This window comes from Hyaloscypha bicolor (genome assembly GCF_002865645.1).
Source record: "Hyaloscypha bicolor E unplaced genomic scaffold K444scaffold_135, whole genome shotgun sequence".
NCBI classification, from domain to species: domain Eukaryota; kingdom Fungi; phylum Ascomycota; class Leotiomycetes; order Helotiales; family Hyaloscyphaceae; genus Hyaloscypha; species Hyaloscypha bicolor.
Genome location: NW_020194637.1, coordinates 355850 through 564068, shown reverse-complemented (window position 1 = coordinate 564068; position 208219 = coordinate 355850). Strand labels below are relative to the sequence as shown.

The 208219-nt window shown below is 43.6% G+C and overlaps 55 protein-coding genes across 55 annotated transcripts; 32 read left to right on the top strand and 23 right to left on the bottom strand.

Moving 5' to 3' along the window:
* Nucleotides 1-22563: 22563 nt before the first annotated feature.
* On the bottom strand, nucleotides 22564-24228 carry K444DRAFT_130159 (uncharacterized protein). The gene is made up of 2 exons (XM_024870446.1): nucleotides 22904-24228; nucleotides 22564-22856 (listed from the first exon to the last, which is right to left on the bottom strand). Exons 1-2 carry the CDS (start codon nucleotides 24153-24155, stop codon nucleotides 22813-22815), a joined length of 1296 nt encoding a protein of 431 aa, XP_024731379.1. The 5' UTR covers nucleotides 24156-24228; the 3' UTR covers nucleotides 22564-22812.
* A 3491-nt stretch (nucleotides 24229-27719) lies between these two features.
* K444DRAFT_618295 (uncharacterized protein) lies at nucleotides 27720-28574 on the top strand. The gene is made up of 2 exons (XM_024881286.1): nucleotides 27720-27821; nucleotides 27875-28574. The coding sequence occupies exons 1-2, from the start codon at nucleotides 27731-27733 to the stop codon at nucleotides 28129-28131; spliced, it is 348 nt and encodes a 115-aa protein (XP_024731378.1). The 5' UTR covers nucleotides 27720-27730; the 3' UTR covers nucleotides 28132-28574.
* K444DRAFT_655584 (glycoside hydrolase family 38 protein) lies at nucleotides 28077-32194 on the bottom strand. Its single transcript, XM_024886023.1, has 7 exons — nucleotides 31716-32194; nucleotides 30772-31660; nucleotides 30387-30715; nucleotides 30120-30258; nucleotides 29627-30049; nucleotides 28846-29579; nucleotides 28077-28791 (listed from the first exon to the last, which is right to left on the bottom strand). The coding sequence occupies exons 1-7, from the start codon at nucleotides 31883-31885 to the stop codon at nucleotides 28185-28187; spliced, it is 3291 nt and encodes a 1096-aa protein (XP_024731377.1). The 5' UTR covers nucleotides 31886-32194; the 3' UTR covers nucleotides 28077-28184.
* A 358-nt stretch (nucleotides 32195-32552) lies between these two features.
* Nucleotides 32553-34918, bottom strand: K444DRAFT_598100 (major facilitator superfamily transporter). Its single transcript, XM_024878518.1, has 5 exons — nucleotides 34184-34918; nucleotides 33852-34129; nucleotides 33500-33798; nucleotides 32806-33443; nucleotides 32553-32750 (listed from the first exon to the last, which is right to left on the bottom strand). The coding sequence occupies exons 1-5, from the start codon at nucleotides 34487-34489 to the stop codon at nucleotides 32721-32723; spliced, it is 1551 nt and encodes a 516-aa protein (XP_024731376.1). The 5' UTR covers nucleotides 34490-34918; the 3' UTR covers nucleotides 32553-32720.
* Nucleotides 34919-35329: 411 nt separating this feature from the next.
* Nucleotides 35330-38698, top strand: K444DRAFT_655581 (glycoside hydrolase family 115 protein). The gene is made up of 6 exons (XM_024886022.1): nucleotides 35330-35908; nucleotides 35969-36179; nucleotides 36237-36630; nucleotides 36686-36840; nucleotides 36894-36959; nucleotides 37010-38698. The coding sequence occupies exons 1-6, from the start codon at nucleotides 35472-35474 to the stop codon at nucleotides 38639-38641; spliced, it is 2895 nt and encodes a 964-aa protein (XP_024731375.1). The 5' UTR covers nucleotides 35330-35471; the 3' UTR covers nucleotides 38642-38698.
* Nucleotides 38699-43426: 4728 nt separating this feature from the next.
* K444DRAFT_129954 (glycoside hydrolase family 12 protein) lies at nucleotides 43427-44843 on the bottom strand. Its single transcript, XM_024870445.1, has 3 exons — nucleotides 44505-44843; nucleotides 43878-44448; nucleotides 43427-43810 (listed from the first exon to the last, which is right to left on the bottom strand). Exons 1-3 carry the CDS (start codon nucleotides 44713-44715, stop codon nucleotides 43510-43512), a joined length of 1083 nt encoding a protein of 360 aa, XP_024731374.1. The 5' UTR covers nucleotides 44716-44843; the 3' UTR covers nucleotides 43427-43509.
* A 1839-nt stretch (nucleotides 44844-46682) lies between these two features.
* Nucleotides 46683-48665, top strand: K444DRAFT_539716 (glycosyltransferase family 2 protein; the record flags this gene model as incomplete). The annotated part of the gene is made up of 2 exons (XM_024875654.1): nucleotides 46683-47330; nucleotides 47406-48665. The coding sequence occupies 2 exons, from the start codon at nucleotides 46683-46685 to the stop codon at nucleotides 48663-48665; spliced, it is 1908 nt and encodes a 635-aa protein (XP_024731373.1).
* Nucleotides 48666-49806: 1141 nt separating this feature from the next.
* On the top strand, nucleotides 49807-51760 carry K444DRAFT_618287 (farnesyl-diphosphate farnesyltransferase). Its single transcript, XM_024881285.1, has 2 exons — nucleotides 49807-51437; nucleotides 51497-51760. The coding sequence occupies exons 1-2, from the start codon at nucleotides 50208-50210 to the stop codon at nucleotides 51647-51649; spliced, it is 1383 nt and encodes a 460-aa protein (XP_024731372.1). The 5' UTR covers nucleotides 49807-50207; the 3' UTR covers nucleotides 51650-51760.
* Nucleotides 51761-53245: 1485 nt separating this feature from the next.
* Nucleotides 53246-55864, bottom strand: K444DRAFT_618283 (amino acid transporter). The gene is made up of 7 exons (XM_024881284.1): nucleotides 55594-55864; nucleotides 55524-55543; nucleotides 55388-55465; nucleotides 55308-55332; nucleotides 54678-55254; nucleotides 54058-54626; nucleotides 53246-53722 (listed from the first exon to the last, which is right to left on the bottom strand). Exons 1-7 carry the CDS (start codon nucleotides 55716-55718, stop codon nucleotides 53497-53499), a joined length of 1620 nt encoding a protein of 539 aa, XP_024731371.1. The 5' UTR covers nucleotides 55719-55864; the 3' UTR covers nucleotides 53246-53496.
* Nucleotides 55865-56633: 769 nt separating this feature from the next.
* K444DRAFT_646287 (Arginase/deacetylase) lies at nucleotides 56634-57989 on the top strand (the record flags this gene model as incomplete). Its single annotated transcript, XM_024885185.1, has 7 exons — nucleotides 56634-56783; nucleotides 56838-56934; nucleotides 56987-57103; nucleotides 57180-57342; nucleotides 57392-57434; nucleotides 57496-57721; nucleotides 57784-57989. The coding sequence occupies 7 exons, from the start codon at nucleotides 56634-56636 to the stop codon at nucleotides 57987-57989; spliced, it is 1002 nt and encodes a 333-aa protein (XP_024731370.1).
* A 921-nt stretch (nucleotides 57990-58910) lies between these two features.
* Nucleotides 58911-59228, bottom strand: K444DRAFT_634617 (uncharacterized protein; the record flags this gene model as incomplete). The annotated part of the gene is made up of 1 exon (XM_024883767.1): nucleotides 58911-59228. The coding sequence occupies one exon, from the start codon at nucleotides 59226-59228 to the stop codon at nucleotides 58911-58913; it is 318 nt and encodes a 105-aa protein (XP_024731369.1).
* A 1773-nt stretch (nucleotides 59229-61001) lies between these two features.
* Nucleotides 61002-62082, top strand: K444DRAFT_634616 (uncharacterized protein; the record flags this gene model as incomplete). The annotated part of the gene is made up of 2 exons (XM_024883766.1): nucleotides 61002-61191; nucleotides 61247-62082. The coding sequence occupies 2 exons, from the start codon at nucleotides 61002-61004 to the stop codon at nucleotides 62080-62082; spliced, it is 1026 nt and encodes a 341-aa protein (XP_024731368.1).
* A 3631-nt stretch (nucleotides 62083-65713) lies between these two features.
* K444DRAFT_618279 (uncharacterized protein) lies at nucleotides 65714-66366 on the bottom strand. Its single transcript, XM_024881283.1, has 2 exons — nucleotides 65961-66366; nucleotides 65714-65908 (listed from the first exon to the last, which is right to left on the bottom strand). The coding sequence occupies exon 1, from the start codon at nucleotides 66242-66244 to the stop codon at nucleotides 65966-65968; it is 279 nt and encodes a 92-aa protein (XP_024731367.1). The 5' UTR covers nucleotides 66245-66366; the 3' UTR covers nucleotides 65714-65908; nucleotides 65961-65965.
* A 4126-nt stretch (nucleotides 66367-70492) lies between these two features.
* On the bottom strand, nucleotides 70493-72805 carry K444DRAFT_655575 (multicopper oxidase; the record flags this gene model as incomplete). The annotated part of the gene is made up of 2 exons (XM_024886021.1): nucleotides 70493-72357; nucleotides 72769-72805. The coding sequence occupies 2 exons, from the start codon at nucleotides 72803-72805 to the stop codon at nucleotides 70676-70678; spliced, it is 1719 nt and encodes a 572-aa protein (XP_024731366.1). The 3' UTR covers nucleotides 70493-70675.
* Nucleotides 72806-74482: 1677 nt separating this feature from the next.
* Nucleotides 74483-75324, top strand: K444DRAFT_598079 (uncharacterized protein; the record flags this gene model as incomplete). The annotated part of the gene is made up of 2 exons (XM_024878517.1): nucleotides 74483-74687; nucleotides 74746-75324. 2 exons carry the CDS (start codon nucleotides 74483-74485, stop codon nucleotides 75141-75143), a joined length of 603 nt encoding a protein of 200 aa, XP_024731365.1. The 3' UTR covers nucleotides 75144-75324.
* A 3576-nt stretch (nucleotides 75325-78900) lies between these two features.
* Nucleotides 78901-79898, bottom strand: K444DRAFT_667520 (uncharacterized protein). The gene is made up of 3 exons (XM_024887308.1): nucleotides 79776-79898; nucleotides 79274-79728; nucleotides 78901-79176 (listed from the first exon to the last, which is right to left on the bottom strand). The coding sequence occupies exons 1-3, from the start codon at nucleotides 79855-79857 to the stop codon at nucleotides 78958-78960; spliced, it is 756 nt and encodes a 251-aa protein (XP_024731364.1). The 5' UTR covers nucleotides 79858-79898; the 3' UTR covers nucleotides 78901-78957.
* Nucleotides 79899-80041: 143 nt separating this feature from the next.
* K444DRAFT_655573 (uncharacterized protein) lies at nucleotides 80042-81398 on the top strand. Its single transcript, XM_024886020.1, has 3 exons — nucleotides 80042-80112; nucleotides 80162-80347; nucleotides 80468-81398. Exons 1-3 carry the CDS (start codon nucleotides 80047-80049, stop codon nucleotides 81155-81157), a joined length of 942 nt encoding a protein of 313 aa, XP_024731363.1. The 5' UTR covers nucleotides 80042-80046; the 3' UTR covers nucleotides 81158-81398.
* A 163-nt stretch (nucleotides 81399-81561) lies between these two features.
* On the bottom strand, nucleotides 81562-83343 carry K444DRAFT_570211 (NIPSNAP-domain-containing protein). The gene is made up of 2 exons (XM_024877255.1): nucleotides 82340-83343; nucleotides 81562-82287 (listed from the first exon to the last, which is right to left on the bottom strand). Exons 1-2 carry the CDS (start codon nucleotides 82977-82979, stop codon nucleotides 81803-81805), a joined length of 1125 nt encoding a protein of 374 aa, XP_024731362.1. The 5' UTR covers nucleotides 82980-83343; the 3' UTR covers nucleotides 81562-81802.
* Nucleotides 83344-83541: 198 nt separating this feature from the next.
* On the top strand, nucleotides 83542-83937 carry K444DRAFT_539612 (mitochondrial F1F0 ATP synthase-like protein subunit Atp18; the record flags this gene model as incomplete). Its single annotated transcript, XM_024875642.1, has 4 exons — nucleotides 83542-83578; nucleotides 83643-83672; nucleotides 83764-83814; nucleotides 83870-83937. The coding sequence occupies 4 exons, from the start codon at nucleotides 83542-83544 to the stop codon at nucleotides 83935-83937; spliced, it is 186 nt and encodes a 61-aa protein (XP_024731361.1).
* Nucleotides 83938-86680: 2743 nt separating this feature from the next.
* Nucleotides 86681-89035, top strand: K444DRAFT_646282 (putative Tripeptidyl-peptidase sed1; the record flags this gene model as incomplete). Its single annotated transcript, XM_024885184.1, has 7 exons — nucleotides 86681-86940; nucleotides 86992-87148; nucleotides 87209-87518; nucleotides 87573-87693; nucleotides 87746-88763; nucleotides 88834-88940; nucleotides 88990-89035. 7 exons carry the CDS (start codon nucleotides 86681-86683, stop codon nucleotides 89033-89035), a joined length of 2019 nt encoding a protein of 672 aa, XP_024731360.1.
* Nucleotides 89036-89333: 298 nt separating this feature from the next.
* On the top strand, nucleotides 89334-89989 carry K444DRAFT_129603 (uncharacterized protein). The gene is made up of 2 exons (XM_024870444.1): nucleotides 89334-89582; nucleotides 89630-89989. The coding sequence occupies exons 1-2, from the start codon at nucleotides 89444-89446 to the stop codon at nucleotides 89857-89859; spliced, it is 369 nt and encodes a 122-aa protein (XP_024731359.1). The 5' UTR covers nucleotides 89334-89443; the 3' UTR covers nucleotides 89860-89989.
* Nucleotides 89990-91733: 1744 nt separating this feature from the next.
* Nucleotides 91734-94108, top strand: K444DRAFT_699243 (uncharacterized protein; the record flags this gene model as incomplete). Its single annotated transcript, XM_024887981.1, has 3 exons — nucleotides 91734-92152; nucleotides 92203-92833; nucleotides 92885-94108. The coding sequence occupies 3 exons, from the start codon at nucleotides 91734-91736 to the stop codon at nucleotides 94106-94108; spliced, it is 2274 nt and encodes a 757-aa protein (XP_024731358.1).
* Nucleotides 94109-95476: 1368 nt separating this feature from the next.
* K444DRAFT_570202 (4-coumarate-CoA ligase-like protein) lies at nucleotides 95477-98159 on the bottom strand. The gene is made up of 5 exons (XM_024877254.1): nucleotides 97153-98159; nucleotides 96925-97102; nucleotides 96557-96873; nucleotides 96064-96466; nucleotides 95477-96012 (listed from the first exon to the last, which is right to left on the bottom strand). Exons 1-5 carry the CDS (start codon nucleotides 97860-97862, stop codon nucleotides 95929-95931), a joined length of 1692 nt encoding a protein of 563 aa, XP_024731357.1. The 5' UTR covers nucleotides 97863-98159; the 3' UTR covers nucleotides 95477-95928.
* Nucleotides 98160-98445: 286 nt separating this feature from the next.
* Nucleotides 98446-99775, bottom strand: K444DRAFT_618267 (GroES-like protein). The gene has a single exon (XM_024881282.1). The coding sequence runs from the start codon at nucleotides 99662-99664 to the stop codon at nucleotides 98699-98701; it is 966 nt and encodes a 321-aa protein (XP_024731356.1). The 5' UTR covers nucleotides 99665-99775; the 3' UTR covers nucleotides 98446-98698.
* Nucleotides 99776-105716: 5941 nt separating this feature from the next.
* On the top strand, nucleotides 105717-106130 carry K444DRAFT_618266 (uncharacterized protein; the record flags this gene model as incomplete). Its single annotated transcript, XM_024881281.1, has 1 exon — nucleotides 105717-106130. A coding segment is annotated over exon 1 (244 nt), but the record flags the coding sequence as incomplete, so codon positions are not given.
* Nucleotides 106131-107249: 1119 nt separating this feature from the next.
* Nucleotides 107250-108493, top strand: K444DRAFT_646279 (putative quinone oxidoreductase; the record flags this gene model as incomplete). Its single annotated transcript, XM_024885183.1, has 2 exons — nucleotides 107250-107267; nucleotides 107483-108493. 2 exons carry the CDS (start codon nucleotides 107250-107252, stop codon nucleotides 108491-108493), a joined length of 1029 nt encoding a protein of 342 aa, XP_024731354.1.
* A 1187-nt stretch (nucleotides 108494-109680) lies between these two features.
* On the top strand, nucleotides 109681-110350 carry K444DRAFT_618264 (uncharacterized protein). The gene has a single exon (XM_024881280.1). It carries the CDS (start codon nucleotides 109802-109804, stop codon nucleotides 110147-110149), a length of 348 nt encoding a protein of 115 aa, XP_024731353.1. The 5' UTR covers nucleotides 109681-109801; the 3' UTR covers nucleotides 110150-110350.
* A 1416-nt stretch (nucleotides 110351-111766) lies between these two features.
* Nucleotides 111767-113489, top strand: K444DRAFT_539632 (uncharacterized protein; the record flags this gene model as incomplete). Its single annotated transcript, XM_024875644.1, has 4 exons — nucleotides 111767-111899; nucleotides 111947-112354; nucleotides 112403-112477; nucleotides 112540-113489. 4 exons carry the CDS (start codon nucleotides 111767-111769, stop codon nucleotides 113487-113489), a joined length of 1566 nt encoding a protein of 521 aa, XP_024731352.1.
* A 1239-nt stretch (nucleotides 113490-114728) lies between these two features.
* On the top strand, nucleotides 114729-117459 carry K444DRAFT_598059 (uncharacterized protein). The gene is made up of 3 exons (XM_024878516.1): nucleotides 114729-114897; nucleotides 114978-115028; nucleotides 115135-117459. The coding sequence occupies exon 3, from the start codon at nucleotides 115151-115153 to the stop codon at nucleotides 117056-117058; it is 1908 nt and encodes a 635-aa protein (XP_024731351.1). The 5' UTR covers nucleotides 114729-114897; nucleotides 114978-115028; nucleotides 115135-115150; the 3' UTR covers nucleotides 117059-117459.
* A 776-nt stretch (nucleotides 117460-118235) lies between these two features.
* K444DRAFT_634600 (uncharacterized protein) lies at nucleotides 118236-118703 on the bottom strand (the record flags this gene model as incomplete). The annotated part of the gene is made up of 1 exon (XM_024883765.1): nucleotides 118236-118703. The coding sequence occupies one exon, from the start codon at nucleotides 118701-118703 to the stop codon at nucleotides 118236-118238; it is 468 nt and encodes a 155-aa protein (XP_024731350.1).
* Nucleotides 118704-120490: 1787 nt separating this feature from the next.
* On the top strand, nucleotides 120491-121462 carry K444DRAFT_667509 (uncharacterized protein). The gene has a single exon (XM_024887307.1). The coding sequence runs from the start codon at nucleotides 120630-120632 to the stop codon at nucleotides 121254-121256; it is 627 nt and encodes a 208-aa protein (XP_024731349.1). The 5' UTR covers nucleotides 120491-120629; the 3' UTR covers nucleotides 121257-121462.
* A 233-nt stretch (nucleotides 121463-121695) lies between these two features.
* On the bottom strand, nucleotides 121696-123183 carry K444DRAFT_129418 (uncharacterized protein). Its single transcript, XM_024870443.1, has one exon. It carries the CDS (start codon nucleotides 122992-122994, stop codon nucleotides 122134-122136), a length of 861 nt encoding a protein of 286 aa, XP_024731348.1. The 5' UTR covers nucleotides 122995-123183; the 3' UTR covers nucleotides 121696-122133.
* A 1086-nt stretch (nucleotides 123184-124269) lies between these two features.
* On the bottom strand, nucleotides 124270-125226 carry K444DRAFT_634597 (uncharacterized protein; the record flags this gene model as incomplete). The annotated part of the gene is made up of 2 exons (XM_024883764.1): nucleotides 124270-124663; nucleotides 124721-125226. 2 exons carry the CDS (start codon nucleotides 125224-125226, stop codon nucleotides 124270-124272), a joined length of 900 nt encoding a protein of 299 aa, XP_024731347.1.
* Nucleotides 125227-128224: 2998 nt separating this feature from the next.
* K444DRAFT_514348 (MFS general substrate transporter) lies at nucleotides 128225-129713 on the top strand (the record flags this gene model as incomplete). Its single annotated transcript, XM_024873540.1, has 3 exons — nucleotides 128225-128393; nucleotides 128441-128955; nucleotides 129012-129713. Coding segments are annotated over 3 exons (1386 nt in total), but the record flags the coding sequence as incomplete, so codon positions are not given.
* A 1520-nt stretch (nucleotides 129714-131233) lies between these two features.
* Nucleotides 131234-133304, top strand: K444DRAFT_655564 (MFS general substrate transporter). The gene is made up of 8 exons (XM_024886019.1): nucleotides 131234-131531; nucleotides 131583-131844; nucleotides 131915-132134; nucleotides 132190-132332; nucleotides 132385-132499; nucleotides 132551-132734; nucleotides 132792-132836; nucleotides 132912-133304. Exons 1-8 carry the CDS (start codon nucleotides 131344-131346, stop codon nucleotides 133219-133221), a joined length of 1467 nt encoding a protein of 488 aa, XP_024731345.1. The 5' UTR covers nucleotides 131234-131343; the 3' UTR covers nucleotides 133222-133304.
* A 329-nt stretch (nucleotides 133305-133633) lies between these two features.
* Nucleotides 133634-135806, top strand: K444DRAFT_667505 (uncharacterized protein; the record flags this gene model as incomplete). The annotated part of the gene is made up of 7 exons (XM_024887306.1): nucleotides 133634-133814; nucleotides 133869-134003; nucleotides 134067-134305; nucleotides 134360-134445; nucleotides 134498-135111; nucleotides 135160-135330; nucleotides 135398-135806. Coding segments are annotated over exons 1-7 (1779 nt in total), but the record flags the coding sequence as incomplete, so codon positions are not given.
* Nucleotides 135807-136370: 564 nt separating this feature from the next.
* Nucleotides 136371-137497, bottom strand: K444DRAFT_618255 (putative 2-haloalkanoic acid dehalogenase). Its single transcript, XM_024881279.1, has one exon. It carries the CDS (start codon nucleotides 137361-137363, stop codon nucleotides 136638-136640), a length of 726 nt encoding a protein of 241 aa, XP_024731343.1. The 5' UTR covers nucleotides 137364-137497; the 3' UTR covers nucleotides 136371-136637.
* A 351-nt stretch (nucleotides 137498-137848) lies between these two features.
* Nucleotides 137849-139684, top strand: K444DRAFT_570184 (FAD dependent oxidoreductase). The gene is made up of 2 exons (XM_024877253.1): nucleotides 137849-138619; nucleotides 138666-139684. The coding sequence occupies exons 1-2, from the start codon at nucleotides 137990-137992 to the stop codon at nucleotides 139515-139517; spliced, it is 1482 nt and encodes a 493-aa protein (XP_024731342.1). The 5' UTR covers nucleotides 137849-137989; the 3' UTR covers nucleotides 139518-139684.
* Nucleotides 139685-140032: 348 nt separating this feature from the next.
* Nucleotides 140033-141983, top strand: K444DRAFT_598044 (DAO-domain-containing protein; the record flags this gene model as incomplete). The annotated part of the gene is made up of 6 exons (XM_024878515.1): nucleotides 140033-140276; nucleotides 140376-140736; nucleotides 140787-141093; nucleotides 141142-141373; nucleotides 141429-141518; nucleotides 141581-141983. The coding sequence occupies 6 exons, from the start codon at nucleotides 140033-140035 to the stop codon at nucleotides 141835-141837; spliced, it is 1491 nt and encodes a 496-aa protein (XP_024731341.1). The 3' UTR covers nucleotides 141838-141983.
* A 485-nt stretch (nucleotides 141984-142468) lies between these two features.
* Nucleotides 142469-143089, bottom strand: K444DRAFT_699233 (uncharacterized protein). Its single transcript, XM_024887980.1, has 2 exons — nucleotides 142957-143089; nucleotides 142469-142907 (listed from the first exon to the last, which is right to left on the bottom strand). The coding sequence occupies exons 1-2, from the start codon at nucleotides 143041-143043 to the stop codon at nucleotides 142833-142835; spliced, it is 162 nt and encodes a 53-aa protein (XP_024731340.1). The 5' UTR covers nucleotides 143044-143089; the 3' UTR covers nucleotides 142469-142832.
* Nucleotides 143090-143260: 171 nt separating this feature from the next.
* Nucleotides 143261-143440, top strand: K444DRAFT_539685 (uncharacterized protein; the record flags this gene model as incomplete). The annotated part of the gene is made up of 1 exon (XM_024875650.1): nucleotides 143261-143440. A coding segment is annotated over one exon (180 nt), but the record flags the coding sequence as incomplete, so codon positions are not given.
* Nucleotides 143441-144375: 935 nt separating this feature from the next.
* K444DRAFT_634589 (uncharacterized protein) lies at nucleotides 144376-146469 on the bottom strand (the record flags this gene model as incomplete). The annotated part of the gene is made up of 2 exons (XM_024883763.1): nucleotides 144376-145617; nucleotides 145669-146469. 2 exons carry the CDS (start codon nucleotides 146467-146469, stop codon nucleotides 144376-144378), a joined length of 2043 nt encoding a protein of 680 aa, XP_024731338.1.
* Nucleotides 146470-146703: 234 nt separating this feature from the next.
* K444DRAFT_129282 (uncharacterized protein) lies at nucleotides 146704-147824 on the bottom strand. Its single transcript, XM_024870442.1, has one exon. It carries the CDS (start codon nucleotides 147512-147514, stop codon nucleotides 146939-146941), a length of 576 nt encoding a protein of 191 aa, XP_024731337.1. The 5' UTR covers nucleotides 147515-147824; the 3' UTR covers nucleotides 146704-146938.
* Nucleotides 147664-149051, top strand: K444DRAFT_646270 (WD40 repeat-like protein; the record flags this gene model as incomplete). The annotated part of the gene is made up of 2 exons (XM_024885182.1): nucleotides 147664-148002; nucleotides 148068-149051. The coding sequence occupies 2 exons, from the start codon at nucleotides 147664-147666 to the stop codon at nucleotides 149049-149051; spliced, it is 1323 nt and encodes a 440-aa protein (XP_024731336.1).
* Nucleotides 149052-149619: 568 nt separating this feature from the next.
* On the top strand, nucleotides 149620-151611 carry K444DRAFT_634587 (tripeptidyl peptidase-like protein; the record flags this gene model as incomplete). Its single annotated transcript, XM_024883762.1, has 1 exon — nucleotides 149620-151611. The coding sequence occupies one exon, from the start codon at nucleotides 149620-149622 to the stop codon at nucleotides 151609-151611; it is 1992 nt and encodes a 663-aa protein (XP_024731335.1).
* Nucleotides 151612-156364: 4753 nt separating this feature from the next.
* Nucleotides 156365-157146, top strand: K444DRAFT_618249 (DGPF-domain-containing protein). The gene has a single exon (XM_024881278.1). The coding sequence runs from the start codon at nucleotides 156607-156609 to the stop codon at nucleotides 157030-157032; it is 426 nt and encodes a 141-aa protein (XP_024731334.1). The 5' UTR covers nucleotides 156365-156606; the 3' UTR covers nucleotides 157033-157146.
* An 11-nt stretch (nucleotides 157147-157157) lies between these two features.
* Nucleotides 157158-158913, top strand: K444DRAFT_129206 (uncharacterized protein). Its single transcript, XM_024870441.1, has 3 exons — nucleotides 157158-157329; nucleotides 157450-157824; nucleotides 157882-158913. The coding sequence occupies exons 2-3, from the start codon at nucleotides 157607-157609 to the stop codon at nucleotides 158765-158767; spliced, it is 1104 nt and encodes a 367-aa protein (XP_024731333.1). The 5' UTR covers nucleotides 157158-157329; nucleotides 157450-157606; the 3' UTR covers nucleotides 158768-158913.
* Nucleotides 158914-159059: 146 nt separating this feature from the next.
* Nucleotides 159060-161611, bottom strand: K444DRAFT_539787 (glycoside hydrolase family 55 protein; the record flags this gene model as incomplete). Its single annotated transcript, XM_024875663.1, has 6 exons — nucleotides 159060-159232; nucleotides 159287-160712; nucleotides 160768-160934; nucleotides 160985-161129; nucleotides 161184-161270; nucleotides 161321-161611. 6 exons carry the CDS (start codon nucleotides 161609-161611, stop codon nucleotides 159060-159062), a joined length of 2289 nt encoding a protein of 762 aa, XP_024731332.1.
* Nucleotides 161612-162357: 746 nt separating this feature from the next.
* On the bottom strand, nucleotides 162358-162815 carry K444DRAFT_699229 (ankyrin; the record flags this gene model as incomplete). The annotated part of the gene is made up of 1 exon (XM_024887979.1): nucleotides 162358-162815. The coding sequence occupies exon 1, from the start codon at nucleotides 162781-162783 to the stop codon at nucleotides 162358-162360; it is 426 nt and encodes a 141-aa protein (XP_024731331.1). The 5' UTR covers nucleotides 162784-162815.
* Nucleotides 162816-166184: 3369 nt separating this feature from the next.
* K444DRAFT_699227 (uncharacterized protein) lies at nucleotides 166185-167210 on the top strand (the record flags this gene model as incomplete). The annotated part of the gene is made up of 3 exons (XM_024887978.1): nucleotides 166185-166472; nucleotides 166568-166763; nucleotides 166843-167210. The coding sequence occupies 3 exons, from the start codon at nucleotides 166185-166187 to the stop codon at nucleotides 167031-167033; spliced, it is 675 nt and encodes a 224-aa protein (XP_024731330.1). The 3' UTR covers nucleotides 167034-167210.
* A 2003-nt stretch (nucleotides 167211-169213) lies between these two features.
* K444DRAFT_618244 (beta-lactamase-type transpeptidase fold domain-containing protein) lies at nucleotides 169214-171230 on the bottom strand. The gene has a single exon (XM_024881277.1). It carries the CDS (start codon nucleotides 170978-170980, stop codon nucleotides 169340-169342), a length of 1641 nt encoding a protein of 546 aa, XP_024731329.1. The 5' UTR covers nucleotides 170981-171230; the 3' UTR covers nucleotides 169214-169339.
* A 1626-nt stretch (nucleotides 171231-172856) lies between these two features.
* K444DRAFT_598026 (uncharacterized protein) lies at nucleotides 172857-173720 on the top strand (the record flags this gene model as incomplete). The annotated part of the gene is made up of 2 exons (XM_024878514.1): nucleotides 172857-173161; nucleotides 173211-173720. Coding segments are annotated over exons 1-2 (786 nt in total), but the record flags the coding sequence as incomplete, so codon positions are not given.
* Nucleotides 173721-174300: 580 nt separating this feature from the next.
* K444DRAFT_618242 (uncharacterized protein) lies at nucleotides 174301-174729 on the top strand. The gene has a single exon (XM_024881276.1). It carries the CDS (start codon nucleotides 174359-174361, stop codon nucleotides 174524-174526), a length of 168 nt encoding a protein of 55 aa, XP_024731327.1. The 5' UTR covers nucleotides 174301-174358; the 3' UTR covers nucleotides 174527-174729.
* A 2841-nt stretch (nucleotides 174730-177570) lies between these two features.
* On the top strand, nucleotides 177571-178968 carry K444DRAFT_129159 (uncharacterized protein). Its single transcript, XM_024870440.1, has 5 exons — nucleotides 177571-177868; nucleotides 177915-178120; nucleotides 178177-178235; nucleotides 178288-178480; nucleotides 178531-178968. The coding sequence occupies exons 1-5, from the start codon at nucleotides 177708-177710 to the stop codon at nucleotides 178650-178652; spliced, it is 741 nt and encodes a 246-aa protein (XP_024731326.1). The 5' UTR covers nucleotides 177571-177707; the 3' UTR covers nucleotides 178653-178968.
* A 2617-nt stretch (nucleotides 178969-181585) lies between these two features.
* On the bottom strand, nucleotides 181586-184509 carry K444DRAFT_667491 (HET-domain-containing protein). Its single transcript, XM_024887305.1, has 2 exons — nucleotides 183499-184509; nucleotides 181586-183452 (listed from the first exon to the last, which is right to left on the bottom strand). The coding sequence occupies exons 1-2, from the start codon at nucleotides 184404-184406 to the stop codon at nucleotides 181676-181678; spliced, it is 2685 nt and encodes an 894-aa protein (XP_024731325.1). The 5' UTR covers nucleotides 184407-184509; the 3' UTR covers nucleotides 181586-181675.
* Between the last annotated feature and the right edge of the window lie 23710 nt (nucleotides 184510-208219).

Genomic DNA, 208219 nt, shown 5'->3' with positions numbered 1-208219 from the left:
ATATATAAATAAGAGAATATATATAGAGATTTCCTTAGTATCTAATATCTAAATATCTGGTATCTAAGTATCTAGTACTAGGCCGGATTAGGAAATATAAACTTATAAGAAAGAAGATTATATATAAAAGACTATAGCCTTTAATATATAACTAAAACCTTAAAAATAATATAAATATATAGAGTATTTAGGGAATCTAGTACTAGGCCAGATTAAAGAACTTATATATAATTAGAAAAAAGTATTATTTTCTGTTTTTTATGTTTTTAGAAAGTTTCTAGTATTAGTATAGCTATTTCTTTAGGAATTATATATATAATTAAGAGATATAAGAAATAAAATATAAGTAATAAAATATAAGTAATAGAATATAAAATACAAAATATAGTTATATAACCTTATATTCTATTAATAACTCGACTAATAAACTAGATTTCTTTAGGCTTAGTAAATTTAGGAATTATATATTAATATTATAATACTATAATTCTTATTTCTAAAGAATAACTTTATTAACCTTATATAAATAGTATTTCTATACTTATATAATAGTATTATATATTACTAGTAAACTAATAATACTTATATGAGGTATTTATTAGTAGGTAATAAGATAATAGAATGAATTAGTATATTATAAAACTATAGTATTAAATTCAGTATAGAACTAATCTCTATTCCTTCTATAAGGTCTAGGGAAGTCCCCTCTAAATAGGAGGCCCTAATAGCATATATATAATTAGTAATTTATAAGCCTAATATATATAATATAAATAGTAGTTAGTTGGAATATTAAAGGACTACTAAACTCCCTAATTAATACCCGTAATATCCGAGGTTCGTTATATATCCTTAAGTTATATATAACCCTATATATATTATAACTATATCCCTTTTTTAGGATCTTATCCCCAAGATCTATTAATTTATCCTGGTAAATATTTAATTAATTATTTATTTAATTAATATAAACTTCTAGTATCTTGGGAGGTAGTTTTACTAATATAATTTAGATAATAGATATAAAAATCATCTAATTAGATCGGGGCTAAATAAGCGAGAAGGAAAAGTAATTATACTTCAGGTATAGGAACTAGCCAGTAATTACGATTTTATTTAGGATCTAAATATTCTAATTAGCTCGATCCAAAGTACTAAGGTACTATCCTATAAAACTAATACTACCTATTAGATCTCGTATTAGAATAATCTAAATAGCTATATAGAAAGTATTTAATAAATATTTATATAAGAAACCTATATAAATATTTCTGAGATCCTAAAGATTATTTATAGGCTCCTGGAAATATATATTAATTAGTTATACTAGTTTCCGATTAGAACTAGTATAAAAACTAGTAGTTAATCCAGGTAGTTCTTTACCTCTATAAAAGAACCTCTTCGTATTACTATATACTCTTTTTCTTTCTAATAACTATATATATAACTTTTTTTATTATTATCTTCTAGCCTCTTCTTTTGCTCTTTTCCAAGTCTTTTTTAATTATTTTTAATTAATTCCATAATATCTTTTTCTGGCTTTATTATTCATTCCTATAATAATAAATATAAAGGTAATCTTATAGCCTTTTTTCTTATTACTAATAGATATTTGAAATATTTTAAGTATTTACTTATTAATTCCTTTATTTTATATACTATAGTATCTAGTAAGAAGAATTATAATTATTATAATAAGGGTTCTAAATCTTATATATTAGTAAGTTCTTTAGCTTTAATATTTATTAAAGCTAATACGATTTTAGATTCCTTACTACTTATTAGAGGCTTACTAGTTCTAGGAAAATACTATTATAACCTTTAAGAAATTTCTTAAAATATATCCTAAATAGTATTATACTAATAAGGATAATACTATTAATTAAGTTTTCGAAAACTAGAAAAATACTAATAAGCTTTAGAATTCTTCTTCCTATCTTAATAAGGCAAATAATAATATTACTTGGATTAGTATTCTAAAGATAAGTTTTTTCTAATATACTTAGGTACTTACTAATTTCTTAAAAAAATACTATAATATCTACTTTTAAGATATTAATCTTATTACCAAGCTTACTACTAAGATTACTAAATAGTCTATTACTAGTACTTTAAGTACTAATAATATAATACTTATAGCTATTCGGGACCTGATTTTAGAAGTTCGGGCCTTTTATAAAATATATATAGCTATTATAAATTCCTTACTTACTTCTCTTAATATCCTTAATACTAATATTATTATAGTATAATTATATCTTATTAAAAGATAAGCAGATTCCGGAAAGTATTAGCTAATTCTTTACTAAGTCCTAAATAGGGCTAGTATTTAGTATTTTTATTTTAGGAATTAGGAATTTATAGGAATTAGAATTTATTTATTTGAGATACCTATAGCTAGTTTACCTATAATAAATCTTTCTTAATCCTAAACCTTTTTCTAATAATTTAAATATAATTCTTATAAGCCTTAATAAAATCCTAGAAAACCTTTATAAGTAAAAAACCTAGGAAAAAAGTATTTCTATTATTATTCCGGGCCTTTTCTTAGCTATCCAGGTCCTCTCTTTCTTTTAAATAGCCTTTTTCTTAGTAGTCTAGAATTCTTTTTAATCTTAAAAGATTATTAAAAGATAGTTTCGGATTCTAAGCTATAGTTTCGGTTATATAATTTCAGAAATTTCTTAGAATTTTTAAAGTTAGGAAAAGCAAATAACCAGATATTATAATTTTTAGGCCAGGCTTTCTATTTAATTAAATACTATTATTTCTTATTTCTACTATCTTATTAGTAATTAATAATAGCTTCTATTTCCTATTCTTATTTTTTATTATTATTTACTAATTCCGGAAGTTCTCTAGAAAAATATAAATATAGCTTCTAATTCTTTTTTACTATATATTCTTTAAGAAAGGAAATATAGAAAGTTAAATATAAATAATTATATATATTTAATAGTTCTAACTTATATATTAAATTACTAATATATTTAAGAATCCTAAATAGACCTATAAATTTTGGCTTAAGCTTTCCTATTTTAAGTTTAATATTTCTTATTAATAATATTATCTAAACTTCTTTAGAATAGTATTTAACTAACTAGTACTTATTATAGTAGGTTTTCCGGTTATTTTATATATAATACTATAAATCCTTAAGCTTTTTCCGCTTTACTTTAAGGGTTTCTAGTCTCCTATATATAGCTAGTACCTTTCCTATAATCCTGTCCTCAGGATTCTATAGAAATTAAAAGTAATATCTATAATATATATAGAAAGATATATCCTATAAAATCTAATATTTTAAATTATTATATATAAATTCTATAAAAGATAACTTCTTAAACTAGTTATTCTTTTAGGTATTATAATAATATTTTAGATAATATTTCAGGGCCTAGTTCTGTCTTTCTATCTAACTATTTATCTAAAAATAATAAGCTATATTTAAATACTATTTATATATTAAATAGAAGTAGAAAGCAGACTAGAACTAGCTAGTAAATACCGTTCCTTAGTCAGAAATAATTCTATTAGGGGAGCCAAAGATTAAGAAAACATATTCCTATATAATCTTAGTAAGCTCCGGAAAGTTAATAGTCTTATAGTATATAATATACCTTACTATTTTAGAGTACTAGTTAATAACTACAAGAATTATATTAAAATCGGAATCTCTTACTAGGTTCTTATATAATAATAGACCTATAATAAAATCTATAGAGATCTTATCCTAGAATCTTTTAGGCTATAGTAAATTACTAAATAGACTATATAGCAAATACCTCTTTGCCTTAACTCTCTAGTAAATATTATATTTTTAATAATAATTACAAATATCTCCTTTTATATTCTCCTAATACTAGGACCTTCTAAGGAGCTCGAGAGTTTTCTCTATTCTATAGTATCTAGCTATTAGGTTATTATAATAAAGCTTTATAACTTCTTAATATAAAACGGAATTATTAGATATAATAATTCTTAAATAATACCTAAATAGACCCGAATTATTTTTCCAGATTTCTTTTCTCTTAATATTTTTTTTATTAAGCCTCTATTTTATAATATTCTAATATTAAGAATTATTTCTCTAAACTATTTAGATAATATCTAGAAGAGATTTAGATAAAGAGGCTAGTACTATAGCTCTTTTAGTAGCTATATATATCTATATATAGGGAATTAGGTATTTGTAATTATCTAATTTAAAAACTCGAGGAACCAAGAAGTCTTTAGTTCTATTAAGTAATATGATTATAGATACCCTTATTACCTTAGTTATAGTAGTAGAGCCTTTAAGGTATCTCCTTATATCTTACTTCTTAACTAATTTTATAATTAAGGAATCTATAAGATAATCTATCTACTTATCTTATAGTAAATATTTCTCCTTAGTTATTATAAATATAGTAAGTATTAAATAATACCTATTTTAAAGAAGGAACTCTTTAAATATTTATAAGAATCTCTGAATTATAACTATAAAAGCTTCCTTTAACTTATTTTAAAAAACCAGAAGCCAAGTTATATTAATAGGACCTTCTTTATAATTAGGTCTTCTACTAGGTCCGTTTACTAGGTTTGAGGCGCCTCTATAGTAAATAATATTAAAATTATATATTATAAGGTATATTACTTAATATACTTAATAGCTCTCTAGATACTTTATTTCTATAAAATATTAGAAGTTATTATAGTCTATAATAACCTTAATTATAAACCTGGACCCTTTAAGGTAATAGTACTAATACTTAAAGGCTTTAATAATTGCAAGTAGCTCCCTATTATAGGTACTATAGTTATATTTAGCTCTAAAGAATTTCCGGAACCAGAATACTACTAGATACTAGTATTTTTTTAGGCTATTACTAGGATTAACTTATTATAAAATAGTACTAGTAATTACAAATTTTAATATATTAGTTTTAATATAAATCTTCTTAGAAAGGTCAAAATAGACCAGGATAGATATTATAGTAAAAGCTTTTTTTAAAGTCTTAAAGCTTTTAGCTACTTTATCTATTTATATAAAGAGACCGGATTTCCGGCCCTTTTCTATTTCTTTTAAGAGATCTATTAAGCCTATAGTTATCTGAGAGTAATAATAGATAAACCTATAGTAGAAATTAGTAAATCCAAGAAATATTTAGATATTATAGAATAATTCTGGTTCTGGCTATTTAATAATACTATAGACCCGTTTAGAATTCGTATAAATATCTTCTATTTTAATAAGGAAGCCCAAAAATTCGATTTCCTTAATATTAAACTCGTATTTACTAAGTTTATAAAATAGGTTATTTTTATATAGTCTAGTAAGTACCTGGCAAATATAATTATAGTATTTATTCTTATTTCGGGAATAAATAAGGATATTATCTAAATAAATAATTATAAAATAATTCAGGAGCCCTATAAATATAATATTAATATATACTTAAAATATAGCTAGTATATTAGCTAGCCCAAAAGGTATTATAAGATATTTAAAATAGCCATAACAGGTTTTAAAAGCCGTCTTTTATTTATATTCTTTATAAATTCTTATCTAATAATATATATTCTTGAGATCTAGCTTTATAAAGATCTTGGCTTTTCGGAGCTAGTTAAGGGTCTTATTAATAAAAGAAAGCAGATACCGATTCTTGATTATAACTTAATTAAGTCTATAATAATTAATATAAAGATATAATTCTCTATTCTTTTTAGAAACAAAAAGAATAGGCGCCCTTACTAGGCTTTTATTAGGCCTTATCTAATATTTATAAAGTATATCCTATAAATACAGATATAATACTTCTAGTTAGGTCTCTAATAAATTATATAAAGGCCTATATAGGACTATACTATTTATATTAATAAAGTATTTAATATTACTAAGATTAGAAAGTTCCGAAGCTTTATTAGGGTCAAAAACCTCTGAGAAGTCTTTATATTTATTATTCCGGAAATAAATAGGTATTTCTAAGGCCTCTTTCCGGAGGATATTAATTTGCTATATTAAAAACTCTTATTTAGTATTACTAGAACTATATAATAAAGTAGAGACCTAGTAACTATTATAAATATATAAAGCCTATTATCTAGAATAGTTATATTTGCCTTTAGTTAAGAATAAGACTTGAGGTATTAGCTCAGGATACTAGTTAAGCTTCTTATTAAATTCTTTTAGTATTAGGATCTTAATATTATTAGGCCATATAAGTATATATACTTATTATTTCTTAATATAGTCTATATATTATATAAGGATTATTTTATAAAATTCTATACTAAAGACAAGGCTATAAGAGCTAATATTCTTATACTTATAGAACCGGAGCTTAAAAGAATATATCTTACTATAATTATCTATAATAAATACCTTAAGATTATAGGCTTAATAGACCTTGAATCTGTTTCTATAAAAGGTTATAAACTCTTAGTTATACTTAGCTAAAATAATAAAGCCCCGGCTTTGAGCCCAATTATTATTAAGGAAGTTATAGTCTAATCCAGTATTACCGAGTCTGCTATATATCTCTAAGGTACCTACTTCTAGCTATATTAATCTTACTTAAATAGTTATATAAAGTAATATATCTTTTTTATTATAGCCAAAATCATTAATATTTAAGATTTAGCCTTCTCTTTTCCCTATTTCTTAGAAGAGTCTTTTCTAGAATACTTTTCTATAATAATAATATTAACCTGCTTTTATAAATACCTTAACTCTTCTATAGTTTTGGCCTTATTAGGGTTCTACCAAGTTTATTTAATATACTTGAAATACTTTATACTTCCTAAGAAGTATTCTTTCTATTTATAAGTTTAATAAACTATATCTAAAATAGAACTAGTACTTTATTAAGGCCTTAAAGGGGCCAAAATACTACCTAAGGATTTCTTACGTAATTTTCGGAACTTATTCTTCCTTTTTTAATAGTCTTATAAATCAGAATTCGCTAAGTTAGAGTTCTTAGGGGCAGAATTACCCTTACTAGATTTCCCTGCCTTTATTTTTCTTAATTTGGAATAAGTAATATATTCTGCTTTCTGAGCTTTCTTAAGCTATTCGGAAATAGATATTACCTTATTTCCTAAGAAAATAAATATAAGTATCTAATAAGTCTTATAGTCAGATAAAGTAGTATTAAGAGTCCGGATCTAGTCTCTCTTAGAATATAAGTTCTAGTTAACTTCGAGACTAATTATCCGAGTATATAACTCAGTAACTATCTTACTATCTTTCTAATAAAGATCTCAGAGTTCTTTAAAGATATCTTATTAACGGATTTGAGGTACTTAGAGTATATTAGCCAAGTAGGCCTTAAATTACTCCTAATAGACCTTATATAATAGTAGGCTTTGCTTTATTATAGCCTCCCAAGTATTATAAGGTTTGTTCCTAAGGATACTTATAATAGAGTTAACTCTAGAAAAGTATCTATTATAAGTCTAAGGCTAGGTCCTAAAAACCGCCTCCCAAAAAAATACAAATATCCTCTATTTCTTAAGGAACTTTCTATAATATAAGTCAGGTATCTAGACCTTAAAAAGCTTCTCTCGGTCCAAATATATCTTTAGGATATTATATAGTAGCTCCTAATAAATAGTATCGAGATTATTCTTAAAGCTTATTATATTAGGAAAAGAGATAGGTTCTAATCCTATTTTAGGAAGTTCCCTAATAGGAATTACTAAGGAAAAGGGAATAAACTTACGAATAAAGTTTCTATAAGATATAGTAAACCGTAAGGTATTCCTGAGGGTATCCTTATATTATTCTAATTATAGGATATACTAGTTAATTATATTTACTAATTCTTGCTTTTATTAGAGCGCTTTGACTTTAGTATATAAGCCCTATTCCGTAGCTTAGGTAGTAGTAATTCGGGTATTAATCTCGGTATCTTAATTATTACCGGGATTATTTCCGTTATTATTACTAGCTCTCGGAAGCTCCTAAGAGGCCCTATTAAAAGTATTAGACGAGCCTTTACTATTACTTATATCGGGGTTAATCTAGTTAACTTCCTCTATAGAAATAGCTTTAGCAAGGAATTATATATTTCGCAGATTTCAAGATATAATTATTTATTAAACTACCTCCTTTAAAAGTAGAGAGATTAGCTTATAAGGTATTTATTAGTAGGTAATAAGATAATAAAATAAATTAGTATATTATAAAACTATAGTATTAAATTTAGTATAGAACTAATCTCTATTCCTCCTATAAGGTTCAGGGAAGCCCTCTCTAAATAAAAGGCCCTAATAATATATATATAATTAGTAATTTATAAGTCTAATATATATAATATAAATAATAGTTAGTTGGGATATTAAAGAGCTATCGAATTCCCTAATTAATACCTGCAATATCCGAGGTTCGTTATATGCCCTTAAATTACGTATAACCCTATATATATTATAACTTAAATATATAAATAAGATTATATATACTAAATTACTAGATCTATTATAGGATCTTATAAATAAGTTTCTAGACTTAATTATAAATAATATAACTTATAATTTATATAAAGAGAACTATATACAGGCCTTATATATGATTTATAAAAAAGCTTATAGCCTATTAATATATTCTAAGAAATTCCTAAAGGCTTTTATAAATTATATTATAATTAATAAGAATAGTTATTTCAAATACTATTACTAGAATAATAAGCAAATATTTATAATTTATAAATTAGACTTTCTAGGCCAGGAAGTTATTTATAATAATTACTAGGTTATTTTATATAATTTATATTTCTTTTAAAAGTTCTATTTATATATTTATATAAATAATTAAGTATATTTATAAGTATATATATAAAGAAATAAATCGTATTATAGTTATAATTATAGTTATAGATAATAAGATTACCTAATATATATATATATATTTATTATATGAGTTTATATAAGGCTATTTAGTAATTATTTGAATTTTTTATATATTAGGAATTCTTTTTTATTTAGTATCTTATAATTTATTTTAAGAAAAAATAAATAGTTTATTTTTTAGATAATATTTCTTTTATAACTCTAGTTATAAAAACTATAAATACTCGTTTAATACTAATAGTTTTTTTTTTAAATATAATATTATATATAAAAATAGCTAGAAATATTTATATTTCGAATTTCTAGCTAAGTTTATATAAGTTTTAAAACCCCGGGAATAGAAATATTACTAATAGAATAAAAATAAGCAAATTAGCTATATATATTACTATAGCCCTATTTTAGGCAAGTAATATTACTTATAATTCTTATTTATAATTATTTATAATCTATAATTCTTTATAAATCTATATTTAGTTAAAAGTATTTATTATCTAATATATTAGATTATCTATATTACTTGTAATTTAGTAAAAAATAATTAGAAATAATACTAGTATTTTAATAAGGCTATTTTATTTATATTTATAAGTAGTTTATAAAGATTATTTTTAATTAGCTTTTACTAGTAACTAATTATAAACTTATTAGTAATTTGGAACTAATATAAATATTATTTCTATAATAATAGTTTCCTATTTTTATTTCTTAATTTATATTATAATTATAGCTTTTTCTTATTTATATATAAGCTTATAAACTAGTAATAGTTACTTATAGACTATATGCTTTTGTTTTTTATCTGGAATTAGACTAGTAAGTACTATTTCTTATTTATATTATATATTTTTAAGAACTAGATATTATTTATAATTATAATATAAACCTAGCTTAATTCTAATTAGTAATTATATTTTATAGAAATTATAATAGCTATTAAATTAGATCTATAAATAGCCTATTTCTATTTATAAGGGCCATATTATAGTTATTATAATATATAATACTAGTAGGAATTAGACTAGAGCTAAAAAAACATCTAGTATCTAAATAAAATATTTATAGTTACCTGATTATTACACATAACCCTGAGCTTAAGCTAGTATATGGGCCCGTATATAGCTTATAATTATTTAGATCCGAGGCTTCTTCGGGATTCTCTTCTTTCTTTAGCTTTAAATTATTAAAATAGAGATAATCTAATTATGCCTTTTAGGCCCTAGATCTTATACTTATAATATAATTTAAAGCTTACTTATTTCTTAATCCTATAGAAGATTTAAATAATACCTATCTAATTAGTTTTTAATAAATATAGATATAATATACTATAGCTATTCCCGAACCAGTTAACTAATATTAGAATAAAAGAAAGCCCTAGAATAACTAGGCAAAAAAGCCCTAGACTAACCAGGTAAGTAGATAGGCTAGTAATCTTATTACTAAATAAAGATCTATAAAAAAGCAAGTCCCGGAATAACTAGACAAGTTAGAAAGAGCTATAATATAAGATACTACTAGTATATTATTAGAAGATAGACTAGAGCCTCTTATTAAGTCTTCTAAAAAGTCCGAATATCCTATTAATATTTATAATAAAAGAGATACTTTTTTCTAAAAAATAGAGAAAAAAGAGAGACCTGCCTTATTAAAGGTAAAGTTTCAAGAATTATTTTAGAACCTAGAGGCTTTATATAAAGAGATTATTAAGCTAATTCTAAAAATATATAATATTCTTACCTATAGTAAGAATTATTATAATTAGCTAAGAGAAACCAAGTAAGTTTTATAAAAGAATAAAGCCATTATTAAGAAGCTTATTATATAGCCTATTAGGATAACCGGTTCTCCTATTCCAGAAAATAAATATTTAATTAAACTCTCTAATTTTTCTATTTTTAAAAATATAACTAAGAATAGTATTACTTTTAATAATTAGTTAGTTCAGATTAAAAACAAGCTCTATAGTAACTCTAATACCTATTAAATAGAGGACCTTAAGATTATTTATATATCTGGCCATATAGATAGCTATATCCTTATACTAATCTCTCTCTACCTAAACTAGAATAATTAATATATATATAAGACTATTAGGGAACTATATACCTATCTAGAGAAGCTATATAGTAACCCGAATAAGAAGTATAATACTCGGTAAGTATTTAAGGAGCTATTTATAAAGAAGAGCTAGATCTTTTAGAAGTTCTATATCCTATTCCTAAGATATATAATAAATGGAAATATTAACCTATAGGACCTTAAGAATAACCTAAATAACAAGCTTACCTGAAAGCTCTAAAAGGCTATAGCTATATACTATAATAACCCGGCTATCCATATTATAGAGTTTATATAATACTATATTACAAATAACTAATAGATCCGAGCTTACTATAAAAAGAAAGAATAGATATCTAAGAAAGCTAATAAAGATATAGATAAGCCAAGTCTAAGAAGTGCCCCTTATATAAAGCCCGCTTCTAAGACCCTAATAATAGATAAGCCTATTATTCTAAAGCCCGGATCCTTAGATCTCAAGTACTATAACTATAATAGATTTAATTATATATCTAGAAACTATCTAGAGCCTAAGATAGAATATATAAAGCAAGTTTTAGTAGCCAAGCTAGTAGTACTTATTATAAGTAAGCTATCCAAAAATATAGAATAGAGAAACAAGAATTCCTAAAAAAAGTTTCCTTTTTAAGGCTATATTATATAGATATAGTAGAAGTTAATTTGAGCTAGTTATTAGGAAATAAAGTATTTATATTTCTTTATATAATTAGTAATAATAAATTAGGTATTAAGATTTCTTTTCTTATTAATATTAGAATAAATAGATATATTTTTATTAATTCCAAATTTATAAAAATAATTAAATAATTTCTAGATATTAAGCCTACTTAATTAGTATTATCCTATAATATAAGGGAGTTTAATAGTAAGTAGGCCATACCTATTACTTACTATATTAAGCTTATACTCTTAATTAATAGATAGAAGGTCCTAGTACTTATACTAGTTATAGGGCTAGGCAAGTATAATATAATTTTGGAATAATAATAGTTTATAAATACTAGTATTCTAATTAATTATAAGAATAGAAAGTTAATCTGGCTAGATAATTAGTCTAGAAAGAAGAATTAGGATAAGGTTCTAATTACTATATATAAGAACTTAGAACCTGGGAAAAGTAACTAGTACTAAGAAAATATAAATAAAAGAGATAAAGTTATAGCTATAAATAAGTCCTAGAAACCTTAGCTTATAAAAAGGAAACCCCCTTATTCTTTTCCTAAACCGGGCTTAGAAAGCTATATATAGTAAAAGAATTAAGCTTAATACTATAAAGAAATACAAGTAGTCTTAGGAAATATAGAAGTTTTTCCCAAGCCAGAGATAGAAATATTAAAACTATACTATCTAAAGGAAAGCTATAAGATCTAGTTAAGGCCCTTAATTAATATTATAGGTATCTTACTAGCTACTTTCTAGATAAACCTATAGAAGAAAGAGAACCTTTTCTTTATAATATTATTTTTCGAGATTAATAAAGAGCTAGAATTATAGTAAGAGAATAAGTTTATTCCGGGTAAATAATAGCTAGGAGAGATAAAGCTATAATAGCTAGTAAAAGTCTTATTAGAGGAATTTAAGGATTTTATAAATATCTTTTTAAAAAAAGTATTAAATATCTTATTCCCGTATTAATTATATAACTATAAGATTTAGATTAATAATTCCGAAGGCCCAGAGAGCCTAGAGTATTTCCTGCTCTATTAATAGTTAATCTATAAGCTATAGGAGATTAAGTATTTCCTTAAAGAAAACCTCTAATAAGGTTTTATTAAGCTAAGCTAGTTCCCTTTTATATCTCTAATCCTCTTTATAAAGAAGGCTAATAGAGCTCTCTAATTCTATATTAACTATTACAAGCTAAATAACTTAATATAGAAGGACTATTATTCTTTTTCCCTTATTTACGAGACCCTTATATAGCTAGCTTAAGCTAAGGTCTATATAAAGCTAGATATTTAGTAAGTATTCTATTAGATCCAAATAGATCTAGAATTAGAAGAACTTATAATATTTTATATAAGATATAGGGCCTATAAATATAAGGTTTTTTAGGAAGGCCTAACTAATAGCCCTATTATATATTAGAGATATATAAATAATATTCTCTTTAATTACCTTAATATCTTTTATATAGCTTATTTAGATAATATTCTAATTTACTTAAATAATTCTTTAGAATATAAAGACTATATATAAAAGGTCCTTTAGTAATTATAGGATACTAGCCTCTAGGCAAATATTAAGAAATCAGAATTTAAGGTTATTTATATAAAATACCTAGGCTTTATTATCTTTACTAGAGATATTAAAATAAATCTAAATAAGATAGTAATTATTAAGGACTAATAATTATTAAAGATAATTAAAGAAATATAAGGCTTTCTGGGTTTTTATAACTTTTATTAGTATTTTATTATGAAATATAGCTATATAGTAAAGCCCCTAATAGCTCTAATATATAAGAGAGTTTCATTTAAATAAATAGATTAGTATTAAGAAGGTTTTACTAAGCTAAAGCAAGCTATATTCTTAGTACTAATTCTATATTACTATAACCCGAATCTTCTTATTATAGTTAAGACAAATATATTAAATAAAGTTATAGCCGGTATTCTCTTATAATAAGACCCCTAGATAGGACTCTAGTACCCGGTAGTATTCTTTTCTAAGACTATATAATTAATAGAGCTAAATTATAATATTTATAATAAAGAGATACTTACTATTATTCTCTTTTTAACTAAATAATAAATAGAGCTAGAAAGCCTATAGGAAGCACTCTTTATAATTTACTTAGACTACTAAGCCCTCGAGTACTTTATAACTATAAAGAAGCTCTTAGTAAAATAAGCTTACTAGGTAAAGTATCTTTCCTGCTATTATTTTAAGCTTATATATTAGGCAGGTAAGTCAAATAAATAAGCGAATATCCTAAGTAGGAAATACAAGAATATAATTACCTAGAATAAGATAATAGTAGCCTACTAAATCCAAATTCTCCTCCTATAATAAAAGATTAATAATAATATTATATAGGATCTCTAGTTAGCCCTAATTAAGGCCTTTATAAGCCCGGCTTAGGAAGAAACCTAGTATAATAGTATCTAGCTAATAGATAAGCTATTAAGTAAGAACCGAGAGTTACTAGAGCTAGAAGAACTATAGAATAAGGCAAGAAATAAGAAGGAAGGTACTTGGATACTATAAAACGGCCTCCTCTTATAATACGGTAAACTATTTATACCTAATAATATAATAATACCCGAAATACTCTTATATATTACCCTTATTTAGGAGATATATATATAGCCCCTAATAGGATACCTAGAACAAGCCAAGCTTTAATAGCTTCTTTAGGCCCGCTATTACTAGCCAGGCTAAGGTATAGATATTAATTAGTATAGAAATAACTATTATACCTACTAATAATCTCATATCCCTAAAAATAAGAAGCCAGGGCTCTTATATCCGTTACTAGTCCCTGACCGCCCCTAGTAATATATATTAGTAGATTTCAAAAAGTGCCTAGAGAATAGAAATAAGTATAATATAGTAATAATCTTTATTAATCGCCTAGATAAGTACCTTATTATAATTCCTATCCGAGATATAGTAATAGCTAAAGAGTTAGTACCTCTATTTCTTACCTATATAGCTCGCCAAGTTAGTATCCCGGAGACTATAGTATCTAATTAAGGCCCCTAGTTCATATCGGATTTCTGGAGCAAGTTCTATAAGTATATTAGTATAAAGCTTAAGTTATTAACTACTAACTATTCCTAAACTAATAGCCAGATAGAGATTATTAACTAGTACTTCGACTAATAGCTGTATTCCTATATAAATTATTACTAGGATAATTGGGATAAATAAATAGTAATAATTAACTACTAGTAGGTAGTTCTAGTCTATAAGATTATAGGCTAATTCCTATTTCTTATAGAAAAGGGCTATAAACCGCAGATATTATTTAACTAGGAAACCCAAATATAATTGGGTATCCTAAAGAAAGAGCTAAATAGACAGGAAATAAAGGCCCTAGTAATATGGCTCTATAAATTATAGTAAAAGATATAGAAGAATATAATATAAATATAAGAATATTATATTACTCAAGCTAATAAATACCGCTAACTAGTAAACTTTAGAGTAAGAGACAAGATATAGATTACTACTAAATACTAAAAGAATAATTATCCGAGCCATAAGCTAGCTTATTAAATAAAAGAATTATATGAAATCCTGGAATAAGTAAAATATTTCTTTAGGCTCAAGCTTCCGGAATTAATAAGAATATATCCGGTATTTTATATAGAGAAGCTATATAAAGACCCAGGTAATCCCTTTCCCGGATAAGTAAATCTGGAGCCTCTATTATTAGAACTATAAGACAGGGAAACGGAGTACGAAGTTCAAGAGATATAAATAGTAAAACTGCTTTATAGGAAGCTAAAGTACCGAGTCTAGTAGAAAGAATAGGACCTAGATCCGGAGTAGTATCTTGCTTCCTTATTAAGTAATAGTACCCTAGCTCTTTAGAGCTTCTATAATAAGAATCCCGAATAGCTAGGACCGCCCCAGAATCTCTCCTATTAGTTAGACTATACTAAGAATAATATATTACCGGAACTATATAATATGGACGGAAATCCTTTAAAGTCATATATAAAAGGCCCTGGCCTTTAATATATAACCTGCGACTTGGAAATTTAATAGGAACTTTCGAAGCTCGGGAACGAGCTTACTTTAAGGAAAAGGGTAATATTATGGTTATTATAATATATAGTACTAGTAGGGATTAGACTAGAGCTAGAGAGGTATCTAGTATCTGAGTAAGATATTTATATTTACCTAATTATTATATATAACCCCGAGCTTAAGCTAGTATATGGGCCCGTATATAGTTTGTAATTATTTAGATCCGAGGCTCCTTTAGGATCCTCTTCTTTCTTTAGCTTTGAATTATCGAAATAGAGATAGTCTAATTATATCTTCTAGGCCCTAGATCTTATACTCGTAATAGGCCAGGTAATATAAATAAAATATTCTTATATAAGGTACTTTATTATTACTTTTATAAATAAAAATAAATAGTTCTTTATATAATATTTATAAGTATTATAGCTTTCTTATTACTAAATAAATATATGTTTTATTTCTAATTTGAGATTTTAATTAAGCTTTATAAATTATTTATAAGTTCTATTATAAAATAAAGTATTCTTAGATAAATTCTCTAGTTTATAAATCTCATTATTTAAAATAAGATACTAATATAATATAAGTATTATTTTAAGGTTATTTACTAGCTTTTAGTAAATTTATAATTTATAATAAATAATATTCTTTTTAGAGAAGTATTTATAATTCTTAATAAAAATTTTACCTAAATTTTTCTAGTTATATTATATAATTTATAAGCTAATATTATTATTATATATCTTTAATAATTATTTATTTAGCTATAACTTAAATAGCTTTACTTATAAACTAATATATAAGTTTATAAAAATAAGAATAACTAGAAGTTTATTTATTAAATTAGTAAATTATCTAATAACCTAAACCCTAATATAATAATAATAATTCCGGATTATATAAATTAGCTAGTATTAATTATAAATCTATTTAGTTATATTTATTTCCTAAATCTTTTTTCTCGAGCTATTATAGATTTATTAATTTTTTATAAATAGTATTTTTTAATTATATTAAATACTATAATCTCGAAGCTTAATATTTATATTTTTAGATATTTACTAGGTTAATTATAAATATACTAATTAGTAGATTTTCTAAATATAAATAAGTTTTTAGATAATAACTTATATAAGCTATTTCTATAAAACCTATATTTATAAGAAGATTTATATAATAAAACCCGAATAATAGTTATAAACTTATAAATATATTATATTAAGATCTACTTATTTAGAAAGGATTTTAATAGCTAGTTATAAGTAATTTTATGAATTAAGCTATTTATTATAAATACTAGCCTAGGAATTATTTTTTTCTAGAAATAATTTCTAGTTTATTTATATTTTATAATAATTATTAATAAATTATAAGATTAGTTCTTTTATACTATTAATTTAGATCTATAAATACTTGTATTTACTTATAAATAGTTTTATATAGAGGTTTCTTATATATTATTTATAAAAGACTTAAGTATTTTTTTATTATATAAGAACTTATTTAGAATATTTAATATAACTTATCCTAAGATCTTAGCTAATTTATTTTAGTACTTTATCTCTTATAAGTACCTTACAGATACCGGATAGCCTTATAAGTTAGGTTATAGGATTTGGGGATTTATAACTATTTATAATTACTTATAAGTATTTATATTTATTTATAAATAACTTATAATTATTATTTTAAATATTTTAGAGCTTAAATAAACCGAGAATACTATATTATTAAGTATTAAAAATATATATTTCTTTTAGATAATTTTTTATAGGATTTATAATTCCTTATTTACTTTTATTTCTAGTACTAAATAATTCATTTCCTTATTTTTCTCTAGTATCTTTACTTCCTCTTTATAAAGAGCTACTAGCTTTCTATAAAGCTTAGTAAAATAGTATATTCTCTAAAAAGAAATAAATAAGTAATAATAGTAAGTAGTAACGGGATAATAAGCTATTTATATATTAGTTATAATTTATAGTAATCCGTAATAGGTATATATATATAAAAATAAGTTATTAGAAATAATTTAGTTAATTATATAATTACTAGTAATAATTCGGGAAAGTGAGAAAGAATTAGTAGAGGCAAGAATAAGGGCGGTAAAAACTAGAGTAAAAGCAGGAGAGAGAAGAATACCTATAATAATACCTATAAATACTTATTAGGTTAGTTATAATCCGTAAAAGATTAGTAAATAGGTATAAAAAGCACTTATAAAGAGAATAATAGGTATTCTTATTATTATAATAGTAGTTAGTATAGCTTTTACTAAAGAAACTAGCCATAACTATATATACTATCTATATACCCGACCTGCTAGTATAATATATATATTTGGCAGTATAAACTTGACTAATAAATTAGCTAATTTCAGCCTCTAGGTTAGCAGGCCGGGCGGGGTTAGTAGTACGGCCGGGCCGCAAAATAGGCATACGGCGGGCGGCGAGGAGGGAGAGGGCCACCATGGTACGGGTGGGGCGGGCGGCGGGCAGGGCAGGCAGGGCAGGCAGGGCAGGCGCTGGTGCTACTGCTAGTGCTGCTGGTGCTGGTGCTGCTGGTGCTGCTGCTGCTACTATTGCTGCTGCTGCTAGTGCTAGTGCTAGTGGTGGTGGTGGTGGTGGTGGTGGTGCTGCTGTAGCGGGAGCAGATAGGAGAGAAGACATTCTATGGACCGTAAGGAGCGTTATAGGCCAGGGGCAGGCCCGTAGCGGGTATAGGGGTTGACTTACGTATACGTGTGTATATGTGTGTTTATTGAAGGAAAGAAGCTTTGGAATTCGAAATTAAAACCTACCTTATTTAGCTTACCTGGAAATTTTTTAGCCTTCAAAAAGTGAATTTTCAAAGTGAATTTAAAGTCAGTAAAGCTGATATCCCTTAAATAAGTGCCTGAGGCATCTAATTAATCTCGTGTAAGTAAATGATAAAGGACATTTCTGCCCTCATTGTCAACAGCCGTGATATCCGCACCACGTTCAAGTAGCAAAGACACCTCACTGGGCAGAGAACGTGACCGAAGACCGTGGTCGTGCCAATTTTCATCCGTGGTGCACGCGCAAAGGAGCAGTGTTCTTCCATTGGAATCCCTAACTTCAAGATCCAAATCCGGGATTTGGAGGAAAGGTGCCAAAATCCCACCACGCACGCAGATATCACCTATAATGCCATCTCCCTCGTCATTAAAAGCGAGCGTGGGGTCCGCGCCGCCTTCTAGAAGCGTCTCAATAATAGGAATCATTTTCCCCCTCTTTTCCTCTGTGTTGAAACCCGTCCCGGCAGCAAAATGCACAGGAAACGAACTCTCAGCCGCTTCACGATTCTCAAACTCCCATCGTGTCCAGGCTTTCCTGTGATGCAACCGGCGTAGATTGGAATCACCGTCTGAGGCTAGAGGGGGCTCTTCCGCTGGTGGTAGCTTCACGTTGAGGTTTGCAGCCATGGAAACGAGGAGGCGGATGGTGGGGAGATCCTGTGCTTCGATACAGGTGAATATGAAGGGTTTTGCGCCTGCCAAAACGTCCGCGCCATGGGAAACTAAAAGAGCAATGGTAGAGGAGGAGGAGCTAGAAGCGGTGAGGGGTGTTAGTTGGTCGTTGTTGAGGAGGTTCGGGTTGGCGCTGTGAGAGAGGAGGTGGGAGACTGCGATGTCGCTGGAGCTTTTTACGGCGATGTGGAGTGGCGTGTTACCTTCTTTGTCTTGGATATTTGGATTCGCACCATTTTCGAGGAGGTATTTGAGAGCGTGAGTATGCCACCATTGCGTACAGCTCGCTACAATATGTAGAGCGGTTTTCCCTTCGTTGTAGGAGTACAACCGATTCGATTCGAACTGGACATTGACATCTACCCCAAACTTGCCTACCAAGACCTTCAGGACTTCGAGGTTAGGCAGGTACCTTTGGCTAGCGATTAATATCGGGTGTGAAAGTCTCCCAGGGAGGTTAACATCCGTCTTTTCTATCTCCCTTATCCACTCCTCATCCATCCTCGTAACTTCCTCACCAAAATGCTCCAACAAAGATGCGTAGCCACCCTTTATCAAAGTCGTGAGGCACGATTCACCCATTGGGTCAGGCTTGAGCATATCAGCTCCTAAAGCCTTCATCTTCAAGACTCCCTTCTCATGATCTTTTGAAAGCAGACTGTGGAAAAGACTGAGGTTGTTCTGGCCAGGCGTCACCATCCCTTCAAGAACATCCGCGTTTTGGATTTGTGAAGAGGAATATTTCTCCTGAAACTAATAGATTGGAGGAGCTTGGCCATACAACCAATCATACGGGTCGTCCTCATCCGTGTCCGGATTTAGTACAGGCGCTGGCTCCGGGAGTAGTTTATTCTTTTCGACGTCTAGAAGTTCGTCGACGAGGACTTCGGAATCCGTCTCGAGTGCATACGCAAGCAAACTGGTGCGACCGCGGGATCCCTTTCGTAGATTCGTCGAATTCCTGACGGTAATGTCTGCTCCATGTGAAATAAGAAATTTGATAATTTCCCGAGTGTCAGAGTGAGAATCTCGCCCTTCCATGCCGCGGCCACCTGCTGGTCTATACGGATCCTTCAGAGTCACGCCCGCCGCAGCGATATATGCCTCGTGCTGATCGACAATAAATTCCGGTGTCCAATGGGTGTGTTCTTGTTTGATATGCGTACACATGTGGAGTGGTGTTAGGTCTTTACTGTCCTTTGCATTGAGATCAGCACCGCCGATATTAATCAAGATCGCAACGCTCTCCGGACGTCCAGAGCGAACGGCGTAATGGAGAGCGGTTCTTCCTTCCTCGTCAACCTGATCAACCATTTTCGCTTTTCCTTCTTTTAAGTAGAGGTCAGTTAGCAAACCGACCGCATTGCACTGTCTTGATCGTGAAGCAACATGGAGAGCAGTTTGGCCTTCGAGCGTAACGGCCGCTGGATCCGCTCCCTTCTTCAGCAACTGCTTGACTTGGCTTTCGCCAAGCGCGGCAGCAAGATGAATAGCTCGAATTCCCAAATAATCTGGAGCATTGATATCCACGTTACATTTCGGGCCAAGAAGAAATTCTAGAGGGTCCGTCTTGTAGTGAGACATATTACTTCGATTTCCAACCGCTATATGAACCGGAGTTTGACCAGCATGATTCACCGCTTGGGGATCAACTCCGAGCTCAAGAATTTTTTCAAGAATTGCGAGTTGTTCCTTATCGTAGTACGATGGCCCTTCTCTAGCAGCTTGGTGGAAAAGCGTGTTCCCGGCATAATCAGATATGGAGGGGTCGGCTCCAGCATCAACCAATTTGGGCAAGAAGTCGAGACCTTTGTCTTTCTCGCAGCAGTAATGTAAGACGGTCTTCCCAGTGAAGTCACGCGCGTGTAGATCTGCTCCAACATCTAGCAGTGTCTGAATGTCCCATTCATAGCACATTTGACCTTTCAAACAAGAAAGCAGAACAGTGCGACCTGCATCAGTGCGACTCTCGAGGCTCGCTCCCGCTTCCATCAATACCAAAAGAGTCTCTTTGTAATGCCTCCAGTTCTTGATAGTATGTATTGGAGCTAGGCCAGCTTTATTCTTCAGCTTGGGGTCAGCACCGGCTGCTAAGAGCGCCTTGATAGCAGCATTGCACTCTGGGGTCGCCGAATATCCCAGGCCTTGAACGGCGATGTGGAGGGGCGTATCACCCTTCAAATCTTGGATATTGTAATCGGCTCCCAGCTTGACGAACATTGAAATGTACTTTTCGGACCCGACTGCACCAAACAGAGGCGTTCTCCCGTCCGACCTTCTCCGACTGTTGACGTCCATTCCGCCAGCAACAAGTGACTCGATGGCGCTGTCGAGGTGGCATGGCATTAGATGCAATGCAGTTGACCCATCTTTTGTGAGGATTGATGAATCTGCGCCATTTGCAAACATGTATTCGATAATCTCTTGGGATATCTTGGTTGGCATTTTTTGACACCCGTTCAAAATTTTATGAAATGCGGTTTGTCCGTTGCGGTCTTTCTCGTTCAGGTCACACCCCGCATCCACCAAAATTTTCAATATTTCAAAAGAATCTTCCGGCGAAGCTGTAATCGGTACCGGATAACCAGTCGAAAATTGGAGAAACGTTTGAAAAGGCGTAGAGCTCACCGACGGTTGATGATCATCAATGTCGCTAAAAAAAGAAATTGTATCCGTTATTTAGCACCAACTTGACATCTGCACCATGAGCAATTAAGTTTCTGATGCTGACCAAGTCGTGGCTCCATGCTGCTATATGGATGGCAGTTTCGTTTTTTATGACCCGGTTGACGTCGACTTTGGAGTTTTCAAGAATGTAGGCTGCTGTTTCCGCCTTCCCGTACTGCAATGCCCACAAAAGTGCTTTGCTGAGAGATTCGTCGTCTAGGTACGGAAAAAATTCTAGCACGGTCTCGGTATGACCATATTCACAGGCATATTGAAGGGGAGTGACACCTGTGTCATGCCTACATAAAAGTTAGCTGCTGTCCTTTTCGGGATGGGGATGGAGCATCATCCTAATGTAGGGAATTAAGAGAGGAGAAAGAAGTAGGTCGTTTACCGAGAGTTTCCACACCTATTCCCGGGACGGTCATGAGTCCTCCTCTCCAGCGGGCTAACTCCCGCCTTAAGAAGGGCTCTAACAACCTTCTTCCGATTTGCACAAGCAGCAAGATGTATCGGCGTGTATCCGGAATATTCATCCTTACACATCTCTGCCCCATGTTTCAAGAGCTCCCCGACCACTTCGTCAAACCCATTGCTTGCCGCAAGATGGAGAGGCGTTCTCTGTTGTCGATCCTGGAAGTTTGCATCATGACCTGCCTCAAGCAAGTGCTTTGTGTAGAACGCCAAGCCGGAAAAAGTTGCAATATGCAGATCGGATGTTTTATTGGCTGCGGACTCTGGGTCGGTAATTTCAATGTATGCTGCAAAGATGGGGCGTTTCGAGTCGAGTAATAAGTCCAGGAGTCGGAAAAGATTTTCATCGCCTTTCTCGCACTTTAATGCGTGATAGGCCCAATTTTTGGTTGCGTAATCAAGAAATGGATGTGTCAATCTGGCGACGTTGAAGTTGTTTTGCTGGTAGTCGATGCATGTCTTTGCAATATTCAAATGCGCGTCCTTAGATTCGATATAGGAAAATTCGAACAAGCTCCCTATGCATGTTTTAAAGTCAGTATTAATTTACTTGAACGTCATGAGATTTTCTATCCCACGGGTTGGGCAGGTTCGAGAAAGGGTAGAGCCTCTTCTGAAATAAATTAAGAACGGATATACATGTAAAAGATTTATACTAACCAACTTTTTGCGGACTTCTCAGGTACTCGGTCAGCGAATGATGTATAATTGACACAGTCTCGTCCTCCAGAATCTCTAACAGTGGTCCACAAGCCGTTCTAACAATCGATTTTGTACCCAACGTCGAAGGATGAACATCTGACGCAAATTGAGTTCGAGGACTTTTGCGAACAAAATCCACCAACGTGGACAATTCAAGTAAACGAAGCGGCCTTGAAGAATGTGTCACGTATTTGAGTATAAAAAGCTGCAGATCTTGTGGTGTACCGGAGCGTGCGGAATGATCGAAGAGCATTTTAGTGTACGTGTCACCCAGCCCACTGGGTAATCCTTCGAGGGCAATTTGGAGGCTCTGAATGTCAGTGAATCCTACTTCTAAGATTTCATCCAACATCAGCCGAGTGTAGAGAAATAACCCTTGCGATTTCCTGCCCAAAACATCTTCAATGGCTACTCTGGCTTCGCAGGGAAAGTGGGTAGAGTACAATCGCTCCCTGATATATATGGCGATATCGCGACCCACTAGCTGAGGCCGCAGAGGAAGCTGAGTGATATGGGGATTTGAGAGGACTTTTTCGATATGAGGCAGCGGGCGACTGGTAACAAGCAGCTTGATGGAAGAGGGTTTCTCTTGTACTAGACGAACGAGTTTGCGCACGAAATCTTCGTTTCCACTATCCATTTCATCGAGAGCATCAACAACACAATAAGTGCGAGAGCAACTTGCCATTGCGGACAAGGCGATCTCCCAGAGTTGATCAAGGGATAAGGTCTCGAGGCTTCGTCTCTGATTAAGAAGCTCTTTTAACTTCTTCTGAAGAGGGGGGGGAAATCTTAGGAGCTGTGCAAGCCAATCCCGGATCAAGGCTTGGGGGGTACGGTTTGTTGCTATTATTTGACGAAAGAAGAAGCTCAACACGGGGACATTCTCTTTAGCAGTAAGCAATGAGGCGACATGAGCAGCAACGACAGATTTGCCAGCACCAGCAGTGGCCTTAATCCATAAGGCTCCACGATCTGAATTGAGCCATTCCTGGTACTGGCCACTTTCCTGAATCCATACACCAGTTCCTGGAACATACGAGGAGAGATGTTTGTTATACTCGCTGGAATCTGCCGTATAGTCTGTAGGGTTCAACCACTTAAGAATTTGATCAATAGTGCCAGAGGATTGTGGAAGAAGCCCTGCGGCGTTGAAATCGGCTAGATCTTGGTCCTCCAGAACCACGAAGTCTTGATCGTCATGCGCCATGGTATGGAAGTGCGACAACAAATACAAATAAGTGCGGCGTCTTTGTAGATGACTTCAAGAGTGTTGCTGTTCCTCTTTCGTGGATTGTATACTATGATAATTGAAAAGAGAAAGTAGATAAGTGTCTTGTAAGTTTCGTTGCGAGTAGGCAGCAGTTGCGACAGTTGGCTGCAGCCTGCTCGGACCCCTCCCTCCTTTCTTGCTACGCTTCTATTACGGAGGCCTAGTAATACTCAACACTTAATTCGTTTCACGTAAATAAAAACAATATAGGAATATAACTTTACTATTTAAGTTTACTTATAAAAAATTTAAATATAAACATTTACAAATTTTTAAAGTTTTTAATAATTAACATTTATTTTGAGATATTTTGAAATATATTTAAATATATCTCCTCTTTCATCTCTCTAAGCTCCCTCTTATTTATATAGCAAAATCTTCTTTTTCCTACTCTAGATATTTCTATCGGCACATATCTAACTCTATATAATATGAGCACCGGGTGGGTAAATGTTGAATGCTGTGCGTGTAGTGAAGGATGATTCATTGAGTTCTCTGTCTGAAACTAGCTAAGTAGGGCGAAGCCTCGCTTATGCATGCACGTGCCATCCTGTGCAGTAAAGGAGGACTAAATTTAGACGAGCAAATAAGGACAGCTTAAAGGATAAGCTCTCCAAAGAGAAGTTTGAGTAAATAATAAGCCCTTTAATTAGCATCTTATACTATAAACTATAGTAAGTTGTTCAGTATCCTAGCTATGATTTGTACCGAGATTTTCAAGAAAACGCGGAACACGAAGCAAACTTGGGTGTTAAAGACGTTTAATTAGAAAAGTAGAATATCGCATTAGCGACAGTATGCTAAAGCAGAAGGATTTTGGGGAAATTTTTATTCCTAATTTATATTAATCCGACTGCATAATCCATCACGATGCCTATGTGTAAAATTGGATGTCAGGTGCGATGGCTTCGTAATTCTAACGTCCTACATTGCACCTCGTCCATGTCTCTCCACCCCCCATCACCACTCTTCACATCATATCCAATATCCCTTCTAATTCGAGCTACGAATCAATCTATATTCCCCATACCAGCGTCACATGGGTCTCCACCATAACATTCCGAGTCACTGCTATCACTGCTATCGCGTGGCGATTCTACTGGCTCCGGCGCCTCGGCATTATTGTCAGCTTGAGCGTCGTACATTTCGTTAAGCTCGGTGGTCCAGCTCGCTTCTTTCTCATCAGGCTAGTTACAGGAGTTAGTACCTTCGGTCGACAAAAGAGAAGGTTTAGAATAGGTGAGGGAAAGTAAAGTGTATGGCGTACCATAACGGGAAATCAATTCACAATCAAGATCCAACTTTTTAAAGTTGAGTTAAGGATATGATAAGATTTGGAGGACAGTCGATGCGAGGAGGGGAAAAATGTAATGCTGGTGAGGAGAAGAACACAGAGGACATATGCGATCGGTCTTATATCTTTTCCTCCTCTCGGACAAAGCTGTCCACGTGTCGATACAAGTCAGTTCACTGGATCCAAAGCAAGAATTACACACTGCGTCAACAACCGTACGTTTTTAATGCGGCTCCTCGCCCTGGGTTTTGCCCGGCTTCGGTGTGGACAGTATGCTTTTCCTTGCCATACAAGTTGTGAGCATTATCTTTTTGTTGCAACCTTTTCATTAACAAGGCGTCCACTAAATGGGCTAGAAGGGTATCGGCTGACGGGAAGTTTGAACTAATTAGTAATAATCGTAAGTTTTTTAATGCAGCTCTTTGCTATTGGTTTTACCCCGTGGATGGTATGATTTGCCTCGCCATACAAGTTGTGAGCCTTATTTTTCCTTGCAACCTTTTCATTTAATAGGGCGTCCACTAAATCGGCTCCGGCAGGGTCCCTTATAGGTTTTACAGGGGAGCAAGAATGGATACTATCACAACACCTTGAGAGGTTCAAAGAGGTGGCTATGCCCCAAAACCCTCGACATTTTTCTTCTAATTTTAGCCGGTAGAAGTCATAGCCGAGGTGCTCAACCGGGTTACTTTCCGCTCGTTCCATAGCTCATTTGCTCAGCCTGACCCGGGTCGGTTCAGTCACGGCTCAGGGTAAGCAGCAGTAGCTCAGGTCCGAAGATGGAAATGGAAAATACTCATGTGCACATTCCGACGTGAGACTACCTGGACCCATGTGTTTCGTATATCCACGCTCGCATGACGATCCTGGAGGGAATGATGAGGTGTGATCACATCGCCACATCCAACAGAGAGTGCGTTGATACCCGGAGAATCTTCTTGCTTGAACGCTTGGCATGCTGTTACTTGTAAAATTAGAACCCCTCTCCAATTCATTCATTAAAGGTACCCAGGAACGTACGGGCATATGAGAAGGACGGTTAAGTGCAAGGAGTGCAAACCGGCACCTTGTGGTGTTTGATAAGCAGAGCACAGCCACCAAGAAAGCGCGAACACCGAAAAGTGATAGATTGGACACGTTAGGATCGAGTTGAACAAAATCCAGGGACACATCGCTAGCTGGCGGGCCATAAAGTTGCCCGAGCGGAAGCACTGGATGGTCACTTGTATAGTTGTTAAGGGCTGAGTTCATTGTACCTGTAAATTTGGCGCTAACATCAAACCTGCCATCGTGTGAAGTGTTGTAAGGGACCAATCCCATGGTAATAAGATCCAATAATACATCGGACATTAACATCCATGCTGCAAGTTTTGGTCGTCCCCGAAGATCAGGATTCATCTGTGGGCCGGTTGTACCAAATGGCGGGAAGTCTGTTGCATTCGAAGCAGAAACTTCTCCTTCATAAACTAAGACTTTAGAAGTTTGCTCCATGTTCGAAACCCCGCAAGAGAACACACATTCAATTGCTACTCAATAGATCAGTTTGTGTCTTGGTAAACTGTTTCGAGTTCATTCCACAGAAGATCTTCAGACCATATTCCGCCATCTTTCATCGATACGAGGCTGCCGAGTAACTCCACTGATACCTCTCAAAGTTAAAATTTGTTATAGCCTTGTATCTATCCGAGCTGAACGTGAGCATTATTAAGCTATTATAGTACACTCATTTAGGATCATAGAATCCGGTTCTAGTTATGTGATTTCATTTTAAACCCCCTCCCCTCCCCCGCCTTTGTTTCTCCCCGAACTGAGGCGAGTGCCCTAACTCGAAACTGAATTCGTTGCTAATTTGTCGGGGATCTGACGGAGCATCACCGAACAAAATCTGTCTTATCACTGTGTCTCACGGAGATACTCAGCTAACTGTAGTAAAATGGATCCTCGATTATTTATTGTGCACTAGTCTGTGTTTCTCACTTGGCGCTGACGGGTCTAGCATATTCTAGTATGTTATTACGTACTCCGTACCATGTCCAGCGTTTGATTGGACGCTTCGTAAGCCGTATCGCTGACTGTGAATCAGCTTGGTTGCTGTACAGGGATTTCTTGTTGGTCTGACTCTGCTGAGTCTCGCCGCACAGGAAATGGTAAATGAGCCAAAATGTGCGAGGTTCATGATTTTGTCCATTTCCCGTTTTTAGAGAGAGGGGCGAAGGAGATGGAGCTGGAGAATATCGACATAGAGAAGGGCAAGCAAAACAACCCCTCTGAATTTTTGAATTTGTGGATGCCCAAAATGGAAACGCCGTGTATGTTTCACTTGCCCCGGCTCAACTCTAAATATCACTGATCTTAGAGTTAGCAACCAAAGGCGCCCTCGAGGCAATACTCGAAGTGCTGTCCCAAGAGGTTGGTGGGGACGAAGAACGCAGAGATGGGAGAAGGGCCCTAAGGAGAATGTTGTTCTGGTGGATTTTCAATAGAATCTCGGTGCTGTTGAGTTTGATGACGTTGGCGAAATTTACTCTCGTTCCCAGAATGAGGATGAAGAAGATAAGGTGGTTGGAGAATCCGTGTGCATTTGACACCGGGAACCTACTACGAGGACTACAGTTTTAGACAGGCTATACAGTACCACAAATTTTCTCTAATCCGGCCATGCGCACGCTTGTTCATGCCAAAACCAGTCGGTAGGTAGCAACTTGGAAGGTACCTAGGTCCACTTCGAACTTCCCATCCTTGAAAAGAACTTCATCGCCATCGTCCTCCAACAGATTCGTTTTGAACACCTTGCTTACAGCCCATGTTGTCTCAACGATCCCCCTCCCGCGTCCCCCTAACGCATCATACACACGAACGATAACGCTTCTACCCACTTTCTTTGGCAAGTTATCCGTGGTCACATCCTCGTCATCCTCACCCCGCTTCACGGTATCAAGAATCAAATTATCGTCTCCTTTCAACACAATCGGAAAAATATTTAGACATGACTCCTTCGTTGTAGAGACGAGCTTTAGTGGGTTATTGAAATTAAAAGCCGCCCGAACGGTCTCAGCACCCAGTTCACCTTGATGAGGCATGATGGCCCAACGAATAGAATGGTGCCCCATGTCAGCGGTATCATCTGGCGCTTTCGGTGAGCGGAGGAGGGAAAGTCGCATCACGTCTCCAGCGGTGGCGAAGCCGTATTTGCTGTCGTTGAGGATGGAGACACCATATTTGTACTCCGAAAGGTCGGCAAATTTGTGGCAGCAGACTTCAAATTTGGCCATGTCCCATCTAAAATACAGTTAGCTAAGGAAGCAATTCGGGAGAGGAATATGGGTTTGTTACGAAGTGTTGTAATGAGTTGGTCTCTTTATGATACCAAATTGAGTTTCATAGCTTGCCTCGGTATTCCGCACACCCACGGGAAATTCGACTTTGAGGAACTTCATGGTTTCATGCCAGTCGATCTCGGCTGAGCACTCAACATAGGACTGCTGACCGTCAAAGGCAGAAGCGAGCGTGATCGTTGACCGAATCGAGCTCATCTCGCTGACCTTGGTCTCTGTCACCACACTGACTTGGTACGGCGTGTTCTCTAAGATAGTAGTGGTTGATGAATGGAGTTCTTGGCGAGTCTCAAGATGGTATACCTCAACGTCCCAGGCTTGCCAGTAAATTGGCTGGTCATCGAAGATGACGAACTTGTTTGCCTTGCCGGAGAGGACTTCTCTCTTTGCTTTTCGGTCGTAGAGGGAGGTGATGCATCCGTCTTGGACAGTGACCGAGAGTTGGCTATTCTGCAGCACAAAGACGCCAAGCGCGGACTCTTGGATAGTCACAAGCTTTTCCTCCTGTGACGCACCAAACTCTGTCACAGAAAGCAAGTTGCTATCACCACTAGCTATGACCGCTTGATTCTCGGATATCTTGACGATTTCTTGTCGAGGCCACGGCAAAGTGTTCAGTGCCAGAGTGTTCTGGAAGTTGGTGCTTGATTTCGTTCCGGAATCGCTGATGCCGAGAACTGGGTAGATCGTTCGAAGGAGCGTGTAGCCAATTTTGTAGATATTGGCGTATATCTGCAAGAGGGTTAGAATGGAAGTTGCCTGACGACGAAAGAACCTACCTCATTTGAATCATCGTAACACATCTTGATCGCGCTTCCTGGAAGGCAATCATGAAACTGGCACAGCAAAACCCCCTCCCACATCTCATTCAGCTCCTTTTTCGGATATCGATACGACCTATCCCGAATGGAAGCGATCGTCGCAAGCAGCTCAATGTCCCTCAACAGAAACTCCGACTTCCGATTATTTGACTTTTGGCTCGCCTGGGTGGTATACACACCACGATGCAGTTCGAAGTAAAGTTCGCCGTACCAGGTTACGAGAGAACTGGCTTTCTTCTCCAAGTTATCGAAGAATTCGTCCACTGTGCCACCAGAATGAACTCGGGGAATCTGGCCAATTGTGTCAGCCATGCCTCGGAGTCTCCGAAGCCGCTCCATGTGCTGCCATGTTGGGCCACCACCGCCGTCACCCTTGCCGAACTGTCCAAAATCAGCATATTTCTCGTCTCAGTTGGCAGAGAACAAAATCTCAAGAGTCTTGAGGACATACCGCGACTAGGGCAGTGTTGTCTTGGTCCAGAGACTTGTGATTCGAGATGCTTCGTTTGATATCTCCAAAGCTGGCCTCTGAGCAATACGTCTTACATGGAGGCATATGGCAGATGACTTGGCTTCCGTCAAGCGCTACCCTGTGAAGCAGAAAGTCAGCAAATGTTTCTCGAATTAGACCACGTTTAACGTGAGTCCGCGGACTTAGCGATAACCTGTGGGTCTCAAACTCCAACTTTCAATGCTATGAATATTTGAGTTCACATACCAATTGAAACTCGTATGCGGAAAGTCGTTGACACTATTAAAGCAAGGCTTCTGAGTGAGAAACCGGTTCATCCCCGCCTGCCTACAAAGCTGGGGCAGCTGGCTTGAGAAACCGAATGAGTCTGGGAGCCAGCACGTGGTGGATCGAGTTCCAAAGTTTGCTTCGAAGAAGCGTTGGCCGTACAAGAACTGTCGAACCAAGGATTCCCCGCCTGGGAGGTTGGTGTCATGTTCGATCCAGCATCCTCCGATCGGGTGGAATTGCCCAGATTTGATTTTCGACTTTACTCGCTCCCAGGCATAGGGATAATCTTCTTTGAGCCATTTGAACTATTCAGTAACATGAGTCTAGGCGTTGGGAAATGCACCTGAGAAGATGAACATGCCTGTTGGGCTTGCGAACAAGCAAAGTTCAGCTCTGGGTATCTATCCATCAGATCACACTGGTTTGACCACGACCGAACGACTTTTCGTCTTGTTTCTGCCCAGGGCCACAGCCAACAGGTATCGATATGACAATGGCCGACTGCATAAACAGTAGGCGTTTTAGCATTGACGCTCCCATAGACTTTCTCCGAGTCAATTTCCTTCCCAAGGTATTCCTCTGCAATCTTCCGACACCTCAAGATAGAAGTCTTGTCCGCAACATTGAAGTTGTCGATAATCCTGGAAGCAACGCTCAAGGCCTCATGCTGTTCCCAAGAATCCTCTGGAAGTTCAAGTGCTGCATCATGAATGATTCGGAAGTCCACAGAAAGCATACGAGCTTGCATGTTCGGTGCAACAAGCTCCGCTTTTGAAAGCTTGAAGTGCTTATTTTGATCAGGAGGTTGGATCGAGTCACCGCCTGCATTATTCTTGAAGATTGGTCTTCCTGGGCCATTGCCAAACATGCCGTTGCATGCCATTTCGATGTAGAGGGTGTGCTCCTTCCCGTCTTTGAACGATTTTGGTAGAATCCACTCGACTCGTTCTCCTCGCCCAGTCAAACCTTGAAGTGGCTCACCGTTCTCGGACCAAACTGTTGCTTCATTGTCGCAGTCCCAGTGCAGCTCAACTGGAATGTCGCCTTGGCACAACTCCTGGGGGACCGCAAGAGAAGCTCTGAACCAATGTGTTGTCCAAGAAGGTCCAAAAGCCTCACCTGTTCGAGTCTGTTCGTATTTATTCGAATTATCTGTTGCCTTTTTGAATGTCGGGCGAGTCGTGCCAGGTGCAGACCAAACAGACAATTTGACGTTTTCAGGGCCAGAGTATACCCCGTCTTTCAGGACTCTGCATCAGCTGTTAGAGAATTTCGCTTATATTTTCAGATTTGAACTGCACTCACGCAAGGAGATTGACCTTCTCCCATTGTCCCGGTGTGAAGAAGTTGTCCAGGCGTTTTTGGTAGATGCTGGTGATTCGCCTTCCTACGGGACCAATGGCTCGCAATGGATATGTAGTTGTTGGAGAAGGATGTTCACGGCCATTCACTATGGCGGATCCGTGAGAGCACATCGTGTTGGATGTGGAAGAAAATTATTGGAGACGAGGAAAACATCGTCGTCCGTTGAGACCATTTTCTCCTGTCAGAAACGGATGTTCTGTCACAACTGCAACCCCCACCCTTCAAGGTTGTTCCTTCAAGAACGTTCGCCTTCATCTGGAGACAAGCTGGAGAGGTGTCAAAGCGTTTCTCCACCGTGGTGCGTTGTGGAGCGTATGAGGTAAAGTGGGTTGATTTCGGCCAAAATTGCCTCTTGCGGTTGATGAACTCCCACGTTGGAACAGGGACAAGATGGAGAGTTTATTTCAAGCGTCAGAAACGGCGGCTAAACGAAAGGATTGAAGTCAAGAAACTAGTTCTACACAACAAACTTGATGCGTCAACTTTTGGTCTGCAAGTTGACCTTTTAGTGTGAAATCCGAACTGTTGATGCAAGCCGCAGCACCCTGTAGAACCTCCCACTTTTGACCCCAGACACGATTTTGGGGGTAGGTGGTCAACTGCTGCACTAAGCTGCAGGCTCAGGGAACCACGTGGGACTTCTCTCCTTTTTGAGACACACCGCCGGGATGGTGGGGATAGCTTGATTTATGCAGGCAGCTTCCAGCACGGAGATGCAAGAAGGGCATCCTTGTACCTCGGCACACGACTGAACGTCACCAACCATGCAAAGAATTTGAGTCGAAGAAGAAAGCTCAATTTAAGCATGAATTATTTGAACTTGAGGTTGTTTGTTGATGGAATGAAATATGGAACCACGACTCCTCCGCTTCCACGCTTCCGCTCTCTCGCATCTTGCTGTATTGTCAAAGCCAAACCCCGAGATAGCTTCGACAGAAATCAGCTTCAGTAAATGTATCTGAAATTGACATTTTTCTGCATTGATCATTAGTAAAATATCTTCTGAGGTGCAAGCAAAAAAGCAACGTACCCTATCTGTGATATCCTCAAGAGCGTGTGTATACAAGGCATCCGCCAGGGCTTCACCTCGCTCAATCTTGCCGTCTCGTTTCTTGTTCTGCCAGACATAATAAGTGCGAAGAGCTCCCAATGTAATGAGGAGCAAAACAAAACACCCTAAGATAATTGCCAAGGCGAGGAAGTATCTAGGTGCATCTTTGGTTTGGAAAACTTGAGGTCCAATGGAGTTACCAGTTGCCCAGAATACGAAGTTAACCGCAATCACAACAGTCTTCTTTGTCTGGCCACCGACGTTCCTAGTAACGAGTGAAAGTGCAAGTCCGGAACACGCCCAGAAGGAAATCATGATGTAGTATGCGAAGAGTAGTCCTACTCGTTTGCTTGGCTCGAACGGTACGATCATCAACACAATCGTACCTGCGATTGTAGGCACAACTGAAGCCATCATAGGCAGTATGGTCTGTCTGGTTCGTTGATCAACCCAGACAGCAGACAGCATAGCAGTGACCTGGACAGCGCCTGATACCATCTGCAGAAGTTGGGTTTGCCACGTTGTGAAGCCGAAAGACTTGATGATTATGTTCGCGAAAGCGCCAAGGCCGCCTGATGGGAGGGTCAAGAAAAGTTGAATAAGGGCGAAAGCATACACTGCAGAAAGTTATCAGATGACATAATACAGTTGGGAAATGGATCACATCACTTGCCTTGAGGATCACAGGCAGCATCCCAGATCTGATCCTTTCTGAATTTGCGATTTTGGACGCCGGTGCGATTCTCGCGAACTCGCTCAATCATCAACTTCTTGTCTTCTTCCGTGAAACACTTTGCTTTCATGGGAGAGTCAGGCATCCACCAGAGAACGAAAGCACCCCAGAACACGGTGATGATACCGTAAGTCATGAACAACGCTTGCCAGGAGTTGATGACCGCTGTGCTGGGAACAAAAGAGAAGCCGAAAGCAAGAAGACTGCCAATTATTTGCTGTACACCGTTCATCATGTACCTGATTCTTGTCAGTTTGAAAACCCACCGCAAGAGCTTTGGAGGTGAGCATACCAGTAGATAACAGCACCAGCTTGTTCTTCTCGCTTGTACCACATGCCAGACAGGAGGACGAAGGTGGGTTGAGAGACGGCCTCAAACAAGCCGAGGAAAGCTCGAAGGGTAACCAGACCAGCGAAATTTTTCATTGCGGCGTGAAGAGCAAGCGTGATTCCCCACAGGATGATATTCAAGCCAAGCCATTTGGCAATAGGAACGCGTTGGATGATCAAATTTTCGGGCCATTCGACAAGCAGAATAACAATGTAGATAATGGATGTCAACCATGAATACTGTCACCCGTGTTAGTATCTGCTCCACGGTTCAATTTGATAGCTTGCGCATACCTGTGTCCCAACTAAATGTGTCTCAGGAATGATACCCATGATAGAGGCGAAGGACATCGTTCCCTTGTCTAGAGTTTGAATTAGGTAGGTGCCAATCATAATTGCTAAGACTCTCTTGTCTATCATCCGCTTCAGGCGTTTGCTGGTCGCTTCGTCGACTTCCACGATAGTCTCGCTCGCGTACTTGGCCACTTCTTCGTCCACGAGGTCATAGTTCATATGTGCTGACTTGAGAGTCTCGTCTTCAACGACCTCGGGAGCATCCTCGCGAGCTTCAGCAATTTCAGTTGTCTTGTTGTCGTCCATGACTCTTGAATGACGCTGGATTGAGGTTTATGTGAAATGTCGTGTCTGTGAACGAGGGACCAAAAAGGATCGGGGCCGTCACGAGCTTTAAGAGCTCCATGGCTCATGCAGCGGCCTCACCTTGACTGAGTCCTCAGCCCAGTTCATTCAGATTCCCCATGCCCCACATTCGGGGTACCCCAGCCGGAGAGTTTGAGCTGGGTTGGCTGCAAGAATCCCACTTTTCAGACTTCTGCGTACAGGTTTTTGAACTCACTGGCCGACTGACGATCTGACAGAAATGCGGCCACGCGGCGAGACAACGCTTTGGGTCCAACCTCCGTGCACCAACATTCATAAAAACCCCTGCCAAGTTTTCAAGCTTTCGCGAGAGTCTCTCGGAAGAATTTGCGGTGCTGGCCCTGTTTATTGAAAAACGTACCACTCTTGGTGTATTCTCTGTTGCCACGTAGAAACACCCGAACCGTGGTCCTGGAAAGCGAGTCAAGAGCTGGCATCCTATATCCGAGTCAGGCTAGTGAAGTTTCCACACTACCCCTATTTGAACTTCCTCCGCTCCACGCGGGGGTTAGGATCTCCATCTAATCCCCAACCTCGCTGTTTTCTACCTGATAGAATCACATCAGGATTCAAGGACATTTCGTCCGAAATCCCTCTCGCTGAATTTCACCTGATAAGACGAAACCCAGGACATTACCTCCGCCTACCGTCGGTGAGCGAGCATGGGGCATAGACAAGGTATCCTAGCCCACTCGGATCACATGGCATCCTATCGAAGCCAAGAGTGGGTTTCCATCTACAAAAATTCCACGAATGCTTTGCGATTCAGACTGCGACAAACGAGCCAGTAGTGGTGAATTCATGACTCTGCTAGGTTTCGTGCCGCACAGGAATTCCAAGTCGCTTTCCCCTTTTTATGAACTTTCAGGAGCTCTACTAATTAAGAAGAATGAACAAAATATGAGTTGAAAATAACACAAACATGTTCGACGAGAAATTTGTGACATTTTTCAATACGCCGGGGCTGCTCAGTTTGGTCGGGGTGCCAATCGTGGTGGACAAGGCCGATTTTCCTGCAATCCATATTGCTGCTCAAAACCTCGCAGCGGACTTCGCCAAGGTCACAAAAGGATCTTCATCTCCACTTCAACATGTGACCGAAGAGCGTGATGGCTTCAAACTAGACGCCGAGGCGTGCATCATCGTCGGCAGCATTAAAGCAAGCCCGATAATTCGATATCTTGAGCAGAGTGGAAATTTTGATTGCAGCAAAATTCGAGGGAAGTGGGAATCTTACAAGACTGCCATCGTTGACAACCCTTTCAATGGGTGTCATAAGGCCCTCGTCATTGCGGGAAGTGACAAGAGAGGCGCAACTTTTGGGGCGTATGCACTCTCGGCGCAGATTGGAGTTTCGCCGTATGACCTCCCCTCAACAAACCACGGAATATGCTTGTCTTCAAGCTGACTTTGAAGTAGGTGGTATTGGTGGGCTGACGTCGTTCCGCAGTATCACTCGGAAATCTATGCTCTACCCGTGACTACCATTCAAGGAGAGCCTAGCGTTCGATTCCGAGGCATATTCATCAATGACGAGGCCCCCGCACTTACAGGCTGGGTGCAGGAGAACTTTGGCAGGTACAATGTCGAATTCTATAAGAAAGTGTTCGAATTGTTGTTGCGATTGAAAGTCAGAAACTAGCCAGGCCTCATTGTGTTTTGGGCAGAAATACTAACACTTCAACAGGCGAACTTTCTGTGGCCAGCCATGTGGCCCGGATACCCCAATCCTGGTGCATCGTTCTTCACTGATGACGAAGAGAATCAAAAGACAGCTGAGGAGTACGGCATCTGCATATCTACTTCCCATCACGAGCCCATGCAACGCATGTCCAACGAGTGGTTTGCCGAGAATACAGAGGGAAGCTGGAACTGGCTTACCAACAAAAGAAACATCACAAAATTCTTCGATGAGGGAGTACGAAGAGCGAAAGGCTGCGAATCGTATTTTACCCTCGGAATGCGTGGGGAATACGATAAGAAAATGGTCACTGATGACCCCGCCGCTGTTGTCCGAGACGTTATTCAGACTCAGAGGAAAATTATCAAGGACGTTCATGGGTGTGAGGATGCCGTGCCCCGTAGGCTTTGGGACTGACCAGAACTCATCCAGAGACTAGCTGACAATTGCTCTAGAGCTTCTTGCCCTGTACAAGGAAGTGCAGCAACAGTATGACAGCGGCAGGCTTGAAGTCCCAGACGATGTCACACTTCTATTCGCGGACGACAATTTTGGCACCATCCGTCGACTTCCGCACGGAGAAGAAGCCGAGAGGAAAGGAGGAGCAGGAGCACGAGCTGCCCCTATCTCATTTGTTGACATCGCTAACTCGAAGCGAGGCAGATCTATTACCACTTCGAATATGTAGGACATCCACGAAGCTACAAATGGACTAACAGCAACTCACTTGTAAGATATTGTCTAATTGTTGCCCGCCATTCAACTGAATGCAATGACAGGGCAAAACATGGCAGCAGCTCCAGGAGGCGCACCGCCGCGGCGCAAGACAAATTTGGATTTTCAACGTTGGTGACATCAAACCATTGGAAATCCCGTTGACTTTTGCCATGGCACTAGCCTGGGACATTGGCTCCATTAAAGCAGATAATTTTACGCATTTCTTTGCCACCATGGCAGAACGCGAATTTGGAGCAGAATTGAGCACGGAGGTTGGTGTTGCAATGCACGAACATGATCGACTTGTCTCGCTGCGAAAGCACGAACACATCGAAACCGACACGTTTTCCTTGTTGCACTACAGCGAAGCAGAACATGTTCTGGGACGGTGGAAAGCGCTCCTTGATGCCGCAGAAGACATACACAAGCGTGCACCTGAAACTCACCGTCCCAGTGTCTTCCAGCTCGTTTTGTCCCCTATAAAATCCTCGTACATCTTCATCGCGCTCCAAATCGCCCTTGGTAGAAACCAACTCTACGCTCGGCAGCGTCGTAACTTTGCAAACACTTTAGCACAGCAAGTTCTCGACCTCTTCGAAGCCGATTTCAGCCTTTCCGAGGATTACCACGCCCTGCTGAATGGGAAATGGAATCACATCATGATGCAACCTCATTATGGCTTCGGCGATACCTGGCATGCGCCATCACGAGATATGATTAGCGGTCTTTGTTATGTCCAGCGACGGCAAAATTCGAATCCCATTGCGGGACAGATGGGCATCGCAGTTGAGGGTCACGAGGGAGTGCGACCAGGGCGATGCAATGAAGAGAGTGACAGGACACATCCAAGCAGGCGAGACTTGGTTCCGGGGCTCACACTTGGGAACATGACTCATTATGGGCCTGAGAGTAGGTGGTTTGATGTGTATACTCGGGGAAGTCCGAGCATTCATTGGACTGCCACTGCACCTTGCAGTTGGATAAAGCTGTCTGCTGCCAGCGGAACACTGATCCCTGGACAGGAGGACGCACGAGTAGAAATCACTATCGAGTGGGGCCAAGTACCGGCAGACTTCAATGAGAAAGTTCTGATCGACATCCGCTCTACGGAAGGAGATTTCGAGCAGGTCCATCTCCCAATTCTAGGCCGGCAAGTTCCTGAGACATTCTCTGGATTCGTAGAGGCTGATGGATACATCTCCATTCCCGCATCCTCCTGCAATTTTGCGCCTTCATATCGATTTCTTCCCGAAGTTGGAAGATCTTCAACTGGCTCTCTTGCACTGAACCCATCCTCAGGTCACGCTTTATGTCATCTCACGTACGACACCTACTTCTTCACCAAATCTCCCACCTTTGAGGTACTGCTGTATTTCAACATGACTCTCGACATTGATCCGAGCAACCCAATGACGTACGATATCCTCGTTGATGACAAGTTGCAAACACACAGACTAGTCCACGAGTCAAAGAAGGACGGAGAACTGCCCGAGGGCTGGGCTGAGGCCGTGCAGGATTGTGTTTGGGTAAAGAAGCATATGTTTTTAGGAGATAAGTTTGAACCGGGCACGCATACAATTCAGGTGAAGTTGAAACACTCAAATTTGTTACTTGAGAAACTGGTCGTGGATCTTGGTGGGGTAAAGGAGAGTTATCTGGGTCCTCCACCAAGTTTTCGCGCGCGTATGATGTAACAATTGATACCTTGCGGGAAAGACTGCAGGAGTATATTCAATACAGTCTCTATTGACCCAACAATTCGCACGAGCATGAAGAAAGCGCTTGCTAGAAGTTTTTGCCTCAGTGGAGACAAGCAGGATAAGTCAAGCGCCTACTAAACAGCGTGGGAGGGCTTGGATCTCGCTTAAACCCCTTTCCTCCTAGCCACAGCCCCTTCCGATGCGTCGTCACACGTATTCATGACTCTTCCAACCAAATAGGATAGAGCCAACTCTTGCAAAGGCCAGATTGCCTTTAGGGTTGTGATAACGAGTTGAGCTCAGTTCCTCTCATTATAAGAACTGCTCATTTCTATCTAATCACCGCGCTTGTTGCGATGGCGTTGCGGTCGAGGAGGGGATCGACGCCAACCAAACAATATCAAGCCACAAAATGAGAAAATGTTCCCAGCTTAGAAACAATCGCTGACTTCCTATTTCTCTGGGCCGTCTTGCGGATTCAGGAACCCACACCAAAACCGGACACAAAAACCTGTTTGTGTGTTATATCTTCGGTCACAGCAGAGAAAGTCTAGGGGTAGGTTCATATTCTTTGGGGAAACCTAGGGCTTGAGAGAGAGAGAGTCAGCTTTTTCAGAGCTGAATTGAAAGCGAATACAGTCAAGAGGGAGGTCCCCCTCCCCGCACATCGAGCCAGCGTCCACTCAATCCGCATTGCCTGGGGCTTTCTTTCCGTTTGAGGATTTGAACTGAAGATGAAAGCGGGATATTGAGCCTCGAGCGGGCGGTGCCAAGATAATCGGGACTACCCCGGACTTTGACACGACCGTGCCCACAAGAGGCTTTTTTTCAGGTTGCGTCAAAGAAACTTCTGGAAAACACTGACGATGTAATTATCAGAAGCAACTTCTTCAACGTTGGTACCATAGTGCATTGGTACCATCATTAAGGTCATAGCTGCTTCTGGACCTGGCATACCGGTCCTGATAGAGGCCATAGAAGGCGGTGCCGATCTTGCTGAAGATCCCTCCGCGACCCAGAAAATGTTGGAGACCGAGAGCGTAATTCGCGATCTCACTGCGATCCTTCCCTGCATTGTACGTATTCCCTCCCAAGCATTTGCAGACCCATAAACATGCAGTTAAAACTGTCTCTACCCGCAAGTGCTTAAAAATGGATGCGCGTGCAGCGACTACCTTTGCTTCCGCAACCAGATGAATCCAAGCCCTCTTGACGCAAGAGTTCAACCACGTCTCAAGGAGTGTTCATTTCTCTGCGAGCTACTCTATAAGCCCCGTTTAAACCAACGCGAGTCTCAACTAATCGCATATGCAGTTGCCCAAGAAGCATCATGGACTTTTGCGAAGTTGACAGCGTTGAGCTCGGATTTCCTGAATTCAGGGCTCAGTACGGTATAATGTACAGAAAAGCATTCACCAGCAGCATACTACCTTGCCCAACCCATCCATCAGCTAACACGCTTCACCGCAATAACTTCGGCATTGCCTTGGGGCTACTCAACATACTAGCACACAGTACCAAAGGGAAATAACACAGTTAGAAGTGGAGGCAGTGCGGATAAAGAAGAAAAGGGGGAGGCTGCAGGAAATGTAGGAGTTGGGGAGTGGGAGGAGGAGCTAAGGAGGTCGATCTTGGAGAGGAAAAGGATCTGCTAGTTCTGGACCTTGCTTTACTAGAATACTCTATTAGACTTTATAAATGTTAGAGTGAGATATCGTCCTTTCAATTGAAGCCTGATTGATGTTCTACTGCTGCAAGCTGTTGATATTACCTTTCGCCTGAGAATTTCAGGGGCTTTCGCTTAATTTCCACGACCAATATTACACACCTGGAACACTTGAAAGGTCCACCTCATCTGTGAATACTAATCTATTTTTAATAAATAAAATGCTACTCTTGATATCTTTTGCTCCTATTTAGTCTAGATGAGATAATTTGATAAGAAGTTAAGCGGTTGTTTATACTACTTGAAGTGTTTAGAAGGACATGAGCGGGGGTTTTTCTGCGGAACGAGGAGAAATATTTGTGCTGGCAAGCGACTAGGAGAGTGTGGAAGAGAGAGTGGTGGCCTTACACTGCACCAGATTTCAGCAGGCTATCGTGGAAAAATCATACAAGTCCCAAACCACAGAAATGGACGCCTACTTTATAAGTCATACCCTTGCTTCTCGAAATGAATACCTAACCTAGTACATACTACGCAACTCACTACCTCCAGCGCTAGAGCCCCTAGACAACTCGGATTCCAACCCCACATCGGATCCCTTTAACTCAGCGAGCTCCCCAATCCCAACCCCCACCGCCTCAACCCGCCTGACGGCCTCCGGCCCCGCCAACTCTACAGCCCTGGAGACACAGATGAAGGTCCTAAAGGAAGCCTCACACCTCCAACTCAAGCCCAAGGGTCATCAAAACCTCGATAACGAGCCCGCAGCTAAGTTTCATAGACCGAGTTTGTTTAACCGGATAGCTAGTGCCAGGGGTACGGGAGTGAAGGTTACTGCTACGCGCTCAATTGCTCTTACAGACGCGCAAACGCATTATACCGAACCCCCTTCTAAGTTGAAGACCTCAGTAACCACTACTCGTACCCGGGACATCGCCACGCGAGTGGAATCTGGATTCTCTGAAATTGGGCTGGCTACCGGGGCTGTGGAGTGGGGGACGGAAGGGGATATACTGGTATGCGTTCGTGTTGCGAGGGAAGGGCGCTAGGGGACGGATGGCTATCTAGAGGTGGGAGAACTGGCGGCTTTGGAGGGAAGGGGGAATGGGATGGAAGGAGAAGGTAGAGATAAATAAGGCGACGCTGAAGGGAGGTGGTGGCAAGGCTGTGCGGAAGATAGGCTACGGATATTGGTGGTGAAGAGCATTTCACGCAGGAATCCTTTATGTAATTGCTGTATACTATCTGTGAGAGGAACTTTGGACAGGCAGTGAATCGAGGCTCGAGAAGTTTGGATTGTTCAAGACTTCAGGGTCGATTCAGCGGAGGTGGTTGGGATAAGCCCGAGTGGAGGGAGGTGGAGAGTGGTTTTCTTTTTGGGAGCTTGCCCTGTCTAATATGATGATAAAAAAAAAATCTGGGGCTCTTCGGGGAGTTGGAGATGAGGAATGGTAAGTGTAGCGATTTTGAGTGAAATGTGCAGCATTTCCTATCCCCACATTCCAACCCTCGTCCCACATCAGCCCTTTCCTAGCTTCAATTTGGTCTCGCTGCGTGCGACTACCTCAAGCTATTTACCTCGCTCAGGCCCCCTGCTGCTCGAGGCTAAGTGATAGTCACCGTACAAGAGAAAAAGACAGAATACTCTGCCGGACATGGAGTCGAGTTCAGTTAAACCAAAAATAAACAAGAATCTTCCCTTGCATCCGAAGAAAAAGAACAAGAACCCCGGGCCTCACAATCCCGCCGTGACGACGAAAGCACCGCTACCCCTGAGCAAGAAGGATACAAAGCAGCTGCTCCAAGCCCCTCAAACTCCCGCACACCCACGAGTCTCTCCCGACCCCGCGATCTTCTATATCTATCTACAACCATTGTATTATCAAAAGCGACAGAATCCCGTCTCGATCCCAAGCAGAACCTACGGAATCATCGATGTCTCGATAAAGATGACCGGGAAACGCGACGTGGGGATCAAGGATCCAGGATTCCCGCATGGTGGAGCTCTCGATCCAACTGCTTGCATCTGAGACGAAAGTCTCTAAGCTGACAAGGAAGCACGATGATGAATATCTTGAGAAGGTCAAATTGTGGAGTGTATTGAGTGAGGCGGAGACTGAATGACGAGGTTCGCGCTCGTTAGCAGGTAGAGGAAGGGCTACGGAGGGCGTTTGGAGCTTAATCGGGATCCGAATTTGTCTTGGGAGGAAAGGAAGGAGGGAAGGATAAGAAGACCGAGGCCGGGAGCTGTTGGAATAAACGAGCCAGATTTGGGATTTTGGGGTTGTATGGCGATGCGAATCGGGTGGTGAGAGCACACATTGATGGATGCATTGATGCCGCCTCCCCCTTCAGCCTCCACCACCACCTCACCGCGTGGAAAAAGTAAACAGCAATGATGGGGAAGTAAACAAACCGCACCAAATCAAACCAAAGCTTCTCATCCGGATCTCCCGGAACAGAAAAAAATAATAATATCTAGGCTAGGCCGCACCTGCCACCCCTTGGCTTTCCGGCCGTAAAATTTGATTTTTGCGTTATCAAAAGATCTGCTGTCCGATTTCCGGACGTGGGAGGACCCTGCGCGACTGGCGCGGCTGCTAAACTTGTGCTGAGCTAACATGGTTCGCGAGCTGTACTTGGGATGGGAAGTGGAGCACGAACGGGAAGTGTGTTGTTAGCTGGTACGAGGATACACGCAAGTAAAAGATAAGCCCTTGTGGCGCCTGGAATTGGCAGGGAGAGAGAGGGTGCTGAGGAGGAGGATGGATGGATGTGTGCAGCATCATGGCAGGAAAGTGAGGGAGGATTGAAGAGTGATGAGGTTGAGTTTGTGCTTGTTCAATCGATGAAGCGCATCCACACAAGCTCCTCCTTGAGGATTGGGGAGACTTCGGTGACACAAAGGGCTAGGAACGAGAGGCGGGGCAAATGAAAACAAGCTGTGGTCAACCAATCCAATTAAGAATAAGACAGCAGGAGAAACATTTCGTAACTTCTGGCTATTTTTTATTAAACACACATATTTCATCTCTGTCTAAATTATGGGTAGTCGTCAACGCCGCCACCTGCACAAAAATCCACAAAAAGTCCACCAGGAACGCCATGCCATGCCTTTACAAAAACACATATCAAAAAATGCAGACAATCTTCACTTTACACTCCCTCCTTCGCATTATACACCTTCTTCAACTCATCAAACTGGTGCGTTCGGGTTCGCAAACGGCTGTAAATCGATGCCTAATTTCGGCACGGCGAACGTGACGTGCCCTATCGAACTGTATGTTTGTGACCCGAACCCAACGTAGCCCAGGTAGTCGCCGAAAATGGGCAGGGTGACGTCTAGCTCTGCGAAGTTTTTTGCGGTGGAGGCTAGGTTGAGGACGACGTTGAAGAGGGGCGAAATGTCGCCATTGAAGTCCGTGATGCCGTTGGGGTCGCTGGCGACCCAGGTGAAAACATTTTGCAGGTTGTCGTTTTTGCCCGCGTAGAGGTCGCTATTCAATACAGTCAGCGTTTTCCATCCTCTTCTCCAAAATCCAATGGATAGGAGGGGGAGCTTACAAGTCATTCCCGGCCGCCGTCGTGTGGGCCGCGATCGTGTTGCTGCCGTTGCCGAAGCCGATGGGATCTTGGAGTCCGTAACTCGCGAAGAGAATGAGCATCTCGAAGGCCGCCTTGCCGCCTTGCCCCGCGATGACCGGGTCCGCGTCGAGGAACAGGTCCAGCGCGACGGTGGCGTTGACGGCCTGCGATTCCAGCCTGCGCACGCTCGTCGAGGGCGCGGCCTCGTCGCCGATGCCCATGGTCCACGAGAATACGAGTTCCAGCGCGCCAAGGTCGAGGAGCGTGATAGGCAGCGCCGTGTCCTGGAGCGTGGCTTGCGGGAAGGCGTGGGCCAGGGGCTTCGTCTCGTTCGGGGGCGACGACACGTTGGCGGGGGTGAAGGGGTATTCCCAGGTGATGAAGAAGTCGGGGGCCGTGTCGTTGCTGGTGTAGGTGTTGTTCTGGTTTTGGGTGACTGTCAGGCAGAGCGTGGATTCTATCGCTGTGAGGAACTCGTTGGAGTTTACTGGGAAGCGCTTGTTAGCAGTGCGTCCAAAAGGGGGTATGTTGAGGCTTCGCGATGTGTGGACTGATGATGGTAGCCTTGTCCAGCACACACAGCCAAATAGAAGCTGCCCCACTCACTTGTGTAATTTACTCCGTTCTTATTCTGAGCGAATTGATGGAACTCGTGCGAACTGTCACAGTACGTCGTCTCGAATATCGCGTTCTGCTCTACCGGCGGTTTCACTCTCTCGTTCCTAAAGGGCTTGATTGCGATCATGGTGCCCAGGGAAGCGCCGATGGGGATGGACAGCAGGATGGCATTCACGATCATGCCAATGAAGAACGACATGGCGGCGACAACAAAAGGAGACGGGAGGGGCGGGGGGCACGGTGGTGGTAGCGAGAGTTGCAGCAGGAAAACAGAGAAAAGAAGGTCGGGTTGGGATGGCAAACGGAAAGGGATTGAAGATAAAAGAAAGATCTTGAACACGGGGAAATAATAAAGGAAATTGTGAGGGATTCAGCGGGCGGGCCAGGGGGCTGAGCTTCGGAGCTGGCCACCCATGGTCATCCATGGGCCACATCCCTTTTTCGCAGCGTGTTCGGTCAGAACTCGCAGCAGCGGGCCAATGAGCGGTAGGACAGGGGGCCGGCGTGGATGTGGAAATAAGAACAGACTACAAAGTACGGCGGCCCTGACGTGAGCAAGTGAAACTGAAAGTCAGCAAGCAGAGGCTGAAGTAGCGGGGCCTGGGCTTGTGCAGTAGGCAGTAGGCAGTGGGCAGTAAGCCTCGTGGGGGAGCGACCAGGAGTGCAGGAGGCAGGAGGCAGGAGTGCAGGAGTGGCAGCATTTGCATTATTGGCATTGGCATTTGCAATTGGCACAAGCCGGCACAATAATGTGTGGACAGCGTGAGCGTGCTGTGAGCGCGCGGACACGTCCCGAGTCGTATTCGATTTGGGACGGGCAGTGAGGAGCCACGGCGGCGGCTCAGCCAGTGAGAATGCTGACTCTGAACCATAACTCCATAAATAGCAAAGAGAGCGGTGTTGGGCCAGAGGGAGGCACAGGCAGCCTCCGCGACGGCGCAGAGGCGGAGTCAGCCCTTAGCGAGCGAGTGGCTGCAGAACGAGGCACAGCTGACGGCTGGGAGAGCGAGGGGGAGCGAGAAGGCAAAAAAGGAGAGAGAGCGCACCGCCGAGGAGCTGGTCCTTAGCGGCCCCGTGGCAGCTTCCCTGGTGCACTGTGCAGTCTCTGTGCGGGCCCTGTAGCGTGTGCCGTAGCGTGTCTTTTTTCTTTGAGTGCCTGCTCGGAGTCCTAGTCTTAGTCTTAGCCTTAGCCTTTGCTCTTGTCTCGCGCGTGCGGTGCAGAGCTAGCCGTGTTGGCCTGGCCCGCCGTGAACCCCCCCCCTCCCCCCTAAACCATGCTTCACTCGCCCACTACAGATCTCGCGGCCACCGAAGGCCTGCAGTATGGCTTAGCCGAGCCCCTCCCATTCGGCGCAGCGCCCAGAGCTGCACCTATTTTTAAGAACCTTCTAAGCTTACACCCGTCAAATTTCAGAGCTCCCTACTGCTCATATTAAAGGGGGTTAGCCTCGTGTTTATCATAACTCATAACCACGCCCAGCCGCAATCCCAGCTCCCAGCACCCAGCACCAGCACCACTCACAATCAAACCACACGGAGCGTTAAAGCATTAAAGCTTCACCACCCCCACCCATCACCTCCACCCCCTTTCTCTTCTCCTTCTCCTTCTTCTTCTCCTTGTACTTCTGCTTCTCGTTCTACTTCGCCTTCTCTTTCTAACGACCTCACCCTCACTGCCGCAGGAAACACTATCTGCTGATCCGTATCGACTGCAAAATGTCGGGCAGGCCTCCGTACGTGGAGGTGAACAGCGCGCCCAACACGCCGCCCGGAGAATGGCTCACTCAACAACAAGAGCAGCGCTCTCGCAGCGCATCGCAATCGTCTGATCTGGGTCTGCACATGGCGGGTCCCTCGGGAGGACCTGGCGGATCGCAGACGCCGCCCCTACAAGCACACCAGCGCGGTACCAGCGAGACGCGAGCGTCCTTACTGCCGCCTGCGATGGGAACCCGCCGATACAGCGAGATGAGCCTGAGCGAGGCCAGCGTGGGCAGCTATGCGACGGTCCGAAATCAAGCACGCATGGCTAGCAACGAGTCGACGTCCTCGCTGCTGCCGCCGCCGAATCTGGGCAATCTGCGGAGATATTCGCAGCTGAGTCTGAGCGAGGCGAGCTTGGCCAGCTACGAGGTCGACCACCGCATGTCGACCTCGTCGATGGAGATGAACGACTACAAGCGCGCCGGCACCATCGTCCGCCTGCACGACCGCGACGATGCCGAGCAGTGGAAAGGGATCAAGCGTTACTTCTACCTCTTCGCACCCGTCCTGATTTTCATGGACGTGGTCCTGTACCTGCTGTATCTCGGATTCCGATTATATTGTAACATCGACGTGCAGCGAACGACGAAAATCAATGCCGGCGCCGCGTGGATCTTCTTCGGTGTCGAATTCCTCATCACCATCCCCTACCTGATGAACAACGGCTGGGCAATGTTCGCGCTCAAGACCCGTAACCGCCCCCGTCTTCGGTTGATGGGCAGCCACGACCTCCCGACCGTCGATGTTTTCGTCACGTGCTGCAAGGAGGACAATGATGTTATTATGGACACAGCCAGAGCCAGCTGCGATCAAGACTACCCGCAAGACCGATTCCGAGTCATCATTTTGGACGACGGCAAATCCCAAGAGCTCGAGCAGATGGCCGAAGAGGCCAGCCACATGTGGCCCAACCTGATCTACATGTCCCGCGAGAAGATCCCCGGCAAGCCCCATCACTTCAAAGCTGGGAACCTGAATTTCGGTCTGGAGCAGATCACTCTCCTTCCCGGTGGCTCGGCCGAGTTCGTAGCCGCCCTGGACGCAGATATGGTGAGTTTCTTGTCCCCCTCCAATTTTCTTTACTTTTTTTCTTCGAGGCAGAATGGTGTAACTGACTTGTTACAGATTCCCGAGCCTCACTGGCTGCGTGCATGCCTTCCTCACTTGCTTACCGACCGCAAGGTCGCCATGGCTTGCCCACCGCAATTGTTTTACAATACGCCCCGTTCTGATCCCATCGGCCAATCTCTCGATTTCTTCGTCCACGTAACTGAGCCGATCAAGGACACCCTCAACGCTGCCTGGTGTACTGGTTCCGGCTACATCTGCCGCCGCTCTGCTCTTGACGACATAGGAGGCATCCCCGTCGGTGGTATCGCCGAAGATGTCGCCACGTCTAACTTGTTCATCGGAAAGGGATGGACCACCGCCTATGTCCACGAGCCCCTCCAATTCGGTACCGTCCCTGAGGATTTCTCGTCCCATTTGAAGCAGCGTTCCAGATGGTGTATTGGTACGGTCGAGAACGCTATGAACATGAACTTCTACCTCTACGGCGCTAAGATCAAGCACATGACGACCCTCGCCCGGCTGTCTTCCTTCCTCATCGGTATCCTCTCCTTCTACCCCATCCTCTTCACCATTTCGCTCTTCTCGATCCCCGTTATTCTGATCCTCGGCCGTCCCCTCGTCATCTTCACTAGCGAGAACCAGTTCCGCTGGCTCATCCGCTCCGCGTTCGCGACCGTCATCTCTCGCCGTATTATGGAGTTCTTCCTCTACATCCCCGCCGGTTACCACACCGGCCAACGCTACGCCCGCTACCAGATCTGGATGGCGCCCTATCTCTGCATCTCTCTCGTGCGCGCCTTCTTCCTTCCCAAGTGGCTCGGTGGAACTTCAGGAGGAACCTTCAAGCCCACCGGTTCTCTCGGTTCCGCCCTCAACGAACGTGATGAGGATCAAAGAAAGGGCCTGTTCGTCCGCATGTGGGCAATCCTCATCCAGTGCCAAGCCGTCTTCCACCTCATGTTCGTCTGGTTCTGCATCACGGGCGCGACCATTGTCACCTACAAGTGCTTCATCATCGAGCTCGACACCTACCACATCCTGCAATGCATGATCACCCACGCCTGGTGGCCACCCGTCACCTGGATCTTCCTCTGCTCCTCCATGTGGACCCCCGTCGCTTATGCGATCTCCCCACCCACCGTGCCAGATCGCGAGGAGCTCCTGAACAGAGACGACAAGACCGGCATCGCGCACCCGAGAGAGGTGACCAAGAAGACCGCGTTCGGCGCGCAGGCCTTCTTCTTCGAGGCCGAGTACACGATCACCACCGTCTACACTGCTTTGTGCTTCGCCTCCACCTTCTTCTTTTTCTAAGCGGCGAAGGAGCGTCTCGTGGTGTGCAATGAGGGGGAGAAGGAGTAATTTGAAGGGGATATATAGATGAGTAGAAAAAGATCAACATATACCTGTATGGCATGTCATTTCGACACTTGGAGTTTTGGGGTGTAAACAGCGACGGAGTTTCGCGGAGTTTTGTGGCATGGAATAGCATCTTCAATCTTGTTTATTTAGCCAGCCAGTCCGCCATACTAATTACGATTTACCCTTTGTTTATAAACACTCTCAGTTTTCTCCTGTTTGTGATCTGCAATTGTAGGATGCTACTTCTAACTTGTCCACGTTACCTCTTCGGAACCGTCCACCTTGCAACTTCCGCGTGGAGCCATCTTATCTCCCCTTTCCGGCCCCCTCCCCTTCCTTCCTCTCCCCTTCCTTCCTCTCCCTCACATTTCTAAACGAAACAGAATTAGGATGCAGTTTCACATTGTGTCCTAGCTGGCAAATTTCATACAAAAGAGATTTCAGGGTTCTGTATTCCCTCGACGTATCTCAGCTGATCAAAATCCTCTTATCGCAGGGGCTATCACCGGGTACCGCACACATCCGAACCCCCTTCCAAAAATCCTTCCTTCCCTTGCCCGTTGTATCTCAGCTCATATCTCGCAGGCTTATTGCATGCATGCACACATGCATAACGCATATCCATACCCCGTACCGCCACCGCGCATCCCCGATTCCCGAGGAACTCAATCGGCAACGTTGCACCGTCGTGCAATCCCCACGCTGCTTACCTTACCTTACCTTATCTTACTTTGCCTTACATTTGTGCCAGCCCTTTGCCCATTCATTTTTCGTTGCACAACCTCAGCCCCCTCGGCACTCAACTCAATCCACATTTTCCGATCCTCTCATTCAATATTCGCTTACTCCTCGCACTAGTCGAGACTAGCTGTAACGGGATGCCCGATGGCTTGCATACCCTGCGACTGCAGCGCTCGATGCAGAAAGGCGGCTTCCGCCTTTCTGCAGAGTGCTGCAGGGCAGGCAGTTCAGCTCGAGGAAAGAAAGGAGTGGGCTGACAATTGATAACTGTCGCCGGAAAAGGAAAAACCCCCACTTTTTTGTACAGGCGAAAGGCAGGTGAGTTGTACAATTATGTTTTATTACAGAGGGATGGACAACTCTTCAATTGCGTATCTAGAGAAGGACCTTCACGAGATCATGACAGAAGTAAAGGAAGTGAGATCACGTGAAATAGACAGACTAGTGCCATTTGGGTTTAGAGCCGGGGCGAACAACCACCGACGACGCGTCCGCGCAATTGGACAATGCGTTGATCGCCTTGCCCCACCAGACCCTCGATCACGACTTATAGCAGCCATATCATCGCCATTAATGTATAACTCAAGAACTCCCTCTCTCATCACGACCAAGTCCGAATTGTCAACATGGGGATCTTAGGCCAGGTCCTGTACTTTGCGGTGCATCCCAACCAATTAAGATCTATAATAAAGTGGTTGGCATCCCCAAGAAATCGCTAGAGATATACATGGAGGCTAAGATATCCATAGGAAGATGTGGCATGAACCAGCTTATTCTCGCGACCTCTCCAACGAGTCAGCGACGCTTGCGGATTGTTTCAAATGGCTCAAGATGACCAGCCGGAGCTTCGCCATGGTTGTGCAAGAACTCAATCCCGACCTGGTTGTCCCGGTAGCCCTGTTCTATCTGGTGCTGCGCGGACTAGACACGATCGAGGATGACATGACCATCTCTCTGGAGGAGAAGGAGCCGTTGCTGCGCAGCTTCGAGACGGTTCTTGAGAAGGATGGCTGGACGTACGACAAGAATGGCCCGAACGAGAAGGACCGCGAGCTTCTCGTCCACTTCAACGACGTGATCACGGAGCTCAAGCTGATTGACCCGAGGTACAGGGACATCATCAAGGACATCACACGCAAGATGGGAAACGGCATGGCTGACTATGCCAACACCAACGGCGTCAACACGATCGAGGAGTACGAGCTATATTGCCACTACGTGGCAGGGCTCGTGGGAGACGGATTGACGCGGTTCTTCGTGGACGACGGCTTCGCGAATCCGGCTTTGAGCAAGCAGCCCGAGCTTGCGGAATCCATGGGCCAGTTCCTGCAGAAGACAAACATCATCCGCGACGTACGCGAGGACTTCGACGACCAGCGGCGCTTCTGGCCCCAGGCAATCTGGGCGAAGCACGTGGACCAGTTCGACGATCTCTTCGAGCGCAGACACCGCGAGGCAGCGCTCGCCTGCAGTTCGGAGATGGTCCTGAACTCGCTGAGACATGTGGAGGCGTGCCTCTCCTACATGGCGGGGATCAAGGAGCCGGGCGTCTTCACCTTCGTCGCCATCCCCCAGGCGATGGCCATCGCCACGCTGGAGCTCGTCTTCCAGAACCCCCGCATCTTCGAGGCCAGCGTGAAGATCACGAAGGGCGACGCGGCGCGGTTGATGATGGAAGCGTCGCGGGACCTGCGCACCGTCTATGCGGTCTTCAAGCGATACGTGCGCCGGATACGCAAGAAGAACACCCCGAGGGATCCCAACTTCGTCGACATCGGTATTGCCTGTGGCAAAGTTGAGCAGTTCATCGAATCTGCCTATCATTCGCGGGATCGAAAGGGTCTTGCTCGATTGGCCAGGGATGGTGGGAGTGGAGTAGTAGTCACCGACAAGGCCGAGGCTCTCGATGGTCAGGCGAAGAGCGATGTCTTCTACCTCCTGCTTGCCATGTTGGGCACGCTATTCTTCATTTTGGCGATCCTGGTAAGGTCGTCGGTCGTTCAGTTTCCTCGGCACGAATCTGCTAACGTTAATCAATCAAGGTTGGAATTGCGTACCGCACCGGAGCGAGGTTCGATATGGCGACCCTTGGAGAACTCACAAAGAGAAACATCTTTCCCGACAAGGAAAAGATTCTGGATACCCAACAGGGTAATGCCATGGGAGGTCCTCCCATCGCTCATGGGGAGCTATAGTAGTTGTGCCCGTGGGTCAGATCTGCTTACTTACCCCAACTATTTATTACCGATAAACGCTCTAGCCCTTCTCCTTCGCAGATGGGAAATGTAATGTTAAAATCGGGGACGATAGCATATAGATAGCTATTACCGCAATTTTCTGGGTGCAACGGCTTTAAATCCTCTGCGTTGAAGTGAAGTGAAGTGAAGTAACTGGTCTCTTTAGCGGAAGCTAAGCGAAGGCGAAACAGCCTCCTTTATCTCCTGTCCACTATCGAGAGTACAGAGGGCCCGAGTCGGGGCTCCCTGGTTCCAGCACAACCTAAAGATAATTGGATACTCCAAAGATCAAACAAAACGACGAGGGGGAAAGAAAGGAAGAGAGAGAACGAGGGAGATGGATAGATAGGAGAAGGGATACTTTGGTTGAGAAAACCTGTCGATTATTGGGGGAACTTGATGTACATTGACGTGGCTCTGATTATTTGCAAGCGTGGTCGATACACTACATAGATCTGGGATTATGCATCGTGGATACTATCGATGGCATAGAAAGTTAGCAAAGCGATTACTTGTTTGAAATACACAACCGGTGCAAATACTCACTATAAGGTTATAGCAAACTGCCTTTCCCCTCCCCTCCCCCCAAAAAATCGACTACCGGCCGGAAGATCGAGGCGCGCCATTTCTTTCTAAACGTACGAGCGATAAGACATCGTCTTGGAAGGAGGGCTTCTGGATCCGCGCCACGCGGGTTGCGAATCGGATCAGATGATCCGCGCACACCACCTCCACGGATGGATGCGTGGCGGATGGGTGCAGTGTCACGGAACTTGCCTTCCCCCCGCAGCAGAGCAGCGCACGACAAGTGCGCCACGGACACAGTGAATGGTTCGTATAATCGTATTGTGATCGGAAGGCGCGGAATGGTTTGGACGATGTGAGCACTGAGAAGGAATGGGATGGGATGGGGTCGAGGGAGGCGGAGGAGTCGGAGATACGCGGTGGTAGATCATTTTTTGTCTTTCAGGGGCAGGTTGAGTGAGGGAGTGGCGGCAGGGGGGGCGAGCAAAAATTAGATTTTAGGTTTTCAGGGCTGATGGGATGAGGCTGTGCAAAGATCCTGGGGGCGGCCGAAACGATGGCGCGCCAAAATTTTAAGATTTGGGGGTTAAGCTTCTTTGGATGGGGCCAATGATGCGTTGCCGGGTACGAGAAAAGGAAAAAGGGAATCGAGTGAGGAAGAGGAATGTTCAAGAAGGGATTTGTGAACGTGGAGCAGATGACTTGGTGGATGTGAGGATACGAGATACGGGATACGAGGTATGGATGTTGGAGCCTGGGCGACAGAATGCGTGGGCTCCAGACGGAGTAGGGCTGAGTCGGAGCTCAAGCCCAGGGAGATTGATTGGGGAGACGATTTAAGCTTGATAATTCAAGAGTGATGGTGACCAATGACGGCAGAATGGCTAGGATTTAAAGCTTTGAATGTTTCTGTCGTCCAATGAGGTGGGCAATCTTCAATCTTTTCAAGATTTAGTTAGGATTGGTGGTAGCGAATGAATCATGGTCAGGTATAGAAAAGGGGTGTCTTCAGAGAAAATCTCTGTCAGGATGCAGATGGGTGGGCTCGATAGAAGAGCTTCCATTCCTTTCTTTACTTGCTATAGGGATTACAATAGAATTTCGTGTGGTCTCATACGAGTTGTGAGAGACAACTTTTGTGACCACTGCCCGTGAGAGTCAGCGATCAAGTCTTCTGGCCCCAATGTTGTAATGTTAAAAAACCTTTCCACGATTCATAAACAATCCAAATAACACGTTATAAATCAAAAGCAACTCCATCCCAAACCTAACTTAGAAACTCATTGCTTCGTTCCCGCAGCAATAGATGTCCCCGATCTCGAAATGCCTTCAACCACAGGCCCCTGCCCCTCACCACCGAGCACAGAATCGCTTTCCTTAATATACACATGTCTCGCATGCGTAACCCAGTATACTCCTGGAAGGACGATGATCGCGCCTATGACGACGATGGACCAGTTCATGTTGCCGAGGTTCGAGAGGTTGACTGGGAGGTACATTGGGAAGCTGGCGGGCGTTAGTGAAAGGCTCGAAACAAGACACAAATGAAATAAGCTGGCCAAGCGATGAGAAAGAAGTGAACTGGGTATCCGATAAAGGGTTTCGAGAATTGAGGGATGGGAATTCAGAACTGAGATTCCAGAACTGAGATTCTAGACCTGAGAAACAAGATCAGAGATCTCAAAACTCAAACCCGAAATCGGAACCGAGAACCCAGACCTTAGGACCAGGAATTGAGATCCCGGAATACAGAACCAAGACTTCAAAATCCGGAACTGAGAACCTAGAAACAAGCACCGAGAATCGGAAACCGAGAAAAGTATTGAAGAAAGAATACTCACAAAAGCATAACAATAATCAATGCACTCCACCCCACCGAGATGATGTTGATCGCATATCCCCATCTCCCCAAGTCAAAATTCGGATGCGGTGGCAAGACCTTCCTTCCTCGAATCAGGAGAGTGACGATTGGGATCGCGTACCCGATCTGAAAGCAAATACCCCCACAACTGACAACAGCTTGGAAGCCATAGTCGCTACCGAGAACAATGAGACCGAGGATGAGGTCTATGGCCAGGACGCCGGTGAGAGCACGAAGCGGGATGTTGAACTTGGTGCTGATTTTGGCGAAGTATGAGGAGAAGGGGAGTGCAGCGTCGCGGGCCATGGACCAGGCGAGTCTGGAGGCTGCGGTATTGGTGCCGACGATGACGAGATAGTTGATGCCCATCGTTACAATGGCGCAGAACATGCCTCCACCCCAGGTACTACCCAGGACATCCATGAACCAGTTCATGTATGGTTGGCTGCCTGACATGTAGGCTTCCCAGTCGCCGGCACAGAAGAGGATTACCAAGACGCTGGCCCAGGATGTCAAGCTGCAGAAGACCATTGACCATACGACAGCTCGCTGTTTTATTCAATCAGCACTGTGGATCCTGCTTTGGGGAGGTAAACTTACAGGCGCAACGTACGAAGGGTTCTTCGTCTCTTCCAGAAGATGCAAAAGCCCATCCGTGCCATAGAGGCCAAAGATCGGGGTGTACAGACTCATGATGAAGACCCATCCACTACTCTCATATCCAGAATTATTCAAAAACCACTTGAACACGAAATCGGCATTCTGCTTTGGAGCGAGGGCCAGGAAGGAGATTGCCCAAGCGAGTCCTCCGCCAACAGTCCACACTGCACCCAGCACATTCATAGCGGGCAAGTGCTTCGGGAAGTAGTTCTGTAGATAGGGTGCGATGAGGAAGAGTGAGTACACGAGCCAGGTCAGCCAAGAGGGCCAAACGAAGTCTGGATGCGTGACTTCGACAAAGCTTCGGATGATGCTTGCGGAATTCAGACTGCAGCTTGATCCCATGGAGATCTCGCCGAAGAGGACAGCCCAACCGACGACGTAGGACAGAAAGGGACGCATTTTTCCGGTTGCGAGAGCTTGCGTGTAGTATTGTTGACCGCCAGCTGTGGGCCAGATGGAGGAGAATTCGGCGATTGAGCACATGAGGATTGTTTGGCCAACAGCGACGACAAGCCTGGGAGACGTCAGGAACTGATATATTACGAGGAATAGTTGAACTTGACTTACGTCCCATAAACAAGAGCCATTGGTCCTAGGAATAATAACGTCAGCTAGGCTCAATGGCCCGAGACAGAAGGCTTTCTTACCACCGAGATCGAAGACTGTTCCATAGAGGATGATGTTGCAGCTCCAGCTGCACATGATCATGACCTGGTATGCGCATACTATAAAATATATCAGGATGCATTCCATCATCACCTTATGAGCGAGGAGTAGACGCACAAGTCCAGAAGTTGTACACCCTGAAGTCGTTAGTGGGAGATATCGTAAATCGGAGCAGAAGAAATCTTACCTCTTGAGCTCTCCAACCTTGCCCGTAGCTTTCATTAACGCATCGTCATCAGAGATGACGAGCGTATTGCTTTCAACATCGCTCCAGGCTTTTTCATCCGAGGACTGAATTGTTTGCTTGCTCATGGTGGGGGTTGATTGTGCTTTTCTGATCGTGAACACAGGTTTGAGGTTAATACAAGACAATTTCCTCGCTTCGGGAGGGGGCGAGATTGACTCTTAAGTATTCCCATGTCTACAGCCATCTTTCTCTGTGGTGGTGTTGGTGGTTGGATGCTCAAAAGGGAGAGAAGATGGAGACGTTCGCAACGCTAGTCCCACAGTAGCAGGCCGATTGAGAGAACGAAGGCTTCTTTTGCCCCTCCTTTTCTTGGCCGCGGCCGCCGGCTTGTGCCGACTGTCTGTTGACAGCATCGGATGTGGTCTGCCTCAAACATTAGTCGCCCTATTACGACCTCTCAATGATCACCTCAACGCGCTTTACCGCTGAGATAGCTTATTTATCATTGGGACGATTCGATCAACAGATCGTGAAATGCAGATCTTTCTAGCGTTTAAGCCCTGTAATTCCAGGGCATAAGAGCCTAGAAGTGCCCCACTTTTCCTCACTGCCGAGCCAACTTTGACTCCAGGCACTCGGCCATCTCCACCTTTCTTCTCTCCACAAGGTTGGGAGCATCGACAGCTATCTGCCGCAACGCAGACGGTGGCGACCAATGATGAAAGAATGCTCTTTACCGTAGAAATAGACTTAGATCTGATAGGCTCTGGTTGGGTGAGAGTTCTGCCACCCCACTTCAGGTAAGTACACCCGACGAGAAAGGCTGGACAGACTGAATAAAAGGTGGACCTTTCCTCTCATGCCAAACAAGGTCCTCTACTTTTCACTCATCACTTCTCAAGCATTGCACAGTATCAGTCAGCAAAATGACTTCCACATTTATCCTTGCATTGTGCATCTCTGCCCAGATCCTTCCCGTACTTTCCCACCGCAATGACCACACTGCAACTCATCTGATGCCGCATCGTCACCAAACTTTCATGGCGGACGACTTCATCGACGTGACTACAGATAGCGAGTTCTTCGGACTCACTACTTTTGCCAACCTGCCATACGTCAATTGCTTCAAGCCGGATGATAGCGAGGCGGGCAAATATGATATTGCGATACTCGGCGCTCCTTTTGATACAGTAAATAGAACCATTGTACCAAGTCATTATACCGAAGCTAATAGGTATCAATAGAGTGTCACAGGTAGGCCTGGTGCTCGGTTTGGACCTGCTGGAATTCGCAGAGGATCACAACGGATTGCACCGGGTGACGCTTGGAACATTTACACGGGTAGCTGAAACTGCACTCCACTCTCCAAAGATTCCACTAACAGATCAACTAGGAGAGAATACTTTCATGTCGTGGGCAAAGATCGTGGACTGTGGTGATGTGCGAATGACCTTTCTCGACAACAGAATCGCACTGAAGCAACTTGAGAAAGCGCACGAGATCAACCCCAGTCCCCAGCTGCACTCAATATTCCCGCTAATTGTACTAGATCATCTCCGGACAACCATCCTCCACTCCGGCGAAAGGTCATATACCACGTATCGTTGTTCTGGGTGGTGACCACACAACCACTCTCGCGGCGCTCCGCTCGACATATGATCGGTTCGGTGCTGTGTCCGTGATCCATTTCGACAGTCACCTCGATACTTGGGATCCAAAAGTGCTTGGTGGAAATCTCTCTACGTATGCGTAAGTATATTCTAACCAGGCAATCTCTCAAAGACTGACGAGTCTCCAGTGGTGTGAATCATGGAACTTTCCTCCATATTGCTCACGAAGAGGTACGGCTAGACCAATATTCTTGAAATTTTATGTGGGGAAATTAACTAAAAGATAATATAGGGACTCATTCTCAATTCGTCCATCCACGCAGCTGTGCGTGCTCCTGTTATGCGCGAGAAAGACGACCTCTCCAACGACCATCGCTGCGGCTTTTCGATCATCACCGCTCGAGATATCGATCTCATCGGTTCACAAGGCGTCATAGACGCCTTGAAGAAGCGGGTTGGTGACAACAAAGTGTACATCAGTCTCGACATTGACTCGCTGGACCCGGCATTTGCTCCCGGTAAGTGCAGTTAAAAATTACCTCTCCTGTGACCTTGCAAGTGCATACTGACGTGCTCAAAGCAACCGGAACTTCAGAGCCAGGCGGATGGTCTACACGCGAGATGTTGACGATTATTGATGGTTTGAAGGGGCTTCAAGTAGTGGGTGCGGATGTGGTTGAAGTTGCGCCCGTCTATGACAATCCAGGAGAGACAACTGTTCTTGCGGCTGCAGAAATCGTTCAGTCGCTGCTGACGCTTATGGTCCAAATGCCGATAGATTCGTAGTAATGTTGGAAACGAATTGTCTTGAATGGGAAGGGTAAGGGGAACGGGGTTAGGTCGCCGCCTGGGATGGATAAGGAGCGAGATATATGTTTGAACTTAATTGAAAATAGAGAGGAATGGTGCATCAAGTTGACTCTCTGCTTAGGAAGAATCTCCCTAATCCATTACCTTGACCCGGGGACGTACGGGTTCTTATTGGAATTTGTGGTCTATAAGGCGGGTCCGACTTTAGTATTACCCCGCTAAGAGGCAAATGTACCCCGCATTCCCTGAACATTGGCATGGACAGCCGTCATAATTTTGCAAAGAAGGGAAATGATAACCACACCACTCTTGATGAAAGGTTAACAAGCTATGATGAATTGCCCTGTTTTTTGATCCTGGATTAATGTTTATTTGAAAAAGAAACAAGTCTTGCGCCTTCTGGTTTTTTTTTTCAACGAATGCAGCTTACCCAGATCACTTGAAAAAAAACCCTCCTTTTATCGATGATTCATATTTCTAAACATGAAATAAGAAGTTGAGTGCTTCGCATTAGTTCTAGCAGTATTTCTCAAACCAGAAACAGGAGGGGTACCTGAATATTTTGAAGTGCTTTACCTCAATGTCCTGATAAGCGAAAACTGCTAAGGAAAGTTTCAAGAGAAAATATAGTTAGCAAAAGAGAAATATTACGAGCTTGAGAGTTGCATATGTTTTTGGGATATCTCTTTTGTTGTATATCTAATTGTACTTCAGAAGCCGCCAATATGCAATCAAATGAGTGTATTAGGTCAGTATCCAAGGCCATATGCCCTTTGTCTCCGAGGCTGTGAGACGTAGGGTTATTGCTCCTTTATCAAATGGGTGTGTCAGGTCAGTCTCTCGTTCTCTCTGCAAAATTCATCTCCAATCATCCAGATTGCCGGAAGGATCTCCCATTTAGGAGTTGCCTGTGCAAGCGTCGCATTGGTCATGACCGCAGTTCTGGCAAGCTGGGTACGGGAATTGACTGTAACCCCCGCCTCCGCACTGGCAGCAGTCCATCCTATATAGCTTGGACTGTCTGGTTTCTGAGGGTACAGTTGCCAGGGGGTTTTGGGGCTCAGGTGTTTTTGGTTTGAAGACTGGGGTCGTTGGCGAGTACTTTGGACTCGTGGGAGTGAGGCTCGGAGTTGTGGGTGAGTACTTCAGACTCATGGGTGAGTAAACTGGAGCCATGGGTGAACAAGCTGGGGCTTCCTTAATGTCACGACTCATTTTGCCGATGGGTTGATTAGCAAGATTGTGGAGTGAGATTGTGAAGTGCTCTAATGTGGTTGGTGGTTGAGTCCAGTTGTGTGAAAGGGAAAATGATGGATGATTAGCAGATGAGCAAGTCTAGGGGAGGGGAGGAGACTTTATAGACGAGGGAGAATTTGTTCAAAAATTGTCTACTTAACGAACAAGCTGTACACCGGTCGAGATCTAAATCCTCTCTTACAAGTGCCCATTCAATTCTGCGAGAACAGCGTTTATAAAATAACAATGAAACATCCATACAAATTAACTCCTCTACCAATTATGGAATTTATGGCTAGGATACTAAGCATGGGTAGATCAATATTACTAAAGACAAAGAATTTCTAAGCAAACAAATTTAAGAAAATTAGTAACTCAATACACTCAATTATTTGGCTCCCTTTCTAAATAAATCAACCCAATATTAGCATCAAACTTTCATTCCCCTTTATCCTTCCTATAATAAAATGTTGGTTCAGACTTTATTCCATTGAAAACACCAATATGGTCCTGGACAGTGAGTTCTTTCTTCTCTGATACTACGTGCCTATCAGGAGAACAAAGCCAAACTGGCCAAGAATAGACAAAGACAGGCCAGAACAATTCGTTTGGTACTCGAGCTATTCGCATCTTGCCGCTCGGCTTTGTGGAGTGACATAATTCGGAGAAACAAACCAAGTTGGCAATTTAGCATTAAAAGCTATTCGACAAGCCATCAGGATTCAGGAATCTTGGCCGAAGTGCAGAATAAAGGCTGCTTTAGCGAATCCGACAATCATCGCTGATGAGGAGATAACAATCGCCAATACGTCATCTTAAGAGGGGGTGAGAATAGAAGCGGTTCACAGTTAGATAGACAAAACATAAACTTTGTAATATTAGTGAAATAGAGAACACTTTTATCACGTGACCTTATCTCAATGGAAAAGTCCTTGCCGACTCCACTCTTCGTGTCCTTGAACTTCACTTCTTGACCATGGAATCTTCTACCACCCTCGATATTCATCGACCGCCATCTCATTGAAGAAGTTCGCTCGATACATGCATACAATGCTTACCCTTGAAGCCCTTCTCCACCCATTTACTGCCTGCCGCCTTTGATGACGTGACAGATGAGCAATGATGAATTTGCAATCGGAGGTTGCTTCCAAAGGTACGATGGTGTCAACTCAACATCAGTAATATGCTTTGATGTGTCCTCGTCTTACCCTTAGCGCAGACTGTCGAGTCTGCAATAGGCGGCGCATCAAGTGCGATCGCAGAGTCCCAACATGCGGCAAGTGCGAGAAGCGCGGCCTCACGTGCTCTGGCTATGGGGTCCTTCTGAAATGGGATCAGGGCGTTGCAAGCCGTGGAAAGTTAAAGGGGAGGTCTATACCGATTAGGGCTAGAGACACACCAGTGTCTGTTTCGCACCTCATCGAAGTATCAAACTCTCCAGATGAGAATATATCGCTGTCAGGTGATCAGTCGCCTGAAATCGATCCTTCTTTCAGTCTGGAAACGAGAATGATTCCAAAACCTCTGCTCCCTTTCCAGCTTCAGCGATTTGATGAAAGGTATCTGCTTTATCACTACGATCGCATTGTGGCCTCAAATATGAGTTGGGGAGACTGTCACGAGAATCCTTGGCGTCACATCATTATACCTTTGGCTCTTGAGTGTCCGCCTCTATTGAACGCCATCCTGGCATTTGCAGCAAAACACATAAATGCAGTATCACTCTCAGCTTCGAGAAATAGCACGTCGGTTATGCCTGTCGCCTGTCCTGATAGGTTTCAGCAGAAAGCTGTGAAGCTTCTGGCTCAGGAGATCAAGGCGTTCGCGACGGAGAGAGGTTCTCAGGCTTTGTCTGACATTCACAAAGATGTCTCTCGAAATCGTTCGAATGCTATCTTGGCCACGATGCTAGTACTGTGTAACGTGGAGACCGTATGGCCAGGTCTGTTTTGTTGCCCGTAAATCCGCCCCAAACCACATCTTTGACAGCCTCATAGATTCTTCCTTCTGGCAAGTCCACCTAAATGCAGCAAGAACAGTAATAGCATCGTCCAACGACTCACTGTCATTCAAAGCACCGGAAGATTCGACATCAGAGTTCTTGGAGCAAGAGCTTTTCATCGCAAATACCTTTGCTTCGACAACGAACTTCCTCAATTTCACTCTGCATGAGGACTTCAAGCTCAATCCTGCGACATCAAAACCTAGCAGCATCTTCATCGAGTTTCTCAAACTACTCCAGATGGTTACTAGTCTCGAGCGTCAAGCAATGACCAACCCGGAAATCCTTGCCAACTCTGGGGTGTCCCCTTCTGGACTGAGAAAACTGTTTGAACACGCACGGTCACAGACTTTAGCTATGGACAAAACGTTCCAAATTTCCGAATCTGACGATTATGTCCATATCAGCCGTACATCAAATTGCTTTTACCATGCTGGGCTGATCTATTCGTATCGCGCGCTGTTGAAGAGCGAGTTTCTCGATCTTGACTTGTTCACGGAGAAGGAAACCCAAATTAGAACTTCTAAATTCGAACTTTTTCACGCTCTTGGCTTCGCAGAGACGAACAAGCCGACATTCGCACAAGATTTGGTATGGCCCTTGTTCATTGCTGGAACTGAAGCAACACAGAAAGACGAACAAGACATGGTCATTGCGAAACTTCAGCAAGCCATGTCAGAGACAGGCTTCTCGAACTGCCAACATGCTTTGGAATTTTTGAATGCGTTTTGGGAAAAGAGGAACTATAATAAGGAGCAGGAACACAACTTGGACTGGATAGCCTTTGCCAGAGAGTGGACAGGCCAGGGCAGGACCTTTTTGGTATTCTAAAATGATTGGACTTGTGAAAGCCTTTTTTTGGGTGTTTCCGTTGAAGCGAATCTACAACCCGCCCCAGGACAAGGGGATCCAACCTCGAGGCTTAGAAATCATCACCCGGCCACTTCATGAAGATCTCTCCAACTTCTTTCGGCTTTGCCAGCATACACCAATAGCCGGCATCCACCTTCCCCACTGTCAAATTCGGGTCAAGCCCATTTCCTTCGCCTTTCCAATCGTCTGCGGCAGGCAGGTTATATCCAGCACACCTGAAATAAACAGATACGGCACGGTAACCTTGTATCTCTCTGCTGGCAGCTTCTTCTCCTGCTCGTAGTACAACCCTTCCACGAGATCGCTTTAATAACAGAATGGCGCCGCGAGCCCATCCCTAGTCAAACGTCCAACGAACTCCTCCCTCGTCGCGTCAGTTGCATATGCTTGCACGGGACCTTTCTTGGTCTTGCTCCAGCCACATTTGGATCCCCGTTTTCAGCGCACAGCGTCTGCCTCCAAGGCTTTGGCTCGGCATGCAGAGCCGTGAACAACGACTCGACGTGTTTATCAGCAGTGTGTCAAAGGATTAATCACGTTAATCAAATTAATCAATCAATTAATCAATTAATGTGATTAGATTATGATTAATGTAATTCAGATTTTTTTTGATTAGATTAGAATAATTAATCTGTCACGTGACTATAGTAAATCACTGTTTACTTAATAAGTATTAAATAACTAAGGCACCTATCAGGTAGCCCTAGTTAAACTAAGCCAGGGCTTATATAATAGTAGCTATATACTAGCTTTCAATAATAATAAACTAGTTATTCTCCTACATTCCCACTTTTTTAATTTAGCTTCGGGTCGCTTACTAAGCGTTGCCGCCCCTGATTAGTCTAGCGCTAGAGCTGGAGCGGGCAGGAGCGTTACTAGATTAGGCTAGCACGGTCACGTGTAGGATCACGTGTGTATTAATCAGATTAATCAGATTAATCTAATTAATACGTGAATAGAATATGATTAATGAGTATATTTTGTGATTAGATTAGATTAATGGCTATTAATCTAATCTAATCATTTGACACACTGTTTATCAGCGAGCACGGGCCCGTAGCTAGGATCAGTGAACAAATACCAGTATTCAAGTGGGAAGTAGCCAAGCGCTTGCTTCATCAAGGGTTTGACCACATTGAGCACAAATGGCTGCCATTGGCGGAGAATAGACACACACATTTAGCGTGATCAAGCCCACGCAGCGCTCGGGGCGAAAGACGTAGAAATATTGAGCGAGACCCACTCCCCAGTTGTGGCTGCTGATGATGATTTGAGGGAGTGGGCGAAGACGAGATTGAGTGGTTGGCGAATGAGAGGTATGCGTGGTACTAGGGCGTTATATCTAAATAGTGTCCCTACTTCGTAATATCATTAGTTCAGGAATTAAGAGCTTTAAGAAAAGAAGAAGGATATACTAAATATATGTAGTATTGAATCTGTTGAACGGATGCACGTGTACGTGTAAGTGGGTCAAGTTCTTGATTGATTCTTGTAGAATGGGAGGTGGGCGAAGCCCACCTTATATACATGTCTGTACAGGCTAGTTGGCCTTGCACGTGGTCATGTGCGTGTGACATGTCACATGACCATATTCAACAGAATCAAGCGGCCTGATCCCAGTCTGTAATTTAACGGCATGTGAAAGTGCTATCTTTGCCTCGCAATAAAGTTTATTAAAGTAAGAGTAAATAATTAAATTTAATAACTACCCGATTAAGATATAATTAAATATAATGCTCTTGGGTTAATTATATATTATATTAAATGAGTTTAGAGGAGATTTTGAATCTAGCTAATTAAAGGGCCAAAAATTAATATATAATATGTTTTTCTTATTTTAGAAAATAATTCTTCTTATAACAGTAAGCTTATTAATTAATTTATTAAAAATTTGCTAACTCTATACCTAAAATACTTCTTTTTAAGAAAGAAATAACTTTCTTAATTCAAATCTTTAAATAGTGTAACGGCGTGATCGAGGCAATGGCCAGGGCTCAAAGATCCAAGAATCTCATGTATTGAAAATACTAAGCTAAAGAGAAGAAGGAGAGAGAGAGAAGGAGAGGGGATAAAAGGAGGGAAATACTAGCTAAAACCACTGAAACGCCGGCTAGCTAGGTGAAACCAGTCATGTGACGGCCACTCCTAGCCGGCGCCGTCACAAATAGCAAGAAGCCAAGCTAGCTATTAAAATCCATATTATTTCTTAATTTATTACCTTAGCTTTCTAGTACTCTTTATATACTCTCAAGTTATAGCGAAAAATGTATCGAGTAATTTAGTAAGCAAATAATTAATTCAATAAAATTAAAGGCAGAACTTTAAATGCCTCAAAAAGTACTACTAATAATAAGCGGCGAGAATAGCTTATTAGTAAGAATAAGGCTCGCAAAAACCTGAGAATTAATATAAAGAATTATCTAATTTAATTAATATATAGTCAGAATCTCTATAATTAATTTTTATTTCAGGATTTGGGGAAAGTATAAGATTAGGTTAGTCTAGAGAGTATAGAGATGGGATAACTACTTTTAGTATATTCTTGAAGTATTCGTGTATTTTTATTACTTTTTTATGGTTCTAATAGCTCTTAATCAACGCTACGCGAAGATAAAATCATTATACAAATCTGTCTCAATTTGGTATCATAATTAATCGTGAATGCGATCGTATTATTGCATCGCTGAAGCTCGCTAAGGACCCCGAGGAGCCCCTAGAACCCCTTAGAATTCACATTACTTAGGCGAGTGCAGCGCTGGGAAAATCGATTTATAGTGTGACGATCCTGGACGGCTGGGAGGAGGTTGATGAAAAACACCTAGCGATTGGAGTAATATGTGCATCTCATATTAGCAAGTCGGCTCAGTAGTTCTCAGTTAGATACTAGATACGAAAAGAAGAGTAGACAATATGTCAAAGACTCCCCCCCCTCCGCCAAACAAAATCCCCACGAAGCCAGAATACTTGTACGTGGCTCTTTTATTCCCTAGGCTTAGCGACTACATCCCCGATGCATGACAACCTCGTGCATTTCAGGAGTGCCTAACTCTAAAGAAATGATCGGATTCTGAAACTGTGACCAGGGGGGCTGAGATGCTGCTCAAGAGATTGTTGATTACCAAACGACCGATCGCACTTGTCGCATTCGAATATGTGGGCTGGTGAGTTGAGGTGCTGATTGAGAGCTGCTGGCTACCGAATTCCCGATCGTACTCGTCGCACTCGTGCACTGGAGCGTGAGCTGGGGAGTTGAGATGTTGGTTGAGGGCTTGCTGGCTGTTGAGTGTTCGATTACGTTCGTTGCATTCATATATTGGATCGTGACTCGTGAGCTGGAGAGTCGAGGTGCTGATTTAGGGCTCACTCAGTGTCAAATGTCCGATCGCACCCATCACTCATACACAAGTGCGTGAGCTGGTGAATTGAGGTGCTGCTGCAGTGCCTGCTGACTGCCAAAAGATCGATCGCAAGGCGGACAGTGCGGGCCATATCGCTCAATGATTGCTTTCTTTAATGTTGGTAGTTTTCTTTGCTCGATGAAGGGATATACCTACCTACCCCTCTTCGTGACTCACAACTGCACTGGCGACTGAGATGAGGCTGATGACATCCTGACGTTTATTCTCAAACTTTAAACCCAAACTATGTACCAAAACTGACCGCCTTTTTAACCCAAGAAGCACGGAAAATGCATGATATGAGAATCCCTTTGACTTGAAAATGTATCCTTTTGCTTTCGTGCATCTCACCCCAACGCAAATGCTAAAATTTTCTCTATAAGTAACTTCAGATATGATCAGCATCATTTTCTCTGGAATCCGACTACCGCAACATACCTCCACTAATACGCATTAGGATTAAAAGGAATCGGCTCTGGCCTTGCGCCCCCAAGATACTTCAAAGTTGTATCCTCCTGCCCCTGACCATTCCTGCGCTTTTTCGCACGTCTGCGCCTCTTGACACATATGAATGCTATGAAAATTCCAAGCAAGAGAAGGAATGCAGCCCCAAACACGATTCCGATGACGGCGGGGATGGGGATGTGGTAGCAGACATAATTATCGGTTGCCACGCAACGGCGGTTGAGGCTCTGAAGGAGGGATGTGGAGAAGGATTTCATGATTACAGTTGAGAGGAAAATATCTTATGCAGATAATTGAACCAGGATGCAAAGGGAGTTATAGTTAGTAGACAGTGTTCTAAACAGATTCGTAAGGCAGTGAGATGGATATAAGATTTTCATTGTTGCACGAAGGAATATCCTAAGTTTAGAAAATGTGTATTGCCGCCCAGATTAAAGCAGTGTCAGATCGCTGTTCGTTCATTGGACTGCCCCAAGCCCCGGCGGCTACCCAAAGACTTCGATTCTAATTGGTTTACAGTATCTACCTTTTCAAATCCTCAATCATGGAAGCATAATTTATTGGTAAAATAATTATAAAATAAATAAATAAGTAATAAGCAATCTCTCTAAGACCACAAACTGGACCTCATATTCCATAAGTTTCGCCTTTAATCTACCCCCTTTACTACTCGTGAAAGTACTACTGGTTACATTAGCTACCAGGCTAGGGAGTGCCCGCAAACTAAGGGACTGAACTCGAGGTTGATTCGGCTGAAGTACTTCCCCCTAGGCGAAACAAAGGTTAATGGATTCTAGCCATTCGACGCTAGCAGGGGCTATTAACCAGTAGATTTCTTAGATTCAGAGAAATATTACCTGCTTGAGTAAAGTTCAGGTGTTCAGAATTAACATTTGTTACCCCAAATACGAAGCAGTATATTCTCTACTAACGAGGGGTTCCAACCAATAGAGCGCGTGCATTTAGCTAATTGATGCCTATTTACTGTAAGTTAAGCAGGAATCTGGAAGATTTACATCTGTTTGGCTTGATACTTAGTACGAAGTACACAGTATTTACGCGAGACGCGCACTGGAGACATCTTCTCCAGGATTCACTGGCTTGATACGCTAAGCCTCAATGACTAGGGATGGAATTAACCGGTCTCGATTCCGTAATGGGCAAAGCACCGGAAAGTCTCGCTGTAGAGCCTGAAAACACTTTCTGAGTCTGCACCAACCAAGGTAATCATGGTGTTCCGCGAATACTCCCAAGCACGCAGCTATCTCCAACAGCGCAATTCGCAAAATTGCTATTCTTCCTCCCAACCGCAAATGCAGTTCTGAAACTACGGTACTATGAAAGCCGCACCGCTTCACTGATCACAACAATGAGCGCCAAGATCCATGAACCGCCATCTGGCGCCAAGGAAAGAAAAGTGCTCGTCAGGGATACTGGCTTCCCAGAACCGCTCTGTTCAGGTGCCACCTAACACCATCCTAACTACTACACGTATGCCAAGCACACAACTGACATCTCCCCACTAGATCGCAACACCACGCTTCCGCACCCGGAAGCAGACACTTCTCAAAATGCCTGCATCGAAGCCCCGAAAATCGATCTCGCGCACAAACATGGCACACTCTCGTTCCTGCACGGAAGACATCATTCACAGGACACTTCTAATGCATCTATAACTGTAAAAGCGGGAGGAGGCTCCGGTGTAGGACAGGGTAGTACGGTCAAATGTGTAGATGGGAGAAGGGAAAATAAGGAAATAGGGGAGATAGAGAAGGAGGCAGAGACAAAAGAGAATACTATAGACCCCCTGAGTTAGAAGCGTGGAATACCTGATGAGACGAAGGAGATAGGGGATGAGCTGAGGTATAGGGTATAGGGAGAGGGAGGGAAGAAGGATATGTTGAGGAAGTTGCACTTGTATAAAACCCAAAGGTAACAAGGGAAAATACTACGCATAGAGGATGAATCTGTTAAACAAGGATATTACAAACAGGATCAACAGTTGCCGATAAGCGCCTTCTCTCAAAACCCAAGTTCCATATCCCTATTCCAACACCTGTGCCAGAGAACAATGTCTTTCTTCCTCGACGTAATTTCAAACCATAAACAAAAGGCTTCCCAAACGTTGGCCTGGTTGAGAGCTCGAATCTACGCCAGCCTTGAATACATACACTGTTTCCACCGTCGTGTACATTAATTGTTGGGTCCAAGAGGAATTCATCGATGTTCCTGTAGGATAGTGTCGCGCTTTTAGGCCTTCGTGGGCCACCCTTCGTCGGTTCGCCCTTCATACTATTGCGATCCTCCACCAACAAGCACCTCTGGGAGCATCGCCAATCCACGTTCAGAGGCCGACATCTTCATCGGCAGGGTGAAGGTCCCGGGTTGGTCCCTCTCTTGGTGCTCACGGTATTTGTCCTTCTTCAGTAAACTGAAAATTATGACTCCTAGACTCTGGATGCACATTTCTGCGATGCCTGCGATCTTCGCGCTGATTTTTGGAGGGTGAGAGTGCTAGGGAGACAGCTGAGTGTTTTTGGTGGTATGTTGTATGCTGGTTGAGATGAATGAAAGTCAGGGTTTTGAAATTAAATGAATAGAGGGTACCATTACCTATACAGGCTTTATATTTCCGGAAAGCTACGTTTGCCGAAGCTATTTTCACTTCCACCATTGGGGTGGAAATATTTAAGTGCTGCATGTATGCAATGGGGTTGCCGGAATGGGCTTCAGTACTCACCAGTTTCCTAGGGAATCATTAGGACCAACGTGATTTGGAAGCCTGTTTCGGTCTTCAATGGGTGTCAAGTGGTTACCCGCTTGCAGTGACACCAACTTCGGTATCACATTCAGAGAGCTAAAACGGGGCTTATCTGCTTCATTAGATGAAGGCTCAGGCACAAGAAGCATTTATGGGTTCAAATGAAAGTCTCCATTAAGCTAACCAGAGCGTTTTTGAGTGTCAAAAGTTTAATTCTCAATGACCCTGCTCCGTGGTGGGAACTCGTTTTAACTGCACTAGAGACGGGTGATACTAGCCATAGACAAGACTCGGTCCCAGGAATTTTGGACGACATACTTACGAAAGGAAATGGAAGAGACATCCTTGAGCCGAGCTGTCCCTAGAAGAAATCGATGAGGAAGGCGCGATGGCCAATGTCTATATGATGGCGATAACGGCTATGGAATGGTCGGCCGACTTCAGAGGCGATACACCAACCAAATTTTGTACAGACGAGGTGGTGAAGGCAGCGGCAAGGAATTGGAAGAGTGGGAAAGAGGTGATAATGGTGCTGCTTCAGCAGCGCAAGGCCAAGGTGGTAATCACAGAAGAGGTAGTGAAGTCAGCGGCGACAGGCGGCAAAGAAGGGGTCTTGAAAACAATCGAGGAACATTTCAAGATTTCACTTTCTAAAGAAGAATGGTCGATCGCCTAGTTTTATAACGCAGCAAAGGTTGGCAAGGAGGACACAATCCAGAAACTGTTAGCTGAAAGGGTCGACCTTAATCTCAAAAATCCTCGGAATGTCTCACTACCTTGGATTGCTGCGACATATGACCATCTCAGGGTAGTTCAAGTACTACTCGAAACTGAAAATGTCGACATTAATGCAAAGAGTATATTAGGGCGGCCTCCGATTTCTTGGGCAGTAGCACAAGGTCACGAAGCATTGTGAGACTATTGCTGGAAGCAGAGGCGGATCGTAGTCTCGGAGATATAGATGGAAAAACTCCGCTGTCGATGGCCAAGAAAAATGGACATGACAAGATTGTAAAAATATTATCCGGAGGTTGAAAGTGCAAGAGGCACAATTGAGAAGCGCTATAGTAGTCTTAATTAGGAAAAATAATCCGGTATAATCCAAATAATTTGTTATAAGCAATACCCCAAATAAGAAACTCATTTTATATTACTAAATATTTGCTTGTATTTTATTACGTGTGCTTATTATAAATTACTAATATAATCTTTACTAAATTTAGACTTCTTTAAAGTAAGCTTTTGTTTTTAAACTTATATAATTGCTTCTTTAACTTAAGCCGAGTTTTAAACCTTAAGTATATTAATAAATTAATTAAATTATATTTGAGGAATTCTCTCTTAGCTCTTTAGAAAACGAGTTGTAATTTCTATATTAATTAAATATAAATATTATTACTACTATTAGTCTAGAATATAGCTACTTTTTTTAATTTATTATAACTTTAATAGTGTGTGTTCTCGCTCTCCTTATTAGACTATAAATAAGGATCTCTGCCAGTGCCGGAATTAGCTCTTATATAGTTCAGTTGCATGTGGCTAGTTATTCAATTTCACAATTCAGAGTCATCGTATGGCTTCAGTTTCCCTGAGTACTTATTCAACTTTGAAAGTACAAGAACTCGAATCCAACTTCTCGATAAGTTCGCCCAATTCGTTGAATAGACGTACAAGAAATACGGGTGCGAAGTACAGACCATCAAGTTCCGCAATTTTCTGATTCATCTACGAGTATATGTGACAGGCAGGTCGTTCTTCGTAACGCCAGAAGGATATATGTGGTTGACCCTCCCAAACACCCCTTTCGCTAGTTCTCGTTCTACCTCGCCCCCCAAAAAACAGCCGAAATACCGTACCACTCCATTGACAAGACCCATCCAATTTTTCCTTTCTCCGTATGACAAGAAAATCCTTCTCGATTAGTCGTTTAGATACCCGAGTCTTCCTGTTCAATGGAGCTGGACGTGACGAAGGAATCCCAAGCATTGCACGTTGTATTCATGGTTTCCGAGCTTGTCAGGGCAGAGATCTCATCTATGCGCTCAAGTAGTTGGATTGAGAATCCCTCAGCCGCGTGCCATCCAATGTGGCAGTGCATCAACCAGGTACCTGGATTATCGGTGAGGAAGGCAATGACAAGATACCCTGATGCTGGGAGCATGGCAGTGTCACGTCTTGGGGGGTTGGTGGTGGTGAGAGCAGTGGTGCCATCAGTGTATGTTCCGGTTCCTTGAGCCAGGACATAGAAATCGTGGCCGTGTAGATGGATTGGGTGAGGGACACCTTGGGTGGTGGAGATGACGAAATAAACCCACTCATTGGCAGTATCAAGCTCAATAACATGCTCCTCGGTACTGAATGTATCGTTACCCTCGATGACCTTCTTGAGAGTTGGGTCCGCCCAGTCGGAAACAAAGGAGGTTCCTGCCATGCGCCACTTGAAGAGATTGTTGGATCTTGTAACAGTAACGGCGAAATCATCCTCGCTATCCTCACTGCTGGCATCCAAGGAGAGGACCGGAACGAGGTTGGAGGTCTCATCGTCGCAAGCATCCGTGTAGGTGTATCCTGAAGTGGTCGGGTCAGAAGTGGAGGTGGAATCGTATCTGATTATCCCTTTGATGTTGTCGGCAGAGTCATTGTCAGAACAAGCTACCTGAGGAATTGCACGTAACCAGTAGTCGGCGGTAGTTTGGTTGGCTTCGATAATGACATCATATCGTTGTCCCATGCCAATGTTGATGAAGTCAGCAACATAAGGCTCCACTGGAACGAAATCGGCTGCAATGACGGTCATCGTGTGGTTGTCGACCATAAACTTGTAGTGAGTCTCAACAGCACCATTGACAAGTCGGAGAAGATACTTTGTTCCAGATACCCAGGTCATCTCGAAGCGGGAACCGAGTGTGTTGTAAACATTAGTGCCGTTGATCAAGCCGTTATCGAGAGTTGGGACACCATTCTTCTCAGCTAGAAGATATACTTGATCGGCGGTTTGATGAGTCCAGTCGTTGAGGAAGAGGTTACCGGCATCCACGTCGTAGTTGGCTGAAGCAGGTCCATTGATAATGATACCACCGAGAACGCCGTTCCAAGCTTGAAGAGCCCAGTGGGAGTGGTACCATGATGAACCATATTGAGTAGCTCTCCACGTATAGGTTTCTGTTGTGCCAGGAGCATTCGGACATTGGGTTATGGATGCGACACCGTCATTCTGGTTGGTGTAGTTTTGGCGGATACCATGCCAATGGATAGAAGAACCGTTAACTACGCCGAGATTGTTGGTAACATGAACAGTAACAGTATCCCCCCAGTTGGCGATAATGGTAGGACCTGGGAATGTACCGTTGACGAGTTGAACTTCGCGTTCAACACCATCGAGAGAAGCTGTGGTGTTGGTGATCTCTAGATAGTACACTACAGTGTCACCGGTATCGGGAACAGTATCGTAGTAGTTGGTTGAGAGATCGAAATCGAACCATGTAGAGCGATCGTCGGCCGAGTTGTTGTTGACGCCGGAAAGGGCCCTCTCGAAAAGAGGCGCGTTGAAAGACAGAGGCTTAGCAGAGACGGAAACCGCGAAAAGAAGGGCTAAGCCTGATGAGGCTGCTGTGATAAAAGAGCGCATAACGAAGAGCAATGTAAAGAATGAGTGAGATGCAACGACTAATGAAGGACGAGATGTAAGAAATAAAACAAGAGAGGACTGGAGATCGTTGTCGATAGTGAGGGTGCTTTTCACTTCTGGGCACCCGCGGGCATCTTAAGTATCTCCATGCCAGGGCCACAGCGGAGTCAACATCGTGATGAAGCATCGCTTTCTTCCCAATGCCGTGTCCATGGACAGGCCCTGCCTTAGCGATGTCTTTGCATGTTCGGACTGCGCCATGTTGACAGGCCACTGGATTTCGTAAGTGCAACTTCGGAGGAAATGCATATGCCTTAGAAGTTGAAACGTTCGTGACTCTCTAGAAGCACGCAAAGTACTTCAATATGGGAAGACGGCGTTACTGGGCATACGTCGCTGAGGCGTTTGACGGCCGGATGTAGAAACCATATCCGCACTGGATTATGGGTGTTTGTCCCACGGGATAAGGTTGCAGTAGCGGCTGCGCCTGCCCATTGACAATACGTGCACTCACGACCCTTACACAGTACCAGAAACATAACCTTTCGTACCCCTGGGTGCATAGAGGAGATGAGGATTTATTCGTACGTTTCGGAAAAGGGGGCCCACGACACCACCAGTGTTTGTCGGATGTTAACCTTCTGTTCACGCCCGTTCGTCAATACGAGCGATTTGGGAATCGGGCGCTATCAGGGCTAAGCGAGGGGCCCGATTGCTCAATCGTCTACTTAAGCGAGCTCCGGTTCATAAATCCGAGGTCGGATACGAGCGAATTTTAAAAATATTATAATATTTTCAAATTAATAAATTAATAAAATTCTATTAGTAGGATCTGTTAAAAATAATTTAGTTAATAATACTATTTAAGTAATTTTAGCTAAAGTCTTTTATTAGAACTATATATAATTTTAATTATAAAATAGTTTTTTAAAATATATAATTATATAAATCTTTTTATCTTTAATAGAATTCAATCTAGGTAATATTCATTTAAGTTTCTTATAAGTATTAATGCTTTTTATTTAATTAAAATTTGGCCTTTGTGTTTTATTAGAAAGTTATATATTATTTTAAAATTAGGCCTTTTTATTAGCGAATCGGGCCCCTCGCTTAGCCCTGATAGCGCCCGATTCCCAAATCGCTCGTATTGACGAACGGGCGTGAACACTTCTAGTGTTTAGTGCCATGGAGGAAGCCGAGTGAAGTCGGGATGTCGGGATACCTGCGCTCGATTTAGAAACACTATTCAAACTAAGCTTCTGTTGGCGGTACCGGGGGTACGAACCACTGGCGTTTGTCGCATGTTTGGAGGAAGCCGAGGAGGCCGGGATACCGCACTTGATTCAGAAACACTAATTAAACTAAGCTTCTGTTGCCGATACCCCCTCAAGACCCCTGTATCCACAGTCGTCATGCCTTAAACTTCCACGATATGTAACAAGGCTGAGTCTCTCTCGCGAGCCGCAAAGTGCTCCGTGTCTTGTTTGTGAAGTTATACTTATGGCACGTGTCGAGGACCCCAATCCACTTCCTCGGGCTAACATGCCTTTTTGGCCCATGGCCCTTTTCAAAGTCCAGGTGTCGTCGGCTTCTATTCTATGCAGCTTCTGCCAAGCGTGCGTCACGTCATGCGTAGTTTCATCTGATATCGATTCGTTTTTTATTATTATTATTATTTTTTAGCGTCCTACTCTCACTGTTATTCAACCACGAGTTGCTGTGGGTGAACATTGTTTCAAGAGCAAGGATGATGATCCTAGCCGATATACTTGTCTTATTATGCCGGTAAAGCAGATAGGAGGCATCCGAGGCATTGGAACGCGTGTCTCCGCCCTCCTGACCTTGTTCACGGCTGCTTAGTAAAGTTTGCCACATTGGGTACATTGAACGACGCCTCATCGTGGCTATTATTGACTCGGCTTTGTTGGGACTTTCTATATCTCTTGACCATCACTTACTATTCTTCGTTCTCTTGTTCACCCACCATCACATTCGCTGTTTTCACTTTTTCCTTCATCTTTTCTTGTCCCAGTCATACCAGACGTATCGCTCTTTCTTGTCACCATACTCGCTCGTGCAATCAACCCGGAATCTATTCCTTTCAAAATGTTGGTTTCGGTCAACACCCTATCTTCCTTCCTAGCCCTTGCTGGTTTCACCTCGGCCGCCTTCTATAAGCGTGAGACTACCTCAATCAGCCTCTACGCCTATGGAGGAACTCTTGGTGGTCTCAACGTCTTTTATGCCGATAGCCTAGCATATGTTGGATTTGTAAGTCCAGTAGGCGCCAGCGTCACCAGCAACATCACGGGTAAGTCTAAGTTTAAACACCAAATCCTGAATCCAATTCTCGTGCTAACTTTCCTCAGTCAACGAGGACGCCTCCGACGATACTGTTGCCTGGACCATCACCGCCAATTCTACTGATGCCTCCAGTATTGACGGAATGGAACTTTACATAATTCCCACCAATGGCTCATTCGCTCAAGTTGGCTTCGTTTCCTCCACCAACACCTCCTCCCTGCCAACAGGCGCCGTCACAACCGGCTTCTCCTGGTTCGGCAAGAACGCAGCTTACGATGACCCTTCGGGAGCACTTAACCTCTTCTACTGGGCTGAGCCAGTCACTGAGACCGACGGTCTCTGGAGACTCATGTGGAACCAAGCCGGAACCCCAACCAACGGCTCCGTCCCAATTACTCTCAAGAACACTGCTCCTCTCCCAGCTACCCCTGATGCTAACACGGTGGCTGAACTACTTTTGTGAAAAGGAGCGGAGCTAGTCTTTCGATTGATATCTCCTCTATTCCTCACCATCTCGGCACGGCTAACATGACCGGGATGTGAGGATACCGGGTTGATCAACGTTGGTTGGCGCGTGGTTATTCGTTTTAAATGGAGTGGTGCGGGGCATGGCTGGCGAATTTGCTTTGGGGGTGGGAGGGTGGATCTTAGGGTGTGGCATGAAAGGATAGATTTTGGGATTACATTTTCTTTGAGCAGTGATGTTGGATCATGGCGCGTGCATAGAAAATTGGGGTTTGGCGAATTTGTATGCCTGATTCCGCAAGCTGGCTCTAGCTTGCCGAATTGGGAACTACAGGAACCTCCCCGTTATTCTGTTAGTACAAGCTGTCATTCTCGGTCTAAATGCCTTTCGTTTTTGATTTGTAACTGAGACTGAAATTTCTTTTTGATCTTTCCGCAGCCTCTCCGCATTCATTCATATCCGAGTCTATAGCTGCTTCCACTCTCCGAGGCTCTGATCTGAGGGTCAACTGCCGAGACGCATCGCGCAGCGCATCTACCGTGCTACATATAAGCAAAAGAAATGACAACCACAGCAATAAACAACCAGCGAGTTTCTCGAGTACATCAGACCTGACTCGAACCTTGCGGTCGAAAGAGCGGAGACTTTATGGTGAACACAATGGGCCGACAACTTGGTCGCGAGCGTGGTGATTATTGGATTTCTAGGAGAAAGCGCCAGAAGGAGTAACCAAAAAATCACGTATTCGTTGGCGTGGACCAGGACATGTGTACGAAGACTGCTGAGTTGGCTTCCCTTCGAAGAAGCCGAAGTGGATGAGTGGGAGTCACGATAACAAAATTGTGCCCAAGAAGCAGCAGGAGAGGTCGATGAGATCAAGTTGAACTTTAGAGAGCTGCAGACTTGGTTTTGGCTGATCACGGATAACTTCTACTCTGGTCTGCAACTTGGTGGTGGATGGGGTGGGTGATAAGGCAGTTATCTTGATATTCATAACTATATAAGAAGATGAGGAGATATGGGGCCTCGATGTGTATCAATTTGGCACAGCTGCGACCTCAATATTACGAAAGGCATTGTCGGCCCCTCTGCTGCTGTGAGGGGTGTGAGGGTGGGAAGTTGAGGGCAAAAAGGGTACAGTCTGACCTCCTTATTTAATTTCTCTATTGGAAAATCAAAGCTGGAGCTGCAATCTGGGAAACGATGCTGAGATGTTGAGCAAAAAGGAGGGAACTCTGTCTCGTATGCAGAAAAGCGTGGGAGGACGTGGGGTATGCATGGAAGAGGAGGCAGAAGTTGGTGAGATTAGAGACGCCTGTGAAGTAAGGTGCAAGCAAAGCATTGGAACTTGAAGGTTTATGACGTGTGAGAAGGTGCTACTCCCTCTCCCCTGAGCCTTGATCAGAATGCACCTCACCTTTCCGCTGAACTCCGGCGCGATGTCGTCACATGACCCTTTCCAGGTGATACGCTTTTGCGAACTTCAGTTTCATGTGCTGGGGATGACGGGCAGTGGCAGGCTGAAGTGGGCTGCTCCTGCTAGGTGAACTGTTTACTTTGGCAAGGCTGGCTCCTTCCCCTCTCGCAGCCTTGCACTAGCGAGATCTCCCCACGAAGATAAAATCGGGTCTTCCCTCCCGAGTCCTCCATCTTTCCTTTCTTCTACCTTCAACAAAGCTTTCAATCTTGAGAGCCGGTACCACCATTCAGGAGAACATCCTCCTTCAATAGCAAGCCGGAGTAAGTCACCACTCTCATTGATCAGACGGTAGCATGGGCTTTTCGCTGATGTTGACAAATAGAAACCACTTCCCTGTCCAACTTCATTTTGCTGTCAAGGTTCGTTTTCCGCTCAGCTTTGCCCTTCCCCACCTGCCTCACCTTGCTTTCCGCGGAAGTTCTATCATGTCGTCTGACAACGTTTCCAATAGCAAGAACACGTCTACCAGCAACCACAACAACATGGATGCTGATCGCATCATCGCGAAGGCCCAAGAGCTGTTTCCAGCATATTTCCAGCTGCAAGATCTCGAGTTGAAGATGGGCAAGCTCCAATGGGAGCGAGCGCAGATCGCTGATCCAAAGGTGAGAGCTTCCTGTCTTCTCTTCAGATCGTGACTGACAACTTCCTTCGAATCAGTTCAACGGAACAAATGCCTATGTACTGAAGGTCATTGAGACCAACCAGCTTCGATGCATTATCCTCGATTTTGAAAATCAGCAGGGCAAGAGAGTCGCCACAATCCTCAAACAAAATGATGATGCACTGGAGCGCGTTGCTGAGGCACGACAAGCCAAGACCGCAAACATCGTCAAGAAGGGAATGCCCATCGTGGAGGAGCACAATTTCATGAAATGGGAGGTTGACACTGAGGTTGGAGAGACCAACCAGTGGAAGGATGAGTTCGATGAGGGTGAGAATCTTCCCGCTATAATCGAGTTCACAAAGCTGACCAGGCTTCTTGAAGTCATTGAAAAGACCGAACAAGAACTTGACCAACTCAGCGACAAGTTCACTTATGAAGCTATGCTGCATAACACTTTGGCTTCAAACATGAAGACTTTCATCTGTGTCGCCAAGCTGCCGAAGCACGAAGCTGCTCTATGGGTCCCGAAAAACTCTGATCATGACAAAATCCAAGCTTTCCGGCCAATCGAAAAGGATGAGTTGAAAAAATGCAAGGTTGACGCTTTCGCATGGATGAAGGCGGCGGCTATCCACCATATCGAGCTTGAGGAACAACAAACAAACTTGGGAGGAAAGCAGGTTGATGTTTATGTTGGAGGCAGCAACCACGACGAGGCTGTTGCTTCTGGTGTTCAGGGTGGACAGAATGTCATTGGCCACGACGAGGCTTCGACATTTTCTCAAACCCAGGTTGATTGGCAGCCGAATTTCTGCAACTTTTGTAACAAATGGGGACATGTTGAGGAATATTGCCGAGAGATGTTCCTGGAGGAGGACCAAGCAGACTGGTGTGATACTTGTGATAGAGAGGGCCACACGGAGGAAACTTGCTGGGTGTTACATCCCCAGCTGAGACTGCAATGGCTGGCTGAACAGAAGGCTAAGGCAAAGAAGATGACCTGTCATCATTGTGGTAAGACAGGACATATTCGGCGATGGTGCCATATCCTCCACAACTGAAGGAAATCAGCATGGTTTGAGAGATTTGGGCATTCAAGAATGTGTATTGAGACGGGAAGTGTGAAAGACTGGCGTCTTTGGCTGGTCGCAGGCTTCTTACTCGAGATGTGCTCTCTGACTTCGGATTTCGACAACGGTGTAAACGCTTGCTTTATGGTGGAACTTTCATTATGTATCATGAGATTCCTCATGACCGGGAATAGGGGAATGCAGTCGGATGATAGTTGAGAGCAGAGACTCGAAAACAAAGATGTAAAACAAACTTCCAAGTATCTTGCAATGCCTGTGATGTGATCATGATCTCGGTAGTGGGAGGAAGCCACCCGCAATCTCCACGCCGACAGCTGGAAATAGTAGAAATTCATCGTGGTAACTATCAATTGCGAATAATCTTCTACAAATAAAGCTTCTACAAATAGAGCTTCTCCCTTCAGATGCTCCGCGATATTGCCACGCAGCTCGAGGAGACAACGTGGTCAGCTAGACATCCCTGGGTCAGGTCTTGTCCTCGATTGCAGCAGCAGCAAAGGGGTGTTCGTGACTAGCAATGCAAACGATGAAAGCGAGGCTAAAGCAATGCTAAATCTTGCGGAAATAGTATGGGGCTTACTTGAGTATATTGGGCGACTGTTGTACTACGCTGCTTCCGTTTATTGGGAGCGGCTACCTCGACTCAGCCTCCCTCCTTGGACTCATCACGACACAGCACATAGTAGCACATGTGCTTGTGCATTCGTCCCTCTCCGTACCGGGAAGATCTTCATGACCTCTTAGCTCTTCGCCTGCCTCGTGTCTTCTCCGTAGCAGCATTCCAAGGATATCCTCCCCGGAGACTGATATGCAGTGTGCAGCTGCAGTGTACTCGACACCCATCTCTTCCCTCTGTGCGTATTCCAACATGTTTATAATCCAACAATCATCCTCCGCATACTCCTCACGCAAGCCTAACCGCGACTTCCAAACAACTCGTTCTCCTCACCTGACTCTCTCCCGTCTCTGCACCGTTCTGCTTCTCAACAACATCATCAACAGCCCCCACACTCCCCGTCCGAACCTCGACCTTCATGCCCTCCTCACCCTGAAAGAACAGCGCAACACCCAACAACCTCTCGATCGCCTTGCCCGTCGCCTTCAACACCACTTCTTCTCCCTTCCCCTTCCCCTTCCCCCTCCTCTCCCCTTCTCCTCGAGCTTTCTCAATCCCTTCCTCAATGGATTTTATGACTTTCTGTGACGTACGCCTGCTGGTGCCATTTGCCAGGGTGATCGGCCCGGCGGCACGGGATTCGATGTGGGATAGGTAGGCGCGCACGCGTTTTATGGTGCTGATGAAAGGCGACGAGGCGGAGACGTAGATGACTTTCTCGGTGGTTGAGCCTGTGCGAGGGCCTGCGACGGGTGGGTGGAGGAGAGGACGCTTGGAGATTTTTTGAGCTATGGGAGAGGTTAGAGAGTTGAGGAGAGGGGAGGGAAAGACAAACTGTTTGGGAGGCGGGGGAGCTTCCTGTGTGGTGGTTTGGAGGTTGAGGAAGCCGACTTCGTTTCAGGGCGTTTGGGCGCCATTTTTGGTAGAGGATAATGGGAGGCTTTAAGAGGTTGTGGAGGGGGAATTGGTTGGAGTGTTGGTGCTGGAGACGTGATGTTAAAGTGGTGCTCAAGCTCTTCACCGCCGAATTCTGCCGAATCGTCGTTTATTGAGCTGCAGCTTAAATACTCCACTATTTAATCCACAACAAGCATAAGAATACAAACATGTCTACCGCCGTCTGGCCACCCTTACCTCCGGATGCTCTCAAGAAAGCTGAAGATGAATCCACTGTTTGTTTACTCTTCAATTTCCTCAGCTCAAGCTAATAGAAAGCTGTAGGCTCGCGAACTGGCATGGCTTCTCGACTCGCTGCAGGAAACCCTCGCGAGTTTGAAGAGCGGATTGGAAGAATGTTATGCGCTACTGGCGCCGATCGAGCCCGGGAGTACGCTGGTTATTTCTAGTCCGAGGAGTGAGAGTATTAAAGGGCATATCACGAGGGTGGGGACGAGAATTGTTAAGGGTGTATGTTGGTCTACTTCCCTCCACAGCTCGTCTTGATCCCTCAACTCCAAGCTCCTTTCCCACCATACCACGAGACTTGGAGAAATAGGCCACAAGCTGATATTCATTTACATGGAATAGACACTCGCCCTCCGCCTCCGCACCCACGCCCCCCTAAACCTCACCCTCAACACCACACACCCACTCCTCCTCTCCCCCCTCACTACCCTCCGGACCCTCCTCAACCAATCCCTCGACATGGTCGCCATCACACGGTGGACTGGCGACCGGCACTCCGCGCCCTTCATCAGTTCACAGCTACACCTCCTGCACTCCCTTCTGCTCGAAGCGATCTCTGTGCTGAAAGGCCCGAACTTACTTACTCCTGTGCATTCGGCGGAATCAGGCACTAGTACACCGAATATGATCTCGGCGCCCCCGGGACAGGCGTGGTTTGAAAGCCCTCCTGACCCGGAGACATTTACGCCTCCGCTGCCGCCGACACTTTCTCTCCACCTCACTCTGTTAGATTCAACCTTGTTATTGACGCTAAGAGTGCTGGAACCGACGTCTACACAACCAACTCCCATCTCTCGGTTCGCACTGGCGATCGGTGCACAAAGGAGATTAGAGCATGATGAGATGGATGAGGTGTTTTTGTATAGAGGGGAAGAGGTGCGGGTTCGGGAGAAGGTGAGGGTGGAGGGGAGTGCGGATCCGAGTTTGTTGAGTCTTGGGGCGAAGCTGGGGGCGCTGGAGAGGGTAGTAGCGGAGAGGAGGAAGGGGCTGCAGGTTTTGATGGGGGTTGGGGAGGAGGACGGGGATGATTGATTGACATTGGGTAAGATTGCTTTGGAGTTGTGGATAGGATACCCAGGCGATAAGTTGCAGACGTTTATCGTTAATCTATGGTTAGTGAACTGCTTGGCTAGTCGAGATTCTAAATGATATGCTACGAGCCTATAATGTCCCGAAAGTACGGGTACATTCGAAATCTTCATTCTAGCTAAGGACAGGACGCAGGCGATCACTCCTCCGTTGTTCCAGTCAAACTTGGAACATTGAACCGCAGAGACTGACGAGAAAATCGACAATCAACTGAGAGGCAGAAAAGCTCCATTTGTTCTGGCCTGATGACCGCTCCACTCGGAGATGAGCATTGTGCGGTCTATTGAATCCACTGAGATCATGGAGAAGAAGGGAATGATACTCACAAGCAGCAAACGGAAACTGGAAATCTAGAGTTGGTTCAATGCCTTGGATATGATGTTTCTCTAACGCCATAAAACAGCAATAGCTTCAATATCCCCAGTGTGAAAGGACGCAAAGAAACCTGAGCTCTCTGTAATATCCACTCAAAAGTGGTAAAATACATAAACAGAATTCCATCTCGTCTTACTCCAACATCTTGAATGACTCTCAAGCAAAAGCTCGCACCTCAATTTCCACGGTGTAAAGAAGGCATGCCAGATCTGATCAAGCCACCGGACTCCAAGGCATAGGAATCAAAATTCTGCTCTTCATCGTCTGGATGAGCGGCACCGTCTTATGCACGGTATCTCCCCAACCCTCCACACTCCAGCTCTGCTCTCTCCTCACCTTCCGCTCCTCGAGATCCGCAAACTGCCAGAGATGGTGCACCGTGTTCAGTTCACCGATCTGTACGAACCACGCTCCGACCCCTTCCATGACTTCTCTTCTAGCTCTCAGGCCGCGACGCCAGTGTGTCTCCCATTCTAATAGATTGCCTGGGTGTAGTGTGTAGGAACGCAGTTCGAAGACGCCGCCCAGTTGACGGGGTGCGGTGGTGGGCCAGAAGGAGAATTCTTGCATCAGCGAGGTGCGCTTGGCGGTAATGAGGGATTTAAGCTTCTTATCGAAGGCAGGGAATTCGGGGTGGTTGGCGATGGAGTGGAGAGAGTCGTGGTAGCCATGGTAGCGCTGGTATTCCCAGATATGGACTGCATGTGTTAGCTTCACACAATAATAGGGATAAGGGGTGGAGAAACTCACCGAATGTATCGCAGTCTCCAACTTCGGTTCTCCAGCTTCCTACCAAGTGCACCTTGTTCTCTGGCATCCCTGCCATGCGTGGATACCAGCGCCCAACCAGCTCAACGTACTCATCGACCTTATCTGGCTTCACCTCGTGGAAGACAATCGAATGCACATACTTCCCTCTCGCCAGAACCTGACTGAACGAGTGCTCAATCTCGCGATCCATCTCCCTTCCCTCCTTTGTGCCATATATTAAGCTGCTCAGCTTGCCCTTCTTGCCGGTTTCATCTTCCTGTGCTGTTTCTGCAGAAGAGGAGCCTTTGTGTGAGCCTAGAGCTTGTCCGGACTGACTGTTAGAAGAAGGAGATCTCGCAGTGCTCGCAGGTGGAGCAGTGGGAGTGGAGGACCAAGCTAAAGGGACATGAAGGGGGGAATTGGAGGACAGCTCGGACTGACTTGGCTCCTTCTTCTTGCTCTGCTCGGCGATCCGTTCTCTGAACTCCTTCTGCTTTGCGTCGAAGGACTTGACCCCTTCGGGGGTGATGTCTGCTAGGGCGGGAGTGCGGCATAGTGCCGATGTGCTTGCGAGTGTGCGGATCACGTTGCTTGGTGCTGAGAGCGAGCTGGAGCTCTTAACCAGGCGGCGGGCGAACATGGTGATGCTGTTGAGGTGGGGAAATCCGGGGGTATCGTGGTGAGAAGTTGGAAGCTGGAGCTTCAGCTTTGGCGAGTTCGCTTGTGTTGCGTTTGCGAGCTCAATCGGAACGTTTGGGCCGCACAACGACGCAATGACAGTATCGTGATAAGAGTGAATCGTCGACAGCAGTGAATCGTGAGAGCAGAGCAGAAGGAGAGCAGATTGAGGGGGGCAGACGAGAGTACGAGGAAGGAGCAGGGGAACGGCCAGTAAGGTGCTTCGATTGGCTGGGTGTTTGCCGTGAAGCTTCACCCCGCACCTTCACTTTGGATTTCCTCACATCTGACAGGATGAGAGTGTTGATGGCTTCCAGGGGTGATCCGCACGTGAATGCTAGAGTGCTTTGGAGAAAGCGCCGGCTGAAAGATGTGCAGCCTGAGGTGGGAAAGCTTAGTCAGCAGATGTGGTTGCGGGTCAGAGCTCTCGGGTCAAACCTCTCACCTTGACAACGACAAGCCATCACAACCACCTCCAATTCATCACAAACGTCCATATCTCGTCTTCGCACACAAACACGGAGATGTCTTGGTTAGGAAAAAAGTTTCCCGCGCCTGTCGGTGAGTCAATTGGTGTTGGGGAGCTCCCGGCTTTGAGGATGAAGACTGATGAAGAATTTAACAGCTAAGCCAATGGCTCCTTTCTACGTTGCCGGTATGCATGCACTCCTCAAATCGAATAATAACATGGCGGAGAAATGATACAGACGGGGAAATCTGCGTTGGAGGCGCTGACTAGAGCCCAGGGATTGTCATCTTATACGGCGTCAACTCCTTCGCGACCTTGATGATGAACAGTCAGTCTAGCCACGAATCCAGAGAGTGTTAGCACCTTTCTGACATTATTTATAGGCGACGAGTTCAAGAACGACCCAAGAAACCCAAATGCCAAGACGCCGAAGCCTGCGGACAAGCACTAGAGGAGGATGGATTGCCGGAGAGGCGGAGCGATTGTGGAAGTATAGACATGGAGATGGAAGCATTGGGCTGGTGGTGGAATCGAAGCTGGCATTGTATCATATGAGAAAGCCAGCATACCCGTTGATCCGAATCAATGTCCGTGACTTGCGTAGATACTGGAGGCCTGTGATTGTGGTTGGGCGCAATGAAGCGGGAGCGTGATGCAAACACTTGACACGGATACGAGTGTGCTCGATGGGAAGCAGCAATCCGGAGAGCAAGGCTCTCGCCGGTGGTTTGTCCTTTCCATTCGGCATTCTTACGGTTCTACCATATCTGCAGAGAGCGGATGCATGGGAGCAAGCGCTCTCCAAAATGGTGAGCTGCATGCTCTATCATTCTTCTTCCCCCCCCCCCCCCCCGCCCCCGCCCTTGGATTGATTTTTGTTAGAAATTTTCAAACCCATCCATAAGCTCCATGTTGCTGTGTTTTTCACGCAAGTGTAGGAGTTTTGTTCCGGTCTACACGAACATCTCGCGTGCTTGCAGGAGTCGAGAGAAGCTTATCCAGTAGCGTCAGGTCACCAAGCGGAAAGAGAGCTGAACCTAGCCGGGCTGAGATGGGACACTCGGTCAAGTTTATGGATTAACCCTTCCATGAAGCGACAGATGGGAACAAGCCACGGCATTGTGATCGCCAGGTGCGGATTGACCAATAAACAAAACTTTATACAAGGTCAGGCTTGTTTAAGCCAAACCACAGAACGAGAAGGGGAAACGAAAATGGCCCATTGGATGGAATCCTGGATGTCAAGACTTTGGAACCGGGGAATATGTTTGTAATGGAAAGGGGTTGGTTCGAGGTCAGGGTGGCGAGGCAAAGGGGAGGCAGAGATTGTGTTGATGGGCCGAGGCCACTAGCCACCCTTATTTTGTTGCGAACTTTCCAGAGCCCGGTTCCCCATATGCCACCATGACACGATTTCATTGACGATTTTCCAAATAGTGCAAGTCCTGTCGAATGCGGCCGATAAATATGAACCCGCTCTCTCTCTTCGTCAACTCGCCAACGAAAAGACAAGGGATAATGGCCCTATGTACTCAACAGCCACGATGCTAAACTTGGATGTTGGCCGGAAAGCAGACTCACGGCGACACTTTCTTTCGGTGTGGTTAATGACTTCATTGCTCACGTTTCCTGGGTCTGTCAGCTCTCAGGGTCCGAAGAAAAGAGCACTTTCTGATGTTTTTAACTCTTCCTGCAGCTGATAGTAAATATTATCGAACAAAACGAATCGTATTCTAGACCGGACGACCTTGGATCGGGTTCCGCTGGTTTCAGAGACCGTTGCAGCAAATTGTTCCTTGACAGCCAGCACACATCTTCATCTTTGACAAATAGGAGAGTTTCTTGCAGGTGCTATCGACCGCCCCGTGGGCTCTAGCCTCTTGAAAGTGGGCTACAAAAGGAAGGCGACTGGTGTTCCTGCTTGGCCTATCAGGTACTCGATGGAGTACCATCCCAATCCTAGACTTAACTTTCGGGTCTCCGTGTGAATTGTATTCATATAGCGATCAGCAACTTAATCGTAAGAAATTGCCAGCGAACATCGAAAATTCGGATCCCTCGCGCTGCGATCCAAAGACCAGGTGACTGGTGATATAAGTCTGCGTGATAGGGTTTCCCATCCCTAATTTTACACGGACCTGAGAGCGGCCGCTCCGCGATCGACACCCCCGTTCTCACCCCATATGTGGCGGTTGAAACTATCCTCATCAAACTTCCTGGACACTGGCAGTACGCTGAACTCATAGTTATGGAATCATCACGTTAACTGCAGTCGGGATAGGATGCACTGCGAAATTGCAAATGCAAGAATCAACCAATCGCAGGACCCATTGGTCGTTGGAATCTCACACGATTGGATATCAGCCCAGCTAACCAACAACCCACTCTTATAGAGACCACAGCAGCTTGCGATTTGTGGGCCCAACGTCAACCCTATCGCGCGTCTATATCAAGCCCGTTTTAATCTTCCAAATACCAGATGTCGGTTTGCATGAGATTTTCCCCAGGGGTTAATTATGCCTTCGCTGTCCAAGCGGGGTGAGGCAATTGATCATCTAGGCCGCATCGAGAAGGTCGCACCTCACGGCAGCAATCACACGTCGGTCCAGAAGATTCCTCGAGGCCCCAACAAAGTCAACTACAACTCAAACTGGCAGGTGTTCCACTACCTGGCCTTAAAAATCGCAACTAATTTACTGGTGGACATGCAGACTATGCGCAGCCTTGTGCAAGGCAAGCATCATACTCTTGCCGTGAATTGGCAGACTATGTCCCAATACAGCTATTGCAAGATCCAGAAATCCCAAGACGCGAAAACCATGGGCAACAGGGGTTAAAACGTGATTTTACCGAGCAAACAAGCTTCCCTTCAGGGCTACTCAGCCCCTTAAACCATTGGGTATGCTTGGAGATCCCCCCTCCTGCTTCCTATTAAAGCTTATCTCCCAGGTCTAGCATCCCGCCGCCACCGCAAGACCCGAAGTCATGCGCGAAAATGGATCTCAACCTGCTCTTTCGGATGGGTAAACCCGCAGGCATTGGTCAACGATGGGCAGAATAATCAAATGTTGAAAGGAAGTTTGTATAAGTATGGCTGACTCCTTCCTCAAGCTCCTTGCAGAAGTTTGCTCTTCCCCTCAGTTCCTCTCAATCCCCTCCGCCCAGAAAAGGAGACGTGAAACGAGCGACCCGCTATGTTGCTCCATTCTCTTGTGGCAGCATTAGCCGGTGGACTCGTGCTTCAGACCGTTGCCAGCCCTATCACCTACGAGGTTGCTGGGGTTCAGCGAAAGTGTGAAGTTCCTGTAACACACGCCCTTCACGAGCGTCACTTGCCTCACTGGGAGGGACAATGGCAAAAGAGAAGCAAAGTTCCAGACCACCAAGTTTTGCCCATGCGCATTGGTCTGAAGCAGTGCAACCTCGAGGCTGGCCATGACAAACTCATGGAGATGTAAGAACTGATTCTCGTATGGAGACAGAATTTGGCTGACTTCCATGCAAGCTCGACTCCTGGATCTGAGAACTACGGAAAGCATATGACTCCGGAAGAGATTGTTGATTTCTTCGCCCCTGAACAGTCGACAACCGACATCGTCCTCGAATGGCTTGCCGAATCTGGAATCAGCGCGGATCGCGTCGCAGTCTCTGCCAACAAACAGGTAATTCTCTCCATCTTGCCATTAACCTTCCGGATTGTGTAGCTAATAGCCCCGCTCAAGTGGATCCAATTCGATGCAGCAACCTCCGAGGTCGAAGACCTCCTCATCGCCGAGTTCTACGTTTGGGAGCACGCCTCAGGATCTCATGACATTTCGACTGAAGCCTATCACGTGCCCTCCCACATTCAAGAGCACATTGACTACATTACTCCTGGTACCAGACTCCGGCAAAGAAACATCAAGGCTACGCGCCACGCCAAGCGTGAAGACTCGAAAGTGATTGCGAAACCACTCATCACCAAGCTTCCTGGATTCCCGCACCCAAACTCCAGCGTCTGTGACATCTATGTTACCGCTGATTGCACGCGAGGTACGTGTTTTCAAGTGTTTATGTGAATATCCGTATCTGACGCCTTTCCTTCAGTTCAATATGACATTCCAGACGCCACCACGGCTGCACCTGGCAACAAGCTCGGCATCTTTGAGTCTCTTGATGTTCACTACAGCAGAAAGGATCTTGATATCTACTTCAGCACTCTTTACCCGTAAGAGAGCCTCAGCTTTGATGCTCTTGAGCCCTCTTTAATATAGCTTTAGTCATATACCCAATGGAACTTATCCCGAGGAGGATCTAATCGACGGTGCTATTGGAGCGATCGAAGACACAACGGAGTTTGTTCCCATCGATCTCGAAGCTCCCTTGGACTTCGACTCTGCGTGGCCACTGATCTACCCCCAGGGACTTGTTCTTTACCAAGAAGATGACGAGTACTATGAGTCAACTGGCAACTTCACGGGTTTCTGGAACACTTTCCTCGATGCCATCGACGGTAGCTACTGCACCTACAGCGCCTTCGGCGAGACAGGCGATTGCACGGATCCAGCATGCGTTGATCCAGCCTACCCCGATCCAAACCCTGGTGGATATAAAGGTGCGCTCCAGTGCGGTGTCTACAAGCCAACCAACGTGATCTCGATCTCATACGGCGCCGACGAGTCCGGCCTTCCAGACTTCTACATCAAGCGCCAGTGCAACGAATGGATGAAGCTCGCTCTGCAAGGAACGACCATTGTTATGTCTTCTGGCGATTCCGGTGTTGGCCCAGATACCTGCTGGGGTGAAGATGGCAAGATCTTTGACCCAGATTTCGCCAGCACTTGCCCGTACGTGCTCTCAGTTGGTAGTACAGAATGGGACCGCTTCGACGCCTCGGTTCCCCCTACCCCAGGCGAGAAACTGAACGAGATTGCTACTCGAAGATTCCCTAGCGGCGGTGGCTTCTCCAATGTCTTTGGAATCCCAGATTACCAGCGCGATGCTGTTTCTGCCTACTTTGACCAGGTGGAGAAGACTCTTGGTTTCAGTGGATATCACCATTTCGTTGAGAATGGTAACTTCAGCAGCGTTACAGGCGGTGTTTACCATCACGGTGGGCGTGCATACCCGGATGTCGGTGCTGTTGGTGATCGCCAGGTTGTTTACTCCAATGGATCGTGGTGGTTGGTGGGCGGAACATCCCTCGCTTCGCCTGTTTGGGGCGCGGTCTTGACTCTTGTCAACGAAGCGCGTATTGAGGCTGGTAAAGGCCCTGTTGGGTTCATTCATCCGATTCTGGTAAAGTTTTGTCCTTTTGGCTGAATCCTGCCTCGTGCATTGAGACCAATGCTGACATGGAGCTTTGCAGTATCAACACCCAGAGGCATTCACCGATATCACTGTTGGTAGTAACCCTGGATGCGGCTCGCCTGGTTTCCCAGCGGCTCCTGGATGGGATCCCGTTACTGGCCTTGGGTAAGTGCTTGGGAACTCTCATCGAAGTTCGCTGACTGACTATTCTTAGCTCTCCAAATTTCCCTGTTTTGCTAAAGGTTCTGATGGCAGTCTAGCGTTAGCCTAACATAGACTTGAATTACCAGATGTCACAGTAATATCTAATTGTTCCTTGCTGTTGTTTGGGCCTGTGGAGCATATCAAACCCAGAAGACACTCGAACAGGGCCTTCTTGCGGTTGCAGCCACTGGTATATTTACATCTTCTATCAAAATAAATCCAATGTTCAGCAGCATTATTTCCAAGCAATGTGTTCCGCTGTTTGGGGCGGCTCCGCACTCATGTGTCGGGCGGTGCCTCCCTACCAGTAGCGCTTTTGAGCCCCTACCCTGAAACCCCCCCTGTTGCAAAACAATCCGTCAGCAACCAAATGTCCGAAATATATCAAACCCGTCTCCCCCCAACAAAAATAGGTCTGATCCATTTAGAATATCTTCTCCAAAGTGCCTTCAACAGTTGACTGAATGTACTCAATATCAAAATCGAGTATACAAGCTGAACCCAAAATCACAATGAAACCATTCGAATCCAAGCTAGCTGAAGCAACAGCGCCACCCAACGCACAAATCCTCGGCGTGATCACGACAGTCGTGAACGCCAAAGGCAAACTTTCCTTTCCTCACATCTCAGAACGTGACTGACCCCGCCAGGCACAGTCCTTTACCACCAACGTTCCGGCTCCCAATCACTTTTCCCCTCCTCTCCACCCATCGACGCGAACAGCGCCTTCTTCCTCGGCTCAGCCGGCAAATTCATCACGCACATCGCCGCCCTCCAACTCGTCGAGCGCGGTCTCCTCACCTTCGACGAACCCGTCTCTAAGTATCTCTTCGAACCCTCACGCCACCGAAAAAGGAAATCACTCTCCGTCACCTCTTAAGCCATTCCAGCGGTCTCTGTGTCGAAGATGAGAAGGTGATCCAGGAGTGGAGAAAGTCCAGAGGGGAGAAAGTGGAGGGGAGTTACCATCCCCAATTTTTGAAGGGGAAGGAGCCGAAAGAAGGAGATTTCACTACGCCGCTACTTTTTGAGCCGGGCGAGGGGTGGTGTTATGGTGCTAGTATTGAGTGGACGGGCGCTCTTATCTCACGCATTCTCGGGAGGCCGCTGGGACGGTACATTGAGGAGGAGGTTTTTGGGATGTTGGGGATGGACAGCTCGACGTACTTCCCGGAAGACCGCCCTGATATCACGGAAAGGGTTTTGCAGATGGTGGCAAGGAAAGGAGAGGTTTTGGTCCCTGCTGATGGACAGGTCTATGGGTTGGTGACTAGTGTGCCTGATTTGTGTAAGTTGTTTGCGGAATTGTTGGGAGAAGAGTCTAAGGTGTTGGGGAGGGAGATGAAGGATTTGTTTTTTTGAGGGGCAGTTTGGGCAGGGTAGTGCGGCGTTGGCTTCTGTTCGAGGGGAGACTGAGAACTATGCGGCGCCGGCGGGGGTTCCTGCGGGAATGAAGGAGGTTCCCGTTAATCATAGCTTGGGGGCGTTAGTTGTTGAGGGGGAGTTGCCGCTTTCGGGCATGCCAGAGGGGTCGTTGACTTGGAATGGGATGCCGAATTTTATTTGGGCCATCATAAAGAGAAGAGACTGGGGATGGTTTTTGCAACGCAGTTGCTGCCGGTGGATGATGAGAAGACGGTGGACTTGACAATGGAATTTTTCAGGGGGGCTTGGGGGAGGTTCGGTTGAGGGCAGAACCTTGGAGCAACTTCCAAGCTTGGGGGTTGGTTTTGTTGGAAGAAATTGCGAAATGAACGGCTTAACTCGCATGATTCCAGAAATAAGAAAATGGAGCGAGTTCCTTTCTAAGGTCAGTCGATCTCTGCCGCGCCATCCTTGCCCATCCATATATTGCGCAGTCCAAAGGAGAGATGTGAAAGTCATTCTAGTCTTCATACGAGGTACTTTATTATGAAACGGCGGTTACTCAGACCATGGAATTACTCTAGCCAATAAACCATGGAACTTATCAACAGACCTGTATCCCTTGGCTTTGTTCGCTAGTGGAAGAGAGGGGAACACGTGGGTTGGGAGTCTCCAGCATCACGTGTTATACCCCCCCTTTCCAGCCCTCGGATAGTTCCCACTAGTGAGGAGCTAATTTCCACCATTCATAAGCTGCGATCCCCCGCGATTTACTGAGGCCCAATAGCTAGCTAGCGGACAAAACGCGGAAGCGAGTTTTGATTTTCTGATTTTCTGTTAAAAAAAACTCGCGTTTTGTCCTCTAACTCGCAAATGGCCTCAGTAAGCGTTCTGAATATACTAGCGGATTGGAAATTTTCTCGAGTCTCTTATGAATCTGGTATGCTGCACATCTCTATTTCCTGAGAAGTCTTCTCGGACCAATGGCACGCGCGATTGTCTGGCAGGTGGCTCCTTTGGCATTGATGCGGCTTCACAGCCTCGCAGTGACTTGCAGCAGTAGTACGGTTTGGGAAGTAACCCCTTGATTTACCTAATGTCTGGATACTGGAAAGGTTAACTAGAACCTTACCCGAAACCTTGCAACGCAGGCATCCAGAGTGACATGAATATATTTTTCTTTTTATTCAGCTCTCCTGCACCCGAAGCGGTTGTGAGTATCGACGTGCATAATGTGGCTTACGTAGGACGAGGCTCTACCCCAAACCCAACAGCTTTTCCTTCAATTAATCTTCTCTTCCTTTACGTAGTGTAAGAATGATTATACTCTTTCCTTTCTTGATCCCACCCATCAATTTCCCCGAATAATGCTCCTCGCGAGCGGACATAATGGACCCGATAACCGCTCTAGGCGTGGCAGCAAATGTCATCCAATTCCTGGACCTTGGGGTGAAGGCTGTCTCCAAAGCGCGCGAGATTCACAACTCGTCCAATGGAGCTCTGGTAGAGCATATCGAGATCGGAGTCCTCACTGAGGATATTACCGAGGTGGCTGTGAAGCTTGCAGCGTCTGCGGGGGCAGCGACTGGAAATAACAGCCTTGACTGTATCTGTGAGCAATGCACGATCGTGGCGAAGGAGCTGTCGGACGCATTGAAGGGGATGAAAGCGGATGGTAAGAAGAGCAGAATCAAGAGCTCGAGAAAGGCATTAAAGGCGATGTGGGGGAAGAAGCGTGTGGAGGATATGAAACGGAGGTTGGAGGGGTATCGCGATGAGATACAATTTCATGTGCTTGTGGACCTGAAGTTGGTTACAATCGGAAGTTCCTAATGAATTGAAAAGCTAATTTTGCTAGGTGTCATATTGATGTTACATCTACGGAGCAGTCCGCACGGTTCGACTCCCTCGACGGGCATGCGAAAATGTTGTTCGAGGTTTTGTCCGAAAATCACTACTCCCTTCGCGATACGATGGCCTCGGAGAGTGCAAAGTCTGCCGAGAGGCACGCCCAAACAGCAACTACAATCGTATCGAAACAAAAGGAAACACAGGCAGAGTTCATATCAGCACTCAATTCTCTCGAAGACCAATCGAGGTCAGTATCTGAAGCTATTTTGGAAAACACCGAGTCTCTCTACGATTCCATATTAGTTGAAAGCGCCAGGGCGGATGAGAGGCATGAGCAAACAACTAGTACCATTGTGTCAACGCAGAAAGAAGCGCACATGGATGTTAAGAAAGCTCTGGAATCAATGGATGCGGCTTCGAGATCTGAGCACGACACTCTCCGTAGGGAGTTCGGGGAGGTGATGCAGGCTATGTTGAAATTGCGGCAAGACATGCTTCGAGAAAATAACAAATTAAAAGAGTTGGTCATGAAAGCTATCGAGGCGCGGAGCGAAAAAGAGAGAAAGCGTGTTCAGGAGCAAAGCAATGCCGTCACGTTTGTGTTGTGTAATCTCATGACTGTATATCAAAGTCTCCAGGTACTTCCCCCCATCCGTATGAGATTTGAAGACGTACTGATTGGGGCGTAGAAAATCATTCTCGGGCTTCAGGCTCAGCTGAAGACCCTTCTCACGTCTACGAATTTCTCTCAGCTCTGGGGCGGCCAACCTTTGAAGCCGTCACTGGAGCCAGGAGATCTCGTCGAGAGGTGCATGCTTGATGCGGTCACGAACAAACCATCTGATATTCTGACTTCGATTTCGCACATAAAGGCATATATCTCTGCAAATAAGCGACAGTACGGCATGCTATCTGGTCACATGGAGAGGATGTGGGATTCAAAATGGACTGGAGCAGTAACCGTCGAATACAAAAATGTAGAAGAAAATTCGGGAATCAATCCTAAGGTATGGACTCTTGCTAGCAAAGAGATGTGTCTGTTGTTAGGGGTATTGGACTTAGACATGGTCACGCCGGACTTTGCTCAGATCGCCGACCAGAGCTGTTTACTTCACGACCACGAATTTCGAACTGTGCAGCTGCTAAAATCTCTGGTTATTATTACCACAATGCTTACCCACTATCTGGGGCCTGCTGGAGCTTCAGACATTATCGCGAATGCCCTTTCTCGAACAAGACCTTTTTCTCAGGGCCTGCCTGCCAATGTGGGGAATGCACCGCCTGATTACATGGTCCCGGAAACCTGGCCAGGCATAGATAATGAGGCTGATCGGTGGGCAGAGGGGATTTGGGATGTGACTGCTGGACGCTTGGGGCTTGCTGTCATATACAAACGCCGGCTTAGGCGACTTCGTCAAGTCACGATATGGTCAACAGCCGGGAAGATCGCCGGGTTCAAGAAAAGAGCCGAAACGATTCTCAAATCACGGCTTCAGAAATGGGGTGCAGAGAAGGGCATGACATTGGTTTCGTCTACCGATGGACCACAAAAGTTCTTCGAGTGGTTTGTTACTGGAGATGGGGCCTCGAATCCCTATTTTTATTTCGAGGTCGGAACCACCGAAGCGAGTCGTGCTCGTGGAGCGGTGCTCTATGCTATGGTGGAATTCCTTATCCAGTTCGGCTTCTGCTTGACGACGCCTGTGATAGAAGTTGGGAAATCAGGAGTGCGTGCGAGGGTGGGGAGGGTCATTCTAGGGGAGGGAGTGAAAAGTCAGAGAGCGAGACAAAGGTCGGCCCAATTGCGCTTCTACCAAGAAGAGATTGCCCGATCACCTGAACTTCAGGAATCTAGGATCGATAATTTAGCTCTTCCTCTTCAAAGCTTAACTGAGACTACAGGAGTAATTTAAAAAAAGAATTATATTTGTACTTATAAAGCAATGGAATAATATTAAAATATTTATATTTATATTCATATTGTGACGGCACTGGCTGGCGTTATGGGGAGTAGGCTATTACCTGACTGGTTTCACCTGTCAGGCTGGCATTTCAGTCGGTTTAGCTAGTACTTCTTCTCTTCTATCTTCTCTCTCTATCTCTTCTTCTCTTCAGCTTTGTATTCTACAAGACAGGAAATAGAGATCTTTACGCCTTGTCCCATTGCTTCAAGTAAATTAAGAGCTATTGAATTTCTTACTATGTTAAATTGCCTTTATAAATATTAAAGAGATGTTATAGAATAATAAGATTAAGTTAAGGTTACCTGTAATGTGTATATAAGTATACGTAATCCAAAATTAGTTCTGGAGGAATTCTGGCTACAGCGGAGCTAAAATGGGATCTGCGCCTAAGACGATACGAGGAAAGTGTAACCGGATCTTAAGGGAGCCCACCTGCCCCCCCCCCCCCCCCCTCTCTCTCCTTAATACATACTTCGGCTGTCTCTGCGGTTTTCCACCGTTGCTCACCACTGCTTACCCGTTTTTCACCTTCCCCTCATCTCCTTAGCTTGCCTAGTGGGGTCGATAAAGCAGCGCTGGTCACCTTTCGAACAGAAACGGATTCCGTGGAGGCTATGATTCGGGTTTAACAACCAACTGTTATCCTTCCCAAGTCTCCAGTGAAGCACCTTGGGCGCTACCCTTTCTGTTTGCAGAAGGCCGACCAAAGTGAGAAGTTCCTCTGTTTTTATACATTTATGGAGATTGCGGCATAAAGTATCGGGAATACAGGCATTGGGAGACTTTTAGACCCTCTAACTTACAGATCAAGGTAGAAAACTCGCTATAAGGCCCTATATTTCCAGGCCCTTCCCCTAGAGGTAGTCTATGAGCCTTCGACTGGGGCTGCCCACCTTTTTGGGGCTTCTCTCCTGTACTTATAAGCGAGTCATCGCTAAGGAGGCCTACAATAGCTACTCGTTTAACGTCCAAGCGATAGTTGCTCTACTAATAGCGCTATAACCCTAGAATATCTACTTATCCCTTGCCAATCTCTTACAGCGCCTCTTTACGTCGATTTAGGGAGCACTGCCTGGAGTTATAGGGCTTAGAGTGAACTCTTGCCCTAAATTCGTACCTGTAGAGCACCAAAGGTGAAAATGCCATGTATTCTCGATACTTTATGCCACGACCTCTGTATTAAGTGCTTGCCCAAATAACGTCATGATGATGAAAACACTGTGAGCCTGTGACGAAGTACTGCTTTGGCTACATGGGCGATTTTTAATTATGACCGCTCGTTCCACTAAATATTACATTTACGGGTTTTAAAAACTTCATATATAGAAACGTCAAGTTATATCGGACACCCTCTAATCTAAGTGATTCGATTCCATAGAAGAGAAAAATAAAGAGTAAGCTGATGCAGTGGTGCCGAACTGCGCTGGAGCTAACAACAGCCCTACACAACTCCTTGCTAGAAGGAATTTAAACTCAAAGCTATTTCCGTCGAATACCAAATATCCGGTTGGAGAAAATCAAATCGGGAACGATATCTGCGTCCTCCCCAACTAAACGGACTTGGAAATTAGATGACAATTATCGATTACAAGGTGGGGCAAGCTCGCGTGCTGAAATACGCTGTCGTGGTGAGGTTGGAGGACTTCGAGAGGAATGACGATAAAGGTGTAAGCTGACAGAAAAGCTGAATGCCACCGAACAGTTGAATTCGTAATCATTTCACATCTTTCCTGAGATATGATATCAACTTATACGGCCGTTCTAAACATCTACAACTTCGCCTGCACAGGATCTTTATCCCCAACTTCCGCCTTCGCCTTTTCTCTCATGATTTTCCGCAGGATTTTACCCGACTTCGTCTCGTTAGCAGGAACAGCGAGAAGTAAGGAGGGCCATAAACATACTGGGTTTTTCGGAATAGCCTCAACAAAACCCATGCCCCCAACCAACCATTTATACCTACTCGTCCTCTCCCTAAACCACTTCTGAATCTCCCCCTCTAAGTCTCCACTTCCCTTCCCCTGCTGGGGCACAACATACGCCCTCGGCACCTCTTCGCCCTTAATCACGACACCAACCACACATGCATCCTGCACAGCCGGATGCTCCAGCAACAGCGCTTCCAGCTCCGCCGGCGCAACTTGGTTCCCCTTAACCTTGATAAGCTCTTTCATCCTGTCGACAATGAAGAAGTAGCCTTTTTCGTTGACGTAGGCGATGTCTCCTGTGCGCATCCAGCGGCCGTCGGATTGTTCAACAAAGATTTCGTTTGTGGCGGGGGCGTTGCGCCAGTAGCCTTTCATGAGGCTATCCCCTATCATCAGCACCGTCTCCTTCCATACTCACAATTCAATTGAATATTTTAATAGGGGAAAAAGGAAAATGAACGAGACGTACTTCGGAGCCTGCACCCAAATCTCCCCCCTCTCACCAACAGGCACCTCCTTCTTCCCCTCCGCATCCATAATCTTCGCGCTACAATTTGCATTCAACTCGCCGACTGAATTCGGATCAATCTCGCTCGTCAGGTCCCAGCCAAGCAGCGAGCACGTAGCTTCCGTCATTCCCCAGCCTTGCACTAATCTCCTGTCTCTCGAGGGCCAGAGAGCCTCGCATTCTTCGATTACTTCGCCACTCAGCGGTGCAGCGCCGGACCCGATGTCGCGGATGCTGCTGAGATCGTACTTTTTCGTTAGGGGGGATTTGGCGAGAGCCTGATTATGGTCAATTGGGAGACCGAAGGGGTGGGGAGTTGGGGGACTTACCACAACGATTGGTGGAACCATGGTCAAGGTGGAGATGCGGTATTTCTGCACATTTTCGAGCATCTGGACAAAGTCGAATTTCTTCATGATGTACACGGGAATACCGCGTGCTAGGCCACCAGCAATGAAGATCGTCTGCGCCATAGCATGGTAGAAGGGGAGGAAACAGAGCCATTTCCTGGCCCTTGTTAGAAACCTTCCGAGAAACGGAGGGAGGGGGTAGCTAACGAAGTCTTCGTCCGGTGCTCATGGTCTGGATGCAAGCTCGACAGATGCGCAAACTGGATTGCATTCGCCACATAAGCGTAGTGCGTAATCATCACTCCTTTGGGCACTCCTGTCGTCCCAGAGCTGTAATTCAAGCAACAAGTCGTATCTTTCGGGTCTGCTGGCTCATACCACTTGAACTTCCTCCCCACCTCTTCACTCTCGATCAAAGTAGCCCAATGTCTAGTCCCCAGTCTTGGCCCTCCAGTACCTTCGAAAAGTTCATCATCAAATCTGAAAATTCTCTCCTTCGACCACCCGATACTTTCAGCAGCTTCGATGCCAAGCTCCAAACTCCCATCAGCACATATCAAAAACTTAGCATCTGAGTCCTTCAACTGATACGCCAACTCCCTGGCCACAAACCCGGGATTTGCACCCGTGAAGATCCCACCCGCCATCACAATCCCCAACAACACAATCGGGCAAAACAAACTGTTCCCCGAGAACAGCAGGACGCGATCCCCAGGCTGCAGCCCTGCTTTCCGCAGCCCGGCGGCGAAGCGCAGAGACCACAATCGGACGGTCTCGCGAGTAAGGAAGTGCGTGTCTGGGCGGTCGGCATCGTAGAAGGCGGGTTTATCGGGCGAGAGACCGATTGAAGGATTGAAGAGGAAGGTTTGGAGGGAGCACACAGGGATGGGGATCGTCCAGCGGGCGTGGATGGGCATTTTGGCGGTGAGTGCGGAGTGACACGAGAGTAACACACAAAATCCACGCTTTGAAGGATGTATATAAGAAGAAGAGATGAATGGAATGTCGAAGAGAGGTGAAGTCTAGAAAAGGGCACAGTTAGATCAGGCTCAAACGGCGTCTCGGTGTCTGGGGCAGCGCTGGGCCGAGGTGTTGGCAGCCACAGAACCTCGAAAGGGGAATGACAAGCGAGGGGCAGGCAAAAAGCGAGTCAACTCCCAGTACGGGTGTATGCAGTACAACTTTCACGAGGGACGAATGAGAAGGGATCGGCGATGGGAGTAGGATATATACTTTCTCTCGTATTAAAATCACCCTCTTACGAAGGGCTTTTCAGTGGTTCTGCATGTGCCGCTGGTGATCGACACTGGATTGCCCCGCATTTGACCCCGCTGGAGTCGGGTAACAAGAACGGAGTCTCGATCTGGACCTCTCGATACGACCTTTTCAAGCAAATGAAGCATTGAATAAGGTGACTTCAAGCAGAGTACTTTGCCCTGAAGATCATCGCTGCAAAACATTGGGAGAGGGAATCAGAGTCACGTGATCCATAATATTGCCTGCTCCAGAAGGCGATTTAGATTAACTTCATGAGTTCACCCTGCTCTATCTACAAAATTCAGTACACAATCTCCAATAGCAATCCTTATGTTTAGGCTATCCATATTCCACACGGCTTACACTTTTGGTGCAGGTCTTTCGTTTCCCGCCCCTCTTACTCATTCTGCATCTGCTTCGTGGAGCTTGGCAAGTTATTCATCCTCGATCTGTCCGCAGTGGGAAAGCAAAGACTCTATAAACTTCCTCAGAAAAATCATGCCACAATAACAAACTTACCACCGCCCCTCTGGCCAGCTCTCTCATATGCCTGCACGCCATCTTCTAACTTCAACTCATTCCACTCTCCCGGCGCTGCAGCCTTCAAGCCGCCATCCTCAAACTTCGGAGTCAAAGCCTTCAACTCCTCCGCAAATTCCTCTACCGAATATGAAAGCGTATTACACCCAACAAGCGTCTTCTCCATCCGATAAAAATCCAACATCTCAACACCCAACTCCGTGACTCCCATCCTGGGTGCTGTGATAAACGCCAGCCTGCCACCTCTCCCCAATTTCGCAACCGCAGCTTTCGTCAACCCGGGCTGGCCCACAGTATCAACCACAACATCTACACCTTTCCCTGAAGTCAATTCGTCGATCTTCTTCAGTTCGGGGTCAGAAGTGGTATTCACATCCCCCTTCTCATCTCTCGTACCCATGAGTACTTTCGCGCCAATATTCTTCGCCAACTGCACGGCCGCCGAACCGACAGCACCATTGGCCCCAAGAACCAACACAACATCACCCTCCTTGCACGCCGCCCTCCTCAGTACCAAATTCGCAGTCGTGAACGGCACGCCCAACGTCGCTGCCTGCACGGCGCTCAGATTCTTCGGTTTCGGAGCAACGGCCGCCTCGGGAACGAGGATATATTCAGCCTGCGCTCCATCGAGGGAGAAGGCTTGCGTGAAGCCTGATGTGCCGTAGACTTCCGTGCCGACGAGGGACGGAGGGCCTTCCACGATAGTGCCAGAATAGTCGCGCCCTGGGATCCGCGGAAAAGTGGTGAAGGGGAAAGCGCCTTTGGCGTTTATGAGGTCAGAAGGGTGGATTGCTGAGGCGTGGACTTTGACGAGGAGGTGGCCTGGGGTGAGTGTTGGTTTGGGGACGGTGGTGAGGGTGAGAGTTGGCGCTGCGCCTGGGATGTCTTTCCTGAGGAGGAGGGCTTGCATTGTTGCCATTGTGTCGGATGGAGTTGGTTTGCAATTGTTTGAGACGCTTGAATGAAATGAGAGGGAAACTCCATTGGGTCGATTCACTTATATAGCTCCTTGAGTAATGAACTACTAAGCGTGACCGGACATAACCAAAGGTATGCAGCGTGCTGAATAAGTCGCTGCGTAACGTGAAATTTGATTGGTTGAAATTGGGAACATTCGAAAGCGAATTGCGAGAAGCGGAAGGGAAGGGCTAATGCGGGAGCTGCGGAAATGGGGGATAGCAGGACAAAATAAAAAGAATTCCGGCTTGGAATCACATTACCCACTTTGGCATTTCGGAACAGACTTCATGATGCTTTTAAGAAAGAGCATACTTCGTGGCGCCCACACCTCTTGCGGTGAAATAAGCTCCAGGCTTCGCATCAGCAGCTCCTCGCGAAAACCCGATGACTCTCCAAGCGAGGAATAAAAGGGGCAGCTGGGGTGGGGCGAGCACCTGGTAATGCAATCAGAGCACTTTAAGCTTGATCGCTTATTATTCATTCAGAACCATAAGTTCTAATGCGGTTGACTTTTGCTTGCATTCACGTCACGCCAGCCCCCCGAAGAATCTCTGAGAAATGCTTATAAAAAGTGGCCGTTTCTCCGCAACAAATTTTCCTGTTCATCTCCCGATCTTGCGCACTTTGCCACCACATCACGCCTTTAAAGTCGACTGTAACCGAACTCCCTACCAAAAGCACGACCCCACCAAAAGCACGATTTAGAGAATTTTTTATTTCTTAATAATTAGATAACTATAAATCCGTTTTATATAATATTTCATATATAAGCTCTATATATATAATAAAACAATAAAATAAAATAATAATAAAGTATTTTGTATAATTAAAGAAAATATTTCAGAAGATATATATTTCATTTAATTTATTAACTTTTAATATATTTTAATAATAAATATAAAAAATAATATAAAATTATATAAGCTATATTTTATTTGTTATAGTAACTTAAAATATATAGAAGTAATTTATTAAAACTTATTATTTCTAAATAAAATCCAAGTTTAAGTTAATTTTTTTATAAAAATATATTTTTTAAAAACTTTTTATAAAATAAAAGTTAATAAAGCATATATAATAAAATTATTAATTTTATTTCTAATATTATATATAAGATATCTATTTATTACTTAATCTTTATTAAAAGCTCTTTATATATTTAATTTTATAATTTTGAAAATATCTTATTTTAAGATATTATAAAAAACTAATAATATTGACTTTATTAATAATCTTATATAATAATTATAATTTCTTTAAGCTAATATTTATTTTAATAGATTTCATTTAAATATTCCTTAAGTAATATCTTTATTATAATTTTATATAAGCTTTTTTAATTATTTAATATATAAATCTCTTAATTATTATTAATTTATAAGATATTAATAAAAATAGTATAAACTTTTTATTATAAATATAACTTCAAAACATAATTAAATAAAAATAATAAAGAGATTCTTATATATATTAATATAATATTTATAAATTTAATATTAAGTAATTAATAATATATATATTTATTATATTTATTTATATAAAGCCTTAATAATTAGGATTTTTATATTTAAAATATTAGTTCTTATATAAAATATTGTATATAACTTTATATCTTATTTTTATATCTTATAAATACTTTTTTATTTAAAATTAAAAATTAAAAAATTAAAAAATTAAAAAATTAAAATTATTAGTTTTATAATTAAGCCTTTTATACTTATAATATATAGAATTTTAATATATATATTAATTTTAATATTATAAAATAGTAAATCTAGAATTTTTTTACTTTATAATATTATATAATATAAAAATTATATTAATATTTATTATATATAACTAAAATAAGAAAAAGCTTATTATATTAAGAAGTATTAAGTATTTTGATTATATAATATACAAAGTATATTCTAACTATTTGAAAGATCCTATATTTAAAAAATTAGACCATTTTATAAAGTGGTTATTTTTTAATTAATTAAACTATTTTTATGTAAAACGTGCTTTTGGTGGGGTCGTGCTTTTGATAGGGACTTCGGTTACAGAAAGATACATAACAGATCAATTGGACAATTAGACTACGTGGAGAACACAAAAATCTCGATTATCAATCAACCAGCATCTCCAAGTAATAATGCATCTTCCGGCGACAGCAACAATGGAAAATAGCAAAAAGGGACAGTTCACGAGGCCCAAATAAAGATTGGCTTGATGGGCGATCCGAAGCAATGGCACCGAGTGATAATTACGAGGGCCCAAAAGACGGGATTCGCGAGACGCGAAAGGAGGATTGGTTACAATACCATATTTACTATTCATTCAGTCCCGAACGCTTCAAAGAGATTGAGCCTACGAAGGAGGGTTTATTTGACAACTTTCTTGGTGAAGTCTCTGGGGATCCAAGTCGTGTACTTGGCAGGTACCAGTGTGTCAAAGAACTACTCATGCTACTCATACTACTCATGAATATTCATGAGTAGCGTGAGTAGAATATGAGTAGCGTAATTTCCTAAAAATCTGAGTAGAGTAGAGTATATACTCATGAGTAGTATGAGTAGTTATAAGTAGCCGTCACGTGACAGGAATAAATTAAGATTTATTTAATAATAATTAAATAATACAGGTATTTATTAAGTAGCCCTAGTAAAGGTAAGTTAGGGCTTATATAAGGCTAGCTAAATACTAATTTTCTATAATAATAAACTAGTTATGCTCTTTAGAATCTTGATTCTGGTGATTTCCCCTGTCTTGCTTACTAAGTAATGCCACTGCCTAATTGGGTAGATACCTGGCGCTAGAGCGGCGCTAGACGGGAGGCTTACCTTATTGGGCTAGTCTGTCACGTGGGTACCTACTCACACTACTCACACTACTCATGAGTAGCTTGAGTAGAGTATGAGTAGGACCCACTACTCTACTCTACTCTACTCTACTCATTTGACACACTGGCAGGTACTCGACGTTTCCAGCCAACCTGAAATCACTCAGGAGAATGTAAAGGGTTTAAAGCAGGGAGGATCCAATGATTAGAAGGACATAAATATACACTTATTGCACTGTTTACTGTTCCCCAAGACCAACTTTTTCTCTATCTAGTGAACTTGCGAGTCAACATCGAGACGATAGAACTCAGAAAGTAAATGAATGGAAATACGTTGACCTTCCGAATAGCGATTTCTCTCTGATCATGTGTGAATCAAAAAGCCTCGCTTGGTTATTCACCGTTTCCCCCTTTCCACCTCAAACTCCTTTGAAGAGTATCTATCTTACTTGTTTCCTGGCAACCTAATTTGGCACACTGACAGTTACCCAAATAGTATTGATAATTTGTACCTATGCCTCCGGATAGAGAAATGAAGATCCAGTGAAAGCGAGTATACGGAGACAACGGCATGAAGTGACGGGAATACAGGATATGCGCGCAAGTTTAAGGCTCTCAGGGTATCAAATTTCCACTGCAATTAACCACTAAAGTCCTCTATTTCTCCAGGCCGCTGTCCTAAAAGTGTGCTGTAAGCCATAGGTAAGGTTGTGGAAAATGTTCAAGGGTTATAGTTTTGTTAGCAGGGCAACTATAGCGCTCAGACGTTATCCCTTCGTCCGGCGAGACATAGTCCACGCTAGCAAGGGGGCCTGGCTCAGGGCGAAAAGGCGATAGATGACTAATAAGTTTTTAAGCAAAGGTACGACTTTACGGAGGTACAGCCCATAAGTATTCACATAGCAACCGAATCGACCGGGGTCTATGAAAATTTAAACCCTCATAACTCTTTCAAATCGTGACATAAAGGCGCCTAGTAAACTCGATTATCATCTCATATATGTATGCTATTATGCTATTTTATTTTTCTGTTTTTTATAGCATTTCGTAGTTGCGTTGTAAGGGTTTGAAGTTCAGACCCCTGCTAGCGCTATATGAATACTTATGGGCTGTACCTCCGTACAGTCTGAGCCAGGCCCCCTTGCTAGCGTGGACTATGTCTCGCCGGACGAAGGGATAGGGCTTTATAGCAAGTATAAGCCTTTAAATCACACGCATTAGTGCCTTCGCAGCCCCGAACCTGCTCGTATGCCTTGTATTCCCGTTACTTTATGCCGTTGACTACGTAGAACCCACCCACAAGATAATATTACCCTCGAATGTAGTGCTGAGTGCTTGTAACAGTTGCAAAAGCAGATAACTTTCACTCGGGCTACCCCTGAATTAAGCGAGAAGAGAGATCAGTGCGCGGCTAGTGTCAAGGCCTTTCTCCATAAATTCCATTGCGTTATGTCACTTTCCAATTGCACCATCTCTAACTATCCTTTCAAAATCTCTTGTGCATCCCATCTCTGATCCTTCTGAAGACTCTCAGGAACTATGCCCCTGAATGGGAATCAAGTGAAAGTCAGTAGTTGCTATTAGTTGCAGTACTTTGAGTCATATCTTGGCATTAGGAGCCCTTCTACGCCACGATGTTTGTATTCCCACTTTTATCTGGAAACTTTTTGCTTCACTGTTATTCCACGAGTGATAGTAGTATCAGGCTTTTTGAACGCTTCCTTTATGAGAGACAGATGGCCGGTATCTCTGCTGTCTTCCCCCTCAATGATGGCCATGGACCAACTCTATCGCGGTACTGATCTCAGTTTCCGAATCAGGGGTATTTTTCTCCCTGATACAGAGATATGGAGGGGCAGTGCTATTCTGCGGCATCCCAATCAAGACACCACAGGATTAGAGCGACGTTGCCCACGCGTTTGGGTTCACTGCTCTTGAGGAACTGGGGAGACCACCGAATAGGACGGTACTTGCGAAGAATGTAAAAAATGCAAATGAAGAGTTCGAAATACTTCTTTTACACAAGATCAATGCTGATGGTCGACTGTAAATCCGTCATGGCTGATCTTCACGAGCTTGGCTACTCAAAAATCTGGTATTTTCTCCACTCCAGTCAAGTCAAAGATACCTAAGCTCTGAGCAGTATGAAACAAGAGGAGAAATTTTCATCAATTCCAGCATCTCTCTGGCAGAATACGTTCAACGCGAAGTTCCGACTTCTACGATGACAATGGCATAAAGTATCGGGAATACAGGGCATTATTTTATGAAGGCCACTAAATGCCCTGCATTCCCGATCCTTTATGCCGTTTTCTTCGTACCACGAAAAGATGTGCGCTAAGTATACCTGTGCTCCAAAGAAACGATACAGCAATCGAATGTGGGAAACAGAGTCATAGGGGAATATTAGTAAGAAGTGACTCCGGGAGGTGATTTTGAGGGAGTGAGGCGAAAAGTTGAGGAGGAGGTGCCGGGACATAGTTACAGGTGGGAGTGGCAAGCAAATGGAAGTATTAGTGTCGCTCGTATTGTCCCGCGTAGGTGCTTCCTCTTTTAAACTGCCTAGATTGCGACGAATCTAATTCCTACATAATAATTCGCAAGCATAAACCAGATGGAAAGGTGACCTTCGGCAATCTCACAAATGCGTACGGTAGAAGCAAACACCACAACGCAACCGAGCCTCCCCCCCTCTCTCGGCGGCATGTGGAATCACGGCTGGCATCTTCTGGTCTGCTGAGGCTGCAATTACGATTGGTTGTGAGTACCATCCTCACAACCCTTTTTCCTTCCTGACTAATAGACGGATATCAAACCCAGAAGCTTATAAACGGGGACGATATTTAGTATACCGGCTTGCATATCAAAATATGTGAGTTTCATTCTCATCCTTAGGGAACAGTTTGCTTCCTTGGACTGAAGAGTGGTTCAATCCTCGGCGGGATTATCAATCTAGTTCCCAGTGCGTCCCATCCCTCCTCTTTATAAGTAAACGTTGATGAATTGACAGATTATAGCATCAAGAGCACAGGGAAACTAAACTGGAAAACATACACAGTCTTCGTTGCCCCTCATAAAATGCCCTTCCCTCTCAAATGTATAAAGTGGATTCCTGATACAATACAGAATGTCTCGGTCCCTTCATCGTCCTCCTCCTTTCCCAGCCAAAAGGCGTCCGAAGAACAGACAGCACCCTAGTCGACATGGGAAAGGAAACCTCAACCAGAGAGGAGCCAAAAGCGCTCGTAAAGCTTGCCATTGGGAAGAAATTTCTCTTGCTTGTCCCTCTATCGCTATACGCCACATTTCCTCTCCTACATCGGCGCGGCTCTTACCTGTCACTCTATTTCAGCGTTCGTTCTCGAGGCTTGGATTCGCTCATCTCGTCTCCGGCTCAGATCACCGCGAACGCGATTCTGCGTGGCTTTCTAGATTGGCGAGGGGTAAGTTAGAACGCAAGAGCAGAGTGAGCGTGTATCGGGATGTCCAAGGTTATTGGAAGTTGGGTTTGGGCTGTGGTCGTAAGTCCAAAAACTTCCAAACATTGTGTAGAGTTGCGGGGGAGAGCAGAGGGACTCCTATTAAGATCAAATATGGATACTGGCATCACAGGCTTGCTCTTGACTGCGTGGATTGTGGTTTGAGTCGAGGATGGGCCCAGTATATTTCCCACCAGGTGAACTTGTGAGTATTTCTCCCGCGTCGATCAATGAGAAATTGCCAATTTGGTTCAAAGCGCCCTGGTTCACAAGTAAGTACCTTGCGTAGAATGATGCTGAAGTACTTGCGATGGCGGGATAGCTTCTGCAATTGGGTGGCTGGTTCCTTAGCTGAGAGTCCTGAGGAAATCATCCGCTACGCTTTGATCTTAGGAGTGGTTGAATCAGCAGGAGGCGCTGTCGCTTGTGACCTTTCTATTTTGCCATATTCTTTACACACCAGAAATATTTCTGTCCCATACTTCTTGATATAGCTGGTATTATTCAATCAAGGCTCCGGTAAGTCGATCTTCTGTTCTTGGGGCGGAAGAAAAGAACAGGAGAAGTCTGACGCCAATGCAGTTGATTATAGCCCTAGGCGTCAATTTAAAAATTTTGCCCTATTGGAGGTAAAAAGATGGCGCTCGAGGCATAGAGACAGGGAAAAGATGGATGGATGGGAAATAACCTTGGCAATGTTGAGAGAATTGATGGAAGAGTGGGAGAAAATGAGTGCTTCTTTCGCGAATAAGCGTGTCCCTGTGGGGAAGTTCGGGGTACTGCTCAAGGAAAATTTAGTGCTCAGAGCCTGGAGAACACCCCTGACAAGTCTCTGAAAGACCCGGGCTGCGTGCCGCTAAATTAGGCGAATCAATGAATGAGTTGCAGGTTTTGGTCCCTGATCCCCCCCGCCAACGTCAGACAATTCCAACAGCAGAGTTCGTAAGCAAACTCCCCGTTGCATTCTCTCTGTCCACGTATCTCGGAATCGAGATTTCGGGATCCGAGATCAACAGAGGATGCTTCGCAGGAGCTCGGCGTTTGGCGGACTTACGCGAGTACTTTTCTATCCTTGGTGTCTGATCGACACCACCTCCCCACCCTAAATGGACGCCTTCCCTTTACTCATATTCATGGGGAGCCTTTCCAGCTTGTCGCAAAATCCTCACCCGACGTTCAATCGTATTTGGACCCCAGGATATGCTCGATAGCGTCCTCGACAATCGCGAGGATCCTAGAGTATGATGTCCCCGACTCTGAAAGTACGAGTGGTGGAGTCCAGGCCCCTGCGACCTCCAGCTGAGATCTTCAAGCGAACATGTATAAAGGGAACTGAGCAGAGTCTCACTTCCATCCTCGTTCCCTCTTTTTCCATTCGTATCGAGTCTTCTTATTGCATCAAAACTACCACCCATCCCCTATTCGCTTCTGACTGTAATGTCTTCGCATCCTTCCAATAAAGCAGCCTGGCTCGTAGCCGACAAGGCCACCCCACTCAAAGTCAAGGACGCACCCTACCCCCGTCCCGGATCTCCACGAAATCGTCATCCAAACTCGCGCCGTCGCAATCAATCCTGTCGACTTTGCCATTCAGACTGTGGGAACTGGCCTTTTCCCAGGGCTCACATTCCCCAGAACCCTTGGCATGGATCTCGCGGGCACAATTGTGGAAGTCGGCAATGCAGTTACACGCTTCAAGGCAGGCGACCGAGTCCTTGCACACCCCGATGTCCTGAAGAAGACTGCTGCAGGAGCATTCCAATTATTTATCGTTGCTCAAGACAACATGGCGTCTCATTTTCCGAACAATACGAGCTTCGAGGAAGCATGTGTGCCGCCTGCCTGTCTCTCCGTGGCCGCGTGCGGGCTGTTCCAGAAAGATTATCTCGGGTTGGAATGTCCTACGGTTCCTCCAACACCGAATGGAAAGATACTCCTGGTTTGTGGTGGAAGCACTAGCGTGGGGTGTAATGCTATCCAGCTTGGTGTTGCCGCGGGCTATGAAGTCGTGACTACATGCTCTCCGCATAATTTCGAATATGTGAAGAAACCTGGCGCGGGATATGCCTTCGATTACAGCAGTCCGACGGCTGTAGAAGATATCCTTGTCGTGCTGAAAGGGAAGCTTTGTGCAGGTGCGGTGGCGATTGGGAATATTTCTCCTCCTGGGAATGGGACGGCGGCGGCGGAAGCGTGTCTTGACATCGTCGCGAAGAGCCAGGGAGCAAAGTTCGTGGCTTTGGCAATGGTATATCAAGGTAAGATGCCGGAAGGGGTCGACGGGAAGTTCATCATAGGAAGTACGTTGAAGGATAACGAGCTTGGTGCGAAGATTTTCGAAGAATTTTTGCCGAAGGCGTTGGAGGCGGGGAGCTATCTATATGCGCCCGAGCCGTTGGTTGTTGGGCAAGGGTTGGAGAGAATTCAGGAGGCCTTTGAGGTCGTTAAAAAGGGTGTGAGTGCAAGGAAAGTGGTAGTCTCGTTGTGAATTTGTGGTGCGGGAGCGGCATAGAGAGGTAAGCATTAGAAAGGCTGAAGTAAACAAGTGAAGTTGTCAAATATCGCACAACCAATTCTACCGCTGCACCACTCACCAAGTGATGGACTGCCTATACAAACGAAATTTGTGCGGCCCAGCGGATAAAGATCATGCAGTTGCACTCAAGATAAAGTCACTGACATAACCAGTGTGGCATTCTCCGTTCAGTTGCATGGAAATCGCTGCTGGCTGTTGGGGAGGTCGGGAAAGGCGCCAATAACACAGCATGAAGAGTCCTCGGCAGGATAGCTCGGGAGCTTGGGAAGCAAGCGAGCCCCTGACCGTCGGTTGACTTCGCTTGGATTCGGTATTGACTCTCAAAATTGTTGTTCGCAGGCTCATGGACATCATAGAGACGCCACGTGAACGAGAGATGAAATGCTACCGTCATCGATAGCTTTATCTCGATTATGCTTCGCCGATGATGTTGGCGCGGCGATCGTCTGGATGGTGTGGACTCTATTTCAAGTCAATTCACCCGTCCAAGCGGATTCTATCAAGAAAGGAGTGCTCACCAGGCGGAAGTCGTTGATAGATTTCCAGTAGCGTCCTTGCCGAGGGGCCGCATCGAGGACACTTGGAGCGAACGAGGAAGCTAAGTGACAACTGACAAAAAGGTCTCGGAAGAAATTAAATGCAACAACAGCCCGCCATCCTTCTATCTAGTAGAAACCTCCGCCAATCCTCGCAGTTTCAGTGCAGAGCCTAGCAGAAGTCTCTGCAGCGCGAGCTTATTTGTCCTCTGAGGAAGGCTCTTCGCCTATCGAGGACAAAGGGAAGCAGTGCAAGGGAGCGTGACTGAGGATGTGAATTTTGAGGAGAGGAGCGATGGCTCTTGATGATATCTGTGGGGAGGACAGGGTGGAAGGTGGCTGAGATGTTGATAGAGAGAAGAAGAGAAGAGAAGAAGAGAGAGGGAAAGCTGCTGGCTGATTGAGGAAGTCACGATGCTGCAGTTGGGGAAGGTGTCTTTTCCCAGCGCCCATGCCTCATCAATTTTTAACGAACAGTGTGCACGAGGATCTGATGGATTTCCTTAACTGGAAAAAAAAAAAGGATTGGAATATTCTAAAAGCAATTTGATAGGATATAGTAAAGCGTAGAACAGCGTAGTGGCGGGATTGGAGGTTGTGGTTATGATCGAGGGCGCTAGATTGTCTTCAAACTCGGGATGAAACCAGCTTTTCACACACAGCTCGTCAACTCTCGCCAAGACCTTCACAAACGGCCCGCCGGCCACTCGCCATGCCTTCGGCAATGACCAAAATCGCCTGCTGCGCCATCATGCTCTTTTGCCTGTTCCAAGTACTGGCATCGGCATCGCAGCAGCGGCCGCTCAGCCCACCCGCAGACGTAGACAGCATCGACAACGTCGAGAGCCTCGACAGCCTTCTACAACTCGCAGCCCAAAGAGCCCTGAACAGCCAACACCTACCTTCAGACAACATCCTGCACGAAGTTGTCCTAGGCCACAGACTCCACCGACACATCGAATCTACCGAGCTTCCTGTCCGCGATGGCCCACTCGACCAGTCCCCTCCACGAACACAGCTTCACCTTCACCCTCTGCACGTTGCAGTCCACGAACAAGTCCTCCTCCAGTAATCCATCGCTCCGCTGCATCAGATCAGTTCGTGCTTCCAGACCCACCTCTACCAACCAAGTCAAAGGTCTCCTGCAGTACACTCTTGTGCCGTTAGCAAATCCATATGCATCGATGGCCCGCCGACTTGACGACCTTTACAGCTGCAAACATATCCTCGTGGCAGCACTTCTTCCGTCTACGCTTTGAGGCGTACGAACGGGATTCTCGGGCTAATGACTCGATCATGCTCTTCGATTGCTGCTGGCGCAGAGCTGGCAAGAGAATGGGGTCCTTGCTTCCACACCTGCAACTCTGCTTCCCAGCAAGGCCGTACCGAAGGAGCAGCTGGACATTTTGTCATGTTTGGTCAACACAATCGTTAACTATCTCGACCCATCGAGCACGGCGTGGACAGCTGAAAGGCAAGTTCAAGCCGGACTGATATCGAGGGACGTGCATATTGTGGAGTTGGATTGGCAGGGTCCGGACTCGAACCATCGTCGTAACAATGTTCGGATTGGACATCTGAGGAGAGTCAACGAGAAGCAGGGACGTTGAAACAATCACACGCGTCTACAGGTCAAGGAGAGAGAAGCTGTTTTGAAGTGATGTCCACTACTTGGCATGGTCTTTCGGCTGCTCTAGCCCTTCAACCCCTTGCAAGCCAACCAACCCCGCAGCGAGTCAGGCCTTGCACTGCGCTTGCGAAATCCACTGAAGTAGCAATCTTTGAGCTTGAGAAATGGCTTTAGCTCCCCTCGGAGTTTGAGATGAAGCCACTTCACATCTTCTTTGGTAAAGAATACGGTCCTACCTTGTTTCCCCACAAGGCCTCGAAAACACCTCAAACTGACCACGCTGCAGCCTGATTATTCATCAACTTCAGCGTGATTAATTGCAGCTCACTCAGCACCACACCAGCCATGCCCACAGGGGTGCACTGCATGACGTACAAAAATCCGACCTTCCCGCCCCGAGCCTGTCGGATTTTCCGGGACTTTGTTTTGTGCAAGCTTGAACCTTAGATGGAAAAGATAAACTAACCACGGCTCCCATCCTACCCACTGCCAGTCGGTGCTCCCATCTAATCTCTTCATTAAATTTATTTATTCCTTTTGGCCCGAAAGAACATTGGGACAATGGAACGAGAACAACATCTCACAGTCCCCGCATCGAATTCCTCGCCTCAACAATCACCACCGCAAAACGGTACCTTCACGGGGCGACCTCGCTCCGGCTCCCAGCTCTCACAACCCCCAGCAACGGAGACTCCCGGATCCGACAGACGAGACTTCGATAGGCGGCCATCGATAAGAATACGACGCGCGCCTTCGAATTATCAACCAGCTCAACCCTCGAACGCGCAAGATAGTGGTCTGCTTGTGGTGTCAACAGAAGGGCATCATGTCGGCGGGAGGAGCAGGAGCAATTCGGCGCCGCAGCAGCTGGGCGTGGGTGCTGCGGACGGAAGTCAGAGGCGGCCGAGCTATATGCCCGAGGTAGCAGAGGAGGCTACATCACCGGCAACGAGGGACGTGCAGGACGGAACTGGCAGTGGTCCTGCTGCTGCAGATTTTAACACACTGGCAGGTGTTGAGACTAGCAAAGTAGGGCAGGGCCAAGCGAATCAAGCGTCCATGAGCAGTTGGAGACCATTGAGGAGGGCTCGCACGAATATTGGGCGGACGGAGGAAACACAGCAACAACAGGATGAAAGAGAACGTGGGGAGGAATACGACGCCGAATTGGTTGATATTCTAGATCTTGTCGGTAAGAGATTTCATCCCCACTTGTTCTACCAACTAACCTTCCTGCAGATCCGGAAGTCCAGGCGCTGCAGACTTTGACGAACGTTCAAAATTCCCTCGTTATTCCGTATCTGGGGAGATATTTGAATAGACAACCGACATATACGTTGACGCGACGACCAGCAGATTCGGAGGAGTCAGAGAGCGCCAGTGATGCTGAGAGCGGAGCGGAAAAGGAAAAGGCGAAGGTGCAAAAGAGGCCTACCACGCAGAGGACGCACACGGGGGCTACATTGGATACCATCACGAGTAGGGTGAATGATAAGTATTATGCTGTGCTGCCACATGGTGTCACGCTACCCGGGTGGACTGAGGAGGAGAAGTTGGAATTGAATAATCATGTCAGGCACATGCTGCATTCAAGACGGTCAAAGTTTAAGAGGTCGATGAAGGGATTCGGGCAATATGTCAGGAGGCGTGAGTTCCCTTCGCCGATTCGATGGGTTTGGCTAATTAGTTGGACAGCGTTGGGATTCTTTGTAACTGTCTACGCAACACTGATCACGCTCTTCGGCCTGATCTGGGTACTCTTCTTAATCGGTAAGTTTCCTCCCCAACTTTGTTTTTCAATTTGAACGAACGTGCTGATATCAGACAAATAGGCTGGATCAACGTCGGCGGCCGCCATGACTACATAATCAACGTAATCGACAACGTCCTCGTCGCCCTCTTCGCCATCATCGGCGACGGCCTGGCCCCCTTCCGCACAGTTGACACCTACCACATGTGCTTCATCGCCCACTATCACCACTTAACTTGGCGTCTCCGCAAAGAACGCGCCCTCCCACGTTTGCAAGACCACAACGATCTCCCTGCCGTGCAGCCGGACCAGGTCTCTGATGTCGAGAAGCAGGAATTCAGCGTCCTGTCTCCCGAGCAGCAGAGGAAGCTTGCACATCATCAGAAGAAGTTCGCTCGATCCCACTCTTTTTACAAGCCTCATGAGACGACTACGCATCATGCCTTTCCACTTCACTTACTCGTACTTGTGGTAGTGTTATTGGATTGCCATTCGCTATTGCAAATCGCGCTGGGGACTTGCACGTGGAGTATTTCATACCATGTCCGGCCGTTTGCTCTCACGACGGTGATTCTCTGCTGCAGCATTACGTGTAACATCACGGCGGGCATTGTTATCAGTATTGGAGACCACAAGACCAGGAAAAAGGACGTGTTGGAGAAGATGTTCAGACAGGAGCTCACGAAGGCGGCGATGAAGAAGGTGGAGAAGAATAGGAGTGCGCACTTGAGCCATACCAACACCGACGAAGGGCTGTGGGGTGTCGTTGATGAGGCCGCCGAAGGGGTCGAACAGGATTTGAAAGAGAAGGGGAAAGAGAGGGGGATAGAAGATGCAGGAGGTTTGAGTGACAAAACGGATACGGATACGGAGTTCGAGACGCCGTTGAGTAATGTCAATGAAGGGTCCAGTTATATGCCAATTCAAGGGAGTTCGTCGACGAGGCAGGGTATTCCAAGGATTACTACGACCACCACGGTGAATAACGGGCCGACGGGTATGAGTACGACTACAACGACACATATTAGCTAGTTGTTGAAATGTACGATGTTTGGCTATCAAATGTATAGGATATGTGAGTTCTGCCATGGGCCGTGGATTGGCGGAGTCGCTCTGCGAGTCTAGACAGCTGCAGAGGTTCTAGTTTTGACCTCAGATAAGCAGCCCACTGTCCACATTCGCCCTCCAAATCACCGGCGGGCAATACGGCGTCCTCAGCAACACGGGCAACAACGACATCATCCACACCTCCCACATCTCCTCCCAATCGGCGTCTCCTCACGGATATAAATTAACGACTGGGCAGCTCTCAGTCACTTCAGAAATCCAGTGTAGTATTCTGGCTGCTACTTAAAGCTACCTCGCCAGCATTCCACTCTGTTCAATACCTGCTCCCAGCTCAATTTTCCGTCAAAATGGGCACCACAAGCCAAGTGAGGTGCTCCGCTCCAGGTCAGCTTTACCATTCCAGGATTAGGACAATGGAAACGAGCGCGAGATGTCATTTAGGCACTTCATTTACCTCGTTTGTAGCATTAGCTTTGCAACCTTGATCTCGAAGTCATTGTCAGCAACTTGTTTATTGTCACTTTATACGATAAGATATTCTCAAAATATGGCGAGACATTGGTTCTGTGTGTGAGGGTTAGGACTGCGTACATCGTTGAGAAATAGGTGTACATAAATGATACGATTGCCTGGTATCTCAACATCGCCGTCCTTGCCAGGTGCCATATCTTCGAGTTCGTTCAAATTTAGCATTCGGTCGTCGCTATTATTGGACCCATATCACCAGGACTTCGCTGCTCAACACTTTCAAATAAGCCAGACGAGACCCCTCACCTCAGACATCACGACATTAATGGGCCCAGACAAGCCAAGACTGAGATCCGTGGAAGTTCTAGCCTCTCTGGGTTCTGCCCCGTGCTAGACTAACTGACTCAATACCACTCCGATCTTTTGAAAATTGCAAAAGCCTCGTCACTCTCGTCCAAGTTTTAACCCTCTTGAAAATGTATTGGTTATATTCATCTGCTGCTACCATCAACACGAAATGTGACGGCTTACCAAATGGAACTCGGTAACCCAACACAAGCCAATTAACAACTAGCTCTGATAGAAAACGAGGCGAACGTGGCGTCTTGGCAGGCTGCATAACGCTGAATGCGGAGAAGCCATCGTTTAGCAGAGGCTACGTTCGGCTCTATTGATCGTGTAATTATGTGTCCTCTTGCTGTCACTTACCATTTACCGTCATTCTCAACAACTATGAAAAAGGATCCGGTAGTGAGTGCTGGGCCTTGAGGAAGTGAGTGGAAAACTTTCACTTACTTGAATATTTGCATGAAGTCCTAAAGAGCAGAACGATTTTTCTGTGATCCCACCGGAATGTCTCACAAGCTCGCATTAGCCGGTCACTAGCAACTCAGGCACACCTCAGGTCAGATGTCTGCTCTTACCCATCTCTTTTGGGGGTTTAAATGTCTCTGTTCCATACCTTTTGGCTAATCTCCCTGTCAGGTCAACACCCGGCCTGCATCCTCAATTCTTTCCGAACATGACATCGTAAAGGTATAAATGCATCCACGCCTTTCCATCAAACTGCGACGAGGCATCCCATATGCTCTGTCTACTCTGCACAGTACCGCACGTTTTAGACCGCACTGACCCGAGTTAGTGTAACCTCTCAAGCCATGGCAAGAACCAGAAAGATGCCAGCCAGGAAAGAGCCTGGCAAAAGGCCAACAGCAGCAGTATCAAAGAAGAAGGCGGTGACAAAGGACAAACATGCTCTGATAGGAAGAGGAAAAGGAAAAGGAAAGGGCAAGGCAAAGGAGACGACCAAGGCCTCCTCCACCACTCTCACGCCTGCCACCAACACATTCGCACCCGACTTCATCGTCCGTGGTACAATTGACAGAGCCCTCTTCACGCTCACCTGCTACCGGGGAGAAGGCATGTGCCTCCTAGCCATGAACTGGAAGCAAGACACCCCACCCGACAGCTTCGTTGGCTTTGCCATTGAGTATATGGAGCCCGGGGCCAGTCAGTTCTATGCCCTCCGCAATCGTATCGCATTTCCAGGTGCAAGCGGGCAGCTCAATCCGAACACCCTCTCCAGCCGCTTCTCGCCGTTCCAGAAGTTCCGCTGGACTCATTTCCCGATGAATGCCAGCACCCCTGGCAATTTCACCTATCGTGTCACCTCAGTTTTCATGGACCAGAAAGGCATCATCAGTTATGGCGACTTTCAGGAAGTTGGCATCGAGCTCGAAGCCGAGACTTACTCTGGAGAGCTGAACATCTGCTTCACGCGTGGATTTATTTCTTCGCAGGCCTTCGTCGACAGGTTCGGGACTAACGGTGGGGTGGGCACCCTCCTCCCGGAAACCGCAAACGCAGGCATCACCTTCAAATCCACCGATCCAAAAGAGGAAACCGCCCTCGCCTGGATGGGGTTCGAAGCCCGGAGCGCCATTCTCAAGACCCTTGATACTGCCATTGCCGACTCAACGGCACAGGTATGTGTCGCTGCCTATGATTTCAACGACCCGGAGGTTGTCTCTCGCCTCGAGCAGCTCAAAGGGCGTCTGAAGATCATCATCGACGACTCTGGATCGCACCAACCTGCCAGCGCCTCTGAAACAAAAGCCGCAGCCATGCTGGCCGACTCGGTCGGGGCTAACAATATTCAGCGCCAGCACATGGGCGGCCTGCAACACAACAAGTTAATAGTCGTGGACGGTGACAAGACTAAGATCGCCATTGGCGGATCGACTAATTTCTCTTGGCGGGGTCTCTATGTCCAAAATAACAATGCAGTCGTCGTCCAGGGAGCAAATGTAGTCAAAATCTTTAGTGACGCTTTTAACAGTCTCTGGGCAAGCCCCGATAGCACTCGCGGGTTCGACAATACAGCCTCCGCGGACTGGAACAACCTTGGCTTCACCAATGTCGATGCTCAAGTCACCTTTTCGCCTCACAGTATACACAACGCCAAACTACAAGAGATCGCAAACGACATCTCTGGCGCCGAGTCGAGCCTATTTTACTCCCTTGCCTTTCTCTATGAAACGAAGGGTGCAATTCTAGATGCCATTACGAAAGTGACTAGTGAGGACAATGTTTTTGTCTATGGCCTCTCCGACAAGACTGTTGGCGGCTTGAATATCCAGCTTCCCAACGGCAATCCGCCCATCGCTTTCCCAGCTGCACTGCTAAAAGACGTACCACCACCATTTAGCCAGGAGGCAACTGGAGGTAGCGGCACCCGTTTGCACCATAAATTCGTCGTCATCGACTTCAATAAGCCTACCGCCCGCGTGTACACGGGATCGTATAACTTCTCCGTCGCCGCGGATACCAAAAATGCCGAGAATCTGTTCGTGATTAGAGACCAGCGTGTTGCCACCAGCTATATGGTAGAGGCTGTGTCCATGTTCGACCACTATGTGTTTCGCGACTCGGAAGCCAAAGCTACTGCCGCTCAGCCACTCGAGTTGCGAAAGCCGCCTGCCGATGGCTCGGGAGACAAACCGTGGTGGGACAAGTACTGGACCGACCCGCAAAAGGAACGTGACCGCGAACTATTTGGACAGTAATATTCCATTTCATTTTGCTATTACTGCTTGGGAAAACATACGGAGGGGAGCAATGGGAATTCTCGAGGTTGTTACTCACTGGATAGTATGACAAACTCCGTGGACTGTGCTTGACTGTAGGTGATATAAAGATGGGTTATCTTCTACAGAAAACGTAATTAGTATGTTGTAAGTAAAAAGTAAGCTTGCTTCAAAAGGTAGGGGGAGGCAGAGGCACTTTCAAGTAGAAGAGATTGAGTGTCTTCTAGCAACCTCACCCTCTTGGATGATGCAAAGTGTTTAATGTTAAAGAATTGTATCTCGAAGCATGCTTCAAGGCACGAGAAGCTTGAACGAGTGGGAGGGATTTCCTCGGTGCAAGTACAGCGTAATATTTATTAGAGTTCTCAATAAAAGTTGCGAATACCTCCATAAGGAAACTTCACTGTGTATTTTCTCGAATGCAACAGTCTCTATGGCTGAATATATTTATGGGTGCTGAAGTTCTTGAAACACGAATCAATTCATAATAAGTATCTTCAAAGGTTATACTTTTAGCAAATATTGCAGGCTGTTTGTGACGGCTGGCAACCCGCATAATCTGCCGCAAATACCACATGAGAGGAAACGCGACCGAAAGGAGAGAGTAAGCTAGAGATCAGCGAAGGACTATTAAAGGTCGAGGCACTCCCTTCTTCTTTACTCTATAGCTTAGTATTTCAATACATGAGATTCTTTGAACTTTGTGCTCCGGCCATTGCATAGATGCCGCCGTGACACTATTCTAATTCACTCACCAAATCATTTATTGACTAATGCGTTGTCGTACTAACTAAATCCGGGGCAAAGGTTTGTCCGAGCCCCTTTAAGCTTATAAGGTTAATATTCCCAGATGATGTGGTAATAGTGGTCACGTTGCTAGTAAGGAGAGACTTAAAGTGATCTTATATATTCGTAGGAATGTCACGTACAGGCTAACTGAAGTCAAGATTCCAGGCCCCTGTAAGCGAGATCGCGCTTTCCAGAGGTGCCGTGATAAAGAGTAGTGAAATATAATCTTATTTATCACGCTCTATTTAGGTCTTCATGCCAAATACCCCTATACGCTAATGCCCATCCGTTATTGTAAACCGTACAGCCCCTTTGCACATTGAAAATGCCAAGTACAATCTATATACCTAGGCACATATTGCAGAATCTAGGATTGAGGAGCTCCCGAGCTACAATCACCGATTGTGTGGACCAGAGCAGTAATTCCAACAGCATCAGGCCAGAGACGTTGAAATAGAATCTTCTGGATCTCCACGGCAATGTCCACAATTTCCCCCTCATTGTTTGCTTGTGTAGCTTTCTGGAAGCCCCCACCCACTGTCGAAAGATCCGCCAAGATGGTGTTTTGTAGCGACTGCACTTGGGGGTTCAAAAGGTCGATTGGTGAAACTATTGAAGCTACACCCTTTTGCGCGTCGGAAATGGCTTTCTGGAGATCGTGGGGTGCGTTTTTAAGTATGAAGGTCGAGAATTTTTCGAAGTCGCTTAGTTGTGCCACCAGCTTGGACAACGGCCCGCAGCTGGGGTCAGCTTGTCGGGGGGAGATGGGCGTGCTAGCAGCTAGGTTGGCTAGAGCGAAGAATGGGAGTAGAATGGTGGCAGTGGAAAATTTCATTTTGACTGGCTGAGAATGCGAGTGACTTGAGCGAGTTAAAGATAATAAGACGGAAATGAGATGGAATGAGACGTGAATGAGTTGAAGATATTGGAATGGAATGATGGTTTTTCTTTAAGGATCTCTTCATCATTTATAAATTTTCTGCAATAGCCTCACAGCCCCGAGATATGCGAGGATGTTATGAAGTTGAGGCTTATAGCTATTCTAAGATTCTAGTCAGCCGACGCTACTAAGCTATGCAACTAAGGCTCACGGCTCCTTTTAAGGGTATTAAGGTCTTGGCAAATAGAGTCGGCCGACATTTGTCAGCCTTGCGAGGGCCAGCACCTATAGGAAGGTGCAGTGTCACTATGTCAGACTTATTTCGATCGAGTGGCCGCGGAAAGTTCTTTCTTCTGTGCTCCGCCCTCCCTGAAATAGCCGAGTCGGCTTCTCGACCACGTCTATTTTCGACCTAGTGCCGTCGAGGATTGATATCGCCCGGAAGTTTCCTGTCCCCGGATTTTCCGAATGTGCAAAAGCCCTAGGTCGACGCCATGCAGACACATAAAAAACGCATGGGAAACAATGCGAAGAAGAAACATACCCAATGATTAGCCCAAGCCCAAATGCAAAACCACTTAGGATCCACACCCCTAGCCTCCGGCCAGGGCAACCTGGAGGAGGGATCTTTCGATCTGGAGGTTTCCGGTACCCGACTTCAATCCTGCACAAGTCGATAAAAAGGTAGCCGAGAATCAGACCAAAAGACCATGAGATGAGGACGAAGCCAAGGAGAAGGACAAGGAAGATAAGGTCTAAGAGAATAGGAACATTGATATTGAGGTTGATAATTGCAACGAAGGTTGCGATAAGTAGCTACTAGATGTCAATGTGTGGGATGAAGTGAGAGGCGGCGAGGGTGAGATGTGTATGAACAAGTTCAGAAATTTCACTTGGGGGCAACCTATAACCCATCTGAAAGACCAAACCGTGACATGAAAGAACCAGATAAGGAGACTGAGAAGGGCGACGACTGAAACGACGAGAATAGCTATGGTGAGCCTCTTGATGGTTCCAGTGTGTCAAAGGAAAACTCAAACTACTTAAGTTACTCAAGTATATACTCATTGAGTATTGAGTAGAGTATAAGTAGGACATATTTTGGCTGAGTAGAGTATGAGTAGGACCCACTACTCTACACTACTCTACTCATTTGACACACTGGATGGTTCTATGGAAATAAGCCGAGGCTGGGACATGTTCAACGTGGGCAGCATTTTCGACGAGGGGAGTGGTTCCAGTTTCTGCCATTTTGGCTGCATCTAGGTTGGGTTTAGTGTTGAAGCCCGAGGAAAAAGTAAAGCCAACAGTTAATCTGATGAGCTTACGTCTGCTGCTCAGCTCAGGCTCCCGCTAGTTGCCGCGCTTTCAAGTTGCGCAACCTTTCAGTCACTCACGTGATATGTCATTTGAGGTTCGAGGGGATTTGATACCTAGATTTCAAGGGCAGTTCCATGTTTTCAGGAAGTCCCAATACTCGAACTCCCTCTAGACAGTTACAAATTTTTAAAAATAAGAAAGAATATAAGACTCTAAGATGATTAGTAGCTTAGGAGTATGTAGTATTGAGCCGGCCAAACGCTGAGCACATTTGAATTACTCTTATCCGCATGTTGCGAGCAACGAGTTGGCTTAAGAAATGTCCAACATGAATCTAGAGCACTTACTCAAACAAAGGAGAGCTCTTTGATTAGAGGAGGGGGTGATCACGTGTGCGTCACACTGTCAAAGTTTCGGCCCGTGTTCTTCTTGCATTAGCCTCACCCCTTCCAGCCCCACCCCCAACTCGAACAACCACAATCCACAACTTCGATCCAAGTCAAAAGGAAACGCACCTGCCAATTTCGTTTCCTCGAACAGCTTTTCTTCACCATCTTCAAAATGCCAGTCCTCGAAGTCCTCCAACTAAAGATCAAACCCAACATCTCCCCGTCAGACCCCGCAATCATCACCAGTCTACAAACCGTCCGCACCTCCCTCGCCGAAAAGATCCACCCCACACACTCCCGCTTCTACCAATCCATCGAAGATCTCTCGCTAATCTACGTCCTCGGACTCTGGACCTCTCTCAGCCAACACCAAGATTTCCTCTCCTCAGATTTGAGAGCCGATATCCTCGCCCCTCAGGAGCACCTACTGGATTTCAGCTGGTGTGTTCACATCCCGTTGGAAAAGATGGAGGACTTACCGCTTGACGCGCCGGTGGTGGCGATTGCGAGGATCAAGGTCAAGAGTGGGCAGCATCTGAGACTTCACAATGAGATTACGGGAAAGTATAGGGAGATGCTGGAGGAGAGGACGAGCCCGTCCGGTGTTGCTGAGGGTTGGACAGTTGATCCTGAGGGCAGGGGGGCGGAGAATGAGAATATGATTATTACGGGGTGGGAGAAGAAGGACGATCATTTGGCGTTTGGGGCTGGGATGAGGGAGAAGTTTGAGGATTATAGGGGATTGAGAGATCATTGGGAGAGCGTTGAGGCGAGTCATACGAGGGATATGGAGAAGTAGAACTGTGGCGTGAGCGGTGGAGCTTCGTTGAGTTTGCGAGCTCCATTTTCCGGAGGTAAATGGCACAGTAAACTGCGGATGTGCTTTGCTGGATTTACTTTCGCGAGAGATCTTAATGTTCCTCATTCCGAAAGAAAATTCAGAGGAGAGAGAGGTTGCCCAAAAATTGACAACATATTAGAAGGTCGTCGTCTAAAGATTTTTCACAGCAAGGAATGTAAATCTGGGTCTCTTCGGCACGAGCAATTGTCCCCGATTGGAACCAAGCTTTAACTTCAAAGGATCACGCACACCTATCCAGAACTATAAAAAGAATCACCTCTCAACTCTTGTACGGTCGCCTGACTCTTCTTTGAATCCTCCCAGTCGCATCGGTCCTTATTTTTATTTCGCTGTTTTCGTCGAGCAAGGCATTCCCCACGCATTATCCCTCTTTCTGAGGCCATTCCTCCCCAACACTCAGTCGCTACGAGAAATTCAACATCAGGCAAACTATCGTGGCATTTGTTACGCCTAGCAGCTACATTTGGACTTGGTCAACTCTGCACGATGCGTTCAAAGTAAGGGGAATCACGGCAGCAGCTGTACAAGGAAGACTTGGGGGCGTTGGGACGACGGAGGGAGAACCGGAGGGATCGGGATTCGAAATCGTTTCGGGTGATATTGGGGCCATGTCTGAAGATGGGAAGGCGAGGTTGACGACAAGGTTTCGACTTATTGGGAAGAAGGTAGAGGGGGCCGGGGAGAGCAGCAGAGAGTAGAGCTATTGTGGGCACCACATTCAAAGTTGCATATTGTTTCTGAATGTTTCTGACACAATTCTACCCGACAGCCGCGAGCATTTCTTCGGCAGGAGAGCTGACTATATTACCAAATCCTAAAACTCGTCCTCAAACTGCAGATCGACTTTTTCGTGTCCCAGGCTCTTCAACAAATGAGTCTCCTTGACAGGTTTCCGTCTGAGAGTCTTATGACTAACTACCAAATTGATCATATGGTCTCTCGTACGCCCTCCAGCGTCTAACGCCTCATCGCGCCTTTCAATGGCCCAGATCTTTGCGCAGAAGTGGCCGACCTGAGGTTGGGGCGCAATGCAGCCCACGCAAACCACATCTACACTCCTCCTCTTGCCAACGCTTTCCTCATGTGCCGGTCTCCTATACCAACTTACATTGAACTCCGAGCTCCTACGTCGCGATAACTCATCCATAGTAATATCCCACAACACACCCATCCTCAATCCTTGCTCAAAATGTAAAGCAGCAAGACGTTCCGGCCCCAGCCAGTCGCCCACCTGACTCACAACCCTCAAATCGCAAACAGCAGGCTGCACAATCAACATCTTGCGCCACGAAGCTTCAGCTCGCATGTACGCAGTCTTTGCATCGAGTTCCCACTGGAACTCCAGCTCCCGCAGATCTTTATATCTGTGCCAGCCTTCCGTGGGTTTGAAATCATTGCGGTAGGGACACTCGTTGAGTTTGAACTCTTTATGCTTGAACCAGGGCCTGAACCGAGGGACTAGAAGGGGGTTTTGCTGTGGTTTGCGGGGTTTGGAAAGAGGGGGAAGCGGGGTGAAGAAGAGCTTTTGCTGTATTTGTGTGGAGGTTGTGATAACGTTCCTCCAAGTACGAGAAACGAGCTGGGCTTGGACGAGGAGAGTCTGTTGTGGAAGCTCAAGTAAGATACAGATGAAAAGCTCTGGGGTCGATAGAACACGATCTCCGGCTGTGAGCATCGTGGATGAGAGGGTGTAGAGGTGCAGCAGGCTCGCGATGTTGAAAAATATCGGTGAGTTGTGGTTTTAGCGCTTATGCACCCAGCTGCGCATTGAGGCAGCCACCTGCGGCAAGGCTGCAGGAGGTTGCCCCCTCTGGACCTGGACCATTTCCGAGGGGGAAACGGACAAATGCGGCACCTTCAGATAAAAACTCCAGAGGCCATTATGTCTTCATATTCTCAAACCCGTCCCCAGATTGCAGATCGACCTTCTCCTATCCGAGACTCTTGAACTAATGGGGTTCGGTCTTAATACGTTTGAGCCGAATCGTCATATGAGTGAATGCCAAAGTGAGCAGATTTTCCATCTTTTCCTCCTCTTTGAATCTTTCAATCCCTCCCCTCCTATGGCTCGTATTGTTCTCGAGGCTTTGCTCGTGTTCTCCGTCTCCACTGGCACGTGTCTCTGCAGCTGTCCGTTTTAACATATCCAGGAAGCTCTCGTGAGTTTTCAAATCCGCTGGAATCATATGTCGGCATATGCCAAATGTTGAACTGCAACACCGCTGCCACAGCTCATCGATCATGACGGCCCATAATGTTCCCATCCTCATCCCCTCAGTAAATTATGGACGAGCAAGGCGCCTCAGAGTCCTGATCACAGGTGCGTACCCAATGGCCATCTGCCCAAGGACTTGAAAATCATATACAGCTGGCTGTACCACAAACACCCTCCGCCATGAAGCCTCGGCTCTCAGAGTGCTTGCTGTGATTGATTGGACGAGTCGATGGAAGCCTTCCAGGTCCGACAATACGAGTTGAGCTTCGATGAGGAGTGATTGAAGAGCAATTGAAGGAAGGATGCAACTAAACAACTCTGGACTTCATAAACCGCGGTCTTTCGCTGTGAGCATCTTGCACAAATAAGCGGTTGGCAAGGTAAAAGTGTAGGGATGAGAAAATGTGTGGTAAATGCTGGAAATATCATGGCAGGTTTTAGCGCTGATGCAGATGCAGGCTCTATATTGCGGATCGGAACCCGCATTCAGTGAAGCCATTCTGTGCAGAGGAACACAAGCATGATACTTATACATTCGACCGAAGCAATAAGTTGTTCTTCGAGTCCAACTCTTCGATAGCATCTCATCACCAAAAGAACATCTCTCTGTACAACAGCACGCCCATGCCGATGCCGATGCCAATGTCAATGCCAACCGCTCAAATGCTCCAAAACACCACCAATGCTACCTTTTTATGTCCGAACTCCTTCCAAAATATGCACCAATCCCATATTCTACAATCCAATCGCAGACGCAAGGAAACCACTAACCACCGTCTCCCCAGTGACACTCGCAGCCGTCGCCACGCCCGTCTTGTTCTTCAAATAGCAGACCGAATTCCGGCTCGGGTTCGTCGGGCTAAAGATCACCCAGCTCGCACCCACGCATCCCGTCGTCGCAGCGCAAGAATTCAGGCATGAATCAAAGGAGCCTTGCACCGAGTTCGATATTTCGATGTATTGGTTGGCGGGGGCGACGATTTCGGTAGCGCATAACTTTAGGAAGTTCGTTTTGGAGGTGGAGGTAAAGGTCGAGTTATTAACAAGCGGGCAGCCTGCTGTGTCCACGATGACGGTGGAGGTAGATGGCGTTGCAGATGCGGATGCGGTGCCGCTGGATTGGAGTGTACTTCGAAGCCAAGTTAGTCCCGATTCCCCCCCTTCGCCAGAGTTAGAGTAAGCATACCTTGATTTCGACTTCTCGCTCGCGGCCACCGCACCTCCAACACCTCCTCCGATGCCTCCTCCAACCAAGAACGCAATAACCACGAATATGGTGACATAAAGGAGCCCAAATGTTCTTCGTCTGGGAGCAGGCTTCTCTTGGTACGAAATATCTTCTAACGAAGTCTGATCATATGCAATCTGCGGCGTAGGAACCAACTTCCCCTTCTCCTTCTCCCTCACCTCCCATGGCTTGAGATCCTCGCTTCCCTCCGAACTCGCCCTCTTCGACCTTGCTTGCTCATAAGTCATATAGACAAAGGGTTCTGGCAGCGGTTGTCCTGGAACGACTTCCGGTGCCTCGCTGGAGACGCGGGAGGGCGAGAACGGGATGGAAGGCTCGAGACTCGCGCTGCTGGGTCTTTTTGGGTTTTTAGCAGGCTCGAGGGGGAGGGGCTCGAGGCTTGCTCTGCTGGCTCGCCTTGCCTTTGGTTGAGGCTCTAATCGGATTGACGCAGATGGCTCCATGGCGACGGCTTGGGCGTTGTCTCACCGAAGGCGTGCAGAAGGATCGTTGAGGTATGAGAGAAGGAGATGGGACTTACCGTCCATATGAGGAACCGCGTCTCTGATTGCTGAGGGACGCGGCTGTGCAGTTGTGAAATTCGATATTGGTTCTGTCACACTGTGCAGAGGTTGTGCACTATGGACTGGCTCGTTTCTTAGGAAAGTCTTAGGAAAGTAAAGTGATTGGTGGGCTGTGTTCGGGGTTGACTGTGCCGCGGAGCCACAGTCAGACGGCAGTGCTGCTCGCTTGAGCATTAAACGCTGGCCGCAGCAGCTTTCCCCACGATGTTTCTCTTCTTTCTTTTGCTTTGGATTTTGAAGATCAATTCTCTTGAGATTCAATTCTCTTCTCGCTTTTTGCTGAACTCTCATCAGAATCTTGGCCAGTGAAGTTTCTCACTGTGCTGTTGAATTATTAAAATTATTAGTGGAAATTCCAGCATGTTGATCGGCGAGCATCAGCAGCACATGGGACGGGCCACCCCTGGAAATATTGACTCAAGAGTCCAAGACCAAAGCGACCTTGCCAGGGGCTGACGATGCACTGATTGGCCTTGCCGTAGTTTAAGAAAGACCCCATAGGACCACGTCGTCCAGTCAGCCTCGCCAAGATAAAGTGCTGACGGCTTCCTGAAAAGTATTGCGGGTGCGGCCGCAGTTGTACGAGGACCCTGGCGAAAGGCTGCGAAAATAGGAGGTCTCCCGCGCTGCGTACCGTATCCGTATCTCCACCCAACCGTTTGAAATTGTTTTGATGCGTGGAGTTCTCATTGCGGTTTCACATTTCTGTTCTTCCAGTATTGATTTGTAGACAGCCGGAGGAGGAAAGTTCTCGTGCGAAAGTGGAGATTTCAGGATGCAGGATTGGGGAAGTCTGACCTCAGCACGTTTGGAGTGTTCGTTTTTGCCTTTTGGGCCCCATCTCGTCTGCGTGGCTGCGTGGAAAGTCATACACGTTTCAACTGAAAATCTCTGCTCCAAGAGATTGGATCTGTCCCTCCTGTTCCAAATGTTAGACTTTCTGTTTTCCGTTCTGCATATCGTAATGACTTTAGTGCAGAGAAGAGGGCAGGTTGACATAGGGGGTGACGAGAATTAAGCGAGGCCTGGCCTTTCACGTCCTAAGTCTCGATACAGAAGCTAAAAGAAGCTTATCCCAAGTCAAACATTACGATTCATCAGGCGGTCATTTGTAAAATAAAACCAAAATCGGGATGGTTATTCAATTCATTATCCAGCTAACCAGAACTCAAGCAATATGCTGTCCCTAAATTCATTTCCTATGCCCAAACTCCTTCAACGGTCATTGATCCGGAACACCTCCTTTCGTCTATTACCTCTGCCTCCCAACTGAACAGGTCCATAGATTATACCCACATTCCCCACCCCCATCAGAAGCACAGCACCCGCACCCCACACGACATGCTCAATCGAACTCGCATCCATCACACCGCACCTTTCTTGATGTCCGTCGGGCTCGGCGTGCGGCTCGGGTGGTTGGGAGAGAGGTTGGGCTGGAATCAGAATTTGAGGTGGCAGAGTCGGTAAGCAAGAGGAAAAGTTGGCCTCATTTTGAATTAAGAGTCATGTAGTTTGATTGGTGAATTCGGATAGTGAAAGCAGATTATCACATGTCTGATGGGAGTAGGTATCAAATTGAAATGAGGAATAGTTGGGACAAAATCAAAGAATTGAGATGAGAAGAAACAATGGAAATATGAGTAAAAGACGAGACTCCAGTTAATGATGTGTATTCAAAGTTGGAAAAACATGGCTAATTAGTGTGTGTATGTTCCTTCACAGAGATACTCCGTATTCGTACTGGGCTTGGCTGCGGACGAAGGGAATTCCTTCCTCTGATGATTGCGGAGCCTCGACTGACCAAATGGCTCAGGATATTCTACGCGAAATTGAGGCTCTGGATTCAAATGATAAACGTTGTTAGTCCCGAGCCGCCTGCGGCTCTTCATCTTTACCAGATAATCGGATTGTATGCTGTCGAAAGGCTATGAATAGAATGCTGGGCTGATTTTCACCGTGTTGGTGGCAGGGCACCTGCGGTCGCTAAAAATTTCAGACGAAACAACCCGAATGCCCTGTGCGGCCCGCGAGCACAGCCCCGAAATCTTATTTCCCTTATTTTAGGCCCCTGGAGCGATCCCGGGGTCTGGTGGGGTTTGGTGGAGGCAGTGCGGTCCTCTATGACCAAGTTGGCGAACTGAAAAGGAGGAACGCAACCACATCTTCACCTTTTCGTCGGATTTCTGCCTACACTTCTTCAATCAACAAATTGAAATCCAATTGGAGGATGAACTTAAAGATTTTCTTCAAGATACAGTCACGTGAATATATGTCTGCTCCCACTTTCCATTCGCCACTCTACCCCGCGAATCTACTTCTTTCCCAATGAGGCAGCTGCTCTCTCAACGTCACTCACTTCTCTTATCACGATCAACATGTATTTGTAAAGATTGTCTCCCCCCATGCATAGGAACCCCGGCTCATCGCAGACTAAACGTCGAGCAGTGGACGGGTAAGTGCTTCCGCGACGACGAGGTCCATTTTTGGTTATCGAGTGTAATATCTAACTGCTGTTATCAATGAATTTGGAATGGAATGATGTCGAGAAGTCCTCGGACGTCCGTTGTTGGTTCCTTTATCTGGAATTATTTTCATGTCTCTGTTTATATATATTTCCAATTTCGTCAGATCTCAATCTTGACATAGCATTTCAATCGCAATCAAGATGTTAGCTCCAACTGAACCAAAAGTCGATCCCGAGAAGCCCTTCGCAGGCCTTGACGGTCGGCAGGACTCCGTCACCAGCGATGAAGCGACTGTCACAGTAGTTGACCTCATCGATGCCGACGAGGCCCTTGGGTTTCTTACAAACCACCCCCGAGCAGCAGTAATCGCCATCGAAGGAACGGCAATCCTCGAAGACCCGGTCCAGCTGAAAAAACTGCTCCGTAAGATCGACTTCACGATTGCCCCACTTTTGGCTGCAGTGTACTTCCTGCAGTTCTTAGACAAAACAACGCTGTCGTATACGGCGGTTATGGGAATCAGGAAGGATACGCATCTTGTGGGGCAGGATTATTCGGATCTTTCGATGTTGTTTTACATCGGTGAACTTGACCTCCAACAAAAGGAACGCAGAACTAATGAGATACAGGGTTCCTCGCAGCGGAATTCCCCACTCAATACCTCGCCCAACACATGTCTAGGCTCGGCTTGTACCTTGGCATCAACATCATGCTCTGGGGTTTCATCCTCGGCTGCCACGCAGCATGCACCAATTTCGCCGGACTAGCGATTTGCCGCACGCTGCTCGGCGTCTTCGAGAGTTGCGTGGCGCCAATTCTCGTCTTGATCATCGCAATGTGGTACAAGAAAGAAGAGCAAGGACGCCGAGTATCTTGGTTCTATGTATGCAACTCGTTGACCCAGATCTTTGGTGGGTTACTCGCGTATGGCGTCAGCTTCGTCAACACGAAATTTGCGAGCTGGAGGATATTTTTCGTTGCTATCGGGGCCCTGACTATTTGCGTCGGGGCGCTGGTGTGCGTTCTCCTGCCTGACTCTCCGGTCAAGGCAAGGAGGTTCACGGATGCGGAGAAGGTTGCTGCGCTGTTGAGAACGAAGGATAATCAGAGCGGAACTCAGAACGCGCACTTGAAGAAGGCACAGGTACGCCTCTCCCATCTCGAGCACACTGAACAGATGTTCTAACCGATGATATGTAGGTTTTCGAAACATTCAAAGACGTCCGAGTGTACCTCGTCTGCCTCTGCACAATGCTCAGCTCAATCCCCAACGGCGGCCTCTCAAACTTCTCCAGTATCCTCCTCACAACCTTCGGCTATTCCTCTCGTCAAGCACTCATTCTGAGTGCACCCAGTGGAGCAATCGGCGCTATCTGCGTCCTCGGCGTTGGATACTTCTCCGATAAATGGCGAGACAGGTCATCCGTCATGTTACTCTGTATCCTTCCCACCATTCTTGGTGCCGGTCTCATGATCGGGCTTGACCCCAATGGTGTCCCAAAGAACAAAGCTGGGCTGTTGGCTGCAAGTTTCTTAACTGGTACATTTGGCGCGGCGTTTATGTTGATGCTGGCCTGGAATGCCTCAAACATCGCGGGCCACACAAAGAAAGTGACCATCAACGCCCTCACCCTCGTCTCCTTTGCAACTGGCAATATCCTCGGCACCCAGACTTTCCAAGCCAAGCAAGCGCCTGGCTACATTTCTGGGAAGATTAGCATCATCGCTACGTTGGGTATCTTGTGTTTTGTGATTTTGATTCTGAGGTGGTATAACGATATGTTGAACAAGAGGAATAGGAAGGTATTGGAGGGCATGAGTGAGGAGGAGAAGCTGGATTTGAGGGAGAAGATGGCGTTTGCTGATCAGACGGATAGGAAGAATGTTTTCTTTGTTTATACTCACTGAGAGATAGAGGGCCGATATCTTCTCTAATCTCTTTCATAAGTGTGAATTGGGGGAGAGTCTCTTGTAGATAATTTGATGTTACGCAGGGCGCTGACAGACAGCAAGTAGCACAGCCGAGAGTTTTCGGGGTTAATGCAGCTCTGAGAAAGCAAGTACACTTCATAATTTGGAATAGTAGTTCTGAGAAAGCCAGAGGGCAGCAGACAACTTGGGTAACGTCTACGAAGTGTGATCGACTGCTTTCATGGGAGACGGGACAATGTAGGTATATCGTTCGTGGACAACTCTGAACTGAGACCCCTGAAGAGGAGCTACTCGTTCGGCCGGGCTCACCTGGTTCTCGCTTAGCACGCTTACCCGGTGAGGGAGGGCAATACGCAAAAACCAGCAATACGCAAATCACCGCAAAAATTTGTATGGGGAAATTTGACACCCCCCGCAACCATGGATTTTTAGCTCTAAATTTTAGAGGGGAGAAGTTTTAGTATTAAGAAACTATTTCTACTTCTTAACGAGTTATTAATTACGTGCGGTTGCTCCCAAAATCATGCGCGAATAATTGATTTTTGGTGGGGTTTTACATTTGCGTATTGCTGGTTTTTGCGTATTGCCCTCCCTCACCTGGTAAGCGTGCTAAGCGAGAACCAGGTGAGCCCGGCCGAACGAGTATGGAAAAGAACATGGCTGCAAAAATGAATCCCTGCAGTTAACCGAAGTCCCTGGCAAAAGCATGCCCGCACAAAAACACGCTTTATATAAAAATAGATTAATTAATTAAAAAGTAACCATTTTATAAAATAGTTTATTTTCTTTTTAAAAAGAATCTGTTAAGTATATAGAATATACTTTAAATATTATTGGGAAAAAATTAAAAGTTAATAAATTAATAATAAATATCTTTTAAATATCTTTTTAATTATATAAGATATTTCATTATTATAAGTTTACTTCTTTCATTATATCTATAAACCCTATATAAAATTGACGTATAGTTATTTAATCATTAGGAAATCAAAAATTCGCTAGATTGTGTTTTTGTAGGGGCATGCTTTTGCTACGGACCTCAATTAGTTATTCCAGTGCGAAAAAGGTTGACCTGGCCCGCAGCGTAGAGAATAACAGAGAACGTCTTCATTGAAGGAAATCTCGGGGAAGAGTCTTTTGCCAATCGTGAAATGGAGCAAAACTTAAACATTATCTGTTATCACTAGCTGCAAATGCCATTCTGTATAACGCCGGGACATCTTTTGTGGTCTGTTCCTCAGGTTTTCCATTTTCAGTTAGTGAGCCGACCATTAGTGGAGACAATACTTTTGCGTACCGGGCCGGTCTTCTCTTTATCTCTCGATGCCAGGATGCTTCGGCCATGCATTGCCGGCTCCACTTTTCACTGTTCACCGATAACACAAGGACCTCCATTTTGTAGGGTGCATTATCTACGAGTGAACCCATTCCTGAGCATGTGAGAGATTGTCCCTTGAAGTGAGGAAATAGCCAACCATTGGTCAATTGATCTCGAAGTGTAAACTTCTGTATATATATTATACACGATGCCCCATATCCACACATCCACCATCATCCCACCTCTGGAACTAAAGCATTCTTCGTTTCCCCACCCCCCACAATGTCAATCTCACCGGGCAAAAAAGAAACCGATCTCGAAGTCGACGCCGTTAAAGTCGAGAACAACTATGCTGCTGCTGAGAACACCGAGTGGGGCCTTCCCCTCGAGATCGATGAAACGTACCTTACCGCCTCGAAATCAGCAAAGTTTTGGCGCAGCGTTCTTTTCCAGATGGTCCTCTTTGGAGCGTAAGATACTACCTGGCTACGGTTCGCAGTGCACGGCTGACACAATCGCAGTCTTTCATTCGTTGGTCCCGCCATGTCGGACGCCATCTCGAATCTAGGTGGTGGTGGACTCTCGACCCCTTGGTTGGGAAATCTCGCAAACTCTCTTCAATATGCTACTGGGTGTATGATTACCCTCTTCGGAGGGCCTTTGATTAACAAAATTGGGATCAAATGGGCATGTGTCATTGCTGCCCTTTCCATGCCCCTCACTGGCTCGGGTTACTATGTTAGTGCACGATACGGTGTAAACTGGTATCTCCTGACAGCACAGGTAATTATATTCGGTTTTGGATCTTCGGGGTTCTCGAAGCTCAGGCGAAACTCGACTAACATTTCCAAAGATTATCGGAGGCTTTGCAAGCGGCTTTTTGTATGTAGCCGAAACAACTGCGATGCTCTCATACCCAGATCCAAACGATAGGGGCCTCTTCCTAGGCATCTGGTCTGCAATGAGGAATTCTGGCAGTATAATTGGCGGAGCGATCAACTTCTCGACAAACTATACTAGATCTGCAGCGGGCTCCATTGCGTGGTCGACATACTTAATATTCGTCGGATTTGGTAACTATATTCCCACAGATAGCGGCCGGAAAATCTCTAACCAGGTCTCTCGCAGAATGTACTGGACTCCTCTGGGCACTACTACTCTCAGCCACCAGGAAAGTCAGACGAAGTGATGGATCCAAGGTTGCAACATCCCCTGGCCTCTCTTGGGGAGGAGAGTTTGCTGCTCTGGGGAAGCACATCCAGCGCAAAAAGGTAACAATTCTCCCAGTGAGTACCGGTGCCTACAGCTAACACTTATCCCCAGACGTGGCTTGTCTTCATCCCAGCATTCTACTCGTTCTTCTATGGTGGAACCATGGGAACCTACCTATCGCTGCACTTCTCCGTTCGAGCGCGCGCACTATCATCTCTCATCACCCGTAAGTCTCTTTAACACAATCCTGGGCAATGCAGCACTAACTCACCGTCAGCATGTATCACTATCCCGATGGTGATGCTCTATGGAAAACTCTTGGACGTGAAGCGGTGGTCTCAAATGCAGCGCGCTTGCATCGCTTTTGCACTTTGGGTAATTCCCCAGATTGGTGGCTTCATATGGGTTGGAATTGAATACCATAAATTCGGGCGCGGGAAGTTTGCTCTGGATTATGGCCTGTAAGATATTTTTCTCAAGTCTCCACTTTGCGTAGTGCCTGACCTTACCATTTCTAGTAACACTCATCGCTGGGCTGAAGCATACCTTCCTTACCTCTTCATGCAAGTCTCGATTCCAAAGAAAACTCAGGACTCCCCAAGATATATACAAGCAATATACTGACTTAGTACTCATAGCTTCACCACCGGATATCTCTGCCAACTGTCTCTATACTGGATCCTTGGCACATTCTCTACCGACGTCAAAGCCAATGCTCGCACCGGCGGTCTCTTCCGTGCGTTCGAAACTCTCGGCCAGGCTACCTCTTATGGCATCAACTCAAGAACTGGCGGCGACCCTAGAACTGCATTCTATGTCAATTGCGCCTTGTTGGCTCTCACGATTCCCTGCATGGCATTTCTCATTCGGCTGGTTCCAGAGGCTCCAGCCCACTATGATAACGAGGCTGATGGACCGATCATTGAAGGCGTGGCGAAGACTAATTAAATGGAGACTTATGGAATATGCGCCCCGTCAGATACAGATACTTCAAATGATATTCCCTGCAAATTTATAGAAGTGCGAATGTGAATGCTGTTGTTCTTGGTCAATTCACGACGAACGCGTGTCTATCGTACATCTCTATCTTATCGCCTACATACTATGCCAGCTCCCTAGAGTTCAGTATCAGTATATGCACATCCTTTTCTTACAACTTACCAGAAACAGTTCATACTTACAACTGCCCTAAAGTACAGGGATGTACTCCCCCTGTTAATTGGAAGATAATACTGGGTTTTAGTGCATCATCGTTATCTTATCGCTCCAAGAACCCCCACCTTAGCCCCAACAAGCATTACGACCCATTTGGCACTCTGTCATACTTTGCCTTTTGTTCTACGCTGGGGTGTATATTGAGATGATACACATGCATAGGCAAGGAATCTATTTTATCCCATATAGATAAGCTATAAAATGAGCTACAACACCATGAACCCCGACCTCGAACAGCTACCACCGAGCAGTCGACTAGCAGAGCCTCCTCGAAAACTGAAGGAACGCAGGAGCGCAGCAGATGAAAGAAAGAGAGCTGCCCGAGCGTGAGACTTCGTGCTCTGATTGGGCAGTAACAAGCTGACTGGTTTCGACTCTAGCTGTGACCAATGTCGGCGGGTGAAAGAGAAATGCGAAGGAGGAGTTCCGTGCAGAAGATGTCTTCACTTTCGAAGAGCATGCGAATTCATGACTACCGCATCTCAAACTGGAGAGCTTCACTCGAACTCCGGGGGGTAAATCCATTTTCGCCTCTATACATGATACATCTCAGCTGATTCAATTGACCTGATGCACAGATTGTCAAGCGCTTCGAGTGGAATCCTCGCTGAACTGCGGGACCGCGCTCGTTACATGGAGCGAATTTTGAAGTATGAGATCAAAGAAGTTGCTCTTGATACCGAAAGCCTTCGTCTCAGGGCGGAAGCCATACCTTGTGAGGGGTCAGACGGCGACAATACAAATCCTTCTTCCGAAGAACTTGCTATTAAAGATGAGACCTGCACTATTAGCCCAGTTGAAGGAGATACTGCAACTCGTCTGCAATCCCTATAATTACATTTCCCAGTAGATTAAGCTAACTGATGACTAGATTACTCAGGTGAGTTCTCTTACTGGAACTTTTCCATGCGCATCAAACGACAATTGGAGGAGAGAGTGTATAGTCCGCGAGAATCGGTAAGTGCGTGTGGATCTTTGAGAACGAACACGGCTTACAACCGATGAACAGGCACAAAACACAAGTCATATATCGGATTATGTTAGGGCTGGACAACTACAACCCAGCCCAGATAATCTATCTGCCGCCATTTCTTGCTGTCCACCAAGGCCCATATCCGACTTTCTTGTTCGGATTTTTTTCGAATTTGCAGAGACTCATCACTTTTACGTTGAGAGACGCTGGCTCTTGGAGAAGCTAGATCTTATTTATGATAAGCCTGCAGCATTGGCTATCAAAGACGCCTCGACGATGAGCATAATTCTTAGCGTATTTGCAATTGGTATACAATACGCCTACCTCGACTCACCTTCTCAGCATGAAAGATTTTACACAAGCGTCGAGTATTCAGAAGACGAGATCGGATCTATTTTCTACCAGCAAGCGGTCAGACTACTGCCAGAAATCATCGAGACTTCGACGCTGGAGAGTGTGCAGGCTTGTTTATTACTCGGTGTCTATTCTCTTCCCATCGATGCATCTGGTCTCGGTTACATTTACGTCAATCTAGCACTGAGATTGGGTATGCAGAATGGAATGCATCGGAAATACACGGGGAGCGCGCTCAGCGATGGGATGATTGAAACAAGAAATCGTGTCTGGTGGAGTGCATATGTGTGGGAGAGGTAGAGTTCAAGCTTTATCAATTAAAAGGGATGACTAACTTCTTCTAGGAAAATCTGCATCTTTCACGGAAGACCTCTTTCAATTCATCGCTCTGACATCGACGCAGACTTTCCAAAGGATCAGGCGGACATACGAAAAGGAGACTTCCCATCGAACGTTTCTCACTTGCGTGCTTCAATATATATGACTCACAAACTGGAGGACTACTTAAATCAAATGTACGCACCAGTGCGTCTTCTCTACTTCCTTACTTAAGCCTCTGAAGACTAACGGACATGTCTCAAGAAATCTATCTCGTAATTGCCCAAAGCAAGAAATTGCCAACATATCGGCGCGCCTGATCACTATCAAGACTGGTTTGCAAAATTGGTGGTCAGGCTTGCCTATTTCTCAGGAGTCCCCCGATAATCCGTACCGCGAGGCCCATCATCGATCAACAGCTCATCTAAGGCTTGAGTATTGTCTGATACGCATGTTCGTCGGGAGGCCTTTCTTGCTCAGCCGTCCGAATCCTGGCTCAAATAACAACCCACAGTCAGGTTTCTCTGACAGCCAGAGTCCTGCATCAGGGAACAACCATAAACAATCATCAACAAGACAGCAACTTGTCGAGGATTGTGTTCAGGCTGCAAAGGAAGCACTAGAGATATGCCGTTCACTACGCGACGGTGGTTATGGCTTGGCTCGAGGGTCCTATATCGAGTACAGCTCCTGCCGAGCATCGTTACTCGTCCTGATCGCTTACTGTGTGTACAATGAGTCTTCAGACGAGTTTCAAAATATCTTACAAGATGGTCTCGGTATGATTCGTTATATCTCCGCAGCAGGAGACTCCGCCCGGTCAGAAGTGGCCTTGATAGAAGCCCTTGAGCGAGCTCTCAAAACACGCAATGATGGAAGTCTTTCGGCCTCTGGCTCTCTGGGCTCAGGTTATGACACATTCAAACACTGGGAGTCGATGTGGAAGAATGGCGGAGGTCCTCGACAGATGAGGAACAATTTGAGAACTCCAACAATGGCCAATATTCAACCGCGCGTGTCAACATCAATATGGGGTTCCCCTGTCACGTCAAACCTTTTGGATCATCCAACTTATGATTGGCCGACAAATATTCTTTCTCATACAAATAGTGATAATTTCTTCGTCGGTAGTGACCACAATCTGGGCCTCCAATTTATAAACGACTCGCAATCTTTCCGGTCAGATAGTCTCCCTATGGCAGCCGAAGGGAACACATTTATGCCTCAAGCTGGAAGCCACGCGGCCATGCAGTCAGACTTTGATTTTGAGGTGTCAAGTATCTAGTGCTCTGAATTTTTGACAAAATGTACGAACAGTTGAATGTCGCTTGCATGAGGTCTTTGTTTGATCTTCTATGAAGTGGCCTCCTGGAGCCCCAAATCCGAACGTTTTAATGCCGTTCTACCTTTCTGTGAACCTTTTGCCCAAGGGCATCCTATTATTACCCGCACTTACTGGCTGATTTTCAGTCGCGCGCTCCCTCCTGATACAACAACCGGTAAATTATGGATTCGAAGCCTCGACAATCCTCTTCGCCATTGTCTCCAAATTGTCGGCCATGATTTCCATCTTCTCGGTAAATATGGTCTCACAAGCGTCCTGCTCATATATCGTACAATACGCTCCCCTGAAACCGGCCTTCACAGCCGCACTCACGTCCCACATGTGAGCAGCAGCGAACCACTTCTGATCCTCATCCGCAAACTTCTCAAGTGCAGGTTTGTAGCTGGCCAGCGCTGGCTTCGCCACACCGGCAGTATCACACGTAATGAAATTTTCCCTTGGGAACTCAATCCCTCCCTTGTTGAAATACCCTAAGACCCGGGTTGGGTCACCGGTCGTGAGTGCCCATACAGTAAAGCCACCATCTCGCAGTGTCTGTAGGCATTGTACGGCACCCGGGCGCACCTCGAGGAGCGAGTACCCCGCGATGCAGGCATCACGCTCCTCGTCGGTGAATTCGCTCTGTGGTGACGAAACGCCGAGCATAAAGAGGGTGCGGTAAAAGATGGCGGCTAGTACATCTTTGTATTGGCGATATCGTGACGAGATGGAGAGAAAGGTGAATTCGAGCTCTGCTGCTGTCATCCAGGTGTAACCGAATGTCTGAGCTGTGATGGTATGTGAGAGTAGTTTTGGTCCAATAGTTTTGTTGATTTGAGAGAAGTATGCTTCGAACGAGACAAGAGTGCCGACGACATCGAAAACAACATGCTTGAATGGGGCCATGGTAGGCGTATCGCAGAGGATCCTGTGAAAAAATGCGAATAGTATAAAGAGGAGCTTTTCGAGTTCTTGACGGTAGATTGTTTTAATAACGTATCACGTGATGATGTCTCCCACACACACACACACAATGGAACACCACATCTTTAAAACAAATATACCGGGAAGCCGCAGCGCTATGTACATACCGTATCTGTTGCGGACCAAAGATCATTCCTTGTCCAGAACTGAGAGTGGGGTGCAGTCAAATCAGCGATTATTTTACCGGGCCGGTCCATCGGGTGGAGGCGGGAAGCATCACGCAAGATAAAGAACAGCAAGGTTAAGAACCTTCCACTTTTGAGGTGATGGTCATGGATCGCCTCGACAAGCTTCAAGTTCTAGTGGCTTGAACACGTCCTATCTGCTTTGCAGATTACAAACACCGCGCCGGTCGAAATCATGAATTATCTATTAATCATATGCATTAGTGAAAAGCATCGATGAGCTAGTGCCATTTATTTCCTCTGTCATCTTGGTGATCCGCGACGTCTCCCTCATCAGAGTAGGGCTGAAAACCTCCAAGACTCTCATTCAATGCTTCTGTCTCTGCCCACGATACTTCAAGCTAAAAATACTCTACCGCAATCATGCTGAACAATAATGTACCCTCCGAATCATTTGAGCAACTCCGCCTCGTCCCGAGCCATGTCCAACAGTCAAAACCAGCAGTTAGTCGTGACCCACAATTCTCAGGATGGTTACCGGCCTCGAATCCCATGCCAACCTTTTGGCAAACAGATTTACATCCGCTACAGGACCACCGCTCTACAGAGCAGCTGCCAGAGCACGTTGATTTTGTGATCATCGGAGCAGGCTATGCGGGCGTTGCTAGTGCATATCACATGATCCAGGATGGGTCCTGTAAAGATCTTAGCATCCTGATCTTGGAGGCCAGAGGCGTTTGTTCTGGCGCTACTGGACGAAATGGTGGTCATTTACGACCAGATCTATATGGCCACATTCCAACCTATATCGACAGAGCTGGCGCCGAGGCTGGCTTGGAGATTGCGGAGTTCGAAATCGCCCATGTGCATGCAATCAAGAAAATCGTCGAGAAAGAGGGTATAGATTGCGACTTCACCCTTACAAGGACGATTGATACTTGGTGTAATGAAGATTCCGCGAAGCAAGCAAAGCAGGTCTACGACCAAATGGTAGCTCGGAACTTCAAGTACATGGACGATGTGATCTTCTATACTGGGAAGGTTGCAGAAGGGGTAAGACTCGAGAGAGGGGAATCATTATTTGAGTTAACAAGCTTAGATCTCGGGAGTAAAAGGCGCCAAGGCTGCTGCATCGTATACTGCTGGCACCATGTGGCCATACAAATTTATCTTGGCCCTTGCTGAGATCCTGCTTGCTTCGGGTCAAGTCAACCTCCAAACACACACTCCAGCAACTTCAATCTCCCCGGATCCAAATGGTGGCCACATCATTACCACTCCGCGTGGCACAACGCACGCCAAAACGGTCATCCACGCCAACAATGCCTATGTCTCGGGCCTTCTCCCCGAATACGCAAACAACATCATCCCATGCAAAGGTATCTGCTGCCGGATTGCTGTCCCAGAAGGTCAAACAGCCCCTCTACTCAACAACTCCTACATCAACCGCACCGCCGATGGCACACTTTCTTACCTTATTGGCCGCACGGATGGAAGCATAATCGTAGGCGGAGCCTCATCACTCTTCAAGCCCCACAAACCACAATGGTACAACAATGTCGACGACAGTATCCTGATCGACGCAGCCAAAGACTACTACACAAATTACATGCAAGAGACGTATCACGGCTGGCAGGACTCCGGAGCAAAGGTTGACAGTATATGGGCTGGAGTTATGGGCTATTCGTACGATTCCAATCCGCACATTGGCACCATTCCGGGCCGGGAGGACCAGTTCATATTAGCTGGTTTTAATGGCCACGGAATGCCGGTCATTTGGCTGGCAGCGAAGGAATTAGCGTCAATGGCAGTGCATGGTAAAGAGTTTGAGAGCACAGCGCTGCCGCGGCTGTTTAAGACGACACAGGTTAGGATCGATCGGGCGAAGAATGGGAGAGAAGAGGATGGAGATATTATTGGTACAGGAGGATTTTCAGCCACAAAGCAATAGAAGGTGTAACCATAAGCCATGAGATCAGTTGGAAAACGTTAGCAACAAAAATAGGGGAGTGGAAATAAAGTTCAGATACTTTTGCAAAGTGTGTCCATCTGACTTTAATGTCGGCACCAGAGGCTCTGAGTGGCTCAACGCTGAAAACCTGACTCAGGAGATCCGACATAAAGACAGTATAGCTAGATTAATAAAAAAAGACATAGATCGCTTTTTAAATTTTCAAGATCGGCGAATGGTCGAATTCATCGAATGAACCCTCTGGAAGTGATATTCAAGTTAGAAAGGAAGGGCCTTCCCCTAGTAACGAGAATGTCGTTACCTCAAGCCTCAATCTCCCCCACTCTCGAATGCCAGAAGTGGGAAAGCAGAACCGGCCCGGACTACGGAGAAAACTCGTCTTATAAACAATTTTCAAGCGTTTGATCATTGCAAACCGTTGCACACACAGATCTTGAGACTAAATTCTTCACTGCCATATAGTCGTCACTGGTTGGCTGTTCTCAACGTTCATTATGGTTCTTCCGGTTGACAACCCAACAAAGTCCTACTGGATCGAGGCAGCCAAGTCCTCTCTGCGAAATTTCCGCTCTACTGTAGAGCTTCCCAAGGAGACAGATGTAGTCATTGTGGGCAGTGGATATACAGGTGCAACGACTGCATACTGGCTCCACAGGTTCACAGAAAGAAATCATCGTCAACCTTGTATGTTGATGCTGGAAGCAAGGGATATCTGCGGAGGTGCAACAGGACGAAATGGTTAGTTATCATACCACGTGAGCGCGTTCCGGGGGTTTTCCTTCAAGCGTAGCTTATAGATAAATCAAAGTTTGCTGACGAGCGCACAATTTAATGTAGGAGGACAGCTAAGACCACATGCTTACTCTCGCTACCCAAAATGGTCGGAGAGGTTTGGGCCGGACGGTGCACTAGAAGTTATCAAGCATGAGATGGCACATCTTTCGGCATTCAAGGAGCTACTGAATGAGGAAGGTATTGCTGAAGAAGCTTGCCTCAAGCTTGGTGAGACCTTCGATGCAGCAATGTCGGAGAAAGCCTGGACACGCCTCAAGCATGCTTATGAGATAATGCTGAAGGACCATGGGAAAGAGGGCGATGTGATAAGAGATTGTAGAATTATTGAAGACCCTCAAGCTGCTAAAAGCTTCACTCAGATGAAGGGATGTATTGGGGCAGTTGTCCATGCTGCAGGCCAGGTGTAAGTACTCTGTCCGCCTCCAAGCGAAACTGTCGCTTACAAACACTCAGATGGCCGTACAAGTTTGTCCACGCTTTACTCCGCATAGTCATGGAGAAGGCAAGGCTAAATCTTCAGGCTAACACAGCAGTCGTGGCAGTATCAGAAAGAGATGACAACGGTTGGATTACAGTAAAGACGCCGCGGGGTGATGTTCGAACCAGGACCGTGGTACATGCCACCAATAGATGGGCCTCGCACCTCCTACCAGAATTCGGGAACCTTATTTTTGGGGGTCGAGGAACTTTAGCAAGTATAAAAGCACTGGAAGGTTTCATCAAGCACACTGGTGCCCAGCATTGGGACCACGTTGTCAACGTATATCTCCCACCGTCTCTCAAACCATTTGTTAATAGGATACCCCAGAATTATCACATTCAGCTGCCTCCACCTTATAACGCCATAATCGTCGGTGGTGGAAAGTCTTTACTCGTCCATGACCCACACAGCTATATTCTCAACGACAGCGAGGATCAACAATTTGTGGGAATTCCAGAGTTCTACCAGTCCTGGCCGGCGGCAGATATCATTGATTGGCCTGGGGAGATCCCTACTAAGCTGAACAGATGTGTTAACGAAGGCGGTTGCTGGTCTGGAGGTGCGATCCTCCTTGGCCCTCAATAACACCAACAAAAATCTAAGTGATCTCACAGTTATGTCATCAAGTATTGACGAGTTCCCCTTCATCGGTGCAGTCCCGAACAACGATGGACACTTCCTCGCCGCTGGTTTCACAGGACACGGTAAGTTTTTCTCACGGTCACAGCCTGCTTTCCTCCGCAAATGAAATTGACCTCGCAACCAGGCATGCCTCGTATCCTCCTATCAACTGCGAGTATTGCACCGCTGATCCTCGACTCAACTGGCATGAAATTCACGCAACCTGCACTCGTGGCAACATACCCCCCTCTTCCAAAGCCTTTCAAACTTACAATGAGACGTTTGAAACAGTTGCAACAGGTGGATGCGAAAGCCAAGTACGAGGCCGCTGTGGAGAATGATCTGGAAAGTGCGAAAGAGGCGTTTTGTAATGATTTAAGAAGTCGGCCCAAGAGTTCGTGATGGGATATTTCAGTAAACAGATAAACTTGGATTGGAAGAATTCTTAAGAAAAAGAAATCTGATGCCGTAGGGCTGTAAAGAAGGAAATCGAAGTCAGTCTTTTTGAAAAATTAATGGTATTTGGCTTTGGCCCTTCCTACTATTCGACTTGCATGTATTCTAATATTTGAGTGGTATGTTTGTTGCTGCTTCTAAGAAAACACTGCCACTTGGCCAGCTTCTTTTAGAATAAGCTCATTGGGAGGGGATCTTCTTCGACATTGTATATATTCCATCATCTCATCCTTTGGACATGGTGCCGTGAGATATACTTGACAAAGCCAAAAGTTCTGGATTCTTCGAGTGGAAATGTAAATGTGGTCAACCAAGACCACCGATAAAACTAAAGGACAGCTTCCTCAAACGTAAATATAGCGGTTGCGATGTCAAAGTAGTGGCTTGGCATGAAAACGGCATCTCAGCCAGCAGATATAAGAAAATCCAGACAGACCAGGGTGCTTGGCACCGACTTCAAACCCTGTGGTTTATTTAGGTAGGAAGAGACACTACCTCCAAAAGAAGGTCGCCTGCGACCAGACATTCCACTGGACTCCAAAGTTGGGATGTTATTTGGCTCATGGCATCATGGTTCGGTCTTCTGGAACACCTCAAAAACATACCTGGTCGCACCCTCCTCCTGTATTCCCTCTGGGACCTGCTCTCCTACCCAAGTATGAAGCTCCGCCTTGAGTTTTCTCTCCTAGCTTCGCTCTTCCTAGTCTCGACTACTTTTACCAGGAAGGAAGCATTAAAAGTCACTCAGGACCCTCGTTAGAAGTATCCTTTTGGCCGCTTCCCTCTCCAGTATAGCCTTTTATAATGGTGTACCACCAATAATGAGAGCCTTGGGGATCCCGGTTTTTGCTACCGCTTCTATGGCTCCTTCGACGGAGCTAACCACAATGCTGCCGCCCTCGGCAGCCATTCCGGAGGCCCGTGAAATGGCGACGTTCGTCCTATCCTTCAATGGCGGGAATATGGAGGTATGCTCTCTCCCAAGTCTTGCGACCCATAATTACAGCATTTGTACTCTGCAACACTATTAGACCTAGCAATCGGACTTTGGAAGAAAGCACGTACTCCAGGACTTGCGTGTTTTGTCACTCGGGCAAAATATGGCATTTCTTTCCTCAGGCCTGTCCGCGGGAGTGTACTGCCTCGTCCCATCCGCCTCCTGCTCCGCTACGGCGCATCAGCCAACATTGGGCGCGGCTTCGGCGGCGAGACGTGTCTCTACAAAGCATCAAAAAGCGGACACACCGAAGCCGTTGCAGCGCTTCTTGAATACGGAGCCGATCCCAACTTGCCCAACAATACGAACATCCTACCCACAGCATCAAAACTTAATGCTGTAATATGGCTCCTGAAACCAGAGGAGGCAGTCAAGAATCACTATGGTCTATCGCCGCTTCATGGCGCTGCAGAGCAAGGACATCACGGCATTGCAACCATGCTCCTGGAGAAAGGGGCACGAGTTGACGCCAAGCCTCCGCGTGGGGAAGATGATGAAGGTGGCGAAGGACGCCGAGGTCCTTCCCTCGGGACTGGAGGACAGGGTTGGTAATGCGGCCGAAAGGTTCTTGGAACAAGCGAAGAATAAATACGGGATGAGGTCTTGAAACTTGTTAGGCAAGGACTTAGTACTTCTCTCAATGAAGTTTACAACTGGTTATGAACTCAGCATCAAAATAATTGAAATAAACCATAGAATCCGCCATGGGAACAGCCCTGTAAAATGCTGGTGATGCTCCCTTAAACATGATTAGCCCCCTCAGAATTTGTATTACCCATCGCATATTTCTCATGTGGGCAAGGTTCTTCAAAATCTTTGATATCAATAAATAGAAGAGGGAGAGTTGGGAAAATGTTGACTGAAGAAAACTTGGACCAAAAGTCCAACCAATGTGGAACACCCAACTGTTTCTACAACCCTGTCTAACGAATTTACCTGGATTAAGGCTCTCGATACCAAAGAACAAATCGAAGGCTCAATTCTCTCCAAGGGGGTGTCTTTATGTAATCTTAACCAGCAATTCAATAATTTGTGTTCCTGGGTTATATGGTAATATGGCGTTATTCTCCGAGAGCTAGAAAGAAGGACATCTCTCTCCAAGGTGGTGTATTATTTTCAGCCCTCGTATGCGCGAACTCAAGCTCGAGGGAAATGGTAGTGATGCTGACTTCGTGACTAATAACATGATGGCGAGGCCGAGGGTGATGTTTGGGAAAGTGGAAAGGAGGGTTGAGATTGCGGCGAGCGAAGTAAGGGGTGGGAATGGGGGTAGTCACGCACCGGGTGCAGTTTGGGAAGCAAGTTGTAGGAATGAGGATTGGTGAAGTAGAATCGACGGGTCCTCGAGTCTTCATATTGATGTTGACTATATCTAACTATTTTGGAGACAAGCAATTGATGGCGATGATTACATGAATTGAGTAATTTGAGGAGCATATCGTACTCTCAGAAATTAAACCAAGATCAAGAAACCCAGATGGATTTGCTCAAAAAGCCCGATAAGCATCCATCTCACACCCCCTAACCACCTCCTCCAGGCTCTTGATAAACAACAACCCAACCCCGGCATCAAACCCCTCTCGGTACCCATCAACTTCCATCTCCACAACCAAGCCTGCAATCGCTTTCCCGATCCTGTCCTTCACTCCCTCCACTCTGCTGTTGAAATCAATATCCTCATTCACAGGTTGGTGGTACGCAATACCGAGGACATCAGCCGCCTTGGACGGCACGTCTGTTGCTGGCCAATACGGCGTATCTCTTCTCTTTTTCGGGAACCTCGGTGTCTCATGCCCAGGCGGGGTGGAAAGGGAACTTAGGAAGATGTGTGCGAGGATGTATGCGTAGAGCGAAGAGCGCATGAATTTTGAGGATTTGGGGAAGATGCGGTGAAGCGGTTGCGTATCTGGCGGTGGAAGCCTGAGGGGTTGCTGATAGTTTGGGTTTGGGTTTGGGTGTGGGAAGTGGAGGTTTGGAAGGGATGGTGTGGGTGGTGGGGGGTTTCGCGGAACCGGGCAGGATTTCGAGGTTGCGGCTGATGGCATGCGGCGCGGTTTGGAGAAATTTGTTGTTTTGCGGCGGTTGAGGGTGATGTCTGGTGGTGGAGGGGATGGGTGAGGAAAGGGGTGTATATGTAGTGCGTTTGCTGGGGTTGACTGTTGGTGTATAGCTGAGGGTGGTACTAGTTGTGAACGAATGGCGCGAATGCATGGCGTGTCAGGCTGCAATGTGCCGGAAGGAAGGTGAGAAGTTAGGTTCTCAAGTGCCGTGAGAATATTATTGATGGATTCGGCGTCCAATCCGGCCTGATCGGCATGCGTAGATTGGCCGCCGTCGTATGCTTTTTGCTCAGGACTTGTGGAGGTTGGTGTCCCCCAAGTTGGTGGCGCGCCCAAGGCGTCACGGTAACCCTGCGGTGGAGAGTCAGGCGGACTCGTCATAGCGAGATCGAGGCGTCTTTTGGTCATATGAGGATCGAATTCTCTCTGAAACAGATTTGGGTTTGGTGAACTAGTTTGGACGCACGTCCACGGCTGGGAGGGGGTGGCTGGCGGGCTGTACGCAGAATACAGCCAACTATCTCGATTGTTCTCTGAGGGAACATGAATGATGGTAGTCCCGACCAAAGACGATGACCTGGGCGGAACTTGAATTGAGAGGTCAGATGGGCGGTTGGAATTGACGTCGATCACATGGGCTTTGACAGGTGCAAGGCATGTGGCGCGAGACTTGGGACTGTTAGTCGGTATTTGGCAACTTTACTGACAGACGAGACTCACCAACAAATCTTCACGATCATCCCCGCAGCTACTTGTATCACTTAGCCAACTTTCGACATTTTGCTCGAACGGCACGCTTGAACTTCGAAGTAGCAGCCTTGAAGCTTTTCCAGGATGATGATAGCTCAACGGGCTTCGGAGCCATGCAGCTTCATTGGAAAAGAGCGCCTCGGCTTCGCCAGAGCATTGAAAAGACATCGCCGAGTTGCGGTCCATTGGTGACGTGCGGTGTTTTGATGGTTCTGAAACAGTCTTGAGGTCGTCCTGGACTTCGTCTTCTATAGGTCCCTGCTCCAGATCAGCATTGATACGGTAGTCAAAAATAGTGATGAGAGCTACCTTGATTGTACTGGATTCATCAACACACTCTGAAGCTTCACGCTCCATCCCCAGGTAATCATAGATTTCGAACCATTCCTCGGATTCAGATGTGCTACAATTGGAATGGACTTCCTCGTCGGTAAGGTAGGCACGGTTGAGGAGAGGCGATCCGGGTTCTGAGTAGATGGGGACATCGCGATACGGCTTCAGACGATGATGTTCAGCTCTCGATTCCAAGTCATTTTCGTCGGCTAGTTTTCCCGGTAAGCTTCCATCTCCATCCTCATCGGTTGAAACAATGTTCATCCCGAAAGTCGATCGGTTATGAGGAGCAGATGACGGCCAAACATCGATCGGAGACAACAGTCTCAACGGTAGGAGACTTTTCATTCCTGGGACCGATCTCGTTATGTGGTGATAGGATGCGTGCTTTTCAGCACTGCAGGAGTCTTCTAACGTTGACTGCTCGATCGCGTGCATCGTGGCACAAACGGGAAGAGGTTTGATATGCGGCAGTGGAAAGTTCTTGTCGGGGCAAGTGGTACATGATATGCAGTTCACATACGTTGTGGGTGACCGGGAGGGGCTTCCATTAGGATGATCATCAGTGTCTCACCAGCTGTTGGGTTCGTGAATCGGGCACGGCAATATGAGGGGCGTTTTTGGTACGACCACAATGACTTTGTGTGTGGCGCCCTAGCGAAATTGCGTTGCCTCACCTGGGCGAAAATCGATGGGTGGCAGGGCCCATCATCTGAACAGGATACCATGAGAGCCTCTCCTTGCAGGTTTTAAGTTGCGCCTCTTGGAAGCCGAAAAGCCAGCCTCGGTCGCCGACTCGTCTGGCGTGTGAGATGAATCGAGACGAATCGGGACGGGACGGGAAAAGCAACCAGAGGCGCAGTATGTGGCACTTGCCCAGCGCAGATCAGCGAGCCTGGCCTCAGGATCAACTGCGGGGAAGATCTTGTGGCTGACAGATAAAGCGATACATCGGCTTAGGGGAATATTGGATAGGGGGGTGCGGGTGCAGGTGCGAGTATTGGCAGCGCAGCAAGGGGTCGATTGGTGCGCAGAGAGAAGGGGAACAGCGAGACAGGGTGGAGTCAATCTCGTAAGATGCTTTCAGCTGCGCTAGAAAATCGCAATACGAACAAAAGCAACAAAATTGATATTCTTCGTGGATTGGAAGGAGGAGGTATAGCACGAGTTGAGCGAATGGGGCACAGGCGAAGAAATGGAGGAAGAAGGAAAGGAGAGGAGGGAGAGGGAGAGGATACGAGTCGTGAGTGCATGGGAGCTGAGCTGGCAGTGCTGACTGAAGCGAGGTTGGCGTGCCCGCTTTTTTTCTTGTTTGGCGAACAAGCAAAACACCAAACAAATTCCTTCGCAGATCTTCAATTTTCTTCGTTGCAGCTTCACCGGCGCAGCGCTCTGTGCGCACTCTTCTCGTGTTCTCGCGCAATTCTGTCCAACAAAACAACTTCCCAACCTTCAAGAGCCTTCTCTCCTGCAGATCACTCATCCTGACCTTCTCGCGATTGGCACACAGAAATAGCCCCCAAGCACTGATATTCGACAGCTCAATTTCTCCCTAGAACACCCCCCCGTGAAGATACCAGCATACAAGGAGACCAGTGCACGCGTTTCAGCGGCCTCGCGCCAACCGAGACCATGTTATCGGAAGCCTTTGTTACATCCATTCGGGCGCAGCCCAAATCTGCCCATACCGCCATCGCGAAGGATGTTGGAATATATCTTCACGAATTGCATCCGAACCACACGATCAAATCCTCCTTCAAGAAGAGCTCGACCCCTGTCAATGCATTGGCTGTCAGCACCACCCACATCTTCGCTGCCCAGGCAGACAAGGCTGTCGTTCATGTGTACTCGAGGGAGCGGGGAAACCAGGAGTCCTTGGTCTCGTTTCCAGAACGCATACAGAGCTTGACATTAATTGGGGATGGGGTTTTAGCTCTTGGAACAGCGGAAGGGCGGGTTATACTCTGGGAGGTGAGCTGAGCTTGTCTTGAAATTGTGATCGAGCACGTACGGGAGACAAGGCTGATTCTTCGCAGGTTTGTACCGGCAGACAAGTGTCCACTCCCACCTCACACTTGCAAGCTGTCTCGTGTCTGGCCGCGAGTCAATGGCATCTTGTGTCCGGCTCCGAAGACTCGAATATCCATGTGTGGTCGGTTCCGCGCCTTTTGTCTCTGTCGTGGAAGGAAACACACGAGCCTCTGCGGAGTCTGTCCAACCACCGTGCGGCAGTAATACACCTGGCCGTGGGCCACAGTTCCAGTACTACAAACATCTGTGTTTCATCTGGCAAGGATAATACGGTCATTGTTTGGAACTACCATTCCGGAGATCTCCTTCGGACATTTCTTCTCTCGTCGACGCCACTCTGCTTAGCTCTAGATCCGTGCGATCGGGCAGTCTACGTTGGGTTCGAGGACAGCTCAGTGCAACTGATTGAGTTCATCCAGCCAGATTCTATACTCAATCCGCTTTATGACACCCGACAGCAAACTACGCCGGTGCAAATCACCCTTCCTCCATGGACAGCTCCATTGGAAGCAGGCGCAGCTCTGTGCATCGGGCTCAGTTACGATGGGACTTATCTTCTGACGGGACATTCTTCAGGCAAAATTGCTCAATGGGATACTGGAAGACGTTCTTTTTCCGCCGAGCTTGCTGACCTGAATGCTCCTGTCACTAATCTCTTCATGTTAGCCCCGTTTCCGGAAACGAGATTGACTAGGCCACAAACCGTGGTGAAGCCCAAGCTTGGTGAGAGCAATTACACCTTTACGGCCCAACTGACTGGATCAATGGGCAATAGTGCCTTTGGTCATGCCGTCTCCACTCCGGGGTTCTCGTTAGAATTGCTTGAGGATTCCATCTCAAGAATTTCCGGGCCTTCGGCAACATCTCCCAGCGGAGATGACAAGCTTCGGAAGGAGAATGACGAGCTTTGGCAAATAATCAGTGAGCAGCGCGAACTGCAGAAGCAAACTTGGGACAAGTATACCAAGCTCAAATCCCGTGGTCCCTGAATGTACATTCGCGTGTCAGGATCGCTTCATCTGAAGTCTGTGTTCCACTTCGTCTTCAATCACCTCCACATTGATTGATGATACCTTGTCTGCGCCCATCCGGTGAGCCGTGTACCAGCCGCCGGTATTTTGTACGTGCGATTACTTCGTACTCTGCATCTCGAATTGTCGCATAAGATCTGCGCTATCGTGCGAAGCGAATGCTTGCCTCGGGGCGGTGAAACTCGGACGGTTCTGGAAGCTGGACTTTTACTGGGATGCCGTCCATGCCGTATCTTATCGAGCACCTTCACAAACTCAACTCGTTTGAGGGCGGATGCTATTTGCATTCCGGGCCACCGAGGCCACGACTGCTCAATAATTGACATCACGTTAATATGGGAAGGATTGTCACCGGCTGTCTCATTCTCCATGTACTTTTTGGCTTGGTTTCAAACGTGGCTTGTAGGGTTAACTCAACCGCTCGCCGCGGGACCAGCTATCATGGGGTTGTAATACATATAATGGCCCACTGCCATAACCGACAGATTTCTGGTGCTCTAGCCTCGCACCGGGAGGGAAGGTTAAGATGCGCATCGAGGCCGTTTTTCAGATACTCGCTGCCCTGGCGGTAGCGGTGACTGCGTCACCCCTTTCAACGATCACAAGGCACGTAGTCCACGAACGCCGATCCGAACCTCCTCCAAGATGGTCTCGCCACACTCGTTTACACCCGGCAGCAACTATTCCTTTCCGAATTGGCCTGGCGCAGCAGAATTTGCATCGTGCCGAGGAGTTTGTTAATGAAGTTGCGCACCCCGACTCACCCGACTATGGCAAGCACTGGTCGAAGGAGAAAGTGGCGGACATGTTTGCACCTACAACAGAGGCAGTTTCTGCTGTCATGGAATGGCTGCATGCGTCGGGAATCGATCCCAGCAGGATCAAGATGTCGAATTCGAGGAATTGGTTGAACTTCAATGCGACAGTCGCCGAGGCCGAGAGACTTCTGAGGACGGAGTACCACTTATACAAGCACGAGATGGGCCACAATCACATTGCTTGCGAGTCATACAGTGTTCCTCATCATCTTACCGATCACATCGACATTGTGACGCCAACAGTCCATTTCGACACACGAATCGGATCGACCAGAAAAACCATACATCACCAAAACCTGCCAGAGCCCATCTTGGAATTGAACAGGAGAATGGCGAAGAGAGATTTCTCATCGAGACCGCTTCATGGCACGCTCGGTTCTGAACTCGATGCCTCGAATCCAAAACATGGCGCAGAAATCAAGAATGCTTTGATGACATTGGAAAATTGTGATACCATGATCACTCCAGCTTGTCTACAAGCGCTCTACAACGCCCCACCAAATGCTTTGTCAATACCGAACAACACTCTTGGGGTCGTGGAATACACACCTCAAGCCTTCCTGCAGTCCGATTTGGACATGTTTTTCAAGCAATTCTCCCCTAAACAGGTTGGTGTCTCACCAAACACAAATCTGATTGACGGGGCGACTATCCAAACGAAGAACCAGAGCTTCAGCTTCAATGGCGAGTCGGCATTAGATTTGCAGTTTGCCATGTCCCTCATCTTCCCGCAAAAGGTGACAATGTATCAGGTTGGTGACTTGGTCAACGGCGGCAGCTTCAACAATTTCTTAGACGCCCTCGATGGAAGTTATTGCACCTTCCAAGGCGGTGACTCCAAGGATCCCAACATCGATGGACAATATCCCGACACACTTCCAGGTGGCTTCCAGGGACCTGAAAATTGCGGTTCAGTGCAGACCACCAACGTCATCTCCACTAGCTACAGTTCTAATGAAGCAGATTTGACTGCCAAGTACGAACAGCGACAATGCCTCGAATACATGAAGCTCGGCCTCCAAGGCGTCTCAATCTTGTACTCCTCGGGCGATTTCGGCGTCGCAGGCAACTCGGGCCAATGCATCAACCCCGTTACCGGCGCCTACAACAACGGCTCCACTGGGCTCTTCAACCCCTCCTTCCCCGGCACCTGCCCGTACATCACCTCCGTCGGTGCAACCCAAATCCTCAACGGCTCTACCGTCCACTCCCCGGAATCTGCATCCGAGCGTGTCATCTTCTCCGGCGGCGGCTTCTCCAATGTCTTCCCCATGCCATCGTACCAGAAGACCGCCATGGCAACCTACTTCGCCTCGCACATGCCCCCCTACGGCGCCGACCGCTTCAACAACTCGCAAACCGTGCGCGGCTACCCTGACGTCTCGGCAAATGGCGTCAACTACGTCGTTGCCGTCGACGGGCAATTCTCTCTCACTTTCGGCACCTCAGCCTCCTGCCCTACCTTTGCATCGCTAGTTAACATGATTAATGCTCAAAGGATAGAGGCAAGGAAGAGTCCCGTGGGGTTCTTGAATCCCACGTTGTACGCGAATCCGCAGGTGTTGCATGATATCACGGTTGGAGGTAACAAGGGGTGTGGCACGAAGGGCTTTTTGAGCGTCCAGGGGTGGGACCCGGTTACGGGTTTGGGGACGCCGAATTATCCTGCTATGCTAGATTTGTTTATGGGACTGCCTTAGATGCTTAGGATGACTTATGATGGGGAATGGGCATGGGAAAGGACAGGATTGGGAACTTGGGAGGCGATGAAAGGGAGTTGACAAGGGTCTATAAATAAATGAGACGGTAGAATCAATACCCCTTTTTTTGCGCTTCGTACCAGTATCTCACTTCCACCCTCTCATCCCGAACTTCACATCTCGCATCTCGCATCTCGCATACTGCGGTTTGTGGTTTGAAGTTTCCAGTTCCCAGTTTGGAGTTTGCGGTTTTGACTGGGACGTGGAACGCATTTGAAGGGCAGTTGGCCGGCGCAGCTTAATAAGTTCACGGGATACACACTTGCCGTGCCTCTCCGGCGGGTCAGCTTACGATTGTGTGTGACGATTCGATGAGCGCAGTCGCAGGCTTGCTTCAGAGCCGTTCAGGCAGAGCTGTGATGCCGAGATGAAGTGGCGAGTGGTGGGGTGTTTTGAAACTGATATAGGTACATTGGAGAGGGGTAGCTGCTCCAGCTCAACTATCCTGACACTTTTGTGTGTTGAGACTGGACTGGAATGAGGTGGGGGTTGCATGTAGTTTGGTTAGCTTGGCTGTTAGTAAGGTCTTCTTAGCTTTGCTTGAGGTCTAATTTGAAGGCCATGGGGAGGGGCGTTGGTGGGATGGAGAAATTCAGCCGCAGAGTTTGTCCAGGTCAGCGACGAACTCGGAAATCCTACACACCACACCGTCTTGGTATTGTGGTGGATGCCAATAGGGAACTGGTAGGTCAATTCTATGGACTTAAGCCGAGGTCACGAAGTCTTGCGGACATTTCATTTGCTGCTCCTGATGCTTGCTATGTTGATGCTGTGGTTGAAATAATTCAGAGTCGACGAAAAATGATCTCTGAAATCCTAGATTGAGCAGCATCTTCTAATTGGTTGATTTTCACCTTCTCTCTCTCTCTGAGAACACAGCGTGATAAATTGGCTGCGGAAGACCTGGTCACACTTTTGCATCGGATCGTTTTTGTAGCTGCTGTTTATTTGTCAATATTCTCTCGGTCACCTTCATCTGGGTATTCTCATGAACCAATACTTTTCTTTCTCTACTCGATTTGGGAAAGTACAACCTCCCGTGGAATTCATGTCTTTACCCAGCTCTTACTGCCGCAGATGCTTGTCATGATATCCTGGCAAGGATTATCATGTGTGGCCTAAAGCCCGGAAACCCATGTTTCCTGTGTGTGTGAATGCCAGTTGCAACAAGGAGAAGAACGGATCTGTTGCAACCATTGTGGTGCTTTTAAATATCTACGAACACCCTCCTCTTTCTTTCTTCTTTTCGTGTGAAAGTGCAGTTCCATGTCAGGCCAGGCTCGGCCCGGAGTGTTCAACACCCCGCTGTCCTATGCCCCAACAGACGCAGTGATTCGTCAATTACCTATTTTGGATCAATGAAATTATCAGAAAGGCCCACCTTATCATGAGATGACCGTCTGAAGATGCATTTACCTATTTCCCCTGCCCGGCTATTTGAGTCCAACAGCTTACAATTCTCGCTTAAGGCTTGGCAGACCCCCTTTTTACTGTTGATCAACAGAGCGGGGGAAGGTTTCGATGAGATTTAATTACAAGAGAACACATGGAGATTAAAGTAAATATAGGATGAGAAAGACTGAAGGAGTTGTGGCAAGTGTGAAAGGAGCGTGACGTGAGATATCTTGAAATGATTACTTAAGAAACGCTTTTCAAACACTTTGAAAAGCTCCAGGCCTTCAGTGCGGTATGGCCATGATATAATAGAAGAATATTGGTCGTGTGTTGCATCTCCATGTAGTGCAGCTTCGTCGGTGGAAATGTCCCAGTAGGGATCAAGTCGGTCACAGGTCGCATTTGTGGCAGGGCAGTGATGGGGAAGGGGGTGAAGGTGAAGCGGAGGTGAGCCTCTCTCAGGCAAGAAAGTTTGAAGTGACTTCTGCAAGCCAAATGACCGTGCTAACATCTTTATCCTTCCTCAATAGCCAGCCAGGGCTCTCGAAATCTCGCGAAAGGTGGGGCCCTGGCAGATGAAGTTGTTGATGAGGATTAATTGGCGCCAGCGAGGTCGGATTTGCTCACTAAAGAAAATGATTGGCTGCCTTCTCTAGCATAGGAGAGCTCGCACAAATCAAAAAAGGCTTAGCGCAAATTCAAAGTGGTTGATCTGCCATCACGGCCTCTTCTATTTAAGCAGGTCTTTTTTCGCCAATTCTTCCTTCCCACAACATCAATTTTTCCTCAATTATTTGCCCACCAGCGCGTACCACGCAACGCCAGCATCACCACCTCTTCATGGTATGACCCCATCCCTTCTCTGCTACCATCCCATCCTCAACTGATCATCAACATCATGCTGACCGCAACACAGGCTCGCTTTCATCCTCACAGTCGCGAGGGAGGAAGGTAAGGGTGCAAGCGCGGCGTCTCCCTCGATCGCGGGTCAGTATCGCGTTCCACTCCTCCGTTTGACACTAGTCGACCGACGATGGCGCACCGCAGAACGTAAAACTGCGAGGCACCGGGAGAGGATCCTCTGCTGCCTACGGCTATCGAGGGCTCACCACCTTCGGTCCTCCGGGACGCACCCAGCGTAGGGGTGAAGTGACCACCCAGCTGCCTACGGCTATCGAGGACTCGCCACCCTCGGTCCTTCGGGACACACCCAGCGTATGGGGTCACGTTCTCTCGGGGCCTTTGTGTAGCCCTCAATGAAAGGCCATCGTCGGCAGGGCGCGCGAGTACGGCTTCATCGGGCCCCAGCCGGACCCAATCTTCGCGAGACGGCACCCCTGGGGCACCCTCGCGTCAGGAAACTGGAAGACTCTGCTGCCCACGGGCTTCTGATCTCAACATCGGAAGTCTCAGCGCGGGGTCTCGCCTGCGACTTGCTGACAGTTTTACAGGGCCCGGCCGGGCGCTCACATGGGTTTGCCTTCTCGTGGCGTGAGTGTTAGTATCCACCCAATGTGGAGAACCAAAAACCCGATCTGTCTTTTGTCCTTCGCTTTTGAGGTAAGCTCCCCTCCCCTTCGATTCGCAATGCTAACCCGCTGACTTGTTTTCATCACTGTAGAGTACCTTGCCTTACGTGGCATAATCTACACATCATCCGAAAGCTGTCAAGTCTCGATGCATGGGTTGGGTTGGTTTTGCAAGTCTGTGTTCTGGGAGGAAGTCGGGAGTGAATTTTCAGAGTTCTTCAATCTGTACATACGAATATCTCAGAAAAAGTGAAAAGACGTGTCCTGCAAATCCATGACGCATGCCCTTCAGCTTTCCACCAAAATTAATTCACTCCTCCACGAGACCACCCTCAATTCCCCTCTCTGCCCTGGTAATTCCCCGTCAAACGCTTGATGCGCCATCACATACATATATGCCACCGTGCCACACTCTATCTGCAGTCTCCGAGAAAGCTAGCTTCCCCCAAATCGATGTTTCCATGACATCACCCATGATTATAGCGCAGTCGTGCCCTCTACTAGACATCCTGATGGGATGCCGTGTCAAGATTCAAAGGTATGCCGTGAGCGGGAGTTCCTCTTCTGAAGGCAGAGATTCTGCTTGAATTATCGTTGTGCGAAGTGGCGGCATTCGTGGGCCGCTTTTTAGAGAACATGAGGCTTGGAGAGGAAACTGGCAAAGTGATAATTCCGAGGGCTCACGGTCGTCCTCCGTGATGGAAAGCCGAGCGTCCGGAGAACGCCTATTACTTTCGCAGAAAGGGAAGGAGGTCCCCATGATCTTTAACTCCATGCTGGTAGCGCTTCCATTGCAGCTCCAGTCCCGTTGCTTTTAACTTGCCCAATGTGTCCAGGTTTATGTTTGAACCTCCTTGATTATGCTGTCTGCCTCTGCAACATCTTCGATTTTTGGTCATTTCGGCGACTTTGAGGCTGTTATTGTATTTCCGTGGATTCGATGCCAATTACAGGCATACGGCTGCAAATAGCTCTCGATCTTCCGTGTAATAGGGATCCTTGGATAGCGTGGCATCCGCAAATTGCTCCTGAATATGGCGGCGAAGGTCCCATAGTTTATGGCCCGGAGGCTGTATTTGCCGCCCCTGATTCCCGCTGATTCGATGAAGATTATCGAGCTCTGTTTCAAATCGCGGGTGGGATGCACCTAGGCTGGGGAGTTTTCTTGCTAGAAGATCACTGTTTTCTTTCGAATACACCAAGTCATAAAGTACACCGACGATGAAGGGTGGTTGGTTGTTGTATTGTGTCTGAGGGCGTAAATGGCTGTGCAAAATTGAGCCTCCAGCTCTAGCAAAATGCCAATTGTCATTCGCCTGTTAAGAAAGGCATTGAAGTGAAAAGATGCTCTTCTTGATGAAGTGAGGTTGTAACCGGAATATTCGCTTGTGTTAGGAACTTACGCGAGCTGGTCGATGATTGGTCTATCACCCGTATCCTGCAGTCTGCTTACCTAATCAATTCGCGGGGAAAGTAAAGAAGTCTCCTTGTAGAGTTCCGGTCATATTTAACGCCACACACTTTCCTCCCATTGCTAAGGTTGCATTGTGAGTCAGGAAGTTGCATTTGCCTTCTGCAATATTGAAAGATTGTCAGATTCGGGCAGAATAATCCCGAATACCTGCACCGGCTTTGATCACTAATCACTCCCGACTGCTGATCACGGGAGTTCGTGCGCTTCACGCGCTGCTTGCTGCCTTGCCGTGGCTTTTAATTCCTGCATATCGCGTCAAGGAGGGCATGAGTACGGACGTAGCAGAGCTTGGCGTCTTCGAGACTAGACATATTTATTCTCATTACAGTCCGCTCACTTTGAGCTCAACTCACCTCCTTTCGACATCTGCAAACGAGTTAAAAATCAACCATAGCTTTCGTCAATTGAGCATTCTATTCACCTGCACAAGTCAAGACGACACCACTTCTCTCTCCATCAAACACCTTTCGAAAAGCATCAAAATCGACCAGACACCCTCTCAATCAAGCCCAAACAACCACCAACTCCCCTCCAAAAATGCCCCGCTTCATGGTTTTCGTCCGCGCTACCCCCTCCTCGGAAGGCGCCGCCGAGCCCACTCCCGAAATCCTCTCCGCAGTGGGCACCTACAATGCGTCCCTCCTCGCTGCCGGCGTCCTCCTCGCAGGCGAAGGTCTCGTCCCCAGCTCCCGCGACAGTGTCCGCATCACTCCGGGCGCGTCTCCCAAGGTCGAAGAAGGCCCTTTCCCAACGAATGAACTGGTGTCAGGATGGTGGATTCTGAAGGTCAAGGATGTGCAGGAGGCGGTGGAGTGGGCGCGGAAGTGTCCGGAGGGGTGCGGGGTGCTTGAGGTCAGACGTATCGCGGAGATGGAGGATTTTGGTGAGGCGCTTGGAGAGGAGGGACGTAAGAGGGAGGCGGAGATGAGGGAGCAGATGGAGAAGTTGGCGAGAGGCGAGTGAGAGGTTGAGTTTGGAAAGGTCGTCTTGTTGATCAGTCGACTTTCGCTTTGCTTTATTGAAGTCGGAATAGCATGAGTACGAACGTGAACCGGATCAATTCAATACCTGAAGCCGCACTCCCTGTTCTTTTCTTGCCGCAGGAGTGATTCTCAGATCAGTAGACATGCTCTGTTCCCTCGTCCTATTGACGATCACTGAGCGAGTTGTTCGCTCCGACTCCGAAATGACGTCGTGTCCGAGGAGTCCTTCTCGGATGGAGAAAAACTCGAGGTAGAAACTCATTGGAGTTTTAGCCACGTAAGCATTTACTTTGGTTCTTCCATCCACCCACCGCAATTCCTTGAGCACTTATTCTTATAAGATTATGATGCTCTGATGGTTATTGTTTACTCCGTCCTCGGTTAACGTCAGGGGTAGTGGGGCAGGATCTTCGGCCAAAGGTGCCTAATAATAGCTTTTCCAGGGGCATCCTGCCCCACCGTGCACAGCCTCACTACCCCGTATTTTCGCCTCAACATAGCTGCTTCAAATTTCCTTCGAGAACTCATGGCGCAACCTCAACAACTTCAGCATCATGCCCTCATCTGAGAGAAAGTCCCCAATGGCCTACGGACCATGGAAACTCTTTCGTTTTGTGCTGCGCGTTATCTTGTCTGCCGTGCTGGCTTGGTTCGTTCTCGCGCTGCTCTGGGCCTTCATTCCCTCTCCATTGCGAGACCACGACCCCGACAATGGCAGCATTCATGCCACATCTCGATTGCGCGCTGGCAAGACCCTTACCAGAGTATATGAGCAAGTGCCGCCAGTATCCTTCTCCTGTGCAGCACAAGCTAATACAGGATTCTCTAGCTCCCATTACTTTCGCATCGAACACAATAATCGACAAGGCTTCGCAATCGACTACAAGCTGGACATGAACGACCTCACAATCACAATCGATGGTGCCGACCATCCACTGCCAATATTTAAGCAAGGTCAGACGGTGGACAGCGTCACGGAGCAGATCAACGCCACAGCACGAATCGGAGACCGAGACGGGGCCAATCTCCCCTGGTTCGAGTTCGCAGACGCGGTACTGCTATACTGGTGGATACAAAAAGACGATCCACAATTCCTCGTGGACATAACTTGGACCGTGGAAGGGGATGGGGAAGATTTTCTGCGGAGGATGGAGGTCCGGGTTGCGGGACGTCCTGGTCGAAGAGCGCTCCTCACGCTCGAGATGCAAGGCTCTGACACGTCAAGCATCGTTGTCGAAGCCCCAGAGAGACCATACTCTTTTTCGCCGTCCGAGACCTATCCAGTCCGCGTTGCGCTCATTCACGTCATTGCACCCACGGCTGTGTTTGTCAATGGCCTGCTCGGTGGTTTCGTGGGACAGGCCATCGAGTCGGTCGTCACTACAATATTCGTCCTTTTCGTCATCGCAGTGTATGGATTCTTTGCCTTGGCGATTATGTTTTCTATAGGGCGCTGTGTTGGAGGACCGTCTTTCGAAGTTGTGGTTGAGAGAACACAAGCTCGCTTGGATAACTTGCGGGAGAATGAAAGGTTGCGGGGTTCAAGGATTGAGGTTTTGCAGGAGAGGTTGGAGAGGCTGTGTCAGAATGAGAGATTTAAGAGAGCAGTGGAGATTTGTAGGAATGGATGGCATCCGGAAAGAGAGATGGCGAGGGCTGCTGAGGTTGAGATTGACGTGGAGAAGGAAGCTTCTCCGAAGGAAGGGCTCGATTGAGAGCCTCTTGGCTCTGCGATTACATAAGTTGCGCCTGCGGACAGGCACAAGGTACTGCTTATAAGAAAGTTCGATACACTGGATTCGTTTCGCCTCTGCTTCATATCACGGAAAGCCCCTCCTTGGCTCCCGCGCCAGTTCCGCTTTGTGGGGAGCTTTTCACACAAGAGACGCGAACATAACATGGACAACAGCAATTAATTAATTTTATTTCACCATAGGCATGCATCTCTGACCGCTTTCTCCAAGAGCTACTTTGATATACGGTCGAATGACAATGAGCCCAGGCCTACTACGCCGTATACCGTCCAACGTCACCTCCAGAACCTGGCCAAGATCCCGTCCAACCATTCGCAGTCACGAGATTCGTACCGTCCGCCAAATGCAACGTTGCATACGTGTCCTTGGAGCACAGCCCAAAAGCCTGTAAATTTGTCGGGGTTGATGTGATCCAATGTATATAGTCTATTTCGGGAGTCAGCAAAGCACTCGAGGAAGAGTTTTCTATACATAGTTTACCTTGACACTGATATTGACCAGCGCATGCCTGGTATCCTGGCCCACTGAAGAATGCCCACGAAGCAGACGCATAAGTGTAAATATTCGAACCGCCTTGGATATAATTCGCAAACCCCATTCGACAGCGCGTATCGCCGCCACCACACCATGAGAAATCTGGGTCTCCCCAGTTCGTTACATCCGCTACCCAAGGGGCTGGTGGAATCTGTTGTGTGTGGTCGCCTTGATCATAGTTTGTCTCGCTCTGCAGGAGAGACACCATCACGTTGCTTGCCTTCCGCAAGTTGAGCTGATACAACCACCAATGTTCACTGCCCAATGCATGGAGCCAAGTTCCCTTTGTCGCCTCAACGAGCACGCCGCCTTTGGCAGCTATGTTGGACCCCCCAGAAAAGCTCTCGGTGATGTGGTCCGCAACCCAGTTCCACACATTCTCGATATATGCGGAAGAGGTGGGTGCAAGGTGGATACCAAGGAAGGCGGCTTTGCACTCGTTGCTCGCATCACCACAGGAGTTTGTGAGCGCGCTGGCCCCAAGGGTACCGCCAACGGTAACCAGAGAGTTCCAGAGTGCGACTTGACCCGGAGAAGTACCTGCCATATTGAACTGGATAATGATGGCGCCTGGGAGGACATCGGAGACCGTGAAACGCATATCCTGGATCTGAGCGGTGCCAACATCGCCTCCATTTCCAACTGCCACAACTGGTTTTGGGTTCGAAGCGTCTTTGAAAAAGGCGCCATTCCCGGTGATAGTGGCCCAGGCTTCTCCCACAATGCGAGACCCTTTCGGGATGAGCAGAGTTGAGTCAACTCGGTACTTGCCAAATGGGAAGTAGGCGATCTTGTTGTTGGTAGCAGCATACTGTAGGACCTGGTTCAAAACTCCGGATTCGTCGATAGAGTGGTCACCTAGCACTGTGTGGCCACCATTCTGGGACGGATCCTTGACATTGATGAAGTCCGTGACGGGGTTGGTTGCGTAGTTGGGTGCGGGCAGCACGGGATATTTGCCACCTGGGGCAAGAGCAGCGGGACGGGCGTTTGTAGAGGTCGTGGCGCCGTAAGTCGGATTGCGACCAACTGTATTCGCATAGGTGAAGGTATCTACGTGGCTTGCGGCACCGAGTACCGTGGCACCATTGACTTGGGCGATGTCTGACTGGGTATCTTTGCTGAGATTCTCAATGAGGAAAGACGGGAAAACAGTCGTAACAAAAGTAACACCAGAATTTATGGAGGTGGCATCAATTAAAGCAATCCAAGGGGAGCCTCCAGTATTTCGGACCCCGGTTCCACAGGTGTCAAACGTAGGAGCAATAATCGAGATAGTGTTGCCTCCAGAAATGAGCATACCAATGGTGTTTTGGTAAAAGTAGATGCTTTTATACAGCGCTTGCTGATGCCCGTCATGCCAGATACCATTCTGATTCTGTTAGCATCTACTACCTCACCGATACACTCCAGACTTGAAGCCTTACCTGTCCACGCTCAACGCGCACATCAGCGAGGCCAAGAGTAGAACCTCTCCCGAGGTGAATACCTGTATGGCCATTGCCATTGACAGAGGCTGACATAGTGATCTTGACATTTTGCAGTTGAGCAGCTTGGGCAACACCCCACCAGAGCGCCGTGAACGTATTTCCTTCTCAGTGTCAATAACAACTCAACGGAACATGCAAAATGGAGATTGTTCACCTCCAGGAATTGCGGTTGTGTCAAGAATCAGATTTTTCAATCCGACGGCGAAAGAAAGCTCTCCTGAAACACCAGTTGTTGGATCCTGCCCAGATATGAGAGTCTGGTCACCAGTGAAACCTGCAGCGGCTTTGATAATAGGAGGCTAGTGAGCAGATGAATTAGCAAGTATAGCGATAATTCTTATAGGAGAACTCACATTCGTGGCATCACCCATAAGAATGGTGTCGGTATTCATATAGATGGTCTTGCTGATTGTGTACGTTCCAGGAGGAATATACACGACCTAGAGAAGTTGTTATTACCTTGGCCTACAACTTTTCCGCGTGCACTTACTCTTGGCTGAGATGCTAGCCATTCTCCATGACGAGTGGGATTGGTGCCATCTCCAGAATTGATAGCTGTTTGAATGGAGGCCCCATCTCCTGGATTTACAGCTTGGAATACTGGGTATGAAAAGTCTGGGTCAAGATCCGGTGCATATCCGCGATATTGACCTGTATGATCCATGTTGGCGTACCAGAAGGTTGTAGCACGTTTTAAGAGATTGGCGTTTCCATTGTCAGGAGCTGGTATAGCGGATGCTCCGCTCAGCAAAAGCGCAAACGCTGCTGCGAGCTTCAACATGTTGTCAACTGCTGTTCAAGTGACTTGAACTACATCTCACTCCTTCGAAGTTGAACAGTGATGTTTATATACTCACAAATTCGAAATTTGAACCTTACCTCTTCGAGGTAACAAACCACAATTCCATGACCCTTGAGCTCTCAGCCCTGCGTGGCATTGATGACAATTGAATACTCCGTACTTGTTCGGCTGGGCTCACCTGGGTTCTCGCTTGGCCAAGCGAGAACCCAGGTGAGCCCAGCCGAACAAGTAGCCAATACCTCAACCTCGCTTAGCCCAGCTTACTGTGCCAAGGCGCCAAAGACCGGAATAAGATTGAGCGCTCTGGACAACTCATCTGGGTGCCGGACTCACCTGACATATGCAGTCTAGTGAAAGGGGGCTGGGTAAATTCCGATGCGCCTCATAGGCTAAACCAGCCTGTACGAGGATTCAGCTTTGAGTCGGACCGTTTGCTTAATTTCGGGCGGCCGACTCCCGTCATCCCCCTGATTTGTCATGTTGCACTCCTCAACTCGGGCCTCGGAGAAAGTCGGTGATAAATATGACAAACCAACACCCAGGTCCGTGGAGAGTACAGTACGACCCCTTTCGATGTGGCTCCCATCCCCGTCATTGGCTCCACGTCCTTCATTTATCACGTGGCTTCGCCTGAAGCCGAGGCATTCCAATTCTGCACTGGCCCTTTGGGGGTTTCCGTTGGTGAGCAGGGAGCGATGCTAGCTAATTTTCCTGACGCTTACTATTCAAAGTAAACAGTTCAGCTGATATGTGCTGTCAGACTCGTATTCCGCATGATGTGCCATATGATCTAGCGGTGTAGCTCCACGGCCATCCATTGCAGAAATATTCGCACCAGCTTCTACCAGTTTCCGCACCATCCAAAGATTGCTACCAGTCGCCGCAATGTGTAGTGCCATGTGGCCGTTCTCCGATCTACTTTCCAGATCACCCCAGCGGTAATTCAATACTAAACTCATAACGTTGAGACAATTATACAATGATATCTGGTGCAAGATTGAAAGCTCATTGCCAATGTACACGAACTGCACGTCGACCGCGTTGATATCTGCTCCAAGAGCAATAAGAGTCTCAAATGCCGAGGCGCTGTCCTTGCCGGTTGTGCAGCTCAAAGGAGTCCTGCTGTATCGCTTGCAGGCACTTGGACTCATGTCGTAGGATATAAACTCCCTAATAGTTGCTGGATTGTTTGCTTCGGCTGCGCAATGCAAGGCGTTGCCGTATCAATTTTCCATGTGTTGATCGGCAGCTCTATTCAATAAGCGCCTAACAGTGGAGATATGGCCCTTTGAAGCCGCTTTGATAATAGGAGTGGTACCCATGTTGGTGGTAGTATTGACAGGTAAATTCCCTTCCCCGAGGAGATTAAGAAGTGAATCGTCCAAGCCGAAATAGCTGCATATACGCAATGCAGTGTAACACATACACTCCTCTACATTCCACTATAGTTCATTATAAATCTGCTCAAACTGATATGCCTGGTTCCTGCAAGCGATTGTACTTTGGCACGCAAGGAACTCGAAAGTGAGGTTTTTCGTCCTCATTGGGCATTAAGCTACGTAAATAGAATCCCCAAAATCTTGCAGCGTATGGCAAGAAGGGATAAGACTCGATGCGATTCCGGATACCAGCTGAATGCACACCCAGGCCCTTTCTGAAGTCTTCGAGCCGGCTTCCAAATGTTGTGCCACTTAATCGTGCGTCAGGACTTGCACTAAAGCCCCTGCGTCCCTGCGGGTTTAGTGCGTATCAGCAATACGGTCGAAAATCAGCAATATGGTCGTTTTTTTGGAACACCAATTTTCGGAATTTTGGTGAAAATCGAAGAAAAATATTTTACAGTTTATATGGACTTTATACTATAATTAATAATTGAAATTCTCTTACTTTCATATCGCATGTGCATATAGTAAAAAATGGTAGAATATTACACACTTTACCTCGTCGGCGACCCCCCCAAAATACTACGATTCTGAGAAATCAATTAATTACACAACCATCACGTCCTAATTCGTATACCCAGTAATTGTCTCCTTCCCATTAGTATCTAATCTAACTATATTACCAAAGCCATTATTATAAAATAAATGGGGAAGGGGGGAGTGGCTTGACAAAACCAAGCTCTCTACCTAGCATTTATTATTATACGCAAATATGCATCGCCTGGTGGGTGGATGCGCTCTCCGCCAGAATCTTGTTTGCCGCCGCGCGAACCGTCTTGAGATCAGCTTTATGGCCTAAATAGATCAGGAGATCAATAAACTGCTTCAGGGCCTCCTCCTAATCAGGATTAAGGGCTTTATTGAGGCCCCCTTTGGTGTTTTGTGGTTTTCGTCCAGCCAAACGCACTTTCCAGAGTCAATATTTTCCCTGAATTAACGCGCAATCGCAGATTTTTTGGCATGTGGGTTCTGGCATAGAAATCAGAGGCCTGGGCCATCCTTTTCACTTCTTCTGGGTTATATTTGGCCATGGTGTTGATATTTAATTAATTAAAATCGATAAATGGGAGAAAAAGGCGACCATATTGCTGATTTTCGACCGTATTGCTGATACGCACTAAACCCGCAGGGACGCAGGGGCTTTAGTGCAAGTCCTGACGCACGATTATAGAAGGCGGGGTGTCCCCCGAGTGGTAACCATACAAACGACTTTTAGAGCTTAGCCTAAGATGACTTTCGCTTTCGCGTGGCCTTGGGCATTAGTAATCGAAGCAGCGTCAGGTTTGGTATACGCCCATATTATAGTGGCTGATATCCACTTCCATGATACGTACGCCGTAGAGTTTTATTACATGAAGTACAAGTAGATAGGACCGGGTCCCGTGGGCACCGCCTGGCAGCGGGGAATGCAATTGAAGCCTCCGCGCATGGCGTCCAGGTTCTTTTGGGTAACCCTTGGGGTCTGTATGTTTCGTGTGATTCGGTGACTGACGGTCCGAAAAAGCCGGAAGATGGAGCAGATAATGACCATTACCGCAATAGACAAGACCGGCAGGAAATTAGAGACGCCGAACATGGAGCGTTGCAACAGGACTCCTAAGGTCCAGATCAGGTCTGCAATTCGATGTGTCGATGTTTGACTTGTAACGCCGTAGCTCAGAAGATACCAAGAGAGCAAGAGATGGGAGGGGCTTAAGATTATTTTTGTATGTGCATGTAATGAACCCTAAACCTTAGCGCTAGACTAATCGAAGCAGCCCGATTTTTGCCGAGCCCCTGTACCCCTTTTCTGCCCTCCACGTGATCTCATAGGCTTCAAACCTCTGCGTTTCAGGATAATCTCTTGCCATCGTACTTCATCTCCTTTTAATAGCCTTTGTTCTAATCCTCCCGCCAAAATGGCGCAGAATCTTACACCATGACCAGCAACCAAATCCTCGATGCTGTTTCAAATTTCTATACTTTTCTCGCTGCACAACCATTTCTTCCTGCCTCTGCAATCAAGACCGCGCCGCCAGAAGGACGGCTCCAGGAGTATGGCGAGACCTTCAGCAGAATGGGCAAATCCAATGAGGTTGTGTGCTTACTTTATCAATTACCATCTATTAACGATGACAAATGGGAATGGTTCCCCGTTACCAAGCCAATCAATTACATCAGTCCACTAAATTTAAGACGCATAGATAACAATTATGAGAACGGGCGTTATCTCTTCGAACGTCTGGAACAGGATATTACAGCTTATGTGCTGTAATTGACAAAGGGAAAGATCTATGGAACCTGGTTGTTGCTTGACGTACATCTTGGTATATGGGGTCTTGATTGTGGGGAGAATGCACCGTGTTGACATTTCTCCAGGTACTATCACGGAGTTTTCGATCTTCAATGGCACCACACCACACCACAAGCATCGCCGGAGGAGCTTTTAGATACCCCAGCCTGGCGCCACCATCCCACCAAACCAATTGAAGATTTTTTCAAATTCTGTCAAGCGATGATGGAATGAAAGGGCCTTCATCCGCGGCACGAGGCTATGGCAAACTCCTGGTAATGGGGTCTGAGGAAAATCCAAGTCCAAAATTTAAGAATAGATTCCCGAGCGAAACCTAGGGTAGAAGCGGGGGCTCAAAGGGAATTAAGGGTGAAGTTTCGGGCGTATTAAAAAATGGACCTTCATTCCCGCATTCATTGCATATCAATACGAGCACCGTGATTCAATTATGTAGCATTCCACAACCTCGTCCCATCTTTCCCGAAATAGATATAGTTACCACCATGTCACGGTCCACTGCGTGCTATCCCATAGACGCAAAATGTTCAAGCGTGACCTTCGTGTAATGGTGGCGTCTAATCATTCTGCGCGCTGCAAAATCGCGTGCGCTCAGGTCACTCGGGTGCCTATTGATTCTGTATGTTACCGCAGCGGAGTCGAGTACAACATGAAACATCCTCCCGTTGCCAAGTCGTTTGATCCAAGATGGCATGTCTCCTCCTTCTTGTATGGTAATAGAAAAGTATAAAGACAGAAAGGATAGAAGTGTCGTTTCAAGTCAAGATCTCTTCTCACCACACATATCATCATCTCTAGTTCCCCGCATTCAGTTTGTAAAATGCTTCAACACATGATCTTACTCCTCTTCCTGTTCCTTCCCTTCTCACTTGCGGATCCCAAACCAACACCAACGCTCCCTTTCACCGTTGCCGCCTTTCAGTCACCCTTCCCTCCTACAGCAAGTAACTCCGTCACCGGACTACGTATATATGCTTCCGATGGTTTTTTCTGGGCCGGCAGGACTAGGGCTGCTCCAAATACGGGCTGTGGGGAATTGAGAGGGAGTAAATGCCCAGCTGGGAATGAGACGGTGCTTTGGGTTGATCGAGAAGGGAAGGCGTTTCTGGTGGGTCTTTTCTTTCAATTTCCCTCAACGTCTCATTGTTTGCCCCAAAATTTACCACACTGCGTGTTGCTTAATAGATAGCTGACGAGAAACAGGATTCGGCGGATCCTCAACAAATTTATATTGATACACGGACTGGAGCTCTGTCATATCTTACTCCCGTATCCACACCATCAAACAAATTTTCTCCTGGCGCCAATGTCGTGAACTTTCTGCATCTCGGACATGGAACAAATCTTACAAGTGTAATCCCTGGTGCGGATCCACACATATTTGTAAATGCTGGTCCTGGTAGGCTTTTTTACCTTCTATCGTCATGATCTCCATGCCTTGCGGTAATGATTTGTTACGAATGCTGATATGGAGATAGGAACTTTCAATTGGCTTGGCTCCGACAACTCCTATTGGTTCCTCTGTCCACAGAATGGAAATTCCACGAAGTATCAAATTATGAAAGAGGTTACAGTCAACGACCCGGCCCAGCCGGGGTGCTTGAGTGGGATTGCGTTGGTTGCAATTGATTACTCTGGGGCCAGCCCTGCTGTGGGGGTGTATCTGTAATTTCGTAAGGTCATGTGAACTGGAGGATTTGGTTCAGCGATGCAGACCGATGCTTGATTTTCCTTCACCCTGGTGTGAAGATTCGCGAGTTTGTATTCTCTACAAGAAAATGATTGATTCAGAGTCTCGCTCTAAACGTCAGGCAAAGGGCCACAATTTCCCAATGGCGTCGGCGGCAAGCTGTTCTGACTATTCGAATTGAGAATAAAAGCAAGGCTGATAATTTACGTTGCGTGTGACGCCCCACCCCCTATTTAGCCTGTATCGCTACCCCTGAATTAGCGCTCGCTTAAATTGGCGTAAAAAGTTGCTGCCTGCTCCGCCACGAATTGCTGATTATGGTTGCCTGACAATAGCCCATCTCTTTGCGTAAGAGGAGTAATGCCATTTGAAGGCCTGATAATCAAGGTGGGGCAGCCGTTGGACGGCATCGAATTTCAGTGGCTGGCTGGAATACCAGAATTCGATGCCTACTTAGCCACGTACCTGCTTCTTTTCCTCACACAATTGCCCTTTTCACAAGGCCGATGATCTGCACAACGTTAGTCATTGAGATGAAGCAGCGTTACGCTGTTGCTGCGTCTATTACGCGTTCTGAAATCCCGCTCTTTGGATTTCGAGCATATAAACTCTCTCCATTTCGTCTTCAATTTTGATCCATCTCATCAAGCCTGTTCCATATCTTCCTCATTCGAAAGTTCTCATACGCACTCTTAAGAACAAAAGTTTCCCTTTCTATCCACCGCACACTTCAACATGCCTCTCTTCTCATCTAAGTCGGGGACATCATCCCAAATCAATACACCCACGAAAGCAAACGAATCACAGTCTATGTCAGACGCCTCATCTACCTACTCCTCAAAACCGCTTTTGAAAGACGAAAAGCCAAAGGCCGCAACATCGAAGAAGGATGGAGACAAGGACTCCATGGGACGGGCTCCGCTTGGCTATGTTAGTTGGCAGAGCTGACTAAATGAGTCGGTAATGTTGTGCAAATGGGGGAGCCGTGGTCTTTGGTTTGTTTGGTGAGGATTGGTTGAAATATTTGCAAATGTCGGGGTTTTCGAAGCAAGCGCGATTGGAATTCGGAATGGAAACCACATGACATGAATTAATTTAATCATAAATTCCGAGAAACATGTTGAACGAGTACTACTCTATCTAATTCCTACACTCAAGAGAAACATTTCCACCTAGAAACTACCACTGTCTTCAACGAACTCGGTAGGCTTCGTAAAATCGTTGTGGACTTGGGAGAGACCATTGTGAACCTCTGAAGAGTTTCATAGGGTTGACCTTGACAACAAAAGATAAAATGAAAACTCTCCTATGATTAACACTGCCTCAAATATACATCATTTGTGTGGACCCAAGAGCTCCGGGCTTCGTGTTCATTCGGTCTGACTTGTATTTGCGAATCATATTTGCAAGTGAAACCTATCATACGTACTGACCATTGAGTTTGTTAGCTTGTTCAAGGCACGCTTCACTAAAACACTTCTTTGACGGTAGATTTGCAATATGAAATATGATATATTGATTACAAAACCACATTCCGAGCTCTATTCCCAAAATCTTACTTAAACCTCGTCACCTGTTTCTTTTTCAGTGGGGCGGGTTCAAAAATCGGAGGAGTGTTTTGCCTTGCCTTGCTTTGCGTATCCCTTCGCTGCTTCTAGCCTAGACTGGCGTGTTCAAGGATCTTCATATTCTCACAATTACGCTTTCCTAAGCCGACACCCAAGTATCAGATTGCGTGAGCTTAAGATAAAGCTTCAATTCCTTTATCACAAGTTTTCCTCATCTTCGAAATCAACTTTAGTGTTCCCATTCCTTATTTTGACTACTATCAAATACTTGATGGAGGTTGCCTTTACACACCGTGGACAGATTAGTGTCTATATAGACGACATTATATAATGTCAATAGAGAGGAATTGGTCGTTAACATAATATTTAACCACATTTCCTCAAGAGATTCTAGTCAATAGATTAACATTCCGGGGTCGGGAGAATCTGTGTAAGTGCTTGCAGACTACCTCGCCCGTAATCCGCTATCGATGGTTATGGATCGATAATCTTTGCATCTATTTCGATTGATCTCGAACAACATGCATTAAACATTTAAAGATGAAGCATATGTCACATAACTACGCTCATGCACTTTGTGATCTTCAATTTAATCGCTTTAACAAGCGGAAATTTCATTTGAAGGGACGAAATTTGCCACTAAAAGTCCGAAAACAATAAATAACAGGCCCATAAAGCGATTTGATCAGCTCTCGCCTGAATTCGGCTATAGAAGTGCTACACAACAGGCTCTTTCACCTCTCCCGTTTTGACAAATTCAAGATTTCTAGCTAGCCAACAGCCGATTGTAACACCGGTTACATTACCACTGTCATCACGGCGCACAACAACTGTCCAGTCACCTGGAGGTTGAGAATCCATGGCTCGAGGGCATGCAAGAGCCCAGACATCGTCCCCAAGTGACCGGATCAGATGTACAGGTCCCTTGCCCAGGAACCCATCAAACGAGCCATAAAGCATGCCTCCAGAACCGCTACAGTGGAACACGGAACTTAGTTCCGCGCAGTAGTAGTATCCATGTATGTCAGAAGAATTGGCGGGAAGCCTATTGGTTGTGACTCGCTGGGCATGGATGTTTCGATTGTCTTTCGGAATGTGAAGGGTTAGTAGACTCCCGTCCAGTGTTGCGACCATATCGTCAGTCTGAGCTCGAAGCGGGTCAACCACACGAAATTTTTCTGCTTTCCGATGGTATTTGATGGTGAGCTCTCCGGCAACACCTGCGTCTACAGTGATGGCTAGTCGGGTGTCTGGGTCGAGATATGTTCCAGCCCACTCCTGGCTGGGATGAACAACCTCATGCTTGGCTTCAGGGAACCCCAGTGCTCGCTTCAGAATATAATTGCTGATCATTCCTGGAAATCCGTGCTCTTGGTTTAGAAGAACCACGATGGAAATCCGTGGTTCCGGTGCGTAGAACCGAGAAAGTCGATACCCACGAAGCCCCCCTCCGTGCCTCACAGTAGTAACGCCCCCAACAAGTTCACGGGCTAGGCCGTACCCATAACCAGCTGGCGCGCCATCCTTGAATTGCTGCTGCTTGGAAGTGGATTGGTACCAGCTTTGCGGATCGGTTCGGCTGCTGTCCAGAAACTGCTCGTAGGCAATCATGTCAACAAGAGACGCCACGATGCCTGCATCTCCAGCCCATTCAATGCAATTTGTAGCTGGATAAAAACCCTGCGTCTCGTCTCCTTCGTAGCCAATGCACGGAGGTGGATGCTCTGCGGTGTGTGCGCAAAGTCTTGCTGTCGTCATGCCGATGGGCGCGAAAATTCGCTCCGTAAGCAATTCTGCCAGCGGCTGTTGGGTGACCCTCTCGATAACTCGAGCCAGAACAAAGAAGTTCGTATTAGAGTACGAATACTCCGTTCCAGGTTCGAAGTGGAAAGACTTGATCCTGTCCATCACCAGGGGCCCGTGATCCGCCACGGAAAAATGTCCTTCGGGCTTTGCGCCCCAAAGCACCGTCATGGCCCAGTAGTCGCGGATTCCCGATTGCATATGGCTGAGATGGCGAATAGTCAAGCCTGTGTCTTGTAGCATCTTGGGATTCAACACTTCGCCGAGTTTGTCCGACAACTGCTTCCCTGGCTCTTCGCCGCGAGCCTTCATTGCAAGAGTGGGATTACGTTCAAGGTCCATCAATAGCCCGCACACCATCTGCTTCGAGATGGAACAGATGGGCATTACTGTTTCCGCCGTCATGGGAATTCGTCGTTCGAGATCAGAAAATCCCCAAACGTGCTGACCGACGGGCTCCCCATCTTTCAACACAGCGATGGCACCGCCTGGCCCTCGATAGAGAGCCGGCACTTCCTGGAGGATCGCGGAGATCGATTCGACAAAGGTAGTCATGTTGATTAATGAGTTTTGATACGTAGAGATAGAGAAAGGCTGCTTCTAGTTTCGCGGCCAATGTTTTTGTTGAAGTTAGGAGGCAGCCGGTTTACCCCCAAGATTGAGATTCCAAGAGGGGACAGCCCTAACTTATTGACCTCACCGGGAGCGGGGAAAGGTAAGATATCTGCAGAGAGACAGGTCGGAGGAGAAGGACAATTTATTCGCGATCTGCTGCCAACTAGGGCGTCCAGCGACCGGCTGACTGCGAGCACGTTCCTTGTCTTCTGGGCGTGGTGGGCGTGGTGGGGCTATTAGCCCACGTTGACGGGAAAAACTAAAACGACACCCCCCCTGGTGTCGATTAGGGGTGTCGATTGGGGCAAGGTGTTGACGACTTGCAATTGGCTACCTAAGCTCTTTAAAAATCTTATATTAGATTTTTTAATATAAGTATGAGCTAGTATATTATAACCCTTGTATTATAATCACGTGCTTTCTAACTTATAATAAAGAGATTCTTTAAAATAGTATTTTAATTTAAGGGAGTTTATATACTAATTAATTAAGTTTTGGTTTTTGAGCCTTATAAGGCTCTTATATTTGGTTTTAGGGACTTTTTCGCTAAATTTCTAGGCTTTTATAAGCTTACCTTTAAGCTATAAAATATGAAATTTTAACTTCTTTAATTTAAAGAGCTATTACTAATCCAAATTTTATAAAAAGTTCATATTTAAATAGCCCTTAATTAGCGCTATAAGAAAATAAAACAAGTATTAAATTATATTAAATCCTTATAAAATTGAATTAACATAAAGAAAAAGCCAGAGTTTTGGTGTTCCTGTCCGAGCGCCTCTACTTTGGGTTAGTGGCTAGTTTGCTCCCAATCGACACCCCTAATCGACACCCGGGGGGGGGGGGGTGTCGCTTTAGTTTTTCCCCTTATGGTTGGCAGGAACGCGATGTCTCCACTTACCGTACGCCGCCGTTGCCTGCTACACAGAACATGAGATCTCGGCACCGCTCGCGGCCTTGAATGCCAAAAATACCTACATTACCTTATCTAATTTTTTCCAACCAAATTACAAAATACTCAAACTCAGCCGTCAGGATATTATTTCCCAATATAAGTCCACCATTGGGTTAGATTGTTCCCTCCACCCAGCGGCCTCAGGCAGGAACATGCACCAACATGAAACACCAACATGAGAATATTAGACCCTGCACCTTCTTAACAACCCACCTTCGACACTGAGCCATCGATCCAGCCTTATATTACTGTAGCTTCTTTGAATTTAATGGTAACTTTGCTTGGATAAAAGACGCCAGATCTCAGATCCCTTCTCTCAAGAGCCTCGTAGCCTCGCCCTGCCCCTTCCACCTGATCATCATTGTAAGAGAGAGAAAGAAGTTGACTACATTTCTTTCACTATGTTTCTTCTTCCTTTTTATACTGGCAGCTGCTGATTCAACACCTTCTTTCAATATAGTACTGAAAACCTTGAGCCCCGATCCGACTTTGATATCCTATTCTAATTACCTCTTACAACATGAGTAATATTTCAGAGATCTCGTCAGATCAATACAAGTACACCCCTCTCCAGCACCCTCGTTCAATTCGGCTTCTAATGGTCACCAATGAACTCATTGCAAATGAGGGCTTTGGTGACCCTCGGGTATGTCTTATGACTTTGCTCGTGGAAGTATCAGTTGATGATCCGCCACCGTATGTTGCCTTGTCATATTCCTGGGAGGGCCAAGATCGGGATCGAGAATCCTTCATCTATGATGTCTCCGGAATCACCAAGCGTCTCATGATGACAAAGAACTGCGAGGACGCCATAATTAGGTTCCGAAAGGGCCTGAACGGTTCCTTCCTCGACTCGATAGGCAGCTTAAAAACATCGACGGGTACAAAGTTTATGCCACTATGGATCGATGTCATCTGCATTGGCCAGGAGAATTTGGAGGAGCGTAATCAGCAAGTTAGCATTATGGTCGATATTTACTCCCGAGCTTATATAGTGTCTATATGGCTTGGCCCCGGAACCCCCGAGTCCAACAAGGTATTCAAATTTGTATCCAGGTGGCAAATATTGCTATCTTTTCAGAGAAAGCTTTCTTCATTCGGGTTAGGATGGTTCCCTTGGGCTATTCGTTACTCTATGCTCTTTATTATGAAATGTTCAGGCCATCTCAGTGAGTAGAATATCTTGCAACCCAAACTTCAGCAAACTAATCTCTACAGAAACCATTGCCCGCTGCTGTGACAAGGACATTGGACGTCGGAGCTATTGGTTGCGAATCTGGACCCTTCAAGAAATCGCATCTGCAGAATCGGAGCGTATCGTATTGTATTGTGGAGACTCGCACCCAGTTATATACCCACTCTTTCATGAGGCACTAGGTGGTATTACGTCCGAGATGTTCAAAATCCATACCAGCGCACATTTGCTTGGATGGACAAAAAAATACACTGAATCCCGGGAATCCCCTTTGTCAACTCATGCCCGATTGATGATTGCTCTGACCAAGAGTGCGACATACCCAAGAGATAAGATTTTCGCAATACGGGCTCTCTTCCCTGATGTACTGGAAACCATCCCTGTGGACTATTCCGTAGCCGTTGGAGACCTCTATGCAATGGCGACCAAAGTTATAGTGGAGTATAACAAATCATTGGAATTCTTAAAACACCTTGATGGTAACAGTGCATGGACAGATGGTCCATCATGGGCTGTTGACTTTTCATTACCCGTTATCTTTCAAATAGATATATCGGGATACCAAAATCACCGTCACAGCGCTTCACGCGTATCGGCGCCAAACTACAAATTCATTGTTGGAACCGATTGTTTACTTCTACATGGCTGCCTTGTAGATGTCGTTCATGTATGTTATAAACCTCTACCTGGAGCTCTACGCGCACACATGGCATCTATGCAGGACAGCAACGATATTAATGCGAGTACAACTGTTCCTTTTCTACTCTCTGCTATATACGGCATGCAAGAATGGATTGAACGGTACTGGTTGTCGACTGGAGCCACCGGAAAGCCCCCGCCGGAAGTCCTACTGAAATTTGCTATGCTGTTGAGCTCATCAGAAGCTCGAGGAATTGATGATTTTGACCAGCTTCGACGGTTATTAAACACAATTATGTATATAGATCTCCGGGGCCGACAGTATTCCGACAGTCTCCACACTAATGACTCTCTGCGACGACTGTTCTCACCAAGCGAATTCGCAGAGCACGTCGGGAAATTAACATTGGACGATTTTATGCTTAAGGCCGAGACAATGTTTCTGACACTATACTCTCTACTTTGTGTATACAGCGGCCATCGACTTTTCACGACTAAGGAAGGTAGACTCGGGCTTGGTCCATCGAAAACGATGGTTGGCGACAAAATCATGTTGTTTGCAGGCCTCTCCTTACCAATGCTGATGCGAAAAGACGGAGAGAAATTCAGGTTAATTGGCCGCTCTTACGTACTCGGGTTCATGAAAGGAGAAGGATGGCCAGACGACGACTCTCAGCTCCAAGAATACGAAATTTGGTGATTTGTGTCCTTACTTCATAGAATTTTGAACATGAAGGCGCACCTGCTCGAAAACAGGTCGGCTGCAGGGTTGGTAAGGTCGCGCGCCAGTAGCAGGTTTGCAAAATCATATTTCCAGATGCGAGATTCAAATCTATGGGAGCACTAGAACTAGCTGGAGGGATATTACAAGTCTTGAAATGGAATAGATCAAGGTGCATAACGTCATCAAGACCTTATCGACATATCCATTAAGGCTAATTATGAGGTGGGCACAGTATTTTACGAGAGAAAGAGGGGACAGGGATTCCTTGGAGGAAAAAACCTACTTTCGCTTCGATATTAAACGTAGACTTAACATAATTAATTTAGAGGAGTAGGAAAAGCTTAATAATATCGGTATTCTAATAGAAGTATATTTGGCTCGACCATATAAACGAGAATATCCGAGATATAGTACTACACGTAAACCTTATTTTATAATAGTTTATAACTAACCAAACTCAGTCCTCGTAGTAACCCAAATCTAGTTATATCTTAAATTATGTAATATTTCATATAATCAGAATAATTGAATAGGATTATGGAAAGTAACCCGCAGAACATTCTTTTAATTCGAGAATAAGAACATCTGGGCTTTTAGAACCAAGGCCTCTAATACCCGCGTCTTTATTTGTCGGATTTAGGTTCTAAGATTCCGATTCGAGAAACTTATCCCCTGGCTCTCAGTGACTCCCTCCGCCAAGATTCTGGTGCTAGTTTCGCAAATCCACGTGCTCGAGTCTCCGCACTCATTCATAAATCCTAAATCTTGCTACTTTAAGTACTCATCTAAAACTTTTCCGGTCACATACGACCACAGACTGAGGAGAAATGGGCATCCCGTCCGCTCTGCCATACACAAGCCTCAGATCGGCAGATTAGTAGTTAGGTGGGTGACCACCAGCGAATACCTGCTGTTGTATGTTCTGTTTTTTTGTCTCACGTCTCTTTTGCTGATATTTCGTGCCCCTCAACCACCGGCTTGCTGCGCCAATCATCACCGCGGCTCTCGATCTCCCTCAAATTTTCACCCAATCTTATCTCTGTCCATAGTCGGCCTTGACGGTCACTTAAGGGGCTGATATAGTAAACTGATATTGTATTTTTGATCGATCTATTAGCGTGAATGGCTTCAAAATAGCCAATTATGTCAACGAAGGGGGTCCTCCCACTGGTGTACCAGGACGCGAAGTTCCTAAAACTCGGCATTGTCCGTTCCGCTGCCGCCAGGGACTTTCGTAACCGAATTAAGCCTGAACCCTCAAAAAAATACGGTCCCACCCCTACACGCGCTAGCCCCTTCCCGCCCTAGCCCCCCACCCCCTGCGCCCTCACCAAACCGGCCGCCCGCGCAATCACCCCTCCCGCCCCGCGCCCCGCACCCACCCCAAAAATTATCGTACGGGCCTAAAAATTTGAGATTCTGAAAGCGCACACGCGGTTTCACGATCCTAGAACCAAAAATCAGTCAAAACGGCCTGTGGGGGCGGCCAAAAAGTGCTGTTCTTTCGCGTGCGAGGGCGGGGGCTTCAGGGTGCTAAGCGAGCCCTGGAGCGGGCGCTGTACCCCTCTAACTTACCCCCTTATTGCATAGCCATAACTTTAGCAGGAGTAATCGTAAAAATAAAAGGACTTTAGATTCTGAAAGAGCAGAAGCTAGTAGTGATTTTGAACTGCGGCTTGTACTTAATATTATTAAATATTGGCCGCCGTAGGCGGCCGAGAAAAAAAATCGGATTTACGCGTATAGCACTTTAAGCGAGACGCGCCCATTAACCCCCCTTGGCCAGGTAAATAACTACCTTATCTCCGCTCCCTTAGCGTGTTTTGGGACCGTAATTTTCCTGTCGTGAATGTCCTTTCTGCGGTGGTGGGGCCCATACAAAATTGCGGTGGAAAGGGCGTGAACGGGTAGGAAATCGAAAAAAATACGGTCCCAAGGTGCGGTCCCAAGTGAGACCGCACCTTTCCCCCCACCCCCCATACCGCGTTCTGGCCTTATCCCCGATCATGTGCCTGTATTAAGGGCACCTCAAACTTCTTTTGTTTTTATTTATCTACTCTTCATATATAATTCTTAATTACTTTAAAGTTTATAAGCTTATAGTACTATATTAAGACTTCAAGTTATGCCTTGAATTGAGCGGGTGCACGTGATTTCTCTCATTGGCTGGACTAAGCGAGCCGCGATTTTAGCGTGTTTTGAGACCGTATTCTTTCAGGAAGAATTTTCTCCTCGGTTTAGTCTGAAATAATTTGCTACGAAAAAATAATAAAACTCAATTCCTCTTTAGAATATCTAAATTACCCCCTTTAAAGTAATCATATAATTTTTCTCTTGAATTTGTATAGATATTTAACTAGGTAAAATGAGCTCGCAATGTGAGACATTTTTAATATTGTTCCTGGCAGCAGCGGAACGGATACCAGGTTCGGAAACTTTCCGCGCAGAAAATTTGGCGATATCGTGGAACGAAATATTGCTCTTCTGATGTGATAGGCGGAATGGCAATAATCACCCGTAGCGTGGACTTCTCTGGTCTGTCTCCATCATCGATTCACCCGAGTTTCCGTCTTTGACAAATTGTGTCTTACCCCCACGTACCCTCTCTGGCGCTCGCGCCCTGGCATGCAGTTGAATTCAAAGAATCAAAAGCGGCTGAAATCGCTGCCTCCAACCGACAGTCACAGTATGATAAGTAACAGAAGAATGCCTGAACATACCACGCCCCGTTCATCCCGTCAACATTTCCACGCCAGTGCTCGGTTGCACGACAGCACGTCTATTTTCTCCAAGGATAAGTGCATTGATTTTCCGGAAAAGTGCAAGGTTGACGGCCAATGCTTTTGTTTCGGCTCCCTTTCAGCTGCGCTGGCTTTGGTGTGAGTGGTCAAGTCTGGTCCCCTTGTCATGTACCCTGTCTGCGAGCTTTGGTGGATTTGTGGGCCAGGTTTGCGTTGGCGTTTGGGAGGCTCGAAGAGCTGAGCTTCAGTGCGATTGGCCTGTGTGCTTACTTATCAAAGCCCTCCTTTGTGTTCGACGTTTTTGGGATCATTCCTTCACTTCATACCTACTTTAACGCACTATACAACGGACTGTATATTTCTTATAATTATATCCCTTAGTTCTCATCTCAGAAGTTTGTTATTGCATTTCTGTCATGGCTAGCGGCGGGAACCACCTGCACCGAGAGAAGCGCCAACCGAGTGCATCGGATTGGGAAAAGAGCAAAGACGACTTCGATCGTTTTTATATCCATGAAGGGAAACCACTACACGAAGCCCAAGCTGAGATTCAAAGACTGCATGGCTTCCAAACCAGGTATACTCAGATCTAGAGCCTCATAGAGGAAGCTGACAAGGTCCAGCCGCACATCTTGGCAAACCAAGATTTCCGAATGGGGATTCGGGAAGAATATATCGGCTGAAACGATGCAATACATTGTCCGTGTAGTCGACCAACGAGATGGAGAAGGGAAAGCTACCAACGTCTTCTTCAAAAACATTGAAGTTAAACGGCAGAGAATTGAGAACTTCAAGAGCAAAGGGACACAAAAAAGAGCAGCTTCAAGAGGTTCGCATACCGGTTTGATATTCACGCGGCTTGTAGTTCTCTTCTGATAAATAAAGCAATACCTCCCCACGTTCGTTTCGAGACACCAATTCCCGACGATGGTTTTTCTTTGGAGGTATTCAATCGCCCTTTATTTTATTCAAATTGCTCTCTAAGTTAACATTTAGGAAACATCTGATCAAGGCACTGCTTACCATTCATTGACGACCAAAGCTCCAAGCTCCTCTCTGGATCATGCGAGCTCCCAAACACAGGATGGCAAGAATACAGGCTTCTCCAACACTCGCGAACAAGTAGCTCGAGAGACATCTTGGGCAATCACCAAAAGCAGATCAACCGGACAAGGGCTGTCGGTTACTTGTGAGTCCTCGATTGTACTGTTGTATCACGTTTCTAATGATCAATTCAAGCAACACCGTCAGAGATCGCCGGTTATACACCGGGTCTTAAACGCAAGAGAGATCGAACTTCTGGGGTATTCAGTCCACCCACTGTCTATTTAGCACACCTAACGATGATAGGAGACCTGTGAGGAGCTCGTCGAATTTGATTCAAAGCGATCTACAGTGACAAGAACTTCTCCGGAATGTCCCGAGGTCGAGGGGGAAGAGGACGCCTGGTTATTGTTTCCATGTGTTTCTGAGACAGAAAACGATATCCCTGCCAATTTATGCCCCTCAGAAGTGTCAATTCTTGGGTATGTCGACGAATGGCTATCAGATAAACATCGACCGCGCTCCCTTCTCCATTTCTCACACGAACTGGGTGACCATGGAGATGGCATAACTCATCACCACAAAGCCATAGTGGAAGAACTCTCAGAATTCGAAGGGGCATGGAACGAAACTCCTTCACAAGACCATTGTTTTGAAGGCGGCCAGTTGGAAGTGCAGATATACTCGGGAGGACTTCGCCCGGCGTTGGAAATCAACGGAGACACCAATTTCAGAAGCGAGGCCACTTTGGAGCAACTATTTTCTCTCGAGGCGGCACTTTTGGAACAACACCGCAAACACGGAGAATTTGGCCTGCCAACCTTGTTGAAGCACTTTGAGCTGGCGAAAGCGCTGGAAGAAATCGGATATCACCACGAAGCAGAGTACCACTGTCGCAGGGCCCTGGACAGATGCTGCCACACGGAGGCTGAAGTCTTTCTCGGCATCATGCTAGTCAATCTTGGCCGGGTTGAAGAATCGATGACCTTAATGCTCCGTGCCCTCACCAGCTTTATTATCCAATTTGGCACCAATTCTCTTAATGAAAACGTCTTGCTTTTCGAAGCAATCGAAGTGCTTTACGGTATCTTGATATATCTCAGAGAGCAAGATGACCGAGCACTGTCAGTCTGCTGGTGTCAATTGGCGACAACACTCGGAGCAGCAAGTTCTAATGAGAATATGGTCCAAACCCATCCTCAACTTTTCATCCATGGCTTTACTCTTGCACATGAAGCCTCACTTCTTGGTCTCGTCGAAGGAGCAGACTGGATGTATTATTACCTACTTCAACACTGTGCGGTGTACTTGGATGCTGTTGGTCACGCCTTGCAAAAAACAACAGGGCACCAGAGATATGCTGCTGTTCTGCGTATGCAAAACCAATGGCAATCAAGTGCCCACCAGCTTATTTTGGCCTGCGAATCAGCCAGGAATTCAGCGATAGTTGCCGGGAGGCTCTATGACGAGTTAGAGAGCGACTGTAACAAACTGCTTCCACATCTGAGCGGAGACTTGGAAGAAAGACTTCGGAGATCCCTGGACCTTATTCGACCTGAAATGGGAATGACTCGTCTTAACGTGTATTTCAGGTCCGATTTGCCCATAAACTTCGTCAGGCCTGAGCTTTCCGCCCTGTCACAACTTGATCGATTTGCAGCGACTCCCGGAGTCGTCAACCCAGTAATGCTAGCATATCCCGTCTCTCAGCCTAATCAGTTTCATCCTCCTTCCAGCGTGGTTGGAACAGCAAGTGAGGGCAAAGAATCCACTGTCATTGCCTCTTCGGCGAGCACGAGCGGCCGCGGAAGCAATGGAATCGGCTTAACTTTTTCTGACAGCGAGTTCTCGTGTACCTATAATTACAAAAAGGAGGCACACTATGAGGAGCTGAAGAGGAATGGCATTCGGTGCTAATATTTCTCCGGGCACAGGTTGGAGATAATGGTTGTTTCTTTTGTAGTGGAATCTTTCGGAGGCTGGGAAAAGTGTCGGAATTCTTATTGACAAATACTTGTTGCATTTGCTGCTCCATAATTCCTCGTTTCTTCCTTAATCAAAACATCTGTTGGTGCTTCTCTGTTAGTCTCCTCTTGCTATTAGTGAAAATATATTGAACGACTCCGTAACTGGTATGAACTACCTATCAGTCTCGCCGATCTCCATTTTAGTATAATTAACTGTTTTGTAAATAGAACACAGACTGGGTTTTAAGGAAAGGGCGAAATTTGGAGGTGCTTGATCATTAAGTGGTTAAGCGAGGCTTCCTCTGTAAAAATCTGCTTGACGAATTAAAGGGGCCAGAGCCGTCTTTTTAGAAAGAGGAGGCGCAACATCTCAATTTTAGGACGTTAAAACCAAAATCTGCGTTGAGACAAACGAAAAGAGGAAGGAGTTTGATGCGTCAAACTTCGCGAGGTCAAATGCATAGACTAAGGACGGATAGGAAGGACTGGTGAACAGGGCCCCAAACACGATATTCTAAAGGGAAACGATACATGAAAACCCACTCCTCTCAAACATAGCACTGTATGCTGAAATATCCGCAAATAGGAGAAAAGAAGCACTCACGTAACTGGACAAAAACAAACAGATTTGAGACGAACTTGGTACCCCTATAATTTTCGGAAATTTTCTTCCACCCCTCCATTCCCTGTTATTCCCCACCAAAATATGACTCGATTCGGGTCATTTATGGGCTACTTAACCTACTTTAGAGACTACTTTGAGCCATGAGATATGCAGCTATTATATATCTGTAACATAGTACTGTCCACTTCTACGTTAACCAGTCGGATTACCCTCCATCCCTGCCTCAGGTACGCAGGAATGCTTTACAATCTACATAAGAATTAGGGGCCGTGCAGAGGTAGTTGCGAGGGCCCGCGTTGAGGAGTTGCTGTTGCACTCACAAACGATATTTGAAAGGCAAATACAAGAGCTATAGAGATATACAAGAGCATAGGACAACAAATAGGGAGGCACGAGATTTGACGGCTCGTCAAGTTCTAAGAGGTGGAGGCGCAATCCCGCTGCTCAAGACCATCTAGTGCTATGCCGCACTGCTATTTCCACCTCTTTCACCAGTACTTCTATATATCGGCCCCGGTAGTATTCGCCCTCTGCCTCTTTAACCTTCTGTTTTTTCGTAGGACTATCTTTCATTGCAAGCTTAGTTGGCAGTACTATACTAGCTAGATATCCACAATCGTGCTCCGCTAAATCATGATAGTAAACGGAGTACTTCCTGCGCTCCCATGGTCATGAATTGATTTCCCGATATTAAATTTTGAGTTTTGTTCGCTAGCTCGCTAATAGCCTCAGTAACATAGTAAACTCATTAATTCACCTCCCCAATATTATCTAACATAGCTGTATAGTTCCCTACACAAGCAATAGTTGTTGGATGTTCAGAGCCCAACGAGGATTCAAAGCCAGTACAAGCTCTTTGATAGAGTATCGATGCTTCTTCATACTCCTTCTTACTTTGAAGTAGATAAGCAAGACAATAAAAACTCAGGAGCGTGTCCGGGTGCGTCTTGCCAAGCACCTCCTCCTTAAGCTCGAGCGCCTGGCGGTTTATAGTCTCTGCTTTAGTGTACTCGCCCTGCCTCTCAAGTTCAACAGCGAGGTTGCCCATAATCCTAAGCGTCTCCGGGTGCGTTTTGCCAAGTACCTCCTCCGAGAGCTTAAGCGTCTGGCGGTTCATAGTCTCCGCTTCAGTATACTTGCCCTGCCTCTCAATTTCAACAGCGAGGTTGCCCATAGTTATAATCGTTGACGGGTGCGTCTTGCCAAGTACCTCCTCCGAGAGCTTAAGCGTCTGGCGGTTCATAGTCTCCGCTTCAGCGTACTTGCCCTGTCTCCAAAGTACTCCAGCGAGGTTGCTCATAGTTATAAGCGTGTGCGGGTGCGTCTTGCCGAGTTTACTCTCCCTTGTCTGTAGTATATCTTTGCATTGTAAATAGGCTGCCTCAAACCTTCCTTGGCTCTCATCATATCTCGCTATATTCTCAAGTAATTCAGCTCGTTGAAGGAGTAGTGCTGTATGAATAAAGTGAAGTTTGGTGACACACTTTGCATGGAGAAAGAGACTCTCGCACTCGTCCCATGTCTCGTAATCTCCACTTGGGAACTTTCCAACCATTAACTCCAAAGCTTTCTCTTGCCATTCAGTCTCCCGATTCTGCAAAGTCAACCATCGCTGCGTCGATAGTTGAACAAGCCGATGAACCTCAAAACTAGCCCCCCCCTTTTCAGTCTTGATTAATGAGTATGCTTGCAACGTCCCTATTGCTTTGTCAAACTCTATATTCCGTTCATCGACTTGTTTGAGAAGTTTTCTTGGAATTGCTTGTCGATCCAACAGAACCATAATTGATAACAAATCGGCAGCTCGCGGCCTCTGTTGAGCGATTTGATCAAACGAGAGTTTCCATGTCCTTATGACAGAATTTTCACTGTCCGGATATCTTCGAGGATCAGGTAAATCCTCTTCTAGGTAATACTGCAAGTCAAGGTCGCTCTCTTTTAACCTGTCGAAATATGTCTTGACCGTAATGCTATTTTCCTGAATGAATGCAGCAGCTTGGGTAATAGCTAGTGGGATGAATCCTAATAGCTCGACCAGGTCCTGGTTTCCTTCGATATTCACGCTTTCCCACCTAGGTATCTTAAAGCGTAAAAGTTGCTCGGCATCCAGTGGCGCCAATGGTGGAACTATCACTACTTCTTCACGATCTATTAGTCGGTGACCGACCCTTGTATCTCGAGTCGTGATAATCATAGAGCCTTTAACAGTTCGAGGCAAGAAATGGCTAATAAGCGGAGAGCCCGGTTTAGTTGCTGATGGATCCAATTCGTAGAAGAGGTCAAGATCATCTGCATTATCCAGAACAAGGAGCCATGACCCATTCTCAGGCTTGCTTAGCCACTCTCGGACGAGGATAAGAGAATCGTTCCGGGGGTTTTCAGTCCCAGGCACAGACAACTCTTTTGCAATGTCTCTGTAAGCTTGCTCAAATTTATCGAAAGTACTCGCGTGTATCCAGAAGACATGGCTGTCCGGGTGGCGACATTGCCATGTATAGCAGTACTCGATCGCAATTTGAGACTTCCTGTCCGGTGTTAGTAGTGTCAGCATTTCGTAGAGGTAAAACTTACCCGATGCCTCCAATTCCGCAAAGAGCTATACGATGCTGTTTCTCAAGTCGGTTTGTGATCTCTTGCATAACATCCTCTCGGCCAACGAACTTTGGATCGCGAACAAAGGGCACTGTGAACTTTGGCTGATTCTTGACGCCAGCTTTCGAAAGCTTATCGAACTCATGACTTTGCGGACTTTTGCCAACCTCCTCTCGAAGCCGCCGAAACGCATTCTCTCGCCCTTCGCCATAAATAAGGGGCAAAAAGATACCGAAAATTCCTAATAGCGAATAGGCCAAATCTTCTTCATATTTGGTTTCTCGTTCTGCTACCCATGACACGCATTCATCAAAGATAAAATGTGTTGGATCATATTGTTGGAGAGCTTTGACTGGAATCCTTGTTCTCTCGTGGATGAGACGCTCTAAGGAAACCTTGTCGCCAAGCCGCTTATAATCAGCGGAGAAGAATTCGACCGACGAAGGAGCAAGAAGCTCCTGAAGCGTCCAGCCCCGAGTAAACCATTTGGCCGTTCGAAAAGCTGATTCGAAGTCGAGTGTCGAGTCACTCTTGATGGTATCATCTGGTGTCGAAATATCCGAGAGATAAACATAACACTTTGCCGCATTCTTATACCATCGAAACATGGAATTGATAGATCTTTGAAGCTCAACCGCGTCGGATTTTTTGATGCAGCAAGTATCTACCCAGAAATATTGGAGCCCATCGCGGGCAGCCTGCTCTCCACAGAACCGAATCTTTCGATGTCCAGTCTTAAACTTCCCAGAACCATCTATCATGTCGCTATAGGTAACCTCTTCATCATCACCTCCCCAAGTATGGGAGAGTATTGCATAGGCAGGGAGATCGACAAGGTCCTTCGTCAGGCTGAATTCACCACCACTGTCGCGCGCTAAAAGACGCATTTTGGAGCGCAGTTGCTCCAGTAAGACTCAATAGATAAAGAGCAATTCAGGCGAAGCTGTTCGGATTGAGATCTGTGCGGCGCTGCAGGAAGGTCGAAAAATGTGAGAGTGTTGGAAGATGCTGTAGAAACTGAGCTCTTGCGCAGAACTGATCGTGTGAGGCTGAGCTCTTTGCCCAGGAAGGTTTCGCGGCCTAAATGCCCAAAAGCAAATTCGACCACAACAATGGGGCCAGATAATAAAAGTAAGTCCAAAATCACAGTCTATGACCCTTTTGTAGTAACTCTGGAAGTTTTTAGAATTTTCCAAGCACATTGAAAAAATCTCAAAATTTTGGTGTTCGGGCGGGGGTGGATGGGCTGGTGGACCCTTACAGTACGGAAAGCGATAAGGATCAGAAGACCAAGCGATTTTCGAATCTGGTTTTCGACCTTCAATATCTGATTTGTGGCACGTACGCACCCCACCAAAAATCGCCTGCAACCAAAATACCGTATTCTGCAGGTATAACCATACCTAACTTAAGTTCCTTTATTACTATCTATTATAAGACTTATATATATAATTAAATTATATTTCTAAGTATAAATAATTTATAATATAATTAACTATAATATTTCTGAATTATTCTTATAAGATTATATTAGTCCTATATTACTATTTATAATATTTCTTTATTTTTTCTCTCTACTTTTACTAATATATAACTAGCTTTATATATATAAGATATATATAGAAAAACGGAATTATATTAGATTAGAGAATTAGTTATAGAAGATATATTTGAAATAGCTAATTAGTAAAAGATATATTTAAAACTAGTAAAAATAAGTTAAAATATATAAAGTTACTAGTTTATAGAAAATATATCCGAAACCAGTAATACCGAATAAAGATATATTTAAAATAGCCGGCTAGTAAAAGATATATCCGAAACTAATAGTAATAAATAAGGATATATATAGAATTACTAGTTAGTAAAAAATATATCCGAAACCGGTAATAATAAATAAAGATATACTATAGAATAATTTAATATAAATCTATACCTAAAATAAAAACAGATAATTTTACTAATTCTTTAATATAAAGGGAGTTTTCTACTATATTCTTATTTCCTAAATTACTATCTTTATTTCCTTTTATTTCTATTCTTAATCTAATCTCTTTAAAACTACTTTATCTAAGACTTTATATATTATAATACTATAGCCTATTATAAAAAGTACTAAAAACAAAAGAGTATTAGCTCTTTTTATAGCTACTATAATATTATCTTTCCCTCTTTAAGCCTAACTAAATTTACTTTAGAAGAAAAGTATTTATAAAAGGCCTATAAACTAAAGCCGAAACCTCTTGCCTCTTATTCTTCTAAAAATAATAAGAGAGATAATAATAATAATAGTACTAAAGAAATAGATACTAGAAATTAGTATATCTATTAGGCCAAGTTCTAAAAAAAATAAGAAGAAAAGAGAGAAAGAGGAGAAAGAAGAGTAGATAAAGAAGAAGAGAGAAAGTCTCTAAAGAACTATTACTAGAAATGCTTTTTATAATATATAGGAAGATAACCTTATCTTTACTAGGAAAAAGAAAAAGAAATTAAGGCTCTAGAAAAGTACTTTAATTAAGGCTTATAATTAGTAAAAGTTAAAAGTAAAGAAAGATAATAAGAGAAAATATAAGAAAAAAGAGCTAACTAGTAAATATAGCTATAATTCTATTAATAAGCCTTTACTAATAAACTTATTAATAATTATCTATTACTATATTAGTTATTCTAGGAAGTCGTTTAAGTAAACTACTCTTTTAAAACTTCTATTTTTTCTTGATTTTTATAAGATATTTATAAGACTTAGTAGCTAGATACTTAATTGCCTTTTAGAATCTAATATCTAAAAAAGTATTAGAAAAGCTAAATACTATAAACTTAATCTTAAGAATTAAAGCCTAACTATAGGCTACCTTATTAGTAGGGTTACTTGCTCTAAAGTTTCGGACTTCCCGGTTTTATTTAAAGAAAATTATACTTTTAAATAGTTTCTTAAATATATAAAGAAAATATATTCTAATATAAATTATTAAGAGCTTAAACTTTACTTTCTTATTTCTATTAAAAAAAAGTGGCCTTTATAGAATTATTAATTATATAAAGGGCTAATAGTTAATTTAATAATAATCTCTAATACTAATAACTTATTAAAAACTCTTAATACTAATAACTTTAATAGTAATATAATTAGAAATAATTATATATTTAAAGAAAAGTAATATTAGTATTAAAGTATTAGTAAATAATTTAATATTATTTATTAAGAGAACTATAAGAAATCTAAATCTCTATAAATTCTAGCTAGTAAATTTACTCTAGCTAGTAAGCCTATTATAGCTAGTAAGCTTATTTTAACTACTAAAACTCTAGCTAGTAAGCTTACTCTAGCTACTAAACCTACTTTAGCTAGTAATTCTAAAAAGCCCTTTAATAAGATATTTAATAAATAATATAAGTAGCTAAGGGAATTTGTAATAAAAGATTATATTAATAGGTATTAGTATATATTAAAAAAGGGGCTAGTAGACTTTAAGAGAGAAAAGAAGCAATTTGAGATATAAAAATAAAGCTTTAAAAAGAAGAGGAATATAGTAATTAAAGAAAGTAATACCTATATAAATAGGCTTAATAAGAGAATATAGCTTTTAAAAGCTATAAGAAAGGAATTTAAAATTAAAAAAATAAAGTCTTACTAAAATTTATATAAAGAATTTTAAAGAGCTAAATATAAAAATACTTTCTTAAAATAAGATAATTAAGAGAAAATAATTATCTATAAGTTTAAAGTATTTTAATAATCTTATAAAAAAGAATTTAAAGATTATAGACTCATAAAAGAAGGTAAGACTTATAATAGAGGCTTTTTAATAAAGTCTTAACTATATAGTACGAAATAAAAAAGAGCTTAGTAAGCTAGTTATTTAATAGGATAAAAGCAAAAGCTTAATATCTATTATATAGAAATGTTATATAGCAACTATAGGCTAGTCACATGTGCTTGGCTCACGTGACTACACACACTGTATTTAGCTTCGGCTACCCACGCCACACCTCTCTTCCTCCGATATCTGATTATATTATAATACAACTGCATTTAATATAATAAGAAAGCCTTTTAGATAGTTATATAAGAGATCTAGGGTAAAAGCTCGGGGTTAATAGTACTAATAATCCAGAAAGCTTAGGATAAAGGCTTTAGATCTCTCGAGATAGCTAGGCCTAATATTAATAAAAGCTTTTTATAATTTACTAAAAATAAAAGAAAAGTATATAAGTTATTATAATTCCCAGATACCCGGTATCTGAGATACCTCGCCAGATGCCAAATGCCTCCTAGGCATACATAATACGGCCGCCTCGCTAGGGAAATATGCTTGGAATATACTAGAGATATTTAGAAGGCTAGCCCCTTCGGGACTAGCGTACTATGGGGTGTATATACTCCCTCGCAGCCTCCTGTATTCTAGTTTTCCCTTCCTTAGCTTTGAATCGTCTTTGTAAGGGACCTTCTACCTTGCTTTCCAAGCCCTAAATACTATACCCGTAATAGTATTCAAAGCTCACTTCCTTTAATCCTATAGAGGATTTCAAATAAACCAATTCAGAACCATTAGTAATATAGGCGCCGCCAAGATAACGGAACCTCAGAAACACGAGTAATAGACTCTAGAATAACAAAAGTGAAAAGCTTCAGAACCCTCAGAGGAATCAGGTATTTATACCTTTATAAATATATGCCAGTAATACGTTAGAAACCCCCCCGAAAACCCGAAAATCAAAGAACCTCGAACAAAGGCTACTGTTACGCTCTGCCGCTTCACTAGTAAATTTAGCGTCACGTGATCACGCGATAACGCATGCGGCTGGCTAGTATTTAGAACACCAAAGCTCCTGTACTTACGAGCTTCCCTCCTTAGTTTAGAATCCTCGGATTAAGAGCCACTCTACCTGCTTTCCAAGCCCAGAGCCCGGTTTCGTAACAGCTACTCTTTAATCAAGTCCTAGAGTAATAGGTACCCACAGGCCAGTAACCTGACTACTACCCTCAAGCCCTACCCTATAACCTTATAGGCCCTATATATACGCCGGCAACGAGACTACCAGGGAGAATACGGTAAAGGAAAAGTATAATAGGTCGATTTTCTAGGACATCACGTGACCAGGAACCATATCGACTTCCGCTAAGGCTTCCGGTAAAGCTCCTGCTAGTTCAGGTCGTCCCGTTAGCAGCCCTTCCCGAACCGAGCGTCCCGTTAGCGTTCCTGGAGAATTTATAGACGAATCTATAGAAATAGAACCTTCTGCTTTTATTATAAAGCTTCTGGAGACCGAAGATCATATTACTACCGGAGAGTTATACGAATAGGCCAAGGAACCCGATACCTTACTCTCAGATATTAATATTATTATAAAGAGCTACCGGGAGAATATCTAAAGAGCTATTTCATACAAGAATACCTATAGCTATAATAAAGCTATTCTCGAGAATATTAAGTTTCATAATACCAAGCTCGAGAATAATATTAAGCGCTATATAGCCATAGTAGATTAGCTTATAGTAGCTCTAATTACTTCTGCTCCGCTTGCTCTGGCTACTCCGAACCCTTCTCAAAAGAATTCCGAACTATCTCCCGCTTATTTCTATCCAGGATTCCCTATATCTCATACTCTCTTTAGAGATACTAGAATTACTAAGCTCCCAGATCTAACTTTCTTTACTAGAGATCATACTATCTTTAATAACTGGCTAGTTTAGGTCAAAAATAAGCTATAAGGAAATACTAATTCATATTTCTTAGAGAATCTCAAGATTATTTATATTTCTAGTAGACTTACTAGTAATACTCTTGCCCTAACTAATTCTCGTATAGACGAAAATAGTCCGAATTAGTACTATTAGCTCTTAGAGCTTTACTCTTACCTAAAGAAACTATACTCTAACTTTAATAAGATATAGAATACTTACTATAATTTTAGTAAGCTTTAAATATACTCTAGTTAAGTATTTCAGGAGTTCTATACTTTCTTCTTATAACTATTTATAGAAAGCAGTATTAGTCTTTAAGATATTAAGTATAAACTAAATAAGAAGCTCTTACTAAAGCTCCAGGAATTAGTATATACATACTATAATAATTCTTCTATTAATACTACTTGCTTTACTTAGTACTATATTACTAATAATTAGTAAATTAAGGCTATATATGAGAAAACTAAGAAATATAAAAAGGCAAGAGCTATTTCAGCCAAGTTCACTTCTAGTATTATACTCTCGTATATTCCTAAGGAATATATTCCTAAGAAGGAGTCCAAGAAGCCCATATTAACTACTCTTATTAAGTATATATTCTCTTATAAGTACAAGTAATATCCTATAAAAACTAAGGATTTCTCGACTATTAAGTATTATAACTATAATAAGTTCGGCTACTATATTAGATACTATCCGGTTCTATATAGTAAGGAAACCAAGGTAGCTCTTTCTAGAATTAAGCTAGGCTTAGTTCCTATTTCACTAAAGTATATTATTCTAGTAAAATATTTAGAGAATTCAAGCTCTAATTCTAGTATAGAACCGGGAAACAAGTACCCCTAAAGAAAGTCTCTACTTTAGGGACTTATAGTATTGCATGGCAACTGTGCTCCAGTCACGTGCAGGCCCACGTGACCACATTCACTATATTTAAGCTCTGGCCACCCGTATTATACCTCCTTTCCTCTCTTCATTAAATATATACTACTTATACCCGCATTTACTATAACATATAGTATGAATTTGGTAGAGATTAACTTAACTTATCTAATAGGAGGAAATACTCTTATAATATCCTATATTATTAGTATAAATAGATTAGGAATTAAGTTTTCTTTTCTTATTAATACTAGAGCTAATAGTTATATTTTTATTAATATAAAGCTTACTTAGCTTATAGAGTAATTCTTAGGAATAGAACCATAACTTCTTTTCTTACCCTATACTATATATAGTTTTAATAGAAAGCTAGCTGAGTTTACTAAGAAATATATAGAAGTCTTACTTCTAATTAATAAATAAAGTATTAATATACCTATAATTATTCTAAATTTTTGGAGATTATAATATTATTCTTAGTAGAAAATAGGTAATATATATTAATATTCTAGTTAATTATAGAAGATATAGGCTTATATAGCTAAAGAATAAGCCTAAATCTATATAATTCAGTTATATTATTAGTATTTTATAGTAATAGCTAGAGAAGTAATCTAATAAGAAGTATTAAAAGAATACTAATTAATAAGATTCTATTATAAGCTATTTCTGGAAATCTTCTATTCTAAAGTAGTCTTTCTTTTTTTGGACTAATTAGAGAGAATTATATAAGACTATAGAAAAGGAGCTTTTATAGCCTAATTAAGATATAATACCTAAGTAAAAGCTAAAGAAGTAAGAAAAGGTCCTTAATAAAGAGCAAATATTAGACCTAGCTATTCTTACCTCTATAGTATTTAACTATATAATTAAGAGAAAAGATAATATTATTAGTTAAATCTCTATCTATAAGATTAATAAGGAGCTTAAAGCTCGGAAAAAAGAAGCTATTCTTGGCCCAGAGAATTAATAACCGGGAGAAATAAAGCTTTAGTAATTATAGAGAATATTACCTCTAAAACTTAAGAAATATATTTCTATTTTCTCTAAGAAGAAATCTAATATTCTTTCTCTTTATAGACTATATAATTATAAGATTTAGATTAAAGGCCTAAAAAGAACTAAGAGTATTAGATATTAATTCCTCTAATAATAGTCTATTTAAGAGCTTCTAGAAATTAAGTATTTCTTGGAAAATAATCTAGTTAAGGGCTTTATTAAAGCTAGTTAGGCTCCCTTTACTTTACTAGTTCTTTTTATAAAGAAAATAAACGGAGGTTTATATTTCTATATTAATTTCCGCTACCTAAATAATATTACCCAAAAGAATTAATATCCTCTTTCCTTTATTAATAAGACTTTAAATTAATTATCTAAGGCCAAGATCTATACTAAATTAGATATCCGCCAAGCTTTCTATTATATAGCTATAGACCTGAACTCTTAGGAGCTAATAATATTTCATACCTGCTATAAAGTATATAAATATAATATTCTCTAAAAAGGCCTTATAAAGAGTCCGGCTATATATTAATATTATATAAATAATATACTCTTTAAATATCTAGATAACTTTTATATAATATATCTTAATAATATTCTTATTTACTTAGAGAACCTAGTAAAATACAAATAATATATATAAAAAGTACTAGACTACTTATATCTTACTAGCCTCTAAATAAATATTAAGAAATTGGAATTTAAAGTTATATATATAAAATATTTGGGCTTTATTATTTCTATATCTAGTATTAAAATAAATCCCGATAAAGTTAAAGTAATATATAACTAGTAATTCTTAAAGATAATTAAGGGCATATAGTTCTTCCTTAGCTTCTATAACTTTTATAAATACTTTATTAGAAAATATAAACGGATTACTAGATCTCTTACCTTACTTATAAAAAAGGATATTTTTTTTAAGTAGTCCGAATAATACCGAGAGGCTTTTACTTACCTAAAGAAAGCTATAATTTCTATCCTAGTTTTATAATACTATAATTTAGATCTGCCTATAATAATAGAAATAGATATATCTAAAGAAGTAATTACTAGCTTATTCTCTTAATAAGACCTAGAAATAGGCCTTTAGTATCCTATAGCTTATTTTTCTAAAACTATACTTCTAGTAAAGCTTAATTATAATATATATAATAAGGAAATACTTACTATAGTTCAAGTACTAGAGAAATAAAGAACTAAGCTAGAGGGCCTTTAGGATACTCTCTTTAAGGTCTATTCTAATTACTATACCTTAAAGTACTTTATAATTACTAAAAAGCTCTTTTCTTAATAAGCTAAATAAACTAAGCTCTTATCTTACTATTATTTTAAGCTTATATATTATTCTAGAAAATTAAATAAGTAAGTAGATATTTTATTATAAAGATAAAATAAAATAAATACTTAGGGCCAGATTAAGGAGAAGCTATAAACTCAAGTACTTTTCCTTAAAAATAAGATTAATCCGGAAATTATCTATAACTTATAGCTTATAGTAATATTTTATAAGATTAGCTTACTTAATCCGGAATTCGGCTCTAAAAACCAAATATATACTAAAGATTTTCTAGAGAAAAATATTCTTATTAGAGATATAATTCTCCTAAAAAAAGATATTTTCTTAGAAGCTTTACTAGTAAACTCTATTATAATAGCCCCTATAGAAGTACTATTAGAAGCTCCTGCCGAGTATAGTAGTTTATAACTTATAGATAAGATTCTATAAGATAATTATATATTACTAGATCTAGAGAAGCTATATATAATAGCCCAAGCCAAAAGTAATATCTGAATATTATAAGATAACTTCTTTTTATACTATAAAAAACTCTATATTATAGAGAATAAAATAACTCCCGGACTACCTTTATAGACTGCCCTAATTCATAAAATATATAATAAATCTCTTTCTAAATATCCTAGATATATAAAGCTCTAATAGCTATTAAAGAAGTAATATTACTAGCTATTTATAGGTAAGGATATTAATTAATATTATAGTAATTGCCATATTTATAGAAGATTATATATACCTAGAAATAAGAAGCCTAGTTTACTTTATTTCTTTCTAGTTCCTAATTACCTCTAATAATATATTATTATAGACTTTAAAGGCTATCCAGAAAGCAAATCGGACTATAATATAGTTATTATATTTATAGATTACTTATCTAAGTACCTAATTATAATTTCCGTATAAGATATAATTATAGCTAAGTAACTAATACCTCTATTTTTACTTTATATAGTATACTAAGTAGGTATTCCAGAAATAATTATATTAGATTAGGGACCCTAATTTATATCTGATTTTTAGAGTAAATTCTATACGAGAATTAATATAAAGCTTAAGCTCTCTATAATAAATTACTTCCAAATAGACAAATAAATAGAGATTATTAATTAGTACTTTAATTAGAGATTATATTTATATATTAATTATTACTAGAATAACTAGAACGAATAAATTACTATAATTAATTATTAATAAGCCTCCCTTTAGTACGAAACTATTAGCTAGTTCCTATTTATAACTAAAAAGAGCTACAAGCCTTATATCTCTCTAGACTAGAACTTCCCTATTAAAGCTAACTCACCCAAAAAAAAGCTAAATAGAAATAAAGCTAAAGTATTAGTAAATTAATTATATGAATTATAGTAACTTACTTAAGGCTATATAGAGAAAGTATAGAAATAATATATAGTATAAGCTAATAAATATTACTATCTAATTAATTTTAAAGTAAGAAATAAAATATGGGTTACTATAAAGTACTAGAAATCTAATTATCCGAACCAGAAACTAGAGAACTAAATAGAAGGCCTATTTAAGATTCTAGAATAGTATAGCTACTCGTTTCTCCTAAAACTACCGGAAACTATAAAAATATATCTAGTTTTCTATATAAAGAAGCTATAAAAAAACCCTTAGAATTCTTTACTAGGTTAAGCAAATCCGGAACTGCTCCTATTAATACTAGAGAATAGTAAATAAGAGTACGGTATTAAACGGGTTATTATAGTTAAGCTAGTAAGAAATAGGCTAAAGTATAGAATTCAGTGAGTTAGTTAGGATAAAGATCTAGTATAGTATCTAGCTTTAATACTAAGTAATAGTTCCCTAATTTTATAAAGTTTTTATAATAATAATATTAATATATTAGAACCTCTATAAAACCTATAATACTGGCTAAACTATATAAAAAATAATATTTATTTAGAATTATACGGAAATAATAATAAATCCTTCTAGGTTATATAGTAAAGGTACTAGCCTTTTATATATAATATCTATATTCGAGATACTAGTTTTATTTTAGAAAGAAGTATAATACGAAATTAGATAAATTAATAACTTATATAAAGCTCGGGAATAAGCTTATTATAAAGAGGGAAATAATATTATAATTTCTAGATATCCGGTATCTGAGATATCTTACTAGATACTAGATATCTCCTAGATATATATAATACGGCCGCCTTACTAGAGAAATATACTTGGAATATACTAGAGATATTTAGAAGGCTAGCCCTTTCGGAACTAGTATATTATAGGATATATATATTCTCTTATAGCCTCCTATATTCTAGTTTTCTCTTCCTTAGCTTTAAATCGTCTTTATAAGAGACCTTTTACCTTGCTTTCTAAGCCCTAAATGCCATACTTATAATATAAGTAATAAGAAACTATCTGGATTTTCTAGTATTATTAAATTAGTTATATTAAGAATCTTATTACTCTAGTAGCTAGTTAAATTAGAAATATAAAAAGTAATATTTACTTATTTCTAATTAATTAATTTCTAGTTAATTTCAAGAACTTAAGAATTATATAATTATATACTTTTTCTTTCTGGCTATATAATACCTTAAAAAACAGATATTATATATTTGCTATAATAAAAGGCTTTATTATTAACCTAATTAGATAAGATATAATACTATTTTATTATATTATTAGCTATTTATATAGCTATTTTATAAGTAATTCGAGTAAGTTTTAATATTCTTAAATCTCTATATATAGCCTAGTCTATAAACTAAAATAGCTCTATATCTAGTAATACTATAATTTAATTTTTAATATAAAAATAATTATCTTATTTTAATATATTTAAATATATTAGGTTTAGTTTTTTTTAATAATATTATTATTAAATTATTATTTTCTAGAAATACTAAATAATGCTTTTTTCTAAAAGATATATATTCTTAATAAATAGTAAAAGTAGATATGGAATTTAATAATATAATTATTTTATACTAGTATTTTTCTTTTTTTTAATAAAAATATAACTTTATTTTATTTTTATTTTGAAACTTTTATTTTTTTTCTATATTTTTTCGATTTTATTATTAATACTAAAAGCTAGTATCTAATTACTCTCTACTAATACTTCTATTAATACCTTTACTAATACTAAAAGCTAGTATCTAACTACCTATAACCTTTCTCTTTTTTTCTAAATTTCTTCTTTTTTAAACTCTTTTTCTAAACTCTTCTTTTTCTAAACCTCTTTTTCTTTAAACTTCTTTTCTTTTAAATCCTTTTTCCTTTAAACCTCTCTTTCTTTAAACCCCTCTTTCTTTAACTCCTCTACTAATAATACTAAAATCTAGTATCTAATTATTATTTCCGGCTTACTTTTATCCGGAACTTCTATACTATAAGTCTTTAACTTACTTATTTCTTAGAAAGCTAAATTTTAGATTCTTTTTTCTCTTTTCTAATACCTCTTATATCTTTAGGCCTTTTAGAAATACTTTCTCTTAAACTTCCAAAAAGAGGCTAACTTCTATTTAGATTCTTTCGAATTTTAATATCTTTTCTCCTTTTCTAATATTTTCTTTTCTTCTTTAATATTTATAAAAGCCTTTAGGCTATTACTAAATATCTCTATTCTTTATCTTGAAATATATACTAACTTATTTTTATAGGAAATAGCCTTTTTTCTCTAATCTTAACTTCTTTAATATATATTTCTTATTTTTAGGCTATTTAGATATCTCTTTATTCTTTTTTATAAAATATATACTAACTTATTCTTTAGTTCTTTTTACCTTATCTCCGATTTTAATAAGCCTTTCTTTTATATATATATTTAGTTAGTACTAGTTCTTATAACTTATAGTTAGGCTCTTTTATAATCTATAATTAAGCTTTTTATTTATCTAATATTCGAGTATTTTGTTTTACTTCTATTTTATATATTTTTATATATTTTAATTTCCTTTTATTATAAATTAGAACTTAAATAGTATTTATTTTAAATACTTGTATTTTCGGATATATAAGACTTCTATAAATCTTTCGAGATTATAAACTAGCTTATTTTAGTTCGGGAAAGCTTTCTTAAAAGTATTTCAGAAGTTATAGTATTTACTATAAGCTTTTCTAAAGATTAATATAATATAAATAATCTGGTTTATTCTTTTTTTATAAAGCAAACTACTATTTTAAATCTATATAAAAGTTCTAATTATTTCTCGAGTTAAAATATAAATACTTTTTATTTCTATTAAATTAGATATAAAGATATAATAAGTATATATAATAGTATATAGATAGGTATTAGATATTATAGATCTAGTTTCCTATTTTAGATATAGCTTATAATCGGAATTATATGGATTATATAGGATTTCCTAATTAAGTAAAGGGCTTTATATACCTGGCTAAGTACTAGAAAATATATAGGGAGACACTCCTAGCTTTAAAAGAGGCATTAATTAGTCTCTTATTAGAATTAATTCTTGGAATCCGTTATATTTATAAGTATTACTTCGTAGCTTACTTACCTTAATTACTTATATATTACCTTACTATTATATATCTTATATTCTAATTAATCTAACTTTCGGGAAGTAGTTTATTATAAGATAGTTAAGCTATTAATAGACAAAACCACTAATAGCTAGAGTATTAACTAGAAGAAGCGCCTCTACTATTACTAGGGCGACCTAGTTAAGTACTCAGGAAAGTGCCTAGTTAGTTACTCTAGCTATTACCTAATTAGGAGAAGGGAATAGAACTCAGATATCTCTAGAACTAGCTAGTAGGATAATAATAATAGAGAAGCTAGTAGCGGCTTATTATTATATTACTAAGTTAGAAGCAGAGATATAATAGAGAGAGAATCTAGAGGATCTAGAAGCTCAGATTTACTATCTTAAGAATATTTAGATACCTATTATAGAACCTATTATATTACTGGCGGTATATTTAGTTTATAGAACTCCAAAAACCCGAGAATTACTAATTTATAAGGGGAAAAGTATTAAGAAAGCCCAGGACTTCTTTTACTAGGCAAAGCTAAAATAATATAAAGATGGCGGAATTACCTAGGCTATAGATATAGTAAAGGTTATATATTATATTTCCTGCTTTAAGGATATAGCCAGGAATATCTAGAAGTATAGGAAGTAATTAGTAAGTATTAATACTATGGATTAGGAGACCTTTATTAAGTTTATAAAGGATTTTATCTTAGATCCGGAGAACTATAGTAATAATATTCTTACTAAGTTTAAGGATATAAAATAGTAGCCAGGTTAGAGTATCTAAAGCTTTATATCTTATTTAGATAGCCTATTAGATAACTTGGAATATATGAATTTACTATAAGAGTAGAATAACTTATTTAGTAGCTTGAGGCAGGAGATTCGGGACAAGATTAATTACTAAGGAAATACTTTATAAGAAAGAGAGAAGCTTATTTCTATAATTATAAGAGTCAAGAATAACTTAAACTAGTCTATTTAACGGGAATATAATAATAAGCTAACAGATTAATAAAAGAAAGAAAATTAGAGAAAGAAAAGAAGGAATAATAAAGGGAAACGGAAGAGAAATATATCCCTATTATAAGATTTATATAACCGGGATAGTAAAAGTATAGTAATAGGGTCTAATATAATATCTATATTAGGATTTATAAGACCGGATATAACTTGCTTTACTTATTAGAAAAAGGGTTACTATATTATTACTTGCCTAAATTAGGGAAAACCGACTTATTATAACTATAATAAGTCTAGCTATAAGGTATATAAGTACCCAGAACTAAAAAAGCCGGGAAACGGATATATTCTATAGTAGTTATACTTATTTATATTACGGAGGGCAAGGCCCCTAAAACGAGAATAGTAATTAAGATTACTATTAAGATAAGGAAAGGTAAGTAAAGGATTAGAATATTAGTTAACTCGGGTATAGAAGCTAATTATATAAAGAGAAGGTTAGCCTTAGATATAAATATTCCGTTAATATTAAGGATAATTCCCTTATTCTTACTAGAGAAAAGGAGGATTTATTTATATAGAGATTATATTCTTGGAATTATTACTAAAAATATATTAGGGAACTAAAGAAAGGCTAATATATACTTTATATTATATAATTTTAATCTAAATTATATTAATATAATACTTGGATTCCTATAGCTTTACTAGGTTAATTCCCTAATTTCTTTTAAAGAAATAATATAGAGATACTAGATTTAATTATAGAAGATTAAAGTTCTAAATACTAGAAAGTTTACTAAAGTAATAAAGTATAAGATATATGTTTTTCTATTAATTACTTATCTTATAATAGATAACTAAAGAATTACTACTATTACTATAAATAAGATAGCTATATTTCCTAGAAAGTATCGGGATCTTTTTCAAGTATTTTTTATAGAGGCTATAGGTATATTACCTAACTACTATATAATAGAGTATTATATAGATCTGGAATCAGGATTCTAATTATTATATAGTTCTATATATATTTTATTAGAAAGAAAGCTTAAAGTTTTTTGGGAATATCTTAATACTAGCTTAGAGAAGAGATAAATTCGTTATTTTACTAGCCTAGCTAATACCCTAATTATATTTATTCTAAAGAAAGAAGGTAGCCTATATCTATATATTAATTATTAGGGTCTAAATAGGATTACTATTAAGAACCAAATACTATTACTACTTATTAGTAAGATAATAGATAGGCTTTATAAAATAAAGATATATATAAAGTTAGATTTAAAGAATACTTATTATTAGTTATAAATACGGGAGAATAATAAGTAAAAAACGGTATTTCAAATATACTATAAATATTTTAAGTACTATATTATATTCTTTAAACTATCTAATATTCTAGTAATATTTCAGGTATATATTAACTATATACTAGTAAGCCTTATAAATATTATTTATATAATTTATCTAGATAATATTTTAATTTATTTAGAGAATCTAGAATAATATATAATAATAGTCTAATATATACTCGAGTAGTTATAGTAATACTAGCTTTTTATAAACTTAGTAAAATACAAGTTTAATATAAAGAGAATAGAGTTCCTGGGATTTATAATTAGCCCAGATAATATAGAAATAGAGGCTAGCCGGGTTATAGCTATTAGGAAATAGCCGGCCCTAAAGAATAATATCTGAGAAATTCAAGTATTCCTGGGTTTTACTAACTTTTACTAGAGGTTTATCTATAAATATTCTAGAGTAATAAAAGAATTAACTAATTTACTAAAAACTAGCAGAAAACTACTATATTAGTTTAGCTAGACGGATAAGGCAAATAAGGCTTTTAGGGAACTATAAATTATATTTATAATAGTACTAATTCTTTATTATTTTAATCTAGCCTTAAAGATTTATATAGAAATAGATACTTTAGGATTTATAATTATAGGTATAATTTTCTAGCTCTTTAGTAAGGGGACAGAAGCTAGATAGTACTCTATTACTTTCTATTTAAAAAAGATAACTATAATTAAGAGTAAGTATAAGATATATAACTTTAAACTCTTAGCTATTATTCTAGTATTTCATATTTAGTAGTATTACCTAGTATATACCCGGTATACTATTATTATTAAGATAGATTATAATAACTTGAAATACTTTATAACTAAAAGAAAACTAAATAGTTAATAGATAAGATAGGTAAAGAAACTAGTTACCTTTAACTTTGTTTTAGAATACTAGCCGGAATATAGTAATCCCGCTAATAGGCTATTAAGGAGGCCAGACTTTATAGTAGATATAAATAAAGATACTTTATTATCTATATTTTATAATAAGCTATAGAATATAGAATAGAAAATCCTATAGGTAATAGTAATAGGATACTATACTATCCCTATAATACCGTAATATAAGGCCTAGGAAAAAGGAGATAAGTACTCTTTAATTAGTAAGATACTAAGGAATTCCGAAAAGGAAGTTTATTTTAGTAATAAAGTAATACCGGAAATATTATTACTTGAGCCTATTACTAGTATAACTAGTTATAAATAATATATACTACGGATTCTAGTTATATAGATAGCTAGATCCAAAATAGTATATAAGGAAAATAGAGAGATATTACTTGAATTACTATTATAGTATTAAAGACTCGATTTATTAGTATAATATTAGTAGTATAAATAGTTCTTAAAAAAGACTTTTACTAAAGCTATTAAGACTTGGGAACTTAATATATCTGGGTTATTAAGATATTAGGGTATTATTTATATATTAAATAAGCTAGCTTTTAAAGAAGAATTACTATAAACTAACTATAATAATTCTATAAGTAGGTATTTTAGTACTAGTAAGATACTAGAGATTCTCTAAAGAAAGTACTTCTAGTAAAGTATAAAAAAGAATATAAAAAACTATATTAGAACTTGTTCTATATATTAATAGACTAAGATAAAGAGATATTTGCTATATAATATACTTAGTTTATTTCTCTTTCTCTCTAAGTTATAATAAGAAATTACTATAAACTTTATTATAAGGCTACCTCTTTCTAGGTTTTATAGTAAAGTATATGATTTTATACTTGTTATTATTAATAGATATATAAAAATAATATAATATATTCTAATTACTAAGGAAGTCTTGGCTCCTAAGCTAGTAGAACTATTTATATATTATATTATTAAAGACTTTAGTATGCCTATAAGTATAATCTTTAATAAAGGATCTGTCTTTATAAGCAAGTTCTGGTCAAGTTTATACTTTTACTTAAAGGTTTAATAATAGCTAAATATAGTATTCTATTTATAAACTAATAGATAAACGGAGAATTTAAACCAAATTCTAGAATAATACTTGAGGTACTATACTAGCTACTAGTAGAATAACTAGATAATAAAGCTTGCTCTTATAAAATTTATATATAATAACTTTATATATTTAATAATAGAAATATCTCTATTCTATATCTTATATGAATTCTATTCTAGTATTAAACTATATATTAAGGATAATATTCCAGAAAAAAAAGTACTAGTAATATAGGAAAGAGTATAAAGAATTCAAATAGAATAGGAGATATTAGAGAAATAATAGTAAAAAGTAGTAAATATATAGAAAAAGTATTATAATAAGAAATATATTAATAAGAAGTTTAAGATATATAATAAAGTTATACTTTATATAAAAAATATTTAATAGCTATAATCTAGTATAAAGCTAGTAGATAAATATTTTGGCCCTTTTAAAATTCTAGAAATTATAGGAATATATAAATAGATATATTATTTGAAATTATTATTATTATATTAGATCTATAATATTTTCTATATTTCTTTCTTAGAACTATAATACCCGCAAGCTAGTATTATAGTAAAACTAGAGCCGGTTGAGATTAAAGGCAAAGAGGAATTCGAGGTAAAATCTATTATAGCCTATAAAAAGAATAGAAAAAAAAGAAAGTATCTTATTTATTAGAAGGGCTATTTACTAATAAATAATATATAGGAATTACTAAATAATCTAGAGAATATAGCTCAAGAATTATAAGAATACTTAGAAAAGAGTAATATTATAATATTATTAGCTAAATAGAAATATAAAAGATAAATACTTTTATTAAGAAACTATTAAAAAACCATATATTTATTCTTAGAAAAACTATATAAAAATTATTAAAAACTCTAATTTCTATATCTTATAAATATCTTACTCTTATAATTATTCTCTATTATTCTTATTATTATTCTTATTAGAATTCTCTCGAGAAATAAATAGTAAATTAGCCTATAAAGCTATTAGTTATTAGTAAGAAATAAGGAAAAAGTAAGTTTACTTAATACTAAAGAATATTAACTATACTATTAAAAGTACTTTATATTTATATTAAGCTAGTAAGAATTACTTAACTTATTTCTTGAATTATTAGAGGAATTTATTAGCCTTAAATAATAGCTTTAATATAAGAAATATATATAGTTTAGTATAAAAGAAAAGTAGTAATAGCCTTTTCTTTTTCGGATAAAGAATAGGGAAGATACTTATATATATTAATAGCTTAAAAAAGGCAGTTTAATTATACTATATATATTTAAGGAACCTTAAATAATATTAGAATAAGAAATAAAAGAAGGAATTTATAACTTATAGGATTATATTTCTTATTCTTAGAATAATAGTAATTATATACTAAGTAATTATTACTCTTAATATAAGTAAGGTCGGGAAACTTAGTAATATTCTTGAAATATTAAAGATAGTAAGAGTAAATTAAGGATATAGGAATATTAGTTAAACGGGTAATAATAGGCTAATAAGTACTAAGAGAAGTATTTATTTTAATAAATAAAGAAATAGAAAAGGAAATTAGAAAGAAACTTAAATAAAGCTTAAATAAGGCTTAAAGAAGCTTAAAGGAGCTTAAAGAAGGCTTAAAGAAAAAAGGTAAGAAATAAGGAGAAGCTAGGTATAGTATTATAATTAAGAAAAAGAAAGGTTAGTTAGTAGGAAAAGAGAGGCCTTTTTATAATACCCTTTTCCTAAATAGTAATTATAAATTCGGAATTAGCTCTATACTAGGAATATCCAGAAAATTCTAAAGAAGGAATTTATAAATAAACTAGAAGATTAGATTAACTTTTCTAAGCTCTTAGGCCTATAGAATAATAATTTATTTGCAAATAGAGGCTAAGTTAGGATTTATAAACTAATTAGGAAATTAGATAAGCTTTATATCCAATAGTATATACTATATTTATATTACCTTTATAAAAGGGAATTACTAGAGGCAATTTATAAACTAGCTAGGAAGAGTTAGTAAACTATATTCTTAATTCTATTACCTAATATAATAATAGGGTAATTATAGGAAGTCTTTAGGAAAAGCTAATAGCTAGGAAAGTTTTAGGGAAATATTTATAAAGCTATTTATAGTTTTCCCAGGCCTTTTAGGAATAAGGGCCTAGAGGGGGAATTAATATAATAGATATATATAATAGTATATAGATAGGTATTAGATATTATAGATCTAGTTTTCTATTTTAAATATAGCTTATAATCGGAATTATATAAATTATATAGGATTTCCTAATTAAGTAAAGGGCTTTATATACCTGGCTAAGTACTAGGGAATATATAGAAAAATATTCCTAGCTTTAAAAGGGATATTAATTAGTTTCTTATTAGAATTAATTCTTGGAATCTATTATACTTATAAGTATTATTCCGTAGCTTACTTACCTTAACTACTTATATATTACCCTACTATTATATATCTTATAAAAAAATAGTAGATATTTTTAAGCTAGATTATAATACTAGTTAAATATTAAGACTCTTTCTATATCTTATAGAATATTACTTATAGCTCGAGATATATTATATTTAATAAGGCTTCTATATCTAATTATTACAAGTATAAGATCTAGGGCCTAGAAAATATAGTTAGACTATTTCTATTTTAATAATTCAAAGCTAAAAAGAGAAGAGAATCCCAAAAGAGCCTCGGATCTAAATAATTACAAGCTATATACGGGCCTATATACTAGCTTAAACTCGGGGTTATATATAATAATCAGGTAATTATAGATACCTTACTTAGATACCAGATGCCTCTCTAGCTCTAGTCTAATTCCTACTAGTACCATATATTATAATAACCGTAATATTACTCTTCCCCTTAAAGTAAGCTCATTCCTGAGCTTTAAAAGTCCCTATTAAATTTCCAAGTTACAAGTTATATATTAAAGGCCAGGGCCTTTTGCACGTGACTTTAAAGGATTTCTATCCGTATTATATGATTCCGGTAATATATTATTCTTGGTATAGTCTAACTAATAGAGGAGATTCTAGAGCGGTCCTGGCTATTCGGGGTTCTTATTATAGAAGCTCTAAAGAGCTAGGGTACTATTACTTAATAAGAAAGCAGGATACTACTCCGGATCTAGGTTCTATTCTTTCTACTAGACTCCGTACTTTAGCTTCCCATAAAGCAGTTTTACTACTTATATCTCTTGAACTTTATACTCTATTTCCCTGTCTTATAGTTCTAATAATAGAGGCTCCGGATTTACTTATTCGGGAAGGGAATTACCTGGATCTTTATATAGCTTCTCTATATAAAATACCGGATATATTCTTATTAATTCCGGAAGCTTAAGCCTAAAGAAATATCTTACTTATTCCAGGATTTCATATAATTCTTCTATTTAGTAAGCTAGCTTATGGCTCGGATAATTATTCTTCTAGTACTTGGTAGTAATCTATACCTTATCTCCTATTTCGAAGTTTACTAGTTAGCGGTATTTATTAGCTTAAGTAATATAATATTCTTATACTTATATTATATTCTCCTATATCTTTTACTATAATTTATAGAGCCATATTACTAGGGCCTTTATTTTTTGTCTATTTAGCTCTTTCTTTAGGGTATCCGATTATACTTGGGTTTCCTAGTTAAATAATATCTGCGGTTTATAGCCCTTTTCTATAAGAAACGGGAATTAGCCTATAGTCTTATAGACTAGAGCTACCTACTAGTAATTAATTATTATTACCTATTTGTCCTAATTATCTTAGTAGTAATTTATATAGGAATATAGCTATTAGTCAAAGTACTAGTTAATAATCTCTATCTAGCTATTAGTTTGGAGATAGTTAGTAGTTAATAACTTAAGCTTTATACTAATATACTTATAGAACTTACTTCAGAAATCCGATATAAATTAGGGGCCTTAATTAGATACTATAGTCTCCGGGATACTAACTTGGCGAACTATATAGATAAGGAATAGGGGTACTAACTCTTTAGCTATTACTATATCTCGGATAGGAATTATAATAGGGTACTTATCTAGGTAATTAATAAAGATTACTACCATATTATACTTGTTCCTATTCTCTAGATATTTCTTGAAATCTACTAATATATATTACTAGGGGTAGTTAGGGACTAGTAATAAATATAAGAGCCCTGGCTTCTTATCTCTAGAGATATGGAATTATTAGCAGGTATAATAGTTATTCCTATACTAATTAATATCTATATCTTGGCCTGGCTAGTAATAGCAGGCCTAAAGAAGCTATTAAAGCTTGGCTTATTCTAAATATCTTATTAGGGGCTATATATATATCTCCTAAATAAGGATAGTATATAAGGATATCTCGGGTATTATTATACTATTAGATATAAATAGTTTACTATATTATAAGAGGAGGCCATCTTATAGTATTCAAGTACCTTCCTTCTTATTTCTTGCCTTATCCCGTAGCTCTTCTAGCTCCGGTAACTCTTGGTTCTTGTTTAATAGCTTATTTACTAGTTAGATATTATTATACTAGGTTTCTTCCTGAGCCGGGCTTATAAAGGCCTTAATTAGGGCTAACTAGAGATCCCGTATAATATTATTATTAATCTTTTATTATAAGAGAAGAATTTGGGTTTAGTAGGCTACTATTACCTTATCCTAGGTAATTATATTCTCGTATTTCCTACTTAGGGCATTTGCTTATTTATTTAACTTACCTGCCTAATATATAAGCTTAAAATAATAGTAAGAAAGATACTTTACCTAGTAAGCTTATCTTACTAAGAGCTTCTTTATAATTATAAAGTACTCAAGGGCTTAGTAATCTGAGTAAATTATAAAAGATGCCTTCTATAGGCCTTCTAGCTCCGCTTACTATTTAGTTAAAGAGAGAATAATAGCAAGTATCTTTTTATTATAGATATTATAGTTTAGCTCTACTAACTATATAGTCTTAAAGAAGAATACTACCGGATACTAGAATCTTATCTAGGGGTCTTATTATAAGAGGATACTAGCTATAACTCTATTTAATATATTCGTCTTAACTATAATAGGGAGATTCGGGTTATAGTAGTATAGAATTAGTACCGAGAATATAGCTTGCTTTAGCTTAGTAAAACCTTTTTAATACTAATTTATTTACTTAAACAGAACTCTCTTATATATTAGAGCTATTAGGGGCTTTGCTATATAGCTATATTCCGTAATAAAGTACTAATAAAAGTTATAAAAACCCAGAAAGCCTTATATTTCTTTAACTATCTTTAGTAGTTACTAGTTCTTAATAACTACTATCTTATCTGGATCTACTTTAATACCTCTAGTAAAAATAATAAAGCCTAAGTACTTTATATAAATAACCTTAAACTCTAATTTCTTAATATTCGCTTAGAGGCCGGTATCCTATAATTACTAAAAGACCTTTTATATATAGTCTTTATACTTTAGGGAATTATCCGAATAAATCAGGATATTATCCAAATAAGTTATATAAAAGATATTAAGGTAATTAAAAAGGATATTATTTATATATCTCTAATATATAGCAGGGCTATTAGTTAGGCCTTCCTAAAGAACCTTATATTTATAGGCCCTATATCTTATACGGAATATTATAAGTTCTTCTAATTCTGGGTCTATTTAGATTTAATAGAATACTTGCCAAATATCTAGCTTTATATAGACCTTGGCTTAAGCTAGTTATATAAGGGTCTCATAAATAAGGGAAAGAGGATAATAGTTCTTTTATATTAAGTCATTTAGCTTATAATAATTAATATAGAATTAGAGAGCTCTATTGGCCTTTTTTATAAAGAGGATCAGGGATATAAAAGGGGACTAGCTTGGCTTAATAAAGCCCTATTAGAGGTTCTTTTTAAGGAAGCGCTTGATCTCCTATAGCTTATAGGTTAACTATTAATAGAGCAGGAAATACCCTAGGCTCTCTGGGCCTTTAGGATTATTAATCTAAATCTTATAGTTATATAGTTAATATAGAAATAAGACATTTAATACTTTCTTTAAAAAGATATCTATAAAATCCTTAAACTTCTTTAGTAAGACTCTTACTAGCTATTATAGCTCCGTTTCTCCTAGCTATTACTTGCCCGGGACAAACTCGTCCTCTTACTATAATTCTAGCTCTTTATTAATCTCGAAAAACAATATTATAAAGAAAAGGTTCTTCTTTTTCTATAGATTTATCTAGAAAGTAGCCGGTAAGATATCTATAATATTAATTAAGGGCCTTAACTAGATCTTATGGCTTTCTTTTAGATAGTATGGTTTTAATATCCCTATCTCTAGCTTAGAAGAAACTTCTATATTTCCTAAGGCTACTTGTATTTCTCTATAGTATTGAGCTTAATTCTTTTACTATATATAGCTTTCTGAGCCTGGCTTAGGAAGAAAATAAGGAGATTTCCTTTTTATAAGCTAAGGTCTTTAGAACTTATTTATAGCTATAGCTTTATCTCTTTTATCTGCGTTTTCTTAGTACTAGTTACTTTTTCCAGGTTCCAAGTTCTTATATATAGTAGTTAGGACCTTATCCTAACCCTTTTTTCTAGGCTAATTATCTGGCTAGATTAACCTTCTATTCTTGTAATTAATTAGGATACTAGTATTTATAAACTACTATTATTCCAAAATTATATTATACTTACCTAGCCCTATAACTAGTATAGGTACTAGGACCCTCTATTTATTAATTAAGAGTATAAGCTTAATATAGTAAATAATAGGTACGGCCTACTTACTATTAAACCCCCTTATATTATAGGGTAATACTAATTAAGTAGGCTTAATATCTAGAAATTATTTAATTATTCTTATAAACTTGGAATTAATAAAAGTATATCCGTTTACTCTGGTATTAATAAGAGAAGAAGTCTTAATACCTAATCTATTATTACTAACTATATAAGGAAATATAAACGCTTTACCTCCTAGTAGCTAGCTCAAATTAACTTCTGCTATATTTATATAATATAGCCCTAAAAAGAAGACTTTCTTTAGGGGTTCTCGTTTCCCTATTCTATATTCTTGGATAGCTTACTTGTAGTAA

Coding starts and splice junctions, on each gene's coding strand:
- K444DRAFT_618249 (XM_024881278.1), top strand. CDS start 156,607: ATGCCCCGCTTCATGGTTTTCGTCCGCGCTACCCCCTCCTCGGAAGGC.
- K444DRAFT_618255 (XM_024881279.1), bottom strand. CDS start 137,363: ATGGCCCCATTCAAGCATGTTGTTTTCGATGTCGTCGGCACTCTTGTC.
- K444DRAFT_667491 (XM_024887305.1), bottom strand. CDS start 184,406: ATGCGTCTTTTAGCGCGCGACAGTGGTGGTGAATTCAGCCTGACGAAG. Junction 183,453..183,498: donor TGCGGAATTGGAGGCATCGG/GTAAGTTTTACC, acceptor AACACCGGACAG/GAAGTCTCAAATTGCGATCG.
- K444DRAFT_618242 (XM_024881276.1), top strand. CDS start 174,359: ATGGTTGGCGACAAAATCATGTTGTTTGCAGGCCTCTCCTTACCAATG.
- K444DRAFT_598059 (XM_024878516.1), top strand. CDS start 115,151: ATGGCAAGAACCAGAAAGATGCCAGCCAGGAAAGAGCCTGGCAAAAGG.
- K444DRAFT_129206 (XM_024870441.1), top strand. CDS start 157,607: ATGCCCTCATCTGAGAGAAAGTCCCCAATGGCCTACGGACCATGGAAA. Junction 157,825..157,881: donor ACCCTTACCAGAGTATATGA/GCAAGTGCCGCC, acceptor AGGATTCTCTAG/CTCCCATTACTTTCGCATCG.
- K444DRAFT_570211 (XM_024877255.1), bottom strand. CDS start 82,979: ATGTTCGCCCGCCGCCTGGTTAAGAGCTCCAGCTCGCTCTCAGCACCA. Junction 82,288..82,339: donor TGGAGACTGCGATACATTCG/GTGAGTTTCTCC, acceptor TAACACATGCAG/TCCATATCTGGGAATACCAG.
- K444DRAFT_570184 (XM_024877253.1), top strand. CDS start 137,990: ATGCTGAACAATAATGTACCCTCCGAATCATTTGAGCAACTCCGCCTC. Junction 138,620..138,665: donor CTGGGAAGGTTGCAGAAGGG/GTAAGACTCGAG, acceptor TAACAAGCTTAG/ATCTCGGGAGTAAAAGGCGC.
- K444DRAFT_655581 (XM_024886022.1), top strand. CDS start 35,472: ATGTTCGACGAGAAATTTGTGACATTTTTCAATACGCCGGGGCTGCTC. Junction 36,180..36,236: donor AATTGTTGTTGCGATTGAAA/GTCAGAAACTAG, acceptor ACACTTCAACAG/GCGAACTTTCTGTGGCCAGC. Junction 36,841..36,893: donor AGAGGAAAGGAGGAGCAGGA/GCACGAGCTGCC, acceptor GAAGCGAGGCAG/ATCTATTACCACTTCGAATA.
- K444DRAFT_655573 (XM_024886020.1), top strand. CDS start 80,047: ATGTCTACCGCCGTCTGGCCACCCTTACCTCCGGATGCTCTCAAGAAA. Junction 80,113..80,161: donor AAGCTGAAGATGAATCCACT/GTTTGTTTACTC, acceptor AGAAAGCTGTAG/GCTCGCGAACTGGCATGGCT. Junction 80,348..80,467: donor GGACGAGAATTGTTAAGGGT/GTATGTTGGTCT, acceptor TACATGGAATAG/ACACTCGCCCTCCGCCTCCG.
- K444DRAFT_129954 (XM_024870445.1), bottom strand. CDS start 44,715: ATGTCGTTCTTCATTGGCATGATCGTGAATGCCATCCTGCTGTCCATC. Junction 44,449..44,504: donor GAACGGAGTAAATTACACAA/GTGAGTGGGGCA, acceptor TACCATCATCAG/TCCACACATCGCGAAGCCTC. Junction 43,811..43,877: donor ACGGCGGCCGGGAATGACTT/GTAAGCTCCCCC, acceptor TGTATTGAATAG/CGACCTCTACGCGGGCAAAA.
- K444DRAFT_655564 (XM_024886019.1), top strand. CDS start 131,344: ATGTCAATCTCACCGGGCAAAAAAGAAACCGATCTCGAAGTCGACGCC. Junction 131,845..131,914: donor GGTATCTCCTGACAGCACAG/GTAATTATATTC, acceptor ACATTTCCAAAG/ATTATCGGAGGCTTTGCAAG. Junction 132,135..132,189: donor CTTAATATTCGTCGGATTTG/GTAACTATATTC, acceptor GGTCTCTCGCAG/AATGTACTGGACTCCTCTGG.
- K444DRAFT_667509 (XM_024887307.1), top strand. CDS start 120,630: ATGCCAGTCCTCGAAGTCCTCCAACTAAAGATCAAACCCAACATCTCC.
- K444DRAFT_667520 (XM_024887308.1), bottom strand. CDS start 79,857: ATGGCGCCCAAACGCCCTGAAACGAAGTCGGCTTCCTCAACCTCCAAA. Junction 79,729..79,775: donor GCTCCCCCGCCTCCCAAACA/GTTTGTCTTTCC, acceptor CCTCTCCCATAG/CTCAAAAAATCTCCAAGCGT. Junction 79,177..79,273: donor CAGAGACGGGAGAGAGTCAG/GTGAGGAGAACG, acceptor GAATACGCACAG/AGGGAAGAGATGGGTGTCGA.
- K444DRAFT_129159 (XM_024870440.1), top strand. CDS start 177,708: ATGGCTAGCGGCGGGAACCACCTGCACCGAGAGAAGCGCCAACCGAGT. Junction 177,869..177,914: donor CTGCATGGCTTCCAAACCAG/GTATACTCAGAT, acceptor GACAAGGTCCAG/CCGCACATCTTGGCAAACCA. Junction 178,236..178,287: donor ACGATGGTTTTTCTTTGGAG/GTATTCAATCGC, acceptor GTTAACATTTAG/GAAACATCTGATCAAGGCAC.
- K444DRAFT_618295 (XM_024881286.1), top strand. CDS start 27,731: ATGGAGCTGGAGAATATCGACATAGAGAAGGGCAAGCAAAACAACCCC. Junction 27,822..27,874: donor GCCCAAAATGGAAACGCCGT/GTATGTTTCACT, acceptor TCTTAGAGTTAG/CAACCAAAGGCGCCCTCGAG.
- K444DRAFT_618267 (XM_024881282.1), bottom strand. CDS start 99,664: ATGGCAACAATGCAAGCCCTCCTCCTCAGGAAAGACATCCCAGGCGCA.
- K444DRAFT_129603 (XM_024870444.1), top strand. CDS start 89,444: ATGTACTCAATATCAAAATCGAGTATACAAGCTGAACCCAAAATCACA. Junction 89,583..89,629: donor GACAGTCGTGAACGCCAAAG/GCAAACTTTCCT, acceptor TGACCCCGCCAG/GCACAGTCCTTTACCACCAA.
- K444DRAFT_618244 (XM_024881277.1), bottom strand. CDS start 170,980: ATGACTACCTTTGTCGAATCGATCTCCGCGATCCTCCAGGAAGTGCCG.
- K444DRAFT_618283 (XM_024881284.1), bottom strand. CDS start 55,718: ATGAGCAAGCAAACAATTCAGTCCTCGGATGAAAAAGCCTGGAGCGAT. Junction 55,544..55,593: donor AAGGTTGGAGAGCTCAAGAG/GTAAGATTTCTT, acceptor TAACGACTTCAG/GGTGTACAACTTCTGGACTT. Junction 53,723..54,057: donor TTGATTATTGTTATGCTTTT/GTGAGTATTCTT, acceptor AACGCCCGCCAG/CTTCCCAATGTACCTCCCAG.
- K444DRAFT_618279 (XM_024881283.1), bottom strand. CDS start 66,244: ATGAAATCCTTCTCCACATCCCTCCTTCAGAGCCTCAACCGCCGTTGC.
- K444DRAFT_129418 (XM_024870443.1), bottom strand. CDS start 122,994: ATGCTCACAGCCGGAGATCGTGTTCTATCGACCCCAGAGCTTTTCATC.
- K444DRAFT_699233 (XM_024887980.1), bottom strand. CDS start 143,043: ATGGGACGAGGCAGTACACTCCCGCGGACAGGCCTGAGGAAAGAAATG. Junction 142,908..142,956: donor CAAAACACGCAAGTCCTGGA/GTACGTGCTTTC, acceptor ATAGTGTTGCAG/AGTACAAATGCTGTAATTAT.
- K444DRAFT_598100 (XM_024878518.1), bottom strand. CDS start 34,489: ATGGACGACAACAAGACAACTGAAATTGCTGAAGCTCGCGAGGATGCT. Junction 34,130..34,183: donor CACATTTAGTTGGGACACAG/GTATGCGCAAGC, acceptor CACGGGTGACAG/TATTCATGGTTGACATCCAT. Junction 32,751..32,805: donor TTGAGGATATCACAGATAGG/GTACGTTGCTTT, acceptor TGATCAATGCAG/AAAAATGTCAATTTCAGATA.
- K444DRAFT_570202 (XM_024877254.1), bottom strand. CDS start 97,862: ATGCCCATCCACGCCCGCTGGACGATCCCCATCCCTGTGTGCTCCCTC. Junction 97,103..97,152: donor GAGCACCGGACGAAGACTTC/GTTAGCTACCCC, acceptor AACAAGGGCCAG/GAAATGGCTCTGTTTCCTCC. Junction 96,013..96,063: donor AGGCTATTCCGAAAAACCCA/GTATGTTTATGG, acceptor AACGAGACGAAG/TCGGGTAAAATCCTGCGGAA.
- K444DRAFT_655584 (XM_024886023.1), bottom strand. CDS start 31,885: ATGTGCTCTCACGGATCCGCCATAGTGAATGGCCGTGAACATCCTTCT. Junction 29,580..29,626: donor GTTACGATGATTCAAATGAG/GTAGGTTCTTTC, acceptor ACCCTCTTGCAG/ATATACGCCAATATCTACAA. Junction 28,792..28,845: donor CCAACTCATTACAACACTTC/GTAACAAACCCA, acceptor ACTGTATTTTAG/ATGGGACATGGCCAAATTTG.
- K444DRAFT_618264 (XM_024881280.1), top strand. CDS start 109,802: ATGACCAAAATCGCCTGCTGCGCCATCATGCTCTTTTGCCTGTTCCAA.
- K444DRAFT_618287 (XM_024881285.1), top strand. CDS start 50,208: ATGTGGCATGAACCAGCTTATTCTCGCGACCTCTCCAACGAGTCAGCG. Junction 51,438..51,496: donor TCTTCATTTTGGCGATCCTG/GTAAGGTCGTCG, acceptor TAATCAATCAAG/GTTGGAATTGCGTACCGCAC.
- K444DRAFT_129282 (XM_024870442.1), bottom strand. CDS start 147,514: ATGAGTGATCTGCAGGAGAGAAGGCTCTTGAAGGTTGGGAAGTTGTTT.
- K444DRAFT_130159 (XM_024870446.1), bottom strand. CDS start 24,155: ATGGCGCATGACGATCAAGACTTCGTGGTTCTGGAGGACCAAGATCTA. Junction 22,857..22,903: donor GAGAAGTCCGCAAAAAGTTG/GTTAGTATAAAT, acceptor AATTTATTTCAG/AAGAGGCTCTACCCTTTCTC.